The 288,358-nt window shown below is 46.3% G+C and overlaps 1 protein-coding gene across 1 annotated transcript; it reads left to right on the forward strand.

Moving 5' to 3' along the window:
* The first annotated feature begins 40,950 nt into the window (after positions 1-40,950).
* KCNN3 (potassium calcium-activated channel subfamily N member 3) lies at positions 40,951-203,211 on the forward strand. Its single transcript, XM_030824400.1, has 8 exons — positions 40,951-42,172; positions 89,642-89,737; positions 139,664-140,082; positions 178,500-178,641; positions 185,599-185,709; positions 196,836-196,963; positions 198,089-198,158; positions 202,379-203,211. Exons 1-8 carry the CDS (start codon positions 41,264-41,266, stop codon positions 202,673-202,675), a joined length of 2,172 nt encoding a protein of 723 aa, XP_030680260.1. The 5' UTR covers positions 40,951-41,263; the 3' UTR covers positions 202,676-203,211.
* The last annotated feature ends 85,147 nt before the right edge of the window (positions 203,212-288,358 follow it).

The following is a 288,358-nucleotide window of genomic DNA, read 5'->3' on the forward strand; positions in this document are numbered from 1 at the left end:
TGCCTGTATCACTCAGCTCTTATATCTCATGTAACCCACAAATATGTACACCTACTATGTACCCAGAAAAATTAAAAATTAAAAAAAAGATTAAAAAGAGAGAGGAAAAAAGAGGTCTGAGGGAGCTTGTTCCCCTCTTCCGCCATGTGAGGACGCATAGAAAGCACCAGCTATGAGGAATAGGCCCTCATCAGACACTGAATCTGCTGGTGCCTGGATCTTGGACTTCTCAGCCTCCAGAGCTGTGAGCAAGAAATTTCTGTTGTTTATAAATTACCCAATCAAGATAATTTGTTATAACAATCTGAATAGCCAAAGGCATCAACTTATCTATTAAAATAAAAGGCAAAATGTTGGTTTAAATAAATGAATATAAAAAATTGAAAGCAAATTTTTTGAATAAAGACAATTATTTTAAATTTGATTTTACAAAAATTTAAATTTTGTTACATGTTTTCACAAAAATAAAACTATTTCCAATTCTAGTATTCAATATCTAGTATTTACCTTGCAGCCAATGTAAAGAATAAATAATTGAGCTTTATGCATTTACATCTAGGCCTACATATTTACTAATTTAAGAGTAATAAGAATTATTTATTTTTTTTTAGGTATTTTGCTAAGCACCATACTCTTTATTATTATTTTAAAATTTCATAGAGGGTCTCACTATTCACTATGCCCAGGCTGGTCTCAAATTTCTGGCCTCAAATTATCCTCCCACCTCAGCCTCCCAAGTAGCTGGGATTACAGGCATGTGCCAGCATGCCTGGCTCCATAATACAAATTATTCGATATTGAAAATATTCCTCAACTACTATGCACAACAGTTAAGAATGCTCTGGTAGTCGACGAATACTTCCATAGTCGTGTTTGAAACAGGAAGGGAAGAAAGAAAACGAACACTCAGCCCTTCTGGTGAAAGATAAGTTGTGCTTATATAAAAGGGTTTGACAAATTAATTCATTTGTCTTTTCTTTTACTGAAACAATTCTCTGCTGAAATCTTCCCTGTATTCTAAAGCAGAGTTCATCAGCAACATTGGTTGTGCGGCAACCCACACACATTTACAGCGTTCGGATTTCGTTGCCTTTGTTTTGAAGACATAAGGTGAGAGATGGGCAGAAATGTTAGTCACAAAAGAAGATGTTAGGATTATGTGGTGCCCTGTGCCAGCACCGAGTTCAGCTCCTGAGAGAATGAGGTACCTGCACGTGTGTGTGTGTGTGTTTGAGACAAGGTCTCACTCACTCTGTCACCGAGGCTGGAGTGCAGTGGCATGGTCACAGCTCTCTGCAGCCTCAGCCTCCCCAGCTCAAACGATTCTCCCACCTTGACCTCCTAAAGTGCTGGGGTTATAGGCGTGAGCCACTACTCCCAGCCATGTGTGTTTGATTTATTGCAACATTTTCATATGCCATAAAATTCACCCATTTAAAGAGAATACTTCAGTGGTTTCTAGTACAATTCAGAGTTGTGCAACCATCACCACCAATTCCAGAACGTTTTCATCAGTACAAGAGAAACCCTGTACCCATTAGCAGTCACTTCCCTTTCTCCCCTCCCCAACCCCCGGCAGCCACTAATCTACGTTCTGCCTCTATAGATTTGCCTATTCTGGATTTTTTTTTTTTTTTTTTTTTTTTTGGGGACGGAGTCTCGCTCTGTCGCCCAGGCTGGAGTGCAGTGGTGCAATCTCCGCTCACTGCAAGCTCTGCCTCCCGGGTTCACGCCGTTCTCCTGCCTCAGCCTCTCCGAGTAGCTGGGACTACAGGCGCCTGCCACCACGCCCGGCTAATTTTTTTTTTTTTTTTTTTTTGTATTTTTAGTAGAGACGGGGTTTCACTGTGGTCTCGATCTCCTGACCTCGTGATCCGCCCGCCTCGGCCTCCCAAAGTGCTGGGATTACAAGCATGAGCCACTGCGCCCGGCCCTGGATATTTAATATAAATGGAATTGTAGAATACGTGTCCTTTGTGACTTATGTCTTTCACTTAGCACAATATTTTCAAGGCTCCCCCATATTGTAGCAGGTGTCAGTACTTCATGGCTGAATGAGATTCCAGTGTATGGATACACCACATTTTGTTTATCCATTCATCAGTCGATGGCCATTAGGGTTCTGGCTATTATGAATAATGCTGCCACGAACATTCATGTACATGTTTTTGTGTGGGCATGTATTTTCAGTTTTTTTTTTTTTTGAGACAGAGTCTCACTGTGCTGCCCAGGCTGGGGAGCAGTGGTGTGATCTTGGCTCTCTGCAACCTCCACCACCTGGATTCAAGCGATTCTCTTCTCTCAGCCTCCTGAGTAGCGGGGATTATAGGCATGAACAACCACGCCCAGCTAATTTTTTTTTTAAATTTTGTATTTAAGTAGAGATGGGGTTTCACCATGTTGGCCAGGCTGGTCTTGAACTGCTGACCTCAAGTGATCTGGCTGCCTTGGCCTCCCAAAGTGCTGGGATTACAGGCATGAGCCACTGCGCCTGGCCGTATTTTCAGTTCTTTTGGGGATATACCTAGGAGTGGAATTGCCAAGTCACCTGTGTTCATTAACAATGTGTGTATGTATGAGTGTGTGTGTGCATGTGTGTGGGTTCAGGGAAGGGACCTTTTGCTTAAGTTTAAGGGTGGTATTGGCAGCCAGCCCATTCTCTGCTATGCTGTGGGGAATGAAGGAAAGGGCTTTTGTCACACTGGGCTGAGTGGCCAGAAAAGGGTAAAACCAGAATGGTGGCTGTCACTTGTGAGAGATGCCCAATTATAATCTGAGCATTTAACTGAAAAGTGGCTATTCTGTGCTAACATGCTGGTTATAGGGCCATCACCTTCCCAGTCACCCAGCCTAAATTTCTTTTTTTTTTTTTTTTTGTTTGAGACGGAGTCTCGCTCTGTCGCCCAGGCTGGAGTGCAGTGGCGCAATCTCGGCTCACTGCAAGCTCTGCCTCCCAGGTTCACGCCATTCTCCTGCCTCAGCCTCTCCGGGTAGCTGGGACTACAGGCACCCACCACCACACCTGGCTGATTTTTTGTATTTTTAGTAGAGACGGGGTTTCACCATGGTCTCGATCTCCTGACCTCGTGATCCACCCGCCTCGGCCTCCCAAAGTGCTGGGATTACAAGCGTGAGCCACTGCGCCCGGCCTCTAGCCTAAATTTCATGACACACATTTTGTGTATTAATTTCATGGTATACATTTTGTCTGTGTCATCATCAATAACTCTCGAATCTGCCCCTTCTCTCCACCATCCTAGTTTGGCCTTACGTGGTTCGTTACCTCTTGTTTGCTCTTTGTGTTTTCTGATCACAGAAGTAATGCACAGATACACAAACCCAAAAGACTGCAGAAATACAAAATGTAGAAAGCAGAGCCCTCCCCATACTGACTCCCCCAGAAATAGCTATCATCAACACTTTAGTGCCTTCTCTTCTGAAACTTTTATACATATTCTAACATTTTATCTCTGTTTTAAAACAAAAATAGAACTGTGTGTACTGTTCATCCTTGTGTTTCCCCCCCATCAAAATATATTAGACATCTTCTCATGAAAATACATAGAGGCCCGCATCATTCTTTCAAATAGTGATATGCAGTCTATAGTGTGGCTATATGGTGGTTTATGTAACCAGCCCCATGTTTGTGGATATTTGGGTTGTTTCCAAGTTTCCACCATTATAAACTATGCTGCAACAGTGTTTCTGTATATATATCCTTTCTGCATTTGTGGGAGTTTTTCTGTAGGATAAACTCCCAGAAACGGAAATGTTGGGTCAGAAAATATAAACATTAAATATTTTAAATAAATACTACTACATTTTCCTCTGAAAACGTTATACAGTTTATATTATCATTAACAGTGCCTGCTGGGCACGGTGGCACACGCCTGTAATCCTAGCACTTTGGGAGGCTGAGGCGGGTGGATTGCCTGAGCTCAGGAGTTCGAGACCAGCCTGGGCAACAATGGTGAAACCCCGTCTCTACTAAAATACAAAAAATTAGCCAGGCGTGGTGGCATGCGCCTGTAGTCCCAGCTACTCGGGAGGCTGAGGCAGGAGAATCACTTGAACTTGGGAGGCAGAGGTTGCAGCGAACTGAGATCGCGCCACTGCACTCCAGCCTGGGCATCAGAGCGAGACTCTGTCTCCAAAACAAAACAAGACAAAACAAAACAAAACAAAAACAGTTCACGAGAATGCTGGTTTCCCTGCCTTTTGCAGGGCTGGATATTATTGATTTTTATCATTTTTACCAATCTTGGCAGTATGTCTTTTTTTTTTTTTTTTAGACGGAGTCTTGCTCTGTCGCCCAGGCTAGAGTGCAGTGGTGCGATCTGGGCTCATGGCAACCTCTGCCTCCTGGGTTCAAGCGATTCTCTTACCTCAGCCTCCTGAGTACTGGGATTACAGGCGCGTGCCACCACGCCTGGCTAATTTTTGTATTTTTAGTAGAGACAGGGTTTCACTCAGGCTGGTCTTGAACTCCTGACCTTGTGACCCGCTCGCCTCGGCCTCTCAAAGTTCTGGGATTACAGGCGTGAGCCATTGCACCCGGTGGCAGTATGTCTTCTTACCTCCCTTGACATATCATCCCAGCCTCCTAAAATGTCCCTCTATGCCCAGTTCTCTCCTTTTGTTTTTGTTTTTGATTTTTGTTTTTTGCTTTTAGACGGAGTTTCGCTCTGTTGCCCAGGCTGGAGAGTGCAGTGGTGCCATCTTGGCTCACTGCAACCTCCACCTCCTGGGTTCAAGCTATTCTCCTGCCTCAGCCTCCTGAGTAGCTGGGACTACAGGCACCCACCACCATGCCTCGCTAATTTTTGTATTTTTAGTAGAGACAGGGTTTCACCATGTTGGCCAGGCTGGTCTTGAACTCCTGGCCTCAAGTGATCCACCCGCCTCGGCCTCCCAAAGTGCTGGGATTATAGGCGTGAGCCACCGCACCTAGCCGCAGTTCTCTCCTTTTGTAATCTGCCCAATACATGGTTCTAATTATGACTTTGCCAACTCTAAAAACCTTTTCGAAAAATTGCAATAGGCCTGTCCAGGACACTTTTCTTCATGCAATCAACAGATAGTTATTGACTATGACTGATGTGCCAGGCACTGGAGGTGCAGCATTGAACGGGAATGATAAGGTCTCTGCTGTTGCAGAGTTAATTTTCATGGTGGGAGACCAATCACAAACACTGGAGAAGCAAAAAATTATCAGACTGTTATACATGCAATAATGAGAATTAATATAGGTAGGTGGTGATGGTTACTGGGAGGTTGGGTGGACAAGAAGAAAGTTTCTGAGGAGGAAACACTTAAACTGAGCTCTGAATGATAGGAGCAAAGATGCAGGGAATAGCATGCTAGGCAGAGGGAACAGAATGTGCAAAGGCCAGAAAATAGGAAGGAGCTTGGCATGGTAAGGAGTTGAAAGAAGCCAGATTGGCTAGGGTGGGGAGGACATGGTGCTGGAATGGGATGTGATGAGAGTAGAGGCTTAGCCAGGGTCTGGATTGGCACAGTTTTTTGAACCAGGGCAAGGAGATTGAATTTTAAGTGTGATGAGAAGCCACTTGGCAATTCTATTTTTTTTTTTTTTTTTGAGATGGAGTCTCACTCTATCACCCAGGCTGGAGTGCAGTGACATGATCTCGGCTTGCTGCAACCACCACCTCCTGGTTCAAGTGATTCTCCTGCCTCAGCCTCCCATATAGCTGGGATTACAGGCACGGACCACCACGCCTGGCTAATTGTTTTTTGTATTTTTAGTAGAGATGGAGAGGGTCTCCCTATGTTGCCCAGGCTGGTCTTTTTTTTTTTTTTTTTTTTTCATTATGGACTTTTCTTTTTTTTTTTTTTTTTATTATACTTTAGGGTTTTAGGGTACATGTGCACAATGTGCAGGTTTGTTACATATGTATCCATGTGCCATGTTGATTTCCTGCACCCATTAACTCATCATTTAGCATTAGGTGTATCTCCTAATGCTGTCCCTCCCCCCTCCCCCCACCCCATAACAGTCCCTGGAGTGTGATGTTCCCCTTCCTGTGTCCATGAGTTCTCATTGTTCAATTCCCACCTATGAGTCAGAACATGCGGAGTTTGGTTTTTTGTCCTTGCGATAGTTTACTGAGAATGATGTTTTCCAGTTTCATCCATGTCCCTACAAAGGACATGAACTCATCATTTTTTATGGCTGCATAGTATTCCATGGTGTATATGTGCCACATTTTCTTAATCCAGTCTATTGTTGTTGGACATTTGGGTTGGTTCCAACTCTTTGCTATTGTGAATAGTGCCGCAATAAACATACGTGTGCATGTGTCTTTATAGCAGCATGATTTATAGTCCTTTGGGTATATACCCAGTAATGGGATGGCTGGGTCAAATGGTATTTCTAGTTCTAGATCCCTGAGGAATCGCCACACTGACTTCCACAATGGTTGAACTAGTTTACAGTCCCACCAACAGTGTAAAAGTGTTCCTATTTCTCCACATCCTCTCCAGCACCTGTTGTTGCCTGATTTTTTAATGATGGCCATTCTAACTGGTGTGAGATGGTATCTCACTGTGGTTTTGATTTGCATTTCTCTGATGGCCAGTGATGATGAGCATTTCTTCATGTGTTTTTTGGCTGCATAAATGTCTTCTTTTGAGAAGTGTCTGTTCATGTCCTTTGCCCACTTTTTGATGGGGTTGTTTGTTTTTTTCTTGTAAATTTGTTTGAGTTCATTGTAGATTCTGGATATTAGCCCTTTGTCAGATGAGTAGGTTGCAAAAATTTTCTCCCATTCTGTAGGTTGCCTGTTCACTCTGATGGTAGTTTCTTTTGCTGTGCAGAAGCTCTTTAGTTTAATGAGATCCCATTTGTCAATTTTGCCTTTTGTTGCCATTGCTTTTGGTGTTTTAGACATGAAGTCCTTGCCCACACCTATGTCCTGAATGGTATTGCCTAGGTTTTCTTGTAGGATTTTAATGGTTTTAGGTCTAACATATAAGTCTTTAATCCATCTTGAATTAATTTTTGTATAAGGTGTAAGGAAGGGATCCAGTTTCAGCTTTCTACATATGGCTAGCCAGTTTTCCCAGCACCATTTATTAAATAGGGAATCCTTTCCCCATTTCTTGTTTTTGTCAGGTTTGTCAAAGATCAGATAGTTGTAGATATGCGGCATCATTTCTGAGGGCTCTGTTCTGTTCCATTGATCTATGTCTCTGTTGTGGTACCAGTACCATGCTGTTTTGGTTACTGTAGCCTTATAGTATAGTTTAAAGTCAGGTAGCGTGATGCTTCCAGCTTTGTTCTTTTGGCTTAGGATTGACTTGGCGATGCAGGCTCTTTTTTGGTTCCATATGAACTTTAAAGTAGTTTTTTCCAATTCTGTGAAGAAAGTCATTGGTAGCTTGATGGGGATGGCATTGAATCTATAAATTACCTTGGGCAGTATGGCCATTTTCACGATATTGATTCTTCCAACCCATGAGCATGGAATGTTCTTCCATTTGTTTGTATCCTCTTTTATTTCATTGAGCAGTGGTTTGTAGTTCTCCTTGAAGAGGTCCTTCACATCCCTTGTAAGTTGGATTCCTAGGTATTTTATTCTCTTTGAAGCAATTGTGAATGGGAGTTCACTCATGATTTGGCTCTCTGTTTGTCTGTTATTGGTGTACAAGAATGCTTGTGATTTTTGTACATTAATTTTGTATCCTGAGACTTTGCTGAAGTTGCTAATCAGCTTAAGGAGGTTTTGGGCTGAGACAATGGGGTTTTCTAGATATACAATCATGTCATCTGCAAACAGGGACAGTTTGACTTCCTCTTTTCCTAATTGAATACCCTTTATTTCCTTCTCCTGCCTGATTGCTCTGGCCAGAACTTCCAGCACTATGTTGAATAGGAGCGGTGAGAGAGGGCATCCCTGTCTTGTGCCAGTTTTCAGAGGGAATGCTTCCAGTTTTTGCCCATTCAGTATGATATTGGCTGTGGGTTTGTCGTAGATAGTTCTTATTATTTTGAGATACGTCCCATCAATACCTAATTTATTGAGAGTTTTTAGCATGAAGGGTTGTTGAATTTTGTCAAAGGCCTTTTCTGCATCTATTGAGATAATCATGTGGTTTTTGTCTTTGGTTCTGTTTATATGCTGGATTACATTTATTGATTTGCGTATGTTGAACCAGCCTTGCATCCCAGGGATGAAGCCCACTTGATTATGGTGGATAAGCTTTTTGATGTGCTGCTGGATTCGGTTTGCCAGTATTTTATTGAGGATTTTTGCATCAATGTTCATCAAGGATATTGGTCTGAAATTCTCTTTTTTGGTTATGTCTCTGCCAGGCTTTGGTATCAGGATGATGCTGGCTTCGTAAAATGTGTTACGGAGGATTCCCTCTTTTTCTATCAATTGGAATAGTTTCAGAAGGAATGGTACCAGTTCCTCCTTGTACCTCTGGTAGAATTCGGCTGTGAATCCATCAGGTCCTGGACTCTTTTTGGTTGGTAAGCTATTGATTTTGCCACAATTTCAGAACCTGTTATTGGTCTATTCAGAGATTCAACTTCTTCCTGGTTTAGTCTTGGGAGGGTGTATTTGTCGAGGAATTTATCCATTTCTTCTAGATTTTCTAGTTTATTTGCATAGAGGTGTTTGTAGTATTCTCTGATGGTAGATTGTATTTCTGTGGGATCGGTGGTGATATCCCCTTTTTCATTTTTTATTGCATCTATTTGATTCTTCTCTCTTTTCTTCTTTATTAGTCTTGCTAGCGGTCCATCAATTTTGTTGATCTTTTCAAAAAACCAGCTCCTGGATTCATTAATTTTTTGAAGGGTTTTTTGTGTCTCTATTTCCTTCAGTTCTGCTCTGATTTTAGTTATTTCTAGCCTTCTGCTAGCTTTTGAATGTGTTTGCTCTTGCTTTTCTAGTTCTTTTAATTGTGATGTTAGGGTGTCAATTTTGGATCTTTCCTGCTTTCTCTTGTGGGCATTTAGTGCTATAAATTTCCCTCTACACACTGCTTTGAATGTGTCCCAGAGATTCTGGTATGTTGTGTCTTTGTTCTCGTTGGTTTCAAAGAACATCTTTATTTCTGCCTTCATTTCATTATGTACCCAATAGTCATTCAGGAGCAGGTTGTTCAGTTTCCATGTAGTTGAGCGGTTTTGAGTGAGTTTCTTAATCCTGAGTTCTAGTTTGATTGCACTGTGGTCTGAAAGACAGTTTGTTATAATTTCTGTTCTTTTACATTTGCTGAGGAGAGCTTTACTTCCAACTATGTGGTCAATTTTGGAATGGTGTGGTGTGGTGCTGAAAAAAATGTATATTCTGTTGACTTGGGGTGGAGAGTTCTGTAGATGTCTATTAGGTCCACTTTATGTAGAGCTGAGTTCAATTCCTGGATATCCTTGTTAACTTTCTGTCTGGTTGATCTGTCTAATGTTGACAGTGGGGTGTTAAAATCTCCCATTATTATTGTGTGGGAGTTTAAGTCCCTTTGTAGGTCACTGAGGACTTGCTTTATGAATCTGGGTGCTCCTGTGTTGGGTGCATATATATTTAGGATAGTTAGCTCTTCTTGTTGAATTGATCCCTTTACCATTATGTAATGGCCTTCTTTGTCTCTTTTGATCTTTGTTGGTTTAAAGTCTATTTTATCAGAGACTAGGATTGCAACCCCTGCCTTTTTTTGTTTTCCAGTTGCTTGATAGATCTTCCTCCATCCCTTTATTTTGAGTCTATGTGTGTCTCTGCACGTGAGATGGGTTTCCTGAATACAGCACACTGATGGGTCCTGACTCCTTATCCAGTTTGCCAGTCTGTGTCTTTTGATTGGAGCATTTAGCCCATTTACATTAAACGTTAATATTGTTATGTGTGAATCTGATCCTGTCATTATGATGTTAGTTGGTTATTTTGCTCGTTAGTTGCTATAGTTTCTTCCTAGCCTCGATGATCTTTACAATTTGGCGTGTTTTTGCAGTGGCTGGTACCGGTTGTTCCTTTCCATGTTTAGTGCTTCCTTCAGGAGCTCTTTTAGGGCAGGCCTGGTGGTGACAAAATCACTCAGCATTTGCTTGTCTGTAAAGTATTTTATTTCTCCTTCACTTATGAAGCTTAGTTTGGCGGGATAGGAAATTCTGGGTTGAAAATTCTTTTCTTTAAGAATGTTGAATATCGGCCCCCACTCTCTTCTGGCTTGTAGAGTTTCTGCTGAGAGATCAGCTGTTAGTCTGATGGGCTTCCCTTTGTGGGTAACCTGACCTTTCTCTCTGGCTGCCCTTAACATTTTTTCCTTCATTTCAACTTTGGTGAATCTGACAATTATGTGTCTTGGAGTTGCTCTTCTCGAGGAGTATCTTTGTGGCGTTCTCTGTATTTCCTGAATCTGAATGCTGGCCTGCTTTGCTAGATTGGGGAAGTTCTCCTGGATAATATCTTGCAGAGTGTTTTCCAACTTGGTTCCATTCTCCCCATCATTTTCAGGTACACCAATCAGACGTAGGTTTGGTCTTTTCACATAGTCCCAAATTTCTTGGAGGCTTTGTTCATTTCTTTTTATTCTTTTTTCTCTAAACTTCCCTTCTCTCTTCATTTCATTCATTTCATCTTCCATCAGCGATACCCTTTCGTCCAGTTGATCGCACCTGCTACTGAGGCTTCTGCAATCTTCGCGTAGTTCTCGAAACTTGGCTTTCAGCTCCATCAGCTCCTTTAAGCCCTTCTCTCCATTGGTTATTCTAGTTATCCATTCTTCTAACTTTTTTTCAAAGTTTTTAACTTCTTTGCTATTGTTTTGAATTTCCTCCCGTAGCTCAGAGTAGTTTGATCGTCTGAAGCCTTCTTCTCTCAACTCGTCAAAGTCATCCTCCATCCAGCTTTGTTCCGTTGCTGGTGAGGAACTGCATTCCTTTGGAGGAGGAGAGGTGCTCTGTTTTTTAGAGTTTCCAGTTTTTGTGTTCTGTTTTTTCCCCATCTTTGTGGTTTTATCTACTTTTTGTCTTTTATGATGGTGATGTACAGATGGGTTTTTGGTGTGGATGTCCTTTCTGTTTGTTAGTTTTCCTTCTACCAGACAGGACCCTCAGCTGCAGGTCTGTTGGAGTTTACTAGAGGCCCACTCCAGACCCTGTTTGGCTGGGTGTCAGCAGCGGTGGCTGCAGAACAGCGGATTTTCGTGAGACCACAAATTCAGCTGTCTGATAGTTCCTCTGAAAGTTTTGTCTCAGAGGAGTACCCGGCTGAATGAGGTGTCAGTCTGTCCCTACTGGGGCAGTGCCTCCCAGTTAGGCTGCTCAGGGGTGAGGGACCCACTTTAGGAGGCAGTCTGTCAGTTCTCAGATCTCCAGCTGCGTGCTGGGAGAACCACTACTCTCTTCAAAGCTGTCAGTCAGACAGGGACATTTAAGTCTGTGGAAGTTCTTGCAGAGTTTTTGTTTGTCTGTGCCCTGCCCCCAGAGGTGGAGCCTACAGAGGCAGGCAGGCCTCCTTGAGCTGTGGTGGGCTCCACCCAGTTCGAGCTTCCTGGCTGCTTTGTTTACCTAAGCAAGCCTGGGCAATGGCGGGCGCCCCTCCCCCAGCCTCGCTGCCGCCTTGCAGCCTGATCTCAGACTGCTGTGCTAGCAATCAGCGAGACTCCGTGGGCATAGGACCCCTCCGAGCCAGGTGCGGGACACAATCTCCTAGTGTGCCGTTTTCCAGGCCCATTGGAAAAGCGCAGTATTAGGATGGGACTGACCCGATATTCCAGGTGCCGTCTGTTTCCCCTTTCTTTGACTAGGAAAGGGAACTCCCTGACCCCTTGCGCTTCCCGAGTGAGGCAATGCCTCGCCCTGCTTCGGCTCGCGCACAGTGCGCTTCACCGACTGTCCTGTACCCACTGTTAGGCACTCCCTAGTGAGATGAAACCGGTACCTCAAGCAGAAATGCAGAAATCATCCGTCTTCTGTGTCGCTGGGGCTGGGAGCTGGAGACCGGAGCTGTTCCTATTCGGCCATCTTCGCCCAGGCTGGTCTTAAACTCCCGGCCTCAAGTGATCCTCTTGCCTCAGCCTCCCAAAGTGCTGGGATTACAGGCATGAGCCACCGCGCCTGGCCACAACAATTTGAATTTTGAATGTGGCCTGATCTGAGTTATGTTTTCAGAAGATCACTCTCACTGGGTGTGGGACATAGATGGTAAATGGGCAAGAGGGTCAGCAGGGAGACCCTGTAGGAGAGACTGTGGTGGCCTGGGCATGGGGAAGGCAGTGCAGACAGAAGTGAACAGAATTTGGGTGGAGTAACTAGGTAGACAGTGGTGTTATTTACTGAGAAGGGGAAGACTAAGGGAAGGCTAATCCTGTTCTGTCCAGGAATAAATTTGAGATGCTTATTAAACATTTCCGTGGAGATGTCATGTAGGCAGTTGGATATTTATTTATTTATTTATTTATTTTTAGAGACAGGGTCTTGCTCTGTCACCCGGGCTGGAGTGCAGTGGTGCAATCATGGCTCCATGCAGCCTTGACCTCCCGGGTTCAAGCGATCTTCCCACCTCAGCCTCCCGAGTAGCTGGGATTACAGGGGTGTGCCACCACACCTGGCTAATTTCTTAATATTTTGTAGAGACGGAGTCTCATTATGTTGGCCAGGCTGGTCTCGAACTCCTGGGCTCAAGTGATTTTCCCACCTTGGCCTCCCAAAGTGCTGGGATTGCAGGCGTGAGCCACCTCGTCCGGCCTTCTACAGAAGTTTTGCTGTGGGCTAGGTGTAGTGGCCCACGCTTGTAATCCCAGCACTTTGGGAGGCCGAGGTGGGTGGATTACCTGAGGTCAGGAGTTCAAGACCAGCCTGGTCAACATGGTGAAACCCCATCTTTACAAAAATACAAAAATTAGCCAGGCATGGTGGCATGCGCCTATAATCCCAGCTATTCGGGAGGCTGAGGGGGAAGAATCACTTGAACCCGGGAGGTGGAGGTTGCAGAGAGCAGAGATCGTGCCATTGCAATCCAGCCTGGGTGACACAGTACAACTCTATCTCAAAAAAAAAAAAAAAAAAAAAAAAAGAAGAAGGTTTTGCTGTGGATGAGGAGGAAAGGAATGGAGGAGCAGAGGGAGGGGAGATGAGATTGAGGGAGGATTTAAAAAAAGATTCCAGGTTAAGTTCACAAGACGGAGGATTTTAAAATAAGAGATACCAGGACACTATATTGTACACACTGCAGGGTGGATTTGGTAGAAAGGCAGAAATTAACGTGCAGGAGAGAAAAAATGGGCAGAAGTCTGTCCTTGAGATGGGAGAGAGGGGGTCCAACACAGGAATGGGTGCAGGGCTGCAGGGACACTGTCTGTCCTCACAGGGGAGGAGCAGAGAGAGTGGTTTTTTTTTTTTTTTTTAATTTAACTATTCTAAATATATACGTAAGAGACAGGGGTCTTGACACAGGTGGGCTGTAAGTTTTGTGGTATGCAGGGATGAGGTGATTCCTGCCAGGTAGCATCAGGTTTTCCCCAAGGAATTCCAATGCAAGGTTACTGGCATGGTGGTGTGGGAGTGGTGGGGAGGAGGATGCAGGCCATCTGGGGACTGAGGAGAAGGAATGAACTCAACATGTTGGAGACTGGGGAAATATTCATTCCAAGGAAGTGTGGTGGGATTACTGGGTACTCATTTTATTTTATTCTTTGAGACAGTCTTGCTATGTTGCCCAGGCTGGCCTCGAGCTCCTGGGCTCAAGTGATCCTCCTGCCTCAGCCTCTTGAGGAACTGGGATTACAGGCAGGAGCCACTGCGTCCAGCTTTGGGTGCTCATTTTAGATTGACTTATAAATATCTCCAGCTTTGTCCTCAGAGGGAAGCCTTCTGTGCTTCCTGGCCCAGCTTTCCCACCCCCATACCTGTGCTTATTCATTTCTTCATTGGGGTTTACTAGGTGGAATCTGAGCCAGAGGGATGAAAGGTGGACGCTGGCAAAAAGAGAGGCCACGCAGAGTTCCCTGTGTGCAGCTCTGGGGGTCCCACCACAACCCCGGGCAGCCCAGCTCAGGAGGTCCCACCGCAACCCTGGGTGCTGGCAGGAGACCTAGCCCGACTGCCCGGGCAGGGTTGGAGGCAGACTGACTAATTTTAGGAGGCCTCCTGGTTCTATTGTTCTGGGTGAGGCTGGGTGGTAGGGGAGGTGGTTTCAGGAGGGAATATCAGTGTGGGAAAGGAAGCGTGGCTGCTGTCGCCATGCAAGAAGGATGGAAACTGTGAGCCTGGTGTGCAGGTTTCGGCCCCAGGGAGGTTCTGCTCTGGTTCCCACGAAGCAGGTAGGAAGTTGCCCTTCCCCTCACCCCTTCCTCTATGAGTGGCTTTTCCATTGTCCCAGCAGAGCGTGGGGTCAGCTGGACCCCTCAGCTCCCACGCCAGTGCCAGCACTGCCCCAGCAGTGCTGGGGGCCGTTTTCCCCTACCCAGCTCTCGAGCTGGACAAAGAGTGAATGCCAGCCTGTCATAGGAACACGGTGAACTTGTTTGATTCTTTCAACAGCCAGCAAGGCTGCTAATTGCCATTTCGTGTGCAGGGATTGGAGACTCACTTGCTGAATGACTTGCCCAAAGCCTCCCTTTGGTAGCTGAGTTCTCTCATGATCCCCTGGTGGGTTCTTAGGTTTCCAGAAGGACAGAATACTTTGTGCTTCTGGTGAGGTTTGCTCCTGTTCACATGGCAGCCTGGGTGGGCACAACAAAGATTATTTTTTTCTTAGAACTGTTATATAAGAACAGAGCTAGCATGGGGGTCTAGAAATGGGCCCCAAAGGCCTGTGTTCAAATCTTGACCCCTCTAGGTGTTAGCCCTGTGACCTTGAGCAAGCCATTTAATCTCCTGGAGCCTCTGGGTCCTCATCTGCTCCCTGGGGCCGGTCACCCCTGCCTGGTTCTTGGGGCTGCTGTGAGCTCCCATGAGATAATGCATAGGAAAAGGCTTGCACGGGAGAAGGGACTCCCACTGATGTGAAGCTAACAGTCTACAGCAAGGGCCGGATTATATCTCGGCTCAAGAGGGAAAGGATTGCTTTACAAAAGGAAAGAGGGCTTGTGGTAGTTATTTAGGAGTTTCATGATGGTGGATTTTGTTGTTAAAGTCTTGTGGCCAAGTTACAGGAAGGCACACAGGGAGACGGATGAGGTGTTGCCCAGGCTGGTAAAATTCCGAACCCCACTGGTCTCCAAGGCCCTGTTGAAGAGGACAGCACTAGGCTGGGAAAGCCACTCCGAAGGCAACTTGTATGACTTAAAATTCTAAAGATGTCTCGACAGCTGGGTATGTTCTTTGTTGCTTAATAGGTTTTCTCCAGCTAATTCTCCTGGGTTCTTTCCATTTCCTGGCCAGACGGAGTAGCTTTAATATCTCTCCTCACTAGCAATAAGCTGCTGTCTGGCGAATGGAGATGAGAACCTGCGGATCCATGGGGGAGGGAGGACCAGAGTGATGGGATCTCAGCAATAGTGCTGGAGGGAAGTCAGGCTGCCCTCAAGGTCACCTGAGGGTCATGGAGGGCCACGCAGCTGCCTGACAGAAGCAGCGCTGATCATTTTTATTTCTCTTGTTTCCTGATGAACTGTTACTCGTCCTATAAGTCAAAGCTCAAGTGATTTCCCCTCTGGGAAGACTTCTCTAACATCCCCAGACAAAATTAATCGGCCTTTTTTTGTGCTGCTATATCATTAAGGAAGCTTTTGGTTGCAAGGAACAGAGGAAAATCAATTTAAATGGTTTTAAACAATTAAAGAGAATTTATTATCTTACATAGCTGTACATTTCAGAAGTAATGTTAGCTTCAGGCATGGTTTGATCAGGATGCTGGCTCTGTTTCTTGTTAGTTCTCTGGACCCCACCCTCCCCTGATGTGTTGGCTTTGTCCTCTGCTAGCCTCTCCTATGGAGGTGATATGACTGTCAACAGCAATGGAGACTAAATTGCTTGCTTATTTATAGGCAGAAGGAAAGAATGTCTTCTTTCCCAGCCATAGACCAAAAGCCCTAAGACTTACTGGGTTTAGACCTGAACTGGCCAAGAAAAGCCATACACCGACTGACTTAGGTCAGCATTATCTCCTCTTCCTGAATTAGTCAGTGTGTGGTAGAATAGATGAAATTATGCCAGGCAGGGGCAACCTTGGATCTGGGATGGAATTAATCTCACTCAAACATGTGGCTGCTATAAAATACATGTGGGTGGTTCCTAAAATAAAATATTTTATGGAGAAGAGGGCAATTGTTGCTAGTGGTGCAACCAGCAATTGCCCTCTGTACTCTTGTGGTACTTGGTATACTAAACTCATGGGCACTTATGTTTGGCACTCCAATTCTTCTCAATTTTGGTGAAGTCCAATGTGTTATGTTTTCTTTTATGGGTTGTGCTTTTAGTATCATATCTAAGATATCTTTGCCTAACATAAAGTCACAAAGATTTTCTCTTATGTTCTTTTCTAGAAGTTTTATAGATTTAAGTTTTACATTTAAGTCATTGGTCCATTTTGAGTCAATTTCTGTATATATTAGGTATGGATCAAAGTTACATTTTTGCATATGTATATTCAATTGTTTTGGCATCATTTGTTGAAAAGGCTGTCCTTTCTCCACTGAATTGCCTTTGCACCTTTGTTGAAAATCAGTTGCCAATATGTGTAGGTCTATTTCTGGACTCTATTCTGTTCCACTAATATTTTTCTCTTTTTGATGCCAATACCCCACTCTTATTATTGTAGCTTGATCATGTCTTGAAATTAGGTAGTGTAAACCCTCTAACTTTCTTTTTCAAAATTATTTTGACTTTTTTTTAGGTCATTCGCTTTCCACATAAGCTTTATTTATTTATTTTTTGAGATGAAATCTTGCTCTGTCGCCCAGGCTGGAGTGCAGTGGCATGATGTCAGCTCACTGCAACTTCTGCCTCCCAGGTTCAAGCAATTCTCCTGCCTCAGCCTCCTGACTGGCTGGGACTACAAGTATGCCTCCACATCCAGCTAATTTTTGTATTTTCAGTACAGATGGGGTTTCACCATGTTGGCCAAGCTGATCTTGAACTCCTGGCCTCAAGTGACCTGCCTACCTTGGACTCCCAGAGTGCTGGGATTACAGGCATGAGCCACTGCACCCAGCCTAAATAAACTTTAGAATCAGCTTGTAACTCTACAGAAAAAGCCTGATGTGATTTTGATTGGGATTGCACTGAATCTATACATTTGGGGAGAACTGGCAACTTAATGACATTGAGTGTCTAACCCATGAACTTGGTATATACTTCTCTGTTTAAATTTTCTTTAATTTATCTCAGCAGTGTTTTGTAGTTTTCAGTGTACAGGTCTAACATTAGGTCTTTTATTAGGTTTATCCCTATTTCAGTTTTTTACAAAAATTTGAGACGAAGTCTCACTCTGTCGGCCAGGCCGGAGTGCAGTGGTGTGATCTTGGCTTACCGCAACTTCTGCCTCCCTGTTCAAGTGATTCTCATGCCTCAGCCTCCTGAGTAGCTGGGACTACAGGCATGCACCACCACGCCCAGCTATTTTTGTGTGTGTGTGTGTGTTTTTAGTAGAGGCAGGGTTTTGCCATGTTGCCCAGGCTGGTTTCAAACTCCTGAGCTCAGACAATCCACCTGCCTCAACCTCCCAAAGTGCTGGGATTACAGGTGTGCAGCACCACACCTGGCTAATATTTGTATTTTTAGTAGAGAAGGAGTTTCATCATGTTGGCCAGACTGGTCTCAAACTCCTGGCCTCAAGTGATCCACCCACCTTAGCCTTCCAAAGTGCTGGGATACAGGCATGCCTGCCCCATACTTCAAAATTTTGATGCTCTTGTAGAACACGTAGCATTGTTTATTTCAATTTTGGATTGTTTATTGCTAAGTAATAGAAATACAGTGGATTTTTGTACATTAATCTTGTATCCTGTAACCATGCTGTGCTCATATATCAGTCCTAGTAGCTTTTTTGGAGATTCCATCAAATTTTCTACATAGATGATCATGTCATCTCTGAATAAAGACATTTTATTTCTTCTTTTTCAATTTGTATGCCTTTTATTTCTTTTTCTTATCCTATTGCACTAGCTAGAACCTCCAGTATAGTGTTGAATAGGTGGTGAGAGAGGACATGCCTCCTTGTTCCCAGTCTTAGGGGGAAATCACTTAGTATGCTGTTCACCATCAAGTATGCTGTTAGTTGTAGATTTTTTAAATAGACACTTTTTATCAGGTTGAGGGTGATGCTGGCCTCATATAATGATTTGGGAACATTTTCTCCTCTTCAATTTTCTGGAAGAGTTTGTATAAAACTATTATTATTTCTTCATTAAATGCTTGGTAGAATTGACCAGTGAAACCATTTGAGGCTGGGGCTTTCGTTATGAGAAACTTTTGAGCTACAAATTTAATTTTTTTTTTAACATATATAGGACTAGTCATGTTATTTATTTCCTCTTGTGTGAACCTTGGTAGTTTGTGTCTTTCAAGGAATTTGTTCATTTCATATAAGTTGTCAAATTTATTGGCATAGAGTTGTTTACAATATTTTCTTGTAATCCTTTTAATATTTAAGAATTGGTAGGGATATTACCTCTCTCATTCTTGATTATTGATTAATTTTTGACTTCTTTCTTTTTTCCTGATAAGCCTGGTTAGAGATTTACTGATGTTATTGATCTTTTCAAAGTGCAGCTTTTGGCTTACAGATTTTCTTTTTCTGTTTTTCTGTTTTATATCTCATTGATTTCCACTATGATCTTTATTATTTCTTTTCTTTAGTTTACTTAAGATTTAATTGCTCTCCTCCTAATTTCTTACGGTACCAGCTGAAGTCGTTTACTTGAGATGTTTCTTCTTTTCTAATATAGGTATTTGGTGCTATAAATTCCTCCTAAACACTGCTTTTGTAGCTTCTCTCAAATTTGTTATGTTTTATTTTTCATTCAACTTAGAATACTTCCTGTTTTCCTCTTTGATTTCTTCTCTGAACCATGGGTTATTTGGAAGTGTGTTATTGTGTTCCTAAATGTTTGAGGATTTTGTAAAGCTCTTTTGGTTATTGGTTTCTCATTTAATTCCATTATGATCAAAGAACATACTTCATATGACCTGAAACTTTAAAAATTCTTTGAGACTTGTTTTATGGCCCTGAATATGGCCATTTTGGTAAACATGTTCCATGTGCACTTGTAAATGACGTGTATTCTACTGTTGTTAGGTGGAGGGTTTTATAAGCGTCAGTTAGGTCAACGTGGCTGATTGTGGCGCTTAAAGCTTCTATGGCCTTGTTTTTTTGTTTGTCCCCTCTATTCTTTTTTCCTCTCCCCCTCTTTTTCTGCATGCTTTTGAATTAACTGAATATTTTAAATAATTCCATTTAATTTATCCTTTTCTTATCCACATAGTTGCCAATATTGATGATTTTCATTCCTTTGTGTAGATTTATATATCTGTTATCCTTTTCTTTTTGCTTTAGGGATCTCCTTTAACATTTGTTGTATCTCGGGTGATAAATTATTTTAGTTTTTGCATGGCTGAAAAAGTCTTATCTTACCTTCAGTCTCAAAATATATTTTCAAAGATATAATATACATCTAAGATATATTCAAAAGATATAATTCAAAGTTGGCGGTGTTTTTTTCTTTCAGTATTTAGAGATATTGTTCCGTTATTTTCCGGTATGCATTATTAATGACAGGAAGTTTTTTGTCATGTTTATCTTTGTTTCTCTGCATGTAATGTCCCTAGTTGCTTTAAAATTTTTTCTCTTTATCATTGGCTTTGAGCCATCTGATTGTGCTGTGCCTTAGTATAGTTTTATGTTTCTTGTTCTTAGGGTTTATTGAGGTTCTTAGTTCTGTGAGTTTATAGCTTCATAAAATTTTGAATAATTTTGACCATTATTTCTTCAAATACTTTTTCTGTTTCCCCCTCCCACCCAGCTTCCTTTATTCCCTGGGATTCCAATTACACATATGTTAGGCTATTTGAAGCTCATTGATGCTCTGAGAAAAGTATATTGGATCGGTTTAACAGCAGATAGACATTGTGGAAGAACATACTGGTAAACTTGAAAACATATAAATAGAAATACCCAACATGAAACAGACAGAAAAAAGACTAAAAAAATGAACCCAGCTGACATTTTCACTGCAACTCCATGAGATACTATGAGTCAGAATCACCCAGCTATGCTGCACCCTAATTCCTGACCCCAAAAAGCTTTGAGGCAATACATGGTTGCTAATCCCAGCACTTTGGGGGTCCAAGGTGGGCAAATCACTTGAGCCTAGGAGTTCGAGACCAGCCTGGGCAATATGGTGAAACCCCATCTCTACAACAAATACAAATATTAGCCAGGCATGGTGATGCACACCTGTAGTCCCAGCTACTGGGGTGGTGGGGGGCTGAGATTGGAGGATTACTTGAGCCCTGGAGGTCAAGGCTGCAGTGAGCCATGGTGGCACCACTGTACTCTGGTCTGGGTGACAGAGTGAGAACCTGTCTCTAAATAAATAAATAAATAAATAAATGTTTGTGGTGTAAGCTGCTAAGTTTTGGTGTAGTTTGTTGTGGAGCCATAGATAACTAATCCATCCTCTTTGAATTTTCATCTAACTTCTCCATGTGTAAGTCCTTCCTCTTTAGCAACCAAGTTATAAGAAAAGAATCATGAATACCCTATTAACTGTACTTTCTTTTAAAACTTTTCATGATTATTTTTTGTTTTTATGCTTTTTCTTCTTTAGAGATAGGGTCTCACTATGTTGTCCAGGCTGGTCTTGAACTCCTGGGCTCAGGGAATCTTCCCCTACCTTGGCCTCCCAAAGTGCTGGGATTACAGTCATGAGCCACTGTGCCCGGACTGTTTTATCATATTCTTGTAGTCTAGGTTGATTATGATGATTTCGGCTGTGCACAATAGAAAACCAATTCAAGTCAGCTTCAACATATGGAGTCACATATTAAGAAGGTTGCATAGGCCAGGCGCGGTGGCTCACGCCTGTAATCCCAGCACTTTGGGAGGCTGAGATGGGCAGATCACAAGGTAGGAGATCGAGACCATCCTGGCTAACACGGTGAAACCCTGTCTCTACTAAAAATACAAAAAATTAGCCGGGCATAGTGGCAGGCCCCTGTAGTCCCAGCTACTCAGGAGGCTGAGGCAGGAGAATGGCGTGAACCTGGGAGGCGGAGCTTGCAGTGAGCGGAGATCGCCGCCACTGCACTCCAGCCTGGGGGACGGAGGGAGACTCCGCCTTGAAAAAAAAAAAAAAAAAAAAGAAAAAGAAAAGAAGGTTGCATAATAAAAAAGGCTGGAAGGCTCCAGTGTTGGTTGATTCCACAACTCAGTAAAGTTATCTAGCACCTGGCTTATTTTTATCTTTCTGCTCCGCCATCCTCATTGAGTTCTCTTCAAGCTAACTCCCCTCCTGGTCCCGAGATAGGTGCCATAGGTTCAGGCAACACATATAGACCCAATGACATCCAGAATCAGAAGCCTTTTACAGACTTTTCCCTTCTCATTTAATTGGCCATTGCTTGCCCGTGTCTAAACCAGTCACTGTGGAGGGGAATGGGACTGCAATGGTAGTCTTAAACCAGTTATGATTCAACCCCTGGGACTGGAGCTGTGGCCTTCTTTTTCCAAGATACATGGCCACATGGGCAATAAAGTACCTAGACAAATCTTGGGTTCTGTTACAAGAAAGAAGGGGGGCAGTGGCTACTGAGGAGGCAACTGTGTCTGTTTCCTTCTGTTTGACTCTATCTTCCAGTGTGGTCAGATGTCTGACCAAGCCAATGCTTTGATTACATCCTGCAATGGCTTCTGATTAATAACTTCTGATTAAATCCCAAGTTCCTCCCATGGTGGTCCAGGTGACCTGACTTTTATCTACCTCTCCAGTCTTATCTTCCACTGCTCCCACCTTGCACATTCATACTGCATCAACCCAAGATAGTCCATGTTTCCCACCCATGCCAGGCCACACCATTAATCTTCAAGGCTCAGCCCGGGCATGTTTCCTCCAGAAGGCTTCCCAGAACTTCCAGGTGATCCAAGTACCTTTCTTTGGGTCCCCATAGCACCCTGTGCATCCATCCCTCTCTCTTAGTCCTCTGTGATATTGACATTTCTAAGCACCACCTGCTGAATAAACCTTTTCTGAACAGAACTGCACCCCTGCCAACCTCTTTCCTGAGGCTCCAGGCCTACTTGACATGTGTACTTGGTTTGTCCTACAGTCACCTGAATCCCAACATGCCCAATAAGTGTCATATCCTTATCTGGCCCCGATCATTTCTTCCCCCTGCATTCCTTGTCTTGGAGAATGTACTTCCATCGAGCTGTCAAGGCAGGAATTTGGGAACTACCATTTCCCTCTCTTAACCTCATATCCATTTTGTCACCAAGCCCTGTCCCTCTTATCTTCAAATGCCTCCCTAATTTCTCTCGTTTCTCTTCTCACTGCCTTAATTCAACCCCGATCGTCTCCCTGGGTCACTGCAACTGGCTCCAAACTGATGTCCTTGTCTCTATCCTATGCTGTCCTTTTTCCACTCTGTGGCCAGAGTGTAATTTTTAAGAAGGTCACTGTAGTGTTTAAATCCTTCAATGCTCTCTATTTCCTTATCAAATTACTTTTCTTGGTTGTAAGACCCTTCCAGTCTGGCTCCTATTTAATTTTTAGCCATATCTCTTATGCTCTCACACTCAGGTGAACTCAAGCCATATGGGGTTATTTCCAATTTCTCCAAAGTAATTCCCTAAAGTTTTTTTTTTCTCTGCCTGAGTGCGAATCTCCTCACTTCTCCCTATCATTGACTCGTGAGTCCTCGTCCTTCAGGACTCAGCGGTAGCTTTACTACCCTGGGAACCTCCCCTATTCCCAGCTGCTTTCCTAGGTTGATCCCGTGTTGCCGCCACCGTCACTGCTTCTAGCTCGCTGCCAGGTTTTAACAGGAGTCAGGGTGGAGGGGCTCTGACACTAAACACACACTCTTGGATTACAGCCAAGACAGTGCCAGGGAAGAGCAGTGCAGGGGACTCGTGGAGTAGGTAACAGGGGGCCTGCTCTAGCGGAGGAGTCAGGATGGCTTTCCCGAGGAAGTGATGCTTATGTGAGGACTCTAGGGATGAGGAGGAGTTGGTGGCCAGCTGAAGAAGATGGCAGAAGCGGGTGTTGGTGGTTTTCCAGGCAGAGGAACATCACATGGGAGGCCCTGAATGGTGGGAGACATGGCTCTTTGAGAAACTGGAGGGAGCTGGTGTGGCTGGCATGCAGAAGCAGCTGGGAGTAGGGAAGGATGACACAGGGGCGTGCAAGGTTCGGGGATGGGGTCAGCCCCTGTGGGCCCATGGAGCCACATAAAGGAGCGACATAAAGGAGGACTTTGGGTTTTATCCTGAGAGCTCTGGGAAGCCATTATGGGGTTTTAAGCAGAGAAGCAATATGATCAGATTTGCTTTTTTTTTTTTTTTTTTTTTTTTGTGACAGAGTCTCACTCTGTCACCCAGGCTGGAGTGCAGTGGTATAATCTCAGCTTACTGCAATCTCCACCTCCCAGGTTCAGGCCATTCTCCTGCCTCAACTTCCCCAGTAGCTGGGATTAAAGGTGCATGTCACCACGCCTGGCTAATTTTTGTATCTTCAGTAGAGATGAGGTTTTGCCATGTTGGCCAGGCTGGTCTCTACCTCCTGACCTCAAATGATCCGCCCACCTTGGCCTCCCAAAGTGCTGGGATTGGAGGCGTGAACCACCGCGCCTGGCCAGATTTGCATTTTCAAAAGACTTTTCTGTTGCCCTGTGGAGGATGGATTTGAGGGCTAGAGGGGTGGGAGTGGGACCAGTTAGGAAGGTGTTGGGTTAAGTCTGACCAGGAAGGTGGAGAGAGAAGGAAAGCGATGCTGAGAGCTACCTTCAAGGCTGGGTCCACAGGGTTGGGTGCCAAGGACGGCTCCCATCTACTGGGGGATGCTAGGGATCTGCCTGAGCTGGGGAGACACTGGACCAGGAGATGATTTTGGAGGCACAGCTGAATCTATTTGGCACATAAGGGTGAACTCCTCAAGGATGGACACACATATTATTCATCTCTAATTCTCTGGTTGGGCACGGCAGAAGCCCAAGAAGTGTTTGTGGAATAAATGACTGGAAAGCCACTCTTGGGCTTGCTGGTCTGTCTTGTTGGCCAGCATGTAGTGCTGCTTCTCAGATGACAAAGGGAAGTGTCTGTTATGTTGTTTCTAACTTGGTGGGTTATCTGCCCAAATAGATGCTCTGAAGGTGACCCCAGATGATAGCAGAGAGAGGCACAGGTGGGCAGCAAGTGGGTATGTGTGGGAGTGTGGGAGAGGGCCACTGGGAGCTGGGGGAGCATTGTCTTTAACATCTCATCACCATTCATTCACATTTACTGCTCAGCTGGGAGCATGCTCTGGCTGCAGGGCAGTGCTTTTAGCCCAGAGGCTCAGAACACTTTCCCATCACTAACATGGACCATTCCCAGATTTCCCCAGAGACCTGGGGTTCCAGAGAGTACAACATACAGAAGGCTGAGGCTCCAGTCACACTGCTAAAGTATCTGAGCATAACAGTGCATCCGTCCGTCCAAGCATGCACCATTTGTTCATTCACTCGTCATGTGCCAGGCACTGTGCTGGGCTCGGGGAATCCAAGGGCAACAAGAGAGGCCTGTCCCAGCCTCCTTGAGCTCACATGCTTTATGCACATCCAGATACAGGGGTGCCACTGTCACTAGAGCCACCTCTGGAGTCAGCTAGCAAGATCCGGAGCACATTATCCTCACTTCCATCTAAGCTGGTTGAGGTGCATCACTTGAGAGTCTGCGGATGATGATGTTATTGAGAGTTTTATCTCTAACCACATGTACCTACTTCCTGGAAGTTCAGAGCAATGATCCTTAAAGTGGCCAGAAACTAAAACTGAAAACCACCCAACTGCCTAAGAAGAGTGAATGGCTAAGCAAATTCTAGACATATGATCGGGGAGCATGACATTATCTAATAAAAACGTGGGGTTATGTTGATATGTTAATGAGATGGGATTTACTGTCTCTATGAGACCGTCTTTAATGAAACAAGGACATAAAATATCAGGTACACACTAATTACAGCACAACTGCTCTAAAACCTATATACACACATTGTCATCTCAATTGTATACGGAAAACACAATGCATAGCAGAAGACTGAAATACGCCAAATCTTAACAATACCTACTTTGGTAGAGGAATTTTACGTGACTTTTCTGCTTCTTTATTGTTTTCTATTTTTTTCCCAAACTTTTAATAATCAGCAAGCATTTACTGTGAAAATTCAGAAAAGTAAATACATTAAGACTCTCCTATGTTTACGCATTGGCATAGGTCAGAAAAGTATTTCCAGGGATGTTAGCCAGGCATGGTGGTGCGTGCCTGTAATTCCAGCTACTTGGGAGGCTGAGGTGGGAGAATCGCTTGAACTCAGGAGGCAGAGGTTGCAGTGAGCCGAGATCGTGCCATTGTGCTCCAGCCTGGGCGACAGAGCGAGTCCATCTCAAAAAAAAAAAAAAAAATGAAGCATTTCTAGGGATGTCAGAAGAACTTGGTGAGCGCTAGATTCAGTTGTTTGTATTTGTAATGAACCACACACTGATCATTGAGAGCTGAACTACGTAGACACTAAGTGTGCCTTTGTTCTGAAGTGCTGGATTCAACTTAATTCCATACAAGTTGAACAGCTTACAATCCTGTCAGGGAGGCAGACTTATTTATTTACTCAACCGTTCATTCAACGAGTGTTTATGGAGTTCCTCCTTTGTTCCTGGCATTGTCCCAGATCCTGGAGAACATAAACACACAATCACAATGTGATGTAAGAAGGGCCTCTCAGCAGAGGTCCCGACAGAGTATTAGGGGAACACAGCATGGCTAACCCTGTTTGAGGATGTTGGGGATCAGCGAAGGCCTCCTAAAGGAGGATCATTTGAACAAGGCCAAGAGGGGTGAATAAGAGTTCTCTAGGCAACAAATAGAGGGAAATGGAGCCTAAGCTACTTTGGGAATTATTTTTAGAGAAGCCTACATGTGCTATGAGGGAAGATAGAATATGTGCATTGCTTATAGACTGTTGTCCTCATTCCAGCCAAGAGACCAGAATGAGGAGTTGAGTTCAAAGGTCTGAACTCACAAAATTAGAATAACTAATTTGTGTCCTGACTGTTTTCTTACCCCATGTTTAACTAAACATCATGTGTGTTCAAGGTCTCTTTGAATAATGACCCTCTCAACCCTGGATCTTGACCCAAGTTCAGGAACTGGAACATCTGGATCCTGCTGGGCTAGAAAAACATGTGTGACCCCTAGATCTCTATCCTCACGCAGAAAGCAAGGACAGCTTTCAGAAGGGGACTTACAACTGGAAATTCCAACTGGTAAATATTAGTATCATTAAGAAATCTTGCAAAGGTGATTATTAGCCATCTCTTGTCTGTCGAGTTCTGTTGCTTTTCTTTCTTCTCTGCTTTTCTCAGTTTTTCTCTCTCCCCTGTGTCTTTCTCCTCCTTTGCCACATCTGTCTGCCTCTTTCCTTCTCGTCTGTTTTTCTATTCTCTGGTCTCTTCTTCTCGCTCTTCGTCTCTTTCTGTCTTTTGGAGCATTTCTCTGTCTCTCTTGCTTTGCTACCTTTCTCTCTCTGTCTTTCTCTTTCTTGTATCTCTTGCTGACCTTGGGGTCACTCCCTTGGTTTTCTCCATTTAACGGAGCCCCAACTTGCCTTTGATGGCATTTGGGGAGGGCAAAGTTAGTCGAACTCTCTGAACTTGATTGGCCTCCTGTGACAAGGATCTCTTTTCACAGGGTCTGGATTTAAAGTGTGAAAATATAAAGGGCTTTTTCATTCTGACTCACACATATCCCTACTTGAGCTGAAGCATTTCCAGACAGATAATCATCAGGTTTCCTACAGGAAATTAAAGACCTCAGTACCGTGTAGCTGTTCAAATCACCCGCATTGCCCATTAGGTTTCATGAAAGGCTTTGCTTCCCTGGTATGTGATAGAACAAATCTTTAATAAGATTTCCCCCCAATTTTTCTAATGAAGTCGGTTGTGTGTGTCCTCTAGATAAGCTCACAATAAGGCCAGCAGGTTCCCATTTTGGTATGAGCTCATGCCTCATCCCTTCTTATCTAAGCCACAAGGACACGGAGCTGGCACGTGTCCTCAGAGTCCACACTGGGAGCTGCCCTGGGGACAAGAACCCCTACAAGTAGGAGCATTCAGACCTCTGGCTGGATTGGCAGATGTGGCCATACAGTGCCTTCTGTCCAGGAGCCAACGGCACCCCCACTTCTGCCTTAAGCTCCCCGTGTGCCCACACTCCTCTGGTTAGCATCTGCTTCAGAGGAAGCCAGGCCCCAGTCTAGCCAAGATGGTATTCCTCTTTCCTTTTCTTGGTGCTTGGTTTAGTTCCGAGCATTTAACCCCCACTTTTTTATTTTAATTTTTTTTTGAGACTGAGTCTTGCTCTGTCGCCCAGGCTGGAGTGCAGTGGTGCGATCTCAGCTCACTGCAACCTCTGCCTCCTGGGTTCAAGTGGTTCTCCTCCCTTAGCCTCCCGAGAGTAGCTGGGATTACAGGTGCCCACCACCATGCCCAGCTAATTTTTGTATTTTTAGTAGAGATAGGGTTTCAACATGTTGGCCATGCTGGTCTCGAACTCCTGACCTCAGGCAGTCTGCCCGCCTTGGCCTTCCAAAATATTGGGATTACAGGCATGAGGCACCGTGCCCAGCCTAACCCATTCTTTGACCAGTGAGATGCAAAGGAAAGTCTAGGGACTTCTGGGACAAATGTTCTCATTATTGAAGAGATCCACAGCAGGGGGCTTCCCTTCATTGCTGTTGGACTTGAAGGTTGGCAGTGGGATGCCTCAGTGTGCCCTGGCTACCTTGTGATCAACCTGCTGAGGATGGCAGAGCAGAAAGTCAGGAAGAGCCAATGCTCATGGTGACATGTGCTGCCAAATTAAGGACCCTGGGACTGTTCTACCTCTTGAGTTCTTAGTGTGTGAAATAACAGATTTCCTTGTTTTTAAACTGTCTTGAGGCTTTTTTATTTTGGCTGGCAATTGAAAGCATATTAGTAGACACAGACAGGACTGCAGAGGTCCAAGATGGGCCCCCATGTCTTCTAAGAGAGGTCTGAGCTCACTGAGAGAAGGGCAGGGTAGGGACAAGCCTTGGGACCGAAGGCCCTGCACTGGAGCAGTTAGTCGTTCCATGCTATGACAAACCATGGGCAAGAAAACCTCTGTGAGCTGAAGTTTCCTTGGCTTAAAATGAGTATTGAGTACATCACAGATGCTCAATAATCATCAGCTCTCTTCTCCTCAGGTATGCTTATCTTCCAGTTATTATTATTATTATTTTTTGAGACAGAGTCTCGCTCTGTCGCCCAGGCTGGAGTGCAGTGGCATAATCTCAGCTCACTGCAACTTCCACCTCATGGGTTCAAGCAGTTCTCCTGCCTCAGCCTCCTGAGTAGCTGGGATTGCAGGCGCCCAACACCATGCCCGGACAATTTTTGTATTTTTAGTAGAGATGGGGTTTCACCATGTTGGCCAGGCTGGTCTGGAACTCCTGACCTCAGGTGATCCACCTGCCTTGGCCTCCCAAAGTGCTGGGATTACAGGCATGAACCACCGCACCAGGACTCTTTCAGTTATTTTTAATGGGACCAAGAGGTGCCAGGTACGGAGAGCTATTTAATGACATTTCAGTGCTGGGGAAATTTTACACAGAGACCATTCTGAGTCCTTTACCCACAGTTGCTCCAAGTACAAATCACGTCTCTAATGCCAGCACCAGTGTTGAGGGGGAGGCAAATACACCCAATTCTCAATTCTCCATGGTGATGAAGAATGTGGATAATTGAAAACAGCAGATAATCCCCGAACCTGCTTTGAGTCACTGACTTCCACCGCCTCCCCCATCATCACTTTTCTGGTGCAGCTGACAAAATGCCACATGCATGCACGTTTCTTCTCTCTCTTCCGGTAGATCACTTGGCAAAGCTGCTTATCCACTTCAAAACCGCCTAGTCCGGGGTGACAGGAGAAGCCAGGGGGCTGAACACCACCTCCCCAGCCAAGAACAGCCTGGAAGCTACACCACTGGGCTTGGCCTTGGAGTGGGTTCTGTCCATCCCTTAGGTTAGTTTGACTTTAATCCCTCCAAGCTCTTCAGGAGGTCAAAGACAAGAAGGCGCAGGATCCTGCAGGTGGTAGTGAGCACCAGAGACGCTGGGCTCCTGTCCTCAGATGGGCCCTGCCCAGGCCAGCCAGGGCGCAGCTAACTTCACGTGAGCCCAGAGCTCCTTCCTACGTGCCACACATTCCTGGAAACCAGGGTGCCTCCCTCTCCCTCTCCTGAGCAATGGCTGGACTAAGGTTAATTGTACTCCTTGGATTTAAAGCTTTTAGAGTTCTGATCCAAGACCCCTTCTCGGTCAATGAAACCCCTTCATATGAGAGGGATGAAAAGTGAAGAGAGAAGGAAATGAGCCTTCACTAGCACCATGCCAACCCCTTCACATCTACACTTCGCAGGGAGAGCAGATCTTTCCAGCTAGAACTTGTCTAATCTGGAGTAGGAGATACTGGCTGCCTGCTTGTCTCTGGCAATCTGTTCTTCTGGACAATTTCTGCCTTGGTACCAGTACTACACAAATCAACTTCCTGCAATCTCAGACCCAGGGTTCAGGTCTCTCAGGATTTCTTGCTATTTTGTCCTTTCTCTCTACAGCAGAAGCTCGTTCGATCAGCTGAGATCCTTGGGTCTGAGGACACTGGATGACCCAAAACTTCTCCGTTGGGCAAGGGGGAGTTGATAGCTTACTTGGCCCTAGTCAGGAGATGCAAAAGCGTGCGCCCTGCTGGTCACAGTTAAAGCTCACACTGCCAGGAACTGCGGTAGTAAGATGTTAGGGGCTGCGAGGGTGGGCTCCCACCCTTTTTCCTTTTCCTTCTCTCACCCTCCTGGTGGGCTCAGAAGCTTCTATAACGGAAGTAGCAACAAGTAAGTAGGAAGCCACTGACCTTTCTTACTCTCTCAGGCTCACATATGCCAGTTCCTGGGGCTACCAGGAGGCTTAATCACTGGGTTTGCAGGAGGAGAAGATAGTGTGCTAAGAAAGGAGGATTAGCACTCGCCAGGCCTCCCAGGAGTTCCTGTGATGGGCCACAGGGATTGCCACAGCAGCGCTCTGTCGTAAAATCGGTCCTGGGAACACAATTTTGGAAACAATCAGAGGAGGCAAGGTTTCTTAAATTGTAGGAGAAAGCTCCCTGGTTAGAATAATGGCTTCTATTTGGCATCCATCCTCTCTGAGATGTGCTGCCTCATCCATTCCCATTCTGAGGCGTGACTTTCAAACACCAGATGGGAAGAGAGCCAAGACGAGAGTGCTGGGCCTTGGAGTCTGAAGCTCAGTTATTTCATCCTGGGCAAGTCCCTAGGCCTCTCTGGGTCAGTTTTTCTTCGTAAAATGGGGATGATAAGAACTGCCTCACCGAGAGAGATAGTGGTAGATTGAGAGATTTAGAGAAGCCCTCCATCCTGCCCTCCATTTCTCCCTTTCTCTTTATGTATAAATATATATAAATATATATCTATATGTGTCCACATGGATATACACATATATGTGTGTGTATGTATATATATGTATGTGTATGTATGTGTGTCTATATATATGTGTGTGTGTCTATATCTATCCCAAGGATCTCTGGGATGGAGGTGGGCTTCCCTAGTTCATTCACGTTTCCTCCAGGGTTGATGCACGTGGCAGGGGGGATTCTCTGCTGGTGGTCAGGGCGGAGCAAATCTAACTTTATCCCCCTCATGGCTATGCCCCAATGTCACCAGGCATTAGGGTCTGTGTGAGATAAGCACAGCCTCCAGAAGGCAACCCCAGTGGCCACAGACATGTGGGGTGACTTGCAGGGCCTAGCGCACTTTCCTCTGTGCCCTCTCTGTAAAGGTTCGTGTGGCCCTGCGGGCTCTGGAGGTGAGACCAAGTTTGCCCTGCCCAGTAGCATGTGGTCTTTGGTTCGGATGCTCCACATTGGACCTATGTCTGTGGCTGCGTAGTCTTGTGGCCTTGGTGACTTGGTCTGATGTGTAGGTGGGTAGGTGGGGTGTCACATGAATAGAGGTGACAATGCTCTGATTTCAAGGTGGGGAGCCCAACGGTGAAGGAAAAGGTCTGGTCTAATGGTAGGGACAGAACAGCAGTGACAGTGTCCTGTTCCCCTGGAGAGGCTGCTCGTGGAGGTGGTATGCCCTGGTCTCATGGCAGGGACCCTGGTGAGGAGCGTGCTCTGTTTTCATGGTGGGGAGACTAGCAGTGGTGATAATGATCTGGTTTCCTAGTGGGGACAAACAAGGGGGCCTGTGTGGCAGTGGGGAGCCGGGGTGCTTCTTCCTCAAAGCAGCAGAGTGGCCAGGAATCCAGCTCAGAAAAGTCCTGGACCTGTGGTTCTCAAATTAGAGCAAAATGGCTGTCAAGGTCTTTCCTGCAGTCACTGCCCATGTACACAGCTGTGGCGCCTCTCCTCTCCCTCCTTTTCCACTCAGCATCCCACCTGAGAGACGCTGGCCACAGTGATTAGGTGTCCGATTTGATGGGGGGCCTGTTAAGACACTATTGCTTTTCTAATTCTGGCTAAATCGACATTGGTTTTGTCAATCTACGTACATAGGTCAAGATTGTTGCTTCCAATTTCAGGTGATTTCCATCTTGTCACTCTCTCTTTCCCTTCTCAGCCCATCTAGTCCTCGGGTTCTCCAGCTGCCCAGTACTTCCTGTGAGGCAGCATCACTGCCTCTGAGGCTCGGCAATTAGATACTTGGACTCCAGCAGGGAGGGCATCTTCGGATTATTACTGCGGAGGGAGAGCCCGACTGCGGTGTCCATAGCAACCCTCCGGCTGCCACCTTTCCCAGGAGCGAAGGGAGGCAAAACAAGGGCGGGAGGCAGGAGAGGGGCCTGGCCTTCTGCAGGATTCGTGTCAGAGGGCTGGGCAACCAGGCTGCAGCTCCTGACTGTGCCTGGTGGCTGTGCTGAGGGGAGAGGGGGCTTCTTCCCTCGTTTCACAGCAGCAACCAGGAGTGGAGCTGTGCTGGTGGATGCCCCATAGCAACCGAGAGATGATGGACCAGTTGAAGGGGACCATCGCGGAGGCCGGGCTCGAGTTCCGGCTTTGTGCCTGACTCACGAATGAGTGCAGGCAAGTCCCCTCCCATCTCCGGAGGTCTTCTTCTCTTGCTAATAGGGTGGTGGGCCCGGAGGCGCCTCTGGCATCCTGTCCAGTCCTCTCATTCAAAGTCTTTATGGTGCCCTCACCCAGGACAGACAATAGATGGTTTCTTCTTCCCCAATGGTGAAAAAACCCAAGGAAGCCTGGGAAATAAGAGCGACCTTTGCAAAATATTCACAGAAGTTGATTCTGGCACCAGATCCAGTCCCTGGGCCTCCATGGAAGGAAGCAGAAAGCTGAGGCCAGGGTTCAGGTGCTGTCTGGGGGCTCCCTCGCATCTCCCAAGGTGCCTGGAGTGAGAAGCTATGTGCATACGCCACCAGCAGAGGCCGCCACACTCCTCACAAACCCGCCACAGGTTGCTCTGCCCCCATCCCCATGGGTGAGCACTGACCAGCTGGGACCGCAATCTCAGAGCCAGGGCGGGGCGGGGAGCTGCTACTGGCCGCCTGGGGTCCAGGGAGGGGCTGGCTCAGGGGGGCTGTGGCCTCAACTGCCAGCCGGCCCTGCTGGTCCCTCACTGCCCTCCCTGTGGGAGAGACATCCATCCAGGCCCACGGGACACTGGCCGCCTTCTTCCCTGCTAGGAACCCATGGCTGCTCCGGTCTGGGCCCTCCCTTGGGCTGCTGCTCAGGTGCCTGTCCTGCATTTGGGAAACTGTTAGAGTTTTTATTTTCTGTGAGTCGTTTGAGACTGGGGCCAGGAAGCTGATTTATTCAGCAAATCTGAATTGAGAACATGCTCTATGACAGGCCCTGTTTTGGGCACTGGGGTTATAGCAGTGAATAAAATAGACACAGATCCCACCCTGTGCAGCCAAGTCTCCAGTGGGGGTGGGTGTCATCACCTACACCACAGTGTGGGGCTGGGCAGGACACACGCACCCAGGATGGCACGTGATGGCTCTTTCTACCGAGTCGGCCCCATGCAGACAGACAGTGGACCTACCCAGACTCTGGGGCTGAGGCTTCCATGCTGAGCCCTTGTCAGTCAGGGGTCTGCGCAGACCCCTCTCTTGTACTGGCCAGTGCACATCAGCAGCACTTCACTGTGTGCAAAGTATGCACCTCCACTGGCTCCCTGTGAGCCCGGCAGGCATCTTGGTGACAGAATGTTGGCACCCTGTGCCCATTTCCCATGCCTTCTTTCCAGACACGGTATCAGCACCTTCCATTCGACCTTTGACTCCCTCAGGTAAATAAACATTCCCATCCGGACTGACTCATCTGGCTAGAACAACAAGTTCCTACACCAAAGCCTCAGAGAAGGGGTCAGGAGACACATTTTAAAATGTATCTCAGTTTTCACAAGACAACTGTGCAGGAGGTGTGAACGATCCCACTTTCACAGGCTCAGAGGGACGCACCTTGCTCGTCATGGTCCCTGGCAGGAAAATGGCAACTCGGAACCAGATGGGCCGATTCCCAGCCCAAGACTGCTCTGGTGCCTGGCCTGGCCGCTCCACTGTCTTCTCTCCATGGTAGGGCCAGCCTGGCCTTTGCAGAGTTTTAGAAGCAGAATCATCAACCTTTGTCCAGACTGATCTCCATGGAGCTGCTCTTTTGAAACCTTTCCCCACTCCTGTTGTTAGAGGGGGTTTCATGAAGGACCTGGGCAGGAGTGGTGGGCGGGAGGGATACTTTCTCTGGAAGGGGATGAAGTTCAGTAGCAGAGGCTGAGTGGAGAGGGTGTGACCTCTCAGAGTGCATAGACCTGTGTGGCTCATGGCTTGGACTCTTCCCCTCCCACTGTGAACAAGAGCAGGCCAGTTAACCTTCTCTGAAACTTGACTCAGTTTCTTCATCTATAGAATGGGGATACTAACCTTACTCCCTGGCATGTTGGAACCATGAATGCCCAGAGTTGGCCCTCAATAAATGCTCCAAGTGTAGGGAGTCAGGCCGTATGTCCCCTTTACCTTGACACTCAGATGATGCAAAAGAGCTCCAGTTTTTCTCTAGCAAAGCAGAATATGGGGAGGAGCTTGTGTGAAGCTGAAGACTCCTTGGCACTTGTAGGTGGCTGAGAGTTGTTGGTGCATGGCCTGGGGACAGGTGACATGCTATAGTCCTACCTCGCTCCTGAGATCATGGCTTGTGGGGGCAGGGGTTAGGTGGGCATTCATTATAAGGGGCTTCACCCAGGGTCTAGACATCCAGGGACTCTCAGGAAAGAAGTGTGGACAGAAGGCCTACACTTACCAGTTGGCATTCCTGGTGGCCAGCTGGGCAAGTAAGGGGCAAGTAATGTGTCCTGGATCAAAGTGCCCAAACTCTCAGTCAGGCTAAACTCACTCACCCTCTTACCTGCTTATGTATTCAACATACAATTTGGGTGCAGCGTGAAGTGCAGTGTTTTGTGTGTGTGTGTTTTCCAATTTATACCATAAGCTCCTGTCACCAAGGAGCTTAGGGTGTCAATTAAAATCAGGGAAATTAGCCAGGCGTGGTGGCGGGCGCCTGTAATCCCAGCTGCCCGGGAGGCTGAGGCATGAGAATCGCTTGAACCTGGGAGGCGGAGGTTGCAGTGAGCCAAGATTGAGATCGCGTCACTGCACTCCAGCCTGGGCAACAGATTCTCTCTCTGTCTCTCTCTGTCTCTCTCTCTTTCTTTCTCTCTCTCTCTCTGTTTCTCTCTCTCTCTCTGTATATGTGTATATATATATGATATATACATATATGATAAAATCAGGGGAGAGAAGACATATATATAGACAACACCAGTACAAAGTAAGAGGTGAACAGTGTCCCCAGAGAGATACAATAAAGTGCCAAGGGAATTCGGAAGAGGAAGATAATGTCAAATTGAGGGAGCAGAGGAGGGGAGGTCAGGGAAAGCTCTGGGCAGGGGTGGCACTTGTGCTGCTCCCTAAATTCTCATAGGACAGGACACAGAGCAAGAGGTGGGCTGGAAGGGCTTTCCAGGCAGAATGGATGGGAAAGAGCACAGACAGACCCAGGTTCAAATCCATGCCTAACTGGTGACCATGAGCAAACTACTGAAACCTTTCTAAACTCTAGTTCATGGGAGTAAGAGTGGCAACGATGGGGCAATAGAACTTCCCCAGCCAGCCTTCCAGGGCTGCCAAGAGTTGCAAATGAAGTATTTTACATAAAAGCAGTTGGAAAACTATAAAGTGCTCTGCAAACACAGGATTTGTTTTTATTATTAGAGCATTAATTAATCCAGTAATGAAGCTCCTAGATAAGAACACAGTAATGACTGAACCCACATGGGCTAATGAGCTGTTCAGCCTAAAGCTGTCCAACCATTCAGAGTCTGAGAAAGGGGGTGGTTAATCTTTATGACCCTATCCTTAGGAGGTTAAGGGTATCCCTCCAACACCACTGGCTTTTCTAGAAAACCTGCCATTATTTGTCATTGTGTCTAAACTCCCTCCCTCCATCCATCCATCCGTCATCCATACATCCATACATCCACCCATCTATCCTCCCATTCATCCGTCCGTTCATCCATCCATCCATCCACCCACCTATCCACCCACCCACACGTCCATCCATCTGTCCATCCATCCATCTATCCATCTGTCTAATAAATCTTTTTTTTTTTTTGTGATGGAGTCTTGCTGTGTTGCCCAGGCTGGAGTGCAATGGTATGGTCTTGGCTTACTGCAACCTCCACCTCCCAGGTTCAAGCAATTCTCCTGCCTCAGCCTCCCGAGTAGCTGGGATTACAGGCACTCGCCACCACGCCCAGCTAATTTTTGTATTTTTTTTTTAGTAGAGACGGGGTTTCACCATGTTGGCCAGGCTGGTCTTGAACTCCTAACCTTGTGATCTGCCCACCTCGGACTCCCAAAGTGCTGGGATTACAGGCATGAGCCACCAGGTCCGACCAATAAATCTTTAATGAGTAATTCATAGCCAGGCACCCTGATCAGTGTTGGGGATACAGAAAAAATTTAGAGCCCTTTTATGCAGGTCACAGCCTGTGGGAAAGACAGCCATATAAACCATGAACACTACTTTTCTTAAACCTATTTTCAGTTAGTTCTACCTTTTGGGGATAACAAGTTCTACAGACAATAGATTATGGAATTTTAAAGCTGAGTGATCTTAGAAATCATCTTTTTTATCTCACTATTTTACGGATGAGGAAATGTGTTTATGATTTGTTGTGAAAAGTACTGTGACTTTCCCTTACTTGCCTTCAAATGACCTCACCCAGGTTTCAAGTTTAGTCAGTTCAATTAATCTTTACTAAGCATCTATTGTAAGCGGCTCTTCGGAAGAGCTGCAGTACAGCTGTGAAGAAGACATCATCCCTGCCCTCAAGAAGGTCATGGTCTAGGGGTAAAGGACACATATGGAGATAATAGCTGTGTTGCTCCGTAGAGGCCCTGTTAGCACAGGGCACTGAAAATACAGAAGGAGCTCCTGATTTGGGTTTGGGGAGTTCAGGGGAAGCTTCTCAGAAAGAAGACCTTTGAGCCATGTCTTGAAAGGCAAAGAGAAATGTGTTAGATGGAAATCTGGGGGAGGGGCATGCCAGGCAGAGGGCATGGAGGTGTGAAATAGCATGACTTACGGGAGAGCTACAGTAGGTCGGTGATGCTGGGGCTTGAGGAGGAAGGTGGTGAGGAATGAGCCTGGAAAGGAGGGCAGAAACCGAGTGCCAGCACGCTTGATGTGGAGCCAGTATGGCCAAAGGCCACCCCTACTTTCCTTGTCTGCTCTTCCTGTCTCTCTGAGGTAAGAAGCTCCTCCACACCCGCGTTTGCAGACTAAAGAGGCCTAATTTGTCAGCCTCTCATCTTAGGGCGGCATAAGCAGTTGCTCCCCATTCCTTAAGGTGTGGCTTAAGTCCCACCACCTCCAGGAAGCCACCCTTGACAACCCTCTGCCTTCAATGAACTCTACTGTCTCGACCACACTTTGGGATCTGCATTGCTGGTTTTTGTCACCCCATGTGAGTATAACTTGTCTCTACAGTGAGACTTTAAGTTCCTGAGGGTTGGGTGTGTGAGTCACATGGTAATGTTTAATAAACACCAGTAAGAATGAATCCTTTAAATTTGGGTTTCAGGACATATGGCAAGTGTTTGAGCTTTGAGGTTGGACAGGCCTGGGTTTGATTCCAGCTTTATGACTAGTTACTAATTAGTAACTCTGGGCAAGTTTTAAAATCTTTTTAATGCCTCAGTTTTTTCATCTATAAAATGGGTGATGGCCTCAACTCACAGGCTGCTGTGAAGACATGGTTGTGGCTGGGGGCCAAGGGAAGCATTGGGGGCTTTTCAACAGTGGGGCTTTGGACAGGCAGCAACAGCGGGAAGACGCCTGAGTGTGGTGCATCTGGAAGGCAACGTGGAAAACCTGACATGATCAGGCCCTGTGGTTGAGAGCTCCCAGCTGATTCACTAACCTGTCAGTGCTCGACAGTTACAAAGTACTTGGCTGGTGCTCTCATTGGAACTAAGGAAATTGAAGGCCTGAGAAGATAAGCAATTGGCCACACAGTGGGCAAGTGACAAAGCTTGTGCTGGTGAGAAGGAAGGCAGAGGGTGGCGTGCACAGCCTGTATATAATGATATAGGAGGCAGTAATGTGCTGATAAATGTTGAACAGCCAGGAAAGATTTAGTAAGCGGCTCCAGGAAAACATAAGCTCTAATTTACAGTGTTAGCCGATTTCTGTGGTGCAAATACTCTGATCATGGCTGATTTCAAGCTGCTGATGTGACATCACTGTGGAGTTAGGAAGAGATATATATGGATGATCAGAAGGTCATCTTGCCTGTGGTCACACAGCCATCCCTGCGGCAGAGAACGGTTCCAGCCTGGGCAGTCTGACACTTGAGCCTAAGCTCTAAACATGACATTGTCCTCCTCCTCCTGTTCATGACAGGATAGCTGTAACAAGGGGCATGAGCTGGCTCAGTGGCATCAGCTGTCAAGTTCCAGCCCATTTCCAGATAACCACTGATCTTTGGTGCTGGCATAGTTAGGGCTCTACCCAAGCTATCTTTTGTCCTCATCCATGATGGCAGGACATGCTCTGATAGGCCCCATTTGGATCCCGCTGGCACAGCCAGAAGAACTGGAGGCAAGAGCCTAGCCAGAAAGGTTAGCTGAGGCAGAAGGCAGCCCATGGGGGTGGAGTGAGCACAGGAATACCCAGGCCTGGAGTCGGTTCTCCAAAATTGATTTTTCACAGCCCAGAAACTGTATCCAACACTAAAAAACCAACACGAACAGCACATTTTTGCTACTAACAACATATTCATGATAATTTATTAGAAGATCATTAAACCTAAGTATGCGATCTGGAGTCTTGAACCAAGCAGGTGGCTCTGTCTGGGGATGGAGGAGAGGGAGGGAAATCAAGAATACAGAAGGGAAGGGCAGGGAAAGCAGAGGATGCTAAAGGGGCTGGGGGTGGGTGCTAGAGGGCTTGGTCATGGGAAAACACACGAGACCCCAGGCTTGCATCTGAGGCCTGGTGCTGTGACTTCTAGTGTGTGTATGTGTGTGTGTGTGTGTGTGTGTGTGTTGGCAGGGGTAGGGGGAATGATTATGTCATTGATAATAATAAGAATCAAGATTATTATTTTATATATATATTTTTAGAGACAGGGTAACACTCTGTCGCCCAGGCTGAAGTGCAGTGGCGCTATCACAGCTCACTGCAGCCTCAAACTCTTGGGCTCAAGCAGTCCTCCTCCCTCAGCCTCCTGGGTAGCTGGACTACAGGCACTTGCCACCATGTCCAGCTAATTTAAAAAATTTTGTAGAGTCTGGGTCTTGCTATGTTGTCCAGGCTGGTCTTGAACTCCTGGCTTCAGTCAATCCTCCTGCCTTGGGCTCCCAAAGTGCTGGGATTATAGGCATGAGCCACCACACCTGGCCAGAATCAACATTATTGTGCAAGAGCAATTGTCATGTATCTGGGGTCGTGGCTTGTATTACAAGTAATATTTAGCTCTCAATCATAGGGTTAATGGGGGATTAGAGAGGTGAGAACTGATATACAGAGGGGACTCTGGGCTCATTTTGGGGGGGCTCTGTCTCTCCCTGACCTGGACACTTGCTGCTTACCAGTCAGGAGAGCTGCTTTAGGAGCTTCCTATGTGTACACGTTGTGCATGTGTGCAGGCATGGGCTAGTGTGTGCACACAAGCATGTACACATGTGCACGTGTGTCCACCTGCTTACATGTTTTCTGGATGTGTGTCTGCGTGTGTGTGCATGGGTCTCCTACCCTTTCCTCTTCCCATCTAGGGAGGGAGCTGGACAGAGGCCAAATGGTGATGGGGAATCAAGAGCCAGAGAGGAAGAGGCCTCCCTTTTAAAACCCCAGGTGTGCTGGGGAATTCCCTCATGGTGACTTCCTTTCTGATTCCTAAGGCTGCTGTGGTTAGAAATGAAAATGAATTCAGCTCTGGTCCCATCCTTTGGAACCCCCTCTGCACACAGTGGGGGCTTAATAAATACTTGATGATGATGGTTCTGAACCTGGGAAGCCAGCAGCTGTTCCTAGCTCTGACTGTCAGAGCACCATGGGGCAAATCAGGCAGGGAACGACCATGGGGGAATCTTCAGTCTTCCTGCCAGATCCCCCTGTGACTCCACACCCAGCTGTTAGGGAAGGGGCTGGAGCCATGGTCCACTTCACACACTCTGCTTTGGAGAGGCCAGTTCTTCCTCAGCAGCTTCTCTTTTGTTTTCTCCAACCAACATTTGAACAATACTTATTGAACAACCACTTTGTACTGAATATCATAGTGGAAATGCATCCTGGGAGAAAGTATCGGATCTGTGGGGTCAGACTGACTAAGTTCAAATCCCAGCATCTATAATTACAAGCAGGGTGACATCTGACAAGTTACATATCTATGTTTGAGTGTTTGAGTGTTTTTCCCCCTTTCCTTTCTCTCCTTCTTCTTCTCCTTCTCCTTCTTCTTCTTCTCCTTCTCCTTCTTCTTCCAATTTTCATCTGTAAAAGGAGAGTGATGACATCATTTTTGTGGGGTTGATGTGAGGGTTGGAAATAACAGAGAGGCCCCTGAACACGCGGCATAGGCACTCAGTCAATGGTAGGTGAGTTTATCCACCCGGTGTTAGGAGGCGTGGATGCCCCCTGCTTCTGTGACCTTGACGTTGTTACTCAACATCTCTAAGCATCGGGCTTTGTAAATGAGACCATACTGCCCACCTCCTTGGGTGTTTGGAGACTGTATCCGGATAATATGTGTGAAACAACCTATCGTAAACCCTGGTGGTTAATAAATGTTTGCCTTCCCCTCCATCTGCCCCCTCCTCAGGGTGCACACCTCCCCTCCTTCGGAGGCCCTCTGTCCCTCCTCCCCATCGCCCAGCGTGAGCGAACATCACTTATCGCCGTGGGCTTGAGGGTTGTGGCCATACCTGTCGGAGGAAAGAGGACAGCGGCTCAGCTCCGGGGTGGGGGAGCAAAAACTACAGTTCCCAGTCCTCGCTGCGTCGCCACTGGGGCCGGAGCCGAGGACGCCAGGCCCCTCCTCTGGGGAGGAGCCTATGCGGGGGGCGGAGCTAGGAGGAGGTTGGAGAGTTAAGCCAAGCCAATGAGACCAGCTGCTAATAAGTGGGCTTGGCTTACAATGTAACAGTGGCAGGAGGAGGAGAGCGAAGCTATTGAGCCAGCGAGGAGTGAAGCTGAGCCTGGCCTCACACGCTCCTAGACGACCACCTCCTGAGAGAGTTCTTTCACCCCCTCTTCTTTCTCCAAGCTCCCCTCCTGCTCTCCCTCCCTGCCCAATACAATGCATTCTTGAGTGGCAGCGTCTGGACTCCAGGCAGCCCCAGAGAACCGAAGCAAGCCAAAGAGAGAGGACTGGAGCCAAGACACTGGTGGGGGAGACTGGATGCCTGGCTTTCTTTGAGGACATCTTTGGAGCGAGGGTGGCTTTGGGGTGGGGGCTTGTGCTGCAGGGAATACAGCCAGGCCCCAAGATGGACACTTCTGGGCACTTCCATGACTCGGGGGTGGGGGACCTGGATGAAGACCCCAAGTGCCCCTGTCCATCCTCTGGGGATGAGCAGCAGCAGCAGCAGCAGCAACAGCAGCAGCAGCCACCACCGCCAGCGCCACCAGCAGCCCCCCAGCAGCCCCTGGGACCCTCGCTGCAGCCTCAGCCTCCGCAGCTTCAGCAGCAGCAGCAGCAGCAGCCACCGCATCCCCTGTCTCAGCTCGCCCAACTCCAGAGCCAGCCTGTCCACCCTGGCCTGCTGCACTCCTCTCCCACCGCTTTCAGGCCCCCCCCTTCGTCCAACTCCACCGCCATCCTCCACCCTTCCTCCAGGCAAGGCAGCCAGCTCAATCTCAATGACCACTTGCTTGGCCACTCTCCAAGTTCCACAGCTACAAGTGGGCCTGGCGGGGGCAGCCGGCACCGGCAGGCCAGCCCCCTGGTGCACCGGCGGGACAGCAACCCCTTCACGGAGATCGCCATGAGCTCCTGCAAGTATAGCGGTGGGGTCATGAAGCCCCTCAGCCGCCTCAGTGCCTCCCGGAGGAACCTCATCGAGGCTGAGACTGAGGGCCAACCCCTCCAGCTTTTCAGCCCTAGCAACCCCCCGGAGATCGTCATCTCCTCCCGGGAGGACAACCATGCCCACCAGACCCTGCTCCATCACCCTAATGCCACCCACAACCACCAGCATGCCGGCACCACCGCCAGCAGCACCACCTTCCCCAAAGCCAACAAGCGGAAAAACCAAAACATTGGCTATAAGCTGGGACACAGGAGGGCCCTGTTTGAAAAGAGAAAGCGACTGAGTGACTATGCTCTGATTTTTGGGATGTTTGGAATTGTTGTTATGGTGATAGAGACCGAGCTCTCCTGGGGTTTGTACTCAAAGGTAGGGGCTGTGGTTTCTCTTTATACTTTGAACAAAAGGAATATGTAGGTAGCAAGAGAGAGATTGAGAGAGGGGGATTGAGAGAGAGAGAGAGAGATTGGGAGGGAGACTGGGAGAGAGAGGTGGTGGTGGTGGTGAGAGGCGCTTGCTCAGTTATATTGAACACTCTAACTTCCCGTGGTTTTCCTTCTTGATCCCGGGAGGATTCATTCCTCGCTTCCTCTGGGGAGTAGGGGACATCCCCACACACTGTGTCTAATTTGCAGACTCTCTGTTAGGGAGGATTAAATAATTCCTTCTGAGAAATCGCTTTTCCTCCTGGCTCACTCGTACTAAAGCATAACCCAGCAGCTTAACGCACCAATTAATTACACTCCGCCTTAATGTGTTTGCCAGTTCCTGCGACTTCCCCTTCTTTCCTCCCCTCCCTGCTCCACTCCATTTTCCTGAGGATAAAAAAGAAATAAATGTCTGGGTGGGGGTTGGGGATTCCGTACCATTGCCCAAGTCCCTTCTCTCCCTGTCTTCTCCATCTCTTCCCAAGTTTCTGTTTCCCTCCTCTTCTCAGAGAGTCTCGGGCAAAATAGAAAACCATCCATGACCTGGGTCTCCTGAGGGCATGGGGTAAAAATATAGGTGGAGAAAATCAGTGGTCCTTTCCCTCAGGAGAGAGGACTCAGAATAAACCTGCTGCTGCTTCGTAAACATCTCCTGATAAAAATGGCTACAGGTGTTACCTGGGCAGAGCAGCTGGGCGCCGCCTTGGCATCAGCTGGGGGAGCACCTCTCCTTGGGACGGGATGACAGGGCTTCCCAGGCGGTCCCCACGAGCCCGCGCCCCAGCTCAGCCCCAGTTCTCCCCTCCCACCTCAACTCCTTCTCCATGGGATAAATAAAGATGAGTGTGTGTGTGAGTGCGCGCCCGGATGGAGAACAGCAGGCACTGGCTTTACGGGGGAGCTGGCCCCACTGCTCCAGCCTCTCAGTCCAGCCCCAAGACGGAGGAGGGGGTTTCCCTCCCAGAGGGAATGGAGATGGAGGAAGGTGGGTTTCTGCCGATGCTCTGCTTGCCGGGGAGCTCTCCTGCTGTGGGCTGGAAGGCTTGGAGACCTGGGAATCGGTAGACAAGTGGCTCCACGATACCCCCACCCCCAATTTGTTGGTGTGTGTGTGTGTGTGTAATGTGTGTACGTATGCATGCGCCTGCTTGTTGCTTGGATTTTTCTATTTATTTGTCATTTGGGGCAGGGGGTGGCTTGGCGGGGGGTGGCTGGGCGGGCTGGCCAGCGGGTAGCTGGGAGGGGTTCAGCTGTTGGAGGTTTCAAATAGAGCTTGTTTCAGGCAGGGCACAGCTGCTGCGAGACTGTCACATTCCTTATTGAAATCCAGCCGCAAAAACCTAGGAGGTGCTGATCGGATTTCCCCCATTCCCAGCATCTCGCTTTAACTGGGGATGGGCAGACTTTCCCGCCCTGGAAACCAGTGGGGCAGACCTGTCAGAAGACCTGAATAGCCAGGACGAAGACTTCCAGGCAGAGGGTCCTCCAGCAACCCGGCTGCTCTCAGTGGGCTGCCCCAGCGGAGGGCAGCACCTGGAAGCCGCCTTAGTCAAAATAGCTCAAGGATGAACGTCTCAGCGAGCAGAAGCGAGTGGGGTTTCCCCTGGAATCGCAGCTCACTTAGTCATTCCCTGTAATGAGCCTCTGCGTCTGCGGGTCCTTCTGCTTGCTGCCTTCTCAGAACCGCCTCTCCTGCTGGGCGCTCCAGGAGATGGGGCTGGCAGCTTCGCCGGGACTGGCAGCTGCCCTGGTCACAGCCCTGGCTCTCTCCAGTCCTCCCTTGGAGACCAGGGGCCCTCGCTGGGGAAAACTGATGAAGGCCCAAGTGCAAGGGGAGTGTGGGGAAGGGGTAATCCCAACATCTTCTCTTTCAGTGACACCCGTGGTCAGAGTTCTCAAGGAAACGGCTATTCCCAAAGACAGTGGCTGTGCACAGATCCCAGTGTGGGATCTATGCACGTTTGTCTTAACGTGACGGGAGGGTCACCACTCTGCAGGATCGGGCCCTCTTCCCTGCCTGGGGCAGGTACCACCCCTGAGGGGGACTCAGAAAAAGGGGCTTTCCCAGAGATTCAGAGGGCAGATTTTAGGTGAATGAAGGGGGAGGCCACATGAGGTGCTTGGCTTCCCCCATTTCTGAATCACAGACCCTCATAGCAGCAGTGGCATGCACCAAGGGGGCAGCAGCTGAGAGGTCCTTCTTGCCTCAACGGCCACTTCCTGTGTGCCTTGGGGCTGGTCTTGAGATAAGCAGAGCTCATTTAACTTGCTCACTCATTCACCCATCCCTGCACTGTCCATCCATGTTTTGAGTCATTTATGAAACAAGTATTTTCTGGGCGTCTCCTATGTACCAGGCACTGTAGATATCGCAGGGCTAAGATAGATACCCCTCTCTCCTGGAGGCAAATGGGATCATTTCAAGGAACTGGGTCAGAGTTGGAATCCCAGCTCTGCCACTACTATTTGTGTGATCTTGGATAAGTCATGGAGCTTTAGTGGGCCTGTTTCCCCAGCTGTCGAGTAGGGAGAATTAAATTAGAGACGTGTAAGGCACGTATCTGCCTGCTCAACAAATGGGACCTATTGTGGTTGTTACTGATGATGACAATGATGAGAGGAAAGGAGATGTCTTTTTCCTGTTATCTAACTCTGGCTGTAAAATTAGTTGGGGCCTTAACAGATTGGGATCTAAGACTTGTCAATGGAGTGAGAAGTTGTATCTGGGAGGGAAGAAGTTCTGAGAAGGGACTGGGTCTGACTAGAGACCACCTTTAAACATGGTTTGTTCTTGGGGGAAGGTGAATATCTGTGTCCCAGTTTCATGGAGGAAGTGGTCTCTACTCCTCCATGGTCTGGGTTAGTCACAGCCCAGGAGAGCTCGGGGACATTCAGTGGAACCTGGGGAGGGATGGGTGACACTCTCTTGCTGGAGAGCTTTGTGTGCCTGGTTGGCCCTGCTGACCAGTCTGGAGGCAGGTGGATGGATAAGGCAACCTCAGGGGTACCAGGCAGATTAGGTAATTCTGCCCAGCCAGTGGCAGCTCCCACTCAAAGGCCCTTGGGAGGGGACAAACTTTTTTTTCCCCAAGTGATTGAAGATTAACTAACCTTGTGCCTGAGCTGCTGCTTTCTGAAGTTCTCTGCTTTTTTTTTCGTGGGGTTGTGGCCTTGCTGTTCACCTATGTTTGGTGGGTGGCTGTTGCTGAGGAAGTAACTTATCATGCAGGCCTGGGTCTCTTGAAAAGGAGGGTGGCATGTGCCCTGAGCATGTTCAGTTAATGCAAATGGGAGCCAATGTGAGGGGGTTGAGCAACCGGGACAGAACATCCCCAGCTCCCGCCTCACAGGCCTGTAGGTGCTGATGATGGAAGTAAGCTCTGCTAGGAGGCATCAGCCTGGAGCAGGGAGGTGGGGCTTGATTCCGGGGTGAGCTCAGATAAGAGGAGAGCTTCTCATTATTATGCCTGGGACATGAGATCAAATGGCAGAGAGATGCCTGAGATGGCCCCAATAGGCTCCTAAAGGTACCAGGTGACCCTTGTACCAAATGAGGAGTCCTTTTTTTTTTTTTTTAATAGGCAGATTTACTCTCTGAAGGCATAGACATTATGATGAGGCCTGGTCTAGAGATTCTGTTGAGAGTCTTAGTCATGCCATCTGTACCGATCGGTGTCACTAGGGTAGATCAGCAAGGAGCTGGGAAGTCCTTCTTGGTGTTCTTTATTTTCTTTTAGAGCTGGTTTGGGGCACACCCACTCCATTGCATTAAATTACCTGTATGCTCTCTTCCCTGGGTTCAGAAAGAATTAGGGAGGGGAAAGGCCTGGCTGCCCTCCCCTTTCCCCAGGCTGTGACTTCACCACCCTGACCCTGCCATTATGTTGGTGGCTGAGCTGGTACCTCTGTGCGGCTAGCAAGGCATCCATGGGCCTCGTTTCTCGGGACCTCAGGTGTTGGGCTGCGGGATCTTCTCAGGGGAGGCTGGAGAGTGCTGGTGTGGCAGCATGGCTCTTCTTTCCCACCAATCTGTACAACCTCAAGCCACTTCCCCATGCCCGGCCTTGAAACTGGTCTGCATCTCTCCTCCCAGGCAGAACCAGTCCTCTGCCCACTCCCCCACCATGCCCCTGTCTCGCCTGCCCCACCGACTTCCTGCCCCTTTGCTCCTCTCTGTGGCCCCTGCCTGGCCGCGTTGCTGGGGTAACCCAGGTGGCAGAGAGGAGTTGGTGTGAAGATGCTTATCCAGGCTGCCCTGTCTGCTCCCACAGTGGCTTTTTTTCCCACCTCTAGTTACTCTTTCTTCAGACAACCTTATAGGAGACCGCTTCTCCTCATGCCCAGGGGAGCCTGGTCCTCTGGCCATTCACTCTTTAAAGAGAATGGCCAAGGCCAACTTGTCTGTGTCTTTGCAGACCTCAAGGAGGTCCCTGGGTCCATCCCCAGCCTCTAGACCAAATGATTGAGTAGTATCACTGGAACCAGTTCTGATCCTCTGCTCCCCCTGGTCACGGAAGCCTTGTCTGCACAAGGGCAGAGCAGCAGTGCAGGCTTGGCTGGCCAAGTGGCTCTGCACCTTCTGTTTGGATCCAGGTGCTGCTTTGGGATAGGTTGTTGGCTGTCACAGTGTCCTGGTATTTTTGAGAAGATGCCTCTGGGTACTGGTGCCTGTGTTTCAGGCCATGGCGGAAAAGTAGGAGTAGGATAGACCCTTTCCAGCCCTTTCCATGGACCCTCCCTGTGGAGTGACCTGCAGGACCAGGATGCAGAAGGCAGGAGACTGGCTGAGAGCCTGCGAGCCCACTGTCCAGGGCCCTAGGCACACATTTTGTCTTCACAGGTCACACTGAGTGTGTCAGCCCACAGGAGGGCAAGCGTGAAAATGGCCTTTTGACAGCGTGAAAATGGCCTTCTCCGCCGCCCGCCCCAGGGTGGTGGTGACTTTATTTATAATCTTTGTGGACAGTCTGTAAATGAGTCAAACATTTGTAACCCACAGGGGGATAGCTAACTTTTTATATATGGTTCTCCTTTGCGTGTCATCACACTATTTATAACTGTCCTGGGGAAAGACTTCATCACACATCCGGACTTCCCTTCCCCACAGGCGGCGTTACCCCGGTGCTCGGCCAGGAGCATCCTGGCTGGGGCATTTATCTCCTGCACAGCCTAACTAGAATGCCAGCTGATGGCCTTGTATTTCTCTTATTGCGCTTTCAGGAAGAGGGATTTGTAAGGCCATGGTCAAAAGATCTGCTTTAAAAAAATATAAGGTAAAGAAAATCAAAATGAAAAGAAATTTGAGTAACCTCTGTAGAGAATCTGGGGCCTGGATGGAAATGTAAGATCAGAATAGAGCACTTCAGCTCTGTTGCAGTTATTTGTGAAGCACATTTGGGGGAGAAAATGAGTGTGTGCGGGGGTTGTGAGGGGTGGCTGTATATTGATGAAATACCACTTTACTCAGCTCAGTGACAGGCAGGCCAGCACGTTCATTCGTAGTTCTTTTTCTTCTCTTTCTTTCAAAACCCCAAAGGGAGAGCAAGAAAGCAAGGCACCTATTCCTCTTTAAATAATGAGGGTGGGGAATTCTGAGACTGTGCTGTTTCCAGGAGCTGTAGGGAGGAAAATTCTAGTGCCTTTCCTTCGGGTGAGGAAAGTCCGGAGGAGGCGAATGGGTTTTTAAGTGCCCCCTCCCCCGACCCTGTCATTCCACCCCCAGGAGCTTAGCTGGGATCTGAGGGAAAGGAGAGGAGGAGTGGCTGGGGGCAGGGACCATGCTACTTTCTGGTCGCCCAGCACTTCGCTGGGCTGGCCAGGATGTTGCTGAGTGACAGGAGAGGGGAAGGCAAGGACCATTTGCTGAGCGCTGGGCTGGCTTTACATTACACCCGAGAGTACAAGGAGCAGGTCGTGCTCACCGCCCCCTGTGTAGATGAAGTCATCAGGCCACACTGACACTGCTAGCGGTGGTGGTGCTGAGATAAGAACCCAGGCCCGTTTAGCTCCCAAGTTCATGCCCTTTCCCTTGCTGCTGCTGGTTAGATTGCTTATATCCTTAAAAGAGACAAATTGAGTTTATGGCACTGAGACCTGTGATGCAAAATGTTGGAACAGGAGGAACTTTACTATGAGCTGGGCAGGAAGGGCTCGATGGAGGGCGGGAGATGCCGGCCCAGGTCCCGGAGAAGACAGTGCTGGAGGGGTGGCCAGGGCAAGTGTGGGCCCCTGGGGTAGCCTGGGATCAGGGTGAGATTGTGGACTGGCCCAAGGTCAGTTCTTGATGTCTCCTCTCTGGGGTCTCGTGCTGCTGCCCTCAGGGTGATACCGGGAAGGTTGTGAGGAGGGTAGGTGTGGGGATTACAGGGAAAATGAAAGCCCTTCCTGCAAAGGCTCCTGCCACAGCTCCAGCACCCCCACCCTCCACCCCTGGAGGGCCAGCAGGACCCCTAGACCTGAATGGACATGTCCATACACAGCTCTCCCACCCCTCACCTCCGCCTTGCTCTTCTCTCAGTCTGCCTTTCTCCTCCAGCACTGGCTGTGTGGCTGTTCATCGGGGGACAGTCACATGAGCTCAGCATCTTACATCTTACAAGACATTTTCACCCCTGGGTCCCTCATGACCCTCACGGTGGCTGGCCCAGGGCTCATGATGACCAACTATCTCAGGGATGAGAAAACTCGGCTGCACAGGGGGTCCCAGGGTTGAGTGACTCACTCCAGGTCCCCATCTCAGGAGAGAGGGTTCTAGAATGAGAGCTTAGGTCTTAGTGCACTTCTGATTTCCCTATTCCAAACCCCACCACAAACTTCTGCTGGGGATTTGAGTGAGGGACCTTGAAGGGCTTTTCCATTCCTGGTTCTAGAAGTTTCTTTTTCATTCTTGAGTCCCATTTTCCTGCGTCCCTGTCTGTGCCTCATGCCTCTGTTGAGATCTGTCATGGGCAGTGAGTGCCGGGAAAAGGCCTGTCTCTGCTTTGAGCCCCTCAGGAGGTGCTTCTGCCTCTTGCTTCCAGCTTGTTGTGTGATCTTTGTCGAGTCCCTTCCCCTCTCTGGGCCTCGTTTCTCTGGCCTAAAAACAGGAGCTGAGCTCCCTTCCTGGGCCGAGGCTACGCAATCTGATTCCAGATCGTGTTTCATCACAAGGATGAGCAGCCACAGTCCCGAGAGTCCTGTTCTTAGGGCTGTCAGGCAGCACCCAGATGGCATCCATCCCAGGCGGACGGTGGTTTATGGTGTTGGTGCTCGGGAGGACTGAGGAAGGAGACAGTGACTCAGACTGGGGATGCTGGGTGGATTCCCTATAGGAGGTTGGGGGGTCCCTGAAGGACTAGACAAGCTAGGATGGGAGGGGCTTGGGCAGGGGCTCAATTCTGAGTGTGAGAAGCCTGGGGAGAGGGGGCAGAGTGTGTAGGGAACAGAGCGGGCATGAGGCCAGCTTCAGGTTGCTGCCATGTGGTGCACACAGGGGCATGTAGGGAGGAAAGAGGAGACTGTCTCGTCTGGAGAGGCTTTGGGCAGGTAGTGAACACAGGCCCAGGGTGAGGGCACAGTGATGGATACAATATTTGGTAGCATCGGTAACCACCAGGGCTGCAGAGTTCCGCACACTCAGGCCCTGAAGACCTGATGTCCTTCTTTCTTAGAGGTGGCCAGGCTTGGTAGTTAAGGACTTGGGGCCAGGCGCAGTGGCTCATACCTGTAATTGCAGCACTTTGAGAGGCCGAAGAGGGTGGATCACCTGAGTTCAGGAGCTCGAGACCAGCCTGGCCAACATGGCGAAACCTCATCTCTACTAAAAATAAGAAAATTAGCCGGACCTAGTGGCACATGCCTGTAATCCCAGGTCCTCGGGAGGCTGAGGCTGGAGAATCGCTTGAACCCGGGAGGCAGAGGTTGCAGTGAGCCAAGATCACGCCACTGCACTCCAGCCTGGGCAACAGAGTGAGACTCCATCTCAAAAAAAAAAAAAAAAAAAAAAAAGACTTGGGTGGCACACCAGTGATGGGCCCTCTGGGAACTTACTGAACTCAAAGCCTATTTCCTCAGTGTTAAGAGGGAATCACAACTACTGGCTGTAGCACAGCAGCCAGCACAGAGCCAGCCACACACTGGGTCTCAGCAGCTGGCAACTGTTGCCTTTATTAGAGTGGTGGTTAGAAGATGCCACCTGGAGCATCAAGACTGGAGGGGCATGTGCGCCCACATCACCCCTCCACTGTCTGCAGGTGGCTGTAGACGAACTGGTGTCCTTGCCTGGAGAGCACGTGTGGAACATGCCCCTTTTCTCATGAGGCCAAATGGCCTCCCCTCCGTGACAAGCTCCCCCGTCATGTTTCTGGATAGAACTTGTTGGGTGAATCTGTGTGAGTAGAAAGGAAGTGGGCTGTTCTCTGGAGGGCGGGGCTGCAGTGGTGGCCTGGGCTGGACTTCTGGAGCCTTCTTACCCCATGGGGCCCAGTTATTCTACACTCAGTCGGCAATTTGTGGTCTGGGCAGAGCTAACCGGGTGTGGACATGCAAATCGGACAGGTGGAGAGAGAACAAAAATAAACCCATGGGGCCAGGCCAGAGGCTGAGAGGCCTGGAGGAAGGTCAGGGGGACACACGATGACCAGGCAGAAAAAGGCTGAGAGAGTAGGGCCAGAGGGAGAGCTGAACTAGGAAGCTGACCTGGGACAGAAGCAGAGAAGAAAAGCTTTGCCACAGCTTGCCTGACGCGTCGTCAAGAGAACACAATTTCTCCTTCAAGACTTGAGTCAGGGTGCTTCCTAGAATTCTAAAGCTTCTTTCTGCCCCTTCACCCTGCTTGGAGCGCCAGGGCTGCGGCAGTGGGTGATGTTCCCAGCCAGGTGCCAGGGAGCAGGCAGCAAGAGCAGCTGGGCAGGGGAGGGACGTGCCCAGGGCTTGCCCTTCGTGGAAGCCATATCTTTTTCACAAGCCCTGGTCACAGGGTAACGAGAGTTGCATTCTGAGCAGAGCCTTGATGATACTAAATGAACAGCATGCAAATGATGTGTGAAATAATATGCAAATTGGCATCTGTTATTTTTGAGTCAGCTTGTTGGGCATTTTTCTTAAAGGACAGGAGTGCTGCTCAGTGTCAAATGAACAGGAAAGTCAGCTTAAAGGACACTCCTTGCAGGGCCTGAGCTGGCAGGCACCTACTCCTTAGAGCTTGCTGATACCAGGCCTACCAGGCAACACCTACAAGGACAGTTGTTTGGTGTTTTGCTTCAGGTTATAGATGGAGAGACCTATAAAGGTGGGTGCCCTGCCCAGGTTACCCAGTAGGTAGGGAGGAGGAAGCAGATGACCTGCTGCCTGGCTTGAGCCATTGAACGTTGCTGACCTGTCAGTGGCTTTGAACTGAGGGGGGCCTGCAGGGAGGCAGGGAGAGGCTGCCCTTGCTCATTCTGGTCCATCTGCCACTGTTGGTTTTCCTTAAGCTCTGTGCCTCAAACTCTCTGAGCCTCAGTGTCCCCGTTTGTAATGGATGTGGGGAGACTGACATCCACTAGCCTGGGGAGGATGACACTTGCTGATGGTTGGTCAAGTGGCCAGCCTGGCTGTGGGTGCTCCTGGGCTGCCAGCAAATGGTGGCTCCTCCTAACCCCTTTGCCTGAGTTGGCACCAGCCTGCTTCCTCGCAAGTTTCCACGAGCAGCGATTTTTGCAGAGCAAAACCCCTTTTGAGATTTCTGATTTTAACAAATTGGAGTTTAGCTATTTTCTTTCTTTTCTAGCTTCCAGTGGGTAAGATGTTGGCTCCCCAAAAAGCTCCTATACATGGGAATAGCCGAAGCTGCCGGCATGGGTGATGTTACCTTCTCCCAAGGTGAGGGCTTGGGGTAGGCATGTTGCTCAGGGTTGAGCCACCGTCTTTGGAGGGGCTCAGAGCTGGATGGCATTGGTGGAGGATGCAGGGGAGGCCTCCTCAGGGAGGCACCATACCTGCCCTGGATGGCCAAGCTCTGTGGGCCAGCCAGGTGTGCTAGCCTGGGTGGGCATGATCCCTGCATATGCCTCCCAGCCCTGTGAGGAAGGCAGGGAAAGGACCATCCTCCTCCTTATAGGACCCCAAGGCCCACAGAAGTTATGTGGTGGCTCACACCTGTAATCCAGCACTTTGGGAGGCCAAGGCGGGAGGATCGGTTGAGCCCAGGACCTCAAGACCAGCCTGGGCAACATAGTGACACCTTGTCTCAAAAAAAAAAAAAAAAGTTACATGACCTGTCCAAGGCTACTCAGCATTGTTAGTGGCAGGGGCATAGCTGGAATCCTGGAATTCCTGGTTTTAGTTCTTCCTCTCTTTTTCTTTCTCCCATCCCTCTTCTGGAAACATACCTGAACACCCACAGTGTGGCAAGCCCTGCTCCAGGCGGCAGGAGTGCAGAGAATCTGTGCCTTACAGACTCCAGGGGGGTCTCTCCCCAGCCAGATGTGTTGTTCTCCACCAACTCTTCCTAAGATAGCACAGGCTTTCCCCGTAGACCTGGATTCAAATCTTGGCTATTTGGCTGTGTGGACTTGCGCAGCGGCCTCTTTATTTGGGAGGTGGTATTTTAATTCCTCTTGTGGGTGGAGAGGTGAAGAATTCAACGTGGGCCAGAGCTGTCACCCAGGGAGCTCTTGTCCGTGCTGGGCAATGGTGGGTTTTACCTTGGTTGTTTCTTCTGAGAGCTCAGTGGCCTTGGGATCATACAAGGTCCCTCACAGCTGGGCCTATGGTTCCCAGCCCCTCCTGCTCTGGGCTGGACCTGGTGTTAAGCTCTGCCAAGATGCTTTCTCCTGCTCTGGGAGAGTAATGGTGCTGAGCCTGGTGGGAGGGCATTTTGGCAGAAGACACCTGACGGGGTGCACGCTATGTGCCAGCGATGGAAAGATCCCTCAAGAGTGAAATGAAATTGATGCAAGCTGAGAGGAAGTCTAGGATGGAGTTGAGTCATGAGGGTTTCCTCGTGGTGGATGGGATCGTATAGAAAGCCTGTGTCCACAGCAGCTTGGGGGAATGCACCACTCTCATCAAATGGGAACTTATTTTTCCTTCCATAGGAATGACTCCAAAGCAACACCGGGTCTTATTCAGGAGTGAAGAGGTGACAGGCGGCGGAGGAGAAGAGAGTATTTATTAAGGGCCTACTATGTGCATTTACATACCTCATCTCATTAAGTCCTCACAACAACCCTGTGAGGTAGATATAATTCTCCCCATTTTACAGATGACAGACCCAAGGCTCAGAGAGGTTAAGTGACTTGCCCAGGGTCTCACAGCTGGGAGGTGGTGGAGGTTGGATTTGCACACAGGGGAGTGTCTCTGACGCCCTCACATCGTGCAGCAGACATGCTTTTGCATATCAGACCCTAGACTGGGCTCTTTCAAGCCAAAAAGCTTCTCCTGCCCTCCCTGAGCTCTCCACTCCCGCCCACCCCGCCCCTTACTGTGCCACTCTGAGTGCCCTGCCAGCCTCCCCCAGAGCCTCAGGGGATGTTTTGTGCTCATGGAGTGCGGTAAGGGTAGAGGGAGGAGGGGAGGAGGATGCTGTCCGTTTAGATACAAGGGTTTGCTGAAGCTCCAGGTGCCGTGCTGGGCTCTGGGGCTGAGGAAAGTCTCCTGTGGGCCCTGGAGGGGCCAGCCGAGCCCTCAACAGCATGCGTCCTAGAGTTCTTGCCGCAGCTCTGTGGCTTCCCGGCTGTGCAGCCTTGTTGAGAAAACTGGCCTCTTTGAGCCTCAGTCTCCAGGTCTGTGAATGGGGTTAACAGTGTTTTCTCTCTCTCATGAGAATGGGTGTCATGAGGAATAAATGAGACAAGGGCACCATCTGGCATGTTCTGGTTGGCTCTACACCATACAGCCTCGTGTGCAGAAGGCCATGCCACCTAGTCTGTGTAAGCACACTGCATGATGCTCACATGATGATGAAACTGCCTAATGACACATTTCTTAGACTGTGTCCCTGTCGTTGCAACGCATGACTGTATATCTGTGATGCCTAGAACAATACACTGGCACATAACAGGCATTCAATAACTTTGTCAAATGAATAAAATTATTTTTCCGCCTGGGATCGCGGAAATAGACATGGAGCTCACGGGCTGGTGGGGGAGGCCGGCACTGAACAAGTAACAACAGGTCTGATGTGAGCTTTGCGAGAGACAAGGCCACACACATGTGGCTTGGGTTTGACCCACAAGCCTGAGACTTGGTGTCCCATGCCTCTGTCTGCTCCCCTTCCCCCCATTTCCTGAAGGTCCATCTCACCCTCACTTCTTCCATCCTCCCTCATATCTGTCTCCCAGGCCATCCTCTGATTCTTCTATACGGGCCATCTATCTAGCCTGGCGTTAGGAGAACAGGCTTTAGTGCCAGGCAGATATTGGGTACAGCGCTGGCTGTGTCACTTACTGTAGGCTGTGTGGCTTTGGGAAGCTGTCTCAGTGCTTTGATTCGCAGTTTCCGTGGGGGTGAATCCTAACCTGGCCGCTGGGGCTGTCATGAGAGTTAATGAGATGTTGCTGTTTGTAAGGCGTGGGACATGGTTTCTGGCACACATGGAGGGCTCTGCGAAGGCCAGCTGAGCTGCAGGTGAGGAGAAGCGTCCTAGGCTAGGTGTGGGGCGGCTTGGTTTCTGGGCCTTTGTTTTGGATCTAGAGAGTGAGAGAAGGAGCCTGAGGAGGGGATGTTTCCTGCGCTGGCCATCTGCGGGAAGGTCGTGAGCACCAGATGGAATTTCGGAGAGAACTGGAAGAAAGCTATGCTATTCCAGCTGGAGGGGGTCCTCATCGATGGTGCATGTTGGCAGGGTGGGCTGCGGGGGGCATTATCTTCCTATCCCACAAGCGAAAGCCTGTGAAGACATAGTGGCTAAGGGGATTTTCTCACTCTCAGGAGACAGCTGAGAGACAGGCCCTTCTGGCCAGCCTCCCTCCCTGCTGCCTCCTCCCTGCAGGCCAGCCCTTGGCACGAGGCCTGCTTGTCTCCTGAACCCTCCTAGCAGCAGGGATTTAATTACTATAATGTAAGTAGCTGTGGCTTGAGGCCTTCTGGTGGAGGGGAAACAGATTTGTCTTCTCACTGGGAGAATAAAAGTCTGTGGAAAGGAAGAGAAATGTACTTTTCCCCGAGGTACCTGAGGCTGTTGGGCTCAGGGGAGCTTCCCTCAGGGTGGGGAGAGGGAGCATGGGTGGCAGCGGGAGGAGGCACCACGTCTGACTCAAGGACCCTTGGTGCTTGCTTTTGCTTTCTGTGGGATGACTCAGCTAAGCTGTCTCAGTTTCCCCAATGACCCTGCTAACAGATCAGCCTGACATTCAGTAGGCATCTGTCAAGCACCTACCATTTGCTAGACACTTAGAAACTTCCAGCTGAGTAGCGATCCCAGGCGGAAAAATGATTTTATTCATTTGACAAAGTTATTGAATGCCTATTATGTGCCAGTGTATTGTTCTAGGCATCACAGATATACAGGCATGCGTTGCAACGACGGGGACACAGTCTAAGAAATGTGTCATTAGGCAGTTTCATCATCAAGTGGGCATCATGCAGTGCGCTTACACAGACTAGGTGGCATGGCCTTCTGCACACGAGGCTGTATGGTGTAGCCTACTGCTCCCAGGCCTGTACTGAATACTGTAGGCAATCATAACACAATGGCAAGTATGTATCTAAACATAGAAAAGGTACAGTAGAAATACTGTACAATGGATACAAAATACTACACCTGTATAGGGCACTTACCATGAATGGAGCTTGCAGGACTGGAGGTTGCTGTGGGTGAGTCAGTGAGTGAGTGGAGAGTGAACGTGAGGGCCTAGGACATGACTGTACACTAGTGCAGGCTTTGTAAACACTGTTCACTTAGGCTAACTACATTTATTTAAAATATTTTTTTCTTCAATAGCAAGTTAACTTTACTTGTTATATATATAACCTTACTATAATTTTTTTTATTTTTACTTTTTTGAGACAGTCTCACTCTGTAGCCCAGGCTGGAATACATTGGCACAATCTCGGCTCACTGCAACTTCAAAGAATTCTGCCTCAGCCTCCTGAGTACCTGGGATTACAGGCACGTGCCATCACACCCGGCTAATTTTTGTATTTTTAGTAGAGACAAGGTTTCTCCATGTAGGCTGGGCTGGTCTCAAACTCCTGACCTCAAGTGATCCACCCGCCTTGCGCCTGGCCAAATTTTTCACTTTATAAGCTTTTTTACTCTTTTGTAATAACACAAACACATTATACAATTGCACGAAAGTATTTTCTTTATATTCTTACTCTATAAGCTTTTTCCCATTTTAGAAATAATTATTTAAAAAGATGCATTTTTACTTACAAAATTTTTTTTGGTTAAAAACTGAGACACAAACACACGTTAGCCTGGGCTGACACAGGTTCAGGATCATCAAGATGTCACGAAGTGATAGGAATTTTTCAGCTCCATTATAATTGTACAGGACCTTGACTGAAATGTCATTATGGGACACATGACTGTAGTAGAAAAAACCCACAAAAGAGAAAAATCTTTGCTGTCAGGAATTTACATTTTAATAGATAAACCTGATAGTAAACTATCTAAGTTAATTATATATTATGTTCAATGGTGATAAGTGCTATGATGAGTGTTATGAAGAGCTTCTTCCCTCCAAGATACAACTTCTCACTCCATTGACAAGTCTTAGATCCCAATCTGTTAAGGCCCCAGCTAATTTTGCAGCCAGAGTTAGATAACAGGAAAAAGACATCTCTTTTCCTTTCATCATTGTCATCATCAATAACAATCATAATTGTTAGGACAACTCAGGATGGGAGTGCAGGGGCTTCTGAGAGGAGAGTGGTCATATTATTTTATTTATTTTTAAATTAATTTATTATTATTATTATTTTTGAGATGGAGTCTTGCTCTGTCGCCCAGGCTGGAGTGCAGTGGCACCATCTCGGCTCACTGCAAGCTCCGCCTCCTGGGTTCACGCCATCCTCCTGCCTCAGCCTCCCGAGTAGCTGGGACCACAGTTGCCTGCCACAATGCCTGGCTAATTTTTTGTATTTTTATTAGAGACGGGGTTTCACCATGTTAGCCAGGATGGTCTTGATCTCCTGACCTCATGATCCGCCTGCCTTGGCCTCCCGAGGTGCTGGGATCACAGGCATAAGCCACCACACCCAGCTTTTTTTTTTGTTTTTTTGAGATGGAGTCTCACTCTGTCACCCAGACTGGAGTGCAGTGGCGTGATCTCGGCTCACTGCAACTTCCGCCTCCCAGATTCAAGTAATTCTCCTGTCTCAGCCTCCTGAGTAGCTGGGATTGCAGGCACATACCACCAAGCCCAGCTAATTTCTGTATTTTTAGTAGATACTGGGTTTCATCATGTTGGTTAGGCTGGTCTTGAACCCCTGACCTCAAGTGATCTGCCTGCCTTGCCCTCCCAAAGTGCTGGGATTACAGGCATGAGCCACCATGCCTGGCCGAGAGTGGTCATTTTAAATAAGTGCTCAGAGCCGGGTGCAGTGGCTAATGCCTGTATAATTCTAGCACTTTGAGAGGCTGAGGCAGGAGGATCGCTTGAGCTCAGGAGTTTGAGACCAGCCTGGGCCATATAGTGAGACCCCTTCTAAACAAAACAAAAAATTAGCTGGGCATGGTGATGCATGCCTGTGGTCCCAGCTACTTGGGAGGCTGAGGTGGGAGGATTGCTTGAGCCCAGGAGGTCAAGGCTGTAGTGATCTGTGATCGTGCCACTGCACTCCAGCCCAGGGAATAGAGTGAGACCCGGTCTCAAACAAAAACAAAAAACAAAAACCACAAATAAAACAAATAAAGAAGTGCTTGGGGCCAGGCATGGTAGCTCACGCCTATAATCCTAGCACTTTGGGAGGCCAAGGCAAGAGGCTTGCTTGAAGCCAGGAGTTTGAGACCAGCCAGGACAACATGGTAAGACTCTCATCTCTACAAAAAAAAAAAAAAAAAAAAAGCTGAGTATATTGGTGTGCACCTGTAGTCCTAGCTACTCGGGTGGCTGAGGTGGGAAGATCGCTTAAGCCCAGGAATTTGAGGATGCAGTGAGCTATGATTACACCACTGTGCTCCAGCCTGGGCGACATGTGAGACCCTGTCTCTAAAAATAAACACATAAATAAATAAATTAAATAAGTGCTCAGGGAAGGCCTTCCCAAAAGGTGATGTCTGTTGGAAGATCTGAAGTGGTGAGGGAGCCAGCCACCTGGGCGAAGAGGAACAGCAAGGTGAAGGCCCTGGGTGGGGATAATGCCTGGTGTGTTGTAGACAGCACTGTCCAGTGGACACGAAATGGGAGCTACCACTGTCATTTTAAATTTCTGAGTAGCCATATTGAAAATAGTGAAAAGAGAAAAGTAGAATTATACATGTTAATAATATTTTTAATTTAACCCAACATAGCCAGAATATTATTATTTGAATGTGCAAGCAATGCAAAAAATTATTGAGATCTTTTACACTCTATTTTTCGTACTAAGTCTTTGAAATCTGGTGTGTCTCTGACACAGCATATCTCAATCAGACATTAAGTTTTCATGGGAGATACTTGATCTGTATTTAGAGTTTATAAAATTTACAATTAAAAGAACAGACTTGCTGGGCATGGTGGCTGACACCTGTAATCCCAGCACTTTGGGAGGCGGAGGCAGGTGGATTGCTTGAGGCTAGGAGTTCGAGTCCAGCCTGGGTAATGTAACGTAGTGAGACTCTATCTCTCTAAAAAAAAAAAAAATTAGCTGGGTGTGTGGCATATGCCTGTGGTTCTAGCTACTTGGGAGGTTGAGGTAGGGGGATAGCTTGCTGTTGAGTCTGTGGGGAGCCATGAGTGTGCCACTGCACTCCAACCTGGGCAGCAAAGTAAGACCCTGACTCCCTGTCTGAAAAAAAAAAAAAAGAATAGATTCACACACTCAAGTTGTTGAAAACATACTTAAAATTTTTCCAGTAAAAGAATGGAGTGTTTTTTTATATTTAATTTTAAATGAAATGGACTTAAAATCCAGTTGCACTGGTCATGTTGCAGGGGCTCAGGGGACACACGTGTCTCGTGTCCTCACATTGGACAGTGCAGGTCTGGGAGCAGAGAGGATGCCTGTGAGGCTGATTCAGTGAGCGGAGGGAGCATGTGGGCGAGGGTTGTGAGGTCGTAGGGGAGGCGGGGCTGGCTCTGCAGGGATTTATAGACCGTCCTGAGGAGTGTGGCCTTTACCCTGGGTGAGATGGGAGCAAGAGAAGGGTGTTTGGAGTAGAGAAGTGACAAGATCTGACTTACATTTTAATGGGACCACTCTGACTGCAGTGTTTGGAACAGACAGGGAAGGGGCAAGCCAGGGCCAGCGAGCCCTGTTGAGAGGCTGTGGGGACAGCTCAGGTGAGGGTGGTGATGGTTTGGACCTAGGTGGTAGCATTGAGTTGGTAAAAAGTGGCTGGACCCTTGGGCTATTTAAAAGGAGGGCATTCCTGATGAGTTGGAGGAAAGGTCATGGTGTGCAGGGCAGGCAGTGGTGAGAGAAAGGGGAAGTCAAGGATGAGGCTGAGACTTTTGGCCCAAGCAACTGGAAGGATGGAATTTCTGTTAACTGAATGGAGAAGACTGTGGGAGAAGCAGTTTTTTGGGGGAAGACGGGGAGTTTGTGGTTGGACTTGTTAGGTTTGAGGTGTATCAATTTCGACATAATGCGTGTAGCACCTGCCCCAGGGGTTGTAAGAGTCACAGGATGGTGCTTGAGGCCATGGAAAGCTGCTGCCTGGGCTCCTGACCCAGAACAGATGGCTCCTCTCACCTTCCAGAGGTCTGTTCGAGGCACGGCTGGCAACATTAAAAAAAAATTTTGCCGGGCACGGTGGCTCACGGCTGTAATCCCAGCACTTTGGGAGGCCGAGGCGGGTGGATCACGAGGTCAGGAGTTCAAGACCAACCTGGCCAACATGGTGAAACCCCGTCTCTACAAAAAATACAAAAATTAGCCGGGCATGGTGGTGCGCGCCTGTAGTCTCAGCTACTCGAGAGGCTGAGGCAGGAGAATTGCTTGAACCCGGGAAGGCGGAGGTTGTGGTGAGCCGAGATTGTGCCACTGCACTCCAGCTTGGGTGACAGACCGAGACTCTGCCTCAAACAAAACAAACAAACAAACAAACAAAAATCAACTAAGTTATCCGTGCCTCCAGCACCATGGGTGTTGACTCCCTGAAGGTCACTGGAAGTTGCTAGGGTCTTTCTGAGTCAATCCACATTTCAAGGTCAAATCTCCCTGCTCTGGGCTGATGAATAAAATGTGTCATAAATGCTCAGAAGCTCCCCCAGCGTGGCCTGGAAGCCTGATTTTATGGAAACTTACTGAAGTGATACAAAACGCTAAAGATATGCATTCCTAATTTTCTAGCACTTTCAACTCCACAGGGATGTTGGGGGAAGGGATTAATGAGCTTGGAGAGGTGGAATAACCTCCTCAAGGTCTCCCAGCTGGGGGAAGGTAAGCACTGGATGCTGGGAATCACCAGCCTCATGTGCGCCAACCATGTCGCCAAATGTCCAAAGCCTGCAGAGGGCCCAGGGCTCTCACGGACCACACAGGGAAGCCACTGCACCTGTTCTTTTTAAGACTGAGAGGAGAGTGGGGAAAGGCAGCAGGTATGGCTTTTGAGGTCCTCTCCTAGCCCAACTGGTGTCTGATGCTGGCACCTGGGCTTGGAGGGTGAGAGTCTTGGGACCTGTAGATCAAGGCCACCTCACTTGGGCAGCCCAGACCTGCTGGACATGGGCCTTCTGACTTAGTTTCAAAGCTGGACCCTGACCCTTGTTGGTTGTAGGACTTCAGTGATTTAATCTTTGAGTTTATCTGTTTCACTGGGGTGATGGTGCCTGCCTTGGAGGAGTTTTGTGAAGTGATGTTAATGAAGGAGCTTAGCCTGGCGACTTGACACATGTCCAACATAAGGAATGCCTGTGGGGCCACCTGGCTCTGCCCCTAGAGTGGAGGGAGATGGTGCAGAGGGAACAGTAGAACTGGTATGGGCTGCGGATGCCTGGCGAGTAGCGTGAGTAGGGGAGAAAGAAGCGCCTGCCAGAATGGGAGTGACGGAGAACAGTGGGGGGGTCCCCTCCCTTATCATAAGACCTGGGATCTAACTGTGCCTTTAGATCAGAGCTTCTCAACTGGGGCACTTTTGCTCCTCAGGGGACATTTAGCAATGCCTGGAGACATTTTTGGTTGTCACAGTCAGAAGAGGGATATTACAGTCCTTTAATGTGGAGAGGCCAGGGATGCCCCCTACAACAAAGAATTACCCAGCCCACAATGTCAGTGGTACTGAGGCTGAGAAACCCTGCTTTCGATGACTCATTCTCACCAGCTTGTTATGAGGATGAATGCGAAAATGGAGCCTGCATTTCTAACTGCAGCCTGCCCTTCCAGGTCCTCTCATTCCCTCACCCTTTCCCAAGGGGGCTGCCTCTGTCCTCAAGGAGCCTCGTCCAGGAGTCAGCAGACCTGAATTCAAGTCCTGACTCCTCATGCCTCAGTGAAGTTTTTCCTTAGTTTCTAGTCTCCATGTCTTTTCATCCTTGGAAATCTTGTCTTGAGTGGGGCAGTGGTGTCTACACAGTAATGGGGCTGTGGTGTGGACTGAGTGGGAACCCGGATGGGAAGCATGTTTAGTCAGCTGTGATGTGCCGGCAAAGGGAGGCAGCAGGCCAATACGCTTTCTAGTCCAGGACTGAATAATAGCCTTGGGGGCATTGCCCAGGAACCCCCGTTGGCCCCTGCGAGGCCACATGGCTGTTCTCCCAGGCCTGCTCCATCTTGCTTCTTGCTTGTGTTTCCTTGAACAGGTGGAGCTAGTCTCCATTTGGGGAAGATGGAATTTGCAGGAAAATGCAGGGCTATTATTTCTGTGCTGTGTGAGTGGGAGACAGAGCTGGTTGAGTGGCAGATTTCCTGGCAGGGGGAGAAACAGCTAAGTGTGCCAGCCCAGGCATCGCTAGAATCCTCTTGAGGTGAGTGGGCCAGGATTCCCCAGTGGCCACCTCGGGAAGCAAACGTTTGTTCTGAGCTCAGGACCAGCCCCAGGAAAATATGGGGCTTGCTGTCGGGGAAAGGTCTGTATCAATATATTGAAGCTCTGAGAACATTCTACTCGGCAAACTCTCACTGATGCCCGTTCTGTGGCAGGCACTGGCCCCCGGGACGTTGGGGGACACAGAGATGGATGAGGCTGAGGGGGTGTTCGGGCTGCCGTAACTCTGAGGCAAGGCAGACTGTGCTAAGTGAGGTAGAGAGGCTCTGCATCGCGTTAAGGGCCTGCTGCGAATATTAATGTCTGGAGGCTTCTTAGAAGAAGTGGGGGTTGAGCTGGGTTTTGAAGGAAGGTAGGGCTTCATGAGGCAAAAGGGAATGCATGTTCTGAGCCGAGGCAACAGTAGGGGCAAAGGCTCAAAGTTGGAGAGTGCCACGTGTTCTAAGGGAGGGCCGGAGAGGTAGGTTTTCCTAGAAGTGCTGGGAAGAGAAGACTGGAGAGGGACATGGAGCCCTCTGCCCGTGAAGCTGGTGGAGTAGTGGGGGCTTCACGAACTAGGCTGATGAATTTGCACTTTTGTCTAAAGGCACAGGGAACAGTGGAAGGTATGTGAGCAGAGCAGTGGCGTGCTCCAGCCACAGCATGGAGGATGGGTTATAGAGAGAGGAAGCTGGAAGCAGTGTTACTGCGATAGTTGTGAGAAGGAGGAATGAAGGCTTGAACCCAGCTGGGTGCAGTGGGAAGGGAAGATATAGGGGGAGGTCTGGGGAGGCAGGCAGCTTGTTGGGCTTCACCTTTCTCCATCTTGGGTATCTGAGTTGTGTGTAAGGCTCGAAGTGACTGTCGTGGCCCGCTCGCCACATTGCTCTGCTCAAAGCCCAGCCTTTTCTTGAGAATGACAAGCAGCGAGCATCAGGCAGCCTTCTGGTCCCAGAGAACAGGATGGCACGGTGCCCACACCAGCCGGCACCAGCCACTCTGGCTGGGGAGGGGGGGAGGCCTCCTTCTGGAACCCATCAGCACTGGCTTCTGGCCAGGCCCAAAGGAGGTGGAATACACCCTCTTCCTGCTCGTTTTCAGAGATTTGGGAGGAGTAGGTATGGAGGACAGCAGCAGCGTGCTGGAGCCGGCTACTCTCGGGTTCGTGTTGGAGCTGGGGGAGTGACTGGCTGTGCGGTTGGGCGAGTTGCCTGGTCTCCCTGAACTTCAGTGTCTGTGTTTGCGAAGTGGGCATTATGATGCTAGGCCCACGGTTGCCTGTAAGGGCATCACACAGGTGTAATTACGCAGGTGTCATGTTCTTAGCTCAATAAATGGCCGCTGTTTTTAATTGGCAAGATATGATGATGGACTTGACTTGATGGGTGGGGAGAGGCAAGATCTCCTTGCCTTTAAAGGAGTTGAAGACCTGGGAAGCAGTTGGAATGGTGAATTCTATCTTGGGCGTGTTGGCTTTGAGGGGCTGGGGAAAATCCTAGGATATTCAGAAGAAATCTAGGGTCTTCTAATCGTGTGGTTCACCTAAATTACCCTTACTATAATATCTATCTCAGAGTCAACTTTTCAAAACACCACCCTCCCTGCAGGCAACCCCAGTGTGGCATCAGGAGAGTGGGGTCATGGGTCAGCATGGCCAGCCCAGCCTCTGGCTTTGCTTGTGTCATTGGTGACTCCCCATGGTCCTCGGTGCCTTCCTCCCTGATGGCATTTCCCATTGGCTGGCTGGTCCTTTGCCCAGGGATCCAGCTGGGTGCCGGCCCAGCTCAGGCTCCAGAGAGGAAAGAGCCCTGGATCTGGGGCCAGTGACCTGATATTTATGCTGGCTCTGCCCCTTCCCTCTCCGTGTGGCCTGGAGAGATGGGCAGGCTCCCTGAGGGCAGTGGGTGTAGTGAGGAGGGTTCCAGGAGATGAGGGATGTGAAAGCAGCAGCACGTGCCTGGCACACAGGGGCCCTGGCAGATGCTTGGTGGACAAGTGAGGGCAGGCAGGGGAGGGGGCGAGAGGATTCGGGGAGGCAGGCCTGGGAGGGCCCCAGGGCTCAGGGAGGGGTGTGAGGGGCCAGGCGGAGCCGGCTCAACTCCTGGCTCTGCTGCTTACTAACAGGAAGACTCTGAGTCCGGTGCCTGCTTTGGTCACATCCATGTGTGGGTGCTGTGATGGGAGGTTGGCCTTGGGGACCACTCTAATGCCTACCTCACAACATAGTGATAGGTCTAGATGGATACACAGCACCAGGGCCTGAGAGTGCTGAATAAACCTTCATTCCTCCTCTAGTAAGTACAGTAAATCCCTAGAGGGCAGTCCCCAAAGGCCTTGATTACCCCAACTGTGGAGTACAGCGAGAAGTGGAGCTTCTGGAGCCAGCGCTTTCTCTGCTCAATTTTGTGTATTCTTTCGCTCTTTCATCTGAAATCTGACCCAGCCCCATGGAAACTGGCTGCAGACACCCAATGGCAGTGGGGTGCCAAGGGGCAGGGGAGCAATCGGCTCCCGGTGCAGACAATGAGGGGTACCTTGTCTGTAAAGGATATAGAAAAATAAATAAAGCCAACAAAAAGTCAGTCTGGTTTTTGTTACTGCCATGTACCGGCACTTCTAAACAAGGTCAGTGATAAAACACTCCTCCCGGGGGGCAGACGCTCCTGGTTCCCCCTCGGTATGCTGCTGCCTAATGGTCCTCCAGAAAGGAGCCTCAGGGGCTGTAAATATCAGGAAGGAACTCAGCAAGGCCTGGCAGAAGAAGCCAGAGATGATTTGGAGAATAAGCCCATTGAGAATTGCAATGGCAGTGTGGATTTGGGGCTCAGGAGACCGGGAAGGGGAGGGTGCCACACTGTGAAGTGAGGGTAAGGCAAGAGAGTGGAGGTAACCGCTGTGGGCTCTGGCTGGGAGAGGCATCGTCTAGGCCCTTTAGACGTGGTCAGGAAGAGGGTGTACTTCATCTCCCTTGGGCCTGGCAGGAAGCCAGCGCTGATGGGTTCCAGAAGGAAAGCCCCCAGCCAGGGCAGCCGCTGCCAGCTGGTGTTGGCTGGCGTGGGTTCTGTGCCACCCCACTCTTTTGGACCGGCAGGCTGCTTGCCATCTTCCAAAGGGGACTGGCCTCTTGACAAAGTTAGGAAAGGAGCCAGGGCTGCCCTATGGGCTTGGGGGCTGGTAGGGCGTTGGGGAAGGCAGGATTCACATTTCTCTAGCCTGGACAACAAGCATGTGCGTGAGGATCAAAATGAGCACTTTTAGGGTTTTATTACTATTATTTACTAAACAAGTTTCCTTGCAGGGTTGTGGAAGGGGCCCATGCGGAAGGATCTGTCTAGAGGAGGAGGCTCCGCATGTGTACAAGGGAAGGAGGTGTGTCCTTGGGACTGGCTGGGGCATGGCCCTAGGGAAGTGTGTGCGTGTGTTTGCGGGGGGGTCTGGTCATGTGGCCCCTTCCCTGACTGAACCCCTTGCAGGGCCCCATGCCACACAGCAATGCTGCGTCCGTTGCAGAAGCAGACACCTTTGGCTCCTGCTGTGTTGGAAGCAGGTGTGTATTAGTCAAGGTGGCCTCAGTGGTCCTGGGTAGTGGGGCCCCCGCAGTGAGAAAAGCAGAGACCTCTTGGGCCCAGGGGTGTAGGAGTCACTTTCCCTGATCTGCTCCCAAATGCAGGTGCATCTGGTTCCATTTGGAGCCAGTGAGCTGGCTGATGGTGGCTGTCTGGGGCTCCTGGGGCTGAGCAGCCAGGCTAAGCTTAGCCCACAGGCACTTCCCAGAAACTGGTGGCACTGTCACAGCGTTGGCTGGATGCTGAGGAGTTGGCAGGATACAGTGCAGGAACAGCAAATAGGTTTTATCTGGGTGTCACGTTGAAACAATTGGTACCAGCTTCCAGGAGGGCTGTGCTGGGAAGGATTCTGAGGTGTTGTCTGAGCTCAATGGGAAGAGTGCCCTGATTGATTCATGAGGTCTATCCTGGGCTGGAGAAATGGAAGAGTGGCAAGGGGTTTGCCATCCCTGGTGTAGTGGAAAAAATACAGAGAGCCTAGATTTGATCTTAGGTGAGTGGCCCCAGTTTTTCCTCTCTCTCTTTTTTTTCTTTTTTGAGACAGGGTCTGGCTGTGTTGCCTAGGCTGGAGTGCAGTGGCACAATTTCAGTTCACTGCAACCTCCACCTCCTGGGCTCAAGCCATCTTCCCATCTCAGCCTCCCAAGTAGCTGAGACTACAGATGCCCGCCACCACGCCCAGCTAATTTTTGTGTTTTTAGTAGAGGCGGGGTTTCACTATGTTGATCAGGCTGGTCTTGAACTCCTGACCTCAAGTGATTCACCCGCCTCAGCCTCCCAAAGTGCTGAGATTACAGGCATGGGCCACTGCAACTGGCGCCCCTGTTTCCTCATGTCTAAAATGAGGGTAAAAATGTGGCCCTTCCAACCTGATAGCCTTATCGTGGGCACTGAGTAAGATAGCAGAGCGAAAACCCTTTGTAAAATATAAAAAAGCGATACAAACCCAGAGTGGGGGTTTTGTTGTTACTGAGTCTCCCAGGAACCTGGAGTGACTTCCCAATAATAACGTCTGCCCCACTGGGGACTACTCCATGGTCTGAGTGCCTGAGAGGCTTGGTTGACAAGATGTGTGACCGGCGCAGTGCCCGACACCCAGGCCTTTGATACACTCTTGGCCAAGTGTCAACGAGGTGTTTGGTCATGTTTCCAACTCTAAGTCACTTCATTTCTGTCTGACTCCCTCTCTGGCTTAAGATTTAGAGACTGTTTTCATGTCTAATGAAAGAAGGACAGAAAATCTCTCTCTAGAACCTTGTCTCTTACTCTCCATTAAAGGTAGCAAAATTGCTTTATAAAGTCTAAACGCCTGACAAGAACGCGTACTAATAATGCATGAATTATGCAAATCTGTGTAGTCACTTGATTTGCATAATGGAGGGGCTGGAGGAGGGTTGGGGAGGGGAAGGAGTGAGGGTGAGGGCGTCTGCCCAGATCTGTGTGTAACGGGGGACATTCATTTGCTCCCTCGGGAGGAGTCCCCTTCTGCAAGCCCCCACTGGTCCCGAGGGTGTGTTCTTTGGCCTTCCCCTGCTGGCCTGGTGTCTGCCCTTTGTGGCCTGGCTGTGCAGCGCCCCCTCCTACTTTTGGGGCAGTCACCGAGGCAGGGGCACAGTGCCCTGGACTCTTGTGTAGAACTGGCTTCATTAAATCTCACAGCCGCCCCTCCATGTACAGACAGCCTTCCCTGAAAGTCCCCTGGGTCATTATTTCTCCAAACGTCTGTCTTGCTGAGGCATTGGACTTCGTTAAGTGCTGTCTGGAATTGTAACTATTGCCAACTGCCTTTTTCTCGGGTTCTGTGGGAAGCAAGGGTGAGAAGGAGTCTCCGGGAGAGAACTCCCCACCTACCCTGCCTGGTTTCTCTCTCGGCGTTTCTCACTGTTGCTTTGAAAGGTTTCAGCCTCTGCTGTAAGGGGCCTCTTGCTTTTCTCTCCCAGCCTCCCTGCATACTCGATAATCTTGGGACTTTAGATTTGATGAGGGGCCGGGCGCAGTGGCTCACACCTGTAATTCCTGCACTTTGGGAGGCCGAGGTGGGAGACTTGCTTGAGGCCAGGACAATATAGCAAGACCGCATCTCTATTAAAAAAATATTTGACGAGGGCTGAGTTTGGGACTGAGTATACTTTAGGCTTGAGCTCAATGGGTGCTGCCTGGAAGCCTGGGGATGTGGGGGCTCAGGCTGAAGGGACGCTGGGAACCAGTTATGGAGAGCCAGGGAGCTGGCTTTTTTGTCTAGAACCTGAATGGGGCAGCTTCTTGTTCTGGGGAGGGGAACTGTTCTACAGGGTGGATGGATGCAGGGAGCCAGCGCTGGTTGGGAGGTGGGAGGGTCAGGGACCATATCTAGCTCCTGGAGAGGCCAAGCAGACTGTCAAGGCTACAAACAGGCTGGGGTTTAGCTTATTTCAACATACTTCTTCAGCATCTATGTCTATGCGCTGGGCTTGTGCTAGGCCCTAGGTGTCAGAGATATAAAGACACTCACAGTGCCATTTATTGAGCCCCTATTATAAGTGTCAGGTCCTTCACTAAGCCACTTATTTACACGTGTCATCTCATGTAATGTGTATGACAACTTTATGAGGTCACTACTCTTACTGCCCCATTTTATAGATGAGTAAGTTGAGGCTTGGTCACACGGCGAGGAAGTGGCAAAGTGGGGCTCTAAGTGAGGTCTTTGGACTCCAAAGCCCCTTCTCCAGACCGTGATGCTTTGCTGCCTCTGTTGAGTCAAACTGGACTCTTCCCTTGAGACCCTGATGGTAACAGCAGTGTAAACAGATGGTGAGCACAGTGTAGTGTAATATATGCAAGGGGAGAGGTTGGAACCAGGCACAGAAGTAGCACTGAGCATTTAATTATGTCAGGGAGGGCTGGGGAAAGCTCACAAAGTTGGGGGGAGGGTCCCTGAATGAGCCACAGGAGGGAAACCAGATTCTGTCTGGCACTTAGGGAAGCAGCCAGTGGAGGCTGCAGGTCAGTGGGCTGGGGTGAGGGGTAGGGGCTTTAAATCCCAGATGCTTATAGCCGCCTTCTTCCCCACTTTTGGGGTGCGACCAGGTGATGTGGAGCTCAGGAGGTCATGGCTGGGATATGCAGGAAGGTCAAGTGTGGGGTGCTGCCCCGGGGCCCCTCTCCTCGGCCTGTATGTTCAATAGGTGCACTGGCCTCCCTGTCTTGGCCAGACAGCTCTGAGAGCCAGGGCTCTGTGGGTGCCTGAACTGTGTGTGGACCCTGCCTGGGATGAGGCCACAGCTGCTCCCACACCTGCACCTGCTCACTCCCAAGAAGGGGGCCGCCATGATCACTGTGGAGGCCAGGGTGGGAGGACCCTCTGGACCATGTGGTCCCATTCCATTGAAGGGCAAAGAGGGGATCTGAGGCCCAGAGACTGGAAGTGATTTGCTGCAAGTCATACAGCCAGCAAGAAGTGGGTCAATCCCCCAAGGTTCTGGTTTGGAGCACTCCCGGGGGTCTCCCCTCACCCCTCACCCTGGGCTCGCCCTCTCCAGGCTGTGTGCCATCCTCACCACCTCTGCCGTGCCCTCGCTCACCCACGTGGCTACACTCTCGCGTGCGTTTCCCTCACACCTGGCCATCCTCTTAGGCCAGGCCAAGGCTTTGCTCTGGAGAGAACTTAAACGGCATTGTCAGATGAGGAAGGAGCAGAACCTGCTGATCCCATGACCTCTTGACAGGCCATCGGCACACACTCAGCCCACTCTTCCCAGCCCTGCACAGGCCCTTCGGCTCACACATCTCGTCCTTACTTCTGCTAGCAAGCAAAGATGACTGCAGGTGCTCTCATTCGGGGATGGGGATGTAGTAGGGAGACAGTACCTGGTAGATAGAGCTGAACAAATTTCTGCAGAAAGTTTGGAGCGAGGGGGGCCCCATGATGGAATAACAGGCATGAACCAGAAGCCTAATTCTATTGCTTAGAAGCTGTGTGGTTTTAGGCAAGTGACTTAACCTCTCTGAGTTTCAATCTCCTTATTAATAAAACAGGTATGAATAGTGCCTTGCTCAGTGGTCCCCTAACTTGGCTACGTTTTGGAATCCCTTGGGGATCTTTAAAAAATGCTGATGCCTGGCTCCCAGCTTCTGACCTGAAGTCACTGCCCTGAGGTGCAACCTGGGTGTGGGGATTTTAAAAATCTCCCTGGGTGATACTAATGTGCAGCAAACTTTGGGAACCACTGTCCCAGGGTTTGTTGGGGATTAAAGGAAGAATGCAGACACGTGGAGAGCGCTCACTAAATGGAGGTGATTATTTCAGTGTTCATCTCCCTGCCTCTCACTCCATTTAATGTGGGGTCTGCGGGACTGAGGTTTTCATTTTTATACCACAGTGCGTTTGCCGGAGTGCTGACCCTGAGGGGGCTGTCAGCGGCCCATCTTTACCCGGAAAAGCCCCTCCCTTGCGCCCTCACCATCTCTGCAGCCCTAGGGCAGGCCTCAGTCTTTCTGACAGGCCCCAGGGTCCTGATTAGGCTGGGCTTGACCCTGCCAGGGGCAGGCCTGCCCCTGGTCTCCACCCGGTGGCTTTGGGAATGGAAACGCTGGTTCCCACAAAGGCTTCTGGGAGACAGAAGCCTAAGATGCCAGGGTGCGGTGCACACACTCAGTCTGGATTCGGTGGCCTGACCTGGGGGATCTGGGGAGGGTGTTGGTGGGGGCAGAGGCATGGGAGGGGCTGCTTCTTTGAAGCTCTCCACTCTGCTCCTTGGTACTGTCTGAGGCCCTGCAAACCTGAGCAGAGGCTGTGAGGGAAGACACATTTCCCCAGATTCCTCAGCTGTCCTGACAGGAAGTTGTGCATCACTGGGCTGACAGGAAGGAAATGGCTCTGCTGTTTGGAAAGAAATGGAGAATTCTAACTGGGGCTGAGGGAAAAGGTGTCTGCTTGGAGAAGCCGTTTTGTCCCAATATGAGGACTCTGTCTCTGCAGCCAGTTGCTCCCTGTTTATTTTCCTTTGAATGACAAGGATTGGCTTCAGTTAATGAGGAGCGGTGAGAGGAAAGTGAGAAGGGGCCTGTGAGATTTTGGGACGCGGAAGCCTTCGCAGGAAACCTGGCCCTCTGCTTGTAATCAGCATCTTTCTTTCCCAGCTCCCTGCTTCGGGGACTGTGAGGTGACAAAGGATTTTGTGATCTCACACGCCGCTTTTTCCTCCATCCACCAACCATACCTTTGGAAATGCTTTGATTTCTATTTCTTTTTACCACCCCAAAAACACAGTGGATCTTTTAATAGCACAAGGCCTTTTGAATCTCTAACCAATCAGTCTCCAAATCCTATCCAAAGTGCACTTAGAATAGACACTTTTAATAAAATATATTGCTTTTAAGCCAGCGTAAACCTGTGAAATTTGTACATTTCTTTTAGAGCATCTCTACAAATTTTACATTATTGAAATCACCACCCAGTGACCTTTTAGGAAATACTAGATAAATTGCAAGAGACAAATAGACAAACCGAATGGAGTAAGTACAATTTCCAGTGCCATTCCTGCTAGGTTCCCAGGCTGAGTCTTAGAAATCCCTGACTCCCTGTGCCCCTCCCCCCAGCTCTGTGACCTAGCCCCTGTCCTGCAGGCCTCTCTGCCCACCCTGCCCCTGGCAAGGAGCTAGTAGCTGGGGTGTCCTCTGAGAGCCATTTGCAGCTCTGAGAAGCGGCTCTGGTATGTGGCTCCCGGCACCTTGTCCCGTCTGTGTTTGTCTCTGCGCTCCATCATTCAAAACACTTCCACTAATGGCCAGGGCCCCTAGAAGGGCTCTTGGGGGTGGCTGAGTACTGCTTCGGAAAGGCTCAGATGCTCTGTGGCCCAATGTGCCCCAGGTGAGGTCCTCAGCCTTGTCAAGTGAGAGCTGAGCGGGGGTCTGAGTCCAGCAACCCTCACTCACTGTGGAGCACTCTCTGTGCCTGGGCCAAACCTTCGTCAGCCAGGTGTGGATTATCCACTTTGTGGATTGCCTGTAGTGTCTTTTCCAAACCCAGGTCACATTCGTCCCTGCTGCTGTCTCACTGCATGAGGACCTTTCCTCCCTACCAGCTGGTGGTGCTTAGGGGATATAAACCAGGTGTCGTATCTTGTTTGTATTTTGTACAGGGAAAACAGAATTTGGAAGACAGATGGTCTCTAAAATCACATTACCAGAGCCTCCAAAGGGTCTCCTGGAGGCTCAGTGCTCCTTTGGGCTATGGGATCTGTTCCGCTTCTGGTGTGGGTACGCAGAGCCTTGGAGCAGTGATGGGGGTGGAGGGAGCACAACTGCGCCCTGCTTCCTCAGGTCTGCAGATCACAGGTCACTCGATGGTGGTGGGCACGTGGTTATGCACTCATTTCATGGATAAGTGAACTCAGTCACCAGTTCAGCTGCTTTGCCATCACTACACAGCGACCTGTGTCAGCACCACAACTGGGGGTGTTACTTGGGTCCCCTGTATCTCAGTTGCTGTTTTTCCCATGGAGTGGCCCAACTGCCCTCCAACGTGGGGAGGGAGGGACAGCAGAAGGCAGATCAGCGGTTAGAGATGTCCTGAGTGACACTGCTGGCCCTTCTGTGGATAAAGTAGCTTCGGGAGAAATAAGGTACGTCAAGCTACAGGCTGGGGGGGGTGGCCGTGTAAGAGGGAGGCGGGGGGGGAGGGTCAGGAGATGAGACAGTGAACCGTCTTACTAAAAAAAAAAATTAGCGGGGGGGGGGGGCTGGTCCAGCTTGGAGGTGAGGAGGGAATGGCGTGACCGGGAGGGGAGCTTGCAGTGAGCGAGATCGCGCACTGACTCAGCTGGGACAGAGCGAGACCCGTCAAAAAAAAAAAAAAAAAGCTACCCAGGCTTCATTGGCTCCTTAATTTGATAATTAATTCCACAAACATTAATGGAGTTTTTCTCACATTCCAGGCACTATGCAAGGTGCTGGGGGTGGGGAGAAACAGAAAGATGACAAAGACTTGGTTCCCACACTCAAAGAGCTCACAGCCTGGTAAGCAGATGCTCAACACACTTAGAATTGTCTCCCGAAGAGGCCTGAAGGGACAGGGTGGAGGAAGCGCAGAGGCGGAGGCAGCTCTGGAGGGTAGGGTGGTGGGAGTGGTGAGAGCGGAGCCAGCCCTGAAGGTTGACTGGGAATGGGAAAGGCTAAGGCAGGGAGGTTGTTCCTGGCCCAGCAAGCGCAAGGAAAGGTTGAGGGAAACGAAAGCTTGGTGTATTTCGAAGGAGTGTGAGCAACTCGGTATGACTGGAATTTATGGTGTGAGTATGAGATACGGGGCTGTAGAGGCAGGCAGGGGTCAGATCATGCGTTGCTTAGGGGTTCTGCCTTCATCCCAGAGGCTGTGGGGAGCCACAGAAGGGATTTAAGGAGTGGGACGGCACGATTTGTGTCTTAAATTACTTGCTATGGAATCTACATGGTATAGCAGAAGGAGCTCCAGAGTAGGGGAAGGAGCTAGGCTCCAGCTCTAGATTCCAGATCTGGATCTAGCAGCTGGGTGACTTTGGCCAAGTCGAGGCCTCAGTGTCCTGGCCTGTAAGATGTGAAGACTCTAAGGTCTGTCTTAGCCCTGATGTTCTCCACACCCGTGGCCACCTTCCTGTTTGGCCCCCACACTCTCTGTTCTGTACTTGTCCATCCACCTCTGGCCGCCTGACCCCTGTCAGCTGGCTGTCCCACCGTGGTCAGCAGCTGGTGGCAGCTGGAGGGAGAGGGGCGAGTCCTCCAGGAAGCATGTGCACTCCTGCCCTTGTAATTCAGGCCTGCCTGGCTTCTCCTCTTCCAGCCCTGCAAGAGCGCCTTCCTCCCCTCTGACCTCAGCATACCTGGCTCCCCACAGCACATAGCCCTGGCTGGGCCCAGCTGTGTCTCTTCAGTGAGACAGTTCACCCCCTTGGGCCAAAATCCCCATCCACCTGGCCCCCACGTGACAAGACGCAGCTGCTTCGGGGTTGCCACCTGGTAGTCCGTGACATCTGTGAGATGTCCGTGCATTTGGCTGGTGCGAGCTTTTTCCTTTGCTCTGACCCAAGCTTTGATGGCTCAGTGTGTCATCATCATGCCTGGGAGCCCCAGACTGGCTCTTCCTGCCCAGGAACCCCCAGAGCCACTTCTGCAGGATGCCTTGAAACAGCTGTGGGTGGAAAGTCAGGTTTTCCCCCATAAGCATCACTTGTTCTGCTGCCTTCCCAGCTTCTGTGCTCCTGGGCCCAGAGCTCCTCCAGGGTGAGGAACGGGGAGGAGGAGTTGGCTGGGTTGGCTGTTTTCCTAGGTCTTTGATCACAGCTGTTACATGTAGATAGGCTGGGCGCGGTGGCTCATGCCTGTAATCCCAGCACATTGGGAGGCCGAGGCGGGTGGATTACGAGGTCAGGAGATCGAGACCATCCTGGTCAACATGGTCAAACTCTGTTTCTACTAAAATACAAAAAAAAGAAAAACCCACAAAAAACAAAAACCAAACAAACAAACAAACAAAAAAACTAGCCGGGCATGGTGGTGGCGTGCGCCTGTAGTCCCAGCTATTCAGGAGGCTGAGGCGGGGGAATTGCTTGAACCTGGGAGGCGGAGGTTGCAGTGAGCTGAGATTGTGCCACTGCACTCCAGCCTAGCAACAGAGCAAGACTCTGTCTCAAAAAAAAAAAAAAAAAAAAAAAAAAAAAAAAAAGGCTTAAACAATGGGTTCTAAGCAAATAAGTATCTGTTTAGTCAGTGGAACGAGGAAACAAAAGTTGATGGTGTTCTCCCCACAAGTGGAAGTGTTGTTCCCCACCTAGATGATGGGGCCTGCAGGGAAGTGGTTTTGCACGATTCTCCTCTTCTTGGGAACAGGCCATAGGGTAGCATTCCTTCATTCACTCATCAAGTATTTATCGAGTGCCTACTGTGTGCCAAGTCCTCTGTGAGGTGATGGAGCAGAGAGACAGAAAGGACCCCGACTGTGCCATGAAGCAGCCCCGAGCCTGGAGGGCCACTCAGAGGGAGCCCAGGGGCGGCGGCTCTCGGGCTCCAGCCGAGTTTCCTTCAGACCTAGCCCCTTTAGCTGACAGTCTTAAAGCCTGGTCCCGGAAAACAGGAATAGTGCAAGAGGGATGAAATATGGGTGAGGAGAGTGAGACAAGGGCGGAGGTAAGAAAGAGGGATGGAAGAAAAGACGCAGCAAACTTTCCCGTGAGAGAAACGCTCCAGACAGCGCCCCAGTTCCCAGCTGAGACTCCCAGCCACAGTCAGCAAGAACCCACAGGAGGGGAGGCCCACATCCCTGCTCAGCTCTGCCCTGGCAAGTGGGGTCGGAGATGGGGCATTCCCTGCTTGGGGTCTCAGTCTCTCCATCTGTAAAACGAGGCTTTGGACTAGGGGAGCTCAGAGATCTGTTTAGAACTAATATTCTGTAACCAGTGCAGGGCAAAATAGAGGGGGGCAGGAGCCCAAATTAAGGCCAATTGAGTATCAGGTGGGGTGCTCCTCTGGCTCCTCCTATCTTACAACAGTGAGAGGGACCCAGGGGTACTGTGGGAGTCCTACCATCTCCTCACTTGTACGAGGTACCTTCTGGCTGCTCTTCCGGCTGCTCAACACTCAAAGAAGGAAGGTGCTGGGTGTCCTTGTTTGCATATTTTTCTGGCATGGACACATTCTTCTTGGAGTTTCTTGACATTAGGGCCTCTTGAAACGCTCAAGGTAAGGGCTGCTCTGCCTGGCAGACATGCGTCAGGTGCCTTTGGCTCCTCCTTGGCAAGTCTGCCTCCAGACGCCCTCAGATCCTGTCCCCATGCCTGGCCATGGGGGCTGTCTGACCACTGATACCAGAGGGTCACATTCTAAAGAGATCTCATGCAGGTCACACTCATCAGTCTATACAGAAGACTTGGAAATGTTTTGGCAACCCCGTGTTAGAAGAGTGGGGTTTCCTAACTGTATGGCTTTGGGTAATTGCTTAAATCCTCCCAGCCTCGGTTTTTCCATCTGTGGGTTAGGAGTGGTCCTCTCTACCTCCCAGCCTCAAATAGGAAACTGTGCAAGAAAATGCTTTGTAAACAGGAAAGCCCTAAACTGACATCCAGGACACAGTGACTCAGTAGCAAATATATTCTGATATTCAGCCTTCTCCATGGTTACAGCCTCCTCTGTGCCAAGAAATTCAAGTCACCAAGGGTTAAAGGAAGCAAGGCACATGGCCATGATTGTCCATAATTGATGAAATAAACCTTAAAGGAGTGACATATAATTAATTGCAATTAATCCAGGCACTGTGACACCACCTTGCTAAAAATACTGTCTACTAATAATTGCTTTGATCCAGCAGAATGATGCCTGCCCATGAGCCTGGCAAAGTGTCTGCTAATGGAGTGCACATAGTGGGTGTGGAAGCTGGCAGGCATGGGGGCAGAGGGCGGGAAGGGGGCCCCAATTCTCTCAGACCCTGTGGCAGCAAATACTACATATATAGGGTGATCATATGATTCATTGTCTAAACTGGGACACTTTCGAGATTATTATATTAATGATTACCATTCATAGTAATAACTATGCCAGATAACAGGCATACACTGGACTCTCCTGGGTAAACCCGAATGTATTGTCGCCCTCTGCATAGGCTGTTTTAAGCCCGTGGGAACCCTCGACTGGGAGAGTATTTTCACATTCATTATCTGCTCTTCCTCACAACAACCCTGGAAGGAAGAAAGGATTTTTAGTCTCATTGAATAGATGTTAAAGATGGTGATGGTGTCAAACGGTCCAGGTCTAGTCTTTGGCCTGGCTTCCTCGGTGGCTGACCCCATGCAGGTAGAGGACAGCTGGTCAGGACCGGGAGTTCTGGGGATGTGGAAACACGTGCAGCTCAGGGGGAAAGAAGTAGCAAATCCGGCTTCAGTGGAGCAGGAACAAGCGACCTCCTCCATGAAGAGCTCAGGGCAGAGGTCTCAGCTGGGACTGTGCTGCGGTCCTTACCAATCCTGGGCTTGGAATCAGAAGCTGTGTGTTTCAAGTCTGGCTCCCACACTTTAGCTGTGTGATCTTGGCAAATTGTATAATCATTCCGTTCCTCAGTTTCTCATTTGTCAAGTGGGGACAGTTCCTTCCTGTGAGGATTAAGTGAGAGCTTATATGAAGATGGATGGGTAGACTCAGAGCCTATAATATAACAGGTACTCAGTAAGTCCTTGTAGAGTTTGAATCTGAGGAGAGTTCCTAGAGGCAGCACCCACAGGGGAACCATGGAGATCCTTCTGCCTTGAAATGGCTCTAACTTGAACCAATTAGGGTGGAATGAGCTCCCGCCTTGAGATGGGGCTGCCTCATGTTCTTGGAGAAAGAAACGGAGGAAATAAACACATGGAGGAATTGGGAGGTTCCCTGAACCCCCTAGACCATGGATAGTCTACTTGGGAGACTTTACTGCATGCCCTGTGATAGGCAGGACCAGCACCCAAGGAGTCTTTGCATCTTGCAGTTTCCTTGAAGCCCTGTACAGGCTGGTGGCCCACGTTGGTATGTGGCTTCCAGCCTTCCTCCAGGCTCTCAGATGAACGTGCTTGGACATGGGCAGGCAGTGGGGCTCGTGTGGTGCCCCATTGCTGGAATTCATGGCACCTCAAAGTAAAAGGTAGGCAGGTTGACAACAGTCTGGTGCCAGAGAGCTAGTGAGAGAGAGAAAGAATTATACAAGTCCCATGTTTGGTCTATTAATAGCCTGTGTTTGGTCTCCACCACTTCTATCAACATCGTCCATCACATCCAAACAATTGAAAAACCTGTGCCAAATGTTAGGAAACTCACGGCTGTGCTGTTTCTGAAAAACAGCGTTTCTACTTCTTATGCCGCACTGAGATGCCAATAGTTCCATGCCAACTGGTTATTTTTCCAGACCATTTCCTTTTATTTATGTTTAAGCTTTTGTATTGTTAAAGCCAAAAGAAGATAGAGAACCTGGAGTAGGTAATTACTGTTTCTCCTGATTTGTCCTTGAATGAGGCATGGAGGAAATGTTCACTCCCCAAACCTGAATTGAGTAGCTGCAGAGGGGTGGAGAGAGGACTAAGACAGGGGCCTGTCCCTTTCAGACAGTGTTCAAGCTGGTGGATGGGCAGAGTGAGGATGTGGCAGAACACCAGCCCCACCCTTGGAAGGCTTAGGGCATTATCAGCCCTTTCTGTTACTGGTGTGTGGCCTTGGGTAGGCCAGAGTCCCTCTCTAGGTCTTAATTTGCTTGCCTATAGAATCGGGGAGTCAGACTTGATGGCTTAGAAGGCCTCTTCCAGCTAAGTCGAGTGTTGGGTGGAGGACTCACTGTCTCACGTTTGTTGGCAAGGCTGTGGGTGTGGAAGTGGAAGGAAGGTGATGCTGCCCTCAGAATGCTGGCAACTCCGGGAAGCCTGGAAGCATGGCTGGGAAACACGGACAAGGCTGTTCTTTATCTGGGAAACTCCAGAACAGCCTCCAGAGATGTCTGTGGAGCCTGCAGGCGGTTGTTTTTCTCACCATATGTGATTTCTGGGTGTCTTAAAAATTTTCATTTGGCCCAAACATTGCCGGGGTTGGGGGATGATTTTGCCCAGTGTGGGGATGGAAATGGGTTTCCCTCTGAGCATCAGGTGGGGAGAGTGGTTTTCTCCATTTTGGAATTCTCTGACGAAGTTGGAAGCTTCAGCTGGGGCCCTAGTGTTGCAGCAGCTTCTGGTGCAGACAGAGGCAAGGGCTGGAGGGAGGAAAGGGGAAAGGCCAATTGCGGGGGCGATAAGGCTGAGAGACCCAGGGTGGGGAGTTGTCTGTAGGCCTTGCTTTGTGTCTTTAAAACCCACATACTTCTCTGTGGCTATCAGGTGATGAAAATCAACATTATTTCAAGTTATAGCCATCTGAAATGAATGTAGCCAGTTCCTTGTAATGAGCTGACCACAGCTCCTGCAGAGAATCTGGGAATCTGTTGTGCGTCTTGTCAGCGATGGCTGGGGCAGGATGGGGAAAGGGAAGCCCAGGCCTGGGACAAGCCCAGCTAGGCTGGTTTGGTTCTAGTCAGCAACCCAGTCTAACAGGGAGCCCACAGCTTTCTGCAGAGCAAAGTGATTTCCCGCTGTTTTATTCATTTGGGGGCCAGATAGGTTTTACTAAGAGAAAACAAAACTACTTCAAAGCAAGCCATCCAGAAAGCACAATTATTTGTTTCAAATATTCTAGAACATTTAAGAAAATGGGGGTTCCTGCAATCTGGATGAAATATGGGAGCCAGATCCTTGGCAGGTGGAGCAGTAAATATTTGCTAGGTGAACCCCTCATAGTGATAGGAAATTGAGCAGCGTTCTGGGAGGCGCTAGGAGGGTGAATAAAGGTTAAGTGTTTCACTGTAACTCTGTACACCCCGGATGCCAGGACAGATTTGGGGGCTGGGACTAGCGACCTTCAGTGTGCTATACAGTTCTCCTGAGATAAAGGTATGGTGTCAGGACTTTCAGAACCTGATGCATAGTGGCAGGTATGCATTCATCAAAGCCGGAGGAGGCTGTAGGGACTGCTTGACACCACAAGAGTAATGTAATTGCTAACTGACCAAGAGCACTCACATTCCACAAGCAGAGGAGGCTAAAAGCTAATCAGGAGCCCATTTTTTATTGGAGAAGGAAACAGTGACTAAGTGACAGGCTTGGAGGTGACTTCCAGGATAGGCATACAGGCTTTTGGAGAACAGATGAATTCAGGGACTGGTTGTTATATTTCCATGAATAGGAAAAGCAGGGTGGGCCGGGCTGCCTGCCCCTGTAAGCATAGGCTGGGAGCCCCAACACCTGCGTTCTAAAGTTTTCTCCAAAACAGGATGCTGTATGATGGGGGCAAGGCAGCCTCAGTGTCCTCGTGGAGAATGAGGGTTGGGGAACCAGCTGATCTCCTGGTGTTGTGTACGTTAATGAGTGTGTGTCCCAGGGAGAGGCTCACTTGTCAAAGACATTGACATAGACACCATGATGCTAAAGTCAGAGCAGGGCTTCACAGAGGCATTTGTTTCACTGGGACCAAGCACTGCAGGCAGATCTTTGAAAAAGAGCCATCCAAAATAGAGTCTCTCCAGGGCTACATTGAGAGGAAGTGAGTTTCCAGTCCCCGGAGACAATCAAGCAGAGACTGGATGGCCACGTGCCAGAAATCTTAGAGAGGAGACTCATGGGGCACTGAACTAGATGGCTTCTAAGCTCCACTGCTTACGTGTATGACTGTCTGTTTCACAGTGTCTCAGGGCTGTAAGGGCAACCCCAGCCTCCTGGCTTCTTTCTTTGTGCCCCAGAGCAGCAATTCTCATTTCTGGCCTGCACATTAGATTCACTGAGATCTTTTTTTAAAAGTTAGTGCCGAGACCTCACTTGCAGAGATTCTGATTTAATTGCTCTGGGGTGGTGCCAAGCCCCTCAGTTCTACAAGGACGTGGGCTGTTGGTGCTTGATGGGCTTCCATCCCACCTCCATCCTCCCTGTAGGGGTGGGGAGTTACAAACCCTTCTGCTCCCATTCTGCCTTTGTATGGAGCCCAAAAGTTTAAGCCTGTTTTTACCATTCCATATTCATTTACCCAACAAACATTTGTTAAGTGCTTGCTTTGTGTCTGCAAGAATCCTAGGTGGGCCAGCTTTTGGCTACCTTAGGAGCAGCAAGGACCAAACTGCCTTTAAAAAGGCCTCATCTTGTATGTTTTCACCTCCCGCACTTAGCACAGTGCCTGGCACATGGCAAACATGTAATAAAAAGTTTGATGGAATCGCATGGAATCTTTGCCAATATTGTAAGTGGGGCAGGAAAATAAATTATAAGCAAGCATGCAGTAGAGAATTCATGATATGCCAGTTCCCCTCTGCCCAGACCTTATAAAGGAAACCATCTCCTTAATTGGGATTATGTTTGTGGCCTGAAGGGGTGACCCATCCAACTGGATATTTTGGGAGTGTGGTCTCCTAAGTGACCTTTTTCTGCCTTCCTTGGGGCATCACACAATGGGAGAGCCAGGGCCTGGGGAGGATCATTTTCTCTTAATTGGTGTCCTGGTCATCACGCTGGCTTCACTAAACATTAGCAGGCCACCCTCTGCTCAGACCTGAATGCCCTTGTTATTAACTGCATGATGTCCCTCAGACATCAGGTTCCGACTCCTTCTGGTAGTGACAATGTAGAGATCCAGTGAAGTGCTCCAGGGCAACTTGACTTTATGAGTTTTGTGTTGAGACCACTGTCTTCCTTCACTCCACAAGTATTATCTGCCTAGTTTCCCCGTGCCAGGCCCAGTGTGCAGAGATGGTGCAGACCCCAAGCCCTGACCTCAGTCTGTTCACCGTCTATCATACCACTAAAGCCACACAACTGGGGGCTTCTTCAGAGAGCAGGTGGGACCGGTGAGGGCAGGGCCTGCAAGGGTGATGTTCCGGCAATTGCCATCCTGTCTTCGTGAGGTTCCCTCTGGATCAGTGGTGAGAGCACAGGTTCGAATCTAGCCCCCACCTCTTCCTCATCCAGGGACAGTGGGAACGTGACCCTCTCCAGGCTTCAGATCCCTCATCTCTAGAATGGGGCCATGGGTTGTTGTGAGGACCTAACGAAATTAGCACAGTGCCTGGCCTGTGGTAAGTGAATAATAAATGTTAGATGTTACTTTCATCACCTCTCTTTAGTTTTGATGAATTTGGAATTTCAGGATGGAAGTGTCTACCTGCTTGACATATCTCAAAAATTTTGCTCCCTTCCTTCAAATATTCAACATTCAACGAATATTTATTGACTTACTATGTGCCAGACCAGTGTTCTAGGCATGGGGCTCTCGGAGTGAACAAATGCAGTGTAAAAATTCCCCACCCTCTGGGGCTGACATTCTGGTGGGGGTGAGAGAACAACATCAGTGGGAAAATGGGGTCAGATGGTGAAAGGTGCTCTGGTCACTCCAGCTGGGCAGTGCCGACGGGGGACACCAGGCATGGCCAGCCTCAGGAAAGGTGTGGGGCCCAGGGCAGACTAGCGGGGTTCCTGGTGCTGAGGTTACCCTGTGTAGTATTAAAGCAGGTAATGGCTCCCGGCTTCGATGGTGGGTATATGGACCCCGTTCAGGGATGGGGGCTGAGGAGGGCACAGGAGGACTGAGGACAGGGCTCCGAGGAGCCACCTGCTCTCGGGTCTAGGTCAGACCCTGCTTCCTGTTGCGGGTCAGCTGGCTCATGATGCCTGGCCGGCTCCTGGGACTGAGAGGAGAGTGTGGATGGTCTCGTCTCAGCTTTCCGCCCACTGGGGATCCACCTCAAGCATCCCCTGGCTGTGGGATTGAGGCGTGGGCCCAGAACAGAAGCTTCATGTAAGAAGGTGACTGGGCTGGAGAAAAGGTGGCAGTGAGGTTTAGCCCCATCTCCAGCCCCTGGGACCTGTGGTAAAGATGTCCTCACCCACACAGTGGGCTCAGGCTGGCAGGAAAGGTTCCTGGAGCTTGGCCTCTAATATCCATTCTTGAACTCTGCCGTGGAAAGTGCTGGTCACTCGAGCGCAAAGGAACCACTTGTGGGTCTTCTCCCTCAGCCCGGGCTTCCTGCCTATTCCTGGCTGTCCCAGCCTGATGTGTCCTCCAGGGCCCCCTGACCTGACCCTTGGCCCATCTCTTCTTGACCTTGCACTGTGGGCAGGACAGAGAGGCCAGGGAGAGTGTCCAAGAGGGAGAGGATGGGATGTCAAGGTGACGGGGCGATGATGGTGAAGAGGGTAGCCTTTGGGATGAGCTCCTGGGAGCTCCTGGACGGGATTCAGGCTCAGCGGTTGGGGTTGGAGGGGGTGGGGAATCCCTGGCATTTGGCAAGTGCCCAACACAGTGCCTGGGTGTGGTAAGTGCTCAGTGAATATATGTTGTATGAATGCACGAGTGAATGAATATTTGGCTATGCAGATTGCAAAGGGGATATCTTTATAAATTACTGCAGCCATAAAATGCTGATATTGGGGGTGCAGTGAGCAACTCCAGACTGAGGATCAGCTGCGTTTACCTGCACTGACATCTGTATGACAAGAGAAGGGGTGTTTGGTTACAAGGGAACGCATGCTTCTCTTTGTGTGAAAACAGAACGAGATTTTTCATATGCATGATCTCATCTCATCCCCTAACAGCTGTGAGAAAAGTAAGGGTAGTTCTGGTTTGCAAAGAAGAAGCCAGAGGCCCAGAGAGGGTGAAGGACTGATCCAGTGTCACACAGCTAGTTAGTAGCAAAGGCATGACTTGAACTCCGGCCTTTTTGTTTCAAATCCTATGTTATTTAGAAAGAGACAAGGAACATCTTCGTTAGCCCCCATGACTAAAAATAGGAAGCTTGCCTTGTTGTGTTTGAGGAGAAGATGGTGTGAGTGGGTTTTGTGGCTGACCGTTTCACACCCAACATTTCATCATCTACAGAAATGCCTGGGAAAAGAAAACTCCTAAGGAAAAAAAAAAAAAAAGGAATGAGTGTTGGACATGTCCTTATGACCTGTTTGTCATGGCATGTGTTCTCGGCGCCTTGGTCATCAGGCTTAACTGAACTTCGGAGAAGGTTCTGTCCAGGATTCTCATTTTACTGGGGGCTGAGGCTTAGGAGAAGGAAGCAACTTGTCCAGGCCAGGCATTCGCTACGGAGGAGGCTAAGACCCCTGCGCCCTCGGATCCACACCCTGGGCCTCTGTTTCAGAGCTGTCTTGGCTAGCAAGCATCAGGGTCTTGGCCCTTCTCCCTTCTCAGGCTGGTCAGAGGTCCAGCTGCCCTCTGGAGTCCCCAGAGTCTCCCTTCCCACTCTGACAGCATCGGCTGTCTCTCCTGGTCTCAGGTTGGACAGTCCTGGGAGAGAGAGCGTCTGAGTGACTTCATTCTGTCACTTCATTCATTAGTGATTGAAACAGGTTTCTGTTAGCTGACTTCTAGCAGTGGCCAGGCTGGGAAGCCGCTCTGAGGATGCTGGGAGGGCCAACGGCTGCAATTATTATTATTATTATTGTTATTATTATTTTTACTGAGACAGAATCTTGCTCTGTCTCCCAGGCTGGAGTGCAGTGGTGTGATCTCGGCTCACTGCAACTTCTGCCTCCTGGGTTCAAGCCATTCTCCTGCCTCAGCCTTCTGAGAAGCTGAGACTACAGGCATACGCCACCATGCCCAGCTAATTTTTGCATTTTTAGTAGAGATGGGGTTTCACCATGATGGCCAGGCTGGTCTTGAACTCCCGACCTCAAGTGATCCACCTGCCTTGGCCTCCCAGAGTGTTGGACTTATAGGCATGAGCCACCACGCCTGGGCTTGCAATTAAAATAGGGTGCTCCACCTGGAAGGAGGAGGCTGTGCTAAGATAGGAGCTGAGGATGATGGATAAGAATGAAAGATCCCAAGAACTGGACAGGGTGAGACTGAGGAAGGAGGAAGGCCAGGGCTTGGTGCTGATGTAGAGGGAAAAGAGCCTCAGGTCTCCGTGGAGAACAGCGACCAGTGATGTGGTCTTCCCTTTAGCGGAAGAGGGGCTGGTTTAATTTGCATAGCATTAATTAGCAAGAGTATCTAATTAGGACAACCATTACAAAACCACAGTCATAAGCCGATGTTGAATATCAATCAATTTTGGAGCCTCTCCATGAAATTGAAGGAAAAGTTGACCTTATTAGATAGAAAAGATTTCTAAATCAATTATTTCCCAGATTGAATGCACAAAACACAGTGATGTCAGACGGGCACATCAGACCTTAATTCAGTAAATATGAACTTCAGATGCTATCACCTTTTCCCTTTGGGGGTTTCAGCCAGTGACAGAAATCATGAACGGACCACATATGTGTATAAACACACACACGCACACAACCATACACATATATTCTTTGTGGGTAACAGCTTGGTTAGGGAAGGAGCCTGTGCATCATTATCTCAGTTAAGCTAATATTTCAGTTTGGTTCAGTGCCCCTCCAGGACTCTGTAAGCATAGCTTTCTCTTTTTTGTGATGTTCCAACCAATAAAATACATTTAGAACTTCAAAGTCTCTGGGAAGATCTACTATAATCATTACAGTTCTGGCCTGTTTTTGGAAGCTACAAGGCAGGCAATTTATATGGCTGGCTCAGAAGCTGGGGAACACACTCCATCACCCTCTGCACAGCCTCAGGGGAGGAAAGGCTGGAGCAGCTCTAAGAAGCCTCACTGCAGATATTGGAGGGCCACCAAGGCGTGGCCGCCGGAGCAGGTGGGGTGCTGGGGCACAGGCAGGGCATAGAACCTGGAGGCAGACGGATCTGGGTATAAAACCTGGCTTTTGCAAATCCTGGCTTTGCCATGGTGAGCCACGCCCTTGGACAAGTTACCTAACTTCTGAGAGCTGAAGTTTTCTCCTCTGTAAGAGTGGATTGACGATGCCATCCTTGCATGGTAGGCCCCTATAGATGTGCTTTATTACAGATTATTGTCATCAATGAGAAATCACAGATCTGTGAAGGGCTGGCTCGTGGCCTGGAGCAGAACAGGGACCACATGGATGGAGGCAGCTCTTAGGAATTCTGTTGACATATTTTCAATCTTTTTCTACACTAAAAAAGCTTAAAAATTAAATAATTGGAGGGGCCAGGCGCGATGGCTCATGCTTGTAATCCCAGCACTTTGGGAGGCCGAGGCGGGCGGATCACGAGGTCAGGAGATCGAGACCACAGTGAAACCCCGTCTCTACTAAAAATACAAAAAATTAGCCGGGCGTGGTGGCGGGCGCCTGTAGTCCCAGCTACTCGGAGAGGCTGAGGCAGGAGAATGGCGTGAACCCGGGAGACGGAGCTTGCAGTGAGCCGAGATTGCGCCACTGCACTCCAGCCTGGGCACAGAGTGAGACTCTGTCTCAAAAAAAAAAAAAAAAAAAAAAAAAAAAAAATTAAATAATTGGAAATATACTACGTATCGTTTTGGGGTCTGAGTTTATCACTTAATATTCTATCATCAACCGTTCTCCATGTCTTCAGATATTCTCTGCAGAAGTGTTTTTTTTTTGAGATGGAGTCTCGCTCTGTCACCCAGGCTGGAGTGCAGTGGCACGATCTCGGCTCACTGCAAGCTCCGCCTCCCGAGTTCATGCCATTCTCCTGCCTCAGCCTCCCGGGTAGCTGGGACTACAGGCGCCCACCACCACGCCCAGCTAATTTTTTGTATTTTTAGTAGAGATGAGGTTTCACCATGTTAACCAGGATGGTCTCGATCTCCTGACCTTGTGATCTGCCCACCTTGGCCTCCCAAAGTGCTGGGATTACAGGCGTGTGCAGAAGTGTTTTTAGTGGCTGCGTAGTGTTCCATCACTGCCTGATCTCAAATCTACTTAACCACTTGAAAATTTGTCGGCATTTAGGAATAAATGGCTTTAAAAAATGACTCTCGGCTGGGCGCGGTGGCTCACGCCTGTAACCCCAGCACTTTCGGAGGCTGAGGCGGGTGGATCACTTGAGGTCAGGAGATTGAGACCATCCTGGCTAACACGGTGAAACCCTGTCTCTACTAAAAATACAAAAAAATTAGCCTGGCATGGTGGTGGGCACCTGTAGTCCCAGCTGCTGGGGAGGCTGAGGCAGGAGAATGGCATGAACCCGGCAGGTGGAGCTTGCAGTGAGCTGAGATCGTGCCACTGCACTCTAGTCTGGGAGACAGAGCGAGACTCTGTCTCAAAAAAAAAAAAAAAAAAGTGACTCTCATCAAATGGGATATAATTCCTAAGTATTCCTGTGTGTTAAGGATTGTTATTCCGTGTTGAAAAGTTCTGAGTCACGGGGCAGAAGGGTTGACCAGTTGACCACTGGATTCTCTCTGTTCTATGAGCCCCTTATTGGTCCTCAGATAGGAGTGAGTGGGGGCAATGCGTGTGGCAGGTACCCTATCCTGGGATGTATGGCAGCCCTGTGTCACTGCCATCCCCCAAGGAACCATATCAATTTTAAGCTTCATTGATGTTCAGGCAGCAAAGAGAAGATGCTAATTCAACATTTTACCAAATAGAAAACATTCCTAGTTCAGCCAGACTTCTTTGACACGTTTTCCAGCTATTAAAAGCGGTTGGTTAATTTTTTTTTATGGACATGCGATGGAGAATGCAAAGAAATATGTAAGATATTGAGAGTCCCTGTTGATCCAGCACACAGCTTGGTCATCCCACGGGGCTGGAGCTGGCCAGGGAGGTTGTACTGGCCAAAACCAAGAAGCAGGTGGGAGTTGCCTGTTCATATAAAGGTTTTGAGCTTTAGGACAAAAGGAGGAGGCTCAAAGGAGAGAGAGAGCATCTGGCCCCTTTCCCTTCACTGCTTCCTTTAAAATGATGGAAATAGACTTGGATTCTGATGTCAATTCATTGCTGCCAAGAGAAATAAATAAGAGGCTGAAATGTGCAGCTGATCCTAAATCCTTCCCGGGGAGGTATGATTCTCCCAGATGCTTTCAGACCCCTTTGAAAAGAAAGTTATGGTCATTTCTGGCTGGAAAACATTGTGAGCTGTCCCCAGTTGATTCATGTAGGGAGGTTTGTCTTACCCTAATACAGTCTGAGTGTTCCTGAATTCACCATTTGCTCTTTTCAGCCCCATCTGGGTCTTGTGTTTGGGTAGCATTTCAGGCATCAGGCAGTGCTTGTGAAGATCAAAACGTTTTGAGGGCCAGCACTGTGCTCACGTTGGACCAGAACAGCACCAGCCCTCCTTAGGCCCCCATACACGTGTGCTGAGTAAATGATTGCAGGCTGCTCTTCATGGAACTGTGGAACATGAAGAGGCTAAAGGAAGACTGGCTTATGTGTAGATCATCTTATGCATAGCAAATAATGGAGACCTATTCCCATAGTTGGACGACCCCACGCAATGTGGAAAGTCAGAGTTAGTGAATAAGCCAGATCAGAAGCTTCTGGTGTGTATCACTGTATATATAGAATCTAGCACACTGTTGGATATCTAGCAAGTGGTCAGCAAATGAGAAGTGGTTGAAATTTTTGTGAAAGAGTGAATGATTTAGTTATTTAATTAGTTTTCTTTATATCTCCAGTGGGCCTCAAGAACTGTACCAATGAAATGAATGGGGGAGATTAATAGACATCAGGGAGAGCACTTTCATTCCATCTCAGCACACAGAGTGGGGCCGAGAGCATGGACCTGGGCACTTGGAAGTCCTGGGTTCGAGTCCCAAGCCCTCCTCTCATTCTTGTGGTTGCCATATTGGACATACTGCCTCACTCCATAGATCTCAGCTGCTCCTCACATCTGCCTCTGAAAGCTGTCTCTGACCCATCCACAGTGTCCTCCCTCCCTTGAGCTCCCCTAGCTCTACTGTAGGTTTCACTCTGGCAATTGATCACATTCTACCTTACCTTGTTGTCTTAAGATGTCATTTAGGCCTATTTAAATGGATGCTTCCCATGTTTCTAAGTTGTTTCCCATTGGAGAGTGTGCCTGAGGGCTTGTGGGCAGTGCTCTGTACTGCAAGCCTTGACTTTGAATTCTGGCACAAGCCACCCACCCTCCTCTGGGCCTCAGCCTGCAGTATCTATAAGGTAAAAGGCCGAGGGCTGTTGTGAGGATGGATGAGAACAAATATGTGACACCACCTTGTAAACTGTAAGGTGCCTTCCAGAAATCAGGCATCATTCTTCTAATGACCAACTCCCTGAGGAAGGGGATGTTTCTTTTGTGGCGTGCACCACTCGGGACCAAGTGCAGGGCCACCACACACACAGTCACTGCTTGGAAATGCTTCCTGGATCTCATCTGCTGCCTTTGCTCAGGGCTGTGTTCCCGCCTTCCTTTGGAACTAGGAGCTATCTCTACTTCCAGCTTCGAAATGCCCAGAGGTGCACCAAGTTCCAATCCAGACACCCTGATTTGTAGAGGATGCAAAGTAAATGATAAGGGTAGTTAACACTTACTTGGCCAGGCACTGTTCTGGGCACTTTGCATACATTAACTCCCTTATTTTCACAACAGCCCCGTGAGGTAGTCCAGAATATTATCTCCATCTGACACAGGAGGCATGCTGGTGCAGAGAGGTGGAGTGGGCGTTCTAAGGTCATGTAGCCCTAAGTGGCTGTCGCAGGGCTGGGACCCAGCAGTCTGGCCCCAGAGGTCATGCTCTTAACCACACTTCTCGGGTTCTCTAAGCTGCCCTGGGGCTGAAAGGCTGCAGTGGAGGCCACAGGGCTCACGTCCTCCACCTAATCCCTAGCAGGAGGGACCCTCAGGGTCCTTCTCCTGCCAGGACCCCTCTCTGCTCCTGTGCTCCCCGGCTTCTCTCTCCAGTAGCTCCTCTGCCGTCCCTGCCTCCCTCCCCTGCCCTTGGCCTAAGCCAGGAGATGAGAGCAGCTGCCGGGACATTCAAATTCATTCCTGAAAGAATTCTGCTTCCAAAATCCTCTGGTTTGGGTTTAAGAGAAAACAGAGGCCCAAGCTGGTGTAATATTGATGCCCAAACCATGTAATAGTGGCACAACAAAGAATGATGTTCATATGAGTTATGAGCATGGAAGCACAAATTCTAAATAACACATCAGCAAACTGAATCTAGCTGTGTATAACAAACATAATACATCGTGCCCAAGTAGGGTTCATCCCAGGAATGCAAATACGACTTAGCCCGAGAAAACAGAGGCTCAGAGGGGGCAGCTGCTGAGACAGAGCCAGCCCAGGCACAGCCCAAGGCTTTTGTGGGGCTCAGGCTGACTTTGTGCTACACCTGCTCCTAGGAGGGGCTGGTAACAGTCCCTCCTGTGTCCCCACCCCTTCTCTTTTACACAGCTGCAGAATAAAGTGAGACGCTGCTTTCCCCGCACTCCCTAATTCTCTCTCTCCATTGTTCCTGCAGGACTCCATGTTTTCGTTGGCCCTGAAATGCCTTATCAGTCTGTCCACCATCATCCTTTTGGGCTTGATCATCGCCTACCACACACGTGAAGTCCAGGTAGGTGCCCCCGCCTCACCCCTTCATGCAGCAGCTGATCTTTTAGCCTTGCTCTGAGCCGAGCCCATCCCCACCCCCAAAACCCACTCCCTTAGCAGCTACTTGGGTGATTTTACAAGACGGTGCCCAAGATCGTGGCTCTTCTCTTCTGGTTTGGACCCAAATGGGAGAGGAAACTGCGAGGCTGCCCTGTGGCTTGCGAATAACTGTTAAGTTCTCTTCAAAGTGGGGATCCCAGAGACAAACGTAGGGCTTCATACTGAGCGAGGCTGCCGTATTCGGGACCCTCACTGAGCACCATCGGACTGGGAGAGCCCCTCATGCATTGCTCTGCCTTTTCTGTCTCTTGTCCTTTCTGAACTCGGGCCGCTGAGTTCATCCCTTCAGTGAGGCAGACCTGCCTCGTGTACCGCCACATATGCTGCACAAAACTCCACCAAGGAGTCTGCTTTTTGTGAATGGTGTGGGCTTCACCCTTGTGCGTCCAGGCTGGGGGTGTCATTTTCTAGACAGAGTAAGGGTCTGCTGTGGCCGAGAAGGCCTCTGTTTCTTGCTGCCCAGGAGTGACTTGGTACCCAGAGGAACATTGGCTGGGCCTGCAGGGTGCACTTCCAGTTTGGCTGACATAGGGAGGATGGTTCAACCTGGGCCAGGAGGGTCAGACAGGAGGGAACAGATCTGAGGCATCTTTAGTGACAGTGAGCTTCCCCCAGCCCCCGGCCCTTCAGGCTGACCTGCACTGCTGTGGACCTGAGCAGTTCTAAACTATCCAGATGTTTTTCCTCATGTGCATGTGAATCTGGAAACCATCCTGGTCCTTTGGCTGGAGGAGCACAGATAGATTCACATCTGGGCAGCAGGCGAGAGACTGACGAAGACCAGAGCTCAGAGTCAGAAAAACTGGGGTCAAGTCTCGGCCATGACCTTTTTTCTCGGTGTGTCTTTGGCCAGCCCTGTGACCTTCCTGGGTCTCGATCTTCTCATCTAGAACATGGGGCCTTTATTCCAGCTCTGCTGAGCTGTTGTGAGGATGGGATGAGGAGGGCATGGGAGAGTGCTTTGTGAAGCGCTATTTAACAACACCGTTCAAATCCAGTTCGTTTTGTTACTCGGCATTTTCAGGGTGGACCAGCTGTGCAGATGCAGGTGGGAGTGCCTCCTCCTCCTAGAGAGCCTTGGCTTTTTGTCCGAAGGTCAGGGGCCACTGTGGCTGGCTGGGACATGGAAGCCTTGGCTCCAGGCCACCTTGGCAGGGCTGCATTCTGTCGATGACTAGAGAATACTGACTTGGATGCTGGGACTCTTTAGCCTCTAAAGGGTTGCAGGTGCTTGGACAGGGGCTGTGCCTGTGCAAGATGCCACCAGGCAGCTTCCTTCATGGAGTCTGAATTGGACAGAGTGGTGGACTTTAACTCAGACCATTGTCCAGTCAGCCCCAGAAAGGAGCCAGGAGTACAGGCAGGGAGGACTAGGGCCACGGAACCGAGACAGGACAGAAGTTGACAGTCTGGGCTCCGGCCCTGGTTCCACCCCACCCAAAGCCAGCCGTGGGACCCAGGCAGTCCTTCAGTGTCCATGTTCTCATTTGTAGGGAGACTGTATTACTATGTGTCACCCTGACCTGTGTGGGGAGGTGTCACACACACCAAAGAAGAAAGGCAGAATCATAAAACTCAGTTATGACCCAGGCTTGAGGAAGGGATAGAAGAGGAGCTGTTCTGAGCCTCAACTCCACACTATGGTGGTGCTAAGCCTGATTACTTCCTCTTTCTGCTCCAGGCATTGGGGTGGGTAGAGCCAGGTGTCCCTCCCTCTGATGCTCCTGAGGTCCTTGTTCCCAGTCCAGGGCCTGCAGCCCTAGCTCTCAGCCTGTTCTGGTCCAGCTGCAGCTTGACTCAGTTCCGGCCTGGTGGCAGGGTCATGTTGCTGACAGCCCAGAACCTGGCTGGGTACCCATTGTCCCATGTCCAGCTCATGGCCAATCTCTGTTTCAGCCCTAATCATGGGCAGTAGATGATGCTATTGGGGGTCATTCATTTTGGCCTGACACAATTTGGAGAAACAAAGTGAAATCAGTTGTGTTGAATCCTGACTGTGGGGCTCAGTTTCCCCATCTGAAGTATGGGAACCCCATCACCCACTTTGCTGAACTCTTGCAGGGGTTGGGAACAGTGTAAAGAGTGGGCTTTCACAGAATGGAAACTTTGGTCCCTTTCCTGTGACCTTTGTCCCACTGCTTCTAGCTGGGCCTTGCGCTTACCAGCTGGGTCTACCAGGTGGTCACTATCATGACTGCCTGGTACTGGCAGGTGGCTGGGCTTCCTCCTGCTCTGGCCCAGCCCTGCCTATACCCTGAGCTCCCACCACCCAGCCCCTTAGCCTCCCTGCAGCCTCTGTCACTTGAGGAAAGTCACCAAAACCGGCTTCCTCTGTGCCTCTTACCTTTCCAGTAAAGTTCTTTCTGTGCCCAGCTGGACCTTCTCTTGCCAGAGGGAAACGGGAACAGTCTAGGCCCAGAGAGTCAGTGGGAGGGAGGTTCCCACAGAGCGCCCTTGTATATACCTCACTGGGCCATATTGTAGTTTTCTGTTGGGTGTCTTTCTTCTCTACCTCAGGGACAGTTATCTTTGCATTAATCTTTGCATTTCCAGAGACTTATAGTGTCTGACAATATACTCTTCTCGGCAGAGTATAGCACATTTGTAGCACGTTCTTTGAATGGAAAGCATGCTGAGTTCAAGGTAACTATTTTCCAAAGCCGGTCATACCTTGACTTAGCTTTTTGGTCTCGGGCCTCAGTTTCCTTATCTGTTACTTAGCCCCCCAATCTTGTAATTCTCTGATTTAGGTCTGGCTGCTCAGCCAGCTGGGGAACTTGTTTCCTGCGAGTGGAGGAAGGAGTTATCCCAAGTGTGACTGATGAAGTTATGCAGAGGCGAGTGCTTAGCAAGTACCCTTCCACAGGGAAAGGCCAGCTGCTGCTCATCTGTTGTGAAGCAGGCAGGGCAGGGGGTGGCTGCCGCATCTCCCCTTTGGGTGATGTCAGGACCTTTGCTAGGAATCTGCTCACAGCTTTCCTCATCCACAGTGGTTCCTGATCACCTGGCTAAATTTTAGCAGGGACCAGACGATCATGTCCCCGTCTTCCCCAGCCTTGCCCCAGAAGCTCACACCCAGGCCCCAGGCCCTGCCCAGCACACATGCGAGGCTGGGAGAGTACCTTTTAGAGCAGTATTCTTACTTGTTCATTTAGATGGCTTGAGTTTTTCAGGAAGAAGAATTCTGAAACACTGTTGGGTAACTCTCATCCAAGCTGGGTAATTTATAAGGAACATAAATGTATTTCTCACAGTTCTGGAGATTGGGAAGTCCGAGATTAGGGTGCCAGCAGCTTCAGTTGTCTGGTGAGGGCTGCTTTCTGCTTCCAAGATGGCACTGCATTGCTGCATCCTCAGGCGGGGAAGGCAGGAGGCTGAGGGACTGAACACTGCATGGGGCCTCTTTGATACGGGCCTTAATCCCTTTCACAAGGGAGGAGCCCTCATGGCCTCAACATCCGTGAAAGGCCCCATCTCTTAGCACTACCACATTGGCAACATCTGAATTTTGGAGGGGACACGTTTAAACTGTAGTGCCCATCTAGTGCAGGAACCCCAGGGCCTCTGTGTGTGCTGCTGTGACGGAGCTGCTGGCCACCCTGGGAGAGGCTGCCCTACCAATGTCTTTAGAAAGCCCGCTCTTCTGCCGAGAAGAGGCAGCTTCCTGGAACTTGCCCCCTGGCCTGGTTCTGCTTCTGGAGCAGGGAAAAGAAGGGGTTGGTTTCCCGCGTGGCAGCCTCCATTGTTGGAAGATGGCACCCCACCCCATTTCTCCTCAGTCTCCCTCTCTGTTGGCGTTTTGGAGCACAGACCTTTCAAAGACTCAGGCACCTCTTTTCCTCAGGCCAGTGTGTCCGGGAGAGAAATGAAACCACAAGAAGCAATGCATTTTGTTTATTTACCAAAACACTGACTGAAAACCATGCTCTCCCTTGGAGAGTCCGTTTACTTCTGTGGTTTAGCTCTCACCAACAGCTCTCAGACCATGCTAACCCCCTCCCCAGGTTGCAGGCTCACGTTTTAGATGCCACCGGCAGCCCCTGGCTCCACACACAAAACACTGAACTCCTCTTGCTCCCCAGTATCCTCTCCTGCCTTGTCCTTGATGACCCACTAAGTGCAGTCATTGGTTCAGCATCTATTTAATAATGTTCTTCTAGGTGCAGAGCCCGGGACAGAAGCCCAGTTCTCTAGACGAGAAATTCAGAATTCACCATTGCTTCTCCCGGGGGTCGCCAGCCTTGAGTGAATCTATGGCTCTAATGAATGGCCCTGGTGCCATCCTGGAAGGCAGGCTAGCAGGCAGAATCCTAAAACTCAGTTATGATCCAGGCTTGAGGAATGTTCTCTACTGAGAACGTAGACTTCAGAGCAGCCCAGCTTGGTGCGAATCATGCTGTTTGTCACATTTTAGTGTGTAGGTGGCCTTTAGCAAGTTACTTAATCCTTCTTAGTCTATTTCCTTTCTGTAAAATAGGACTAATAACCATACTGTGGAGGCCACAGCAACTCCATCTTGGATGCTGATCCTCCATATTGACTTCGGATTAACCCAGTTTCGGGAAAGCCTCTAAGATTTCTCCTTTATCTACTGTTTACTGTAAGTCCTGCCCTTAGACAAATTGCTTCTGAAGCACATATACACCTTCCCTCTGGTATCTAATCCCTGGGGCTAGGGGGTCGTGATGCAGGATCCACCATCTTGTCTTACTGCCGCCAGAGACTGTGGCTTTTGTTCATAAGTCCCCATTAAATGTTTCTTTCTGAGAAACTGGATATATCAGCCCCTTTCTTCAGCCTCTCAGCTTCCTCAGCCTTTAGGGGTAGGTTTGCATATGCCTACCCACCCGGAACCAGTACCTACCAGAAAAGGTTATTGTACAGATTAAATTAGATAATATATGCAGAACTCCTTAGCTTAAGTAAGAATGTGTTTGTCTGGCTGACAGAGTGGAAAGGATACCCCAGACAGAGGTCTCAGAGTAAACAAAGGCTCTGAGATGGGGAACTGCAGAGCACACTAGGAATGTCTCAAGGACAGGGTCCTGGGTAGGGGGGCGAGTTCACTATGGAGGGTGGGAAGGACCTGTAGGGACTTGTTTGCCTTGCTGAAGGGTTTTGGAACGTCCTGTAGGCAGCAGCAGAAACTATGAGAAGGTTTCAAGCTGGGGACAGAGATGATCAGATTTACATTTTAGACAGCACTCTTCATCTGCAGCATGCAAATATAGGAAAGGCCAATTTCAGAGGCAGAAGGACAGTGGGAAGCACATCATCATGGGCCAGGCGAGGGGTGTTGATGCCCAGAGCTGGGGCAGGAGTGAGGAAGGGAGGATAGGAGGGATCCAGTGCTCCTGGGAGGAAGTGCCTGGCTCAGAGCCCCAGACATGGAATAGGGTGGGTTGCAGACACATTCACATCCAGAGGCATGGAGCAGAGCCTGGCATCCTTAATAAAGTTGCAGGGATGGGAGGTGAGGTCCCTACATCCAGGCCAGAGCTGGGCACATAGCAGGCAGTCAGTGAATGTTTGTTGAATTAAATTGAAGAGACTTCTGTGACCCAGGATGGGATATAGAGCAGTGGCAGGGTTCCTATAATCCAGTCCCGGAATGGGAGCTGCAGAGATCATTAATTTCAATTTGTGGTTCTTGGCCATATTCAAAGTAAAAGGCATCAGTCAGATCAATGGGGTGGAGATCCACTCTTGCCTGGGGACATGAATCCCCTCAAGATCTAGCGTTGGTCTCAGATGTTTCCAGTCTTCTTCAAACTCAACAGAAACATAACGGTAGTAACAAACTATGGGCCTTCAACCTCATGAATTTGAAATACAAGGGACCAAAAAAAAAGGGAGGCTTTTAATTTATTAGGTATATAAAAGTGGATATTTTCATTAAATACCAATAGAGTTCTGAGCTGACAGGGAAATTACTTGAAATTACAGGACATAAATTATAGGAAGCCTCACTCCCTGTGGCATGATTGCTATGTGGATGGGAGTGTCCTCCTGGGTGCGTGTAATGTGCTGTCACAGGGACATGGGTGTCTGTAATGCAGGAGGTGTTGCTGGTCCAGGTACTTTGGGGTCCCACCGCTAAATGAGTTAGTGGTGTCTTCCCCTGAAAGAACAGACAGGACAACTCACACTGCGTCTTGCTCTGTGCCCTCACCCTCCCTTCTCCCTGTAAAAGAAAGCAGGCTCAAGTCACATCCTGAATGTAACCTGTAAGGTGTCCTGGCACTGAGAGACAAGGTATAATAGCAGAGCATGTACTGACCTCTCTAAATTTTCCAACCTTAGTACAGCCTATAAAAGTGGTGTATTCATTTATTTATTCAACAAACATTTATTGTAGGACTACTTTGCGCTAGGCATTGAGAATCCAGAAATAAAGCAGACCCAATTCCTGCCTTTGGAAATTGGTTTGTCCTAGACCTTTATCCACTCTGACCCAGGGTCATAAGTGCCATAATATGAGGGTCTGTGAAACACCAAGTGGCCACGGAGGAGGGAGGGATGCATTTCTCCTAGAGGCTAGGCAGGTTTCACGGGGAGATGATGCTGTGCCCTGTATTTGCCAGGAGCAGAGACCTTGTATGCTCAGGACAAAGCTGGCCCAGAGCATTTCAGGAGAGGAAAAAAAGAGAAGGAAGCTGTGCCTGTCCTCCGAAGGGAGGTGGAGGCTGCCCAAACCCCCCAGGTGGGGGCTAGAGTCCCTATCCTTCTTCAGACACCTGGTAGAAGTTTCCTAAGGGTGTCTCTGGCTGATTGGTTGATGAATTAGAAATACCTTCATTGAACCTCTGAGATCTTGAGACCCCCAGACAGACTTCTCAGCCTGGCTAGGTCTGAGCATGTCAACCCCTTAACTCAGATGTGATGAGCAGATGGAAGGAGGGAGCTCGGGCCACTCGTACTGAAGGGGAGGAGACCTCCACAGGGAAATTCCGGATGGAGGCCTCCTCTGCCAGATTTACATCCCTCTCCTGTCCCACTGTCATGAGTGTGCCCCTGGTTGATCACAGCACACAAGGGAAATTGAAAATGGGGAATGTGTTCCAGGGAACAGCGACCGGAGATGGGGATTCACTGAGCGCTGCTCTTTGGGCCTCGGCCTTCTACCTGGCCCCGCTGTGCACAGTGGGGCTAGAAAGAAAGGAAGAAATAGAGAGAGGAGCTACGCCACCAACCGGGCCCGAGAAGCCAGAACACCATGGAATAAATCCTTGTCAGACTACACTTTGAAGACAGAAAGCTCAGAGGCTGATACATTAGCAAGCGCCTCAGAGACGATGGTGTGGCCACATCTTGTCTAGCGCTTTGTATTTTTTAGAGGGTTTTCACATCTATGAGGCCTTGGGCCTGGCCGCCTTCACCTTTTTGCCTTTTAGGTTTCAGCATAGATATTTCCTCCTCCAGGAACTCACTCGCCATCATCCTCCTTCCCTGACCCCAAGGTGCCCCTTCTAGGAATGGACCTAGCACCGGCTCTTACTTGTCCCTGCGTTTCTTATGTTGGTTGTGAATACTATTTCTTGCCCGCAACTCCCTTCTCCGACTGTGGGCTCCATGGCAGTGGGGACTGTATTGGATTCACTGTTGGACCCCCCAAAGGCATGAGAGTGCCTAGCACATAGTAGGTGCTGTTCAATGAGTGTAGGCTGAACAAATGAATGAATGAATGACAAAGCTGGGGTAGGCATGGCAGATTTACTCTCTCCTTATTCTAAGGAGAAAGCGGAGCCTCTAACAGGCTGAGAGCCTGACCTGAAGCCCACAGCCCTGGCATCTGGCCCGTGCTTTCTGCATCCTAAGGGGCTGCGGGTCTCAGCGGGTTGCCCAGTGAGCTGGCCGTGCCCACCGTGGCCCTCCCTGCCACTCTCTGGGAGGCCCACCTCGATCCCGGCACCTTTTCACTTGGATCGGCCGCTGGCCATGGATTGCCATGGTTACTACACCAGCCCTGGCAGTCTCTGTGTGACATTTTGGTTTTATTTGCTAAACATTTAAACACTTGGGCTTAACCCTTTCTGCCTCAGAGGGGGCTTTCCTGCCCCTGCTCCCCGTCCCTTAAGTGTGAGGGCCCCCTGCTGCTCTCCCTGGCCCTGGCTGGCGTCTCTGATGGGGTGGGTGTGCTCGCAGTGGCAGCAAGGCTTGTTTCGCGGCTGCCTGTATTGACTTTCTGTTTTGTCTCTGGGGAATGTCATCCTGGATTATGCTCTCACTGGGAGGTGCTGTGTCCGTTAACAGGTGTGAAAAGCCCTGCTCTGGGCATGTTGAGGCTTGACCTTCCCGTCAGCCGGGGTTCTGTTGACTTCCAGGCAAACGCCTCTTGCCAAGTCCTCCAGGAGCTTCCTTAGCTCCAGGAGTTCAGGACGGGGGGCGGTGGGGGGAGAGGGTAGTCATCTGCCCTTGAACCCTGGCAGGAGGACAGAGGGGAGACTGGTTTGGGGAAGAGTCCGTGTTTGTGAATGGGAAGGCGGTACGTCGCCTGGCCTCCCACGCCTCCTCCCCTGTGGGCTTAAGATGAAGGCTCCCGGGAAGAGGAGGCGGCCCAGGAGGCTGAATCTACCCAGCTATGTGTTACCTTGGAAACCACACACTTGTCCTCGCCCTAGGCCATGTGAAGTGAGGGGGCCGTGGACACGCTTCTCAGGAAGCTTCCAGTGTAATTCAGGATACAAAAAATCACAGTCCCAGCATGGGCAGCTGAGAGAATGAAAATGTTCAAAAAAAAAAAAAAAAAAACAGCCTAACACCTGCCCCGCCCAAGGGGCTCCCACCCCAGCAACCCTCTGCCCATTCTACATGGGACGAGAAGCCAGGGCCAGTTTGTCTGGGATGCTGATCACTTGTGAGCTTGGACAAGCTACTTGTTCTAGCTCAACCTCAGTTGTGTTGTCTGTAAAGTGGGCAGATTAGGCCAGATGATCTCTGAGAACTCTGATTGTAGCCAGAATTCCATGTCTGAGGGACACTGCATGACAAGGAGAGGAAAATGTCGGGAGAGTGGCTGTGAGCAGTTTTTGGTAACAATGACTGACCTGGTTTGTGTTCAGGAGGCCCTTTGTGAGTCTGTCCAAACGACTTCTGTCCCTTCTCTTAATAGCCTTGCCTCTGCCCGGTCACAGAGCTGGCTGTCCCCTAAACACAGCCTCAAACTTGACATAGAATACAATAATAAAGACAGCTGTTGGGCTCCAACATCTTAAAGTTTAAAGGTGACTCCTCTTGAGTCTCTTACACACAGGAGCTGGTCAGACAGCTTAAAGTTTTCAGGATAATAGAGTAAGTGGCCGAGTCCCCTGCCTTAGCACTCTATTCCAGCCTCCTTCCATGAATGCAGACTCCCACTTCTCCAAAGTCATGGGGAACAAGTGCTCAGCTTAATAGAATATTCTGTTTCTCCATCATTCTCAGCAAACTATCGCAAGGACAAAAAACCAAACACCGCATGTTCTCACTCACAGGTGGGATTGAACAATGAGAACACATGGACACAGGAAGGGGAACATCACACACTGGGGCCTGTTGTGGGGCAGGGGGACCGGGGAGGGATAGCGTTAGGAGATATACCTAATGTAAATGACGAGTTAATGGGTGCAGCACATCAACATGGCACGTGTATACATATGTAACAAACCTGCACGTTGTGCACATGTACCCTAGAACTTAAAGTATAAAAAAAAAGAAAAAAAAGAATATTCTGTTTCTCTGAGAGTGCCAAGGTGTGTCATCCATGGCTTTTTCAAAGTTAATCCGTTCTATTTGGTTTTGTTGTTACCATTTTTCAATGATGATCATTTCCCCTGTGGCAGCAGTTCTCAATCAGGGGTGTGCCTCAGATCCCCTGTGTCATGTCTGGGTCCTGCACAGGCAGGTGAACCCCACTGCCTGGGAAAGTGTGTTTTGACAGCACCGCAGGGGGTCCAGTGCACACTCCTGTTAAGAAACATGGCACTCAGTTGAGCTCAGGGAGGCCAGCATCTTCCCAATCATCCCTGCAGCCACCCCGGCCGTGCCTAACAAAGAGCACTGTACATAGTAGGACTCAGTGACTCCTGGGGTAAGGATCATTGACTCTCCGAGGATTTGTAAAGTTGGAAGGCACTGTCGAATCTTTAGTGTTTGGAGGCTTCTATACAAGTGTTGTTGCATTGTGCTATCAAGAAAATTCTGACAATTCTAGTTTCCTGTTGAGTACGAATCTAGTAAAATGACATTTTCTTGTTTTTAAGAGAAAAAATGGCAAAATCACCACTGCTCAAATTCTCCAAAACCCAACAATTGGACAAGGAAAAGAGATAAACTGCCCCTGATTTACCTTTGAATTAAAGAATTCGATGCAATTCAATTGAGCAGTTTTTTTTCCTCCAAAGGCATCTCCCATATAAACCTGTCCTGTTAGCATGATGGTGGGAGAGACACTGAGCCTGTGGTCCGTAGACCTGGGTCCAAGTTGAGACTTGTTCATTTAAAACACTTTTTAAAACTTGTGGTAAAATATACATAACCTATAATTTAGCATTTTAACCATTTTTAAGTATACGGTTCAGTGACGTTAAGGACATCCTTATTATTGTGTAATTGTCACCACCATCCATCTCCAGAACTGACTTTGTCATTTTCTATGTGGCCTTATGTGCCCCCACCAAGGCTTGTGGTGAGCTCTCTTTGCACATCATCTCCACAAGCATCTCCCATTTTGTCAGCCCCTAAACTTACCTTTATCCTGTCCCATTGCCCTAACGTCATGGGCTGGGGTTCTGATTCCAAGTTTAGATTGGAGAAGGGGTTGGTAATCCCACAGGTGGTAATAGTGGCGCCTCCATCTCTTGATCTCTCATGTGCTGGGGACTGTGCCTTTACTTTATCATCTCAGTGATTCCTGGTGACAGTCCTGTAGTTAGGCTCTGTTATCATACTCCCTTTATAGATAAGGCAACTGAAGCAGAGAAGGTAAGAGATGTGTCCGCAGTCATGCGGCTGGTGAGGGCAGAGGGTTTTGAGGTCAATTGTTTGAGTTGACCATCTCCAAAGCTAGACAGGTTGCCCTGCCTGGGGGAGAGAGGCCCATCCTCAAATTACCTCTTCTACCCCTGGTTCCTACAATGGCTAGAAGCAGCCTAGAAGGTGGGCTGAGTCATGGGGACTTCCCTCCATCAAGGGTGAATATTAGGAAGCCTAGGGCTGAAGAGCAACCCAGTGTTGGTCCAACCTTGCAGCAGCTCTGGAGGCCCTCATCCTAGCCACACCCCCACCTTGGCTGTGCCTTGTGGTGGATCCTCTGCCTATTAAAATCCCTTCCTTCTCCTGGTTTCCCTATTGTCCTCTCCTTGGGTCCAAGGCTTGCCTCAAGGATGAGGCCCAGCACCCTTGGGGAGGTAGGAGGGCAGCCATCTCAGGGTAACCTGCCCAGCCATCAGAACTGGGACCTGCTTCAGTTTCTCTGCCTTCCCTTCTGATCCCAACTAGGCTAAGGTCTTCCTTGAAGCCTGGCTGAGCCCCATACTGCGTCTTGTTCTTTCTTGCCTCCCTGCCTTCGGAGGGGCTGGCTTCTACTTCTGCTTGCCTGGAGCCACAGTGTCCCTGACAGTCCCCAGGCCCTCAGGATCAGAACTGCCTCTACCCCCAAGCCATTATCTGTCTGGGCTGAGTCTGGTCTTTCCCTTAGACACTGTGCCTTGGGCTGCCAGTGGCCTGGGTGGGTCAGGCTTCAGCAGCCCTCCTGTTTCCCTGCCCATATTTTCCCCTCCTTCTGCCCATTCCTATGGTAAAGTGCCAGCAGCCTTCCACCCAAGCTCCCCTAAGCTGTACCCAGGACTTCCCTAGATTAAATGCCCCCACTTCCCTGGTGTAATCATGTCAATAATCCTGTTTCCACCCTGATCTTGCTACTCTGAACAGGATCTGCTTTGTCCATAGCAGCCCAGGGATCTGGTGACACACTGACCCTTACGCACCACTGTGATCAGGTCAGTACAGAGGGCACTGACCTGCTTTCTCACTTTGTTACTGCAGCCAAAGACAGCCAGTGACTTTACGCTTTCATGGTAGCCTGTTAGTTTATATTGAATTGAATATTTACTAAAACCCCTCTGTCTTCTCATGAACTGCTAAGCAGCTCCCCACCCTCTGCCCCCTCAATCTCCCATCCTTGCTAATACTGTTGGCTTTTTAAGTGAGAACTGTACCTTTCGTTTTCTTCTGTTATGTTTTCCTGCAGCTGTTTCGGCCCTTCGTTCTAGTCTGTCCAGGCCTTTCAGCATCTCACTCAGCAACACGTATTTGGGGGCCTCCCAGCTTCCTGCCCTCCCACATTTGATGAGCCTGAGTATAATAGTTTCATCTAAACCATTGATACAAATGTCGAACCAGAAGTCAAATCTGGGAGGTAAACTTTCTTTGGTTGGACTAAAGACAGGAGAAGTAAAGAAGAAAATTCAAGGATTTGCAAATCTTTTTCATCTTAAAAGTTTTGTGGCCTCCTGTGAGGTTGTAGTTTTATGTGCCCTCCCATCCCAGCCCCCAAATAAGCCTGCTCTGCATTCATAGAACACGTGTTTATTGAGCCATGCTCTGTGAGGGGCATGGTGCCTGGTATGGGACAGAGCTGTGAACTACAGACTGGACCCGGTCTTGTGTTACTCATGGTCTGTGAAATGAAAGCGTGGCTGCTGGTGCTGGGGCTTGGCTGCTGGGGCTGAGTGTTGAGTCTGTGAAATGGAAGGGTGAAGCCGTACGCCTGGTCACTCGGTGAGATCACGTTGTGTCACAGGAGAGTGCTGAGGCATGGCCACCATGGCTGGACGTTCTCAGAGACACTGCTCAGCCACAGCAGCTAGGCCTGGCTATGACCGCTGACCTGTGACTACATCAGGCACAGCCACAAACCAGAGATCAGTAACCAGACACGGTGAAGCCATCTACCGGGCACAGAGCAGCCACCACCTCTGAACTCAGAGCCACGCGGCGGCTCTGCGGGAGCACCGGGCAGGGAGTCAGGTATGTCCCCGACACCTGCCTGCTGTGTGATCGCCAGCAGACCCTGCCCCTCACTGCCCTCAGATCCCTCACTTGTGCATCTGGGGAGGAAGCTAAGGGCTCTCCAAGGTCCCTCTCAGCTCTTTGTGGTGCTTCTTGCTAGAATGTGCTAGAAACCATATCGATTTGAAAGCAAAGAGAAATTGCCACCAGTGGGTGTGTATGTGTGGAATGGGAGGCGGGGGAGTGGGCAGGGCGATATTTGTCTTCCTGCTGCTGTTAGAAATAGCAACTCTTCTCTCCCCTGAGGACTGGACAAAAGGTGATTAATTCATTTAGCACAGAGCTATTGAAGGGCTGTTCTGAGCCAGCCACCGTGGGGACAGCAAGGTCCCTGCCCTAAACAGGCTTGTGATCTAATGGAGAGATAAGCACGCAGACACTCACACGCCTTGACTGCTGGTGCTGAGGACAAGGGTGTGGAGGGCACGGGGTGCAGTTCCACCTAGATGGGAATGAGGATGCTGCCGTGCAGGGCATCTGAGATGGTCGTGGGGGCTGGGCACAGTTCTAGCAGGTGCAAGTGGGTCGAGGGTCCTCTAGGGGAAGGGACCAGCTCCAGCAGCTGTGAAGAGTGCAGAAGCTCAGGGCTCTGGGGAATGGGAGGCATGCAGCTGATCATAAAGGGAATGTTGAAAGGTGAGAATAGAAAGAGGGGCTGGAGCCAGATCCTGGTGAGCAGCAGCTGGAGAGATGAGGCACTCAGGTCTAAAATGGTAGTAGCCCCATTCTGTCTATGAGAAGGGGTTGGGGGATGGCGATCTGATGGTGGGAGAGGGAAGCCAGGGAATTTGTCTTCAAGTTGCACTTGCAAAGCATTTTATGTAAGATGGAGAAAATGTCAATAGTCTGTATCAAAGACTGAGAGGCAAGAATGGGGGTGGGAGATGGGTGTAGATTGTGGTACAGGTTGAACCCCCCTCAATCACTGGGACCTGCTCTGACCTTAGAGTACAGGGTTGGGCTAGAGGAATGGTGGATGAATCTCCCTCCTTAGGAGATTGTTAGGATTAAAGATGAGAGCCACCTGGTACACTCTTGTTTAAGAGTCAGAGGAATGGAAAAACACCCCTCCCACCCCAAAATGCTGAGGTTCTGATCTCACTGACTGAACACCACCCCATCAGGAGCCAGGGCTCGCGGGCAGCCGGAGTTCGTCTTGCTCTGTCAGATCTTTTTGGATGTTTAGCAGGAGCGACACTGATCAGACTTCACCAGAACCTTAGGATTTTACAATTTTGCTCTTCCCTTATTGTTCACAAATCAAGCCTATGCCTAAAAATACACTTTTCTCCAGCAGCCTCGGGGACTTAGCTTCTCCCCCAGGCAGGGAGTTTACATCCTTCCTTTGCCTGCAGAATTCAACCTGGCAGGTTTGGTGGGGTGGCTGGAAACCGCCACCATCCCAGAGCAGGCTTCTGTCCCCAGGGCCTGGCTGTCACCCGCAGCAGCAGTGACATCACCCAAAGCCGACTTTGTGGTGGGGGCTTCTGAGTGTTAAGTGGGCTCAAAAGGTTGAAGCGTGGGGACAGGTAGGAGGAGCTGTGTGGCTTGGGAAGGAGCCGCTGGCGCTGTAGAGGGAATGACTTGCCCCAGCTGCTGTTGGGTTACGGGGCTCGAACTTGTCCACAGCCACCCGGGGACATTTTTTCCTCTTCTCAGTTCCTCTTTGACCCTGCGCTCAGCTTCACCAAAACCACCTTGTCTCACCTTCTCTGTGTGTCCTCGGCCTCTCCTTTCCTGCTTGCCTCAGTCTTTCCCATCTTTCAAATCTAAACATGTGGTGTCTGTTGCTGCGGGTTGACTGCACGTGTATGTGTGGTTTTCAAGCTGAATTGACAGGGCTGAGTTTTACAGCCAATACTGCCTGGCTCTGGAAGAAGAGAAAGAGGAAGACAATGAGGGACAGGATCTCTTGCAGCAGAGAACATTCTGATCCGAATGTCCTTTCAGGATAAATTTAGTTGCCGGGGCTGGGACCACATTCTAATTTGGTGGGAGTCCTTGGGCACCCCGGTGGGGAATGGCTGCTTCCTTCCTCACCTGCCTGGTCGATTTCAGGGACTGCAGGAAACCCAAGCCTTATAAATATTATGCAGAACTGCAATTACAACAACCCTGAGCTGACATAAGATTTATTCATCGGGTGCCAAATTTCCTTCAGGCCCCTTTCTAGTTTGTAGTTTTTGAAGCTGCTACATTTTTTATGGCTGGCACATCTCAAGGAGGAAATGCAGATTAATAGTCGGTACTGGCTGTGTTCTCATGCTCTCAGGATTGAATCAATAATGACTGAAATATTAATTAGGCCTTTATGAAAAGAAAATGAAATATGGTATGACATGGAAGATTCTAGATTTAGAATCAAGAGTTCTAATCTCAGCTTTGCTGCCGTCTAATGGGTGACCTCGGGCAAATCACTGAATTTCCCTGAGTCTGTTTCCTTCTCTGTACAAACAGATCATAATGCTGGCCACACACTGATGTTGTGAGCATCAGCTAAGAGAGCTGGGTAAAAGGGCCCACCAGGGCCTGGCACAAACTAGAGACTTTGGTGACTTTAATTTTGGACTCTCCTTGCTAAGGAGATCACCACTGCGAATCCAGCCCTTTGCTGGTGCACAGTGGTACAGCTCTTGCCTGTTCTTGGCAGCAGGTGGGGTACCCAACACCTTGAGATGAGCTCTCCAAAGTCCTTGCTGACAATGTCCACGGTCCCTTCTTAGCTGGTGACCAGGAACACTCCCTAGGGGCCTCCCTTCTCAACCTTCCACTTCTCCTACCCACACCCCGCAACGGCCCCATTGCCTGTTGTTTCTCATGAATAGAGTCAGGAAGTAGAAACACTAGTTCGTGTAGTGTTCATGGACATCACGGGGCTCTAGGGAGCCTCACATCACATCACTCTGACACTGACTCTCCTGCTTCTCTTTTCCATATTTAAGGATCCCTGTCATTATGTTGTGCCCATCTAGATAATCCAGGATAATCTCCCTATTTTAAAGTCAACTGATTAGCGGCCTTAATTCTATCTGCATCCTTAATTCCTGCTTATAACATAGTCACAGGTTCTGGTGATTTGGACACAGACATTTTGGGGGGCCATTATTCTGCCTACCACAATCTTCTATTTGTAGATGAGGAAACTGAGGCTAGGGTATTAGATCACATACCCAAAGTCACACAGCCGGTAAGTGGCAAGGTTGGAATTTGAACTGGAGCTGCACAATCTGAAGTCTACTACTACCCTAAAGGGCCCCCTAGAAACCCAGAGAAACATTCCCACAGAATGGCCCCAAACAGCTGACCACAGCGGGAGAAGTAGAGATCAAAAGAGCCCACCCATCGGAATCCCCACACACCGTCTTAGTTCATAATGTAGAGAAGAGACTGGTGAATAATACTGCATAGATTCTGAACCAGTGGTTCTCAAATTTGGATTGAGAAAAAGTAGTTTGTAATTGCCCTAGGAGCTTTAAAATAATACTGGTGCCTGAGTCCCACCCCCTAGGGATTCTGATTTAATTGCTCAATTGCTCAATTGCTCAGGGGAGGCATTGAATATAGGGGATTTTTCCAAGCTCCCCAGGTGATTTGAAAGTGCATCAGAATGTGAGAATCGTTGCCCTGAACTAACCCATGGCCACAGCCATTCCCCCTACCTGACAATTGTGTCCATAGTCTGATTAGACCATGCCCAGAACACACCCCTCCCACCTTTTGGGCCTTTTCCCTGAACGCCCAGGTCCTCCTGCTTCCTCTTCGCCACCTCACTCGATCCCTGACTGTGTGCCGAGCAGCATCAGATGTATAGAGAGGACCCTCCCATGGGTAACGGGGCATATTCTCTCCTCTGGCATCTCTCATGCCCCTCTTGCACGGCTGTCTGCAGAATAGAATTGTTTTAATGTCCTCTTTGTATATGCTATATTTCTACAGAGTCTCTCCTTGAAAACGTAATTCACTATGTTTTAGGTGTCTGCATCAGTTCAGCTTGAGAGGCAGTGTGTGCAGAGGGTTGGAGGTCTGACTCTGAAGCCAGACTGCCTGGGTGGAAAGCCCAACCCTGCCAGTTCCTGACTGAGCTTGGGGTAAGCAATTCTAGCTTTCTGTGCCTCAGTTTCCTCATCTATAAAATAGGGATCAGAATAGCCCTTACCTAGGGTTGGTGTGAGAACTAATGCTTTCATATATGTAAAAGGGATTAGGACTATGTATTTGCTCATGTTACTACTATTGCTACTACTCTTGTCTTCACCGAGACCTGTGGGATTCAGTTAATTTCAGCAGACACCAATTCCCTACTCAGCGCCAGGATGGAAAAGAATAAGATGTGTTCTCTGCCTTCAAATAGTTCATGGTCTTAGGAGGGAGAGGGCTGGTAAGGAGAAGGGAAGGAGTCAAATAGGTGAACAGCTAATTAATAATATAATACAGTGTTGACTTGGAACCACGTTGCTGTGGAATAATAAAGATGGGGACATCATGATGTGGGGATTCACCAGGTCGTGAAGGCGTATCATGAATTCTAAGCACTAATAAAAAAATCTTAGTGCGTTTTGTCCTGCCATCCATCCGCATTTGCGAAGCTGTGGGCTGTAACACCCCGTTAAGCCCCTTAGACTCATTTTGTGAGTTGTGAATTCGAGCCAATTGTGTTAGTGTTTGTGAGTGAACACACTAATCTGAGAGGTGTCCGTGGCATCCCAGTTCCTGCTGCAAATGCCCCTCACAGGGAGAGGAACGGGGTGGCTTTCTCCAAGAAAACAGCCAGTCTCCTCAAATCCTAGCCCTACCCTCCTTTCAAGGTGCATCCCAGAGAGCGGCTGGAGTCCACTGCAGAGGGTGATGAAGGAGGACGTGTCATGCCAACAAGGGAGCAATGACAGCAATCAAAAGGGACATCCAAGGAAAATGCAGAGTTGCATGGGAGACGGGGTCTTAAAAGCCCACACAGGCAGGGATGGAAAATGCCCCTCTGGGAATGCTCATGTGGTAAGGTGGCCATGGGTGAGTGGGAAAGGAGGGAGGGGTGAATCCTCGGTGTGTGAGGCTCTGTAGAGAGAATGGCTGCTGCCTGGGCAGATGCCTCCTTCCTGTCCCCTCCAGCCAAATGGTCACACATCTCTCACTCAGATTATCAGCTTGCTGGCCGGTGTGGCGGGCAGCTGTAGGAATCTCCGCCAGCTGTGGGAACAGCTGTGCACTGCCCGGGGCCACATCACACCCTGGCATGTTTCCCATTCCCTCTTGGTCAAACACACTTAAAAACAGGACTCAACGCTCCTTGGTTTCTAACTGTAAAATATGCCACGTGAAGGATGCAAACTCATGTCTGCCTGGGGACTACAGTGGGGCAGGCAAATGTTTGATGGGCTTGTGAGTTTTTGTGTTTTGAAGAAAAACAACTGTCTCAAGGCAGACAGATGTTGATGAATGTGTTTATTTAAAAAGGGCATACTGAGCTAATAATGACACCAGATCATTCCCCAAATGACAGGTGTCAGTGCTGACCTATAGCTCAGAGGGTGTCACTGCTTCTGTTGGAGTAACCTGCTCCATACTGCTGACCTGTTTCATCTGCAGCCCGGTGTCGCTTGTGGCAAAATGTTTACAGTAGCCTGGGGCTTGCGTGAAAGCCCTGCTAACCCATCACTGTGCCCTGCTGGTGGTCAGAAATGTCTGTTTTTGTTTCTAGGCTTCCAGAGTCACTAGGACTCTGGGCAGGGAAGGAGGGCCCTCAGGCTCATTGGTGTCTAGGGCCTGGGGGGATTTTTGAGCCACTTCACAAAGCCTGGCCACAGTCTGAAGCCCAGTACATACAGCTGCAGCCCAGGTGACTCCATGGTGAATTGCTCCACCCCCAACAAAAGGCACTTGGCACAGCCTCAGTGAGCTACAAGAGAGGCCAGAGTGGGAAGGTGTCATGCACAGCGTGAAAGGGCCCTCACAAAGACAGACAGCCTCTCCCCTCCGACCAGGCAGAACAACTAAGTAGAAAGGCTGGTGCAGCTGGAGAATATGGCCAGGAAAGGAGCCTCACAGTGACAGCCAGAGGAAACCCAGGCCGAAGCCACTGGGCCTGTGTGGGTCTGCCTCTCGATGGGGCTCCATGCACGCCCATGTTAGCAGGTGGAGCTGTGTGGGAACATTCAGGTCCCTGGGGTTAAGTCTCATGCCTAGCCCTGGCTGGAGGGTTTTGATGAATGGATCTTTTTTTTTTCTTTAATAGTGTAGAAATTGTATTTTGCCTCATATTCTTGGGTTATTCATATTAGTCTGCAGCTGTTGGTCTTCCTAAACCATGACTGAGTAAGTCATCCTCTGTTCACCACTGGTGATTTCTTACCATCTGGTGATTTCTGGATAATGCTGAGCCCCTGAGCTTGGACATCAGGCTCTACAGCAGGGCTGGGCTCCATACTTCCCTGGGCCCTGTCCCTGGCCCCTGTCCCTGGCCAGCTGCCCTGAGGTCACTGAACACTTGGAGTGAGAGTAGATCTTACCCATCCCTGCTCCCTGTGTTTCTTCAAACTTCCCTCCTTCCTGGTTCTGGAGTGAACTCCTGGGTGCGGGGTAGTGGCTTGAGCTCCATGCAGGTTTGGTGCCGTGCTTATACTGAGAAGCTCAGTAAGCCCACATCAACCATTTGTCTTTCTCTAGCCAAGAGTCAAATAGATCCACATTTAAATCCCACCTCTGCCTTTTATTAGCTGTTGGACTAGTTGTTTAAACCTCTCTGCCTCAGTTTCTCCATCTAATATCAGTACCTTCCTAAAGGGGTTGCTGTGCCCATTACATGAAATAATGCTCAGAAAGCACTGGTACAGGGTAGGAATTCAGTATGGTAGCTGCTATTGTTTTTGTTACTATTATTATTTCATCTCACCCCTACTGCCAGTGCCCCGCATGCAGTAGGTGCTAATAATTGTCCAATCAAGAAACAAGTGAATGAAGGCCATGTTCTTATTCCCTTGCTCTTGTGGGTTGGCCCCTTCCTCTTCTGCTGCCTGCATGCCCACTCCCATCAGGCTGCTGAGAGCGTTCCTGGCGCACCCTGACTTGGTGCTGACATCAGCAAACAGAGCCCCAGAGGCCGAGTCTTTCACTCCAGGGTTGTGCATCCTCCGGGGGTGTCAGCTCTTCAGGCTCTTCCAGGTCCTGCAGCTGTTGACTAGAAATGACAGCTATGGAAACGGCTGTGCCTCCACCATCTTGCCGCTTCCTCCCCCTGGATTCCTGCTATCCCTTTGGCAGGCAAGTGCACTTAAAAATAAGTGGCAAAAGTTGCACTTGTTTGAAGTGTAAGATATGTCACTCTCAGAAAGAGATTTTGTTCTTACTGAATAAAGGATAAGAAATAGATTCCTAGTTAAAGAACTTTTTTGGCTAGCTCTTCTTTCAGGGGGTGGGAGCGAGCATCCTTTGTCCTTTTGGCGTAAGCTCTTGGGGAAGAATGGATGTTCTCGCTTCAGAGCCGCCAGCACAGGCTCTCTGGGCTCTGGCTTTCTCATTGATCTATTTCCCTCTAGTGAATGGGTTTTACAGAAGCTGCAGAGAGATTTTCCCCTAATGATTGTGGATAGAAAAGAATAAAAAGTGACTCCGGGGGTATCTTGGGACATTAACTGTCACTGTCATTGCACGCTGACACTTCATTTCAGAATGCAAACGGCGTTCTTCTACTTTGCCGGGATAAATGGTTCCCTTTAGCTGGGGACAGTGAGAAAAGAAGCAGAGTTTTCCAGGTAAAATTGAAGGGCCTCCTGTGTTGGGGGTGAGGCTCTCCCCCCACCTCCTTTCCTCATCTCCCCTAGAATCCTAAAGAAAGGAGGCCGGAGGCTGGAGTCCACTGGCCAGCTTGGTGTGTAGAATCTTTTTCTTTCTTTTTTTTGAGCCGGGGATAAGGTCCGGTTGGAGGGAAGTGGCACCATCTTGGCTTACTGCAACCTCCACCTCCCAGACTCAAGCCATCTTCCCACTTCAGCTTCCCAAGTAGCTGGGACTACAGGCGCGCACAACATGCCTGGTTAATCTTTGTATTTTTTGTAGAGATGGGGTTTTGCTATGTTGCCCAGCCTGGTCTTAAACTCGTGAGCTCAAGCCATCCGCCTGCCTTGGCCTCCCAAAGTGCTGGGATTACAGGCGTGGGGTACCATACCTGGTGGTGGATACAGTCCTAATCTGTTTCCTCCTAACAGGCATCTCCCAGTGAAGCCTAGAGTTTAGGGAAGGAACTCCTGCTTAATGGGCCCCCAGGAAGTCCCTTTCTCAGGCTGGCTGGCATCAGAACTGGTGCCCAGGTAGGAGGCGCCAGTGTCAGTCTGCTCAGGGTGGGGTGGTGTCTGCTTTTCCTGTGGGTCTAGCATCCTCACCAGGTTATAACAAGGCCAGCTTGGAGCTCTGTACTTGGATCTAACAGTCACTGGCCCTGAGCACCCATCTCCTGGGTGAGGGTTTGGGCCAGAAAGATCCCCTGAGCCAATTCTGGATTCCTTATCTGTGCCCTATGGTACAGCAACAGCTCTGTGAGGACAGAGCAAGGCTAGGGGGCCACCGCCGTGTACCAATATCAGCACGGGAGCCTGGCCCTGGTGGGAAAGCAATGGAAATCCACCTGTGATAGAATGGATGGGTGAAGGAAGAAACTTACACCTTCTCAGGCAGGGGCAGGTGGCCCTCATGATTCCAGACTGTGGCTGTGATCTGGGACAAGCTCTCCCCTTCATTTCCAAGTGAGCTGCTTATATGTTCCATTCTGTAAGAACACAGCCAATGAATCATCACAACAGCACAATGACAATGATGACTTTGGGACCCAAAATAAGAAAATCAAACTCCCTTACATTTGTTCGGGACTCTACAGTTCAACTGCAGAAAAGCAGACACCACCCCACCCTGAGCAGACTGACACTGGCGCCTCCTACCTGGGCACCAGTTCTGATGCCAGCCAGCCTGAGAAAGGGACTTCCTGGGGGCCCATTAAGCAGGAGTTCCTTCCCTAAACTCTAGGCTGTTTCCCATGCATGCGTCACACCCTTCGCCTGCATGTGAGTGGATGAATGTGGCCTCTGTTTACAGGTGAGGCAGCTGAGGTGCTGCCAGGTCAAGGGACCTGCCCAGGACCGTGCAGGCAGTAAAAGGTGGGGTGGCTGCCTCCCAACATGGGATGCAGAGCTGCAGTTGCCCCAGCACAAAGTCTGTTTCACGCTCAGCTATAGAACTAATCTCAGTGACCTTTCCTGGGTCCCATGCTCTGCTGCCAGGTATCTTGTGGGATGAGGCCACCATGCTGACCAAGAAGCTCCAGACCATGATCAGCTGGCTGTCCGCCGTAGGGGCACAGGTCTCCCCACCCCAGGGCGCTTGCAGATTCAGGAGGGAGGCAGTGGAGGCTCTCCTTGCTTTCAGTAGGAGCTAAGCCTTTTCAACTGCACTCTAGGGCATTTCCAGCAAATTCCTACATGACCCTATGCAGGGGAGGGGACACAACCCTGGTGGCTTCACTTTATGGGTTGAAAGTCTCTGTGGGCTCCAAAAGCGGGTCAGCCTGCCCTCGTTTTCCGGAGACTCTGGCTACGCTCTTTGGACAGTTCACAGGGACGAACTCTAGAGGTGCCCTGGCTAGAACACGGAGATGCCTGGCACTGCTGTGCATTCATCCAATGAGTGACAGTGATCTTGAGCCCTTGACCTAATCCAACAGTGTGACCTAATCCCACAGTATGACCCAATCCATTTGGCATTAATGCTGGCTGAGACTGGAGACCACTGACCTCTTTTCCTTTCAGTTTGATCATATAATAATAACTGTGTTAGTATAAATCATTATTTAAAGTGTGCCTTAGGCCAGGCATGGTGGCACATGCCTGTAATCCCAGCACTTTGGGAGACTGAGGCAGGCAGATCACTTGAGGTCAGGAGTTTGAGACCAGCCTGGCCAACATGGTGAAACCCCATCTTTACTAAAAATACACAAATTAGCCAGGCGTGGTGGTGTGCACACCTATAAACCCAGCTACTTGGGAGGCTGAGGCAGGAGAATGGCTTGAACCCAAGAGGCAGAGGTTGGAGTGAGCCAAGATTGTGCCACTGCACTCCAGCCTGGGTGACAGAGTGGACTCTGTCTCAAAAAAAAAATGCAATAAGTGTCAGTGTTGTGTAATTGATTGTTATTTCATAGCAATGGTCTCACCAGTCTGCCCACAGTATAGCGAGGTGGTAGGATGGAAGGCCTGGAACTAGAGACTAGGATTTGAATTTTGGCTCCACCACTTCCTAGTTGTGTGACTTCACACACTCCGTAAGTCTCGTGCCCCTCATCTGCAAAGTAGGTACAGTGTCTGTGCCTACTCATCGAGTTTTTGTGGGGACAAAACCAGAGAGTGCTTGTGATGTGTTTGTCACTGTGGTCCCCATTACCCTTAAGAAATGTCAGCTCTTTTCTTTGCTCTTATTACTACATTAGTTTAAACAGTGTCTCCCATAGAGGCTGCTCCTGAATTAGTAGTGTATTCTTGCCATAAATTACACTTGGGAATAGCCTGATTAATAGTCAGAGATAAGAGGCCTAGGGTGTAAACTCCACCAAATTGTTCGATGTGGGAGACTTCGAGTTAGAAGGCTTGGCGAATGTCCTGCCTCGCTACTTGCTGCCTTCATGGGTATAACTAATGCACCTTCTCCTCATCTGTGAATGGGGATAATGATGTTCCTGAGCTGTGGAGAGGACCAGGCAAGCAGTGTGTGTCACAGCACCTGGCATAGGGCCTGGTACAGGTCAATGCCCACCTATTTTCTGTCCTTCCTTTCTTCCTATTTGTTCAAACCAGGTCTGAGGCTAACAGATGGGTCTTGGTGAGTCCAAGAGGGTGGCTGGGCCATAAGGGTTGGGGGAGTGGAGAAGTGGGGATACCAGTTGCTGCTGGCAATTTGCAATATCTACCCTGTCCCAGGAATTGTACCCTGGCCTCTTGGGATGATTTAGTATGGCAGTCATGGAGCTGAAAGTTACAAATGGAGGCTCCAGTGATGGAGCTGGATTTCCTGTTCTCCTATTCAGTCCAGAGCCCTTGTGGAGAATCTAAGACAATTAGAGCCAGAGAGTGCTGGAGAAGGCCTCAGTGATCATCATCAGACCATCCTTCTTATTGAACAGATGAGGAAACTGAGGCCTAGAGAGAGAAGACACTTAAAAGTCCGCACAGCAAGTTACAGAGACTTGCTCAGGCAGAGCCACATCCCTGTGTCCACGCCTCTGGTCCTTCTAGGTCTCTGGGGTCATACTGATCAGAATTCCTCCAGCATCTGCTATATGCCAAGCTTTGTGTTTCTCATTCAATTCATTTACCAAAAATTGAAAGAGTGCTTACACTGTTCCTGGCACTGGGGACACAATAATGAACAGGACAGATATGATCCCCGCCCTCATAGAGGCAGGCTAGTGGGAAGGCACAGGGACAGGCAATAACAAGAAATCAATCAGATAAGTCCCTGTAAACTCAGATGCAGACAAAGAACAGAATGCAGCAGTGATGGCGAGTCATGGAGGAAGAAATGAATTAGGGTTGTAGTTTCAAGGGCGACCTCTGAAAGTGATTTTGGATTGTGAGATTTATTTCTATTAATACTTCCTTTCCCTATGCACTACAGTATTATCTCCTCAGGAAAGTGAGGCTCAGGGAGGTTAATTAACTTGCCCAAGATCACACAGCCAGTCAGTGGAGGAGTCAGAATTCGAACCCTACTCTGCCTGACTCCGAAGTCCAGGTTTTTTCCACCATCCTTGATTATCTACAGAAATTAGGACAACCTACTCCAGAATTTCAGGTAATATGGTAACCATTAGTATGAGCATTAAGGGACCCCAAGGCCAGGCCTGTGAGCCCAGCCTCACTGCTGTCTCTGCCTCCTGTTCTAGGGGAAGGGATGAGGTGGATAATCTAGATAGTCTTACCCTCTCCTCTCCTTCGGAGACTGGCTTCATTGGGAGTGAGATGACACTGTCGCAGGGCTAGCTGTTTTTAGGCCACTAGTTGTCACAGACTCCTTATGAAGCCAAGCAGAGCACCCCCATGTCCACAAGCACACCGGGATTCGATACATTTGAGTCCTAGATCCCAAACGCCTTTTTCGTTTCTGGTTTTGCATTTGTTTCCATTCTACTATCTTCATTTGGAAAACCCTTTCATTCCTCAAGAAAGCAAGCCACACAATCAAAAAAAGATGCGTCTTGTCCTCTGGGCGCTGCCTCATTGCCGGCCCCATTATTGACCAGTGCCACCGGAGTGCCTTGCACAACTTGGCCAGTGTTCGCTGTGCACATCGACCAGTGAGCTGGCATGCTGTCAGCTGCAGGGGCCCCCAGCCTCAGACGCTTCTGAACCCAGTCGCTTTATGGACACAGTCGTTTGAATCGGTTGAATCATGACTTGTCTCCCAAACCACAAATTTGTAACTAGTTCACCGTGAGCCTGTGCAGCCAGATGAATTGTAACTTGGGCAGTCCCTGCACTTAAATTTTTTTTTTACCCAATAAAAAATGATATCTAGACATCTCTGTGTGCATGAAAGCATGTCTGTACGTATGTGTGTATGTTTGGCACCAGTGGGAAATACAGAGACGTAGAATGCCAGCTCTGCCCTCAACCTCTTCCCAGATGGGTGGGAGATGATATTCTGTGGACTGTAATTCAAAGCAGACAGACTAATAACAAAGAGCTATGGAGACCAGGGGAGGGGCAAGAATTCAGATCTGGAGTGGAGACCAGAAAAAGCGTCCTAGGAGGCCAGACTCTTGGAGAAATGTGGACCCGGCAATAAGAATTTATGAGCTCTTTCTCAGTCACTGCTGAGTGTATATCTTCCAAGGTATTTTCCAATGGGCATAAATTATCTTTCGATTGCAGTATTCGCCACCTCCACCCATCCCCCTACACCAGGTCTTATGTGGACTCTCAGGGAAGCCTCTAACTTGTACCCCGCCTCCTCACCCTTTCTGCATCACCTCACCCCATCGTCACAGCTGTGAGGAATCCAACAGACACACACACTGGACCTTGTCCTTGTCTGAAAACTTTTGGCTGCTCCTCCTTGTCCTTAGAATACAGTCTAGACTCCCCAGGGGGGCAGATAGAGCCCTCCAGAATTGGCCCTGCCCTGCTCTGCAGCCACATCTGTGCCATTTCCTCCTGGAACACTGTGCCAGTCAACCTGGAGTCCCCTGTGCCCATTACCCTGGAGTCCCCTGTGCCCCACAGGCCCACGTCTCTGGGCCTCCGCATGTACTGCTCCTCCTTCCAAGTGCTGTTCTCATCTCTTAAGCCTGAGCTGTCCTCCCTGACCCACCCCCACCAACTTTCAGTGTCCCCACGGAGCCTCATGCATACAGATGTCTCTTGCTGCACCTCTTATATGCAATAGATTCCTCTGTTCACGTGACTGCTCATTTACTGAGTTATATGAGGGTGGTCCAGGCCCGTGCCTCTTTGAGCCCCCGTGCCTTATACAACATCTGACAGAAGGGTGGCTCAGGGAGCGTGTGGCACAGCAGTGAATGATGTGCAGCTTCCGCCGTACTTCCAGACATGAATTGGAGGTCCTGGAACCTTCAGAGAAGCCTTACCACGCTGTGGTCAGTAGGTAGGGGACTCGACACTACCACTGCAGAGGTGGCTTTGTGGGGTGGCCCCTGTGTACCCTCTTATGTTTGCAAAGTGCGTTCTTTCACGCAGTCAGCCTACCAGTGGGTGACCAAATTCTTTCTTCAGAAGCCAGTCAGAGGGGGGGGGGGGGGGGGGGGGGGGGGGGGGGGGGGGGGGGGGGGGGGGGGGGGGGGGGGGGGGGGGGGGGGGGGGGGGGGGGGGGGGGGGACGTCTCAGAAGCCAGTCAGAAAAGGGACTTGGCCTCCCAAACTACGCAAAGGTAATCTAATCCCAGACCTTCAGTTTTTGTTTAGCCAGTGGCTGCACAAGTGTCACAGACCACAGGGGCTGGGCGACTTGGGCATGGTGGTCCCTCTGCTTTCTTGGGCACGTTAGGATGTCATTCTCTCTCACAGGACTCGTTTCAGAGAATTTTCCGTGTAAATGTGAAAGACCTAAATTTATGCCTGCCTTTAACTAAGTATAGGCTACTTATGGAACCACCCAGCTATGGGAAATCCAGCCATGACAACTAACTGTGAAGAAATAGCCCCCCTTATTACACAGAGCAGACATCCTCAGGGATTGGATGAAGAAGAGCTCTCTAGGAAGTCAGTGAAAATGAGCTCCCTGCCTCCTCAGAGTATGCCTGGTCAATGTGTGACAGGCTCGCCACTGGGTTCCCATGCCGCACCCATATCAGACATAACCAATCGATCCCAGCATTCTTTCTAGACGGGCTCAAAGTCCTTCCTCCCTCCAGTGCCACCTCCATACACAATGCCTAGCCTCAGGCATACTGCTGCTCCTGCACCTCTGTGAATGAGCCCTCCACAGAGGTCCACCTTTGGTCCATGGATCAACCATGGACCAAAATGCCTGTTCCTTGTAGGCCTCAACACAGCTGAATAATCTACTAATTCAAAGGGAGACCAGAAAGGCAATAGTCAAAGATAATAAAGAGCATAACAATAGTCTCTATAATGCAAGTTTTTTCTCCTCTCAGAGGGTCCCTGATCCCATCAGAGGACTCAGTTCTTCACAAGCAAGACTGATCTTGCAGCAGAGGGCTGATGGAGTCATTTACATGGAGAGCCAAAGAGAGTCTCTCCCACCAGGACCTTGAGCTCCTTTGAGGTGTGCCTCATTTTTTCATTCATCAGGTGTTTATTAAGCATCTATGACTAAGGGCAAGCTCTGGGGAAAACATGGACGTAGAAACAGACATGGTCTCTGTCCTCAAGCAGCTTATAGCCTCAAAACAGGCCCAGACATTAGTCAGATAATTGCACAAATGACTGTAAAATTACAACTGTAGTAAGTACTCCAAGGAGCATAGATTGATCCAGTCAGAGGATGAATAGGGTTAACCTGACATAGAGTGAAAGGAAGAACATTCTAGGCAGAGGGAACAGCATTCAGAAAGGTCATGTGTCAAGAAGATGAGCATGACAGCCTTGCTGGTCCTGAGAAGAGGATTTGTCTACATTCTACGCACAACAGGAAACCACCAGGCAGAACCTCTAGCCCTGGGACAGTGCTGTGCACATTCGAGGGCTGGATGCATCAGTGAGGAACAAAGGCATGCATGGGGGAAGGATCCAGTGTGATGGAATGACGGATGCTCTCCCACCCGGAGTATGTGCAAACCCTGGAATGAATCCGCCTTCACACTGACTTTGGAGATCTGGGGCAGGTTGGGTTTCCAACTGGAGGTCTTTAGTATTCCTTGACTAAGTCAGCTTAGTCAACTACGTTAACAAGGTCAAGTCAAGCTAAGTTAACTACTCCAGCCATTCTTAGAGGTATTTCACTGCAGGCTTTTTGTGTTCTATTTCTGCCTTTCCCCCACAACAGTTGGGTAACAGTCCCCAGCATCGTGAATAAGTTATATAAGATTTAATATTGATTTGTTGGAGTTTTTAATTAAAAGTATAATTAATGATTTATTGATAGTTTGCAGTTTACATTAATCGCTGTCATTAATGGTAATCCTTTTAGGTGGTTTATAACTTTTAAATGGGGTCTGTTAGTTCCCAAGCCTGGTGGCTTTGTCTCTAGGCTGCATTGGGGTCTGCCACCCTCCCATGCCCCCCACATCCCTCCCCATCACCCCATTTGCTTTAAGATACAGGGATGGAACTCCAGGTGTAAACTTTTCAGGGTCAGCCTTTTACCAAGGAACAGATATTTGGGTACCTTCCTGGCCAAGAGGAGGGGTGGTGCACAAGCTGGCTCTGTTTTGCTGTGGGCAGAGAGAACCAGGCCACTTCTAGCTCTTCAACCCACTACTTCATTTACAACTCTCTGACTTTGTATTCCCTGGTTTGCATGTCTGACACCTCACTTGGCACAGGATTTATTACAGCTTTTCAATAGCCCGTTCTTTCTGATTGACCTGTCCGTCTCCATTTGGAGTGGAAAGATTGGCTTCTAGGTGTTTGTGGTGAGAATATTCCTGAGTGCAATGGTTTGGGGTTAGGAGCTTCCTGCTCTTGGTACAGAACCGAGGACCACAACCAAAGGAACTTCCCTTTCTCTGGCTGGGAAATGAAAAGGGTGGGGAAATACACACTAGAAGTTGCCTGAGACCTGGCTGAAGGTGAGAAACTTTCTGTTTTGCCAACACCTTCAGGGATAGAAAAAAAAATCAAACTTCTGCTGCATCACAGGCAAAGGAAGGCAGCTCAATGGAAACAGCATGAAAAGAACTGCGAAGCCCATAGAGGTCAATCCCCTGCTTCTGGGGTGGGCATTCTCTCCCACGTGAATAGGTCCAGATTTCATTTTGAAAACATTTCCCTGGGGGGAGTCTTCCCTCAAATTCTCTCTCTTTCCCTCTCTACCCTTCCTCAAGGTTTGACAATCTCTCTAACCAAAATCCCTCTTGCTGTAGTTAGAGCCTCTTAGGACCAGTTAAACTGGAATAAGGGATGGCCATAAGAAAACATGCAAATTCCTTTTCCTTTTAAAGAGAAATATGTCTCCTGGATATTACCTGAATAAACCCATCAGCTCGCTATTACTTTTCTGGGCTAATACTTGATGAGGATGGTTGCAGAAAGTCCTGTAAACATCTTCTATAGTCTATATGGGGAGGACAAGTCCCACCTGTTTCCAGTGGAACATTCTGATTCCTGTTGTTACTCTATATTTACAGAGTGGGCTCCACTAAGAGCCCACCTCCTTCTGTCACTGGTGGAAAGGCTATTTAATATGATCCCAATTAGAGGGAGGAGGATCTGGGATGGTCTTTGGAACATGGCAGACGGGGGCGTACCCGGAGGGAATAAACCACCCCAGGATGCTGTGTGACCACCTGACCCTCTGCAAAGCAGCATCGTGGCACTCTGTTCCCTTTCAAGGTTCCCACAGCGAGTGCCACCCATTTTTACCACAATGGCAACAGGATTTATGCTCCCACCCATTCTCAGTTCTGAACTTTCTATGGCTTTGCCCCTCATTGGTCATAAACCAGGTGTCACCTGCCTCTCTGACCTGGCTTTTCTTGCAATTACATGGTTTCCTTTGTGATCTTCCTGGCCAGTGGAAGCAGAAGGATGTTTTTACAGACAGGGTATTATAGATGGGTTGGCAGATGAGATGATTTCTGAGGGCCTGGCACAATGCCCAAAGGAACGTGAGTCAGCTCTCAGAGGAGGTTTGGTTTTTCCTTCCAAATTCATACAAACAGCAGTGAAGTTTAAAGGATCCTCAAGTGGATTACAACCCCCATTCATTTGGCAGCAGAGGAGCACAACTGTCAAAAAGTCCAGGTACTTTAAGCCGTGGGAGAGGCACAGAGTCACTCTCAAGTTGGACGGGGCTTCAAGCTATTTCTAAAATTAACATCGGGCCTTTTGTTCCCTTTCGAGGTTCCTTTGAGGAATGGGTGAAAGCCACCTCTTCTTGACCACAACAGTGACTGGATTTATTTTTGTCCTATCTTCCTCCTCCCCATTCTCAGTTCTCGAGGCTTTTATTGTTTTTGGTTTTAGCCAGGCTTGGGCTGGTTGCTTACTCTCCAGTGTGCAGGGCTTCTAGAAGTGTTAGCCACAGCCAGCGGGAGGCAGCAGGTCACTCATCCCGCCTGCTGAGCTGTCACGGGCAGACATCTGTTGAGCTCCCCCCAGCACCAGCCACAAGAATGTACCAGATGTGGTCTCTGCTCTGCAAGAGCTCTCAGTTTAGAGCAGTCTTTTGGAAAAAAAAAAAAAAAAAAAGTGGTATGATATACGTAATATAAAATACCATCCTAACCTTTTTTTTTTTTTTTTTTTTGAGATGGAGTCTCCCTCTGTCACCCAGGCTGGAGTGCGATCTTGACTCGCTGCAACCTCTGCCTCCCAGGTTCAAGTGATTCTCCTGCCTCAGCCTCCCTAGTAGCTGGGATTACAGACATGCACCACCATGCCCAGCTAATTTTTGTATTTTTAGTAGAGACGGGGTTTTACCATGTCGGCCAGGCTGGTCTCAAACTCCTGACCTCAGGTGATCCACCCACCTCTGCCTCCCAAAGTGCTGGGATTACAGGCATGAGCCACCACACCTGGCCTCATCCTAACCATTTTTAAGTGTATAGTTCAGTGATGTTACGTTTACTCATATTGATGTGCAAACAATCTCCAGAACTTTTGTCTCCTGCAAACCTGAAATTCTGTACAGTATATACATGGGGGATGTGTTCCAAGACCCCTGGTGGATGTCTAAAACTGCAGATAGTACCGAATCCTATAGAGAGAGATAGTCCCAGATTTAACGATGGTTTGACTTAAGATTTGTCGACTTTATGATGGTGTGAAAGCAATACACATTCAGCAGGAACTGTACTTTGAATTTTGAATTTTGATCTTTTCCTGGGCTAGTGGTATGTGGCATGATATTCTCTTGTGATGCTGGGCAGTGGCAGAGAGCCCCGGTCAGCCCTGTGATCACGAGAGTCAGCAACTGATACAGTACTGTACAGTTTACTGGGTTCAGTAAATCACATGAGATATTTAATGCTTTATTATAAAATAGGCTTTGTGATAGATGATTTTGCTCAAATGTAGGCTAATGTAAATGTTCTGAGCACACAAGGCAGGCTAGGTTAAGCTGTGACATTCGGTAGGTTAGGTGTATTAAATGCATTTTCTACTTACAGTATTTTCAATTTACAACGGGCTCATCAGGACGTGACCCATCATAAGTTAAGGAGTATCTGTAATACTGCAATGAACATGGGTGTGCAAACATCCCTTTGATACTCTGCTTTTAAAAGCAAGTGTTCTTGGCTGGGCATGGTGGCTCACGCCTGTAATCCCAGCACTTTGGGAGGCCGAGGCGGGCAGATCATCTGAGATCAGGAGTTCGAGACCAGCCTGGCCAACATATAGCGAAACCTCATTTCTCTACTAAAAAATACAAAAGATTAGCTGGGCATGGTAGTGCATGCCTGTAGTCCCAGCCACTTGGGAAGCTGAGGCAGGAGAATTGCTTGAACCCAGGAGGCAGAGGTTGCAGTGAGCCAAGATCGCACCACTGCACTCCTCCAGCCTGGGCGACAGAGCGAGACTCTGTCTCTCAAAAAAAAAAAAAAAAGCAAGCATTCCTAACCTGGGGCCCGTGAACTCCCAGAAACTAGCTGCAATACATGGTGTGTTCCTGTAAATGCTTCTTGTTCTAGGGAAAGCAAGTTCATGGCTTGCATCAGGTTTTCAGTGGGCTTAGGATGTCAGGAGGGCTCAGTCTAGAGAGTAACAAAAGCAGCACCTCCTTCGGAATCCCCCGAGGCCCCGCCTGTCCTGAGTGCCGCCGGTCCGATGGCAGGGCAGGTGTGAAGGAGCAAGTCATTCACTTCTTGGTTCTTGTCCCAGCTGTGCCATTTACTACCTGGGTGACACTTGGCAGTTCAGCTGACGTCTTGGAGCCCTAGTCTTCAAATCTGTAAAATAGAAATAATGACAACATCTTCCTAGGATTGTCAGGAAGATTAAACTAGATTTAGCACACTGGTCAAAAGCATAATGCGGTAGGCTGAATCATAATGTCCCCCCGCACCGACTGCCACCCTGCCAAAATATCCAGCTCCTAATCCCTGGATATCCTGGCAAAAGGGACTTTGCAGGATGTGGTTGAATGAAGGATCTTGAGATGGAGGAGATTATCTTGGGTTATCCAGGTGGGATCTAAACGTAATCACAAGTGTCCTTGTGAAAAGGGAGGCAGAGGGAGATTTGACTACCGAAGAGGAAGCAGGACGAGTGATGGTGAAGCAGGAGGCTGGAGTGGTGGGAGAAGAGGCTACGAGGCAGGGAAGGCAGGCCCCCTCTGGAAGCTGGAAAAGCAAGGAAATCGATTGCCCCCCAGATCTTCGGGAAGGAGCCAGCCCTGCGGACAACCTCCACGTTAGTCTAGTGAAACTGATTCCACACATCTGGCCTCCGGAGCTGTAATATAATAAATCTGTGTTGTTTTAAGTAATGTGTTACAGCAGCAATAAGAAATGAGTATACATGGACTCTGGGGCCAGACTGCCTGGGTCTGAGTAAACCACTTACCAGCTGTGTGACCTTGGGCATGCCACTTAATCTCTTCATGCCTCAGTTTCCTCATCTTTCAATAATAAGGCCCACCACAAAAGGGCTGCTATGAGGAGTAAAGAAGCTAGTATGTGTAAGTCATTGAGACTGGCACCTGGAACCTAGTGAGTGCTGTATAAGTATTTGTTAAATAAAATAACTAAAAAGCACATGAAGGTGGCTGGCTCACAGGAGGCTGTGGGGTGACGCAAGTGGATGCTGACGGGTTTGGCGGTGTGGGCTGTGCTCTGTGGAGTCAGTTCAGGAAGGCAGGGGAGTATTTGTTGCCTCTCAGGAAGACTATGGTAGTCTTCGTTAAAATGAACCGTAGATGCTTGACGGAATGAACCGTAGATGCTTGAAGGAATGAACCCTCCATTGTCTGTTACACTGAATGCCTCACACCCTGCATTTCCCAGTGTTCCTTGAAATATTAATAGCTGTTACTTCAAAACAAGAGTCAAGGTCAAATAAGTTTGAGAAACTGCATTTCAAAGCCGACTAGTTTTCTTTTCTTTAGAAGTCTCAGAAGCTTTAATATGCTAATGAGCCTGATGAATCTCTGAGAAGCATTTTTCAAACATTTGGCCACTCAACCACATGGTGCTTCCAACATGGCCAGCACTCTGCAGAAGGCGCCTCAGAGCAAGCCTGGATACCTGTGGCTGCTACAGAGGTGTGTGAAGGTGGGACAACCCATCTGAGAGGAAGTGTCAGGGGCCTGTTTGCCTGACCTCAGAACTAACTAGAAAATGTAGCTGCTGCTGCTCCTGTCATTCATATCCCAGACAGTCAGAAAGGGTTACCGACAGGCCCATCCATCCCTGTTTCCTTCAGGGCCTGGGCCAGCCTCCAGTGGAGGCACCTAGACCCTGAGGCCCCAGGCCCTAGCATGCCCCTCTCTTGCCTCCCTCCTGACCCAATGCGAGACCCTGAGGGCACTGTGGATGCCACAGCCCTCAGGTCTAAACTTCATCCCGTCCCCTTCTCCAGCTACCCCTTGGCTGCTTCTCAGGCTTAGGGATGTACATACCAGCAGCCAGCATCAGCCTATGGGAGGACAGATAGAGAAAGTGGCAGTGTGGGCCCTGGAAGCAGGCCTGGGGCCTTTTTGGACAGGGGACTCCGGGCGTCTGGATATCCAAAGGGGGGTTTAGAAGGTGGAGGCAGACAAGGCCTCTTGGCCCTGTGGGCTTCTGGCTCCAGGGGGTGTGGTATGACTTAAGGAGGGGTCAAGCAGGGCCCTCTAGTGTGGGGGACCCAGAGCCAGAGCCCCAGGTGTCTGGATCCAGGGCAGTACCTGTGGGCATTGACCACACAGCAGCACAGACCCTGAATTGCAAATAGTGCCCCCAGTCACCAAATTGGCCCTCTCCATAGCCACATCTTTGTTTACTTCTGCACATCTCTAGGAGACACGCAGTTCTAAGCTCCTGGTTCATCAGGAACTTGCATCCTGATCTCCACTGTACCGCACGGGTCTTGGCACTGTACCTGGCATGCTGAGGCCAGATCCACAGTGAGCTCTCACCAGCAGCAGTCGCTGTAGTGATGGTGGCTGCTGCATGCCCTGGCCTTGGCCCTGGCCCCTCCCTCCCGAATGGAGGGAAGAGTGGAGCAGGTTTCCTTTCTCAACCATGGGGAGGGCCACCACTTCCCACAGGGAGCCTAGGCCTCTGCCCTCAGTGGGGGAGCAGGGTGGGCCACTGACTAACGTGGCTTTCTGTGCCTACGATGGGAATGCACATGGAGAGGCGGCCTTGAAATAAGTGCCTTTGTTTAATCTTCATGCCCTGGAACTATTTTTCGTAAGGTGGTTTAGTTAGAGGGGCTGTGGATCTGGTAATGAGGCTGGCCTTGGAGAGGGAGCCTTGTGAGAGGAGCTCAGCTATGAACACTTCTAGCAGGGCTGTATTCATAAAATCCTGGGGGCTCCCGGGGGATTTGAAGCTCTACACAGAAAATTACAGGGCAGGAAAGGACCTGAGCAATTATTTTTCCTCCAAGAATGGCCATGCTTAAAACATCACCATTAGGCACTGCAAGTGGCTTTCTCCATGACAGTTCTTTAAAAAACTACTTTATTGGGTTTTTTTAAATTACAAAAGCAATATAGGCTTCTTTTAACACAGAGATGTGTTCTAATTATCAAAAGGAAAAAAATCAATAGGTTCCCTGATTCTCATCTCCCTACGTTCCCAGTGGTACCAGTGTTAACAATTTAGTGTTTAGCCAGAGGTGATTAACGCACCTTTTGGGTGTGCTTATACAAAAATGTACCAACATGAATACACATATATGGGCATTTTTGTTTTTATGTGTTGGCGTTTGCTTTTTTAAAAAAGAGGAATCACACTATACCCGTTATGCTGTAAGTTTCTCTTTTTACTTAGCAATATATCATGAACATTTTCTAAGTCAATACATATAGATCCACTTCATTTTTAAAAACTGCTATATAATGTTCCCCAGTATGAGTACCATAATATATTCAGCTGTTTCCCTATTGATGTATATTCAGGTTGTTTCCAGGTTTTTTTTAAATTATAATAAGCAATTCTTTTAAAATATTCTTTGATTTCTTTTTCTATCTTGTGCATATGTTACAAAAGACTCTTTTGCCTTAGGAGAATTATAAAAATGGTGAACAATTAAAATATTTCTTTATAGTCACATTGATATAGTTTTGACACCTTAAGCCCTCTATGTATTCGTTCGGGCGGCCCATATTTCCTGGGCGCTGTGCCTGGCACTGTGGAGGACAGTGACCAAGGAGACGTCTGTTCTCAAGGACCCCTGCTTTAGTGAGGGTGCTGACAAGCAGGTGGACAGGAATGCGGCTCAGATGGAAGATCAAGTGGGAGGTTTAGGCCAGAATGGAAACTTAATAGATGAGAGTGTGGCCTCTTGGTTTAAATCCTGTCTCTACCACTTAGTTGCTATGAGGTGTGGGGGATGTTCACTTTTCTTATGGGGCTATTGTGAGACCCAAAGAGTTAATGTAAAGAAAAGCCCTTAGGAGGCCAGGCGTGGTAGCTCATGCCTGTAATCCCAGCACTTCGGGAGGCCGAGGATGGCTGATCACATGCGGCTAGGAGTTTGAGACCAGCCTGGCCAACATCGCAAAACCCCACCTCTACTAAAAATACAAAAATTAGCCGGGTGTGGTGGTGCATAGCTACTTGTGGTAGCTAGGTGGTAATCCCAGCTACTCGGGAGGCTGAGGCAGGATAATTGCTTGAACCTGGGAGGCAGAGGTTGTAGTGAGCCATAATTGTGCCACTGTACTCTAGCCTGGACGACAGAGTGAGACTCTTGTCTCAAAAAAAAAAAAAAAAAAAAAAAGAAAAGAAAAAGAAAAGTTCTTAGGGCCTAGCCAACAAGTTGGAAACACCAAATGGATTGTTGCTGTTTGAAGTGCTGCCCCTGCCACTGGGAGATCAGGAAAAGCTCCCCCTGAAGGGGTGACAGTGCAGCTGGCCCTTGGGAAGGAGGTGAAGGGCCTTTTAGTCAGTTGGGGAAAAAACAAACACCCCCTGCCCACCACCACCACCTGGTCCTGACCTCAGTTCTTCAGCTCCCTAGGCTGTTCAAAGATCCAAAAACCTCTTTATTTTTAGTTGCTAAAAATATCCCCTAAGCCAGGGTTAAAGAATTTCTCCCTGAGTGGTAAACAGGTGACTTAGAACTAATCAGGGCTCAGCAGCCCCAGTGATGATACTGTTCCTCCCCTACCCCCAAACATTCAGCAGGATCCTTTCATGTGTCAAAAGGAAAGAAACTTATCAGAAACTTCCTGTTGAGAAAACGATACCTCTTACCCCAGACTTAGCAGATGCACAGAAACCTTTGACTCCTGGATCTGCCAAGGCACACAAAGAACCAGAAACACCTATTGGCCTGGCCTGGGACAGGCAAACATCGGGGGTCAGCCCAACAAGCCCTCCTAGCACAGCCTGGGGCAGCACACACAGTAGTCAAGAGAGCTGCCTGCCCTGGCTTTAGAGCCTAAGTCTGCCCCTTATTAACTGTATGGCCTTTAGTAAATTACTTAGTCTCTCCGAGCCTCAGTTTCCCTGTCTGTAAAATAGAAATAAGAATACCTATCTCAGAACCCTGTTAAGGACTAAATGAGATGCTGCCTGTAAGGCACACAGCACAGGGCCTGGTGCACAGTGAGGCTACAATACATGGCCCCTGCTGTTACCGTTGTTAATGGAGACCGCCACCCTGCTCCCTCCGCTCCCCTGAAACGGGGGCTAGCACTCCCCAACTTTCTGGCCATCCTTCTCCAGCTGCCATTTGGGGATTGGCTCTGTGACAAGCAGGGGCCACAGAGCCTGGGGAATACTGGAGGAAGGCACCCAGCCCCACTTGGGAGTCAGAAGGGACCAGCTTAGACGTGTGGAAGGGAGGCACGCTTGATCTGGAGGTCTCTGGTGAAGAAGCTGAGAAGAAGGAGTGCTTGTACAGAAGACGGAGGGGCGCAAGCTCAGGGGTTACTGGTAACTTGGTTTTTAGCTGGGATGAGACACCGGGTGTGGCAGGTGATGGGGATGGAGGGGCCAGCTGGTGCCAGGTGGGAAAAGGCCCTTTTGGCCAAGTGCAGCTAGGAGGTTGGACACTCTGGGTTGCCACTGAAAGGTTCTAGAAGGGGAGGTGACATGATTTGGTTTGTATTTTAGAACATTTGCTCTGGCAGCAATGTAAAGATGGCTGGGGTGGAGCACATGATGAGACCAAGGTGTGGCCACTGCAACCCAAGGATTGGCTGGGGTCATTTGGCCTTACTGCTTCAAATAGAATTGGTTACAAACTCCCATCCCACCCAGGAGGGGACCCAGTGTCTTTCCACTGGTCTCTGGGGGCTCGGAAACTTCCATTTCTCTCTTGACAGCTCATCTGATGCCAAACTCTTTCTGCTGAATTCTCCACCTCCATCCTGTACTTAGTGACCCCTTTAGGCACCCTTCCTGTTCCTATTGCTCCTCGAGGGACCCATGACCAAGGCCTCTAGGTTAGCCAACATTTCCATGTATCTGGAGCAAGGGGAAGGGGTGAGGTGGTGGCGGCACAACAAATAAGACAGCACTGAACGCCACATGCTCCTGATCTTACAGTCTCAGCACTGTCCGTGTCTCACGGGTGGTCAGCAGCAGTTAGTCCTCAGTGGGCTCCGGCCTCCCCCTCTCATGGGACTGGCCCAAGGTGCTGCTTAGCCACCTCCCATCTCCTTCCAGTCCCACAGCTCACAATCCCCCACCTCCATCCTTCCTGTTCATTTCTAGGGCACATATATTAAGCCCTGTGTTGGTCTCCTCTGACCCCACCCCAACCCTGTCCAGAGGAACCTTCTTTATTAGCAAACATGCTGGGGTGCATAAGTGGGCTCCTAAACTAAGATGGTCTCTTCCTCGCTAGGGACCCCATCACCAGGTCTCCATAGAGGCCTGTTCACTGGTGGGAAGGGGAGGAAAGGAAAGATGATAAATGGATATTGTATCTGTGGAAATGAAAGCCGTGGTCTTAGTTCCACAAACATAGCCCACTCTAGACTGCAGATAACAATGTAGGTTTCCCAGGTGGTGCACACACCAGGGATAGAACCTAGTTTATTTTAATTGTATATTGATTCTCTGGTCAGCAAAGATTCTTCTGAGAATGAGCATTTAAAGGGTGGGGCTTGAGTTTTCTTTCTTTTCTTTCTTTCTTTCCTTCTTTCTTTCTTTCTTTCTTTCTTTCTTTCTTTCTTTCTTTCTTTCTTTCTTTCTTTCTTTCTTTCTTTCTTTTTTTTGAGACGGAGTCTTGTTCTGTTACCCAGGCTGGAGTACAGTGGTGTGATCTCGGCTCACTGCAAGCTCTGCCTCCCGGGTTCAGGCCATTCTTCTGCCTCAGCCTCCAGAGTAGCTGGGACTACAGGCGTATGCCACCACGCCCGGCTAATTTTTTATTTTTATTTTTAATAGAGACGGGGTTTCACCGTGTTAGCCAGGATGGTCTCGATCTCCTGACCTCATGATCCACCCGCCTTGGCCTCCCAAAGTGCTGGGATTACAGGCATAAGCCACCGTGCCCGGCCGAGTTTTCTTTAGAAGACAACGTAAAGCCCAAACTGGCTAGCCCCCAAATAGAGGGCCTGCTTAGCAGGCTGGCAGGTGAAAGGGCGTGGGACTTGGAAGACACAGAATGCTGCAAGCCCCAGGCAATTGATTGAACCTCTCTTGGTTTGGGTTTCTTCATTTGCTAAATGGATGTATTACTCCCTTATAGGGACATTATGAGATTGCAATGAAATGGTATGTGCAAAATCACCTGGCTCGGCCCACAGTCTGGCTTTTGGGTAATTTTGACACAAAAGGAAATAGCTATGAACTGAATTGTGTCTCCCCAAAATGCATTTGTTGAGGCCCTAACCTCCAATGTAACTGCCTTGGAGACAGGGTCTGTGGGAGGTAATTAAGTTTAAATAAGGTCATAAGGATGAGGTCTAATCCTATAGGACTGCGGCTCTAGGAGAAAAGAAAAAGAGAGATCCCTCTCCCTCTCTCTGCCATGTGAGGACACAGTGAGATGGCAGCCACCTGCAAGCCGAGAAGAGAGCCTGACCGTATTGGCACCCTGATCTCAGACTTCAAGCCTCCCAAACTGTGAAAAAATACATTTCTGTTTTTTGAGTTACCCAGTCTATGATATTTTGTTTTGGAGGCCTGAGCTGTGGTGCATATTTAACCTGTGGGCAGTGTGTTTTCAGAAAGTGGTGACATGGTGCACATGGCTCTGGTGGGAGTGGGTCTGTGGTCTCCTGTCCTTTGATGAAGCTCCTTCTGTGACATCCAAGGTCCCAGTGATCTGGGTCCTGCTACCTTCTTGGCCTCACCTGGTATCATCCCTCACTTCTTTCTCACATTGGTCTTCTTTCTTCTATCTCTCCAACTCTCTAAGCTCCATCCTGCCTTGGGGTTTTTGCACATGCTGTCCCTTCTGTAATGCATACCTTTGCAAGGCTCACTTTGGATTCAGAGGTCCCTTCCAGAGAGAGCCCTGTCCTGGCTGTCTGGGACTTCTCTCATTTCCTTTGCCCTGTCTTATTCTCTTCCTGGCAGGCATCACTCTCTAAAATTAAATGGTTTACCTGTTTAATATCTGTTTTCCTCCCCTGAAATGTAAGCTCTGTGGGGACAGGAGCCTTGTCTACTTGTCTTGCTATATCCCTAGAGCTTACCAAGGACTGTCACATAATGGGGGCTCAACTCATACTCAATGAATGAATGAGTGAATAAGCTGATCAGGGCAAAGCTCCATGCCTGTGCATCGAGCACCTCTTGAACCAGACCCCAAGCACTTGATTTCCAGCATCACACCTTGTCTCTCCTTACAACTAGAGACCAGCCGGTCCATCCAAAGGATTTCCAATCAAAGGGTTCTATGGAGAGCATGGGGTCCACTACAGAGATCTAGGCTGGAGGAGGAGGTGAGTGAGTTGATCTTTGAATATTCTTCTCTACCCTTTCAACTACAACAGCTCTGAATTTGTCTGTTTCCCATGCTGGGCGTACATGAAAAATCTTATAAAAGAAATGGCCCCAAAGCCCAGAGAAAATGGAAAACCACAAATTGCATCCAAGTCTTCACATTACACTGAGGAATCTGAGGTCCAGAGACTTGCCACACACAGATGGCCAGAGGTGGGATGCTCTATCCCTAGTGGTGATGTGGTCAGGGATCAAGAAACTCCTGCTATGTGAGTAAAAAATAATGGCTCCCTCAAATGCTGTAACTTGGCTTTCTTTCTCTGAGAACTGAGGACAAGGGAAAGGATTTATGATCACCACTGGTCTCTGTTAGTCCCAAACAAACTTCAGGCTCCATAACCCCCATGAATGGTCATTATACACTGCAAGAGACCAAAAGTGAGCTCTGGCGAGGCACTCAGGCGAAGCCTATCCTGGCCGGACCAAAGAGCCACTGTGGGACATCATACAGGGCCCAGGGAGTGGGATGGTTTCAGATGAGGACAATTTCTTCTTAGACACAGAGCGGGGTAGCGTGGACCCCAGCGCCCTAAGCATCTTGTTTATGGTAGAATCATAGACTTCCCTGACAAGGCCTGTTCACTGGCTGGCCTCTTTTAGAGCCACCTTTTTTCTACCTTTGCTTCCCAACCCCCACCTTCCTCCCTTTCTTCCTTTAGTTCCATGGAGCATTTGCTGACTGGTAATTTTACCAACCATTGCTGCAAATCCAGAAGTTCATTTCATCACTGGCAATCAGCTCCTGTCCTCAGGGAAACCTAATTAGGTACTACAGGATTTTTGATGTTTCTTCCATGGTAACCCCCGTAGTAATGGTGTACATGCAGAATATATGCTCCAGGGTGTTTAAATTTATATATGTATATATACAAAATATAAAATATATTATATATATAAATAATAGATCTTAAGAAAATCTGTAATTTTTTCCTCTTGCTTTGTTTCTGTGTATTTTTTTTAAATGATGGAAATTTTCCCTGAAGTTCTTTTCCCCACAGAGAGGAAACAGTACACAAAAAGGCTTTTTCCATTTTCTCTCCTTTAATTTAAAGAAATTCACAGTTGTGCAAGAGTGAAAGTTTTTCAGGTTGGTCAGAAAGTGTCTAAGCAGGAATACGCTCTCCTCCCTGATAGCTGAGAACATTTTAATGACAGATTTTGCTTAAATAAAAAATCAGAAAGGTCTCAAGGCTTTCAAAATAGAATGGGGGGAAAAAACGAGTGAATCCAATGAATTGACTCTAAACTTATCCTAAAAAAAAAAAAAAAAAAAAAAGAAAAGAAAAGAAAAAAGAAAAAAGGCAAGCTTCCCTGCATGCCTACCCCTCTGCAGGAAGTGTGGGGAGGCCTCGAAAGTCTGAAGCTCGGGCTGTGCCATGTGGCTGCTGGAGGCACTGGGTAGTGTCCTTGTCTCCTTGTCAAGGCAGCCTGTCCCAGACCCTGCAGAGACTGCAGCTGAACGGCCCTGTCCTGAGGTGGCCAGATGGCCTTCAGTGTTGGCCTTGTGGTGAGCTGGTGATGACATCTTTGCTTGGTGAGACACTCTAACCAGGGAAAGCTCAGACCTGGACTCCCTGAGGTGCAGGTGACAAGGGAGAGGGCCTGTGACATACCCACAGCTGAAAGCCAAGGGCTTCTGAAGAATCCTTGAATAACTGAAAGTGCTTTCTGTACTACCCCTCACTGGCCGTCCAAGGATGGAATGCCATGCTGACCTCTTTGTTAGCTGCCAGCGAATCCGTTTACCCTCAGCATTTGCCAACAAGGTCCACTGTTCCCAGACTCCCTACTGTTTTTCTCCAGCCCCCACCCCAATTAATTCCGTTTTGCCCTTGTTCCCTGATTCAGTCTACCAGCTGACTTCCTCACATCTGAGAAAACACTTTGTATGCAAAACAACTAAACTGCTTGCAAAATAACTTTTTAAATGCTCTGAGTTATTCTTTGATATCTCAAATGATGTGTCCATGGCAGGAGTGGGGATGGGGGAATGGCCATCAAGGAATGGCCCTTGACCCTGATCTCCTCCCCATCCAGTCACCCAGTTACTTGAGAAAGACTGGCCGGCAAATATAACTGAGTGGAGTGGGAAGGTGGGGATGGGTGAGGGTTCCTTCTAGGGGCTGTGGCATAAGAATCTAAAAGGAAAATGTTGGGCATGGTAGGCACATGACCTGGCTTTTCTAATATGTGCCAAATATAAGAATTAGTTTTGTTATGTATTAGTTTTGTTGCATAACAAAGCACCTCAAAACATAATGGCTTAAAATAATAATTTAGTTCACGTTTCTGTGGGTCAGTCATTTGGGCTGGGCTCAGCTTGATGGTTCTTCTGCTGGTCTCACCTTGGGTAAGCTTCTGTCATGCAGCTTGTCTAGGATGGCTTCTGATGGCTGGCAGCTGGTACTGGCTGCAGGCTGGGGTGAAAGGGATAGTGAGGCCATGTGTCTATAATGAGCCTCACGGCACTGACATTTTTCAAACCTCTGCTGTATCACAATTTTAATGTTCCACTGGCCAAAGCAAGGTACATGGCTAAGTTCAGCTGAAGGGATTGAGAAATAGGCTGTACTGGCTGGGTGTGGTGGCTCATACGTGTAATCCCAGCACTTTGGGAGGCCGAGGTGGGTGGATCACTGGACGTCAGGAGTTTGAGACCAGCCTGGCCAACATGGTGAAACCCCATCTCTCCTAAAAATACAAAAATTAGCCAAGTGTGGTTGTGGGTGCCTGTTATCCCAGTTATTCGGGAGGCTGAGGCAGGAGAATCGCTTGAACCCGGGAGGCAGATGGCGCTGTTGCACTCCAGCCTGGGTGACAAGAGTGAAACTCTGTCTCAAAAAAAAAAAAAAAAAAGAGAGAGAGAGAGAAATAGGCTGTACTTCTTGATTGGAAGAGAGGCAAAGTCACATGTACAGAAGTAAGTGAATGGGATGGGAGGAATTTGTGGCCATTTCTGCAAGCTGCCCCCTCTGGTGTGTCTGATGCATGCCTTCCGGGCACTGCTGAAGCCCTATCTAGCCCAAGAAGCTTTTCAAATTGCATCTGAATCATGCATGTCTTTTGATAGAACTACCTGAGATTGTGAACTGATTCATGGGACATGTGTTTGATTCATATTTATATACCCACAGTGGCCTAACCTTGTTGATTCTTAATAATTATTATATTGAACTGAGTTGACTTAGTTCTCCTTTTTCTCTAATTACAAGCTTCTTAAAGGAAAGTTTGGAATCACTGTTGCGTAAAATCTCCCTCCCAGAGCTCTCAGAATTATACTAACGACTGAAAATCCTGCAAGTTCTCAGAACCACCAGTTAAGTGGTAGAGGGATTAGGCCTAGAGCCACCTCTGGACAGAGCAACTATCTGAGGAAAGAGTGGAACTTTCAGGAAACCAGAGACTGTGGTACTGACACATTGCATCTTCAGGTCAGTCACACCCTCAATGAGTGAAATCACTTTTTTAGGCTTAGGAGGCAGAAAGAGTCAATGACTCGGAGAATGTGGCTTTCCGTTCCCCATTCAGGGAAGCCAGCATACAAGGAGCAAACCCATGCCTCATGAGGAAGAGACTTGTTTGTCAGCCCCGGGCCTCTGTGGCTTCTCCTACTCTGGAACAGCCCAGAACAGACCACTCGAGGGCCCACGGTGCTCCCTGGCCCATGCCGCGCTCTGTCCACGTCACCTCAGTACTTTTCCAGAATCCATCAGAGGCCAACAGTCAAGCTGGTCTAGAATCAGGGCTGGATGAGTGAGACTAAGCCCTAGGGGAGGATAGTCCTTTGTGGAGCCACATACACACTCCCCAAGCCCCTCTGGTCCAGCGCTACTTAAGATCCTGGTTCCAGACTTGCTCTAGAACTTTCTAAGGCTTGGAGGTCACCTGGGACAGTTTATTCCAGGTTGAACCACCCTTTGGGAATAAAAGGGTGTCCCTTCCCATGGTGTGAGATGAATTGTCAGGTCCTTTGTGAGTCACAGGCTTAGGAATGGATTTTCAACAGGAATTTCCATTCTGGGTGGTTAACAAGGGCCACAGGCAATCTGTCCTTTTCTTCATATGACACAGTCATCCGCCTACACACGCCTTTATTCACCAAAATTCTACTGACTGCCCACTCTGTGCCAGGCAACGTCTCAGGCATGGGAGTGGGGTGAGATGAGCCAGGCACAGTTCCCGTCCCTGGAGAGCTCAGGTGCACCGAGAACACAGATGAGGCGGGAGGCGCCAGCAAGAGGGTCTGTGTAGAACCACAGAATTATGGCTTCTTAGAGCAGGAGGTACCCTGGGGATTGTCTAGTCTATTCCCTCATTCCTCAGAGGAGGAAGCTGAGCCCAAGAGAGGGAAGATTAGTCCAGGGGTATGCAGTAAGTGGGAGTTATTAATTCACTAAACAAGCGTTTATTGAACACCTACTAAGTGCTAAGATCTGGGCTAGGCTCTGGAGATGCCACAGGGAACGAGGAAGACACAGCGCTTATCTCTTTGGAGCTCCAACTGTGACTAGTGGGGGCGTCCCAACCCTGGTTACATTTTAGACTCACCTGGGAGCCTTAAGAAGAACACCGGTGCCAGGGCTCCACCCCCAGAGATTCTGATTACTTGGCCTGGGGTGGGTCTGGGCATGGGTATTTTTGAACAAGCCCTCCAAGTCATTCTAATGTGCGATCCAAGTAGGTTGAGAACCATGTCTAAGGGGAGAGACAGCAAAACCTCACAAATACAAATCAATAATTGGGATTGTGCTTTGTTAGGAATGAACAGGATGCAGAGTGAGGAAACAGCAGGGTAGGGTATCTGCTACTTGCTCTGAATCGGGAGGGAGCGAGGCCACACTTGGAGAGCTGTGATTCCAAGGATCAGAAGGAAGGAAGCATAAAGTGTCCTCACGTGGGATAGCAATGGGATCTTCTGGGACACATCCCACCCTGCAGATGCAGAAAACCTTGCAGTGGAGCCCTGTCTAGCAGAGGCTTTTAACCTGCAGCCTGAAAACTCTCCTCCACCCCCTACTCAAAACACCCCCTCTTTACACACACTGTTTACGAGTTCCCCCAGGCCAGCCAGCTTAATAATCCCTCACATTTTTAGAGCAGTTAGTAAAGCATTGTCCAACTTTTTATTTGTATTATTGGATTCTAACACTAACCCCAGGAGGCAGGCAGGGCCAAGGTTAGTGTTCCCCTGTTGGAGATGTGGAAACAAGCTCGGAGAAGTCACGCACGGCCTGAGATCACATGGCTAATACCTGGATGTGGGGGACTTCAGGCCAGGTCTCCCACCTCCAGCTCCACTAACGCATGTGGCCCCCACCTTCCCTGCACCAGCAAGCCATAACCGAGGCAGGGCACCTGAGAGGCGGCTGGGGACCAGCACCCTCCCGTCACGCTGGGCAGAGCTGCCGGTGCATTCTCCCCTTCAGCTCTGACGACTTACAATCCCACTCCTCATCAGGCAATCAAAGGAATCTGTTACTCGTTGCTTCCATTCCTGCCCAGAGTGAACCCAGTTACTATAGTAACCAGATGCGATTCTTTATTACAGAGTAGATGGTTTTAATTTTGTATTTGAAGAGTTTGGCCAGGCAGTCACGTTGCCATGGCTTGGCCTGTTGGGTGGCAGTTAGAAGCAGAGGGAACCCTTTGAGCAGCCATTAGGGCTTTCTAATTGCTGGGGGAAACCTATGTCTGGAAAAACCCAGGCTCAGCTGCACTGGGGAAGGAGGAGGGTGAGTCTCCAGCTGGTGCTGTGCTGGGTACTGTCTGCTGTTCAGAGATGACAGCTCCCTGATTAGAGCCACCAGGTGAGCCTCTCAGCCAGTTGCTCCCATAGTGCCCTGTAGTTTCCCTTCAGGATCCTCATGGGTAGGTGGGTGGGGGGCTGCTCAGAGGGCCATCAACACATGTTTGTTGAATGAATGAATGAATGAATAAATGATCCTTTGTAGTTTATTAAACCCTTTCAGTCCATTGTCTCCTCTGCTCTCCATTATGGCTCTGTAAGGGTACAGAGCAGGGAGAAAGAGAAACTGAGGCTTGGCTAGGTAAGAGACTTGCCTCCTAGGGCTGCCTCCCCTGTCCATGCCTCTCAGGGCCCATGAATTGCCTGGAATGTTCCCCTTGCTGCAGAAACATATCACAGGTAGATGCTAAAAGCAAGGCAAGCATCGCCCGCCCACCCCACACCACGCCTGGTACCATAGGTCCTCTCCTGGGTCCTCAGTTCTTGCTGAACTGTAAGGAAGGCAGCAAAGTGGGGAGAGAAAGCTGCTTGGTGACTAACTTTGAAACAGAGCAGAAGCTTCCTTTGGCCCAGACCATCAAGGAGACAGTTGGATGGACAGAATAAAGGGCTCCTCATTCCCTGATCTCCCTGTGCAAGGGAGGAAAGGAAGGCTTCACTCGGCTTTCAGCCAGTCCCCGCAAATCCACGCTGATCCAGTCTTTCTGTTACTCTTTCTGTGCTGAGGGTGTATTTCCAGGTTAAATAAAACCTCCGCCAAACCCTGGCCCCAACATTAATTTCTCCTAACCCAGCCTAGTTTCTTCCAGCCTTGCAGCTCAGGCCTTCCCAGGATGCATGCATGGCCTGCTCTCCCGGCCAGGAGGTGCTAATGCTGGTACCCTTCATCCTGAGCTCATGTTAGGCCAGAGGACCCTGCTCGCTCCTCCTTAAAGGCAATCATAACCAGCTTTGGAGAGCAGCAGCTCTCTGTGGCTGTTGGTGGAGCAGGCAGCATATGAGGCTGGAGTCTCGAGTGGGATGTGTTTGTGGATGAGCTGGGACAGGCAACAGCCAGATCTGCTGGAGGACCAAGGGCCCAGTAAAGAGAGGGCATAGTGTGATGATAAACACTCCACTACCTCCCAGAAGGGAGGTGCCTGCACAGGAGGCCCACACCGAACATATGCCCGGATCTCAGGCCTCACCCTCCAAGAATCAAATCATCAGAGCTGGATAAGACCTTAGAGGTGTCTCATTTCAGTCTCAGATGAAGACCGAGGCCCCAGAGGGGAAGGATGTGAAGTCCCTTTCACAGTCATGAAATATGGTGGGACTCCACAGTGGGACTTACCGGAAGACAAAGGCTGGACACACAGCAGGTGCTCAGTCAATTCTTGTGAGAACAGCCATCCTCATGAGGTGACAGCAGGAAGCATCTTCGTGAAAGGTTAGGGCTAGAAGGAAGCTTAGACATCACTGAGCCCAACTGTCATTTTACAGAAAGACTGAGACCAGATCCATTAATAATGCTACAAATAAGAATAGCTAATAGTTACACAGCGTGCTGGGTGCTAGGCAGGATTCCATGCATCTTGCATATACGAACCCACTGCAGCCTCACAGCGACCTCTATGCAGCAGCTATTATCATCATCCCCAGATGAGGTAACTGAGGCACAGGATGGTTTGGTAACTTGCCCGGGATCATGGAGCCAGTAGTGTTAGGATCAGGCAGTCTGGCTCCAGAGTCCGTGCCGTGAACACTTCACTGCACTGTCTGAGAGCACAGTGCTGCCAGCAAACACTTGCTGCTCCCTTCTCTGAGTGGGGAGAAGGAATCTGTGCCAGCCCTTGTGAGTTCGCTCATGCAGGAAACATGACTTTTTCATCTTTACATCCCCTTCCAGGGCTCAGTTCAGCTCTGGCAGGGACTCAGGGATGTGTTTCTAATACAAATAAGTTGATCTTTCTCACCATCATGAAACAGCCAATTTGGCACCTGTGTGCTGGAAGGGACCTTGCGCAGTGGCTCAACATAGAACACTTGTGGTCAGCAAAAAGGAGGGGGTGGTTCCCACACACCAAGCAATTCTCCAGTGGACGCTGGCTGAGTGTCCTGCAATATAACTCAACTCCGATTGTCCGCCTGGAGTTAGTGTTGGCTCCCACAGGTTGAGGGCTCAGTCCCACCACATTGACCCCACTTCTGATGCCAGTCACCAGCCCCAGGTTGTTTTACCTGAGGCTCTGACCAAGTGGCTATAAATCAGGGGTTCCCAGGACACCCTTCTCAGGTTTTCATTAATTTTCTAGAGCAGCTCACAGAACTCAGGGAAACACATTTACTGGTTTATTATAAAGGACCTTACAAAGGATTCAGATGAGCAGCCATATGGGAGCGAAGCAAAGGGCAGGGCGCATGGGAAGGGGTGGAGCTTCCATGCCCTCTCTGGGCACGCAACCCTCCACGTGTCCAGGGACCTCCATGTGTGCAGCTATCCGGAAGCTCATCCGAAACACAAAGAGGGGAACGACAGACACTGAGGGTGGAGAGTGGGAGGGAGAGGATCAGAAAAAATAACTATTGGGTACTGTACCCAATAGTACCTGGGTGACGAAATCATCTGTACAACAAATCTCTGTAACACGAGTTTACCTATATAGCAAACCTGCACATGTACCCCTGAACCTAAAATAAAAGTTAAAAAAAAAAAAACACTGTCTTTTTGGGATTTTATGGAGGTTTCATTACACAGACATAATTGATGACATCATTGGCCATTGGTGATCAACTCAACCTTTGGGCCCCTCTTCCCTCCCAGGAGGTGGTGGGGTGGGGCTGAAAGTTGCAACCCTCTCATCACCAGATTGGTTCCCCCTGGCAACCAGGGCCAATCCTGAGGCCACCCTGGATCCCCACCTGACCCCAGCCACTAGTCATCTCATTAGCATACAAAAGACACTTATCACTTTGGAAATTCCTAGGGTTTTAGGAACTGTGCCTAAACCAGGATAAAGACCAAATATATTATTTCTTATTATAAATCACTGTATCTCAGGAAGCAATTTGCAGAGGAGGAAAGTGAGGCCTAGAGAGTCGAAGTGTCTTAGCCAGGGCCTCCCAGGTAGACTGAATCCAGGTCTCCCTACTCCCCATCCAGGGCTCTTGCCACATAGCAAGGCCCCTAAAGAGCATACTAAGGTGGACAGGCTGACCTGAGCCCAGCAGCCTGCCCCAGCCTGCCCCACCTGTCCTGCCTGGACCCTGCTGTGGGCTTCCTGGTCCTGGCCACACTAATGGACTCTCTGCTCCCACCAGCTCTTCGTGATCGACAATGGCGCGGATGACTGGCGGATAGCCATGACCTACGAGCGCATCCTCTACATCAGCCTGGAGATGCTGGTGTGCGCCATCCACCCCATTCCTGGCGAGTACAAGTTCTTCTGGACGGCACGCCTGGCCTTCTCCTACACACCCTCCCGGGCGGAGGCCGATGTGGACATCATCCTGTCTATCCCCATGTTCCTGCGCCTGTACCTGATCGCCCGAGTCATGCTGCTGCACAGCAAGCTCTTCACCGATGCCTCGTCCCGCAGCATCGGGGCCCTCAACAAGATCAACTTCAACACCCGCTTTGTCATGAAGACGCTCATGACCATCTGCCCTGGCACTGTGCTGCTCGTGTTCAGCATCTCTCTGTGGATCATTGCTGCCTGGACCGTCCGTGTCTGTGAAAGGTATTCCACCCGGGGCCTTCTGAGTACAGACCCTGTGCTGGGACAGGGAAGGGAGAAGGAGCAGGGGTGCCAGGAAATATGTGGTCTGATGGAGGAGGCAGGCATGTACCCAGACACCTGAAAGGAGACAATGGGAAAGAGGGGAGTGCTGAGTTGGGGTTGAGTATGAGCTAGAATTGCAGCATTGGAACCAAGGTAAGGTGGGAAAAAGGCACAGAATTTTCCTGATTTTCTGTTCCTTCTTTGCAAACCAATATATCAAAGCATTCTGGTTACATCAGTAACTCACATATAACACATTGCAATTTATTCCTCTTGGGTGTTAATAATGCTTATTAGCATTTTAAAGGCTCTGAGAAGTCCTGCAGTAATGAAACCATTTATTTTTGTTTAGTTCAGCCTTTCTCAATTGTATTTGCCCCCAAATCCTTTTTATTATAAAGCACTATTGGTACCTTGCTACTCAAAGTTTTGTTCACAGACCAGCAGCATTGGCATCACTGGGAACTTGTTAGAATTCGCAGAATCTCAGGCCTTAGCCCAGAATGACTGAATCAGAATTTGCATTTAACAAGGTCACCCGGTGATTCATACACACCTTAGTTTGAGAAGCACTGTACTGATGGAACATACTTTGGGAAACGTTGTTTTAGGAAGCTGGTGGTTGGGAGTCATTCAGAGAAGCTAATCATGGGATAGAAGGGAGATGTGGCCTGACAGAGATCCAGGGCTGTAGAACAAAATGCCAGCTCCTTGGAACAGCCATCATCAAGGCTCAAGGGCAGGACTGAGGCCACCTCCTTCCACCACCCTCGAGCTGCCTTTAATGACTCTTCTCCTTGCAAGAGGTCCTGGATATTCATTTCATTTATTTATTTATTTATTTATTTATTTATTTATTTATTTGAGATGGAGTCTCGCTCTCTTGCCCAGGCTGGAGTGCAGTGGCATAGTCTCTGCTCACTGCAACCTCTGCCTCCTGGGTTCAAGCAATTCTCCTGCCTCAGCCTCCCATGTAGCTGGGATTACAGGCATGCGCCACCATACCAGGCTAATTTTGTGTTTTTAGTAGAGATGGGGTTTCACCATGTTGGCCAGGCTGGTCTTCAACTCCTGGCTTCAAGTGATCCTCCTACCTTGGCCTCCCAAAATTCTGGGATTACAGGCGTGAGCCACTGCACCCAGCCCTGGATGTTCATTTTAATCTATTTGACATGTGGAGTCTAAATCTAGGTTAGAAACCGTGATTCTGCCCCTAAGTAGCTGTGAGACCTAGGGCAAGTTACTTAACCTCTCTGGGCTACAGTTTCCTCATTTTAAAATGAGGATCACTTGAGATAGAATGAAGCTATGTTTGCTTGAGATAAATTATTTTTATTATGTTGGGAGGTATGGTGAAGCATCCTGTGTAATTTACACAGATTTTGATAGTCGCCCTTAATTTGTCAACACTTAACAATTATATTGCCAAATCTTCCATGCACCAATGTCCTAGCAGAGATCAAACAAGACAAAGAAGTCTGGAGAGGAGTTAGCCTTAACACACCTACATGGGTGCCTTGAACCATATCTCCTACCTATTTGTGAGACGTTCTGTTTGCAGACATTTCTTTCAGCGTTTTGGCCAGCAGACACACGGTCAAACCGAGAGGGCATTCTGCTGCCGCAGAACAAGGGTTCAGGCTCCAGGATGCAGGTTCAGGCTGCATCTGAGAGCCAGTGCAATGTTGGAAGACCTTTGTCACACACAGAGCCCCAGGGACACACCATGCTCACCTATTCAGAACCTCGCCATTACTCAGCAGCTGACATTGCAACATCTGCTCTGAGTGGGACCACACTGCACAGGGCTTCATGAGCCTTCTCCGGTAAGCAGACACTCTTCCCCCAATGGAGAAAGCATGTGCTTGGGTTCCGACCCCAAACTCCTCATGGTACCGTTAGCTGAGCAACATTGTGCTCGTCGCTTCACCTCTCTGGACCCCAGTTTTCTCATCTGAAAGCTGGATACAGGATTTATTGTCAAACAAGGTGTATATATGCACTGTGTACTGCAATCCAATGATGGTGAAAATTAATGATAATAGTGCAGATCCCTTGATAACTTTTGGGAATTTTGTGCTGCCTTCTTATAATTAGAACAGCCCAACTTGTACCATACATTGGCCTATACTCTTCCTGTTTTCCTTTCTAAATTATGGAAGCCATGTTGTCTATTAACACAGGAATTGAATTTGCGTAGCCCTTTAAGCTATTTGAAGTCTTTCACTTCCTCAGATGCTCTCTGGCATGTATTTCAGATGGCTCAACATGCAACAAAGTACCTGCAAGTGAGTTTCATAGTTTATTGAACCTATCACAAGAAGGGGTGACTACTTTTCACTGGAAAATAAGCTTGTTTTAAAGAATGTAGTTTGCAAAGTACTTAGATGATGCATCTTATTTGGTATTGCATGGCCTTCCATAGCTTCCAAGCTGAGGCTGGGTTAGTCTGGTCCCTGGTGGGCCACTGGGTGTCTCTCTCTCTCTCTGCAGACATGGGTTACAAGTCCCCGCTAAGACCAAGGCACAGAGGAACAATGAGCAAATCGGAAATTCTCTGAAAGTTCCCTTCTCTTGCGAAAAGGCCATTTGACCAAAGACTTAGGTATAACATGAGGTGTATTAAAGCATGGTGGATGTTATTGTTGCACCCCTGTGCTAGTTCTGTGTAAAATCCATGTGCCATCCCAGCTTGCCCTCACAACAGATCTATGAGAGAAGTACCTTGCCTGAGGGAAGGAGAGCCCGGGTCCTGGAGGGGCATCTGGGTGAAGCAACATGTCATCCACTACATGGATGTGTTTGAATTGGACATGAAGGCTCATGGGAGAGTTGAGGAAACTGATAGAAAGTAACTGGCCCGAGGTCACAGAGCTATTAATAGTAAGCGTGGAGCCAAAATCTGAACTGGTTTCTGACTCTGAACTTCCATGTGTGTGTCACCAACTCAGGCTGAATCCTGCACATACGAGGAAATCATGGCCTCTACTCTACTGGCAACTTTCCCAATCTCAGAGTCTTAAGGCCACTGAGACTGACATGTGAATCCCAGTCTTGCTGTTTTCCCTGCCTCTGCTGCCTATGGTCTTGACCATGTTATCATACTAGCCTCCCGGGCTGCCTTCATGTCCAATTCAAACACATCCATGTAGTGGATGACATATTGCTTCACCCGGATGCCCCTCCAGGACCCGGGCTCTCCTTCCCTTAGCTGGGGTTGTGACTGAGTCCCTCTCTTCAGGTCAAGCCCCTTGCCTGGGGGCAGTAAGCTCCTGAGGGGATTTGTCAGTGTGGGAGTTCAAAGGCCCAACCCCGTTTGCTTCTAGTAGGACACTCAGCCAGGCTCCAGGGTCCCTGAGGGATCGCCTAAGGCCTCTGTTACCACTGCTTCTGGGAGCTTCCTCTAGATCCCAGAGGCATTGATCCTGAGAGCAGCCCCAATAAAACTTCCACCCCCAAATCTCAGCATCTCACAGACTGTTTCCCAGGAATCTGCCCTATTAATATATTGTTTCCTAAACAGGCAAAGCACTTCTCTTACCAAGACTAAGCACTATTTTTAAAATCAAGCTTAAATGATCATTGTCTTTCCCAATGTCAAATAATAAGTAAGATTGGCAGAGGCCTTCATCCAGGACTTATTCAGCCAGAGACTGGACAGAAGCTGGAAGCAGGGGAAGCTTTGGGGAACTGAAGCGTCAGACCAGGGTAGTATGGACAAGATGCCTTGATCTCAGCCTGATCTAATGATGATTCTATCACCTTAGGTATCAGAGAGGGTAAGTGACTTGCCCAGGGTCACACAGCAGCATGACAAGTTCTAGAAAAATCCACAGCTGCTGATGCCCAGAGCCTGTTCACATTCCAGGTAGCTTTCATCAGCCTGGACTTGTCTCTAGTTGTATACACACACTTCTGAAGTTGCTATGGAAATCTCTCTACAGCAAGATGTATTTTAAAAGACAGTTCTCATATCTTGGGTTGGTTTTTATGTGACAACAAAGGTTTTTCATATTTCCTCCTCCCAAGGAGAGAGAGTGGGATCGTAATTACGCAGAACAGCCGTGCCATGGGGAGGGCAGCGCCTGGTTGCTGGGAGGGCAATGACAACAGCGGGCTTGTTTTCCTTGGCCCCTGGAGAGGCATTACATCATGGGTTCCGAGGCCTGACAGTTGTGGCACTCCGCATTCTCTGGGATTCTCCTGGCTGCCTGCCCACCTCCTACAGACTTCTCAGGGAGGAACCTCCTGATTATACGCTGTCAAGTGCCGAGCAGCCTTACTGGTGGAGAGACCATCTGAGGCCCCGGGTCCTCACTGCGGCAGCAGGTTGGAGAAGCCAGCCTTCCTAGTGTGCCTTGAGCAGTGGCCTGCCAGCTCACCTTCGTATGTTTATCTCCTTGGGAGGAGCAACAAGGCCTCCCATAACATTGATGAAGTGGGGTGAGCCTTGCTGTCACAGCCATGCTTGTAAATGACCTTCCTGTCCTCTTGAGTGGATTCCCTTTGGACCCTTTGGACCCTTCACTTTGGTCCCTCCTGAGGCTCCAAATTCTGCAACAGGCTGTCTCAGTGTGCCAGGCCTTCCAGTCTGTCAACAGGTTTTTGATTGTGCTGGTTAACTTTTGGCATACTGATATTTTAATGAGAAATTTTATTCTGGAGACCTGGCTCCTAAAGCAGGAGAAAAACAATTTGTGGCCTGTTCTTTCTCTCATTAAAAGAGCCACCACTTCCATTGTAAGGAGATAAAAAAGAGGCTTCCTTCCTGTACTGTCTTCTGCCCCTGCCTCAGACACCCAGGCCTGCACTTGCCAGCAGCAGGAAGCAAGACCACAGCTCCCTCCTCCTCTCATCTCCTTCCCACAACCTCCTACCCTCTCCAAGAGGGGTACTTCCACTCCAAGAAAACAGTAGGAATGGCCAGGTGCGGTGGCTCACGCCAGTAATCCCAGGACTTTGGGAGGCCGAGGCGGGCAGATCACGAGGTCAGGAGATAGAGACCATCCTGGCTAACACGGTGAAACCCCCGTCTCTACTAAAAATACAAAAAAATTAGCCGGGCGTGGTGGCGGGCACCTGTAGTCCCAGCTACTCGGAGAGGCTGAGGCAGGAGAATGGCGTGAACCCGGAGAGGCGGAGCTTGCAGTGAGCCGAGATCACGCCACTGCACTCCAGCCTGGGCGACAGAGCGAGACTCCATCTCAAAAAAAAAAAAAAAAAAAAACCCCAAAAACAAAACAGTAGGAAGGTGGTCATTACAGAGATGAAGCACCCTACGTGGGGTTGATGGAAGCCTGCAAGCTAAACCCTGTAGGCTGAGCAGAACTGAGCAGAGCCTGGGAACAGTGGGGCCAGGCACTGTGGTTCCTCATGGACTGCTTTGGTTTGAGTTATAACCTCCAATGTGGGGCACGGGCACAGTGATCCACGGGACTACTGGAAGAAATGATCAGAACTTCTACATGTATATATATAGCCTGGCTAGTATTTAATAAATGGGTAGAGAGCAATACATGTCTGTAATTTATAATAAATATATGTATAATGGAGGAGGGCATGCTCAAAAAATTTTTAACTGGTAGGAGCCCATGATTTTAAAAGTTAGCAAACCACTGGTTTATGATATCAGAGGACTAGTTAGAGAGGATAGGAAAGTAGCCTACCACATGGGATGAAGCCTGCTAGACCCAGGAACCCTGCCCTCTAGCTGGAGAAGTGAGAAGTTAGCCTCCTGTAGGGAAGGAGCAGCCTGTAGCAATCCCTGCTGGTGCCAGGCTGAGAGATGGATGGCTGGTGGGGGGGGGAGGTGGGGGGGGGGTGGGGGGGGTGGGGGCGGGGGGGGAGGCAACAGGTATCCTTCTGGAGGCCTTTGAGAAAAACCTGCAGCATTAAGGAAGAGAAAAAATTATAATCCTGAAGATTCCTGAAAAATGTTTAATTATGAGAAACAAAAAGCAACATTAGAAGAGTCTTGGGTGGCCAGGCACAGTGGCTCACGCCTGTAATCCCAGCACTTTGAGAGGTCAAAGCAGGAGGATCACTTGAGGTCAGGAGTGGAAAAAGAAAGAAGAGTCTTGGGCATCTCTAATAGGGTGCCAGAATATATATGATCCTTATGATAGAGAAGAGTGGGCAGATGTGAAATGAAAATGTATCTGGTTCACATAAGCACAGAGTTCCAGAAAACTAAAATTGTTTTAGCAAAAAGAAAGTCCACAGTGATGGCACTACATTTTTTAAAATGTGGAATGTGGAGACAAACTTAAAAAATTTAAAGCTCTCTCAGAATGCAGAAGAGATAAGAGAAAGGATGAATAGGACAGAACTGGAGGCTATAGGATCCAGGTGAAATCTAAGAATTAGAGTTATTTCAGAGGAAGAAACGACAATTTGGATAAAAGCATAATCAGAAATATACACAAAGTAAACATTTTCAGAATTGGCCTAGGTAAGGGGATGCTGTGTGTGGGGATGGTAGATCAGAGTAGGCAGATCGAAACGGATTCCTCTTTTCCAGTTAGAATGTGGGGGATAGGAGGAGCCATCCCTAGACATATCCCGATACATTCTTTTTCTGGAAAATTTATTGAGTCATAAGGTGAAACAATCCTAGAGGCACACAGGCATCCCAGAGCTGACTCTCCCTCAGGAACCCTAAATTCAGAGTCATTAGAACAGTTCCACAGCATTTTAAATTTGGATTCACCCTGTCATTTGAATGAGGCAACCAAAGGGGAACAAAAGTCATTCTTGGAGTTTTCTGGGCTCAGATGGTAAACCACCTACACTTTTGGGGGGAACTCATTTGCCAGTTGACCAAAGAATGAGTCACAATTAAGATCTTAATAATGAAGTGTTGTAAAGAAAGACAGGTAGACATTGGTTCACACAGGCAGACATGAAATCAAGACTAAACTTATGCATGGTTGCAAAACTCCAAATTCTAATGTCAAAGAAAAAGTAGATTCTGGAAAGAGTAGATGTATGAAATTAAAGCAATAAGTCAATAATAATTAGAGGGTTGCAAATCCTCAGATTAAAAGTTTGAGAGGAGAAGGCTAGAAGGGATTAGTAAAAGCATGCCAGATGCATTGTCTTATGTAGAGGAGAATTTTAAAATAAAGCGCTACTACTCAGTTTTAGCAATCAGAGATATAGTTTTTTAAAACCTAAAGGAACCGCAGGCAAAATTTTACAAGTATAACAAGAATAACAATAGCATCAGCCATGTATTGTTTCATTCAATCCATGCCATAGCTCTATGAGATTGTATCTCCATACTATATATGAGGATGTTGAGATATAGAGAGGTTGAGCGATGTGCCTCAGGCCACAGAGCCAGCAGACTTGAGACTTCAACACCAGCCTGAGAGCCTTTTCCCGACCCTGAAAACATATACCTCCCATGCCACATCAAAGCCCACATAGCTAAGACAAAAAATAAAGGAAGCAGGAAGGAAGAATTTCAATACAAAGTATGAAAGAAGCTCAGAGAAAACCAAACTTAAAATTTATAACAGTCACCATAATTATGTTTACCTCCTTGTTAAAAGTAAATGTCTCTTAGATGAGATTTAAAAGCAAAATTTAATTGCATGCCATTTACAAAAGAAGTACCTAGAACAGAAGGACCCAAAAATAAATGAAGAGCAAAGATTTATTAGGTAAGTACAAATCAGATGGCAAATGAACAGAAATTCTCATTTTAAACCAAGATGAATTCAAAACAGAAATCATTAAATTGTCCAAAAGAACCATTTAATATGGATAAAAGTGCTATATACAGTAAAACTGTGAATTTTATACAAAAAATGAGATTGATAATCTGAATTTTTAAATGTTTAAATTAATTGAGCACTTTGTAGCCTATAAACAAATAATACATCTTCTTTTTAAGCATCCAGAGAACACTTTAAAAAATCAATCAACTTCTTGGTCACACATTTCAAAACATCAGAAAAATTGCTCGGGCTGTATTCTCTGACCACAAGCCCATAAAACTCCAATTAAAGGACAACTTTTTGCTGGAACTTTTAAAGCAGTCTCCTCAATTACAACAGAGAATTCAAAACTACCATTAAAGGCTATTAGAAAATTACAACAATGACAACCCTATATGTAAAAACTCAGGATGTACTCAGGTGTACTCAGATGAAAAATATCCTTAAAGTTTTTCAGGCACAATGGTGTGCACTGATAGCCCCAGATACTTGGGAGGCTGAGGTGGGAGGATCGCTTGAGCCTAGGAGTTCGAGCCAGTAGTGGACTATGATTGTGCCTGTGGATAGCCACTGCCTCAGCCTGGGCAACATAGGGAGACCCCATTTTTAATAATAAAAACAGAAAAAAATGAACAGAGAAAATAATTGAATCCATTAGAAGAACAAAGCAAACCTCAGGAGGGAAGATTAACTTTATAACAAAGGCAAAGATAGGAATTAATGAATTTAAAAACCAGAAAAACATAATTTATAAATCCAAAAGATACCAACTTCTAAAATATAAATTTAATTGAGAAAAAAGAAAACACAAAATTAGAAATCTTAATGGAGAATAACTACTGATTCTTAGGATGTTTTAATAAATAAGTGAGAATAGCTTAACTTTTTTTTGAAAGAGAAGACCATTGAGGGGGCTTTCTCTACTAGATATTAAAATGTATTATAAAACTAAAAGTAATTAAGTCCCTCTGGCATTACTGAAAAATCAGTAATGACAGATCAATGAAACCTAATGGAAAACACTGAAATAAACCCTACTATGTAAGAACCCAATATACGAGAAAGAAAGCCAACTGGGAAGCAATAGATTATTCAATAAATGGTATTGGGGAAATTGGAAGCTTGGATGAAAAATCAAATTGGAACCCTAGCTCTCACCAGCCACCAAAATAAATTCCAGGTGGATTAAAAAGTCAGATGTAAAAGAAGAAACCATGAACAAGCTCCAGAAAACAAAGTGAATATTTAATCAGCCCTGAGAGGAGAAAGAACTGCTAAGAAAAAATCTCAGAAGAAACATGAAGGAAAAAACTAGTGTGTTTGATTACATCATACACACAAGTTTAGATTTCAGTCCTTCAAAAAATATGAACTTATTTAAAGAGCAAATGTTACGCTAGAAAAAGTATTTGCAGCAAACATGACAGGAGGTAAATATCCCTATTATAAAAAGCAGTCTTAGAAACTAATCAGAAGAACTCATCTCCCCAGTGAAAAAAATAGTCTGAAGATAAGGCCAGCTACAAAGGAAGAAATACAAAAAGCCAATAAAATAAAACACACAACACATATTCAGTCCCGCTAATCAAAGAACAGCAAATTATAATTATAAGGAGAATTACTTTTTCCCCTCTGGAGTTGACAAAATTTTAAATAAATATAACTCAGTGCTGGAGAATCTTCTTATTGTTGGCCGTGGAGGGGGATGGGGTTGTCTTACGCTGAGGGCAAGAAGGAAATTAGACCACCTTTCTGGAAAACAATTTAACAATTTGTCACAGGAGCCTTGAGTTTGTAACTTTGATCCAGGAATTCTCTTTCTAGGAAGCTATTTTAATAGAATAATCAATTTACATCAAACCTTTTCTGCATGGTGCAGTTTATAATAGAAAAGAATGAGAAACCAAGTAAACATCTGGGATTTAAATGGTTAAACAAGTATGGCACATCCATATGATGGGTAGTTAGCAAGAATTTTAAAAAATCAAATCAACGTGTTTGTTTTCGTTTTTGTTTGTTTGTTTCTTCGTTGTTTGTTTTTGATGCGGAGTCTCGTTCTGTCTCCCGGGCTGGAGTGCAGTGGTACCATCTCGGCTCACTGCAGCCACCACCTCCCAGGTTCAAGCAATTACCTTGCCTCAGCCTCCTGAGTAGCTGAAATTACAGGCACCTGCCACAATGCCTGGCTGAGTTTTTGTATTTTTAGTAGAGACGGAGTTTCTCCATATTGGCCAGGCTGATCTTGAACTCCTGACATCAAGTGATCCACCTGCCTCGGCCTCTCAAAGTGTTGGAATTACAGGCATGAGCCACCGCACCCGGCCTGAAAGTCAACCTTTTGAAAATTACAGTAAGGTAGGAAAATATTCATGATGTAATATTTGAAAAAGGAGCATACAACATAGCATTATGTAGGATATTACCAATTTATAGATAGATGCAGAAATACTTGGAAAATACAGAGAAACATTAAATCGATTTCTTTGTGTTACATGTAATATTTATTTATTTATGAGATAGAGTCTTGCTCTGTCGTCTGGGCTGTAGTGCAGTAGCGCAATCTCAGCTCACTGCGACCTCTGCCTCCTGGGTTCAAACTATTCTCATGCCTCACCCTCCTGAGTAGCTGGGATTACAGGCGTGCGCCACCATGCCCGGCTAATTTTTGTGTTTTTAGTAGAGATGGGTTTTCGCCATGTTGGCCAGGCTGGTCTGCAACTCCTGGTCTCAGGTGATCCGCTCACCTCAGCTTCCCAAGGTGTACATGTGATTTTCATACATGTAAACATTAAGTTGATTTGTCATGATGTTACATGTGACTTTTTTCATTACTTTTTATTGTATTTTCAACAATGAGAATGCATATACATATATAGACTTTTAATGGAAAGAGGTAGCATTTGTTTTTACACACTTGACAAAGCCCCTCATCTTCCATAGGAACTCATGTTTTACATCAACGCGGGGTGGAAAGTAAAGCTGAATGGCTCAGTACATATAATTTTCTCTAACAAGCGCAATGCAAGTTCCGTCTTGAAGGGCTCTCTTCCGACCCGTCGGCCAGTGGCCTTGGTGGACAGGGCCGCGGGGCGCCTTTGCGGGGCCGGAGTGCTTCTTCGCGGGCGCGCGCCTCCCTTGGAGCTTCTCTGCGGCCGGCCGCTTACAGGAGCGCCTGAGCCGGCGTGAGGGCAGGTGGAGCTCCACAGGGGACGTGTGATCGAGGCAGGCTCCACTGGTTCTTCAGTAGCCTCCCGGGCCGGCCAGGATCTGCGTCCCCGCGGTGTTGTGGGGTCCGGTGGGGAGAGGCCGCGAGTCCGCGGGTGGTTCCCGCGCGGCCAGGCGGTCGTGGGGAGGCCGGGGCCCAGGAGAGGCCGAAGCTCGCTCCGCCAGGGGGCGCAGGGAGGGCCGGGTGGGCGGTGTCCCCACCTGCAGGGACTCGCCATGGAGGAGCAGAGCGTTCAGGTTCCCTCTCGCTGTGGCGACAGCCGGAGCGGCTTCAGGGCTGGGCCGGCGGCTCCAGGGCTGCTTTTAGCTCCTGGCTCCTGTCTCGAGTGGTATCCCATTCTGATTTCACCTGCATGATTCACAGTCTCCAGTCCCACTCCGCGGCCGCTTTCTCGTTATGTGATCTCGTATTCAGCCGTTCTTTCCTCTTCCTCATTGGCAGTATTTTTGTGCCCTTTGACACTTAAACTGCTCATTCGTGGCTAGTTTTTTCATACTTTTATATTAAATAATTATACATGACTTAGCTATTATAAGTAATGGCTGATATCTCTTAGAAAGGAAAATCAAGAAATAGGGAAATTATTAGCCAGCGTGGTGGCACACACCTGTAATCCCAGCTACTTGGGAGGCTGAGGCAGGAGAATCGCTTGAACCTGAGAGGCAGAGGTTGCAGTGAGCCGAGATCACGCCATTGCACTCCAGCCTGGGAGACAGAGTGAGACTCCGTCTCAAAAAGAAAGAAAGAAGGAAAAGAAAGAGAGGAGAAAGAAAGTGGGAGAGAGAGAAAATAAAATAAAAAAGAAACTGGTAAAACAAGGAAAATTTCCATAAAATTTGCATTCTGAAGCACTAAGTTTGGGACTGTGGGTGCAAAGTGAAATCCATATTGCATTGAGAAACCATTCCATTTTATCAGTCAAGTCAACCCCCAAATTATTCCAAATTATTTACTGCATTACACCAAACCTCGGTTTCCCTTCACTCTCTTCTGCTGGGAAGTCACCAGTGTCTTTTGTCTCCAGGATTTTTGCCTTAGGGAGACCTAGTTAAATGCCAGGGTTCCTTCTCTAACTGGGGAGGACTATCTGACCTTTGTCACTGGAATGAATTCCTTCCCGTCTGCCAAAGATGGTACACAGCGACAGTTAGTGCTATGCTGGGTGTGTAGGAGAGAAGTGACTTCCTTTCCTACAGCGGATGCCTAAGGGCATGGGGCTTCATTCTCACCCGCTCCCCCACCCACCTCCTTGGAGGGGCTGAGGTAAGGAAAAGGAAGGGGTTCCTGTAAGTGACGTCAGCCACATCTATTTGTGGGCTGACATTAGTCAAGTGGGAAATCCATATTCTGTCAGCTTTTCCATCCTTCAACTTTGGGGTTGTTTTGTTTGCCCCTCGTGATCCCATTGTGCCCTACATTTCCGGTGCAGACCCCTCCCTCAATGGACGGGCACCTCAGCTCCACAGGGCCCCTTTTCCATGAGTTTGGTGTCCTAGGCTGGCTCTCAGGAGTGCAGCTCTTCACGCCGCTGTGCTTCCCCTGCCCTCCACTGCCAGCTCGGGGCCCCCGCCCAAGCTGGGGTAAAGCCCTGCATTCCTGGCTCACATAGCGCAGCTGCTGGAAGGGTTTTTAAAAATGTGATTTTTTTTGGCCCGGCTTGGTGGCTCACACCTGTAATCCCAGCACTTTGGGAGGCCAAGGTGGGTGGATCACCTGAGGTCAGGAGTTCGAGACCACCCTGGCCAACATGGCGAAACGCTGTCTCTACTAAAAATACAAAAATTAGCCCATTGTGGTTGTGAGCGCCTGTAATCCCAGCCACTCACGAGGCTGAGGCAGGAGAATCGCTTGAACTCAGGAGGTGGAGGATGCAGTGAGCCGAGATCACACCATTGCACTCCAGCCTGGGCGACAGAGCAAGACTCCGTCTCAAAAACAAAAACAAAAACAAAACAATGTTCTCCTTCCATTTAATACAGACTCCTCTATTCCCTGAGACTTGGCCCCAGTCCCCCAGAGGCTGAGCTGAGAGGGGATATGGGTGAGACATGCCATATTCCTTGAGTACCCCACCTCGTTCCATTCAATCTGGATGCCTGCTTGCCCCCACTGCACAGAGTTTAAGGGGCAGCCAAAGTCCCCTGGCTGCCTTCAAGTAGTGGCCCTGGAAGCCTGCTGGCCCTAACACACCTGGTCATTTTGTTTTCCCAAAAGGCACCTGGGAGCTGCCTGGTAACACAGCCCCTGCGGGCCCACTCAGACAGGGCCAGACATGCTGCAACGGGCCCAGATGGGCTCTGACACTCCCACAATAGAGGGGGCACAGAGCTTAGTAAAACTCCTTTGAAATATCTTAAACATGTTTCAGCTGAGCCAAGGGGAAAACGCCTAGTACACAGTAGCAATCGCACCAGCACAGGATCCACCCTGTGATCAGGACTGCCTGAACTCAGGGTGGAACAACTGAGTTTGACCCCCGGTTCTACCATTAACCTTGCACTTGTGCTTAACCTGACCAGAGTCATGCAGCCTCTTTTGAACACCCTCTGGGATACTACTTTAAAAGACTATCCAATCCATTTGCAGACAGCTCTGACTTAGAAATCTCTTCTTATTATTGGTTAATATTGGTTAAAACTGGTAGTTTCTGTCTTGGGTCCTAACTCAGTTCTCTGGGTCCACACAAAAGAAGTTCGAGTACCACAGGCTGGCAGTTAAGCCATTGACATCTGGGCAGATGTGGGCTTGGAGCCTTGCTTATGCTCTTACTAGCAGGTGACGTTGGGCCAGGAAAGGGGATAATTCACAAAAAGCCCTTAGCACAGGGTAGAACATTTAGCACACGGTGAGTACCCAGTGAAGCAGCCGGGTATTTCTTTTTCCACTGAAGGTCCCTTGAGTATCCAAAGTCAGGTTGAATCTTCTCTGCTCCAACCCAGTGGTCTCCAGTCCCCTCAACCATTGTCACAGGACTTCTGATCAGACTCCACCCTCTCGCTCACTCTCCTCCCTGGTCATCAGTGTCCTCATGAAGTGAAGGCCCCAGAACGAACATAGTGCCCCAAGTGTTAGTCACCCTCCCATTTTCTCAGCATTATTTTCCTTTTAATGCAGCCTGAGAGTAGCCCATATTCTTAGGGCAAAGGGCTCCCAGGCATAATGGCCTAGGAATTAGGGAGTGAGACCCAGGGCCCATCTCTGTTTAGGTTGGGCACTCTTGACAGTTCCATTCTATAGCCCCATGCTCTATTGTTAACTTTTCTTCAATACAATTGCAAGGGCCTTGTTTAGCCTGAATCCTGCAGGGAGCAACTTGCACCCTTGTTCCACGTGGCCACTACCAGATAAGAGCCACAGCTCAGTAAGGCTAGAAGGGTGATTCAGCCATGTGGGAACCAGCCAGGACTCAAAGAGACAAGAGGCTCCTGTCCTGTTCCCAGCTTTAGCAAGGGAGTTGAGGGCTGGCCTGAAGTCCATTTCTCTCTGCCTTAGTTTTCCTGCGGATAAAAGCAATAGTTAGTTTCTCAGGCTCTCGCGGATTTCTCAACAGATTGAGTTGAGATCTCCCCTGCTCTTTGGACACATCTCATACTGATTCCCCCCATACCCTATTTCCTACACAGATCTGTCCTTTACCTGGACATTCTCCCTCCTCTGCCATTTCCCTTCATCATGCTTGCTCCGGAGAATGCAGGCATTCTCACAGGAATGCATCCATGCATCCCAAGCGGAGCATTGAGCCACGCCTCTCTCTGAGCTGCAGTGCTCTCATGAGAGACTTGCTAAATAATAATACTGTTATGTATAGGTATGGAGCTCTGCTATTCACCAGGCACTGTGCTAGGAATTAAATATATCTTAAAGCATAAAACACACATGATTTTTTCCCTCATGAGCTTATAGTCTACCAGGGAAGACAGGTAACAAGTAAGGAAACAAAAAGTAGATAATTTCAAATCTATTATATATACTATGAAAGAGGAAAAAAGAAGTTTGCAATGATTCTTTTTTAAAAAAAATTTATGGCATTGGAGAGGGATCCTACTCATTTGGGGCCTGCTTGGAGGTCTCTCTGGGGAGGTGATGCTTCAGCTGAGGTCTGAAGGATGAGAGGAAATGAGCCCTTCACAGACCAAGAGGGTGAGCTTTCTGAGAAGAGGGAGAAGACTGCACCAAGGCCCTGAGCTGGCAAGGAGCCAGGGGGAAGGAGTCACTGGAAGGAGAGTAAACGGATGAAGGGGGGGTGTGGCAGGGACTGAGCCGCAGAAGGGGGCAGGAGGCTGAAAGTGAAGGGCCCTGAGGACCATGTTATGGGGTTGAACCTAAGTGCAGTGGAAAGCCTTTAAAGAGTTAACCTTTTATTTACTTGTTGTTTCTCCTTCTTCTTCTTCTTCTTCCTCTTCTTCTTCTTCTTCTTCTTCTTCTTCTTCTTCTTCTTCTTCTTCTTCTCTTCTTCTTCTTCTCCTTCTTCTTCTTCCTCTTCTTCTTCTTCCTCTTCCTCCTCCTCCTCTTCATCCTTGTCTTCTTCTTCTTCGCCTTTGCCTTCTTGTTCTTCTTCCTCCTCCTCCTCCTCTACCTCCCCAACCCCTCTTCCTCCTCCCCTCTCCGTCTCCACCTCTTCTTCTTCTCCTCCTTCTTCTTCCTCCTCTTCCTCCTCATCTTCCTCTTCCTTCTTCTCCTTCTTTCCCCCTCCTCCTCCTCCTTCTTCTTTGCCTTCTTCTTCTTCCTCTTCCTCCTCCCTCTCTCTCCTCCTCCACCTCTCCTCCTCCTCCTCCCCTCTCCTCCTCCACCTCTCCTCCTCCTCCTCCACCTCTCCTCCTCCTCCACCTCTCCTCCTCCTCCTGCTTCTTCTTCTTCGTCACCTTCTTCTTCTTCTTCTTCTTCTTCTTCTTTTCTTCTTTTCTTCTCCCTTCTTCTCCCTCTCTCCCTCTTTCTTTCTTTCCTTTCTTCTTTTCTTCTTTCTTTCTTTTCTTTCTTTCCTTCCTTCCCTCCTTCCCTCCTTTCTTTCTCTTCTTTCTTTCTTTCTTTCTTTCTTTCTTCCTTCCTTCCTTCCTTCCTTCCTTCCTTCCCTTTCTTCTCTTTTCTTTCTTTCTTTCTTTCTTTTCTCTTTCTTTCTTCCTTTCTTCCTTTCTTTCTTGTCTCACTTTGTCACCCAGACTGGAAGGCAATAGCATGATGACAGCTCACTGCAGCCTTTAACTCCTGGGCTCAAGCAATCTTCCTACTTCAGCCCCCTGAGTAGCTGAGACTACAAGCATAAGCCACTATGCTCGGCTAAATACAAAAATTTTTTGGCGACAGAGTCTCTCTATGTTGCCCAGACTGGTCTTAAACTACCAGCCTCAAGCAATCCTCCCACTTCAGGTTCCCAAGTATTAGGATTATAGGTGTGAGCCACCATGCCTGGTGCCTTTGAAGGGTTTTAAATAGGAGAGTAATACAATATGGCTCATTCTAAAAATATTACTTTGGCGTCTTTGTGAGTAAATTGGAGGTGGCAAGAAAACTACTAGGAGGACCAAAGAGGCTACTGTAGCAGGCCAGGCAAAAGACAAAAGTGACTTAGAAGGGTGGTGGTGGCAGTGTAGAGTTCTTGAATACATCCCTGCACCAGGCCAAGTTTTATATACATCTTCTCCTGTACTGATGTCCCACGCATCAAATCCGTGATCAAACTCATCATGTTGCCCCTAAATTCTCTCTCTGCTTCTCTGTTTGTGTCTTCTTTTTCTCAGGAACTTTATCCATTAGTATTCGTTTTAGGCTGCAAGTGATGGGAAACCCAAAACAACAATAGCTTAAACAAAATAGAAGTTCTGTCTGATGCCAGAGAAGTCCGGAAAGGTGTCTATAGCAGGTATGCTGCTCTATGGCATCATCAGGGACACAGGCTCCTTCTCCCTTGTTGCCCTGCCATCCTTGGTACATGGCTTCTTTCTCATACTTCAAGAAAGCTGCTGGAGCTCCCGCCATCCCACCTACTTTTTAGCCATCAGGAAAGAGAAATGGACAAAATAAGGTTGTTTCTTTCTTGTTAAGGACATTTCCTGGAAGTAACACATGTCACTTTTATTTACATCCGTTGGTCATTCACATGGCGGGAAAATGTAGTCTTTATTATTGGTAATCATTGCTCATTCCTGGGCGCTCTTACTAATGAACAAGAGGAGAAACGCTGTTGAGCTACAACTATCTCTTAGGCTCAAATCATTCCCCATCCTTATGCCCACTCCCAGCCCCATTTCCAGCCCTCTATTTAGGCACCAAGCTCTATGATTCTTATTCTGTGATGTCGCTCAAAGTCATCTCTTCCTGCTACCTCCCTGACACAGATCCGTGTCATCTTACACCAGTTTACAGAAGTAGCTTTTCTGGCTTCCAGTTACCCTTCCTACTGTTACCCCTCAAAAACCTTCAATTGCTCCCTCTAGAAGATTAAGTCCATATTTTTAAATTTAGTGACCAAGGCCCTCCATCATGCAATTCCAGTCAACCCGTGATAAAACCAGTTTGGTTCAATTTTAGTAACATCAGCAACAATGGTAATAATGATACTTTGCATTCCTACATGTAAGGTTTTATTGCTCACAGAAGGGACAGAACATGGCACCTGGAGTCAGAAACGTGCGCTCATAGCCTGGCTTGACAATGGACCAGCTGTGCGATCCTGGGCAAGTCACCTGCCCTCTATTAAATAAGCGCCTGCGACTGTGGCTGGTTCCTGATAAACCCTGAGCCCTTTCCTTTCCTGGGCCTCTTTCTTGGGATCTGTAGATTGGAGGTAAGCCTGGTCTACCTACTTCCCAGGGGATTATGAAGTTCAAACAAGAGGAGACCTGAACAGCTGGGGGAAACATAAAACACAGGACATCCTCTTCTGTTTTTCACCACGACCCTACGAAGTGAGCAGGCAGGACGGGGAGCCCACGGTCCCCATTTCGTGGATGAGGATGTGGTGACTCAAGGAGGCTCATGATCTGCCCTGGCCCTGACTTGCAGGGCAGTGGAGGAGGCCTGGGCCCTTGGGACCCCAATCGCCTGTGGCAGGGCTCTTTTGGGGTATGTGTTCCACTGGGGAGGTGTGTTACAGAGTGAGGCTGTGTTGGGACAAAAGGAGAAAGAACGTAAGATGCAAAGTTTTTCTTTCATTTTGGGCTGTGCAGTCATTTTCTAATTTCTTTGAGGTCATGCTGTTTGGTACCTGGGAAAGGAATTGTGATTGGTGTTCTAGAAAAACAGCGATTTTTAGGGGGAAGCCACTGCCTATTACAAAATACAGGCAGAAGCGGCTGATTGTCCTTGAATGCCACGATGTGCGTTTTCAAGGGGTGGGGTGGGGTCTGGTGACTGGCTAGACTTTTTTGGAGAAAATGTATAACAAACTTAATAAAGTAAACATCTATGTTGTCAAACTTACTGAGTTAAGTAGATGTGAATATAGTTAACTGAGTAGTAGCTTTATAATTATTTTGTCAAGTTTAACATGTGAAATTGTTCCCACTTAGTTACCAGTATTCTTAAATTGTCTTGTTTATAATTTAAACTGTGGATTTTATTTAGGGAGTAAATGTGTCTGGAGGCTTTTCATTATTTCAGAAATTAGACGATAGATTCCTGAGGTGCCCGGCCTGTCCCTGAGGCCACATGATGCAGAACTGGAGGCAGGTGAGTCTGAGCCGGGTGCTCGGAGCCTAGTCAAGGGTGACCACAGGCCGAGGGAGGAGAAACTTCTGACATGCAGCGTCCTCATAGGAATGCTTTGGGGTGTTATCTCCATTTCCCTGATGGAAAAACTGAGGCCAAGAGCAGTGGGGTAACTCCCCCACCATAGTGTGGAGTTGCTTAATTGCCTCGCCTGCAGCAGAGGGCATGTCTGTATGATAATGTCAGCTACAGGGCCCAGCCTCTGTAGGAGGCTAGGAATTGGTTTTTAATAAATAAGGAGCACTATCTTCTTTCATGGCCATTCATTCTACACAGGTTCTCCTCTGTGGCCCAGCACTCTGTGAAGTAAGCAGGGCAGGAGCAATTTTCCCATTTTAGAAATTAGGAACTGGAGGCTTTGGGAGCTAAGCGAGCCAGGGTCTCACCGCTGGCCCAGGGCTGCTGCCCGGAGAGTCCTCCATCTGGAGCACTCCCACTCTCCGAGGTCCCCTTGCCAGCTGGGCATGGCTGTCCAGCCCGAACATCACTCCTTCCTTCCTTCACATCTGCTCAGTGCTTGAAGATCCCAGAGTCCAAGGTCACTTCAGCTAACAAGCTGATGGCCCTATATTTGGGTGAGCGGATGGTGCTAATGGCAGTGTAGATCTTCGTTTTAGAGGATAATTATGTTTTCTGAAAGTCTGTGGAGAATTGTGCCATTGCTTGAGGGATATCTAATAAAAATCACCCATCGGATAAAAGTAGAAGTCAGCAGTAGACTAGCGTTCACCTAAGGAATCATCATCGTCATCATTGTCATCATCTTCCTTATCAACAGGCTTGTCTCTACTCATGACAGATTTGGCCAAAATGAAAAAAATAAAGGAGGCCTTTCGAGGACTTAACACGCGGAGGACTTTCCTCCATGCCTCCTCTCTCTGTCTGCCTAATTTCAGTGAGTCAGTTTTTCCTCCCCATCTGTTTGCTTTCTGGCACTTTACACAACTGTCTGGGCTCTTTCATTTTGCCTTCTGTGGTTGCTCAACTCCATCGTTTCCCTCTCATTGCTTCTCCTTTGTTCCTTGGCAGGCTCCTCTCATCTGCCAGTTTCCAGTCCTATGAAGAGTCAGAGGTGGGTTGTAGTTTTCAGGCAGCATTTTTGTTGCCTGGCAACATGTAACAAGCATCTTCAGTGGTGGCTGCTTCCCCTAAAACAGAGCCAGGCTGGGGATGCAGTGGACGAAGGAGTCTCTGGGAGCTTCTCTGGGGTCATGGGGAGGAGTTAGGGGAGGGGGACAGACAGACAGGTTGGCTTCCATGGTGACTCTGAGTGTTGCCATTCTTACTCTTTTTAATAGCCTTGGCACCGGCACGCCCTCTCCTGCGCCATTTCAGGCACCCCAGGTGTCCAGTGGTGAAAAGCCTTGGGTTAGGAGCCATCAGAAATTCTGTGTAACTTGAGAGGCACCTGCTGCAGCTCCCTGGGGCATGGCTGTTAGGTGGTTTCCACTGGTTTCCACTGGTGCTGACTCTTGCTTTATCTTGTCCGCAAGGGGATGCCACAGGCCTCCTGTCTGGAAAGACACCTTCCTTTTGCCTCTGCAGTCAGCCCAGCTGCTAGTTCTCCCGAGAATGGGAGGGGGAGAGAGAAGGGGGACGGAATGGGATCCAAAAAAACACCTGACTTAGAGCTGGAGGGGGCTCTAGAGCTTCTTTAACCAAATCCTCACATTGTACACACGAGGAAACCAAGGCCCAAAGAAGGGAAGCAACATGTCCAGAGTCACACCGCGAGTTGGGCGGGTCTGAGCTCCCAGCCAAGGGTCTCTCTCCTGGGACTGGACTCTGCTGAGCTCACACATCTGATGCCCTGTGGCTAGAAAGAGGCAGCATGTGGTGAGAAGTACACCAGATGCCCAGTCCTCTGCTTTCTGGCCTCCATTTGCTTATCTAAAAAGAATGAGGTGAACTGGGCTAGAGGGAGCCCCAAGACTCAGTGACTGTCATGGTAAAGCTGACCCAGCAGGCAGGCCCCTGCTGCCCAGGCCTTCAGCCACGTGTCCAGGGCTGCTCTCACCGCCCCAGGAAAGCCCAGAAGCTGAGGGGGTCCTGGGCCTCTGAGCTGATGCTCCCCAGGAGAATTCCACTGTGTGCAGAGACCCGGAGCACAGCCACGACACTTGTCACCATCAGGCTGATTTAGGGCAAGCCTCCTGGGCATCTGTGTCTTCGAAGATGGTCTCTTAAGGCCCTTATCAAGGATCAGGGCTGCAGCTGCCCACTCCCCTACCTAACCAGCTCTCCATCTTGTGTGGGAAATGGGTAAGAAAACGTTCTCTGAGAATTACAGCTCCTTAGAGCTGGAAGGGGCCCTAATGCACATGGACCCAGACCCCACCCTTCCCAGATGAGGAGAGGGAGGCCCAGAGCTATGAGGGTTGATGCGAAGGGGGTTTTGCTCTGTTCCCTTCAGACCCCACAGAGGAGAAGGCATCTCCAGATGGGTCATCTGTTTATCCTGCTCCTTCCTTTCCTCAAGTAAGAATCTCTCAGTTCAAGAGGCAGAGAAAAGGATTGCTGAAGGCAATCTGTCTCTTCATATCTCTTTCATTCTGCTCCTGGGGCCGAGGAAATGGGTGAGGAGGGGTGCAGGAGGCCCTTGGCCTGAGCACCAGGCCTGGACCCTTCCTTCCAGCCGCTGCTCTCCAGAGCTTGGGGTGCACCAGCTTCGAGGCTTTAGAAGCTTCTCCAGCAAGAAAGGCCCTCTTGAGGGAAAAGTGTGTGTGACTGGCTATCTCCATTCCTTTCTCCATATAGTGTTGAGCTTCAGAATTAGCTTTATTTCTGATGTGTACCAGAATTTTCAGTTAATCATGTAAACCAAGGCTCAGGTGACTTGGCTGTGGGCAGGTGGGGCCGGACCAGCCCCTGAGAAACTACTCCCATCCTAGACTTTGTCATGCTTCACTTGGCAAGAGCCCACTCCCAGAAAGCAGGGAAATGTGCCTTTCTGGGTAGCCCAGGCCTGTGGAAAGAGGCGAGAGGTCAGGGACAGCTACACTCCCTGGGCAGGCTGCTTGTGGTCCGGGAGCATCCTGCAGTCTCCCCAAGCCCCACGGCCGTGGGGGCCCCGGGTCAGGGCGTTACTGTGCATATCCCTGTCCTTAGGCCCCTCACCCAGGTGCCCTTGCCCTCAGACTCCTCCCCCTCCAGCCTCTGTCTCTGTCTCCATCCCTGTCTCTCTCTCTCTTTCTCTATCTTCCTCTCTCTCTGATTCCCTGGGGGCTACTTTGCAACCTCTGCTGAGTCAGAATTCTTCCCACTCGTCCTGACGTCCCAGGCTCCTCCTTGGCACCCTGTCTTCTCTGTGGCAGGGAAAGACGCCCAACCAGAGCTCCCACATCCTGCCCTGGGAACCCCACTGCTCTGGGAAACAAAAACAAGAAAATTCCTTCCTAGGGTACTTTTTCTGTGCTGTTCCTCTTTGTTCTTGGTCACAGGGTGATTCCCACCTCCTTCCCACACTAACCCTGCCTAGGTGAGGCTGCAGCTTTGTGTGCCTTCCACAACGTTTGCTTGCCTGGGGAGCTGCCTGCCTTTAATTATCTTTGGAAAGCATAACTGAGAAGAGCAAGACACCCTTCTTTTCTTTAGGGCTCTTACCAGGAGCACTGTCTATGCAGCACTTCCCTCCAGGGGGTGCCATTCACATTGAAGTCTTTGTGACTGGCACTCCTTGGAGTTGCACAGTGCACAACCTATGTTGCTGAACAGGGCAGCCCTGGCTCTGTCTTACTGTCCTGGGAAGCATGGCTCATTATAACAGAGATCCAGGATCAGATACCTGAGAAAGAGAGAATCCCCAGCAGTCTCTCCACTCATCTCCCCTCCCTTTTTAGGTCTCCACCTCCTCCAAGGTGTAATATGGTCAAAGACAGCTCCTCCAAGGTGCAATATGGTCAAAGACAGGGCTGTGGATGCAGGCAAGTCCAAGCACACACTCGGGCCCTGCCACTCAGTTGATGTTTTATTTTGTGCAAGTTTCCTAATCTAGTAATTCATCAAGTGATCCTCCCACCTCAGCCTCCAGAGTAGCTGGGACTGTAGGCACATACCACCACATGCCCTGCTAATTTTATTCATTTTTTGTAGAGACAGCATCTCACTATGTTGCCCAGTCTGGTCTTGAACTCCTGGGCTCAAGGGATCCTTCTGTCTCAGCCTCCCAAAGTGCTTGGATTACAGGCATGAGCCACTGCACCTGGTCTAATTTTCCAATTCAATAAAATAGGAAGTGACAGTTATGAGTCTTGTTTTTTGAGGATTAAATTCAGTAATGCACGTAAAACTTTGGCCCACATGGCACGTGATTGGCACTTGAGAAATGATAGTGATTATTGTTATCTCTTCAAATAAGATTAGCATCCAGTCCTACCTACCACACAGAGATAGCCCCAGAAATAAAATGAAGTGAGAAGTAGATAATCTCTAAGATCTTTGAGGAAGTGTTTTGCACGAATCCCAACTACTGTTGTTCTTCTCTCTGTATATGAAAAACGATGAACTGTGAAGCCCCTTTGCTTCCGAGTCACGCTCTGTGACTGATGGCAGATGTCGGGAAAGGCTCAACCAGGAGAGAGAAAGCTTGCAGGCGCGGGCGGCAGACTGAGGGCCCCGGGCGGGTGGAGCTGAATGAAAACCACAGACAGACAGCAGCTGTGAGAGAAAGCAGAGACCCGGAATGGCTTTAAACAGAAAGCAGAGGCCCACAGCAGGGAGTGAGATGAGACCAGGTTTAAACGTCACTTTCCCCTAAGTCCTCGTTCATTCACAGCTTCCTTCAGTAGGTCTGACCAGCTTTCTCAGCGCCTGCCGACCAACAAACCAACCGACCAATGGAGGCTGGTGCTGGGGGTGGAGATGGCCAAGAGCCTGTGGTGAGAAGTGAGGGAGAGTGAGGAAGAAGGGGCTCCACAGAGGGCACTTGATCCAGGACGGCTTTCCGAAGGAGGTGATTTCCTAGGCCTGAGGGGCCTCCAGGCAGAGGCGCCAGCATGAGCGAAGCTCAGAGGTGGGGAAGCATGGGTTGGAGGAGAGAAAAAGCAGTTGCTTGCTAGGGTATCATAAGATGCCGCGGTGCACTCACGGCTGCAGGAGTGGGCAGGGGCCTTTTTCACCAGCCTAAGGATTTTGGAATGACTCTTCTATCAGCCAACAGTTTCCAACCTTATTTATGTACTTGTTTCTTTGATTCCAGCGATGCAGGAGAGATGATATTCAGACACCCGACTTCTGCTGTGGGTGTGTCCCAGGTTATAAATCATTTCCATCAGGCTAGCTGGAGTCCCGGCCCTTCCTTTCCACTGAAGAAAGCAAATCAGAGTACAAGACAGCGATAGTGATATTATCACAGGATAGCCTTGAAACTGCCATAACAAAAAAAATAAATTGTTCACAAATGTCAATCCTTCAACTACTATCAGCCCCAGAGAGAGTTTGTCTACCCCAGTGTCGCTGCGCAGAGGCTGAGAACGTCCCCTCTCCTCTTCCCACACCTAAGCCAGGGGGAGCCACTGGTAGATTGGGAGCAAGGGAGGGTCTGGAGTTTCGGAAAAATTTCCCTGGCTGCAGTGTGGAAGAGGGGTTTGAGGGGAAGACGGGACACCATCTGGGGAGACTGCTGTAGTAACAGAGCTGTGACAAGATGCTGCCCCCACCACCCCCGGGGACAGTGGTGGCTAGGATGGAGAGCAAGGGCAGTTTTGAGAGAGCTAGAGGAGCCAACCTCCACCGGACTGACTCACTGGATGTGGAGTGATGGGGAGGAAGCCCAGGAACAGTGCCTGGTGTCCTAGTGTGCCTGGCTGGATAGCTGGTGGGACTGCCCACAAATAGGAGGTGCAGGAGGAAGGGGGCCGGGGTTGCAGGGGACCTGGGCAGCAGGGAGAGGGCAGGTAATGAGCAGAGTTGGGGATCAGTTGAGCTTAATTTACCTGCTACCCCTCCAGAGATGTCTCACGTTGGGAGGACCCATGCACCTACTCCAGATGTTACCCTTCCGACTTTACAGCATAGGATTCTGCCTGTTGACATTTGATGCCATCTGTATCTGGCCACCCAGTGGGTGCAAAATGCAAGTTTGCTGATTAAGCAAAATCAACCTGAAGCAAACAAAGACTGGTGTCCCCAAGGGATAGCCAGCTCCTTGGAGGCAGAAACCCTTTCCCTCTAGGGCAGAGCTTCCTCTGTGGGTCCTCACAGGGGAGGGTGGGAGAGAGACTGAACGAGTGAAAGGGAAAACGAGAGGAGAGGTGAGAGGGAGGTGGAGACAGTGCTTCAAAGGAGAAAAAAAGAAAAAGAAGCATGAGAGAGAAGAAGAAAGAACAGAGAGGGGCAAAGGCAGGAAAAATAGAGGAGAAGGAGGAAGAAGACGGAGGGGTTTGGGGCGAGGGTAACAGTGCAGGCCAGCTGTGCCCGTGAGTTCATGGGGTTCTGCTTATTAAACCCCAGCACTGGCAACTTTGAGAAGATGCTCAGAGTTCTTTCCCCGCCCTACTTCTCCCTCCAACTCACCTCAGCCTTCTCCTGAACCTGCCGCTCCACCCGCAGCACTGTCATCCCAGCCCATATCTGCTCCTCTGAGATGGCTCTGTGTCCCAAGTGCAGTGGCCCCGTGCCTCAACTTGGCGTCACTTGTCTCCATTATAACACGGCCCTTTTTTGCCTTGGTGTTGCTTGGTGTCTGCCTCCTTCCTAGAACTCTAAGTTCCCAAGTAGGCACCAAGCCAGGCACACAGTAGGGGGCTCATTCTTATTGCTGACCAAATGAACTCATTTACTAAGTTCCAAAATTTGTGCCAGGCACTGTGCAGAGTTTTATATTTTTCGTTAGTCCCGTGCGAGGTTTTACTGCTTCATTTTACAGAAGTGAAGCCCAAGACCCAGAGAGGTAAGTGCCTTCCCTAGGCCACACAGCTAACAGGTGGCAGGGCTGGGATCCAAACCCCCATCTGTTGGACTCTCCGCCCATGCCCTCTCTGCCACGCCACCTCCAGATACCGTGGAAGACATGCTTCCCATGGGAACAGTGCCTCTTCCAAGCATATTGTTTTTCTCCATTTTCATGCATTTTATTAAACATTTCCAAATCAGGAAACATGGAAATATTTTTTAATAAGAAGAAAGAAAACATTGCAAATTGAGAAACTGACTCAGAAGGATTTGCCAGATGAGCCATCTGGTTTTTAATTTAATAACCATTCAGAGAGGTTGACAGTGCTTCCCTCTAAGACGAAAATGGACTGTGGAAGGAGTGGCAGCTGGCTTCCCTCAAATGGTGCATCCATTTGCAAGGTGGAGAAGTTGAGCAAGACCAAGAGACCCAAGAGAAGAGAAACACACTCCAAGAAAAGCTTGGCCGGTGCTGGTGTTGAAGCTTCCCTGCCGAGGCCTGCAGAGGTTGCATCCAGCTGTGTGACACCAGCCAGCTGTCCCACCTCTTCCAGAGTTTCTCAGAAGCTTCTACAGAAAACCACTAATGGAGACAGAGATGCTACCACCTCGGTGAGAAAAAGCCACACCAACCAAACCCTCGTGTTCACAGAGCAAGAACAAGCTGTGGTTGTTTGGCGGCAAGTCACATTTGTTTGTTGGAGCCGTTGTGCTCCGGTGGTGCTGGTTTTCTCTCCTTTTAAAAATAACTGGAGGCCTTGCACCATGCTGTTAGTTCTTAGGGCTGGAAATAAAAGACTAGATTTAGAGTTGCCTTGGAAAGATCCAGGGCTGTTACCTTGAATTACCTGGTAGAGGAAAACGTCGTTATTTTCCTAAATTCAAAGCCAATCCTTGAAAAATAGGACACAGAGGTGAAGTGGATGGAGGGGTGACTTTATATATGCATATGGTGTCCTGGGCACGTGGTTTGATAGGCTTGTGATCAGCCCTGAGTCTTCAAAGCCGTTTATTTTACATTTTAAGGTGTTTATAAGGGAAATTGTTTTTGAGAAAAGAACGAACTTTTTTTTTTTTTTTTGCCTTGATGTGAATTCACCCACTGGCACAAGCAGTAATAGCCCTGAAGTCACCCTAAGCCATTTATTCCTCAGCTGCCTTTGAATTTCAATGGGATTCTTTCACACACCTCAAGCATTTCTGAAATGCTCCTAAACTAAAGGAGCTCATAATACCCTTAAGAAATGATGATTTCACCCCATTTTCTCCATAAAGCTGGAATCACATGCCCTAGCATGCTGAAAGTACTTGATAATTAGAAGTTGATTATATTGGGGACCTGGACAAAGGTAGAGCTGGGAATGGGAATAAAACCCAGGACTCCATGAAAAGTCTCTTTCCTTTCATAATAGCTTCTAATTCAGGCTTCTAATAGCTTCGAATGCCAGTCACATACAGAGCCTCCCGGCCATCACCTACTGGCAGTGGCTGAGCGGGTACTTTGCCAAGCTAGAATGGTCCCTGCCCAGGGGCACAGGTGCTGCCTCCACGCCCCACCCTGTGCCCAGCTCACTGCAATTGCCATTTTTAGCAGCTGAAAAAATACGGGTTTCAGTCCCAGTCTTTTCGCTGAGTTGCTGTAAGAAGTTAGTTAGGTCAGTTACGCACTGGGGCTTTGCATTGATTCACTGTAAAATCAGGTAACAGCTCTTATCCTGCTGGTCTTGTCCCACTGGCTTGTGAGAAAGATGAAATGGGGCCATTCATTCTTTCATTCATTGGACAAATATTTATTGAGTACTAGGGATACAGCAGTAAACAAAACAGAAAAAGTCCTTTCCTCCATGAACCTTATATTTTAATAGGGGTTGTCGGTCAATAAATACAAAAATAGGCCACATATCTATTATGTCAGGTGGTGATAAGCGCTGTGGAGAAGAATGACTCGGGAGAAGCTGGCCTGCTGGGTGTGGGGCAGTAGTGCACTTGGAGACAGGGTGGGCGGGGAACACCTTACTGAGAAGCTGACATTTGTGCAAAGGCCTGAAATTATCTGGGATAAGAGCCTTCTAAGTACAGATGTCCCGTGACTTATGATGAGATTACTTCACAATAAACCCACAGTAAGTGGAAAATATCATAAGTTGAAAATGCACTGAATGTACCTAACCTACTGAGCATCATAGCTTAGCCCAGCCTACCTTAAATGTGCTGGGAACACTTATGTCAGCCTGCCGCTGAGCAAAATCACCGGGCAGCACAGTGCCCTGTAGAGGACCCTGTAGAGTATTCGTGATCACCTGGTTAACTGCGAGCTGCCCAGCATCAGGAGAGAGAATTGCATCACAGATCCCTAGGAAAAGATCAACATTCAGAATTTGAAGTATGCTTTCCACCAACTGTGTATTGCTTTTGCACCGTTGTAAAGTGGCACCATTGTAAGTCAGGGCCATCTCTGGAAAGAACAGCAGGTGAGGGGCTCTGAGGCAGGAGTAAAGCTGGCTGGGTGAAGGAGCTGCAGAAACCCCAGGTGGCAGGGCCAATGGGCGAAGGTGAGATGGGCTCAGAAAGGCCCCCAGGTTAGGGGCCCCAGGGGACTTTGGCTTTTTTTCTAAGGGATACAGGAACTTTTGTCTTAATTTTTTTAGAGGGCCTCTCTGGCTGCTGTAACAGGACTAGCCTGGGGCAAGGGTCACCCAGGCAGAAGCAGGGAGGCCAGTGAGGCAACTACTGCAGTCGTCCAGGTGAGAGGGCGGGGCTGATCCAGGTGAGAGGGTGGGGCTGGAGCAGGTAAGAGAGTGGGGCTAGTCCAGGTGAGAGGATGGGGCTGGTCCAGGTGAGAGGGTGGGGCTGGACGAAGTGAGAGGGTGGGGCTGGTCCAGGGTGGCCACAGACCAGGGATGACAGGTGCTCCGATTCTGGAGATATTTTGAAAGCAGAGGTGACAGAATTTGATGGAGATAAGGGGTTTAAGCTGCAAGTCACCACATGAAGAGAAGGGGCTGCAGCCACCCAGAAGAACAACGAAGATTAAAAGGAGAAGCTGGGAGGAGTTTCTGTTTTCCTACACAGCAGCATCTGCTGCCTGTTCTTTCTCCACATCCGTCCGGCTGCCCTTGTCACTAGGACGAAGCCCCAGGTGGGAGGCTCCTGCAGAGGCCGTGGCATGCCTCTGTCTGTATCACTTGCTGAAGGCTGATGGAGCCCATGCACATTCACTCCTCACCGCGGCCTCGCGAGGCAGGCAGGACGGCATCATTACACCCTGCTTCCCCGAAGAAGCAGCAGGCCCTGAGTCCGTGGAGTGATCTGCTCAAGGTCACAGAGCCATTTGGCATGAAAGGCAGTCTCTGGGCTCCAGATCTTATGTTCTTTCTGCTATGCCAAGGCTAACCATAGACACACGAGATGAAAATAGCACTTTTTTTTTAGTGCACCTATGTGCCCGGCACTGCTCTAATCATTTTAGACGTATCAGCTCCTTTAACCCTCACGGTAACTCTCTGTGAGGTGGTACACATATTATCCTCTTTTGTAGGTGGGAAGACTGAGGATAAGTTCATGCAGACATTAAGGTGCAAAGCCCGGATTCAAACATAGGTGTTCTGGCCCTGGAACCTGTGGGTTCAGCTATACCCCAGCCAGCTGGGCGGCCTCTCTGCAAGCCAGTGTGTGGGCAGCAGGCGGATAGTGCTGATGCCACGTGTGTGAGACACAGGCAAAGAGCTCGGGTTGGCTGGGTGGGTCAGGATGGAATTTGAAGTGGGTCCTGAAGGGCTAGTTAGAGGGCATCAGGGAGGACAGGGCAGGAGTGACAGGAGCAAGAGAGGCGTGTGTGCAAGGCAAGCTTGGAGCACAGCAACCCTGAAGCAGCGGTCAGAGTGGAAGCCAAGAAGGCACAGTCGAAGTGGGAGGAAAGCAGGCCAGTGAGCCGCTGCAGATGCCAGAAGAGGGCGGTGTTCCGAGGAGAGAGGCATCGGTGGGGTCAGAGGCCACCGGGGGGCCAAGCCAGGTACGTGTTGTTGGCTTCCTCATTGGAGAAATTCGCAAGCACAGGGTTCACAGCTCAGTGGGCAGGTCTGACTGTGTGACTCTGAAGATTGACCGGAAGGCAAGGACAAAGCAGTCCATTTGGCTCTTTGGAGTTCTGCAGAGGATCTGGCTCAAGGCCTGCAAATTTCCAACAAACAAATCAGACCCAGGACAAATGGCTAGAGCCATCATATCATGTAGATCCATGTGAAAAGAATCCTTTTTTTTTTTACAAAACTAGTTTTAAAAAGTATTCAAATTCTTTTGGAGAATAAGGAAGAAGAGGCAGTCATTTCACTTTGGCTTATTTTCTGTCACCCTAGTGCTGTAACAGATCACAGCTAGTGTCACGAAGCTGAGTTCTTATTAATAGTGAGAACTGACTCCAAGCTCAAGGAATTTGGCAGCCACTTGGACAAAGGTTTAATCTGCTGAAGAGAACAGCTGAAGTCATTTTAACACGATTCACTGAATTACTGAAGCAAGCCTCACTTTTGTAGGGGGACAGGAAAAGCAGCATGCAGGCCTTAGTCAGTCCACAAGTATTTTAGTGAGCCCCTATTATGTGCTAGACCCTGAGAAGGTACCAAGGAAAGGCTACAGAGAATACTGTAATATAACTTCAGGGTTAGACAAATAGACCAATGGAACAGAATACAGAACCAAGAAATAGTACCACTTCCACATATAATTTATGAGACAGAGGGAGCATTGAAAGCTAGTGGGAGAAAGGATGGTCTGCACATTAAGTGAAACTGAGATAATTGCTTACCCATGTGAAAAAAATGAAGTTGTATCCCTGCTTCACACCATATGCAAAATCAATTCCAGGCAAATTAAAGACTTAGAAAGGCAACATTTTAAAATATGTAAAAATGTTACAATCTCAGGGAGGGAATGATTTCTGCAAAAACCAGATAACTGCTAATTATAAATTAAAAGATGATAAAGTCACCTACAGTAAAATTTAAAACTTCTATTCATCAAAAATACCGTAGAGAAAATAAAAAGGCAAGGCACACCCTGGAAGAAGATATTTGCAACACACAAACTGACAAAATTCTTATTATCTAGAATATATAAATAACTTTTAGAATCAATGAGAACAAAACAAAAACAAGCCAATAGAAAAGTGGACAAAAGTCATGAATGACACGCCACAAAAGAGAAAGTATGAATGACAAAGAAACATACGAAAGGCTACTTAAGCTTTTATCATGGAAATGTAAAGTCAAGTCTTGATGAGATCCCAATTCACCCACTAGTGTGGCAGAGATTAAAGTCAGACAATGGCAAGTGTTAATGAGGATGTGGAGCAACAGGAACTCTTATCCACCTCTAGTGGAAGCCTAATTGGCACTGGCATCTTAGAAAACAACTTGACATTTTCTAATGAAGTGAAATATGTACATATCCTACAAACCAGCAAACCCAGTCTTAGGTATATGTCCTAGAGAAACTCTTATGCAGTGTACCAGGAGCTATGATTAAGAATGTTTGGGCTGGGTGAGGTGGCTCATGCCTGTAATCCCAACATTTCGGAAGGTCAAGGCAGGAGAATCTCTTGAGCCCAGGAGTTCGAGGCTACAGTGAGCTATGATTGTGCCACTGCAGTCCAGCCTGGGCAACAGAGTAAGACCCTGTCTCTAAAAATATAATAATAATAAATCAATAAAAAATAATGTTTGTAGCAGTATTTCTCATTAGAGGAAACACCTGTAAGCTATCCCAATGTCCATCAATAGGTGAATGAATAAATAAATCATGCCATATTCATATGATGAAATACAATACAGGAATAAAAATAGACTATAGCTACATATGCCAATATAATATATATGTTGAACAGAAAAGAAGCAATTCATAGAAGAGTTCACTGTATTAGTTATCTGTTGCTACATAACAACTTGCTCCAAAATTCAGCAGCTAAAAACAACAGACATTTACAATCTCACGATTGCTGTGGGTCAGGAATTCAGGTGCAGCTTAAATGGGTACCTCTGCCTCAAGCTCTCTCATGAGATTGTCAGGCTGTCAGCCAGGGCTGTGGTCTCACCTCAAGGCTTGACTTAAAGAACACCTGCTTCTAAGCTACTCATGTGGTGGTTGGCAGGCTGTGTCCCTTGCCATGTGGCACTCCACGGGCTTGCCTCCCGACATGGCCAGTGGCTTCTCCCAGGGAGAGTGATCCAAAAGATAACTAGTGAGAGATCACCCAAGACAGAAGCCATGATCTTACCATAACCTAACTTCAGAAATGAAAGTCTATCACTTCTGCCATACTCTATGTGGTAGAAACCAGTTACTGGGTCCAGCCCACACTCAAAAGGAAAGAATTGCAAAAGTGTGTGAAGACCTCAAGAGGAGGGGGGATATCGAGGTCATTTTAGAGGCTTCCTACCATACTCTTGTAGTATGATTTCATCCTTATGAAGGTCAGAAATAGGAAAAATGAAATTACATATTGCTTAGGTAATCCTGCCTATGTGGAAGCACTATGAAGAAAAACGAGGAAATGATAAACATGACTTTCAGGGTAATGATGATCCTGGGGTGGGGGGCACTGAGAATGGAGAGAACACACAAGTAGATTCCACAGGTTGGAGTTGGATGGTGAGTTCATGGTGCTTATTTTCTTTCTGTGTTTCTTGATGTCATTTAATGTTGCATGTAGTTTTGTTTTTGTCTCTTTGGTTTGGTGTTCCGTTGATATGATCAAAGTTACATGTGCATACACTGTAGAGTCAATCCTTCTGTGGTATTTGCTGTCTTCTACCAGCTCTTTCCATTTACTGTTCTCCAGAGGCAGCTACTTTTACCTCCTTTTGCTAATTAATTTTAGTATTTACCTCCATGTCTGTAAGTAATATGTGTGTATTGCTACCTTTTGATGCTTTGGTTTGTTTAGGTACTATCCATTCCCTTCCCACTCTGGGAGATGAAAATTTAGCTCCCTTTCCTCCCCTCCAACTCTTCCTCTCCCTTCATCTTCCTTTTATAATTACATCATAATTTTGGTTAAAGCAGTAATCAGTGTTTACATTACTCAGTCAACACTAATTTGACTCTATTCATAGTTGAGCCTTGTAGTAAAAAATATGATAACTTTTCCCTTCCTGCAGAACTTTTCATTTTTCCTGGAGTTGTTAATGATCATGTTTGTTTGTTTGCTTAGTTTTTTATGTATTCATCATTAATTCAAGTGCAAATTCTGGCAGTTGTCTAAATCTCTTTTCAGGATGTTCAGGCACGTTAGGTTTCCTATCAATTTCATCTCCTTGGAAGTGTCTCCCAGAGCCTCTTGACCTGCTCCAGCCTGGACGGGTTGTCCTCCGCGCCTGGTGTGCACCTGTCCTACGAGGACCTCCCTGTACCATCACCCTGAGCTCGTTGCCTTTATTCCTTGTCTTCCTTCTTGGTTTACTTCTTTGTTTTGGTGAAGCATACCTCCTGTGTCTTCCTGAGAGAGGGTGCATGGGAGGCAAACCCGTGACAACCTTGCATATCTGAAAATGTTTTCATTGCACTCAGACTGAACTAATACTTTGGCCGATTCAGATTTCTGGTCTCTGGTTTGGAATTCTGATTTGGAAATAATTTTCCTCCAGAATTTTGAAGGCTTTATTCCATGGCCTTCTAGCTTCCAGTGTTGCTGTCAAAAAGTCCAAAGCTGTTGTTAATTTCTGGTTCTTTGTATTTGGCCTCTTTTATACCCTCCCCCCAAATCCCTAAATCTCTGTAGGATTGTCTCCTTTCCCCTGGTGTTCTGAAATTTCACAATAATGTGCCTTGGTGTGCATCTATTTTCATCCACTGTGCTGGGGACAGTGAGCCTTTGATCTAGAAACTCATGCCCTTAAGTTCTGGGGATTTTTGTTTTTGAATGATTTTTAAAATAATTACTTCTCTCCTTCTTTCTCCTTCTTTTCCCCCCAGTTGTTTCTTTCTGTAACTTCTACTATTTGAATTGGGAGACTGAGTCACTAATTTTCTCATATTTTCTTTCCCTCTCTCTCCTTTTAAGAGATGATGGCGGTCTTGCTCTGTCCCCAGGCTGAAGTACAGGGGCACAATCATAGCTCACTGCAGCCTCAACCTCCTGGGCACAAGCAATCCTCCTGCCTCAGCCTCCGAGCAGCTGGGGGATACAGGCACACACCACAATGCCTAACTTCATATTTTCCTTCATTTTCATTCTTTGTCTTTTTCTGCTTCTTGGGAGACTTCCTCAATTTATCATCTTCTAGCCCCTCTAGGAAGACTTTTTTCATACAGCATTCCATTCTTGTCTCGTGGGTCCAGTATCTTATTTTCTCTCTCTTACGTTAATTATAGGATTTTTCTTTCAAGAGTTCTCTCTGTGAATGGTCTGTATTTGATCCAGAGTTCCTTCTTTTTGTTTGTTTAATTGACTGGTTTGATCTGTGTCTTTAATGTTAGAGACTCCTGACTGTCTGGGGATTCCTGGTTGCCTGTTTATTTTTAAAAGTAGGAGACTAACAACTTTGAGCTGTAAGGGATTTGAGGGAGCAAAAGTAGACATATGTCTGTACCATCTTTGCCAAGTCATATAGTCTTTTGTATCTCTCATTTATTTCATGTTAAGAAGTGAAAAAAAATCCATAGTCCACACCCTGAAAGATAAATCAGTAACTGTAATAACTACCCTTGAGCTCAAAGAAAAATTACATCTTTTCTTCCTCAGCCTTTAAAGAAAAACATGGAGCTATCCCCCCACCCAAATTTTCTATTGCAAAAAATAGCACGAGATTAGTATGTGAGTTTCTGACATGTGTAAACCGCTCTAAAATTGTGAATAGGTTTAGAAACCTTTTCTCCCTCCTCTTTACTCCCACAGTCCTGAATCACCAGCCCAGCCTTCTGGCTCATCACTTCCTGCTTGGTGAGTTGCACGCATGTCTTATCTCCATGACGATGCTCCAAGCCACTGGATAGCAGGGTGCATGTCCAATTCATCTCAGCATCTTCCGTAGTCCCCACCAGAGGAGCGATCACTGAAGGCTGACAAACAACGAAGGACACTCTCAAGATCTTCACTCCTCTCCTCAGCACACACAGTTAGCACGCACAGGAGTTTATTATGGTGAATGAAAAAAGAAACCCACAAGAACATAATTTATATGTAATTCCACTTTGATCTCTAATCTCTTTACCTTGGCATCCTCCCACATATGAATAGGATGGTCCATGATCCTAAGGGCAGCCAAACAGCCAGGGAGCACGAGTTTAATCCTCAGGGTTTGCAGGGAAAGGAGGACTGTGGAGACCCACGTGCACAAGAAAATCCATGATGTGCACAGAGGGTAGGCTACAAATTAAATCCTAACTTCATGGTTTGGTATTCAAGGCTCTCCATTGCTTCTCCCTGGACACCTGCAAAGCTTCTAGCAGCACTCCTTATCTGGGGCCTGACCTCTTTAGTCAGTCTTTCATGTAGAAGAATCATTTTCAGATACTAAGTATCTCATGTCCTTTCTTTGTCCAAGAACATACAGTTGATTTCTTTTGTATCTATATCAAATAGTTCTCCAGCCTAAACTTCAAGACATCTTCATGAATGCCTCACCACTCCACTGCACGTGTAAATCCATGCCCCTGTATTTTTCTGACTATTGTTTCTCAGACTGATAACACCTGCACACTCTCAGCAACAATAATGGCTGACATTTAGTGAGCACTTACTTTGGGCCACTGTGCTGGTATTGCTTGTGGGTTATTTTACTTAATCCTCCCATCATCAGATAAGGAAATTGAGTGACAGAGAGGGCACGTCACTTGCCCACAGCCATGGAGCTACTTAACGCTGGAGCTGGAGCTCCAAGCCAGGCAAGCCCAGCCCAGCCCAAGATCACTGGCTCAGCTCAACTCCTCACTGCTAAACTGCCTCAACCACATTTCTTCAGACCTTACCCAAGACTTATCTTCCAGGAAATGCTTTTCAGAAGAACTGAGGACCCTGGCTGTGACTCTATTACATTTATGTGTTGCAGGCTTGTGGCGTGGAGCTGCCTTTACGTCTTCTCCCTTCTGTGTCCCCTCCCACAGTCACTGAGTCTTGCTGCTTTAGAGAAGCTGAAGTCTGATTTTCCACCACTGCCTCAGCACAGGGCCTGAGGATAGGGTCTGCCACCAACCTTCCAGCCAGAAAGCAACCTGCTGGGAGGGGAGGGGTTGCATTGACTTGAGGGCCTAGCAGGGCAGAGTGAGCAGGCCAGGGAGGCAGCTGCCTTTCCAAGGCCACAGCAGAACTGGGAGGGGGCTGATGCTCTGGGTTACAGTCAGGGGTAGACGCAATCCTGGGAATCAGAGTTGGGAGTCACCAGCTTGTGCTACTCAAAGATAGCCAGGGGAGCAAAGGCAGGCCCAGCCCAGGGAAATGAGGCCCACGCAGCCAGCCAGGGGCCCTCAGGGTGGTAACAGAGCATCCCTGGGGAGCAAGTGTAGCAGATGGAGTGGGCAGGCAAGGCCATCTCATTGGCAGAGCTTTGGGGAGGGGGTATCTTTTCTTCAGATGTCCCCAGAAGTACCAGACACCCACATCCTTGTGCAGACAGCCACAAAAAGGCTAGTGCTGTGCCACCTACTGGGTCCCCAGTTGCTGGCCAAAGACTCAAATGGGGCTGGAGAGCCCACCACTGATGTGCTTGCGGGAATCGGCTAGGGCCGGGCTCCGGTGGGTGAGAAAGGCTGTGGCCTGTGTCTCTGTCCCAGCTTTGCACACCTATTTCTTGCCTGGCCACCCCACCTCTGTGTCCTGTCTCTTCAAATACACTGCTCGCCACCCGCAGACCATTCTTCCCAGCAAGCTGTGTTATCTTGTCATTCCCGTGCTCAAGAACCCAGAATCTCTTCTAAGGCCTCTAAGACAAAATCCAAGCTTCTTATCCCAGAATTCCAGGCCTTCCTAAATCTGACCCTGGTCTCTGAAGCCCCCGGTCGCCTGCTACTGAGCCCAGGTGCTCTCCTCTCACTGAAGCTTCCTCATTATTCCCAAGACACATGCCAGTCGCTTTTGCCTCTCTGATGTTGAGTGAAACAGTGAAAGGAGCATGGGCTTTGCTTCCTGTGTGTCCTTAGGCAAGTCACCCAGTGTCTCTGTGCCTCCAGCTGCTTACCTGGGAAATACTTTAAAGACTGTTGGGAGATTAGAATGTTTGCGTACAAAGTGCCAGCCACACAGTAGGTGCTCAATACATGCACAGTATGCATCATACCATGCCCTTGCTGCTCCCTGACTTGATGGCCCTGTCTCCTTTCTGACTGGCTGAGCTCCTGCCTCCTTCCAGGCCCATCTCTAGATGCACCTACACATGCAGCCTGCCCTGCACGCCTCAGTTAAGGTGCCAAGGGAGGGAAAAGCAGCATTTGCCTATCACTCGCTGGGCACAGACCCTGTGGGGGCATGGAGATCCCTGATGACGGCAGCGAATCCTTCCAGGGGCCTCCTTGTGTTAGGCCTGTCCCGGCACGTTGTGTGCATTAACTCACGGAAGCCCGAATGGTAACTGACTTCCATAGATTAAGGTTCCTAAATGGCTTTTCTGCTCTATCCAGCCTAGTTGGTTTGGTCTCCCTGGCCCTTTGTTCTTGGCTTTCCCCATCCAGTGGCCTCCAAGTGGCTAAGAGGAGATTTTATAAAGAAGTGAAGCCCTACGGTATAAAATACAGAGTCTATTGTGTGTTGTTCGGGCTGATCCCATTAGAGAATGGTTTGGAAGAGGACCCACCTTCACCAGCCCTGCCACCCAGTCTGCAACCAGCTCCCTTGCTGCACTTTGTATAAGCCCTGGGCTTTCATTAGGGTTCTCTGCCCAGAGCACCCATTCCTCTGGGCCTGCCTGGAAAATGCAATCCTTGCTCCTCGGTGGCACCTCTGTGGACCCTCATGTGTTTGGGTCAAGGTCATTGCCCTCTGCCTCCATCCCCAGGGCACCTTGTCCGCCCCCGATTGCACCCCTCTGCAGATGTCTGCCTCCTTGGCAAACCCCTCTCTTGGGCTGAGTCCCTGAGGGTAGGGGCTGTGTGGTGTTCATTTCTGTATTTCAGTACTTGGCACAGAGCCTGGAGTGCAGCAGGTCTTGGTGTTGGGGATGAAGGGAGGGAGGAAGGAGATGGGGTGGAATAGGCATCCGGGCAGAGGAAATGGTGCTGATGTTTCCAGTTGGTTCCTCCCAGGGCGGGGCAGCTACAAGCCCCTGTCTGACTCAGAAAAGGAGTCCTCTGTGGACACCCCAGGGTCCCCTCTAGAGACAGCTCCATGAGAGCCCCAGCCACCACAGCTTCCCTCCAGACCCCCGGGAGATTCCAGTCTTTGAGATGCTTCAACTTTCTTAGAGGAAATCGCTGAATATGTTTGGTAATTTTTTTTGACATTTTCCCTGTTCAGGAGTTTGTGATTTCAGATTAATCACATCCACATACATTTAGACTGTCGGCTTGGAAGGGAAAATTTGAATTTTATTACTGCATGATTTCATCCAAAGCTATCTTACCAACACTAAAAGGATGTCTACAATGAGGTGCAAATCATGACAAAACATTTTATCTCTGGGACCAAGCTCATGGCGGGAGGCCAACGGGATGGGGGGCTGCAGGTGGGACCTGGGTGGGCACAGTCCCAGCCCCTTCAATAGCCTAAAGAGATCTGTGTGAGCCACTGTCACTGCTGCCTCTTCCTCAGCAAAATATCTCATTTCCTTCCCCGCTCTAGGTTTGCCCATAGCCCTTACTCCCGGGAATGGCTGTTCATCGACTAACTCCTGTCTTCCCCTTGGCAGGTACCATGACCAGCAGGACGTAACTAGTAACTTTCTGGGTGCCATGTGGCTCATCTCCATCACATTCCTTTCCATTGGTTATGGGGACATGGTGCCCCACACATACTGTGGGAAAGGTGTCTGTCTCCTCACTGGCATCATGGTGAGTACCCGCCTCTGCCCATTCCCTACCCTAAAAATGTGGCAAAGAGCTGACCTCTTTCTTGCGAGTACATAGGGCCTTCCTAGCAGCAGCGCGAGGGGTGGCTGTTAGTTAACCGACCTGCGCGTGTGTCCCCTACACATAAAAAGGCAGGTGGGAAATCTGCAATGGTTTCTCACTTTTCAGTTGACTTTTCTAAGGTAAGAATGAGACCTGGACTGCTGGCAGTTAATGGTCTATTCACAGCTCCCTCAGAATGGGCTGGGTGAAGCTGGTCCTGGCCTGATGCTCTGATGCCCACCCCACTGCTGTGCAGCCACCCAGTTTGCTCACCTCCAGTGAGCATTGGGGCTTGCAGTTTATTGTCCTCCTTCCTGTTGCCTTGGTCCCACTGACCTTGGCACCATTTCTGATCATGTTTAGCTGGAACTCACAGAAGCAGGGACTGGGGAAAGAGCACTGAGTCGGCCTTTGGGACCTGAGTCCTGGACGGGGCTGTCCATGTGGCCCTAGGCTGGCTCTTGCCTTTCCCAGGCTTCTGCTTCCACCTCTGCCTATGGAGGGGCTGGGCTCTGAGTGCCAAGTGCTTTGCAGCACTGGCATTTGGCAAGGCTGTGATCCCATCTCCAGGTGCCCAGCAGGTGTGCCGTGCCTTTTCAAGGTGTATCTCTCCCACCCAGTGCCCTACTACCCACCCTCGACACTCTCGCAGAGACACACACTCTCGCCTGTCACATGGCCATCACAGTGTGGCTTATGAGAGGGATGTGGGGTCTGAGTTTCTGCTCACTGTGGACCCTGGGCCAGGCACTCTGCCTGTTGGGCCTGAGCATCCTCCAGGGGAAAGTGGAGATGGAGGGCCTACCCTGCCCTCCCCATCGGCTCGTGCAAGGAACAAAAGCAATGGTTTATGTTAAAGTGCTTTGAAAACGAGAAGCGGCCACACATAGGTCAGTGTTGGTGGTGTCCTCAGTGTCCTTCAGTTGCAAGGTGGTGAAGTGTTCCCTTGGCCTTGTTGCACTTTGGGTCCAGGACAGGCAGCTGCTGCTCTTTGGCCTTCATGCTGGAATCCTAGAACAGTGTCAGAGCAGGGTTGGACACTTTTTTCAGAGGAGGAAACAGGCTGAAAGAGGAAAGCACGTCTAAGCCTGGGTAGTGTTAGGGGAGGTGGCGGGGTGAGAAGTGGTCAGGCTGTTTGTGGTGTGGCTCTGGGTCTCCACGGCTGGAGCCTGCCACCCTCCCAAGGACAGCCCCCCATCCACAGCCCCCCTCACACCTTTGTGAAAATCCTTCCTTGCAGTTATCCCTCAGATTCCATTTGTCACCCCCATTGCCTCCAGGAGAGAGGAAGACCCTCTTTCTGGAAGGGCAGTGACCCCTTTCTGCAGTGGAAAGGGAGGGCCGCAGGTCTTCCTGCAGGGTCTGAGCGAACGCCTCACAGCGGCTGGGGGCTGCCCCCACTCCCCACCCCACTTCGCCTCGTTGGCTTCCTGGGGCTGATACTGGTGGACCAGACAGTCAGACCCAGGCTTGGGGCAGTCGGCCTGCTGAGCAGGAGGGGCCAGGCTCTCTCCTCCTTTCTGACTCCAGTCCAGGGCAGGTCCCTATTAGCAGGCAGGTCCTACGACAGTAGCTAATGACAAAAAGCTTAGCGCTGGGGTTGTGATAAATCATGCGGAAGTGCAAGGCTTTAGAACAAATACCTCCCATCGGTTAGTAGGAGTCTGTCTTGGCATAGCACCAACTGTCATGAGGAAACCGGGGAAAGACACTTCTTACCAGAAAGGAATGAAATGCCACCGAAGGCCAAAGCTTTCCATCTTAGAGCCACTCCTGGGGCTTTGTGCCTCAGAACCAGCTCTCAGCTAGGGCTGGCACAGAGCAGGGTTGCCAGTAGGTGGATGGGCCCTGCGGGGAGCCTCTGTTATTTTAAAATACCGGCCTTTCTCCCTCTCAGCACATAGCTGTCCCCATCCAAGAAGCAGCACCCCAAGGACCCAGCTTCCTGGTTCCTGGACTCCACAGCTCCTGGCTCTACTCTGGCACAGCTGAGCAGAACAGGCGAGACACTTGCCCCACCCCTGCCTCTCTTTGGGGTCCGGAGGCTGTTTGTCTTTCAGCACCCCCTTTTGCTGTCTGGGTCTGCAGTGCTTCCCCAGAGAGAGTGTTCTGTTCCCTGTGGATTGAGGTGTGATCAAAGTGGAAAGAACAAACGGACGATGAGGAGCCAATTCCCACCTTCCATATGAAAAATACAGCCCAGGCCTTTCATCTCTTTTTGTACAAAACCCTGTGCATAAATATATACCTTTCTATATACAGGAACAGGGAGGTTTCCTCTATTTATTGTCAGTGTTTTTCACCCAAATTAAAGTCAGTCGCCTCACTCTGGGGTCAGCCACAGTGAGGAACCTTGGTGGCGTTTTTCTAGCAAATGTGATTTTTCTAGCTGAGTCACTCCTAGCCAGGGTTTCACTTTGCTGAGGATCCCTTCCCCTCCTCCTCCCAACCTCCCAACACTATGTATAGCTCCCAATTATTATTGCAAGTGCCTTTACTAAAGGTAGGGCTTCCTGTTTGGTTACCATGGACACCATGAAGGCCAAGGCAAGGCCTGCTTGGGAAGGGAAAGGACGGATATGTGTGTGTGTGGCCTGTAAATAGTCTTAATCATTGTTTTCTCTTGGCAATCCCAGTAACAATGTAATTATCAACCATTAAGCAGGGTATATAATCGTCTGAACAACTTGCCATAGCTGGCACAGACCTGCTGTGTTTGAGAGATTTCACCCACAAAAGCAGCTACATTAAAGTCCAGCATCTTTCCATAGGATTTTTCATGATCACGGTGACAACACAGAAGAGAGAAAGCTGTCAATATTTAGTATCCAGAATTGGAAATGACAGTGCAACCTAAAAGATGTGCAGTGCTGACCTTCTGATTCTGTAGGCATCTGGAAGACCCCAGAGCCCCCAAGGCTGCTTGGCTTAACTTTGTTCCAATCTAGCCTCTTTCTAAAGCTGGACTCACTCTCTAGACCCTTCATCAGTTATGGACAAACAGGCAAAAGCTTCCGGATGTCTGCAGGGACGCTGAGCTTTTCCCCAATAGCCTCATGAGAGATGCCTCTGAACTGCCAAGGGAAAGTGATGATGAAGTAAAAGGTAGCACAAATTGAGTCATTTTGGGAGGAGGCAAAAAGAGGGCTCAGCAAGACATCTGCTTAATGTCAGTTTTAGAAGATGAGCTTCTCCCGAAACACCTTGGTTTCAAACCAATTGATGTTATTTTAGTTGTTGCATGGAATCTGTTGCAGAAACAGAATCCAACTGTAAATCCTCCAGGCTTCCCTCCTCCATTTGTCACTTTCATTTGTGTTTTATTTTATTTTATGCTTCTTTAGTTAAGAACACCTCATACTTTTCCCCTTGGGATACTTGTTTTTCCAGCTTCTAAGGTTTTCCAGCTGGAAAGTGTTTCTTGAAAATAAGAGGTGGGAGGACTGGTGTGGAGGAGTCTCGGTCCAGATTTGGGTCCGAATCTCTAGAGTTAGGCGTGTTCACCCCGTCCCAGCCACCCTCCCTCTGTGCACTTGGTGCTCCCTCTCGCCCACGTGCCTTGGGAAGTTCCAGCTCATCAGAAGTGGACCCCATCCACTCCCCTCGCCCCATGGAACTGGAAGTTGGACAGAGCAGATCCAGGGACTCCAGCTGATGTCCCCTGTGGTTCAGGACTTGGCATATCTGAAAGCAAAAGGCTGAGTCACGGCTCTTCCCCCCAGTCTGACCCCAGGGAAGTCATAGCAGCAGCTGTTTACCCTTTCCCGTCCTGCTTCCACCCTCCTCACACACCCCCTCTACCCACCAGCCATTTCAAAGATTCCATAGTTAGCCAGGCCCTCAGTGATTTGTCTCTTAAAACTAACCTGCATCACTGCCATGTGACACAGCACTGCCAGGCTGCCACTGTGGCCTGTCGGACTATTAACTCACCTAAGTGAAAGGGCCCAGCATCCTTATACTACTTGAGGGGACAGGCAATCCTTATACTACTTGAAGATGGACACAGCAGGGTGGGATCCCTTGGCACTTCCTTCATGTCCTCTAAAGGGCCAAAATGGACCATTGACTTCTGGCTCAAGCCTTAGGCTCCTTGTTCTTCCTTCCTCTCTCAATCCCATCAGCCCATCATTTTTTCTTATTCCTCAGCCTCCTCCTTCTCTCTTTCCCCCCTTGACCCTTGCTGTTTAGGATGCAACACAACTTGTTCCCCATCTCACTTTCTGCCCAGCTTTACCTGTCCCTGCACCCACCTTCTCTTCTCTTCTCTTCTTTTTTCTCCTCTCTCCTCCCCTCCCCTCCTGTTCCATTGTCTTCTCTTCCTTCTTCATTTTCCCTCCCCGCACCCTGCACAGTCTGCAGGGGCTCAGCAGTCTAGGCTTCAGTATTCCTCCACCACTTTCTGAAGGCTGCTGATGTCTGGCCCCATCTTTATGAGGTTGCCTCTTAATGGAAAAGACCAGGTTAGGTGTCATTACTGGTGACTGCCCTAATTACATCCAGTCAATGGAAAAATGAAGCTGAGAGCATCCATTTAAGTTGGAATTAAGGGTTAAGAACGCAGCATCCTCTAGAGAAATACTCACAAGGGAGTCATGACATCTCTATGTTGAAAGAAACTGGGAAGTGTCATCTAGTCCACTGTCCTGCCTCCAGAGCGAAATTTATCTTCATCATGTGAGACAGATGGTTCCTTAGATAAAACACTAGCTTCTAATTAAAAGCCCCCCCCCCCCCCCCCGCACTCAGCCAGCCAAAGTGTGGGCCATGGCAAGCGCTGTGAAACACCCCATCTAGACCCTGGAAATTTGGAATGGTGGATGATTGATTGTTGTGATTACATTCCCAAAGTAGCATGGTACAGGGAAGCTCCCTCTTCAGGCCTATCGGACCCCAGCTTTCAGGGATGATTTAAGTAGAGTTTTGCCTGGGCCTAGCGAGAGGAGGGAGAATGGAGCCTGGGGAGAACCCTCTCCATCTGATGTTCCATTTTTAACGCTATGATATAGCCCTCTTTTTGGGCTTTCAGCCCAAAGTACTTTTGGAACTCCATATAAAGGAGAGGGATGACACTCCGTCCGGTCGAGGGGAAGGGAGCACACATCTTCCCTCTAGGATGGCTTCTTTTAAGCTATTTTTTGCTTTTGGAGGCATGGCTAAATTGATTACAGCTACAGACCAGGCTGTGCAACTGCCTAGATCCTTTGAAAATTGGGCACAGAGTCTCCTGTAAGTCACAGAAGCTGAAAAAACACAGCCGTCCTCGAACAAAAGAGGAAAATGAGGTCAGAAAAGGAAAGTTCACACAGACTTGGTTCTTTTCACTTTGTGAAAAGGCCAACCAATGTACTGAGAAACACTAGATTGTTTTAATGGGGACCCTTGTGGGAAATGAGGAGAAAGCATTGTGAACTTCAACCACATCGAAACTTCACTCAGGCTAGCCTTTGTCAGCCTGTGGGATAAAGAGAGAAAGAGCTTCTAAAAGAGAGAGTAGGGAATGGATCCACCCATATGCATTCCTTCCAAGTCGGTTATAGATTATAGTACCTTTGAAAAACATTCTTTTCTGCTTCTCACACATTTTGTAAGACCTGATGAGCCAAAAATGTTACTGACAGATTCCTTCCATTCTGGGACCTCAACTGCTAGACTGGGTTCTGTGGCAACTAGAATTACTGTTTGACATATAGGATTCAGTTGTTGGCTTTAATAAGTTCATCATCTCTTTCCATGAGTGGTGGTCAGGGTGGCGCAGGGCACAGCGTGCAGGCAGAGGGCGATGGTCTCTGACAGGAGTCCACTTGCAGAAGGATGGGGCTGACTCCCGCTGCCTGCCGAAGAGCCAGGGGAGTAGTGAGTCTCTGAATTCCCTCTATGCTCACAAGCCAACCAAGAAGCCTAGCGAAGAGGATTTTAAAATGCATTGGGAGAATGTTGGAATGTGCGGGGAATTCCCTGCTTATTTCCCAGACAGTCAAGTACGCACCCAGAGGATTAGGAGAGACAAAGTGAGTCCCACCGTCCTTGGGGCTCAGCAGAGCCTGCTTCCTTGCTCACCCTCCCCCAGGCTCCCCTGGCATGGACCTACCGAGCAGACTAGGATCGCTGTTCCAGAAAATCCCAAGGGTCTGCTGCGGGCTCACTTAAAATCCTCATTTTGATCCAGCAGAAGTGGTGTTGCCTTTAAAATCTCTGCATGATGGTGAATTCATGAGCCTCCTGGGTGAAGGCAGGAAGGAACCGATTCCTTGTGCTGAGTCATAGCCTAAACCTTGAGGTGAAAAGCCCAAGTGTAGAGCAAGCACAGTCACTGAGTGCACGTGTTCTTGCCAACCTGGGTACCCTCTGTGAAACAAGCCCTGGGGAAAGGTATTGCCTCTTCATTCGATTACTTTCAGGAACACTCTCAGCCACTGGCAGGTGTTCCATCCGCACCCCAGCTGATGGCTTACCTTCTTTCCTCCCAGGCCTGCTGGTCTAGAGCTGGCGGTGGGATGGAGACCTGCCTGAGGGAGAGAGGGCCCGTGTGTGCTGGCCCCTCTGTCTTCCGCTGCACAGCTTGGCAGGTGACCAGGTGCTTATCTGTTGGTTAAACCCCCCAAAGCCTCGGCGCCACCCAGCATCCTTCTCCATTGAAACTGGCTAGCTCAGCCTCCCAGAGGTCACGTGTGGAGCACAACCCAAGAGGCACTGCAGACCCCTCTATGGGTCAGGACATCAGAGTCCTGACAGAGTTCAACAGATTTTTGTGGCTTGGTCATGACCAGCCAGAGAGCTCGAGTTCCCACTCCACTCCCAGGAAAGTACCCCTGTGGCCGCCAGGCATGTTGAGTCGCTTATCTTGCCTCAATGATATGTTCTTTCCCCTCTGGTCCTCTTGATGTCCTCCCACAGGGTGCAGGCTGCACTGCCCTTGTGGTGGCCGTGGTGGCCCGAAAGCTGGAACTCACCAAAGCGGAGAAGCACGTTCATAACTTCATGATGGACACTCAGCTCACCAAGCGGGTAAGATGCCACACAGCCATGTCTTATGGGAGACTTAAGGCCACAGTGGAAACCAATCAGAAAGCAAATGGTCCACCTGGTGCAATGGCTCACGCCTCTAATCCCAGCACTTTAGGAGGCCGAGGCGGGTCGATCACAAGGTCAGGAGATCAAGACCATCCTGGCTAATACGTTGAAACCCCATCTCTACTAAAAATACAGAAAATTAGCCGGGCATGGTGGCACACACCTGTAGTCCCAGCTACTCAGGAGGCTGAGGCAAGAGAATTGCTTGAACCCGGGAGGCGGAGGTTGCAGTGAGCCGAGATCGCACCACCGCACTCCAGCCTGGGTGACAGAGAGAGATTCCACCTCAAAAAAAAAAAAAAAAAAAAAAAAGAAGGAAGGAAGCAAATGGTCATGTCGTATGGGTTTGCACCAGGCTTTTAAAGGGTGTGTTTGAGGGAACCCCAGACACAAAATGGAAACAGCATCTTCATACGCCAGGTTCTTGCCTTCTGTTCGATCGCTGTGCATGGTTCAGGCAGCCAAATAATTTTCCTGGTAATTTAATTAATAGCCTACAATGGTATAACCTGCCCCTTTGCCTGATGATACCAAATAAATCACCCAGTATGAGGCAATGTTTTTTGTTTATGCTCAAATATTTTCAGGATTCTCATTAGGAAGGGCAAAACTATATTGAAAATGTACCTGAAACTATAAAAGTATATTGAAAATGTACCTAAGTCTAATCCTTTAAAAAAATCATTTAAAGAATCATTCTATGCTGGGCACGGTGGCTCACGCCTGTAATCCCAGCACTTTGGGAGGCTGAGGCGGGCGGATCGTGAGGTGAAGAGATCAAGACCATCCTGGCCAACATGTGAAACCCCGTCTCTACTAAAAATACAAAAATTAGCTGGATGTGGTGGCATGCACCTGTAATCCCAGCTACTCAGGAGGCTGAGGCAGGAGAATCACTTGAACCCAGGAAGCGGAGGTTGCAGTGAACCGAGATCATGCCACTGCACTCCAGCCTGGGTGACAGAGCGAGACTCCATCTCAAAAAAAAAAAAGAATCATTCTAGCAGAGCCCACATTCCTAAATAAAATTGTTCATCAAAACATCATCATCCGATTTTTCCCTTTTGGGTTTTCCGGGTAACATTTCTCACTTGAACCATTATGAAAGTGGTTATGGAAGATGAAAATCTGAAAATATGCAGGAATGGGTGGACCATTTAGCTGCTGAAAGTTGGACACCCCACTGAATTGTCTGAGACGAAAAGGCCCATTTAGAATAGACAGATATAAGCCTTCCAGAATAACAGCAGGCCAAAGGGCAAGGCAGGAGCTGTTTATTCAAGGACAGCTTTTATGGAAAACTCTTTAGAACTACAGCCTGAAGGAAGGTCAGTAAGATGATTTCCTGCAAGACTGTCCTCTTTCTGAGACGAGACAGAATTAAAACCCTGCGCCCGTGTCTCGGCCTCCACAGTCTTTTCATTTAGGACTGAAGTAGGTTAAGGGACCCACGAGCAACCAAATTTTGATTAGGGTTTTTGAAAGCTAGAGAAAATATTCAGTGATTAATGTTGCACAGCAGCAAAAATGTGTTAGAAATAGAGACAAAGGCAGGAAGGAAGAACAAAAAGAGAGAGAGAGAGAGAATGACAGAGGGAGCTGCGAGCGAGCTCTCGGGGAAGGCAGTGGGAGAGTGTGCAGTGGCCAAGGCCTTTCCAGTTTCTCAGCAGAATTATTCATGGTGTTTGATTGTTTGGTCTTTGATTACATTTACTGGATTCTGTAAAGAGCCTTAACAGACATTAAAAGGAACTGGTGCAGGCAAATATTCTTATGTTGTTGACATTCAAGTGTTTGTACTTGGTACATCATGGCCCTGAGCTATCAGCTGCACCAAAAAAAGCCATGATTTGTCACATCACAATGGCAGTGATTGAAGGCTGCTACCACAGTAAGGCCTGCCGGGAACCCTGCCACTTGGCCACTCTCTTTCAGCCCCCTCTAATAATGGGTGCAAAAGTCATGCTCAGTATTGAGGAAATTATTCAAGTTCTTGAAACACCTAAATGTAAATCCACTTGCATCTATTTTCCTGAAGCAATTTACTGAGGTTTCACTGAATTGAAACTACGTGCTGGAGTGAGGGCAGGGAGATGTTTTGCCTCCAAAGCCTTCTCATAAGCTGTTTACCAAGAGTAGAGACATTAGCAGTCTCTCTGTTTATTCTGGTTTTCTTTTTTAAGCCAAGTGTATTCTTTGTATTTGGTGCTATTCCTTTGTCCTCTCCATTTTTCACCAAGTAGATCAGACGCTAGAGGAAAATAAAGCTGAGGAAAGCCAGCTCCTTTGTATGCCAGGAAAATAAACCATTTTCTGCAATATAATTGTAGAAGATGAGACTGTGGTTGCTAATTTTAATCTTTCAAAAATGATTCCCTAATATCCTCCTCAATTCCACTTCTTGAAAAGTAGGACTGAAAATCAAATCAACAAATATTTATTGCTCATCCATGAATCTAAGGTAGCTTTTTAATCGAATAACATCTCATTTTTCTGAGAACACTTAAATCTTTTGAAATGTCTCTTTAATATCTAATATATTTTCTCAAGGAAATAAACAACACAGGAGGGATGGTTCTTACAGAGAGAAGGTTTTCAAAGCTGGCAGGACTAGAACTTCTGAGGGTTCTCTTACATAACCTTAATGGAAATGAAACTGGATGTGTGCATCCTTGGCCTGCTCTGGTTTGAGCTGACTTTGACCTGCTCACAAGAGAACCCCACCTTTCTTCCCCTGGGGATGCCTGGCCTGCCCTCTGTCCTCTCAAAATGGTCCATTGTATCCAGCTGGAGTGGCTCATTGGTCAAGAAGACGCTAAGCAGCCGGGTGCGGTGGCTCACACCTGTAATCCCAGCACTTTGGGAGGCCGAGGTGGGTGGATCATGAGGTCAGGTGTTCGAGACTAGCCTGACCAACATGGTGAAACCCTGACTCTACTAAAAATACAAAAATTAGCGGCACGTGGTGGCACGCACCTGTAATCCCAGCTACTCAGGAGGTTGAGGCAGGAGAATCGCTTGAATCTGGGATGTGGAGTTTGCAGTGAGCCGAGATCCCACCACTGCACTCCAGGCTGGGCCACAGAGCAAGACTCCGTCAAAAAAAAAAAAAAGAAAGAAAGAAAGACTCACTCTCAGATATGATCCTTAGAAGCTCTTGGCCGGGCGCGGTGGCTCATGCCTGTAATGCCAGCACTTTGGGAGGCCGAAGCAGATGGATCAGGAGGTCAGGAGATTGAGACCTTCCTGGCTAACACGGTGAAATGCTGTCTCTACTAAAAACAAAAATCCAAAAAAATTAGCCGGGCATAGTGGCACGTGCCTGTAGTCCCAGGTACTCGGGAGGCTGAGGCAGGAGAATTGCTTCAACCTGGGAAGCGAAAGTTGCAGTGAGCCGAGATTGTGCTACTGCACTCCAGCCTGGGCAACTGAGCGAGACTCTGTCTCAAAAAAAAAAAAAAAAAAGAAATGCTAAGCATAGTCTGTTCACAACATCTCAGTGAATTCTCAGAGAAAGATCCAACATGAAGGAGTTGACTGTGGCATAATTGCAACCTCTTCGGAGTGGACAATTAGTAGATTTGACAGATAAAACAGTCTCTTACCGGTATATGCAACCTTGATGCTTCAAAGACCTAAGCAAAACGAAAAAAGGAATTGTAGCTATTAATCATAGAAAATACCCAAATTGTTCTAGTGTTTATTCATCCTGTCTTGCTCTAAAGACTGCAGCCTAGACTTTGCCATGACAGCCAGCACTATTTTTTTTTTATTTATTTGTAGGGAGGGAAGAGGGTCTGATAGCACTGGGTAAGAACTCAGTTTCTGGTTTTCTTGAATCCCATGCTTATCTTCTTTCCTTGTATGACTTATCAACTCTGGCAGCAACGTCATTTCTGTATTTAATTCAATCAGATCTTCCCACACTGACTTCACAGTGTCACTGCCATTGTTATTCTATAATTATAACTTATTGCTAACCTCTGGGCTACTAGATAATATGTAAGTACATGATTCACAGAGGGACTGGAAGAAAGATACTAGAGCCCCATCTTTTCTGCCACTTAGTGTTTTCATGTCCCCATCTTTCTGTTTTATGTAACTAAACAGATCCATCACAGAGGCCACTCCCTGGGTGCCACACTCTGTACTCTGGGGGCACCAAGATAGGTAAGAGGTGGTCCTTACCTCCATCCTTAACCTCTGGTGGCTGACTGCCCTCAGAGATCACTTCTTCTTATAAGAGGTAGAGTGCGCCGGCTGCGGTGGCTCATGCCTGGAATCCTAGCACTTTGCGAGGCCGACGTGGGCGGATCACTTGAGGTCAGGAGTTCGAGACTAGCCTGGCAAACATGGTGAAACCCCATCTCTACTAAAAATACAAAAAATTAGCCAAGCGTGTGGTGAGCACCTGTAATCCCAGCTTCTCGGGAGGCTGAGGCAGGAGAATTGCTTGAACCCAGGAGGTGGAGATTACAGTGAGCTGAGATTGCGCCACTGCACTCCAGCCTGGGTGACAGAGTGAGACTCCATCTCAAAAAAAAAAAAAAAAAGGAAAGAAAAAGAAAAAGGCAGAGTGGGCTGCTATGCACACACTTGGCTTGGGAGGCACCATGGACTGGAGATATTTTCTTTGCGTTACCTGCTCTCCACATCAAGCCACAGTGAGCAGAACCTTCAGACAGCACAGTGTGCTGAGGATCATATCTCCTTCTTGCTGCAAGGGTTTCTTGCCCCAAGTAGCTCATCCAAGTACACTTCCCCATGAATTCAATGAGTAAGACCAGAACTAAACCCACAACTTCCCTAAACTAGTTCCTTCTCCTAACTTCCCTGGTGTGCTCCTGACATGGTGTTCTTCCAGACGCCAGGCCTAAAGGCTTAGCCCCATTTCTGACTCCTCTGGGCCCTGGACCCCACAGGGGTCTGAGCACTTTCTGTGTTTGATTCGACCTTGCAGTGGCTGTTCACGCATGCCTGCCTCTCCAGGGCCTCTGCCCCGCCACTCTTGAAGCCGCCATCTTCTGTCTTGCACTATCACAGCAGCCTGCTACCTGCTCTCCTCACTTCGGCCTCCCTTACCCCCGTCATCCTGCACTCCGCTTCCCCATGGATCTCCTTAGACTCTCAGGCTTAGCTCTGAACATATTACTTCCTGCTCAAAAACCTTTAAGTAGTTCCCCCACCTACTATCTCCTGAATGACACTGAAGAAAACTTGTCTTTAATTACAAGCATATGCCAAAGTTTGATCATAATCTTGCTAGAAGAAAATTTTCTTCAGCAGGCTAATTCAAAGATTACTCTTAGTAGTGGTATTTCATAGGAAAAGCAATGGTAGTCATTGTTATGCCAGACATAGAAGGTTTAGCTAAAGGACGGCTAACGGACAGCTGGTTGGGCTCAACAGTGGATTTCCAGAACAAGTCTTCATCTCTTTACAATTGATCAGATAATCAATAGGGCAGTTATCAGGAATGCTAATTCCCCCCCGAAGAGGATTATAAATTACATCACGCACAAGGTTCTGTCCCAGACAGATTGAGTGCAGGTTTTCTTTAGCAACAGTCACAGAAACAATGTGCGTTTAAGCTGGAAGGACCCTTAGGGAAGAGCCACTCCAACCCAGATGAGAAGACGAAGGCCCAGAAAGGGGCGACGGTGAGCCCCCAGCCTATGCAGGATCCACTTTGCTCTCAGACCATCAGGCAGGCAGCTTTAGGGCGGTCAGTTCCTTGGAACTCAGCATGGGGCTAGGGTCCCAGACCTGCTGAAGAGAAAAGCCAGCTTAACTCCACCCTAACTGAGTATCACATAAATAGCATTATAGAATTACCCACCACCACCACCCATTACCATATTGCTACAGGGAGAACCTCAAGCTCCCTCTTTGAACAACGGAAGTACATCTCCTCTCTGTCCACCCAATTTCCTGCCAGCCAGAGAGGTGGAGCTCCCACTTCTAAGTGGTCAGTGAGGGCCTCCGGGTGAGGCAGGCAGAGAAGCCTGCAAAGGGAGTGTGGAATAGAACAGGGGGAGGAAAAAGAGGAGGTGCAGCAGGGTGATGAAAGAGAGGGCAGCCGGGGAAGCCAGAGCAAGTCTGTGGGGTGGTGATGAGGGGAGAGTGGGCTTGGCAAATGGGAAAGAGGAACCGGCCCCCTTCTCTTGTCCTGTGTGTAATGGACACCTTCAGTCAAGGGCTGGCTTGCAGGTTCTCCGATAGTGATCTGATCATCACTCAGCCTAGTTTCAACCTGTGTAACTCCTTGAAGTTATGCATTGCATAACAAGTTTCAGTCAATGATGGTGCACATATACCAAGGTGGTCTCAGAAGGCTATAACAGAGCTGAAAAATTCCTCTCCCCTAGTGATTTGTTACAGTTGCCTACAGTACAGGAATGTGCCATACAGGCTTGTAGCCTAGGAGCAATAGGCTATACCATACAGCCTAAGTGTGTAGTAGGCTGTACCATCTAGGTTTGTTTCAGTACACTCTGTGATGTTCACACAGTGAAGAAATTGTCCAAGATGCATGTATTTAAATCACACCCACCGGCCAGGCCTCCCTTTCCCCGTCTCCAACCTCCAAGTAGAATACTTCTCTGGCAAGGGTTCCTGGCAGCATAATGGGCATGCTAGTGATTTCTTCTCTAGGGGGCTCTGCTAATGGGACTCCTGGAATTTCCCAGGGCTCCTGGGGCTGCTGGAGGCTTAGGGTGCCCAAGAAAGGTGCTCCTTTCATCCCCCTTGTACTCCTGCCCCAAGCATTCTTGCTGCAACCGACAGCCCCTCTGTAATAGCAAGTAGCAGGCTACCTGGGCAGAGAGGTGGCCAGAGCAAGTCATTGACTTGGGATGCTATGGCCAAGAGCTCAAGGAAGAGATGTGTGTTCTGTTGTATGTTTTCTTGCGGGCTGGGGAAATTAGAGGGAAGGAAGCTGACATTTATTGGAAGGAGAGAATATTAACAAAGGTATTGAGGCATTTGGCCAGGATCTGTGCTAATGTTTTAAGTATATTCTCATTTAATCAACACAGTAATCCCATTTCACAGATGCAGGTAGTACTTGCATCACTCACTAGCCCCGGACCCTGCTTTCTTGTTGTGGTTTTTTAAGCGCTTATTACCTGATGCTATAATACAAATTTCATACCGTCTTCTCTGCAAGATTGTAAGTTCCATAAGGGCAGGAATGTTATTGATTTGTTCGCTGTGGTACTCTCACTTGCTAGAACAATGTCTGGCCCGTCATAGGTGCTCATTAATTGTTCCTCAAATGTATAAATAAAGGGAGTCTCAGAGAGTTCAGTAGTGGGTCCAAGGTGGAGCTCATGATCACATCTATTTGTCAAGTTTTTCTGAAGGTTAATGAAACAGTGCAGACATACGGGCTTAGCACAAAGCCTGGCACATAGTAAGCACTCAGTATATGTTAGCTGTCACCATAATTTGCAAGGTCTTCATTGGACCACTTTCTTGCCCAGGCCCATTAATCTTACAGCCCTTCCTAAAGTAGATCATAGAGCCCATTCTCTGGTCCCAATCAGAGTGAAAGCAATTTTTTGGTAGAGAGTTTCTGGGCTTGCAGAAAACAATCAGCCAATTTGTTTATGGGTTTTGGAGGCAGGACAGCTGGACTTCCATTCACAAAGGGTCCTCTCCTAACCATCCCCAAACCCATCCGATTGTGGCCAACCTTGAGCCACTCTTTCTGGCTTGCTGCTTTCATCTTAAGCCCTGCCCTCTCGCACTGCCACACCCTGAGAGTGTCTTTTGGCCCTGGTGCCTCTGCCCACCAGGAGAGGTCAGGTGGTACCCAAGCCTCCATCAAGGAAGGGTGCATGGAGCCCTTCAGAGGCTCGGCAACTCTGAGGAAGGGCACGTGACCTCATCTGCTCCCGACCCCAACAATACTTAGATCAATCAACCAGGTGAACTGGAGGGAGACCCTGGCCACAATAGCATTTACTGTCCACCTGGGAAAGCACAGTGCAGTTAAAAGCCTATTTCTTTTTCTCTCGCAGATATTGATCTACTTAGCTTTGTGCCAGGCTGTTTGCTGGTAATTAATTTCAGAGTCAGTGCAAGGGCTGGCAGTTAACATCACTTTCCCGAATGCACAGAGGCCTCCCTCCAAACTCATAAAGATGATGTGACGGCCTCTCTCAGCTACCCGGGCCGTGCTGTGACTTCGATATCTTACATTTGGGCTGACGTTAAGTGCAGGACCTGGACTCCGTGTTCTGTCACATTGCTAAGTGAGGGCCATGATGATTTAAAAAAAAAAAAATCCAATGTTCTTTCCAATTCCTTGATCCTGGAAAACAAGAAATGATTTTGTTTGTCTTTCCTTCAGTCCACATGAAAACCTTCTGCTCTTCCTGGACCTGGCTCTTGTTTTGACTTTGCCATTAGCTCGCTGTGTGATTCTGGCTCTCACATCCCATCTCTGAAGTGGTTTCCTCGTATGTTCAATGAGGGGTTTGAGCTAGATGATTTTAACTAGTATCTGTATGGTACTTTATATTTCATGTAGCATTCAAACCCACGCTGACTCAGTTTGCCATTTATAATGGCCTACTCGTGGTCTGTGTCTCGGTTTCTTCATCTGTAAAATGCGGATAATGTTAGAACCTCCCTGATGGGGTTGTGGTGAGGAGTAAAGGAGCTTAGACATATGAAGTACTCAGACCTGTGGCTGCACCTGGTAGATGTTAGCTGTTGCTGCCAGCACCATCATCACTGCCTCATAGGAGCCCTCTTTATTTTTCCCATCTTATAGATAATGAAGCATTTGCTCTTAAACTGCTTAATAATTGACAGAGAAGGGATTCACCTGCAGACTTTCCAGTTTCCTTGAGGCTTTCCTAAGAGGCTAAGTGCCTAGGGAAACTGAAGAAATGACACATCCAATTGCCTCCTTTCCCTGCAAGAGGAGGGCAGTAATATTAAATGTGTGCTCTGCAGAGAGCAAGGCTTCCCTTCCGTGCCGCCTTTTTTGCCAGGAGGCTGCTGTTCACTCTAGTTCCCTGAGCAGAACCCCAGAGACCATGGTGTCCTTTCCTGGACATCCACCGTTTCCAACTTCCCACCACAACCTGCTTCCTTTCAGGCAAGAAAGTACTAGAGGCGGGCAATTAAGTCATTTAAAACTATTTTCACAGTGGATCTTTACTGAATTTTTAAAAAGCAATATTTACATCCCTTAGACATTTCTGAGAAGACTTAGCTGTTCTTTTAAAAACATCACCTCAGCGCCAATGAAAAATATAATCCAGCCTTAGTAATAAATTTTTAAAACATACACAAAAGTTATCAGCCTGCAAAACAATGTTTCCTAGCCTTCCCACACGTCTCAGTATTTTAACAACGTCCCATCTGTTGATGTCAATCTGAAGAAGCAGGTCTGTATTCTCTAATTTTATTAAAATCCTTTCTGGCTAGTAACCTGATTTCTATTAGGCTGGCCTACTTATTTCCAGGCCCCAGGCCTGTGGACCCATGCCAGTCTGCATGGCTGACAGAAATGGGGATGGTTAATCAAAAATCTGCTTAGCATGTGCTTAATAAGGAATGTTTTCTCTTGCTCTTGTTACTAATTGCTGAAGATGTCTGTGTTTGGATTAAAACTTTGTCCCCTGCCATCTGGATGCCATTGATATGTCTCAGCTCAGTCGTGAGCCTGGTGATATCAGTGGTTTCCATGTCAACAGATGACAGCATCATATGTTGAAATGTGTGATTGCAGTGCACAGTGAAGGAGCCAGCCTTGGGAAAGAGGAAGCTCTGGTTTCACACCTAAATATCTTCACTGATTTTCAGACATTGCTCTAAAATTATTTCCGTTTTGTGCCAATTACATTTACATGTACAATTGCAGTGCAAATGTTTTTGGCCATTTGGGAAAGGAGACAATGGGCTTGTTGGTACCTATAGTTCCAATCAGTGAGAAAGACATTTTCTCAAAGAAGTCTTTTAAAATCTCCAGCTGATAGGAAATCTGTTTAATCTCTGAATCCAAGCAATGTACCGTATACACTAAGTGGCAATCTCAGGTAAAACTCGGAAGTCTGCATGTAAGGGCAGCAATGGTATATTGCTAGCTATTTTCCGAGGGGACCCCGGGACTCAAGGTCTTGCTCATGCAGCCTGTCTAAATATAGCATCAGCAACAGCAGTCAACAGATAGTATTGAAATAATCAAGAAGAAAGAAAGGAAAGGAAAGGAAAGGAAAGGAAAGGAAAGGAAAGAAAGAAAGAAAGAAAGAAAGAAAGAAAGAAAGAAAGAAAGAGAGAGGGAAGGAAGGAAGGAAAAAGAGAAGGAAGGAGGGAGAAGGAAAGAGAGAGGGAGAAGGAAAGAGAGAGAGAGAAAGAAAGAAAGAGAAAGAAGAAAGAAAGAAACAGAAAGAAAGAAAAGAGACAGAGAAAGAAAGAAAGAAAAAGAGAAAGAGAGAAAGAAAGAAAGAAAGAAAGAAAGAAAGAAAGAAGAAGAAAGAAAGAAAAAGAAAGAAAGAAAAGAAAAGAAAAGAAAGACCCTCCAACTTCAAGCTCTGGTCTGCAGTGTCCAACACAAGATTAAGAACAGATGAATTTTAATCACCTTTTCTTTTCTTTTTTTTTTTTTTTTTTTGAGATGGAGTTTCACTCTTGTTGCCAATGCTGGAGTATGGCGTGATCTCAGCTCACTGCAACCTCTGCCTCCCAGGTTCAAGCGATTCTCTTGCCTCAGTCTCCAAAGTAGCTGGTATTACAGGCATGTGCCACCATACCTGGCTAATTTTGTATTTTTTGTAGAGACAGGTTTCACCATGTTGTCCAGGCTGGTCTCCAACTCCTGACCTCAGGTGATCCACCCGCCTCGGCCTCCCAAATTTCTGAGATTACAGGCGGGAGCCACAGTGCCCGGCCTTAATCATCTTTTCTAGGAGTTCCGTGATTTTGGTTAAGAAAATAGATCATTACAAAATCGTTTCTTTATGAGGTAGACTACAGCAGCAACCACAAAAATGAACCTAAGAAAATGAACCTGATAGCAGCCTACTTTATTTATTCTTCCTTAGATCAAGAATGCTGCAGCCAATGTCCTTCGGGAAACATGGTTAATCTATAAACACACAAAGCTGCTAAAGAAGATTGACCATGCCAAAGTGAGGAAACACCAGAGGAAGTTCCTCCAAGCTATCCACCAGTGAGTATGCCAGAGCGGTTCAGCCATCAGATGACCAGATTGGGAGTGGCGGGACTCCTACAACTCTGTCAGTAGCACAGAAGCAATCCATTCTGTTCCACTCAGCAAGTGGAGTGGTGAACTGGGTCTGATCACTCACTCACTGCACCAGCCACATGCCAGGAATTGGGCAGGCTGCTATGGAAGGTAAAAACTAGAGTAAGAACCTCGAAGAGCTTTCACATTCTACACACACACCCCACGCACACCACACATCACACACACCATACACACCACACACAAACACCACACACACACACACCACACACACCTCACACAAACCATACACACACCATACACACCACACACACACACCACACACACCACATACCACACATCACACACACCATACACACACCATACACACCACACACACACCCCACACACCACATACCACACATCACACACACCATACACACCACAAACACCACACACCATACATACCACACACAGACACCACACACACACCCCACACACACCTCACACACACCATACACACCAGACACACACCACACACCACACATCACACACACTACACACACACACCACACACATCCCACACACCACACATATACACACCACACAAACCACACACAAAATCCACACACATGCCACACACAGAACACACACCACACGCACATGCGCACACACACACACACCATGCATTGCAACTCAAATCAAAACAAACCGTGGCTGATTCTTTCTGTGATGGAGGAGTTTTAAAAAGTATAGTGGAAAAGCAAAGGATGAAAACACTTATTCTGATGGACAGGTTTGGGGAACCCCTGAAAATTTCAGAATAAGGCACTCAACATGGAAGGCGCAGCCCAGGCATAGAGGCAGGGAAATGATCTGGGAATAGCAAGAAACCAGTGACTGAAGGTGAGCATGCGTGGAGACAAGAGTTTGCTTTCTGGGGGGATGTGACAAGCCCCTGGAAAGAAAAAGCCTCAGTTGTTCCCCAGGTTCACGGTCCCCATACTGGGTTCCAAAATCAGAGGCAGTGGTAGGGCTGGAGGATCTGCTGGTGGGGCTAAACCTTTGCATGGACTTGAAGGGCTTGCCTGTTACCATTCTTCCCCACAGGCTGAGGAGCGTCAAGATGGAACAGAGGAAGCTAAGTGACCAAGCCAACACCCTGGTGGACCTTTCCAAGGTGAGTGGCAGCGTCTGGAGACATCCCCTAGAACACGCAGACACTGAGTCTTCTCAGGCTCACCTGTGAGTCCTGGCTGGGTTCGCACTGGACAGCGCGGGACCAGGCAAGCAAAGAAAAATTTCTGCTTGGTTCAAAAATACCTAGGCTCAAGTTTGTTCCATTTGCAATCTACCGGTATGTCTTGTGGTCTTGTAAAACTTGGTGTTTATTTCTTAAGTGAAATCGCTCAGGTGTGTCTTTGCGTGAAATTAATGAGCTGACTAAACCTTTTCCGTGTCATTTTATGAGCTGCACATTGAGGGACTTCTGAGGTTGGGCTTGAGTTTGCACGGCTGTGAAGCATGCTAGCAAGGACCAGACGGTAACGATGGCCATACTAACTGCCCAGGTCACACCGGTTTGCTGTAATACTTGGAAGTTCATTTTTGTGCATCCTCCAGTCCTCACTAACTAGTTTTTCTGGCCTCAAATTGGTGGCAGTGGTGTGTGTGGGGGGGTGCATTTCTTTACTTCTCAAGAGGCAGGTAGCCTACAAGGAACATGAAGATACCCAAAAAGAGAGCCCTCTTTTGAGAGCCCTATGCCGTAAGGCTCGCCATCACTCTGCCACTGTTTCTGGCCCTGAGCTGCCATAAATACTGTAAAGACACTCTCTCCTCCTGCAAATCACCCAGGTGAGGGAGCTGAAGGCCGCACTGCTGGCAGAGCCGAGAGTCGGTGCCACTGAAGAAAGGGCCTCCCCTCCTTAGCCCCCTCTCCTCATTGCCTCTTGATAGGAATTGTATATTAAGTGTACAGCCCAGGGCCAGGCTGGCAGAACATTCCAGCAGATGTCAATTATCATAATGGAACACATTCCCTGGATAAGCAAGAGAAACTCCCTCAGGCGCATTAAGCAGCCTTTGAAAAGAGTGCAATCAGAGAAATCACTAGTTGTCGTGCCACATGCAGGTGCCTTGTTTAATAAAGGGATTGAACCAAAGAAAGGGCCTCCTAAACCTGTGAGGACTTCAGTCGGGGAGTAAGTGGCTTGGCACACTTGGGGAGCAGCCTCCAGGCCTGCGTGCCTTTGGAGAAGGGCGTTCACGTGGAGTGCAGGGTGGTTCCTAGGAGCCAGGGGTGGGAGTGGAACGTGGGCCTGCAGGAGAGAACTCCCTCAGGTTTTTGGGTGTGTTGGTTTTAATATCAGAAACCCGCTGGAACCAGGTTTAAAAATGGAGAAATCTATTCTAAGGATATAAGGGAGTCTCATTCCAGGCAAAACCTCAAAGGAGACATGTGGCCAGACTGCAGGAAGGAAATGACTCGAACTAGACCTAGGCAGCCCCCACAGCCAGGAGGTCTCTCACCATTTCTTCTCTGTCCTTCTGTTCAAGTGACTGCTTCAGTTCTCTCTCCCTCTCCCTGTCTCTCTCTTCCTCTCCCTCTCCCTGTCTCTCTCTTCCTCTCCCTCTCTCTTCCTCTCTTTCTCTCCCTCTCTGCCTCCTGTCCCCATGACAGACTGTAACAGGCTCCAATTCCGAGAGTACATATGATAGTTTTAGCCACAGGTAAAGACTAATTGGCCCCCTACTAGTCTTAATTCTAAATTCTCAGAAGAGAGGAAATGATTGGCCAATTTGGGCCACATATCCACCCTGGGACCAATCAGCATTGGCCAGGAAGAGGGTCATGTGGAGCAAACAGGGCTAGGGGCCCACCTGTGAGCTTCAGGAATAGCCCAACAAGATGCCCCAGGATGTTTCTTCCATGAGTAGCAGTGTTTCCTGTCTCTCCTCTCACCTTGCAGGACACGCTGTGACTGATGTTCCCTGGGGACATCAGGCAAACCAAACTTTCAAGCCTGCATTTCTGCAGTGCCACCCACAGCCTCTTGGAGAGATGGGGCCCACAGAGCAGACGGGGTGAAGTGAACCCCTCAGTGAACTGGAAAGACACTCCTGTGAATTGGGTGGGGGAACTAAGCCGTAAATACCCCAGGAGCAAGTTACCTGGAAAGAAAGAGTGTGCAGGAAAGGGTTAAGGGAAAAATCTGCAGAACCCCTGTGGGGAGAGCTGAGGAGGAGATGAACTCTGCCATTCACCCAGTCTTTGTCTTTTCCCCCCAGGAGACTCGTCCAAGGTCCTGGCAGCAGCTTAGCACACTTCACACTGGTCCATATTCCCCCTGGCATCCTGTCACCAAGCAATGGAACAGGGAGAGACAATAACGCCGTGTTCTCTCTCTTTTCTGCCTTTGTGCTGTAGCCTCCCAACTCAGCGCCTTCCCACTCCTGCCCTTTGCTCCTCTCTAAATTAAGAATATGGCATGTGGCCTCCACATATTATGTCTGTATTGAATTGCTGTCCTATAGGCTGGCAGAGCTGGGAGGGCTTGGAGTCTTTCCCCGATTGCTTCAATTACTTCAATTGAAATATAAAAATAATTCCTACCATCGGAGGCTCAGGTGATCGAATAAGATGATATCTGTGAAAATGCTTTGTAAACTGTAAAGGTTTTGCAAATGGTAGTTCTGATTATCAATATAGATGAGGAAACCAAGATCCAAAGGAACAAAGTGACCATCCCACGGTCAGGCAGTTGGTGAGCACCAGCACGGGGGCCACAACCCAGGGTCCTGGACTCTGAGTCCAGAGCTCATCAGGGTGCCCCTGCGGTCAAATGAAATGGGTGATGTTGCACATTCCGCGAAGAATGTGCGCCTCGAGGAGGTTCTGTCATGTTGATTAATAAAGGGAGTACTTTCACTTCTAAAGTCGCCCTGTCCTCCAAGGGCATCCACAACACGGTGTCCTGCTTTGGCAACAGCAGAGCTCATGGGAGCGGGGCCATCTCCATGCCACCTCGTGACCTTTCCTTATGCTGCCCCAGTGAATTTCCTCATGGGGCCTGGAGTCTGCTTGGGAGGCCTCACTGCATTTTGCGCCCCTGTTCCCCTTCATTCTTCTCTGGCTTCTCACGTCTTCTTTTACTCCTCTTTTTTCCTCTCACCTTACTTGCTGCTGCTTTGGTCCCTGGAGCATAAACTGTTTCCATATCTTCCTAGAGTAACCTGAAATTTCACATGAAATAGGACTGGGGTGTCACTGGCAGATCATCAGAAACCCAAAGAGCCACAGTACCTCAGGGATGACCAGGCAACCACCGGCCTGGCTCTCTGCATTGCCGCCCCGGGAGCCTCACTCCCTGACACATGGGAGGCTGAAGACGCTTGTGAATCTTGTTCCCAAGTCTGATGTACACAGCCAAGATGGCATTTGCTAATTTGCTGGGAGAAAAATATCTGTTGCATAGACTGGGACTCTGCAGACCAACAAGGGGGCCACAGGATGTTGGGCAAGGAGCACTGGTAATCAGCCGGCACCCCTGGAACACCGGGAGTCAGTGCTGAGTGCAGGAGGGGTACTGGGGAGCTCTGAGGGGAGCACCCTCAGGACCCCTGCCGAGGAGTGAGGGCAGGATTGGTCAGAGGGAGGGTTTGAACTGTGATACAGTCAACAAAGACCTCAGCCCTTCAGAGTGGCCCTTCAGGGATGTCCCACCCTGAGGCATTGTGGATCAGGCAGGGGAAGGGCCACACCTCAGCAAGGCAGCCCCCTTTGGCTAAGCACTGTGCCTGAGAGTTCATTCACTTTACATCCTGTCTGCTGTGTTAAAATAGAGGTTGGGAGATGTGCAATAATTCCTAACTGTGTATAGTTATTATTAACTCCAATTTTATAAGGCAACCGAGATTGAGAGAGGCCAGGCGCTTGGCAGAGGGCACACTGTAAGTGAGCTGCAGATGTGTACTTGAGCCCCGGCCTACTAATTATACACCCACTGCACTGTCCATTCCCCACCACCGTCTTCTCTGGAATCATTAGATGCCAGCAGCCATGTGAGCTGAGAGGTTGTGGCCCTGTGAGAACACGAGACAGTTTAGAGACTCACTTTATTTAAGAAAAAAAAAAAGGGGCCACTTTTTTCCCCTTGGTGCATATTTTCTAATAAAATGCTGTCATTAATACTCATTACTTTTGTAATAAGAAAACAAAAATGTGCACACTTCAGCATCCCCGTCCCCAGGAAAGAAGCCTGTGTCCTTCCTTGACCAGATCAGCTGGTGTGGAAGTGGCTCCTGTCATACTGTGGAGGGCGTTTCATTTCTCCCATTGCAGATTCCCCTGTGATGACCTGTCATCTCCCTGTCTCTCGCCTCTCTCTCTCCACACAGATGCAGAATGTCATGTATGACTTAATCACAGAACTCAATGACCGGAGCGAAGACCTGGAGAAGCAGATTGGCAGCCTGGAGTCGAAGCTGGAGCATCTCACCGCCAGCTTCAACTCCCTGCCGCTGCTCATCGCCGACACCCTGCGCCAGCAGCAGCAGCAGCTCCTGTCTGCCATCATCGAGGCCCGGGGTGTCAGCGTGGCAGTGGGCACCACCCACACCCCAATCTCCGATAGCCCCATTGGGGTCAGCTCCACCTCCTTCCCGACCCCGTACACAAGTTCAAGCAGTTGCTAAATAAATCTCCCCACTCCAGAAGCATTACCCATAGGTCTTAAGATGCAAATCAACTCTCTCCTGGTCACTTTGCCATCAAGGAACATTCAGACCAGGGAACGGAAAGAAGAGAGACCGAGCTAATTAACTAACTCATGTTCATTCAGCGTGCTTGGTCCGACATGCCTTGAAACCAGAAATCTAATCTCTGTTTAGGTGCCTCTACTTGGGAGCGGGAAGAGGAGATGACAGGAAGCGACGCCTCTGGCAGGGCCCTTGCTGCAGAGTTGGTGGAGAACAGAAATCCACGCTCAATCTCAGGTCTTCACGCGGGGGGTGGGGGTCAGATGCACTGAAGTAGCCAACAGCGAAGCCAGTCCAGAAGAGGGGTCCACTGGGAGGAAGGGTCGTGTCAGGCTTGGGGGATGGGCTCTTCGCCATGGAGGTCTTTGAACACACCTCTCTCCTTTCCTTTTGTCTACGGAAGCCTCTGGGTGACAAAAGTAAAAGAGAGCTGCCCACAACTTGCCAAAACAGATATACCCAAATCAGACTGAGAAAAAAAAAAAGACACAGACAAATAAAAAGCCAGATTTTCCACTTGATATTAATACCCACATAAATCTGTGTGTTTGCAAACGTGTACATGTACACACATACACATCCCACATTCGGTTCAGGTCCTTTCTTATTTGAGCTTAATCCAAATAAAAAGGGACTTGACACCTTACCCTGCATACGATAGGCACCCCTTACATGTGTGTTGAGTTGGTCTGAATCTGAACGTGGGGTGCTTTCAGTTCAGGTAGTTAGCTAGTTCTGGCCACATTCTGAGTTTCACTGAAGATGCAGATCCCTTCAGACATAATGCACATTGCTTTGTCCTGGATATGCACCTTGCTTGATTTGAAATGGATGCCAAGCCAAAATTGTTGGCATTCAGGAAGGATAAGCAGGCTTCTAAAAATAACAACATCTGCAGAGTTTTCTTCTTCCATCCAAACAAGCTGTGTTTTGATGGACCACATGACCAGGTGTATGTCTGTATGTGTGGAGGGAGAGGACAAGAAATTGGGCGTGTGTGTGCAGACATGCACAAACAGGAGCAATCCAATAACACCTTAGTGAATAGAAATATGGTTTGGGGATTTGCTGAGCTGTATTTATCCAGCAACAGGTTTCCAGCCCCAGATGTTAGGAGTGCAAAAAGGCCAAGTGCCTCACTTGTGAGCCTCTGAGCTAGGAGGAGAAGTGATGAAGAGTGGCCCATGTGGTCCCTTCTACCTGACCTTAAGTCATCTCAAAATGAAATATGGTGAGAATAAAGGGAACCCTTAGGGAACCTTGTGGGTAAGGTAAATGGACATGGATTTGTCAGTAGCCTGTTCCTACTGTGCCATGTTAATCTTGGTGCGAAAAACTATTCCAATACATCTCAAACTCCAAGAGACTTCAGAAACGTCAAGATTTAGTGTAGTGAGAGGCACAGAAAAATGTTTTCATTGCTCCATAATCTGACCACACGTAACATTTGTGACGTGAAAACCATGACTTTCTCATTCTGAGGTCTTTGGTTTCTGCCTGTGGGAAATTGAATGGCACTGTATGGACTATTTCATCTGTTGATGGTAAAACAAAAGAGTGATTTTTTTGCTTGTGGTTGTCATCTTGGGTTTACTTTTGTAAGAAGACATCATCACCATTCTGAAGGCAGTGGCTTGGCATGGAGATTTTTCTTGTGTAGCACTAGGCCTGTTCTTCTAAAGACAGCACAAGGTAGACAATTGTAGAGCCAAGGCCACTTTTTCAAGAATATCTAGTCTCTTGCTAAACCTCTTCTTTCTCTCTTGCTATTGCTGCTGCTCTTTTGATGGTTTATAGTCTTAATGGCTTGCCTTGATAATTCCTTTGAACACTTTCATTAGTTGTTTTGCATACCAGAGATGCCGCACCTGCTGTTGGCTTATTTTTTTACTTGTTCTTTTAACTGTTGATTATCTGAACGTTTCCCCTCCTCCTTGTTTCATGTCCCAAGAATGGTGCTCCTGTTTTCAGTGACAGTTCAGCTGAACATGTAAGCAGATGTGTAAACAGATGAAATAACCATGCAGTTTCCTTGTGGCATTAGTTCCATTTCACAAAGTGAAGACCACTGGTGGGCTGATCTGAGTGTGCCAATCCTGATCATTTAAACCTACAGCCTTCAACTAGTGATTCCTACTCACCGTTTTCATTCTGCTGTAACCCTGTGATATGTGTGCGTGTGGGTGTGAGTGTGGGTGTGTGCACATATAGAGATTTAGTCTTAATTTCAACCAAATGACATGCAAGATTCCACTGCCACTCTTCCTGGCCAAAAGTGTGCACAGACTGTGATTTATTCATTGTGGTCTGCGAATAATTCTTCTTTAACCCATCATTGATGCTCTCACTTAGGTAAACCCTAAAGACCAAACTAGCAACACTAGTCAAGGGAGTGATTGGAGTTATTACTGGTAGCAGTAGCCACTGGCATCCTAGAAACACATGGACATTTGTAGCATGAATTGACCTATTGGTAGTGCAATAGCTATACATGATTTTTATTCTTGGCAAAAGAAAATGCTTCAAAAAAAAAAGTGATCGAACCTGCACATTGATCCTGTAATAGCAAATGGAAGGCTATTTCTCTGTACTAGCATTTCAGCTTTATGTGGGAAAGTTACCCGTTCTCCTGCAAGTACAATCAACCCTTGATGACTTAAGTATTAATTATTCTGGGTGTAGCTCACCCAAGTTTTCTTCCTACATCTTTTGGCTAATTCCACCACACCTCAGCATCACAGTCAGATGGGAAAAGGGGCAGGTGGATTCTCATGTCATGCCTTCATGTACCTTATTTTCAAGTTTTGTGGTGGAGGAGGTTTAATTATCTGCTCAAGAATCTGGTATACATAGCCAGGTGCGGTGGCTCACGCCTGTAATCCCAGGACTTTGGGCAAGGCAAGAGGATCACCTGAGGTCAGGAGTTCAAGACCAGCCTGGCCAAAATGGCAAAACCCCATTTCTACTAAAAATACAAAAATTAGCTGGGTGTGGTGGTGGGCACCTATAGTCCCAGCTACTTGGGAGGCTGCGGCAGGAGAATCACTTGAACCCCGGAAGTGGAGGTTGCAGTGAGCCGAGATCGTGCCATTGCACTCCAGCTTGGGTGACTGAGCAAGACTCCGTCTCGAAAAAAAAAAAATCGGCTATATGCAAAAACTATTAATTATGTAACCTCACTCCAATACTGTACTGATCAAGATCTGCCCACTCCTAGAGGACTGACCCAATGGCAGATCCCCTACTATAATCTTTCTGACAACTCAGTGACAAGTAAAATCACTCTAATATTCCTAAAATATCTAGACACTTGAATTAGAAATACAGAGCCACCCCCACCCCCGCCATTGCTTAAGCCATATTATAGCTTCATGTACTGTAAAGTCAGGGATGTACTGTGATACTTTACGACCACTAATCTCAGTGGAATTTCAGGACATAGCATTAGTTGGTAAATTACACCAGTCTAGGGGCTCACTCCTCCTTAGATTGAAGTCCAAATAAAAGTCTTCACCTTTGGATCAAAGGCCACATATATATGATCATCATCAATAAATTGTCATCAAGTGTCTATGAACTGCTCTTGCCATCTTCCTAATACGTAACTTCATAACATCATGTCTCTAGAAGTGCTTAATACAATCCAAAAGAACAAGAGGGGGAAGGCCCCAAGTCACCACTGACCGACCTCAGCAGGGGCCAGTGGTAGAACAACAATCTTGTGAATTGGGAGATATAGAAAATGTACGCAAAAGTAAATTCCAAGCGCTGAGCATGTACAAGCTATTTTTATTATTAAAAGCCAAGAAGGAAGAGCATTGAAGAAGTAATGATTTTAACATATTAGGGGATTTCCCCCTTAAATTTTTATAATTTCCTTGTGAATAAACAATCATGGAAAAGAAGAAACCTAGTCATACAAAATCAGAATAAATAAAAATCTTAAGACTGGATCCACATCTTTGGCCAATTCATATAAGCACCTAATACATCAATTTCTCTGTACTTAAAATGAAAAGAATAATTAATATTCTTAAGTACAACGTTTTCAATAGAGAACAAATGAAATCACCTTTGTCATCAACAGCAGCCCAGACTGACTGTATCTAGTTCACACCTTGATGTTACGTTTGAATGCAGTCAATAGTTACCAAAAAATAATTAGTGCATATTAAATAGTGGTAAAATCAGCAGGGAGAAATATGGGATTAGCACGTAGTTCCAGAACCTTCCTCCTCCTCCTCCAGAGTGCAACTCAACAAACAGTACACTCCAAATTAAGAATCAATGTTTCATCCCAGGACAAACGGTGTTGCTCCTATCACAGTACCACAACTGAGATACTGTGAAGTCATTGCACTACCAGTAGGTTACTACTCTTTTTAAGTTACTGTTTTTAAATTCTAAAATATGTCCCCAGTTTTCTACATTCATTCTTCTTCCCCAAGAATTGCTAGAAGCAGATGAAGGATCCCTATTGACTCTGCAGGGTTTGATTTCAGTACCTTAGACAGCTATCTGGTTACTTCCCGGTAGGCACGAACAACCCCTTCTCTCCCCTTGCAGTCGGTGGGCTTGATGATGCCCCAGACAGTATCCTTTCCTTCTCTACTGCCGCCAAAATAAACATTATGGAAATGGGATCATTAACACCACTGAGAAAGGAGTTTACAGGGATCGCAATAGTAACTGTCTGCTTGTGGTAGTAGAAAGCTTGTGCCAGGCTGCATGAATAGAAATTAATGTTAAACTCCTATTAGACAAGTAATATGTAGATTTTTATTGAAACAGACCACAGCTTATTAAAAAGTACTCAGTGCAATGGTATATACATATATACAGATAGAAAAAAATATAACTGTGATCTTTTTGTCTTACGCCATTACTGGAAACACCCAAACGTGAACTGGAGTTCCCTCTGAACAAAATCGTTGTCAAATCTTCAACATATGACCTCCAAATCTAGGTGCCAAGTGCCCTGTGACAGTTGTTTACACACCTGAAAAATGTATCCTGGAAGCTGTAATCTTGGGCCTGGGCTATGTGTTGAAACAAGCAAAAGAGACATCGTGACCAACCAAGCTGGTGGAGGAAAAGCACAAAATTCAACTCCAACCTGCAGTTAGGATCCCAAAGAGATGTTGACATTTATAGCCAAAAAGAAAAAGTACATATATATATATATATATATATCTGAATCGGATCGAAGCAGCCAACGTCCAGCTTCACACAAGGAGGACAAGGAATAAACAACATTCTCTAGCCGTGTCATACTGTCTCAGTTTTTGAATCTCAACCAGGACTGATCCACCTTCATCAGATATGTTTTCTAATGGCGCAACAACTCAATTTTGGTCCCAGACTCTCCATTCTGCACTGGCCACGAGAACAACAAGAGAATGACAGGATGTTAATGGAGGAAACATTTTCATGGCAAGCTCAGAAACTGAAGTGTTTATATTCAGAATCAGATGAGCTTTAATATGAATTTGCATCTTGCCTCTGTACTGCTTGCTATTTTTTAATGATAGGAGAAAGCATAACAGTTTATTTTAAATATGAAATATATTGATATAAAATATATTGTAACTTTCAATTAACATTTTGTATCAAACTAGTGTTTAGCAGGTCCACTGTCAGCCTGCTCTCCCAATGACTGTTTCTGAGTACACATCACTGTTAGTGATTGCCGGGCACCCAGACCAAGGGTCCTCCTACCACAGCCTACTGAACTGCCATATTCTAATTCTCCAAGGCCTGAGTATTAGAGACAAAAGAACATTATTCCAAGCGTAGAAGAATAATTCTACCCTAAATTCTATCAAGCCATTTCAGAAGAGATTTTAAAAGCCATCACTCCTTTAGTAGCTGTGCAAAGCCAGTTTAATAAAAGTGCAGGCTCTTTCTATATAAATTCAAAGGCCTCATTACATAAATTATATAAGTCTCAAACTCAGCCAACCAGTTTTCTTTTGACAATGTCAGAATTGGACATAATAAAGAGTCCTGTTTTCCTGTAACTTAAAATACTCAAAATCTTAGGCATTCTGAGTTTCTCCACGTACGTGAAACCGGGGTTGGCTTTCCAAACTACACAAGGCCCAACAAGAGTCCAGTGTGCAGATGTGCTTTCCTAAATTGGCAATACCCTTGAGGGAGCAAGGTTCCCACACGTTTATCAAGGATATGGAGCCCAGCTCCTAAGGGAATGATGGGAGGAGCTGGCAGGACATGAACAGCCAGAGCCAGCAAAGAGCCGGGCTGCCTTTTCTGCTAGCTTCCTCTAGCTGGGAGGAAATAAAGGGTTCCCGTTGAGGTATTGTCCTTTATAGCAAAATTAAGCAACTCATGGAATCTACACCCCTCTTTCTCTACAGAGCAGCTGAGACATACATGTAGAAGTTCTCAGTTCCCTCCTTCGTATGGCTAAGGCACTACTTCTAGATGAAAACAGGATGTGTTTGGTTATAGAATAAAGGTTTTCTAGAATCAGTGAGCCTCTTCTCACCTAGGATCCTCACTTGTTGTTGTTGCTTTGGTGCAATATTGTACAAGTGCAAACCAGGTTGCATCTAGGCAGATTTAACTGAGCCTATGTGTCTCTTCCCTTCCCAAGCCCTGAAAATTCACATAGATTTACAGATAGTGCAAAACAACAAGTTTTTTCCTAGGAAAAGGCTGGAATCCCTCAAATTTCAATTTATATGAGCTTAAGGGTATATAAGTCTTGGGGCTCAATGACATTAGGTATTCATGCTGTTTGAAAGAGAAATGTCTACATGCCCATTTTCAGTCTGTTTGTGTAGCTGAGCCCTAACTTGTACACAAATTTTCTTTTTATGGAGCTAAATTCTCTCAGTGCCTGTATTACTCCTCAGTTATATGTTAGGCCAAGTTCTACTGAAGCCATCTGAACTCCAGGGCACTTGTTTTTATCAGGTTACTTACTCACCAGATAATGGAAATTGGCTTATTTTCAATTTTACAATTGACTGATGAATGTATTGGTGGTAATTGATTTATTTCTTAACTTTTTTTTGCTACTAAATGATTTTTTCTTTTTTAAAATTATTATTATTATTATTTTGAGACGGAGTCTTACTCTGTCGCCCAGGCTGGAGTTCAGTGGTGCGATCTCAGCTCACTGCAAGCTCCGCCTCCTGAGGCCATTCTCCTGCCTCAGCCTCCCGAGTAGCTGGGACTACAGGTGCATGCCACCACACCCAGCTAATTTTTTTGTATTTTTAGTAGAGACAGGGTTTCATCATGTTAACCAGGATGGTCTCGATCTCCTGACCTCATGATCCACCTGCCTAGGCCTCCCAAAGTGAGCCACTGCGCCTGGCCCACTAAGTGCTTTTTTCTTTTGGTTTTTCCTTCTAACACTGCTCAGACTAAGACTTACATTTATAAAGAGCAAATATATTCTGACCTTTCCCCTCAAAGTTGTATTCCATCTAGAATCAAGGAAACAAATGCAAATTCATCATTTGGGGAAAGCAGACCTCTTGACAGTAATTCAAGTCCATGGCTATATGCTAACCCTTGCTACTCAAAGTGTGGTCCACAGACTGGCAGCGTTAGCATCATCTGTAAGCTTATTAGAAATGCAGAATCTCAGGCCCCACATCAAACCTTCTTCATCAGAATTGGCCTTTTAACAAATCCCCAGGTGACCTGTATGCACCAGAAATATTGATAAGCACTGGCCTCACCTCACCGTAGTGATAACCAACCTCGTTAATAATTAGAGAGTGAAACTATTTCTTCCTTGAGTCTCATTTACAGAATTATTTGAAGATGTGAAGGTACTGAATGATCATAAGGATAAAAAAATGCATCTTAAAATTCCATTTGAGGTTATATAACTTGGATGGTCTACATCAAACATAATAAAGTCAATAAGAGATAGTCTTTTTCTGGTCTTACCTAAATAGCACTCCATATCCTTGAGCCACCTCAAAGCCCCCGTTTTTAAGTTTTAGTCTTTTTTTTTTTTTTTTAGACCAGGCTAGCAGAGCCATCAGAATATCAGGTGGAACCTCAGGGCAGGTCCTCTGGAAGGCTACAGGAGTCTCTGCTTAGCATAGTACAGAAATTGTTGTGTTTCTTAATCCTTGTATTCTTCCCTTGAGGAACTCAGCATCTCACCAGTAAGAACTCCCCTCCCCTAGAGGAAACTAGCAAGAGAAGTTAGTTTAACCATTTAGAAACATTGCTAATCTCCTTGAAAGCCAATTCTCTTATTCATTGCACCAACAAGAAACACTCCAAGGTGGGCAAGGAAAGATGTGAATTCTGATATTGGTGCCATAACTCGATATGTACCCAGAAACAGTTACGTTCTAAATTAATGGCTTTAACCTGTTCATTGTAAAAAGTGCCTTGGACTTCAATCTAAAGAGGTCAGTATAAATATGTATGTGTGTGTGTGATGTGTATGTAGGCAAATATTTACAGATTTATACATACATAGGTGCACACACATATACCCGCACATTCATATATAATATATACATACATATATAAATGCTTCATAATATATCATATTGCTATTCACAGCTCCATTTCTTTTGTCTGGTCCTATGTTTATTTGTTTAGTGAGACCTTTACATAGAGAGGTTCTATTCGGAACATTGATGTATTTTTTGTTTGTTTTTTACTTTTTATTAAAAAGGTAAAGGATATTAAACAAAAAAAGTCAAGTGCCTGAAGGTTTTGAATGGAGTTATGGTAAACTTTCTCAGGTCACCAAAGAGGAAACATTTTTCCTTTGGAAAACATTTTTCTGTTTCAGTGACTTTGTTTTCCCTTGGTGGTAATGCATAAATAAGAGTGGTTAAAGTGATTTTGTAAGTTTTATTTCAATCCATTTCTGTGGTTCCCATAAGGCAACAGCTAAAAATTTGTTCAGTCTAGTGCCCAGTTTTCTCCACACATCAGCATCAGAAGGGCCCGGTCTTCACATGCTCTGCGTGGTTTTGTTCGCGTTGTTACTGTGTTCCTAAGGAAAGGCAAATGAAATTGCAGGGGCTGGAGCTTAGACCAGCTCCAAATACGGCTTCCTTTTGGTAACACACACAGAAGGTGGATTAGTGGGAAGTCTCTCTCCCTGAATCAGGTGGGAACCTGTGTCTTAGAAGGCAGAGGAGTCCCAGTGAACTCTCCACAGCTCCATGGGCCCTGCCTGTCTACAGTTATACAACTGCCTGTATGAGTCAGCCTTTCTCTACCTTAGCCAAAGATCTTCTCTTTCTGTGGTGTGACAGCTTGTAATGAACCAACTTGCTCTGGTTAGAAGTCCCTAGAGCTCCAGGAAGAGTCGCCAGGTTTCCATTGCTGTGCACATTATACTTCTTTAAACCAACTAAATCTCTCTAGCTCCCTGCCCCCATGGCGACACTTTCATAAGAGGCAGGGCCAAGTCAGAGAGGTCATGCCCTGTATACAGTGTCAATCAGAAGAGACACTGCAAAATGTCAGAGGTGACCAGAAAGACAACAGATCTCTCCAGCTGTCCTCACAGCTGCAGGCACATTTGTGGAATTGTGAGTAGGAAGGCTTGGCAGCCAGGGGATGGGAAATGAATTTCCCCAAGTTGAAAACCCTGTACCCTTACTTTCCTTCCCGTAAATTTTTCTGTAGTTCTAGGCAAAAAATAATAATAATAATAAAAATGCAAATTAGGTGCTTTAGAAGGAGTATGTAATATCTGGGACTTTTTCTAAGTTGGTAGACCTAAAAAATGTTTTCAAAAATATATCTAGCTGCATTTCTACTGCTGTCATTCCTTAAAGCTCTTCCTCCAAAACCTCCATATGAATGAATACATTTACCAACTCAGTGATTACTAAATAATAGTACTTTATACTTATACACAGTAATACCTTTCATCTAAGGATCTCAAATGCCAATATATTAGTCATCGCCCTGTAAGGTGGATGACATATTATTCCCATTATTCCAATGGGAAAATTGGGCCATAGAAAACTGAGGAGCAAATGACTCATCTACAGGAATTAAATGGAAAAAACAGCCTAGGATTTCTCAGCACACTTTAGGAGTGAATGAAAACTTAGAGGCTTCAGTTCTACTACTGGCCACCATTGGATTTGTAAGATCCAGGATGTGTATTGACAACATGTGTCCAGACCCAGGCTTAGGGCATCTGGAATGAGAGTGGTGGGCTGGTGTGTGGGTCTGAGGATCTGGATGGGAGACCGCATTTTCTTCTCTGTGCAAAGTATGGAAGTGTGACCTTGAAGGTGGGCTTAGTCTATGGCCTTCCCCACTCCTTCTTGAACTGAAGCTGGAGAGAATGGGCATTTTTAAATGTTACGGCATATGCTAATATAATATGATGGCATTAAATAAAAACAAGAAGAGAACTGACTAAAACCAAAAAACCAAAAATGCAAGCGACTGATTTCCTTTAATTTTATCTTCTTCTTTCCCTACGTGTATAGTTGTGAAAGCAAGATTTTTCAAAAGAGGAAATCTTAATTTAGATCGGAAACAGCGTCCCCTGGAAAAGGTTGCTTCTTTAAGGAAGGCCAGAACTGCTGTGGTTTTCATGGTAGTGTTGACTCAGGAGATTGGCACCCCCAACATGGAGATGCATGGAAGGCCTTAATACCAAACCCAGTTTTAACCACCTAGAGAGAGTGAGAGCCGCTCCTAAGGTGAATGGCTGTTCATCAATGAGAATATCTAGACACACTGATGTGTGATAAGGCAAACTTGCCACTATGTTCAAGTAAAGTATCAGGCAGTTCCACACAGCACTCCTTCCATTTAGCTGAGCAGAGGGTCTCAGTAGACTCATCTCAGAAGCTTTTGAAAACCCCAAGCCAGGCTTCTCAACCCATGGAGACTCAGAAGCAGAGTATGGGTGACACCTGGGCATGTCACTGAAGCACCACAGGTGGTTCTAAGGGGTGCCCCAAGTTGAGCACCACTGATCCAGAGCTTGCTGAGGTGAGGTCACCAGTGCCTAGCTTGGCACAGCCCTCCTCAGGATCTCTCCCCTCCCCCTAGTTGGTGAGGAGAGGGGAAGAGAAGAGAGTAGGAGGGGGCAAGGTTTTTGTAAAGATGGTGATTTACTCGAAGCTTGATTCCTTTTCATCTTGCCCTCATGTCTCTTCAGTCCTGGCCCCATGAGACTGTGCTGATCTGCATTCTGGCTCTACGTGCATTGGCAAACAATGCTGCCAGGTTACTCTTACCTCACACGGTATTTCTCTGGCTGGCTGCTGCTTTCTCCTGGCACACGTTCTGTCTGGGTGTAATGTCTTCCTTTGGCCTTAGCTCTGGGTGAGGATTGAGGGAGGGCTATTCTGACATTTTTCACTAGACGAAAAAAGTTAAAATTAAACATAACACATTGTCCTTGCTAGCAGGTAACTCACTAAATCTAACACACAAAAATTGGGTAAACTGCTATGTTATACTCATTGATCTTTTCCAAACTATATTTAACCATTAGATAAAATGTTGTCTCCTATTATAAAGAAAATTTGATCCATTATTACATCATGCTTAACTGTGGAAGCTGGAAAAACAGGACATTAGAATTCAAAGGTGGGCCCAGTTTTCCAAAATGGACAATTCTGCTAATTCAGAATTCAGGAGACTCTGAGTAAGAACACCCCCTGCAGGCCAACGGGAATAGAGCAATCTGAGGGAAAAAGAAATGCCACTTGGCATCCAGGAAAAGGCTCATCTGTATGGCTGTCAAAAACAAGGTGCTGGCACTGTATGCAGATGCAGATGAGAAGGCAGACCATGCCTGTTAGGGACATTCATCTAGGTCATGGCCATTGCCTTACACGTAGGAGACAGAGATTCAAGAGAAGTGATTTGCCCAGAATCAAATGGAGAATTATGGGCAGAAAGTAAACTGGAACCTTTTCATGCCACATTGAGAATGCCTTCTGGGTTGATGTGGAAAATTGAGGCCTGCCCACAGCCTCTCCATGCTCTTTCTTGCTTCATCCTCATAAAGTAGTTGGTTATCCATTTTGCAAATGTTTGCTAAGAAGAAAAGACCCCTGCTTCTCAACACACGCATACACCGCTAATGCACACATCACATTAGCAATCTCTCAAAGAAAACAACCATATGCATATTGTGACTGGTTAAAATAATTCATAGTGCATTTTATATTCCAGAGGCATTGATCATTTTCAAAGTTATCTGCCTTTAGTTTAAAGAATTTACAGTTAATACTTGCAAAGCTACAAGAACCCCCACTGGTCAGGAAACATTAAATTCGATTATTAAAATGATGTGATTTTATATCCAGCATTACAGTGGATTATGCTAATGATGGTCAAGGTTATTAATTTTCATTGCAGTCACCACTGCAAATAATACATGAAGATTAGCCAAAATTAACTTAATCTGCTTGTAGCATGAATTTGAAATTTACACTTTATTTTTTCTGAGAACAAGTCATACTTAACAGCATCTCTTAAAATGCATTCCTACCCCCCTGGAAAATCAAAGGTGGAAAACACGCATGCAATACCTGAAGGCGATTTCCTCTTCACTTAGGTAAAATGCTTTTCCAAACCTCTTCTGCTTCCTACTTTCAAACACTGGGGTATCACTTAAAAGCAATCAAGTACTTCTCAAGAAAGAATGCATACAGTAATGGGGCACCCACATCCTAGTCACTCATCAAGGGAAATGTCAGGTCTTCTGTAAGTGCCTGTAAGCTGTGATTCAATTGCCCTTTCTTAGAACACCCTCCTCACCTCCCACCTCTTGGAATGAGAAGGTAGATACATAACTCATCCTAAACTTCAGAATTTGGGAATCTTAACAAATTTACTCAGGATTTCCTAGAGACCTTTTTCCAATAATAACAATGCAATGTTTACTTGATTCACAAATTTGGGAACATAGGACCCTGTTTGGTGGCAGTTTAATTCAGAAAATGCTTGACAAGTATGGTCAGATCATCAATAAGAGGAACTGACCTTCTCAGTTCTATACTTGGAAATAAGATGTGAGAAAACTGTAGAGGACATTTATTCGCTATCTCTAGAGCACCCGTTCCCCAATTCTCTGCCAACAGCATGCAGAGTTTTCTTTAGTGAATTTGCCCTTCCCCCATCCCAACTATGCACTTGGGTGGGGTTAATACAACTTCCAGACCTCTGGTGGGCCATGGCAGGCTTAAGACAATCAGAGTAGCTCATCACCCTAGCCAAGGGATGGGCACATCGACCAAATCAGGCCAATGGGAGCAAGTGAACGCCAGAGCCCAGGGCTTGAGCCGGAGCAAGCAGAAAAGACCCTCTGCCCCAGGAGGGTGAGGTGCTGCTTGGTCAGGAGCTGCTGCAACCCTTTTGTTTGATGAGGGGAGAGGGAGGAGTTGACAGAGGGCCACCATGTGGAACATGAGGATGAAGACCACCAAAGGCAGAGGGGAGAGGAGAGAAATGGGGATATTATGTGGCATAATAAGAGATATATTTTGGGTCTTTGTCCCTTGTTCCTGGCACAGAGCTCCTAAATCCCATGGGATTTCCTGGGTGATAGGACCCACTTCTTGTTATAATGAGGTGACTCTTGCTGGGCTCCTGGATAGCTCCAAAATTAGAGCTGGTCACCAGAAAGACCAAGCTCTGATTAGAAACCTGGAACCTTCAGCCTAGCTAACATGGTGAAACCCCATCTCTACTAAAACTACAAAAATTAGCCGGGCATGATGGTGCATGCCTGTAATCCCAGCTACTCAGGTGGCCGAGGCAGAAGAATTGCTTGAACTCGGGAGGCGGAGGATGCAGTGAGCTAAGGTCGCACCACTCCACTCTAGCCTGGGCAACAGAGCGAGGCTCTATCTCAAAAAACAAAACAAAACAAAACAAAAAAAATTGATCATGCCTATGTGATGAAACCTCCATAAAAACCCTTAGACAAAAGAGTCTAGAGAACTTCCAGGTTGGTGAACACATCCACGTGCCAAGAGGGTGGCATACCCCAGCTCAATGGGATAGAAGCTTCTGTGCCTGGGGCCCTTCTGGGTCTTGCCCTATATGCCTCTTCTCCTGGCTGTTAATTTATGTCCTTTAAAACAAATCCATAAACATAAGTAAAACATGTTCCTGAGCTCTGTGAGCCATTCTAGAAAATTGTTGAACCTGAGGAGGGAGTTGTGAGAACCCCTAATTTATAGCCAGTCAGTCAGGAGTATGAGAGGCCAGGACTTGTGACTGGCATCTGAAGTGGAGGGCAGACTTGTGGGACTGAGTCCTTCACCTGTGGGGTCCGTGCTAACTCCACATAGTTAGTGTCACAATTGAATTGAATTGTTGAACGCCTGTTCTTGTCTGGAGACTCAGAGAATTGGTTGTTGATGTTGGAGAACACCCCCCCTTGGTAATATCCTTGGAGCCACTGAATCTCCTAATTACCTGTACCAGTAACTTTGCTTTATATTGCAACCATTTGGAGATGAATTTTCTGTCATATCCAACATAAAGAGTCCTGGTGGAGAAGAACCAACCTCCTGGGCACACATCAAATCTCCCAGAGGAGTAACCAGGATGAGAATTAAAGAGAAATGCCATTTCAATAGTTCTGACATTTAAAAAGTTTAAAACACAAAAATTATGTAGGATAACAAGAAAATTTGGAATGTCAAAATTGACTTTAGAGTGTACTTTGACCACTAAGTTAGGAGAGTGATGGAGAAAGAAAAGAACCACAGCAAGAGATTCTGTTAAATGAACCAACGTGGTTTGGAAAAAAAAAAAAAAAAGACTAAAGCAGAAAATGATCTATCAGTCAGGAAGGGGTGATGAGTGGAATAAAAGTGACCTAAGATCTTAGTATTTGTCTTTATCTTTTTTTTGCTGCTATAACAGAATACCTGAGACTGGGTAATTTATAATGAACAGAAATTTATTGGCTCACAGTTCTGGAGACTGGGAAGTCCAAGATTGAGGGGTCAGCATCTTTTGAGGGCCTTCTTCCTCCATCATCCCATAGATGGAAGATGGAAGAGCAAGAGAGAGCACAAGAGTGAACTTGCAGCCTCAAGCTCTTTTAATAGTTGGCATTAATCCATTCATGAGAGCTTTGCCATAATAACCTAAAATATCCCCATAGACCCACCTCCCAACACTATTGCATTGGGGGTTAGGTTTCTACACATGCTTTTGGGGAGACACATTCAGACCATAGTAGTATTGTTTGGAAGGAAGGTAAATATTGATAACTTCAGAGTTTGATCATTTAAATTATAATCAATAATATAATTAAAACAGAGCCTACAACTTTCAAACTAGTAGAGTTTGAAAAATAGAGAAAAAAAATCAATTCCAAAGAAGGTGGGAAAGGATGGGAAAACACATAAAAGAACAAATTGGAAGGATGAAACAAAATGGTATAAATATATCCAAATATTTCGATAATCACAATGAAAGTTATGGACTCCAGGCAAAAGAAAAAGATTGTCAAACCAAATGTTTTAAATTATTCAAATAAATGCTATTTACAAGGAACACATTTAAAACATAGCATAAAGAAAAATTGAAAGTGTGAATTTTTAAAAGATTCAAGTATATTTTAATCAAAGAAATATGGGTATAGCTAATAAATACTGGGCGGTAGGGGGAGGTTTTAATGTAAAAAGCACTGAGTTCTCCAAGAAAAGATAACAATTTGAAGTATATAGAATACACTTAATAATATGGCCTTAAAATATATAAAGCAAACATTTACAGAACTACAACAAAACAGACAAACCTACAACCATAGCAGGAAAATTTAATACATCTTTCTGAGGAAGTAGTTGATCAAGTAGACAAAAATCTAAAAGGATATAGAAAAATTGAATGACATAATAAAATCTGTAGGATACACTTTTTCCTTGTACATTGAATATTAATGAAAATTCACCACATAATGGACACTAAAGCAAGTTCAACACTTTTTTTTTTTTTTTTTGAGACGGAGTCTCGCTCTATCGCCCAGGCTGGAGTGCAGTGGCGTGATCTCGGCTCACTGCAAGCTCCGCCTCCCCAGTTCACGCCATTCTCCTGCCTCAGCCTCCCGAGTAGCTGGGATTACAGGTGCCCACCACCACACCCGGCTAATTTTTTGTATTTTTTAGTGGAGACAGGGTTTCACCGTGTTAGCCAGGATAGTCTCAACCTCTTGACCTCGTGATCCGCCCTCCTTGGGCTTCCAAAGTGCTGGGATTACAGGTATGGGCCACCATGCTGGCCAAGTTCAACACATTTTAAAGGAATGGTACCATACAAACAAAATTCTCTGACTTCAGTGTAATATATACCAAAGTTCAGGCCAGGCATGGTGGCTCACACCTGTAATCCCAGCACTTTGGGAGGTTGACACAAGTGGATCACTTAAGGTCAGGAGTTTGAGACCAGCCTGGCCAACATGGTGAAACCCTGTGTCTACTAAAAATACAAAAATTAGCCAACAGTGGTGGTGCCCACCTGTGATCCCAGCTACTAGGGAGGCTGAGGCAGGAGAATCGTTTGAACCTGGGAGGCAGAGGCTGCAGTGAACCAAGATTGTACCACTGCACTTCCGCCTGGGCGACAGAGCAATACTTCGTTTCAAAAAAAAGAAAAAGAAAAAGAAAAAGAACCACCATACCTGGTGGAAGCTGAACTTGAAAAAAATAAATACATAAATAAAATTCAGTAAGCAAAAAATCATAACTAAAATAATACCTTTGGAAGTTAAGAAACAAATAATTTATGAATCAAAGAATAAATCATAAAAATTTAAATATGTAAAACACAACATTAATGAAAATGCTGTGTTTCAAAATGAGTTGAATGAAACTTTAAGAAATTAGAAAGATTAGGCTGGGCGCGGTGGCTCACGCCTGTAATCCCAGCACTTTGGGAGGCCAAGGCGGGCAGATCACGAGGTCAGGAGATTGAGACCATCCTGGCTAACACGGTGAAACCCTGTCTCTACTAAAAATACAAAAAAAATTAGCCGGGCGTGGTGGCAGGTGCCTGTAGTTCCAGCTACTCAGGAGGCTGAGGCAGGAGAATGGCATGATCCCGGGAGGCGAAGCTTGCAGTGAGCTGAGATCGAACCACTGCACTTCAGTCTGAGAGACAGTGTGAGACTCCGTCTCAAAAAAAAAAAAAAAAAGAAATTAGAAAGATTAACATGAGATTTCCAAATAAAGTAGAATATACAAATAGAGACTAGAGCAGAAACAATTAGTTAGAAAGTAAACTCACACTAGATGAGGTTTTTTAAAAGTCGAAAGTTGTTCCTTTGAATTTACTAATAAAATTGATAATTCTTTAGCAGGATTAAACAAGAGACAGAAAAACAGAGAAAGGGAGAAAAAGGAGAGAGAACACAAAACAATATTAGGAATGATGCTATAAATGCTAAAAAGATAAGAAGATATTTGGAAATGAAAAATATTACTTACCAAAATGGACTCAAGAAGAAATAGAAAAATGGAATAATCATAGTATCATTTTTTAAACTATAAATGAATGAATGAATGATTCAAAATTTTGTCACAAAGAGGCTAGGTGCAATGGCTCATGCCTGTAATCCCAGACCTTGGGAGGCCGAGGCGGGTGGATCATGAGGTCAAGAGATCAAGACAATCCTGGCCAACATGGTGAAACCCCGTCTCTACTAAAAATAAAAAATAAAAAATTAGCTGGGCGTGGTGGCATGCGCCTGTAATCCCAGCTACTCTGGAGGCTGAGGCAGGAGAATCGCTTGAACCCTGGAGGTGGAGGTTGCAGTGAGCCGAGATTGCACCCCTGCACTCCAGCCTGGAGGCAGAGCAAGACTCCGTCTAAAAAAAAAAAAAAAAAAATCAAAATTCTGTCGCAAAGAAAACTGGCCTAGATGATTTTGGCAAATTCTACCAAACGTTTAAATAGCAAAGTAAATCCAATTCACATATTTTTTTCCTAGAGCATAAGAAAAAAGAAAAGAAAAAGACCACTTTCCAAGTCATTTTATGAGGCTAGCAAAGGATTGATATCAGAACCGGATGAGGACAGTACAAGAAAGGAAAATTATAGACAAGTTTTACTTAAGACTGTTGATTCAAACATCCTAAACATGCTATGATCAAACCAAATCTAGAAATAGGTGTGGGAGGTGGGGGAGTACACCAGAATTAAATTTGACCCAAAGAATACAAGTTTTTTTTTAATCTTAGAAAAGTAAAATAAAATTTACCAATGAACCAAAGAAGAAAAATAATCTAACAGTAATAGATTTTTTAAAAGATTAATTAAACATTGGTAAATTAAAAATAAAAAACAAACCCTGAGCATTGCTTCTGGCCAATGGAATATGGCAAAGGTGATGGGATGTCACTCCCAAGATTATACATTTTTTTTTTTTTTAAATAAGATTCCATGTTAATGGCCTGGAGAGATTTTCCTACTGGCCTTGATGCAACAGATCTGTTGTGAACTGCCAAGGTCTACGGCAGGGGACTGTGGGCAGCCACTAGGAGCTGAGAGTGACCAACAGCCAGTAATAAGCCAGGGCCACCAGTCATGTAGCCACCAGGAAATGAATTCTGCCAGCAATTTGAATGAGCTTGGAGAAAAGAATATTCTCTAGTTGAACCTCCAGACAAGAATGCAGCCTGGCCAAATGTTGACTAATTCTTGTGAGACTCTGACCAAATAACCCCGCTAAGCTGTACCCAGGCTCCTGAACCATGGAAACTGAGGTAATAAATGTGTGTTGTTCTGAGTCATTAAACCTGTGGTAATTTGTTATGCAGCAATAGAAAGTTAATACAAAAGGGAACTTCCTTAACACAGTCAATGGCATCTGCAAAATGATATCTTCCTGAAGCACACATCATACTTACCGGTAAAATCAAGATGCCTGTCATTACCCCCTCCACACTGGAGGGTCTAGCGGTGTAATAAGGCTGGAAAAATAAATAAGAGGAAAAGGATTAGAAAGGTAGAAAATTTTGTCATTATTGGCAGCTGCTATGTTTATCTACGCATCTACTTAAACGCATCTAAAGATAGATTATTAGAATTAATAAGACAGTATGATTGCTGGTACAAATTCAACATATACAAATTAATTACATTTCTATACCCTATCAATAAGAAGCTGGAAATGAATTTTTTAAGAAAAGACACCATTTAAAATAGCATCCAAAAATATTAAAATCTTAGCAATAAACTAACAAAAGGCTTGTTAAAGCCTTACAGAGAAAATTATGAAATATTGTTAAAGGACAATGAAGAAAACCTAAATAAATGGAAAAATATCCGTGTTCAGGATTATAAAGAGTTTATTCTTTCCCAAATGAATCTATAAATTTAACGCAATGCCAGTCAAAATCCAAACATGCTTTTTAATGGAAAATGGCAAACTGATTGTAAAATTTACATAAAAACAAAAGAGGCTTTGACATTTCTTTTCTTTATTTTATTTTATTTTATTTTATTTTATTTTTGAAATGGAGTCTAGCTCTGTCACCCAGACTGGAGTGCAGTGGCACAATCTTGGCTCACTGCAACCTCTGTCTCCTGTGTTCAGGTGATTCTCATGCCTCAGCAACCCCCTAGTAGCTGAGACTACAGGCGCCCACAACCACACCCGGCTAATTTTTGTATTTTTAGTAGAGACGGGGTTTCATCATGTTGGCCAGGCTGGTCTCAAACTCTTGACCTCAGGTGATCCACCCGCCTCGGCCTCCCAAAGTGCTGGGATTACAGGCGTGAGCCACAGCACCCAGCTGAGGCTTTGACATTTCTGAAGAAGAACAAGGTGGAAGGATTTGCCTTACCATATATCACAGGTGTTTGTCAGAAAGCTTTAATAATTAAGGTAATGAGGTCTTTGTGTAGGGAGAGAGAGGCAAATCGAACAGTGGAACACAATAGAGAGCTGATAAACAGACTCATACATTGATGGAAACTTGATTTATTATTGAGCTGGCCTTGCAAATCAGGTGGGGAAGAAAAGTGGGATATTCAATAAATGATGTTGGAACAGTAGTTACCTAAACTTACATACAAAAATTAACTCTGGTTGAATTAAAAGCATAAATGTAAAGAAAAATTGTGATACTTTTCAGAAGGCAATGGAAAACATTTCTTAAAGAAGACTCCAAAAGCTCAAATCCTAAGGGGAATGATTGACAAATTTGAGTAGATTACATTAAGCCCTTCTGTTCCATAATTTTTCTTTTAAATGAGCAGACAAGCCACAAATTTGGAGATGTTTGCAATTCATGTAACTTACAAAGTCAAGCAATTCCCCCTCCGAGGGAAAAATAAAATAGGCAAAAGCAAGGAACAGGGACTTCACAGTAAAGGAATCACAAATGGCCATAAACATGAAAAGATGGTCAACTTCATTAGCAATCAAGGAAATGCAAATGAAATCACAAAGTACCACTTCCCAACCACTACAGTGACCAAAAAAACCCCTGAAAATCAGACAATACCAAACATCGTATATGGAGCAACGGGACCTCTCACCTACTACTAGTGATGTGTAATTGGTATAAGCACTTTGGAAAACCATTTGGCATTATTAAGACAAGTTAAATATGTGCCTATCTAAAGACAGTATTATTTGCAAAACAAAACCCCAAAACCAATAGAATTAACCCAAATCAAGAATAGGATGGATAATAATTCACTGGATGAAGTGTCATCCAAAGGTTGCAAAGATGCAGCAACGAAAATGAAATAAATGAACTACAGGTGTGTGCATCAGCAGCCGTGACTCTCAGTCACACAATGTTGAGGGAGGAAGCAAGCCAGGGAAGATGGCTTGTTCTGCATACAATCTGCATGTTCCAGTGGTATCATCTTCAAACACAGGCAAAAGTAAATAATAGGCTTAAAGATACACACATTGGACCTCATGGGGGAGGCACAGGGATGAGGTTGGGGAGGGGTGCCAGGGGAATTCTAAGCTCCTGACACTGTTCTAGTTCTCAATCAGGGTAGGCAATACACAGGTGTTCACTTTATTCTCCTTTAACTTGGATAAGGATGTGTTTATACACTCTGTCTTATGCCTGCTATACTTTATGGTTTTAAAATTTCTTAATAAAGCAGCATCCTAAAAATGCAGTTTTCCCTCTGGTCCAGTGTGGCTGACTGGCATAGAGAGTGTATTCACATCTGAGGTCACTGGGAAGAATGACCTGACACCAGTGAAGCTGGCAGAGCTGCAGGGCACACTGGAGCCTCTGGCCATCTGGAGTTCAGAAGACAAGACGTCCACACTTCAGTTAGGAGCAGAGCTTTATCTCCAGAGGACTTTGATGTTGAACATACGACAGAAGCTCCTAAAAACTGAGAAGGGACAAAGGAGAAAACAGTCCTTGCAAGTTTCCATGAGGAAAAAGAGCCCTGCTTAGCCTGGGATTGGAGTCAGCTAGACCAGAATTCTTTTTTCTTTTTTTGAGACGAAGTCTTGCTCTGTCACCCAGGCTGGAATGCAGTGGCCTGATCTCGGCTCACTGCAAGCTCCGCCTCCCGGGTTCACGCCATTCTCCTGCCTCAGCCTCCCGAGTAGCTGGGACTACAGGCGCCCGCCACCACACCTGGCTAATTTTTTGTATTTTTAGTAGAGACGGGGTTTCACTGTGTTAGCCAGGATGTAGACCAGAATTCTTATCTTGACTTAGGTACTTACCAGCTAGTAGCCTTCTACGAGAAAGTTGCTTCAACTCTGAGCCTCAGCGTCCCCATCTGCAAAAGGGGAATAATGATGGGACTTTTGCCAGAAGATTGCTGTGAAGATTAAATGAAATAACATATGTGAGGTCACCTCCTACAGGCACACACAGCCGAGCCTCATGTTGCTTGTGTAGAGCTGTTTATTATTTCCAAGCTTTGTGTTTTACCCAGAGGGAGCTGACTTACTTAACCATTGTTTCTTTTCATCCAATGATGGCTATTTCTAGTCTCTGCCATGTCTAGCTCCAACTGATTCTCAGCATAAAATAAGGAGGGCTGGAAATCTCAACATAGTGTCCCAAGGGCTGCAAATCAAGAATGTGGCTGGCACGGCTCATATTATACCCATGGAGTCTAAGCACATGATGCACTGTGATTAAAAAGAGGCTTTACTGCTTCAATCTTGATCATCCTCCCAACCATCAAGAAATTGTTAGAACTGACAAATATCCCAATATAATTTTACAGAAATCTGAATTTTTCAAAGAAGACCATTAAAAAGTTGAGCCCAGGCAGGGCACGGTGGCTCACACCTGTAATCACAGCACTTGGGGAGGCCGAGGAGGGCAGATCACGAGGTCAGGAGTTTGAGACCAGCCTGGCCAACATGGTGAAATCCTGTCTCTACTAAAAACACAAAAATTAGCTGGGCGTGGTGGCAGGCGCCTGTAATCCCAGCTACCCAGGAGGCTGAGGCAGGAGAATTGCTTGAACCGAGGAGGCAGAGGTTGCAGTGAGCCGAGATCGCATCACTGTACTCCAGCCTGGGCGACAGAGCAAGAATCTGCCTCAAAAAAAAAAAAAAAAAAGTCAAGCCCAGAACATTAAGGAAAACTCTGCGGCCCTGAGGAGGTGGCAACCCCTTGTTGCTGCTGAGGAGGCTCTCAGAGGCCTGCGTCTGCTGCGTTGCCTCCCCACCTCACCCCTACAGAGCGCCCCCGACACTTGTAACCCCGGCAGGTGCACAGCTCCTCCCCACAGCTCTCAGCCCTTCTGCCCACCTAACCCACTAGTTAGTTAGGCCCCTCTGCCATCTTCCACCGGGTGGGGACCGGCACAGAAATGGATTCTGCCCAATCGTGCCTCCATATCCTGCACTGTGAAAATACTCTCTTTTCTTCCTTTCCCCTGAAATGAGGTAAGTCTGTGAAATAACAACCACCATGCATTCAACTCAACAATCTACTCTCTTCTCTCACCAAAATTGCTGTGATGCTTCTGGCTAAATTAATTATAAATTGTGATCTCCCTTTTCTTCAATATGTCAAAATTCTTGGAGCCAAAAAGATGGGCTTTTAAATAAGAACCATCTAGAGCTCAAATTATACTCTCCTCTGCCTGAAAATTCTTCAGGTGCTCTCCCTGCCTGTGGGATAAATTCTAGATTCCTTGGCATGATTTCTTTTTTTGTTTGTTTGGGGTTTTTTGTTTTTTTTTTTTTTTTTTTGAGATGGAGTCTCACTCTGTCACCCAGGCTGGAGTGCAGTGGTGCGATCTTGGCCCACTGCAAGCTCCGCCTCTGGATTCACACCATTCTCCTGCCTCAGCCTCCTGAGTAGCTGGGACTACAGGTGCCCGCCACCACGCCTGGCTAATTTTTTGTATTTTTAGTAGAGACGGGGTTTCACTGTGTTAGCCAGGATGGTCTCGATCTCCTGACCTCATGATCCGCCCGCCTCGGCCTCCCAAAGTGCTGGGATTACAGGCGTGAGCCACCGCACCTGGCCTAAATGATTAGTTTGTTTGTTTGTTTGTTTTGAGATGGAGTCTTGCTCTGATCCCCAGGCTAGAGTGCAGTGGTGAGATCTTGGCTCACTGCAAGCTCCGCCTCCCAGTTTCATGCCATTCTCCTGCCTCAGCTTCCCGAGTAGCTGGGACTACAGGCGCCTGCCACCATGCCTTGGCATGATTTCTAAGCCTGTCATATGGTAGCCCCAATCCACCTTTCCAGCCTTCTCCTCTCTGCCTTTTGCCTTCCTTCCTCATCCCCCCGTCCCTCTTCAGTTACCCTGTCTCACACTTACACACACATAATCAGGTTTCAGAAACCTGTTTCATAGACCTTTATTCCCTGTGGCTTTGCACCCGCTGTTCTCCCTGCCTGAATGGCTCTTATCTACATTTTGTTTAGAAAACTCTACCACATCCTTCAAGATCCACTCTATAAAGCCCTGCCTATCTCCCTCACTCTGATGATAACAGCTCCCATTTATTTAAACACTCACTGATTCTCAACCTGCACATCAGGATCACTGGAACTACCAAGGATCATCCCAGAACTACCGAGTCAGAGTCTCCCATGGTGGGAATAAAGCACTGTTCCTTTCCCAAAGTTTCCCAAGTGATTCTAATGCATGGCCATGGCTAAGAAGCTGTGCTGTGTGGGGCAGCAACTGAGATCCTGGGTTCTGGAGCCAAACACTGTGGGTCTAAAGGCCAGCTGTGCTGCTAACCAGCTGCCTAACCTTGGGCCAGACTCAACTTCTCCATGCTCTCTAAAGTACAGATGATGGGCTGGGCACAGTGACTCCCACCTGTAATCCCAGCACTTTGGGAGGCCGAGGCGGGTGGATCATAGGTCAGGAGATTGAGACCATCCTGGCTAACATGGTGAAACCCCGTCTATACTACAAGAACAAAAAATCAGCCGGGTGTGGTGGCATGTGCCTGTAGTCCCAGCTACCCCAGAGGCTGAGGCAGGAGAATCACTGGAACCTGGGAGGTGGAGGTTGCAGTGAGCCGAAATCACGCCACTTCACTCCAGCCTGGGCAACAGAGTGAGACTCCATCTCAAAAAAACATAATAATAATTAAATAAATAAATAGAAATAAATTAAATGGAGGCACAGAATGGCTACAGTTTGTGAATTGCTTGATTTTTTTCTTATCTTTATTTTATATATTCTATGTGTTAAATGTGATATTATATATATTTCTAGTCTATATGTCTTGTAATATAGTAAGACACTTCCAAATCGTCTGTGAAAATAGTGTATTAGTTTGAGCTGCTGTAACAAAAATAACATAGATTGGGGAGCTCAAACAACATAAATTGATTTCTCATGGTCCTGGAGGTTGGGGAAGTCCAAGATTTGGTTTCTGGTGAAGGACCTCTTCCTGGTTTGCCGACAGCCACTTTCCTGCTTTACCCTGATGTGGGGGAGGGAGAGAGAGAGAAAGAGAAAGAGAAGGAGTGTGAGAGCCTGTCTCTTATGTCTCTTCTTTTAAGGGCAGTACTCCCGTTCATGAAGGCTTCACCCTCATGACCTAATTACCTCCCAAAGACTCCACCTCCCAATATTATCACATTGCAGATTAGGGCTTCAACATGTGGATTTGGGGGAGACACAAACATTCGGTCCATATGAGATAGTATATAGATTCATTAACAATGTTTGTCAATGATGTCGTTTTTACTCAAATTTAACTCCTCGAGAGAAGGGGTGGAGGAGTGAAATTCCTATTTGCTGCTGTTCTCTAATTAACAGAAATGCAAACATGTGGAATACACGTTTGTTGAAGAATATGTTTGTTTTAAAGGATATGTGTCAAATGGAGGAGGCACAGGGTCGAGCTGAGGTGGAGCCAAGTAGCTGGCGAAGGTAGCAGCAGCAACAACAGCAGAAACCAACTCCAATGAAGACAAATCGTTCTCTGGAGGGTAGACGTCATGTGACAGCAGCTCCTGCTGGCTGGAAGAGCAACAACGGCCTCCACCTGGGCAAGAAGCAGCTGGAGATACCTGTCCTAACCCAGCCCAGTGGATGCTCTGTGCTGCAGGGACCTGTGTTAGGCTCAGTTGCTAGTAACAAGTGAGGGACCAGGGGTCAAGATCACACCCCATCATCAAAGCCGGGGAAAGCCGGGGTTCCCAACCCCCAGACCCCAGTCGTATTTATAAGTATTCTTTTGGCTTTATCTGTATAAGCTTTTTGGTCTATGGTCTTTCTTTAGTGTCATTCTGTTTCTCAAAAGCCTCTGTTTTTCCCTGTGTGCTCACATTTCCTGGGAAACGTAATGTGCACATCACAAGGGTGAGCAGCTGAAGCCCAGCGCTTGACCTGCGATCTTCCTGGTGAGCTGGGGCAGCGGCAGATGGGCTGGAAGGGTAGGTCATACTCACTGGGGTCACAGGCCTCTCTGGTGCCCAGTCTGGCTCCACACTCCTTATTCCTGGCACTCTGCCAGGTGACAGACAGAGGCACGTCTCTTTTATAAGTGGTTGGTTATAGTAATCCCTTTTGAGGAAGAAGATGGGAGAAAATATTCAGGAACCCTTCGACCCTTGGGTCTGGGGCAGGCTCTGGAAGTTCAGATCAATTAGATTAAAATAACCAAGTTTCCTTTATTATTTATTTTTATTTTTTTGAGACAGGGCCTTGCTCAGTCACCCAGGCTGGAGTGCAGTGGCACAATCAGGGCTCACTGCAGCCTCGACTTCCCGGGCTCAAGAGATCCTCCTGCCTCAGCCCCCCAAGTAGCTGGGACTACAGTCGTGCCCCACCATGCCTGGCTGCTTTTTTTTAAATTTTAGTAGACACAAGGTCCTACTATGTTTGTCCAGGCTGGTCTGGAACTCCCAAGCTCAAGTGATCCTCCTGCCTCAGCCTTCCAAAGTGCTGGGATTACAGGTATGAGTCACCATGTCCAGTCCAAGTTTCTCTTTACAGACGGCTACTTTTACAGGTAGCAGGTGAGACTCACCTGGGACTGGAAGTGGCCAGCACAGCTGGTCTCCTCTGTAAATGTGAAGGCCTCCTACCTACCCACCTCTCTCCTTCCATGAAGGCCTCTTTAGGTGCATTTGAAAGCCCAGCATGAGCAAGCCTATTCAGTTTGGACCAACCAGGTGAGACCTGAGTGCAGAGGAGAAAGAGGAGCTGAGCAGGAGCCTGGTCAAAGGGAGGAGACCACTGTGTTCAGCTGGACTGGAAGCCACAGCTCTAACCAGGTTGTCTCTCTTCATTCTCTTCTTCTGTGTCCTCCCCCTTCTCCCCAAATGTTTAGAAAAAATCCATCCCTGTCTCTGAGAGATCAGGCTTTACTTTTTGATATAAAGTTGGCGGGGGTGTTGGAGGAAAGTTTTGCCAAGTAATAAATACAGAACAGATTCTTTCAACTCATCACAGGCTGTTGCATTGGTGGCTCAACAATTGCTGGGCCCTGCAGTCGAGTCATTAATTTGCTGATTCACTTCTAGAGAAAGCCCACCAACTTTAATTTCCTCATTTATTTCCATAGATAAACGACGTCCTCTCTCCATGGACAAGCTAATGGATTTTATAATTACTCACTTCTGCTTTCTTTTCACATTATATTCCAGTTTCAAAATTGGAGTTTAGTGATTGAAATACCTGTAATATCAATATTTCATTTCCAAAGACATTTTCATCTTTTTTAAAAATTTTTTTGTATTTTATTATTTTTTTTAAAGACAGAGCCTTGCTCTGTCACTCAGGCTGGAGTGCAGTGGCTCGATCTCAGCTCACTGCAAGCTCCACCTCCCAGGTTCACCTGCCATTCTCCTGCCTCAGCCTCCCGAGTAGCTGGGACTACAGGTGCCTGCCACCATGTCTGGCTAATTTTTGCATTTTTAGTAGAGACGGGGTTTCACCGTGTTAGCCAGGATGGTCTCGATCTCCTGACCTAGTGATCTGCCCACCTCGGCCTCCCAAAGTGCTGGGCTTACAGATGTGAGCCACCGTGCCCGGCCAAGACATTTTAATCTTAAGTGAATAGTCCAAAGAATCATGTCCCCTGACATACAAGTCCAGCTGTTTATTTGAGGTTGGCAGTTTGCTTTATTACTTTCATACCAGATGAATTGCAAAGATTAATTATTATTGCTAACTTCTTAAAGATTAAAAGCACTACACTGGTGTTAGGCATTGCTTCATGTTTTCTGGAGCCATATGATTCAGAGAAACCCCCAAAGTATGATTTATTCCCTTTTTCTTACAGAACAGTGCAGTGGACAGAGCAAGAGTTTGGCATCAGACCTACCAGGGTCCACATTCCAGCCCTCCACTGACTAGGGTGTGTCATTAGGCAAGTTATTTAAACTTCTGAATCTCAGTTTTCTCATCTGCAAAATGGAGGCAAAAATATCCATTAAAAGGACTGCTAAGAATTAAATGTGATTGCTTAAAGCAGTGATTCTCTGGACCAGCGGCATCAGCATCATCTGAGACTTCTTAAAATGCAAAATCTCAAGCTCCAACCTAGACCTATGAAATCAGAAGTGCCAAGACCAGCTCAGTTGGGGAGACCCTAACCCAGCAGCACTAGAGGAATTAAAGACACACACACAGAAATATAGAGGTGTGAAGTGGGAAACCAGGGGTCTCACAGTCTTCAGAGCTGAGAGCCCCGAACAGAGATTTACCCACGTATTTATTAGCGGTAAGCCAGTCATTGGCATTGTTTCTATGGATATTCGATTAACTAAAAGTATCCCTTATAGGAAACGAAGGGATGGGCCAAATTAAAGGAATAGGTTGGGATAGTTAACTGCAGCAGGAGCATGTCCTTAAGTTACATATCGCTCATGCTATTGTTTGTAGCTTAAGAATGGCTTTAAGTGGTTTTCCGCCCTGGGTGGGCCAGGTGTTCCTTGCCCTCATTCCCATAAACCCACAATCTTCCAGCTTGGGCATTAGGGCCATTATGAACATGTAACAGTGCTGCAGAGATTTTGTTTATGGCCAGTTTTGGGGCCAGTTTATGGCCAGATTTTGGGGGGCCTGCTCCCAACACAGAAGTTCTGGGGGTGGGGCCCAGCAATCTGTGCTTTTTTGTTTGTTTTTTGAGACAGGTTCTCGCTCTGTCACCCAGGCTGGAGTGCAGTGGTGCAATCATCTCTTACTGTAGCCTCAACCTCCTAGGCTCAAGCAGTCCTCTTACCCATGCCTCTTGAGTATCTGGGACTACAGGCATATGCCACCATGCTCAGCTGATTTCTTAAGTTTTTGTAGAGACAATGGTCTCACTCTGTTGGCCAGGCTGATCTCCAACTTCTGGCATTGAGTGATCCTCCTGCCTCGGCCTCCTGAGTATCTGGGATTACAGGTGTGAGCCACTGTGCCAAGCCAGTCTGTTTTAACCAGTCCTTCTAGGTGATTCTGATGCACACTCAATTTGAGAACCCCTGGTTTAAAACATATAGCATACAGCAAGTGCTCAATAGTTCCTTTTTCCTCCATTATCTTTAAATAACACTAGTAATTCTCTGCATTAAATGACTTATACACAAAATGAGCTGCTGAGTTCAGCCTGCTTGCTCAGTTTTAGCTAACACCAACTCTGGAGCTAGATAGCCCTTTGAGGATGGATGCCTATAGTCCAAAAACATCATGCCATTCACCTCCAAGATGTCATTTTCCACGAAGCACATTGAAGAGGGGGTGGGCAAATAACACTGTCTATTAGTTTATGGAGGGTTCCTTCATAGGAAGAGACCCAAAGCACTGTTTTCATTTCAGGAAGAAACCAGGTCTTACGAATTCCCAGAGTCAAGCTCCTAGTGGGGCCGGAGCCCTGAGTAAATGCTGCCATCCTGTGGGCAGAAGCGAGACACAGTGCATGGCCACCCAGTCTGTCCAATTAGCACTTACCGGGCATCTGGAGCACACCAGGCCCAAAGAGGGGTCCAGGCAGGTATAAAGGCCATACCCCGAGGTGCTCGCTACAGGATAGCGGAGATGAGTATGTCCCCAGTGCAGAGGCCAGAGTGGGGAGGTGCTCAATCTCAAGTGCCTGAAAGGACTTTTTTTTTTCTTCTGTAGAAACAGAGTCTCACTATATTGCCCAGGCTGGTCTCAAACTCCTGGGCTCAAGTGATCCTCCCATCTTGGCCTCCCAAAGTGCTGGGATTACAAGTGTGAGCCACTACACCCAGCCAAGACTATTTAAATATACAATCTTTTTCCTAAGGGCAGTGGAGCATTTGCAGAGCTATTAATACATTTTTCACAGAACAACAAATATACGGATTTTTTTAAACGAGAAACTGAAAATTAAGGGTGATAAAAATGCTATTCAAAGACTCAGCTTCTAATTATAGTCTTCTAATGGAGAAAACATGGAACCAATTCATTTCTCTTGCTGTAACAGACGCTCTGTGAGAGCTCCCATTGAGAAATAGATGCTCTCATTTATGTCTGTTCATGCCGCATGATTTAAAATTCTGGGAGGATATTTCATTTTAACACAAACTACCATCCTTTGAGCAAATGCAATTAACTTAAATTCTAGATATACCTAATTTGGCCTTTCATATAAGTAAAAAATATTTATCCACCTACCAAAACAAGAAATTGCTTAAAACAATGATGGAGTGGCCGGGCATGGTGGCTCACACCTATAATCCCCGCACTCTCAGAGGCCGAGGCGGGCGGATCACCTGAGGTCAGGAATTCCAGACCAGCCTGGCCAACACGGTGAAAACCCGTCTGTACTAAAAGTACAAAAATTAGCCAGGCATGGTGGCGGGCATCTGTAATCCCAGCTACTTGGGAGGCTGAGGCAGGAGAATCGCTTGAACCCAGGAGGCAGAGGTTTCAATGAGCTGAGATCTCACCACTGCACTCCAGCCTAAGCAACAAGAGTGAGACTCTGTCTAAAAAAAGAAAAGAAAAGAAAACAATGATGGAGCATGTCAAAATCGTATGGAAGCCAGTTTGCAGGCACACTCGGTGGCCAAATCTAGAACAATTAGGGTATCAAAATAAGTAATCAAGTAGGCCAGGCATGGTGGCTTATACTTGTAATCCCAGCACTTTAGGAGGCCAAGGTGGGCAGATTGCTTAAGCTCAGGAGTTGGAGACCAGCCTGGACAACATGGTAAAACCCTGTCTCTACCAAAAACACAAAAAATTAGCCAGGCCTGGTGGTACATGCTTGTAATCCCAATTACTTGGGAGGCTGAGGTGGGAGGATCACTTCAACCTGGGAGGCGGAGATTGTGGTGTGCCGAGATGATGCCACTGCACTCCAGCCTGGGCAACAGACCAAATAAATAAATAAATAAATAAATAAATAAAACAAAAATAAGTAATGAAGTAATAACAGATTGCAATCCATTCAATGAATAGGAAATGTGAGTCTAAAGTGATGCAAATCAATTAAATAAGTAAATAGAAAGTTCGATGAAGAATAGGATATTTACATAGTTTTGGAATACTGTTCTGCAAAATATTAATTACAAAGGGAGTAAGAGTAACTTTACAGTGAAAAGCCCTGGCAGACACCACCTAAATCAAGTGATCAGAGCACACATTAGCAATAATGGAACAAATCAGAATCTTGTTCCACCTGATGGAATGTGATAGGGACACAGTACCACTTCTATGATGCTCCTCTCAAAGATGTATAAGCTGAATCGAATCATGGAGAGACAGCTGACAAACTCAAAGTGAGGGACATTTTACAAAATAGCCTGTAATCTTCAAAAGTGTCAAAGTCATGAAAGTTAAGGAAAACCTGAGGAACTGTTCCAGACTGAAAGAAAGTAAAGACACTTAGGACCTAAATGCAACATGCGATTCTGCACTGGATTCTTCTACTGTAAAGACCATTATTGGAACAACTGGCAACACTTGAATAGGATCTGAGGGCTAGAGAGTAGTTACATATCAATATCAAGTTTCTCATGGTGATGGCTGGAGTAGGGTCACATAGGAGAATGACCTTGTTTGTAGGAATCACACACTGAAGTATTTGGGGGTAAAGGGACATCAGGGTGAGAACTTACTCTCCAGTTGGGATTTTGGTAGTGGAGTTCTTCTTCTTCTTCTTTTTTTTTTTTTTTTTTTTTGGGACAGAGTCTCATTCTGTTGCCCAGGCTGGAGTGTGCAGTGGGGTGATCTCGGCTCACTGCAATCTCCACCTCCTGGGTTCAAGCAATTCTCCTGCCTCAGCCTCCCAAGTAGCTGGGATTACAGGTGCCCACCACCATGCCCAGCTAATTTTTGTATTTTTAGTAGAGGCAGGATTTCACCATGTTGGCCAGGCTGGTCTCGAACTCCTGACCTCAGATGATCCACCCACCTCTGCCTCCCAAAGTGCTGGGATTACAGGCGTGAGCCACCATGCCAGGCCTGTGGTGGATTTCTTCGTACAATCCTTGCAACTTTTCTGTAAATTTGTGATTTTAAGATTAACAATAAAACTATTTTTTAAAAACGAGTATCAACTCTGGAGTCAGATTATTTGGATTGTAATCCAACCTCTTCCCCTTAATAGTTACATGATTTTGGGCAAGTTACTTAAGTTCTCTGTGCCTTAATTTTCATATCTGTACAATACTAGTATAATAATACCTAGCTCATAGGATTATTGCGAGGATTAAAAGAGAACAATAAATGTTACATATTAATATGTTAACATATAATTTACAACAATAGGAATCATTTAATTTATCATCCAAACTGTATACTTTTGAGAGTATAATATGTGTCAACTGCTCCTTCCCCAAAGAGATCATAAAAGCAACTTGTTTATCAGCAAAGCTAAATGTATTGTTTAATGGGGCAAGGAAGACTACTACCTTGACAGCCTTAGTAGTGTCTCAGGAGGAGATCATGGGTGGGATATTCACATGGATTAGAGGGTCTAGGTTAAAGTGGGTCTTTCAAGGCAGGGGCCTGCGGCAGGGGGATGACTGTGATTGAGCAAAATTCATGATATCAATATAATAGTTTAGGATTGGTGGATACAGGGAGGAGAGGGTTTTGAAGCCAGCCTTGAGGAGTAAACAGCCCTTTGATAAGCCAGTTGAGTGACCTCCTGCTCTGAGAAGCAGGCTATTAACCTGATGAAGGCCAGCTGAGTTGTCTATATTGCGATAAATTTGCCACTTTATCCCCTTGGGCAAGAATTTCCTGGAATTGAAGACCATGTTAACTCCATCTTAGCTCTTAATCCTATTAAACGATGTGGCTAAAGATGGTTTCCATTCTCAGAGGACACTAACCAGACAAGACTTAGGGAAAACAGACATAAGCTAGCATGTATGGTCACCCTACGTACTCCTAGGCAGACACCAACGCCATATAGTATATGTATTATTATCTCCACCTTGCAGATAAGGAAATTGAGGCTCATGGCCATTAGAAAGAGCAACTAATTGAGCTTTGGCAGATCGGTGGAGATTAAAGCCAAGTGTAGTTCTGAATAATTAGCAAGAAGTAATTAATCAGGTGACGAAGGGAAGAGGTGAACAGATGGGGTAGAGCAGGGTGGTGTTCTGTGGTGAGTGAATCTGCTGCCAAAGCACAAGGGAGGTGACAGCCTCTGAAGAAAGAGGCTGACAAATTCAGTTTCTCTGAAAGAAATATTTAATAGGAACTTATGAACTGAAGCCATGTTTCAGGTGGCTGCAAGATGGTGGATCCCTGGCCTGGTGCGGTGGCTCATGGCTGTAATTCCAGCACTTTGGGAGGCCAAGGCGGGCGGATCACCCAAGGTCAGGAGTTCGAGACTGGCCTGCCCAACATAGCGAAACCCCATCTCTACTAAAAATACAAAAAACTAGCCCGGCATGGTGGTGGGTGCCTGTAATCCCAGCTACTTGGGAGATTGAGGCAGGAGAATCGCTTGAACCCGAGAGGCGGAGGCTGCAGTGAGCCAAGATCATGCCACTGCACTCCAGCCTCGGCAACAAGAGTAAAACCTCATCTCAAAAAAAAAAAAAAAAGATGGTGGATCCCCACACTGGCCCTCCAAAAAGTATCTTTTGCACAGGAAGATTTTAGGAAAAGACATGTTGAGCTGGTCACATCTCAGATTTTCTTGCTGAAATTAATGACCACTGGGGAGCTCAGGTAAGCAATTTTTTTTTTTTCTTTTGAGATGGAGTCTCACTCTGTTGCCAGGCTGGAGTGCAGTGGTGCAACCTCGGCTCACCGCAAACTCCGTCTCCTGGGTTCAAGCAATTCTCCTGCCTCAGCCTCCACAGTAGCTGGGACTACAGGCACACGCCACCATGCCCAGCTAATTTTTGTATTTTTAGTAGAGACAGGGTTTCACCATGTTGGCCAGGATGGTCTTGATCTCCTGACTTCATGATTTGCCCATCTCGGCCTCCCTAAGTGCTGGGATTACAGGTGTGAGCCACCGCGCCTGGCCCAGGTGAGCTGTGAAGGGTTATCTATGCTACAGGCATCACTTAAAAACACTGCTGCAGAACACCTTGGTACGCAGGAGTAAAGCAGCCATCAGAGCAGTTTTGCTTCACGATGGTATTGATACAGGACAGGAGAGCCCCAAAACTGGGGCTTAGCCCTGGAGGGTTCTTGGCTTTACCCAGGAAAGAATTCAAGGATGAGCCTGTGGTGTTAAACAGCAGCTTTTATTGAAGTGGCTGCATACAGCAGTAGCACAGGTACTGCTCCTTGCAGAGCAGGGACATCCTTTAGGCAGTGGGCTCAAACTAGCAGCTCAGAGGCAGCTCAGCAGTGGCATTTATACCCACTTTTCATTACATGCAAATTAAGGGGTGGTTTATGCACAAATTTCCAAGAAAAGGTAACTTCCGGGTCATTGAGTCATTGCCATGGAAATGGGCAGTAACTTCTAGGTGCTGCCATGGCATTGGTAAACTGACATGGCACACTGATGGGTGTGTCTTGTGGGAAGCTGCTTTTGTCCCACCCTGTTTTAGCGTCCTCAATGTGGTCTGGTGTCTGAGCCCCAACTCCTGAGTCAAGTCCCACCTCCTATTTCACTCTTGCTCTTGCCATGCAACAGGCTGTTTTCCTACAGGCAGGAAGAAGTGTTTCTAGCAAAAGGAGCAGGGTCCTCCTGGGGAAGTAAAGTACTTCATTCTGGGGAGAGCTGCAGTGGAAGTGGAGAGGGCCCTGAGAAGAGGCCTGGGATCTCTTGCTGTGGAATTTGGGCTCTATTCCAAGGGTGACGCCAAGTCACTGGAGGGCGGTGGACAGGAAGTGACTTGTGCTCAGATGAGCATTTCAAAAGTTAAAGCTGGCTGCAGCGGTGGAACGATGGGTTGGAAAGAACAGTTAGGGGCTGATTCAGTAATTCAAAAAGAAATACACATGAATCTAAAGAAATTAGACTCAGTAATTCAGAAAGAAATAAACCTGACTCAAAATAAATTAGAATGGGAGATAAGTGGGCTGATGGATAAAAATGAAGCAGAACCAACAGGACTTTAGCGTTTTGAGTAGAAATAGGGGGCCAAGGAGAGGGAGAAAGGAATTTTATTGGGATTGCAGCTGACATGAGAGTGAATCATCCTATCCATGATCATATTTCATTTTTTTAAGTTTTTTTTAAATTGTCATTGAATAGTTTTATAATTTTCTTCACAGAGGGCTGAGATTTCTTTATTCCTATATATAATGAATATTGATTCACTATTGTAAATGGTATCTTAAAGCCTTGATTCTCCTTCCCAAGCTGATGGGCTGAAACACAGCTATTAATAAAATGGCCTGTTTTATCTTTGGGCCAAATGCCCAGCCACTTTGGGACTCTAGCACATAATAGAAGAACTATACCATCCAGGGTGGCAGCCAAGTGGCTGAATAGCATATTGAGCTGGTTCCCTGGCTTCTTTCCTCAAAGACAGCAGGACCGCAACTCCAGCCCCTAGTGGATGCCAAAGCTGTAATCCGTGCCCAGGGAAGCACTGATCTCAAACTCCAAGGTGGGTTGTGAAGAAAATGCCAACACCCAGGAAAAAGAGCGTATCACTAAAAGATTTCTGTCCAGGAAGTGGTGTGCTATTTGTTAACATGTAGCTTATCGTGAACAGCAGGCAACAAGGAAGGCCTTTGGCTTAAAACAGAGTTCCAAATGCATAAGGGAGACACGTTACCCTTAGATATCTAAAATTGTACATTTGTTGCTCTTGTTGTTTACTTAGAAACTAAGTAAGGAAGCTGCTCTACTGAATTTGCAGAAGTAACTGAGCCTTATATAAATGGTATCAGGTGTATAAATTCTAAAGAATAAAGGAAATTTTCAGAAACAGTTCAGAATGCTATGTGGGGTAATAAGCAACATTTTTATCTCACCCTTTTCCATTTCCAAAGCCCTTTTCTATTTATTTAATCCTCATAACAACCCTATGAAGTGAGCAAGAAAGATATTACTGGCCCAGTTTTGTAGACAGGGAAACTGAAGCTCAGGTGGTTTCAGGACATGACCCAGGAGGGTCATAAAGATGTCACCCAGGAGAGTCAGGATTCAAAGGCCGGATTTTAGGCCACCAGGCCTTTGGCAACTCCACACTGCCCTTTTAGTTTTGAGTGTCATTTAGAAATCTACTTTCAGCTACTCAAGGTCTCTTGCCAGTTTGAAAATTGGACATAAATATTAGCAGGGGGTGGGGGACAAGAAATAAACCAAAAGATAGATTGAAATATACCTACAGTTTTTATGCTAATATAATTCAGTGTTTTACCCATTTATTATGAAGTCATGGGAAAGCATATGACGAAAGGGATTCTCAGGATAGCAAACAGGCCAAGAGATGTGAGCACAAGGGAAGTTTTCCTCGCCTGGCATTTCTGATCACCAATAGCATTCACTGAGCAGGGACTTGGCTGGCCTCCCTAAAGCCATGTACAACTGCTCAGATCGGGGTTGATCTTTAAGAAGTTTATGAAACTGTGAACAGGTCAAACTCTCATTGTGCACATCCTTGATTCTTGAGATGGGAAGACAGTTATATAAAGTAGGCTTCACTTTTATTAAATATGCCATTAGGTAAAATAGGTTCTTTCCTGTGATAACTACATTACTTCTAGTAGGATATAGACTAAATGGTTCTTCCTGGAATAAAAATGCACTAGAGAATATCTGCTGCCAGCAACCAAATTAGCTTAAATCTTTTTCCAAATACTCTAAGAAGAGTTGTGTTTTTTACCTTTGGGACATTAAGAGAAACTGGAAACCAAGAACACAATAACAACTGGCTTTAATCTACTCTGGCTAAATACAAGAGGGATAAGGGAATACTTTGAATGATGCATTAGAACCATTTGCATTAAGTAAGTTCAAATCTATGACAGGCAATAGCTATCACTATTTCTCCCGCATTAGGTGTTTTCATTTTTCCTAAAAAGTGGATTTTTCATATAAAAGGACATTTTGCTTACAGATCAGTCTTCATTATTAATTTCCTCCCTGAATAATTTAAAGAATGGCCCTAAATGTAGGCTTAGGGTTTACTTTTTAAATGATGTTTGTTCTTTTTATTTTTATTTATTTATTTTATTTACTTACGTATTTATTTTTTTATTTTTGAGACAGACTCTTGCTCTGTCACCCAGGCTGGAGTGCAAAGGTGTGATCTCAGCTCACTGCAAACTCCACCTCCCGGACTCAAGCAATTAATTCTCCTGCCTCAGCCTCCCGAGTAGCTGGGATTACAGGCGCCTGCCACCACGCCCAGCTAATTTTTGTATTTTTAGTAGAGCTGGTGTCGATCTGTTGACCTCGTGATCCACCTGCCTTGGCCTCCCAAAGTGCTGGGATTACAGGTGTGAGCCATCGTGCCTGGCCGAGGCACAATTTTTTAATGCTTTTCTGTATATGTCAAATTTTCAACTAAGACCATGTATTGTTTTCATAAGCAGAAAAAAGCAATGAATATAATTTGTATTTCAAAAAGTGTTATAGATCTACATGGAAAGATAAAGTGTTAAGTGAAATAAATTGTAGGACAGTATGTATAGTGTGATCCTGCTTGTGTTAAAACACTTCTGAAGGATATCTATGAAATGATTGATAATGCCTATTCTAGAGGGTGAGCAGGGAGAAGTGGAGGGAAGACTTTTACTGTTCACTTTATATCATTTGTACTGTTTGAGTTTTTCACCATGCACATGTATATCTTTTGTAATAATAACAAACAGTAAGGATAATCAGTTCTTAGAGTTTGAAGGAAGGGATGCCCAATATACATTGGTGTTCTCATTATCTATTGCTGTGTAGTGGCTAAAAATAATGTATGTTTATTACCTCACAGTTCAGGCATGGCTTAACTGGGTGCCCTGCTTCAGAGTCTGTCACAAAGCTGCAATCAAGGTGTTAGCTGAGGCAGTGTGATCTCATTGGAAGACCCAATTGGAAAGGATCTGCGTTTATGCTCATTTGCATGGTTATTGGCAGGATTCAGTTCCCCAAGAGTTGTTGTACTGAGGCCTCCTTCAGGTCATAGCCAGGTAAGCCTGTCTGTGAAGCATCTCCTAATATTAGAGTGAGCAAAAGGGGTGAGAGAGTGCCAGCAAGAGAGAGAGTACTAGCAAGATAGGAGTCGTGGAAGTGACATCTCATTACTTCTGTTGTATTCTATTTGCTTATAGAAGCAAGTCACTAGGTCCAGCCCACACTCAGGGGGAGAGGATTATACAAGAGCACTAATACCAGAGGCGGGGACCATTAGGAGCTAGGCCAGGAGCGTCCTATGATTATTAAAATGGCCTGGAAGGTTTCCTGAAGGTGGAGGAATTTAATAGGTACAATTTGAAAGAATGAAAAATTGGGCAGAATTAGAGAAAAGTAGAGGGGAGTATGGAAGGGAAGCACATAAATGAAGATGCATCGGTAGAAAAGTAAATTAGCAGGCCAGGCGTGGTGGCTCACTCTTGTAATCCCAGTGTTTTGGGAGACTGAGGCGAGAGGCTTGCTTGAGCCCAGGAGTTCAAGGCTACAGTGAGCTATAATTGTGCCACTGCACTCTACTGACCTCAGGTGATCTTCCCTTTGGGTGACATAGTGAGCCCCTGTCTCTATAAATAACTTTTTAAAAGCAGATAAGCATATTCAGAGCAGAACTAGACCATATTGTTGGGAAAGGTAAACTTTTCTTGGGAGTAATAAGGCTGGAAGAGTAAGTTAAGACCTGAATGCCAACCTAAGGAATTTTAAGTTTATTATCTGCAGTGGCTAGCCATGCTTATTAATTGATATCCTCACCAAAAACTTATTCTTTTCTAGTTGTGACATATTAATGACTTACTGATGGTTCAGGGTGATTATTACTATAAGGAGAGGTATCACATCCTGATAGTATTACATAATAGGTATTACATCATAATATTCTGTGAATATTCTATTCACAGAATAGGTATGTTCATAATAAACTGAAAGTTAGTTATATATTTATTCTAACCTCAGTATATTGCTTTGATCTCATTTTGTATGAGTAAATGGCAGATGTCACATAAGGAACCTAAAGATTTTGAAAATACTTTTATCATGAATTATATTGATTCCAATGTTATTAAATACTTAATATACATATGTATTCAGTATCAATGTTGATGCATCATGATGCAGTGAAATAAACAATATGTTTTGAAGCCATAAAGATAATTTTAATATCATTTGTAACAACTTTTTGAATGTTTCAAGAAAAAGGATGTGATAAAATGTGCTGAATAGGTTAAATAAGGCAAAGACACTGAAAGGTTCACTGAATATGGCAACAGGGAGATGGCTGATAGCTTCAACAAGAACAGTTTTAATGAAGTGGTAGAGATAGAAACTAGACTGGAGTGGGTTGAAGAATAAATGGGACTTCCATTCTGGCAACATAGAAGACAAGTTATCATTAAAAACATAACAAAACAAAAAACCCTCCTACTAAAAAAACTCCTTAAAGTACTGAATAAAATCTTTTTAAAAATCTCTTTTTATGCATAGCTGAGCTGGCAAGAGAGTAAGGGAATTCCTCAGAGTCCAAAATAAATCAACAGCACAAATCCAGTGGGTGAATGAGCACTGAATCCAGCAGCTTTCCAATGGGCATCTTATGAGCCCCAGTAACCTATCACTATCAACTATTTTATAAACCAAAAGGCAAAGCTTAGTGCCCTTGCAAGCTGGAGAATTCATTGTAAAATCTTCCATAAAGTCAGGGCCCCCAAAGGGCTATCCTCTCAGTGAAAGAATGAACTAGAAAGAAAAGCCTGTCTCATAAAGGAGAAGGACATACTTCTGAATAAAATGAAATAAAATCTCCCCCAAAATAACTCATAAGCATTAAGTTGTCCTTCACAAAGCATTGGTGCCAAAATTCATGCTACCTGTTTGGTCAAAACAATTCCAAGCCAAGAATGTAAAGTGGTCCCAAGTTTGGTGTGTCCCTAATGCACTTAGCAGAGGAAAAACAAATTCTTTCTAAGGGAATACACCTTTAATGTAAATTTTGAAGATTATTTACAGGTGCAGTTCCAACAAACATGAGATCACAGTGAAAATTACAGGATACACATAAGGAAAAGACACCATATGAGAAAGCAGAGAGGCTGGGCGCGGTGGCTCATGCCTGTAATCCCAGCACTTTGGGAGGCCAAGGGGGGCAGATCATGAGGTCAGGAGATCGAGACCACCCTGGCTAACACAGTGAAACCCCATCTCTACTAAAACTACAAAAACAAAATTAGCTGGGCATGGTGGTGGGTGCCTGTAGTCCCAGCTACTCTGGAGGCTGAGGCAGGAGAATGGCGTGAACCTGGGAGGTGGAGCTTGCAGTGAGCTGAGATAGCGCCACTGCACTCCAGCCTGGGTGACAGAGCGAGACTCCATCTCATAAAAAAAAAAAAAAAAAAAAGAAAGTCAGCAGAGAAATTAACAGCAAAATCAGAATCGCAAAGACTTCAGCATTGACATGACCATATGAAGTAAAACAAATGAGGAATTGACAGGTTTTTAAGAAGATTTTAAAACATGATAAAGGAACAAGACTATAAAAATGACCTTGATATGAAAAAATGTCAAACATAAATTCTAGAAATAAAAAACAAAATTGCTAAATTAAGACTTCAACACTGAAAAGGTTGGAAACTAATAACTTTAAATGCTTATAATTTAAAAAGTAGAGAGGATAAAAATAATGAGCTAAATCTCCAACTTGGGAAATCAGAAAAAGAACAGCAGAATAAACATGAGAAAAGTAGTAGGAAGAAAAAAATAACAATAAGTAGAGAAAGTAATGAAACTGAAAATAGAGGATCAACAAAGCCAAAATTGATTCTTTGAAACTGAAAGACTTCTGGAAAAATTTAAGAGACAGAGATAGAGAGAGCATGTACAGATAAGCAATACTGAAAACGGAAAAGGAGATAAAATATATAACTATGGTTATAGTGAACATTTAAACATAAAAGTATAAACAAATCAATGCCAATAATTCAAAACTTAGATGATATGGAAAACGTCCTAGAAAACATAATTTACCAAAACAGATTCAAGACTAGAAAGGCAGAATGAATAGCTCTATAATAATTAAAGAAATTCAACCAGTATTTAAAGTGTTCCTGCAAAGAAAATACCAAGCCCTGATATTTTCCAGGTGAGTTATATGAAATTTTCAAGAGAAGATCATTCCAATCTTATAAGAGTTTTTATGGACGATAGAAAAAGAGAGAATACTTGCCGGCTCAGTTTTGGAGGCATCTCTCACTACTTCTGTGAAGTCTTTACACATGATCTCTCTAGCATGGTGGCTTCAGGGTAGCTAGACTTCTTATGTGTTGGCTCAGGGCTCCCAAAATGCTTGGAGAGGGTGTGTGTACATGTGGAGAGAGATAGAGACAGACACACACACAGAGAGAGAGAGAGAGAGAGAGAGAGAGAGACATGATATAACAAGTGCTAGCCTTAGACTTGCTTTGGCCAATGCAGAGTGAGCAGAAGTGACAGACTCCCAGCCAGAAGCCTAAGAGCCAGTGCATGCTTCTCCAAGTTCTCTTTTCCCTCTACAACTGGCAATGTTCTACAGTAGCTTTCCTTTCAGGCTGAGCCCCAAAGTAAGAATAATAAAAATGTGGAACATTCTAAGGATTTTAGAAGGTGAAAAATTAGATAGAAAAAAATTAAAATGTGGAATAGAGCTCCCTGACTCATGATGAACATGTAGCATGAGGAAGAAATAAACTTTTTTGGTTGTTTTATTGCCATAACACAACCAGTCTTTCCTGACTGGTACAGGCACCTGGGAATAATTGCAGTACTGATACAAAGAAGATCATGATGCTTTATTGAAATACATTAAGAAGAATTAAGTAAAAAGAGAGAAATATTATCAATGGCTAGAAAGTCTCAATATCCTAAATTCTCATCCAAATGTCTCATAGATTCAATGCCATTTCTATCGAAACTTTAAAGTGTTTTTCATAATTTTGACAAGCCAATTCTAAAATATATGTGAAACAGCAAAGAGCCAAGATAATCCAAGGTACTCTCTAAAAAAGAATAAAATCAGCAATTACATTCTTGGGCTTTTATCCCAGAGATATGAAAAGTTATAGTCACCCAAAACCTATGCTCAGATGTTTATAGCCACTTTTTTCATAATATCTCAAAACTGAAAATAGCCCAAGTATACTTCAATGGGCAAGTGGTTAAGCAAACTGATATATCCATACCATGGACTAGGATTCAGTCATAAAAAGGAATGGGCTATTAATACGTGTAACAACCTAGATGAATCTTACAGGAATTATGCTGAGTTGAAAAAAAAAAGCCTATCTCAAAAGGCTACATACAGTATTATTTCATCTATATAACATTACTTAAATAACAAAATTATAGAGATGGAGAACACGTTAATGGTTGTCAAGAATTAGGAATGAGGGGAAGGGGGACTGGTTGTCGCTATAAAGGGGTAGCACAAGGGAGCCTTGCAATGATGAAGCTGTTCTTTATCTTGATTTTGGTGGTGGTTACACAAATATATACACATGAAAAATTTGATACAAGACATGAATATAGACACCCAAGAAGTAAAATAAACTAAAGAGACCCACTCTGTGACACATTATAATCAAACTTTTGAAAGACAAAGAGAGAATCTTGAAAGCAGAAAGAAAAAAGCAACTTGTCACACACAAGGGATCCTAATTAAGATTATCAGAGAACTTCTCATGAGAAACTTTGGAGTCCAGGAAGCAGCTGGCCAATATATTTGAAGTGCTAAAAGAAAAAAAAAAAAAACTGTTAACCATGAATCCTACATCCAGCAAATGCATCCTTCAAAAGTGAAGGAGAAATTAAGACATCTCAAGATAACTAAAGCTAAGAAAGTTCATTACCAGTAGATCCACCCTACAAGAAATGCTCAAAGGGGTCCTGCAAGGCGAAATGAAAGGACACTAGACAGTAACTCAAAGCTGTATGAAGAAATAAAGATTTCAATAAAGGCAAACACATAAGAAATCATAAAAGCCAGTATTATTGTAAAAATGGTTTATAACTCCACTTTTTATTTTCTACATGATTTAAGAAATTGTTAGTCTAAATGTTATTATAACTTTGGTTTGTACTCCACATTTTGTTTTCTACATAACATAAGAGACTAATAAATTTAAAATAATTATAACTTTATGTTTTGGGGCACACAATGTGTAAAGACATAATTCTGTGATATCAACAACCAAAAGGGGTGGGGAGAGAATGGTAAAGAAGCAGAGGTTTTGTATGTTACTAAAGTGAAGCTGTATAAATCCAAATTAGAGCATTATAATGTTGGGATGTTACATGTAATCCCCATGGTAGCCACAAAAACAAACAAACAAAAAAAACCAGATATAGAATACACGCAGAAAGAAATTAGAAAGAAATTTAAATATTTCACCACAAAAAATTAAATACAAAAGAAGATAGTAAGGCAGAAAATGAGGAACAAAAAAGCTATAAGGCATGTGGAAAAAAATAGCAAAAAGACAGAACTGAGTCCCTCCAAATCAGTAATTACTTTATTTATTTATTTATTTAATATTTTTCTGAGATGGAGTCTTGCTCTGTCACCCATGCTGGAGTTCAGTGGCGTGATCTCATCTCACTGCAAGCTCCGCCTCCCAGGTTCACACCATTCTCCTGCCTCAGCCTCCCGAGTAGCTGGGACTACAGGTGCCCCCCACCACATACAGCTAATTTTTTTTTTGTATTTTTAGTAGAGATGGGGTTTCGCCTTGTTCACCAGGATGGTCTCGATCTCCTGACCTCATGATCCGCCCACCTCGGCCTCCCAAAGTGCTGGGATTACAGGCGTGAGCCACTGCACCCGGCCAGTAATTAAGTGTAAGTTGGATTAAACTCTCCAATCAAAAGACACCTGAGATTGACAGAATGAATAAAAACAGATTGTCCAACTATATGCTGTCTACAAGAGACTTACTTTAGATTCAAAGACACAAGTAGAATGAAAGTGAAAGAATGGAAAAAGATATTTCACACAAAGTAACCAAAAGGGAGTAAGGGTAGTTATACTAATATCAGGTAAAAACAGATTTCAGATTATAAAAAGGTTACAAGAGACAAAGAAGGATATTAATATGACATATTAATGAAATGATCAAAACAGCAAGAAAACATAACACTTATACACATTTATGCACCTGATGACATCAAAATATACAAAGCAAAATATATAAAGCATAATATATATATAATGCACCTGATGACATCAAAATATATAAAGCAAAAACTGAAGGAAGAAATAGACAGTTCTACAATAGTAGTTGGACTTCAATACCCCACTCTCGATAACGGCTAGACCAACCAGACAGAAGATAAGTAAGACAACAGAGGACTTAACCAACATAATAAACCAACTAGATCTAACAGGCATATAAAGAACACTTTACCCAACAAGAACATAGGCATATGTTTGGAAGCACACATGGGACATTTGCCAGGATAGACCATATGTTTGGGCAAAAATTAAGTCTCAATAGATTTTAAAAGATATATATCACACAAAGTATCTTCTCCAACTATGACAGGATAAAGTTAGAAATCAGTAACAGATGTAAAACCGGAAAATTTACAAATTTGTGGAAATTAGACACTTTAAACAACCATTAGATGGAAGAATGAACTAAAGGAATCCTTAGAGACAAACAAAAACAAAATCACAACATACCAAAACATGGAATGCAGCAAAAGCAGTGCTAAGGGAGAAATGTATAGCTGTAAATGCTTACATTAAAAAAACAAGAGCGATATCAAGTCAACAACCTAGCTTTACAACTTAAGGAACTAGAAAAAGAAGAACAAATGAGACCCAAAACTTCCAGGAGGAAGGAAATAATAAAGATTAGAGTAATATACAGAACAGAGAATAGAAAAAACAATAGAGAAAAATCAATGAAACCAAAAATTGTTTCTTCGAAAAGATCAACAAAGTTGACAAGCCTTTAGTGAGATGGACTAAGGAAAAAAATAGAAAAGACAAAATGCTAAAATCAGAAATGAAAGTGGGGACGTTACTACTGATTCCATAGAAATAAAAAGGATTATAAGAACAATTGTATGCCAACAAATTGGATAATCTATATGAAATGGAAAAATTCCTAGGAACACACCACCTACCAAGACTAAATCATGAAGAAATAAAAATCTGAATAGACCTATAACTAGTAAGGATATTGAAGCAGTAATTTAAAAAATCTCCCAACAAAGAAAAACATTGGACTTCATGACTTCACTGATAAATTCTACCAAGCATTTAAAGAAAAACTAATGCCAATCCTTATTAGACTTTTCCACATAATGGAAGAGAAGGGAAATCTTCCTAATTTGCCATATGAGACCAGCATTACCCTGACATCAAAGTTAAAGACACTACAAAAAAGAAAAACTACATTATAATATCCCTTATGAACATTGATGCAAAAATCCTCAAGAATATACTAGCAAACTGAATACAGCAGTATTTTAAAAGGATTACATACCATGACAAAGTGGAATTTATTTCTGGGTTGCAAAGCTGGTTTAACATACAACAATTGATTGATGCAATACACCACATTAACAGAATAAGGGAAACAAAAATCACATTATCATCTCAACTGATGCAGAAAAGACACTGATAAAATTCAGCACCCTTTCATGATTAAAAAAACAAACCAACAACAAAAAAACAAACAAAAAAAAAAACCAGCCAGGCGTGGCGGCTCATGCCTGGAATCCCAGCACTTGGGAGGCTGAGGAGGGCGGATCACCTGATGTTCACCAGCCTGGCCAACATGGCAAACATGGCAAACCCCCGTCTCTACTAAAAATACAAAAATTAGCAGGGTGGTGGCATGCGCCTATAATCCCAACTACTGGAAGGCTGAGGCAGGAGAATGACTTGAACCCGGGAGGTGGAGGTTGCAGTGAGCTGAGATCACGCCACTGCACTCCAGCCTGGGAGACAGAACAAGGACTCCATCTCAGAAAACAAACAAACAAACAAACAAACTCGTCAAACTAAGATTAGACAGAAACTACCTCAACATAATAAATGTTCAATTGTTCTAGCTGAGGCCATCTTAGATCAGTCTATAGCCAGCTGAACCTCAGACATGTGAGCAAGCCTAGTTAAGATCATCTGAGCCTTCAGACAACCCACAGCTAACAGCTAATTGCAGACACACAAGGAAGCCCAACCCAGATTAGCTGAACCCCACAGGCTTGTGAGCCACATGTGGATTGTTGTATGCCAACTGGGGTTTGGGGTGGCTTTTTAAGGTAGCATTAGAGTGCCAAAAATTATCTGAAACAACCGGGCAGAAAATCAACAAAGGTATAAAAGATTTGAACAATACTGTAAATCAACTAGACCTAACATCTACAGAACATTCCCCTCAACAATAGCACAATATACATTCTATTTAAATGTGAATGGAACATTCACCAGGATAGACCATATGCTATGCCCTAACACAAGTCACAATAAATTTAAAAGAGCTGAGATATACAAAATACATCTTCTGACCACAGTGGAATTAAATTACAAATCAATAACAAAACAAAATTCAGAAATTCACAAATACGTGAAATTTAAATAATACACTCATAAATAACCAATAAATTAAAGAAATCACAATGGAAATTAGAAAATACTTTGAGACAAATCAAAACAAATACACAACATACTGAAACTTGTGGAATGCAGTGAAAGCAGTGCTTAAGAAAAATGTATAGCTGTAAACACCTGTATTAAAATAGAAGAAAGGCTGGGCGCAGTGGCTCACGCCTATAATCCCAACACTTTGAGGTGCTGAGGCAGGCGGATCACCTGAGGTCAGGGGTTCAAGACAAGTCTGGCCAACATGGTGAAACCCCGTCTCTACTAAAAACACAAAAAATTAGCCGGGCATAGTGGCTGGCACCTGTAATCCCAGCTACTCAGGAGGCTGAGGCAGGAGAATCGCTTGAACCGGGGAGGTGGAGGTTGCAGTGAGCTGAGATGGCGCCATTGCACTCCAGCCTGGAGAACAAGAGTGAAACTCTGTCTCAAAATAAATACATACATTAAATTAAATTACAATAGAAGAAAGAATTCAAATAATAACCTAAACTTCCATTTTAAGAAATTAAAATGAAAAAAGCAAATGAAACCCAAAACAAGCAGAAGGAAATAACAAAGATCAAAGCAGAAATAAATGAAATGGGGTACACAAAGAAAAAAACTAATAAAATCAATAAAACCAAAAGTCAATTCTCTGAGATCAACAAAAATGACAAACCTTCAGCTAGACTGAGAGACTCAAATGACTAAAATCAAAAGTGGAAAAGCAAATTGTCTTAGTGTATTTGTGTTGCTGTAACAAAATACCTGAGATCAGATCACTTATAAAGAACAGTTCTGAAGGTTTGAGAGTCCAAGATTAAGGCACCAACATATTTGGAGTCTGGTGAGAGCTGCTTTCTCCAAGACAGCACCTTCTTGCTGTGTCCTCACATGGTACAAGGGGACAACAAGAGACCAATGCTGTGTTCTTACAGGGCAGAAGAAATGGAAGGACAGGCCAGGCACGGTGGCTCATGCCTGTAATCCCAGCACTTTGGGAGGCCAAGGTGGGCGCAGCACCTGAGGTCAGGAGTTCAGGACCAGCTTGGCCAACATGGTGAAACTCTGTCTCTACAAAAATGCAAAAATTAGCTGGGCATGATGGTGGGTGCCTGTAAGATACTTGGGAGGCTGAGGCAGGAGAATCGCTTGAACCCGGGAGGCAGAGGTTACAGTGAGCCAAGATCGCGCCATGGCACTCCAGCCTGGGGGACAGAGCAAGACTCCATCTCAAAAAGAAAAAAAGAAATGGAAGGGCAAAAGGCACCCAGGCATTCCCTTTACCCTCTTTTTAAAAGAGCATTAATCCATTCATGAAGATGCAACCATCATGATTTAATCATTTTGCAAAAGCCCTCCTCTCTTATTACCATCACCTTGGGGTTTAAGTTCCAAAATATGAATTTGGGAGGGATACATACATTCAAACCATAATGGGAACATACCTACCAACCTTATGGAAATTAGAAAAAGTGTTATAAACAGCTGTATGCCAACAAATTAGGTCACTTAGATGAAATGGAAAAATTCCTAGAAAGCCACAAATTACTGAAACTAACTCAGTAAGAAATAGAAAATCTAAAGGAACCTAAAATGAGTAGAGATTGAATTGGTAATTTAAAAACTTCCCACAAAGAAAAGTCCAAGCCTGGGCAGCAGAGCAAGCCCCCATCTCTACTAAAAAGAAAGAAAAGAAAAGCCCAGGTTCGCATGGCCTCACAGGTGAATTCTGCCAAACGTTTAAAAAAGAACTAACAGGTGGGGGGCGACGGCTCGTGCCTGTAATTTCAGCACTTTGGGAGGTTGAGGCAGGTGGATCACTTAAGGCCAGGAGTTCAAGATCAGCCTGGCCAACATGGTGAAAACCCATCTCTACTAAAAATACAAAAATTAGCTAGGTGTGGTGGCCCACGCCTGTAGTCCCAGCTACTCAGGAGGCTGAGACATGAGAATCGCTTGAACCAGGGAGGCAGGAGTTGCAGTTGGCTGAGATCATGCCACTGCACTCCAGCCTGAATGACAAGAGTGAGACTCTGTCTCAAAAGAAAAGAAAAAGAAAAAGAAAAAAAAAACAGTAGTCGTTCACAAAGTCTTCCAGAAGAGAAGAGGAGAGAACACTTCCCAACTCATTCTAGAAGGCCAGAATTACCCTGATACCAAAAACAGACAATGACATCACAAGAAAACTGTAGAACACTATCCCTTGTGAATATAGATGAAAAACCCTCAACAAAATACTAGCAAACCAAATCCAGCAACTTATAAAAAAGGATGATATATCATGACCAAGTGAGATTTATCCCAGGATTACAAGGTTGGTTTAATATTCAAAAATAAATTAATGTAATACACCATATTGATAGAATAAAGAAGAAAAACCACATGATCATCTCAATAGATAGAAAAAAAAAGCATTTTATAAAATCCAAATCTCTTTTATAACAACACTCAACAAACTAGCAATAGTAATGAATTTCCTCAAGTGGATAAAAGGCATGTATGCAAATCTTGCAACTATTCAATGGGAAAAGACTGAATGCCTTTCTATTAAGATTGAGAATAAGCTAAGGATATTTGCTCTTGCCACTATTCAACATTGTACTGGAAGTTCCAGGCAGTACAATTAGTCAAGAAAAAGAAATAAAAGGCAACCAGCCTGGAAAGGAAGAATTGTAACTATCTTTCACCGGTAAAATGGTCTTGTGTATAGAAAATCCTAAGGAATCTACTAAAAACTATTAGAATGAATAAATTCAGCAATATTGTAATTTATAAGATAAATATACAGATCTATTATACGTCCACATACTAACAATGAACAAGAAAAAAAAGTGTGTGAGCATGGTATGATAGACAGTGAAATAAAATTAACAGTCCAGAAATACACCCTTACATTTATGGTTAGCTGATTTTTGACGAAAGCACTAACACAATTCGATGGAGAAAAATCGTCTTTTCAACAAATAGTACTGGGATAACCGAATATCTATATCTGAACAGATGAAGCTGGATCCCCTACCTCATATCATACACTAAACTAACTCAAAATGGATCATAGACCTAAACGTAGGAGTTAAATCTATGAAACTCTTAGAAGAAATCACAGGACCAAAAGGCAATATTTTTTTTTTACATATGATACCAAAAGTGACAAAAGAAAAAATTTTTTGAGACAGGGTCTCACTCTGTCACCCAGGCTGGCATATAGTAGCATGATCACAGCTCCCTGCAGCCTCAACCTCCTGGGCTCAAGGGATCCTCCCATCTCAGCCTCCCAAGTAGCTGGGACTACAGACATGTGCCACCACAACTGGCTAATTTTTAAAATTTTTTATACAGACTAGGTCTCACTATGTTGCCAAGGGTGGTCTTGAACTCCTGGACTTAAGTGATCCTCCCACTTCAGCCTCCCAAAGTGCTGGGATTATAAGCATGAGCCACCACATCAAGCCAGAAGAAAAAATTTTGATAACTCAGACTTTATCAAGATACCAAGTTTTTGAGCTTCAAAGAACATCATGAGGGAAGTGAAAAGACAACCCACAAGCTGGGAGGAAATATTTGCAAATAACATATCTGATTTAAATTCAGACTATTAAATAACTCTTATAATTTGATAAGAAGACAAATAGCTCAATTAAAACAATAGGTAACAATTTTGAATAAACATTTCTCCGAAGAAGATATACAAATATCCAACATCAGTAGAATCAATTAGAAAAATGCAAATCAAAACCACAATGAGATACCACTTCACTCTCTAGAATGGCTATAATTAAAAAGACAGACAAAAATGTGGAAAAATTGGTACCCTTGTACATTGCTAGTAGGCATGTAAAATGGTGCCAACATTTTGAAAAACACTTTGGCAGTTCCTCAAAATGTTATCTTTTTTTTTTTTTTTTGGAGACAGAGTCTCACTCTGTTGCCCAGGCTGGAGTGCAGTGGCGCCATCTTGGCTCACTGCAACCTCCGCCTCCCAGGTTCAAGTGATTCTTGAGCCTCAGCCTCCCAAGTAGCTGGGATTACAGGCACACACCACCATGCCCAGCTAATTTTTGTTTTTTTTTTTTGAGATGGAATTTCCCACTGTCACCGGGCTGGTGTGCAGTGGCTCGTCCTCGGCTGGCTGCAACCTCTACCTCCCGAGTTCAAGTGATTCTCCTGCCTCAGCCTCCTGAGTAGCTGGGACTACAGGTGTGTGCCACCATGCACGGCTAATTTTTGTATTTTTAGTAGTGATGGGGTTTCACTATGTTGGCCAGGCTGGTCTCGAACTCCTGACCTCATGATCAGCCTGCCTTGGCCTCCCAAAGTGCTGGGATTACAGGCATGAGCCACTGCACCTGGCCTAATTTTTGTATTTTCAGTAGAGATGGGGTTTCACCATGTTGGCCAGGCTGGTCTCAAACTCCTGACCTCAAGTGATCCACCCGCCTCGGCCTCCCAAAGTGTTGGGATTACAGGTGTGAGCCACAGCACCTGGCCTCAAAATGCTAAACATAGAAGTATCATAAGACTGTAAAATTCTACTCCTAGCTATCTATTCCAAGAGAAATAAAAACATATCTATGCAAAAAGCAGTACACAAATATTCGTAGCAGCATTATTCATAATAGCCAAAAAGTAGAAATGACCCAAAGTTCCATGAACGGATGAAAGACTAAACAAAATTTGGCATATCTACACAATGGAATACTACTAAGTATTACAAAGGAATGAAATACTAACATAAGGCCTGGTGTAGGGCTCATGCCTGTAATCCCAGCACTTTGGGATTACAAATCCACCAAGGCAGGCGGATTGCTCGAGTCTGGGAGTTCAAGACCAACCTGGGCAACGTGGCAAAACACTGTCTCTACAAAAAATACAAAGATTAGCCGGGTGTGGTGGCCTGGACCTGTAGTTCCAGCTACTTGGGAGGCTGAGGTGGGAAGATTGCTTGAGCTGGGGGAGACTGAGATTGCAATGAGCTGATATTGCACCACTGCCCTCCAGTCTGGGTGACAGAGAAAGACCCTGTGTCAAAAACAAGCAAACAGGCAAGGCACGGTGGCTCACACCTGTAATGCCAGCACTTTGGGAGGCTGAAGCGAGTGGATCACCTGAGGTCAAGAGTTTAAGACCAGCCTGGCCAACATGGTGAAACCCCGTCTCTACTAAAAATATAAAAATTAGCCAGGTGTGGTGGCACACACCTGTGATGCCAGCTACTCAAGAAGCTGACGTGGAAAGATCGCTTGAACCTGGGAGGTGGAGGTTGCAGTGAGCCAAGATTGCGCCACTGCACTCCAGCCTAGGCAAAAGAGCAAGACTCCATCTCAAAAAACAAACAACAAAAAACAAACAAAAACCTCATCTTGTGTAATTTTATTTATATGAAACATTCAGAATAGGCAAATCTATAGTGACACAAACTATATTAGTGGTTGCTGAGGACTGGGGAAAGGTTGGTTTGATGGGAACAGAGAATGATCTCTAAGGGTATGGGGTTTCTTTGGGGGTTGATGAAAACTTTCTGAGTCTAGATTATGAGTGATGGTTGCACAACTGTAAATATTGAATTATGTACTTTAAACTGATAAATTTTATGGAGTGTAAATCATATCTCCATAAAGCTATTTTTAAAGAAGAAAACTGACATAATGTTGATATAGTTTGGATATTTGTCCCCTCCAAATCTCATGTCAAAATTGGATCCCCAAAGTTGAAGTTGGGGCCTGGTGGGAGGTGTTTGGGTCATGGGAGCAGATCCTTCATGAATGGCTGGGGTCCATCCCCTCAGCGATGACTGAGTTCTCACTCTCTTAGTTCTCACAAAAGCTGGGTGTTTAAAAGAGCGTGGCACCTCCTCCTCTCGCTCTTGCTCCCTGTCTCACCATGTGACAGGGCTGCTCCCCCTTTACCTTCTGCTATGAGTGGAAGCTTCCTGAAGCCTTCGCCAGAAGCTGATGCTGATGGCATGCTTCTTATCTAGCCTGCAGAACCAGGAGCCAAATAAACCTCTTTTCTTGATAAATTACTCAACCTCAGGTTAAAGTTCCTTTATAGCAACACAAAATGATGAATACAACTGTCTTTCTCCTTCTTCTGCTTGATTTTTCTTCATTATACTACCTGAAATTATATGCTCATTTATTTTTTCTGTCTTTTTCTTCTCCAAACCAAAGTACAATTTTCATCAGGGCAGGTACTTTGACTATTTTTTTCACAGCTGTATCCTCAGCAGGTAAAACTATGCCTAATACATAATGGGAGTTCAATAAATTCTGCTAAATAAATGGAGTGAACAAGACAAGGAAATCTGCCGGGCGCGGTGGCTCAAGCCTGTAATCCCAGCACTTTGGGAGGCCGAGGCGGGCGGATCACGAGGTCAGGAGATCGAGACCATCCTGGCTAACACAGTGAAACCCCGTCTCTACTAAAAATACAAAAAATTAGCCGGGTGTGTTGGCGGGCGCCTGTAGTCCCAGCTACTCGGGAGGCTGAGGCAGGAGAATGGCGTGAACCCGGGAGGCGGAGCTTGCAGTGAGCCGAGATCGCGCCACTGCACTCCAGCCTGGGTGACAGAGCAAGACTCCGTCTCAAAAAAAAAAAAAAAAAAAAAGACAAGGAAATCACTGCTAAGTTTTACTGTTGATCGCGGACAATGCCGTAAGACCGAAAGAGAGCAAAAGCGAAATTGGAAGAGACAAAATCATCACTACTTCTGGACAATATTGTATTGTCTACCCAGAAACACCAAAAGAATCCATTAAAAATTACGATGACTAATAAGATAATTAAATTAGGTATCTGAGACCAGGTGTGGTGGCTCGCGCCAGTAATCATGGCATTTTGGGAGACTAAGGCGGGAGGATCGCTTGAGCTCAGGTGTTTGAGATGAGCCTGGGCAATATGGTGAAACCTTGTCTCTATCAAAAATACAAAAAATAAAAAAATAGCCAGGGGTAGTGGCATATGCCTGTAGTCCCAGCTATTTGGAGGGCTGAAGTGGGAGAATCGCTTGAGCCCGGGAGGTGGAGGCCCCCAGAGATTGTGTCACGGCACTCCAGCCTGGGTGACAAAGTGAGACTCTGTCTCAAAAAAAAAAAAAAAGGTAGCTGAGTAAAAGCCCAACATTCAAAAATGAAAGCAACCTTTATCTATAGAGTCAATGCAATGTCAATTAAAATCTCAACAAGTTATTTTATGGATATTGGCAAACTGATTCTAGGGTTTTACAGAGAGGCTAAAGAACCAGAATAGCTAACACAATATTGAAAGAGAAGAAAACAGTTGTGTAACTGATATTACCAGACTTCAAGACTTCCTCCCATAATACTTTTTTTTTTTTTTTTTGAGATGGAGTCTTGCTATGTCCCCCAGGCTGGAGTGCAGTGGCGTGATCTCAGCTCATTGCAACCTCCGCCTCCCCAGTTCAAGCGATTCTCCTGCCTCAGCCTCCCAAGTAGGTGGGATTACAGGTGCACACCACCAGGCCCAGCTAATTTTTGTATTTTTAGTACAGATGAGGTTTCACCATGTTGGCCAGGCTGGTCTCAAACTCCTGATCTCAGGTGATCTGCCCGCCTCGGCCTCCCAAAGTGCTGGGATTATAGGAGTGAGCCACTGCACCCATATTTTAATTAAGTGGTGTGATATCAGCAAAAAAAAAAAAAAAAAGCAAATAAAGCAGTGGAACAGAATAGAAAACCCAGAAATAGACCCATATAAATATAGTCAATTGATCTTTGACAAAGAAGCAAAGGCATGTAATGGGGAAAAGATAGCCTTTTCAACAAATGATACTGGAATAAGTGGACATCCATACACACACAAAATCTAGACACAGACTTAACAAAAATTAACTCAAAATGGACCATAAACCTAAATACAAAATGCAGAGCTATAAAAACTTTTAAAACTGTAATACTCCTAGATGATAACATAGGAGAACATCTAGATGACCTAGGGTTTGGCAATGGCTTTTAAGATACATCAGGCCAGGCCTGTAATTACGCTTGTAATCCCAGCACTTTGGGAGGCCAAGGTGGGTGGATCACGAGGTCAGGAGTTCGAGACAAGCCTGGCCAATATGGTGAAACCCCATCTCTACTAAAAATACAAAAATTAGGTGGGTGTGGTGGCATGTGCCTGTAGTCCCAGCTACTTGGGAGGCTGAGGCAGAAGAATCACTTGAACCCAGGAGGCAGAGGTTGCAGTGAGCCGAGATCACGCCACTGCACTCTAGTCTGGGTGACAGAGCGAGAATCTGTCTCAAAAACAAACAAAAAAAAAATACAACATCAAAGGCACAATCCTTGAAAGAAAGAATTAATAAGCTGGACTTTTGTTGAAATTAAAAACTTCTGCTCTGTGAAAGACACTGTCAAGAGAATAAAGACAGAAACCACACTAGGAGAAAATATTTACAAAAGGCATATCTGATGAAGGACTGTTATCCAAAATATACAAAGAGCTATTAAAATTAAGTAATAAAAAAGTAAACAACCCAGCTAAAAACTGGACCCTCATTTGATCATTACACATTGTAAACATGTATTGAAATATCACATGTACCTCATTAATATGTACAATTTTTATTATTTTTTTTTTTGAGACAGAGTCTCAAAAATAGTGTAGTCACTTTGGAAAGTGTAGTTGTTTCTTGCAAAACCAAACATATTTTTAACACACAGTCCAGCACTCACTCACCAAACTCTTTGGTGTTTACCCAAATGAACTGAAAACTTACGTTCACACAAAAATCTGTTCCTATGGTATAAATATGTCCCAAAGTTCATGTGTTGGAAATTTCCTCCCCAATGCAACAGTATCGAGAGGTGAGACCTTTAAGAGGTGATTCTTATGAATGGACGCCATTATCTAAGGAATGGGTTAATTATCATGGGCATGGGTTCCTGATAAAAGAATGATTCTGGCCAGATGCGATGGCTCATGGCTGTAAACTCAGCACTTTGGGAGGCCAAGAAGTGAGGAATTGCTTGAGGCCAGGAGCTCAAGACCAGCCTGGGCAATATAATCCTGTCTCTACAAAAAATTAAAGAAAAAAAATTGGCAAAAGTGGTGGCATGTGCCTTTAGTCCCAGCTACTCAGGAAGCTGAGGCAAGAAGATCACCTAAGCCCAGGTGTTAAGGTTACAGTCAGCTATGATTATGCCACTACACTCCAGCCTGGGTGACAGAGCAAAACCTGTCTCTAAAAAAATGAAAATAAAAAATAAAATAAAAAGAATGAGTTTGGCCACCTTTCTCTCTCACTCTTGTGTGTGCCTTCCTGCCCTTTCATCTTCCACCATGAGATGATGCAGCCCTAAAACCCTCATCAGATGCCAATGCCATGTTCTTGAACTTTCCAGCCTCCAGGATCATGAGCCAAATAAACTTATATTGTTTGTAAGTTACACAGTCTGTAGTAGTCTATTGTAGCAGCAGAAAACAGACTAAGACTCCTGCACACAGATGTTTATAGCAGCTTTATTCATAATTGCCAATATTTGAAAGCAACTAATACATCTGTCAGTAGATAAATAAGTGGATATGTCTATCAGTAGATAAATAAGTGGATATGTCTATCAGTAGATAAATAAATGGATAAATAAGCTATGATACATCCAGACAAGAGAATATTATTCAACACTAAAAAGAAATAAGCTATTAAGCCGTGAAAAGACATGAAGGCAACTTAAATGCATATTACTAAGTGAAAGAAGCCAATCTAAAAAGTCTACATTCTGTATAATTCCAAATCTATTACTTCTGGAAAAGGCAAAACTATGGAGACAGTGAAAAGGTCAGTGGTTGCTGGAGGTTACTAGTGAGGGAGAGGTAAATCCATGGAGCACAAAGGATTTTTAGGGCAGTGAAATGACTTTGTTTGATAACGTAATGGTAATTATGTCATTATACATCTGTCCAAACCCACAGAATGTACAACATCAAAGTGACCCCTGATGTAAACTATGGACTTTGGGTGATAATGATGTGTCAGTGTAGGTTCATTAATTATAACCAATGTATTAGTCTGGTGGGGGATGTTAATAGGGGATAGGCTATGCATGTATGGGAGAATGGGGTTTCCCACAGGAAATCTCTGTGCCTTTTGCTCAGTTTTGCTGTGAATCAAAAACTGCTCTAAAAAATAGTCTATGAAGAACAAAAAGGAGGAGGGGGAGGAGGCCTAACTAAACTGAAGGGTGTGCTACAATAATAATTGCAAACAATAGCAAAGTCATGGAATCAACCTAGGTGCCCATCAACAGGGAACTAGATAACAAAAATGTGGTATATATACACCATGGAATACTATGCAGCAATAAAACAGAACAAAATCATGTCCTTGCAGCAACATGAATGCAACGGTAAGCTGTTATCCTAAGTGAATTAACACAAAAACAGAAAACCAAATATTGAATATTCTCACTTATAAGTGAAAGCTAAACATTGGGTACACATGGATGTAAAGATGGGAACAATAGACATTGGGAACTCCAAAAGTGGGGAGGTAGGCAGGAGAAGCAAGGGCCGAAAAACTTCCTATTGGGTACTATGTTTGCTATCAATAGACAGATCAATGGAAGTGCAAACCTTGCATTGTGCAATATGTCCGTGTAACAAACCTGACATGTAGCCACCCCTTGAATCGAACATAATTTTTTTAAACAAAAAAGAAACAGCGTGAGTATCCATCCCCTTTCTCCATACTGTGAGGCCTTGTGTTGGCCCCTATCCTGCTCCAGAGAAAGACTTAGGCCTAGTCTATGAAGAAAGTAAAACTTAGGGCCTCTAGTTTGGGATCAGATACAGTTGAGATTAAGGTTATTGTTCTGAAAACAGGATAAAGGGAATGCTTATTTGTTAAATGTTAAGACCCCTCAGTCCTCCTCCTCTGCTCAGTTATCAGAAAGTTATCAGCCAGGGTTATATCCTCTAGGCAGGAAAATGGAAGGTTTTTCACAGGGGAATTTGAACAGCTTAAGAGAAAAGAAAAAAACCAAATATACCAACATCAGGGATTCTCCAACAGTGGCCCAACCAGATCACCCTACAGCCGACGTTCTCAAAATCAGCTGCACATTAGACTTCCAAGGTCCTTTTGAAAACCTCTATGCCCAGGCTGTATCCCACGCCAATTCAATATGTAACTCTGGGAATAAAACCCAAACATCTATAATTCTTACTACTCTTAAATAGGATCTATAGCTATGTCCCCTTTCTGGTTCTGACTTTATTTGTGCCTCCTCTCTTTTATTCTAGATCAGTTTTATCAGTTTTTCTATTTTATCAGTCGTTTCCAAAAACCAATTTGTGCCTTTATTGAGTCTCTATTATAAACCTGTTTTCTATTTTATTTGTTTCTACTCTTATCTTTATTTTTATTTTCATTTTTTATTTAACTCACAGTACATCTACTCCTATCTTTATCATTTCCTTTCTTTCTACTTTCTGTGTTTAATTTACTGTGTGTGCGTGTGTGTGTGTGTGTGGTTTTTTTTTTCTAACTTCTTGAGATGGATACTTACATCACCATTTTCAGGCTTTCTTTTTTAAACTATGTCATTATTTCTATATATATTCTATGGTTCAATTGACACATTTTCAATTTTAAGGCTATAAATTTTCCTCTAATGGCAGTTTTTGTTGCATCTTGTAAGCTTAGCTATTCTTAACATTATCTAGTCCAAAATATCTTTCCATGTATATTGTGATTTCTTTAATCCATTAGGTATTTAGAAGTATGTTGCTAATTTCCAAACGTTCAGGGATATTCTAGTTACCTTTTTTATTATTGATTTCTAAATTAATTTAAGTGTGACCAGAGAACATGCTCCATTTGATTTTAATCATTTTAAATTTGTTGAGTTGCTTTATGATCCAACATATAGTCAATTTCAGTAAATGTTCCATATGTACTTGAAAAGAATGTATATTCAACAACAATTGTTGCAATGTTCTATATGTAACATTTCAGTAATATTTATTGCATCTTTCAAATTATTTATATCCCTACTGATTTTTTTGTCTGATAGTTTTCTAGTTAACAAGAGAGGTATATTGAAATCTACTCTACTATAATTAAGGATTTCTCTATTTCTTATTTTAGTTATGTCTTTTTTTTTTTTGCTTTCTATATTCTGATGTCTTGTTATTAGGTACATACAAATTTTATATCGTTGTATTTTCTTGGTGAGCTGACCCCATTATTATTATGAAACATTTCTGTTTATTCCATTTTATTTAATTTAATTTTATTTTAATTTTATTTTTTTGAGACAGGCTCTCAGTCTGTTGCCTAGGCTGGAGTGCAGCCGTGTGATCTCAGCTCATTGGAACTTCCACCTCCTGGGCTCAAGTGATCCTCCCACCTCAGCCACCCTAGTAGCTGAGACTACAGGTATGTGCCACCACACCCAGCTAACTTTTGTATTTTTTTCTTAGAGATGGGGTTTTACCATGTTGCCCAGGCTGGTTATTCACTTCTTATCTTGCTTTATACATTAAAGTCTTTATGCTACATCTGCTTTCTTTTGTTTTGAATTTGTGTTGTATCTATATTTTTTTCATTCTTTTGCTTTCAAACTTTCTGTGTCCTTATATTTAAGGTGTGTTTATTATAATTAACATATAGTTGTGTGTGTTTTTTTTAAATCCAGTGTGACAATCTTCCTCTTTAATTGGACTTTTTAGTCCATCTATGTTTAATGTAATTACTGACATATTTGGGCTTAAAATCTATCTTACTGATTCTGTATTCTGTATTTCTTTTTCTCTCCTTCTTGCCGTCTTTTGAATTTTTCAAATCCTGTTTTCTTTATCTATTAGCTTATTAGTTTTATCTTCTCTTACTGTTCTTTCAATGGTTACTCTAGATTACAGCATGAATCCTTAACTTTTTAAAGTATAATAAAAATTAGTACTTTTACCACATTTGGACAATGCAAAGAACTTAGAACTTTATATCTATTGATCACACTCCTTTTTTGGTAAAATTATTGTCTATATATTTAAATTTCCTATAAATTTTAATCCACAAAATATTGTTGGAGTTTTACCCTTTCCATTGCCCTTTCTGAATTATTATGCTTCCATCTGAAATCATTTCCTTCTCCATAACTCGCTTCAGTATTTGCTTTACTATGATTCTTCTAGGGATAAATTCTCTCAGGTTTTTTTTCTCTGAAACTGTATTTTTGTTTCATTCCTGAAGGATAGCGTCACTGGGTGTAGAATTCTTGGATGTTACTTATTGTCTTTAAGTGCTTTTAAGTTAAAATTCACCGTCTTTTAGCTTTCATAGTTTTTATTGAAAATTTAACTCAGTCGGGCCAGGCGCAGTGGCTCATGCCTGTAATCCCAGCACTTTGGGATGCCGAGGCGGGTGGATTGCCTGAGGTCACAAGTTCAAGACCAGTCTGGCCAACATGGTGAAACCCCATCTCTACTAAAAATACAAAAAAATTAGCCAGGCGTGGTGGCACATGCTTGTAATCCCAGCTACTCGGGAGGCTGAGGCAAGGGAATTGCTTGAACCAGGGAGGTGGAGGTTGCAGTGAGCTGAGATCGCGCCACTGTACTCCAGACTGGGCGACAGAGCAAGACTCCGTCCCAAAAAAAAGAAAATTTAACTGTCTAATTGTTGCTTTTGTTTTCAACAGCTTTACTGTAATCTGCCTAGGAGTAGATTCCTTTGTATTTATCCCTGTTGAGGTTGAACTAGCACTTCTTGAATCTATGGATCAATATCTCTTGACAGTATGGGGAAATTCTTAGCTGTTATCTCTCTGAACATTTCTTCAGCCTGTGCTCCATTCTCTCTCTTCTCATTCTGAAACTCCAGTTACATATGCTAGATGTTTTCACCTTGTTTCAAAAATCTTTTTTTTCTAGCTAGGTAGAAGATACTAGTCTTTTTTTTTTTTTTTTTGACAGGGTCTCACTCTGTCACTCAGGCTGGAGTACAGTGGCATGATCTTAGCTCACTGCAACCTTCACCACCAAGCTTAAGTGATCCTCCCACCTCAGCCTCCCAAGTAGCTGGGACTACAGGTGTGTGTCACCATGCCTGGCTGATTTTTGTATTTTTTATAGAGATGGGGTTTTGTTATGTTGCCCAGGCTGGTCTCAAACTCCTGGATTCAAGTGATCCACCTGACTCGGCCTCCCAAAGTGCTGGGATTTACAGGCATGAGCCACAAACATCTCTTATGAGCCAGCCTCAAACATCTCTCATGCTCTTATATGTACTTTATATTCCTTGTCTCACCATATTTCAGCCTAGATATTTTCTTCTGACTAATCTTTTCTTTTATTCTCTCTTCAACTGCTTCTAATCAACTGTTAAACCCATTATTGAATTATTAATTTCATTTATTGAATTTTTCAGTTCTAGAGTTTCCATTTGATTCTTTTTTTATAGTCTGTAGTTCTCTCCTGAAATTCTGCATCTTGTAATTTAATTTCTGGAACACATTAATCACAGTTATCTTAAATTATGTGTATGATTTCTCCAATATCTGGATCTTCCATAGGTCTGTTTCTATTGTCTGTCTTGTAACTGAATTTTTGGCAGTCTTGTCTTTTTTTGCGTGCCTATTTTTCATTATCTGGATCTTCCATAGGTCTCTTTCTATTGTCTGTCTTGTAACTGAACTTTTGGTAGTCTTGTCTTTTTTTGTGTGCCTATTTTTCATTACATGCTGGACATTGTGTATGAAAAGTTATAGCAATAATTTGAGGTACTGGACAATATTATCTTCACCCAGAGAGGACTTATTCTTATTTATAGGAACGGTTAAGGTAGGGGCATGGCACCAGAATAAATCTAAAATTAGTTGCTTCAAACCAAGTTTCAGTCTTTGAGAGTTAGTCAATCTTGGATCATCCTTACTCCTAGGATACAGCCCTTTAGGAATCCCAATTGAAAGTCTGGGATGTTTACCAGCTACTCAGGAGGCTGAGGCAGGAGAATCACTTGAACCCGAGAGGCGGAGGTTGCAGTGAGCTGAGATCACGCCACTGCACTCCAGCCTGGGCGACAGAGCAAGACTCCGTCTCAATAAAAAAAAAAAAAAGAAAGTCTGGGATGTTTACTAGAACTCCTTCTTATTGATGAGCCCTGAACCACAGTTATTGTTTCCTCTGCCCAGAGAGACTTCCAAAAGCTCTGCTCAGCTTCTCATTTTCTCAGGTTTGACTTTGAAACTAGGAACACCTCAGTGGTGCCAGATGTTTGTCTCACCTCTATGGAATTCCCCCTTCTCCAGAATCTTGACCCCTAAGTTCTTTTCTATCTTGGTAGTTCTCCAATGCTTCCAAACAGATATTTTAAAAATATTTTGAACAGCTTTCCTAACTGTTCTTGATGGGAGGCTTGGTCTGGTTTGCAATGTCTTTGGATGATTTCTATTTATTCTGCCTAGCTCAGTGAACTTGTAAAAGGAAGCCATTAACAGGACCCGGGGTATTTCTCAAACTTCTCAAATGTAAAATTCTGCCAGTAATAACTTTGAGAACCCACTGGAACAAAACAAGACATTGTGACACATAATTCAGCACCACTCCTGGGAGCGATGCTGAGATGGACCATTCTAAAGCCTTTTCTTTGCCTTGGCTTTCTTTATCTCTCCCAAACTATCAAGCAAAAAACATCCACAGGTACAAACCTCTTTTACGCTTTCCCAGTAGCCTGTTCCTCTATTTCTAATTATTCCCAATGTTAAGAATTCAAATTCATGTGTTTCTAACCTTAAATTTTGGAGATTGCAAAAAAAGGCTCACAGAAGTAAAAACACATTTATAAGAGTTCATATAATAGGACTCCATCAGAAATAAATTACTATTCTTGCATATCACTAAAATAATAGTGCTTTCTCCATATCTGTATCTCTAAAATGCTCCTCCTTCCTTTGAGAACATTCTCTTTCTTTATTTCTCATCATATGCCCCACTTCAGATTCTCTTGGCCTCACCTGTCTCCAGGACATTTGAATCCAGCTCCAGTCACTGCTGTTGGGAAAATAAATCTAGGGATCCCAAATCACTAAGCCAAAGGGGAAAGTCAAGCTGGGAGGTCCTGAGGGCAAACCTGCCTCCCATTCTATTCCTAAAAAGTGATAACTACTAAGATAAAAAAGCTACACACCTCCCTCACAATTTGCCCAAAAGGAAATTCCTTGGGGACAAAGAACAGACAGAACTTAGTCATCCCTCTGCTCACTGAGATAAATGTATATTTGATTGCTTCCTTTGGAAAGGCTAATCAGAAACTCAAAAGCATTTGTCTCTTACCTACCTATGACCTGGAAGCCTGCTTCAAGTTGTCCCACCTTTCTGGACCAAACCAAAGTACATCTTACATATGATGATTGATGTCTCATGTCTCCCTAGAATGTATATATAAAATTTAATACAGAATGTAATATAAAACGAAGCTGTACCCCACTCACCTTGGGCACATGTGGTCACCACCTCCTTGGGCTGTGTCACGGACACACGTCCTTAACTGGCAAAATAAACTTCCTAAATTGACTGAGACCTGTCTCTGATATTTGGAGTTCACAGGACTAACTTTTCATGGATTGCATTCACCTTCATGCAGGCACACGATGACAAGACCTTATTCCATACCAATACCACATGCTTCTTTCCACCCTTCTGTTGATGCTGAGTCATCAAACACCAGGGGACACATATGTATGAGACAGAAGGGCAGGAGAGTTGACCCTCATAACAGGAAAAACAAAAGCCAGTAGAGAAATTCCTCTCTTCTTTTCCCAAAGCAGTTTGTTGAGGGATTGAAGATATCTTTAAACTATTCCCTCAAGCATAGTTTCCCGAGACACACTTTATACGACTTCTTGGAGGATAGCCCCATAGATTGAGCTGCCCAGATGCATTTAGTGGCAGCTACTTTGCAAACACATCCTCATATTAGCTTTGTTTGTTTCCCTGTATATAAGTCCTAACATTGCCTATGTAAAATAAAATGACAATTACTAATTTGTGGAGTTAGAAAGAAAAGAAAGAACCAAAAAATTAGACAACAGTACCATATAAGTCAGAAAAGGTAAGAAAATAATTAAAGTATTCTAAACGTTTCATGCTATTTAGAAAAGAATGGTAAACATATTTAAACTTTATGCCTTGTTAAAATACATGACACATTTCTGAAGTAATCTCTAAAAAAATAAAGTATAATTCCAAATCTTTAGTGAAAACATAGAAGAGGAGGAAAGGTGCAAGAAGAACTCAGTTAATCAAAAATAAAAAATAAAAAAGCCCGAAAAAAAAAGGCCAGAGACCTAGAAAATGTAGAACAAATAGAAATAAAAAAGGAAGAATCAAAGTCTAAATATATAAAGAATCATAATAGGCCAGGGGTGGTGGCTCAAGCCTGTAATCCCAGCACTTTGGGAGGCTGAGGTGGGCTGATCACCTGAGGTCGGGAGTTTGGGACCAGCCTGAGCAACATGGAGAAACCTCATCTCTACTAAAAATACAAAAAGTAGCTGGGTGTGGTGCTGCATGCCTGTAATCCCAGCTACTTGGGAGGCTGAGGAAGGAGAATCACTTGAACTTGGGAAGCGGAGGTTGTTGTGAGCCGAGACCAGCGCGGGCAACAAGAGCGAAACTCCGTCTCAAAAAAAAAAAAATCATAATAAATATACACGGAACAAAATTAACAGTAACAAGACGGATGATCAGTTAGGACTTTTTTTTTTTTTTTTTTTGAGATAGAGTCTTGCGCTGTCACCCAGGCCGGAGTGCAGTGGCGTGCCATCTCAGCTCACTGCAAGCTCTGCCTCCCAGGTTCAAGCCATTCTCCTGCCTCAGCCTCCCCAGCAGCTGGGACTACAGGTGCCTGCCACCACGCCCGGCTATATTTTTTGTATTTTTAGTAGAGATGGGGTTTCACCGTGTTAGCCAGGATGGTCTCAATCTCCTGACCTTGTGATCTGCCCACCTCGGCCTCCCAAAGTGCTGGGATTACAGACATGATCAGTTAGGACTTTTTTTTTAATACAGCTGTATACATTAATACATCTAAAGCAAAAGAACTTAGAAAGGTTGAAAGTAAAAGGATTGCAAATATTACAAGTAAATACTCACTAAAAGAAAGCTGGTTTGTCTATGATAATATCAGACAAAACAGACTTTAAGACAAAGAGCAATGTAGGGATAGAAAGGAATAACTGTGTCATGATATAAAATTTAATTCACCAAAATGATAACACAATTCTAAACACATAAGCACATAATAAAATGTGTTCCAAGTACAGGGAGCATAAATTGATAAAAACTGGAGAGGCTGACAAATCTACCATCATTGTGGGAGATTTTTCAACATGCCTTTCTCTGTGACTGGTAATTCAAGCAGAAAACAAAAAGCAAAGATACAGGATATTTGAACAACAAAACTAACCATCTTGTAATAATGGACATGTATCAATTTTGCACCTAACAATGAGAGAATACAAATTCTTATCAAGCTTGTATTTCTCAGATTAGATTATAAATTAACCAATTAGGCATTTATCAATACATTTTAAATAAAAGTATAATAAAAATTATTATTATTATTATTATTATTATTTTGAGACTGAGTTTTGCGCTTGTTGCCTAGGCTGGAGTGCAATGGCGCCATCTCAGCTCACTGCAAACTCTGCCTCCTGGGTTCAAGTGATTCTCCTGCCTCAGCCTCCTGAGTAGCTGGGATTACAGGTGGGCACCACCATGACCAGCTAATTTTTGTATTTTTAGTAGAGATGGGGTTTCACCATATTGGCCAGGCTGGTCTCAAACTCCTGACCTCAGGTGATCTGCTCGCCTCAGCCTCCCAAAGTGCTAGGATTACAGGCATGAGCCACCATGCCCAACCTAAAAGTATAATAAAAATTATGATGACAATGCAAATATGTCAGAAGAGACAAGGTCTCTGTTACCCAGGCTGCAGCATCAAACTCCTGGGCTCAAGTGATCCTCCCACCTCAGCCTCCCCAGTAGCTGGGATTACCATGCCTGGCTAATTTTTTATTTTTATTTTTTTAGTAGAGATGGGGTCTCACTATTTTGCCTAGGCTGGTCTCAAACTTCTGGGCTTAAATGATGCTCCAGCCTCACCCTCCAAAAGTGTTGGGATTACAGGTGTGAGCCACCATGCCTGGCAAGAACATATCTTTTAAATAATGAGTCAAAGAAGAAACTACAATAAAAATTTAAATATTTTTGAACTGAATAATAATGAAAATGTTATATATCAAAACTTGTGGGATACAGAAAGCAGTGCTTTGAAGGAAATTTACTGCCTTAAATGTTTTTAAAGACAAGAAAAACATGGCTGAAAATTAATGAACTAAACCCACAACTTAAGAAATAACAGAATAAACTCGAAGAAAATGGAAGGAAGGGGATAATTATAAGAGCAGAACTAGAGATAGAAACGAAATAGAAAACAGGGAGAATCAACAAGGACAAAAGTTGGTTCTTTGAAAAATATCAACAAAATAAATAAACCTCTGCAATGATTTATCTAAGAAAAAATGGTAAGAAGTTATAGGCAAATAATTTTTATCAGTCAGTTTTCACTATAATATGCTTTGGTAACTACAAAATCCCAAATCTTTGTGTTTATTTCTTATTTGCTATATATGTTGACTCTGCTGGGCTCTCCTCCACATGTATTCTTCATTCTGGGGTCCCCAATCATGCACATGCCATTCTCATGGAAGAGAGAAAAGAGCAAGAAGGCTGGTAGAAACATGTACGGTATCTTTTAAAGTTTCTGTTCATGTATAATGATCAAGCCCATTGACAGCTGGTTGGGTATGCATTCTCCTGTCACAAGAGTCACCTCGAGTCACATAGCATTAGGTAGAAATGTATAGTCCTCTTATAAAAAAAGGAGCAAATATTTGGAGAGCAATAACACAGTCTACCACAAGCAATATTATAAATGAAAAAAGAGCTATAAATACAGCAGAGATTAAGAAGATAGTACAACCAATAACTATGCCAATAAGTTAAACCCTTAGATGACATGGAAAAAATTCTAGAACCTATTATTTTATTAAACTGACTCAAGGAGAAAGAAAATAATTGAATAGTTTCATAACCATTAAATAAATCAAAGTCACATTTTACAACCTTCACACAAGGAAAATACCCAGCCCAGATGGTTTTGCTGTTCTGTTCTGTTCTGTTTGGTTTGGTTTTTGTTTTTTTGGAGGTGGAGTCTTGTTATGTTGCTCAGGCTGGTCTTGAATTCCTTGCCTCAAGTGATCCTCCTGCTTGAGCCTCTCGAGTAGTTGAGATTATAGGTGTGAGCCACTGCACCCAGCTCCAGACAGTTTTATTGGTGAATTCTACTGATGCTTGAAAGGAAAATCACTCCAATCTTATTAAAATTCTTCCAGAGGATACAAAAAAAGGGAATACTCCTTATATCACTTTATGAGACTTGAAACCCAAACAGATCAAGACAGAATGAGAAAGGAAAATCACAAGTCCATGTTTTTCATAAACACAAATGCAAAAATCCTACATAGAATATAACATAGACATAGAATATATAGAGTACCATACCATATAAAATTGAGACTTTATGGTCCAGTTGTTTATCCGAGGAATGCAAGGATAAGTAGTTTAATATAAAATCTATAAATGTCATCTATCATATTAACATATTAAAGGGAGAAAGAAATTGTGTGATGATTTCAATAGATGTAGAAATAAATTAAATTCAAATCTATTCAAGATTTTTAAGTTTTATTCAACTAGGAATAAAAGGTACCTTCCTTAACCTGATAAAGGAGATTTACAAAACGCCTACAAAAATATCATTCTAAATGTTTTATCATAAAATATACAAAAATAATTCTAAGTTTCCTTTTTGAATATCAAGAACATCAGGAATGCCCACTATCACCATTTCCAGTAACACTGTACTGGAACAATGCACTGCCTTCTCCCCCAAACCAGTGTAACACTTTTTTTTTTTTTTTTTGAGATGGAGTCTGGCTCTGTCGCCCAGGCTGGAGTGCAGTGGTGCAATCTCAGCTCACTGCAAGCTCCACCTCCCAGGTTCACGCCATTCTCCTGCCTCAGCCTCCCAAGTAGCTGGGACTACAGGCACCTGCCACCATGCCCAGCTAATTTTTTGTATTTTTAGTAGAGATAGGGTTTCACCATGTTAGCCAGGATGGTCTCAATCTCCTGACCTCATGATCTGCCTGCCTTGGCCTCCCAAAGTGCTGGGATTACAGGCATGAGCCACTGCGCCTGGCCAAACCAGTGTAACACTTTAAGATAGATAAAAAGCAATACGGTTTGGGTGTGGGAAAGGGGGAAACTGGCATTATTTTCAGGTAATGATTGTTTACATACAAAATCCAAAGGAATCAATAAATTACTACAAACAAGAGTTTAACATTGTGGCTGGATACAATATCAATGTACAAAAATCAAATTTATTTCTATATGATCATCAAAAAATTAGAAAGCATATTTTTAAAGGACATCACTTATAATAGCAACAAAAACTACAAAGAATCTAGGAATAAAATCCCCAAAAGATGTGCAAGATCTGGACAAAGAGAATAATAGACCCAAATTAAAGCATTAATGAAGACCTAATAAAAAGAGAGTTATCCCTTGCTTATGGAAGACTCAGAATCATAAAATGTCAATTCTCTCCAAATTTATATATTAGTTATTTATTATTCAATGCAATGCCAACAGGTTTTTGTTGTTGTTACTGCTGTGTGTGTGTGTGTGTGCAACTTGAGATGCTTGCCTTAAAATATGGGAAAACTAAAGACCAAGCATAGCCCAAAAAAAGAAGATGGATGAAGAATAAAAGGGAGATTTTGCACTACTCAATATCAAGACTTTTTATAAAGCTATGGTAATTAAATAATGTGATGTTGACATCAAGATAGACAAATTTTCCAGTGGAAGAGAATAGATAGATCAGAAATAGACCCATAAGTAACTGGAATGTTGATATATAACAAAGTTGGGAAAGATGGGGCTAGTCAGTAAAGCTGGGGGAAAAATAAAGATCATTTGTATGTAAAGAGTAAAATGGGATCCCTACCTCACACCATATACAAAAGTAAATTCCAGAGAGAATAAGGATTTAAAGATTTTTAGGAGTAAGAGTAAGTGAATATATATTAGGGTAGGGGGGAAAGAAAAACAGGATAAATATTAATAAATTCAAAGTTAAGAACATCTACCAAAATAGAAAGTGAAAAGACACAAATGGAAGGATAAATTTGCAACACATATAGCTGATGAAGAGTCAGTGCCCCAAGTTTGTGAATAATGTAAAAACAATCCACTAAAACAATAATAAAAGACTCAAACTGTTATATAAAGAGCCAAAGATGGCCTCTGTATCTGGGTCCCTGGGTTGTTTATTTCTTCACAGCAAGCTGGTATCTATTACCTCAAAAGCCTTTCAGCACCTAACTCAAATGTTTATACATCCAGGCATTTTAAATATAACCCAACTAAGCAGATTTTTAGGCATTTAGAGCTGTTTGCCTGCTTTGTATACCTCATGAAACTGTGCCCAACATCTGTTAGTCATAGATAAGATAAATCCGTGGTTTATGAAGACTCCAATTTGCTGCTGCCCTTGGGAGCTTTCTGAAACAGAGACTTCCCACAGGCTGCTGAACAACATCACCTGTACATGGTAAGGCCACTCCCTTCTGGAAGTTTCCTTCTCTTTTCCTCTTTTGGATGGTTCCTCTCCACCCCCAATCTCTGGATCTTCTCATGCTGCGAGGGACTTTCCTAAATGCAAACCTGTCAAAGCTCACACAAATAAAGCTTGAGTGTGCTACTGCCACCTCCTGGTCATGTATTTTTTCTTGCTCAGCCCTAAAAATCCCTCAAATGCCCTGCACTGACATTTCACAGAAGAGAAACTACAGATGGACGATACATATTTAAAAGAGATGCTTAACCTCAATAAGGGCAGTTTGAGACCATGCATTAGCAAAAGCCAAGAAATCTGAGGTGTTAGAGAAGATGTGGATGCTGGTAGGAGTATAAACTGGTACAACCACTTTGGATAAAAATTTGGTACTATCATATAAAGTGGAATACTGGCATTCCAAAGTCCTATCAATTTTATTCCTAGGTAAATACACCCAAGAAACATTTTTGCACAGGGGCACCAGAAAGCAATGCTGATTTCCAACACTGTTGGAAAGAGCAAAGGACTGGAAATTGCACAAAGATTTAGCAGCTGGAGAATGGATAAATTATGGTACATAATGGATTTTTATGTAGCAGTGAAAATGAACAAATGTAACTTCAGTCAATAAAGATGAATCTTAATAACATGTTTGTAAAGAAAAATGTACCAGGCCCAGGCCTCTAGATGAAAGTTTGGAAATACACACAAAACTAAGAAAAGTAAAAATACATTGCTTAGTAATATATATAAATGCGAAAAGAAATTCAAGCAATCTAATAGTTGTGTAAACACAAATTCAGGATGGGGGTTACTTCTGATGGAGAGGCAGTGGCAGAAGATGCGGACCACTTACAAGTTGATGAAAGTTAATTGATAATATTTTAGTTATTGGTTAGCATGTCAAGTTAAAGAAGGTGTTCATCATATTATTTTAAAAATGAATTCGTTTACCTTAATTTAAACGGGCCATTCAAAGACTACTGGTTATAACGTACTATTGGCTAATTCTGTGGTCTATTTTTTAAAAGAGGATGTACCTACAGATCTTCTCAGGCCTTCCGGCCCGATCACGTTATAAATGACTAAGGAGTTCAATCAAGGCCACGGGCAAAAATGCAGCATCCTAAACCCATGTACCTACTCCCCACCGTACCCAAAACAGCGGCATTAACACAACGTAAAAAACCAAGGAAGACGTAGCAACAAAAACCTTGATTTCCTAGAGCGCAAACAAAAGAGGGTAGAATCACGTGGTTCTTCCTCCCACGCCAGGCGCGCCAATGATGTCACCAATCTGCGACCAGACCATTGATTCCCGACTGAAGGTAGAGAAGGCTACGTGGTGGGGGAGGGCGGGGGGAGGGTCGCGGCCGCACTGGCAGCCTCCGGGTGTCCGGCCGTGTCCCGAGGAAGTACAAGACCCGGTAAGAGCTTCTGTCCTTCTCGGCCACACCTGCCTGGGCTGGAACGCCCAGCCCGTGCGGCCCCTCCAGTCTGGCGTTGATGTTAGAGGAAGCGCGGGGGCACCCCGGCAGGGCACTGAGGGTGGCCGCAGGGCTGGGTGGGGACGCGACTGGTAGGGGCACAGTGGCCGGTCTCGGCAGCCTTCCAGGAGGCGGACGCCCGGGCCGGTGTACTTTTGTGCGTGTGTGTGCGCCCGTGTGTGCGCGAGTGTGGGCGGCAGAGGCTGCGCACGGATGCTCCGGCGCTGGTGCCAGCCGGAGCCCAACAGCTGGGTACCAAAGGCCCTTGTTTCCCTCTCGCCGACTCCCCCGCCTCGGAGAGTGACTGGAGAGTGAGTCGCCTGGGACTCGCCCCGGTAGGCGCTTTGCTGCGCCTTCTCCCACAAACTGCGTTAGGTCCGGCCCTTTCTCCCAGAGATAACATCGCCGCCCTGGCGTGCCTTCCACAGGGAAGCCGTAGGAAGCCACTGTGGAGAGCTCACTGCGGAGGCCACTGTGGAGAGCTCACTGCGGGGTCACGGCCGCCGCGCTCAGCCTGTCTGGCCTGGTGCAGGAGGCCTAGTTGCGTCACCTCCCCTTCCTTCTCTGTTTAGCTTGATTTGGGGGCCCCACTAGAGGGTAATCCGGCCCCAGGTGTTTCGTGTTGGTATCAGAGTTTGGGAAACTTGCCTTCCAAAAAGGGATACCTGTCATTGGATTTTGAATGTTGTGTGAAGGAGCCCAAGTATGCAATTAGCAGAGGGAGCAGAGTCTAGGCCACGGGAGACTTGCAAACAGAGGCCTACACAGTGTCTTGTTGCTAGAGAGGGAAGCAGGATTGCTAGAGCGGGTCATTGGGGGCAGAGAAGGCAGGGGCGTCAAACTGTCAGCAGTTGTGATGCCAACTTCTTTCTCTACCAGAGAAGCCTTGTTCCCATCCTTTTAAAGATCTTGAAATATCTTGTTCGTTATTTACAAACAGTTAGTGCTTGCAATATGGGAAGCAGGGAAATAGAGTGGAAAGGGGACATGAACTTTGGAGTCAGGTCTGCCACTTAGCAGCTGTTTGACATTGAATGAGTTATTTAACCTCTCCACTCCTACTTGGGCTTATCTACAAAATGAGGATAATTATATCTACCTTGCCCGGGGTGTCAGAATTCGAAGTGTCTAGCTATTATTAGTAAGGGCCCAGTACCCAGGAGCTTGGACTTGCTCGCTTGCTGAAGGTTTCCTGTTGGTACAGCTGCTTGAGAAGCAGGGGAACTTTTTGCTATTTTAGATGTTTGCTATTCTGCCAGATATGATATGCAGACTTGGGGGTGATGGTGGAGGGGAAATCTCAAAATCCATAATCTCTCTGCTGTACACTTCATTAAATTCTAGAACTGCAAAGAGGTGAAGATCTCACTTTAGGCCGGGTGCAGTGGCTCATGCCTGTAATCCCAGCACTTTGGGAGGCCAAGGCAGGTGGATCATGTGAGGTCAGGAGTTCGAGACCAGCCTGGCCAACGTGGTGAAACCCCGTCTCTACTAAAAATACAAAAATTAGACCAGCATGGTGGTGCACATCTGTGATCCCAGCTACTTGGGAGGCTGAGGCAGGAGAATCGCTCGAACTCGGGAGGTGGAGGTTGCAGTGAGCCGAGATCCCGCCATTGCACTCCAGCCTGGACAAGAGCGAAACTATATCTCAAAAATAAAAAAAATAAAAAACAAAAACAAAACTCACTTTATTAATTATAGCTTCTCATTTTATTTTATTTTTTTTTTCAATTTTATCCCAAGTAGCTGGGATCACAGATGTGCACCACCATGCCTGGCTAATTTTTTTTTTTTTTTTTTTTTTTTTTTGAGACGGAGTCTCACTCCATCGCGCAGGCTGGAGTGCAGTGGCACGATCTCAGCTCACTGCAAACTCTACCTCCCGGGTTCAAGTGAGTCTTCCTCCTCAGCCTCCCGAGTAGCTGGGATTACAGGAGCATGCCACCATGCCTGGCTAATTTTTGTATTTTTAGTAAGACAGGGTTTCACCATGTTGGCCAGGCTGGTCTCGAACTCCTGACCTCAGGTGATCCACCTGCCTCGGCCTCCCAAAGTGCTGGGATTACAGGTATGAGCCACTGTGCCTGGCCCATGCCCGGCTAATTTTTGTATTTTTAGTAGAGATGGGGTTTCATCATGTTGGCCAGGCTGGTCTCGAACTCCTGACCTCAAGTGATCTGCCCACTTCGGCCTCCCAGAGTGCTGGGATTACAGGCATGAGCCACCGCGCCAGGCCTTTCGCTTCTCTTTAGCACTTGCTATGTACCTGACACTGTGTTGAGCACTTGACATATACTAACTTATTTCATCCCTCCAGCAACTTAGTGCACTAAATATTATCCCCATTTTACAGATGCAGAAGTGAATCTTGGCTAAGGTCCTGACATTAATTAACGGCAGAGCTGGAACTTGAAGCCAGCTGTGTGGTTTAAGTCTTGCTCTTTCTCAGTGTCTAGCAAGTCTTGCTCTTGCTCTTGCTCATCAGGCTATGTGGTTTGAGTCTTGCTCTTTCTCAGTGACTAGTACCCCAGCAATGTAAACCTGGTGCGGTGGGGGAAAGGAGGCCCAGAGTTTAGTGGGCCAGCATTGGCTGCAAGAATAACATCTCAAATTGTCCAATGATACATTATCTTTTATTTTACATTTTTTACTCAGCATTGTCCAGATACGAACCAAGGTTTGGCCTTTTCACCCAGAGAAAAAGGACAGGCTCATGGGCACACAGTGCTGGGATGATGGGCACAAAGCAGGTTTTCGGAAAATGCTTGTGGAAAAAAGAAATCCTGAGGCATTGTTATTTCTGCCAGAAGGAGGCCCAGTGCTTATTACACACAGGCTCCTTAAGCCAGCTATTTTTATACTATAACACACTGTAATATGAGCATTTTTCTGATTCATGGATTTAAAGATTTGAAGCCCTGTTTCAGACCAAGATTGGTAGTATTATCTGTGACCAACTGATTAGAGTTCTCAAATACGTGAACAACAGAATCTGAGCTTTTGGGCTTCTGTAGTAATCTCTTGAGATAGAGCAATTTGTTTTGCTATAACATCTGGTAGACTTGGACCTTAATGGGTACAACTGCTTGAGTTTTCTGGAGAACACTGGATGATTGTTTGACATCAGGGATAAAGAGTTCAAAATACTAAGTTTGTCTCAAAATTAAATATTTGGGAAAGACCTGTGATTGATGTGCATTCATTGTAGGAATAGTACACTAGTTTTAAACAGATGATATTCCTGGTATTTTTGATGAGTTATTCTGTGTCTTAAAGATGTTTAAAGATGACTATTGGTTGTATAGTGAACTATTAGGAACATACAAAATTTATATAACCCATCCATATAGACTGTGACTTACACCCCCCTCAGTTCCTCCACCCAAGGAGGTCTAGTTGCTGCTTCTATACCCTCTGGTTACCTTGAAGCTACCTATTTCACCATCTTTATCAGACTTAATAGGTGAGACCCTCTGACATCAGCCTCCCTTTCCTTCTGTACCACCCCTTGCCACATGCACACAGAATGAAGCTCTTCTCCAAAAGGACTGTATATTAATCTACTTGCAAGTGGCACAAACCCATTGTAAATTAACTTAAGCAAAAAAAGTTTTTTTCCTCCCTTTGATTATTTAACTAGAAAGTCCAAAGGCAAGCTTCAGGGATGGCTGGATCCTGGGGCTAAAATGATGTCATGAGGGCTTTCTTGGCCCTTCCTTTTTCGGCTCTGTTTTCCTTATTGACTTCATTCTCTCTTGCTGCTTTCTTTTTTTTCTTTTTTTTTTTTTTGAGATGGAGTCTTGCTCGTCTTGCTCTGTCGCCCAGGCTGGAGTGCAGTGGCACGATCTCGGCTCGCGGCAACCTCCGCCTCCCAGGTTCAAGTGATTCTCCTGCCTCAGCCTCCCGGGTAGCTAGGATTATAGGCGCCCATCACTACCCCCGGCTAATTTTTGTATTTTTAGTAGAAATGGGGTTTCACTATGTTGGCCTTGAACTCCTGACCTCAGGTGATCCGCCCGCCTCAGCCTCCCAAAGTGCTGGGATTACAGGCATGAGCTACCGCGCCCGGCCTTCTTGCTGCTTTCTCTATGCATACTGAAAAAGCTCCCTGTCAGCAACCCCAAGCCTATGACCTGATGGCTGTCTTTTAGCATTGTAAACTAACCATTGCTGACAAGGAAATAGGGAGACCACAATTGGAGAGGTCTACATCATAGGCTCACTCTTGGGATGAGGAAGTAAACTGCCCCTCCATAACCTTATGGGATGGGGAAGTTCAGAGGTCCTAGGCAGGCAGAAACAGCACATGACTACTGCAGGGGTGTGTGTATGCACACACATGTGCTTACATGTGTGCTCTTATCTCACATCTTTGGGGTCCTTCTAGAGCCTTCCAACTGGAATGAATCCAGTGGGTTGTGTTTGTCCATCAAACTTTGACTCCCACTGTGGCATCCATTATGTGCCCTCCATCCTTTCTGTACCTTTGCATCTGCTGTTTGGATTGCCCTTCCCCATTCCTTCATCTAGCTGATCCTTATAGATTCAGGTCATGCTTCTCCCAGAAGCCTTCCTTGACACCTTCCTTCAGGAGCTAGGCATCCCTTCTCTCTGCTCCCATAAACACCTGAGCACAACCCACTTGTAGATGTTATTTCTGTTTGATAATTGTCTGTTTATTGGTCATGTCTCCACTAGACGGAGAGCCCCTTGAGGACAGAGTGCCCTTTGCTTTGTATTCCTTATCTCCTATCCTTAGCTAGCATTATTTGTTTTCATAGCACTCATAACTGACATTGTATATTTATTTGTTTATTTATTGCCTGTCTCTCCTCATTGACTGTCTCTCATTAGCTTCATGAGAACAATGTGGAAAGGAATTTTCTTTGTTATCAAAGCAAAAGCAAAACAAAACTACCTTGAGGCCTAGGACAGTGCCTCATATGGGCATATAGCATATGTTCAGTAAATGTTTATTAAATGAATGAATGGAAATCTTCCCACAGGAAGAAAACACTGGCATTATGTTGATGAACATTCCAGTCTGCATGATAGATACACTTCTCGCTGTAAAGATCTGACACTTGAGTACCATGGCATCCCAGGAAGGCAGCACACCTCTTCCCATATGTGTTTGAACCTGCAGAGGTCAGGCCCAAGGAGCCTCCAGCTGGAAATTCTACCCTGTGTGATGTTTCACTCCTCTCAAACTTTTCTGAACTTTGATGGGTTATATATTAAGGCCTTCTCCATATTTTGAGGCCCTTTCCTTGGAGTATTTATTTTTAAAACATTTATTTAAGCACTTACAAGGTGACAGGCACTGTTCTTAGTCCTTTATAAAGAGCAACTCGCTCTTGGACTGGAATTTGGGGACCAAGGGTTGTCAACTTTAAAACCTTTTTCTTTTTAAGTACCAAAACACTCAAGAACAGAAATAAGACTACTCTGCATCTAGTCCATCTCGCCCTCCAGAAGTAGAGCTATCTACCAGCCTGATACAGGTCTTGTCCTTGCCCTTTCGTCGGGTTTTTACAGCTATAGCTAGTAAATATACTGCATCTCATCGCCTTTGTTTGGTCTTCACCCAAACGCAGCCATGCTCTGCCGCAGGGTATGTGGCAGAGCCAGGTGGGGAACCAGTGGCTCAGAGCCCACTCTGCTCTTCAGGACATGGGCTGCTCAAGCGTCTGTCTTCAGCCCTCTCCCAGGGAGGGCCTAAACCCACATCCTCAGGCCCCTGCAGAGCACATCCATCTTCCTGGTTGCATGTTATGCCTTATCTGCGGGAATCCTAGCCACGCCACACCCACCCCTCAACACATGGAGAAAGGAAAAAAAATACCCCTTTCTTTTGACAACAACAAAAAAAGTACATCTACAAATAGAGACTTGAAATGACAGGGTTATTATTTAACCCCGCTCTTGCTCCAAACATCCAAGCGGCGGTTTCAGCCTGGCTGCAGTACTCTGTTGTAGTGCTTAGTCCTGATTTGCTTCCTAAGAAGTGAATACCAGTTTCCACTGCCATCAGCAATGCCTGAGTACTTACTGTGCCTCTCCCTCACCCTACTCTCCTCTCCAGAACTGAGTATTTTACTAAAAAAGGAAAATCTTAGCTAAATTTGAAATCGCATCTCATTTTAATTTGCATTTTTATTATAATTAAGTTTGAGCCCTTTTTACCCATACTTAGCCATTTTTATTTCTACTTTTTAAATTTTTGGTTAATGTTTTGTCTATTCACTTACTGTGTTTAAGTGATTTTTAAAATATACAAATATTCTAAAAAACATGAGTTTGTCCTCATGGTAAAAAGCAAATAATTTTATTTGCAGTTAATTCTTTTTAGTTTATTGTTTGCCATCTAATTTTGGCTTTATCATTAAAAATATAAATCTATTTTTCATTCTTTTGTAGACAAATTTTATCCTTTTTGATTTCTTTTGCTTGTAGGCATAAAAAGGTTTTTTTCCTTATTCTGTATTCTAGTTTTTTTTATGGTTTGCATTTTTACATATGACTTTTAAAAAGCTAGCATTCAGTTTTATTTCAGATTTTAATAAGATATTTGATGAAAATAGTGTAATATTTTAAATAAAATCAGTTTTAATTAAAGGTCTATGTTTTGTTTTAAGGATGTTTATATTACTGTACTTATATTTTTTCTTTTTAAATAATTTATCAGAATAGCAAACAGCTTGCTTGACAAAACTAAGATTCACATGTATAGATAATCATAATTTTAGTGTTCTTAGCGTTTCCATAAATTGCTGCGTGAAAAGATATTTATGTGTGGCTGTCTGGTTTAAACAGGCACTCATGCTTGGCAACAGCTTTTCAGCATGTAGCCAAGATGACGAATTCAGCCTCTTCCAGTTCTTCTTCCTCACTATTTCCCTAAGATTTTTTTCACGGGAGCATAACTATGTGTATCTCTGTGCACAGACTTTATGTGTACCTTTCAATGTATTTTAACAAAAATATATCCATTTAACTATCCAGATCAAGAAATAAAACATTTTCATTACCTCAGAAAGCTCCCCTGTGGCCCTTTCTAGTCAGCACTACCCCCAAAGTCCAACACTGTTGATGTCTGATATCTATCACTATAGATTAGATTAGTTTTGCCTGTTCTAAAATTTCATGTCAGTATGTGCTTTTGTTTGTGGCTTCTTTCAGTGAGGATCAACCATGTTGCATGTGTCAGTATCCATTGTGTGAATATGCATCAAGTTATTTATTCATTAGTTGATTGACATTTGGGTTATTCCAGTTTGGGGCTATTAAGAAGAATAAAGCTCCATGAACGGTTTTCTTCCTGTTTTTTATTGTAGCAAAATACACGACATAAAATTTACCATCTTAAACCATTTTTTTTTTTTTTTTTTGAGATGCAGCCTTGCTCTGTTACCCAGGCTGGAGTGCAGTGGCACGATCTCGGCTCACTGCAACCTCCACCTCCCAGGTTCAAGCAGTTCTCTGCCTTAGCCTCCCAAGTAGCTGGGATTACAGGCACCCACCACCACACCCGGCTAATGTTTGTATTTTTAGTAGAGATGGAGTTTCACCACCTTGGCCAGCCTGGTCTTGAACTCCTGACCTTGTGGTCCACCCACCTCGGTCTCCCAGAGTGCTGGGATTACAGGCATGAGCCACCGCGACCGGCCCTTAAACCATTTTTAAGTGTATAGTTCAGTAGTGTTAGGTATAGTCACATTGTTGTGCAACAAATCTCCAGAACTTTTTCATCTTGCAGATCTAAAGCTCTATATTCATTAACAACTCCTCTTTTCCCCCATCCTGCAGCCCCTGGTTCTATGGACATTCTTGTACAAGTCTTTTTGTGGCCGTTTTTCTTGGGTAAGTACCCAGGAGTATAAATGCCGGGTCTAGCCTTAGAAGAAACTGCCTTACAGTTTTCTCGAATAGTTGTACCATTTTATGTTCCCACAGTATACAAAAATGCTAGTTTGTTCCATATCCTCACCAACATTAGGTATTGTGAGTCTTTTTTATTTTAGCCATTCTGTAGCTGTGAAGTGGTGTCCCATTGTGGTTTTATCACATGTTCTAGTCAGTTGTTTACATGTCTGTTGCCATTACTAGACTGTGAACTTCATAAGGGCAAGGTTCATGCAGTAAGTAGTTTTTGTTGTTGTTGTTGTTGTTGTTCTTATTAACTTTCCTCTTCTTATTTTGAGGGTGATACATGCTTTATTATTAAAAAGAACTTAAAAATTATAGAAAGCTATTAAAAAGTCAATAGCTAACCTGGTTAGCCCACCTCTCAGACATCATCAGGAGTATTTTGGTCTTTCAGGCAGTGCTGTGTTGGTTCGTACAGATAGAACAGTTCCCATGATGGTTGATTCAGCAACCCAGCATTGTTCCAGCCTGCTGCCTTACCATCCTCTGGACATCACTTATTCCCAGCGAGGAGCCCTTCTCTCAGACAGCCCCAGACAGATTGTTTTGGTGGTTTGCTGGCCACAAATGTATAACATGTATCACTGACAAAAAAAGTAGAATCCTCAATACTGGATTAAATTAGATTAATTAACATCCTTCCTCTGGGGCTGGGGAGGGAACCTGGCCTTCTTAGGAAAGTGGACAGAATCAGGGCACTCTCAGAAAGGGAGGCATAGTTCTAGCATAGGCTACTAGCACTATCTGCCTCTTTTTTTTTTTTTTGAGATGGAGTCTCACTCTGTCGCCCAGGCTGGAGTGCAGTGGCACAATCTCAGCTCACTGCAACCTCTGCTTCCCAGGTTCAAGTGATCCTCCTGCCTCTGCCCCCCTAGTAGCTAGGATTACAAGTACCCGCCACCACACCTGGCTAATGTTTGTATTTTTAGTAGAGACAGAGTTTCGCCATGTTGGCCAGGCTGGTCTCAAACTCCTGACCTCAGGTGATCCACCTGCCTCAGCCTCCCAAAGTGCTGAGATTACAGGCATAAGCCACCACGGCCGGCCTGCTTCTTGGTGTTTTTATTTAATTTTTTTACACTTAGTCTTTCAATATATTTGCAATTTGTTTTGGCTTGTTAATATAAGGCTAGAGTCTAGACTTTTTTTTTTTTTCCAAATAGCCATCCAGTTGGCCCAGCTCCATCTGTTGAATAACCTTTTTCTCACTGCTGTTTTTGGTTCCTCATCATGCATTGGATTTCTGCACATACTAGGCTCTGTTTGGAGGGAGGTGGTTCTTTTCTGTTAGTCTGAAGCTCTACCCTTGCTTTATACCAGTGCTGCCTTGGTTTAATTAGCGTAGCTGTCTTCTTTTTAAAAAACTGTTTTGTTTGTTCTTGTACTTGAACTTTATTTATTCCCATCCAATGATCTATTAATTGCATCTCAACTTTAGAGTAATCATTTTGTCAGGTATCCACTCCTTACTGCCCCAACCTCATAGTATTTGCAGTAAATCGTTATTTAATTTGATATTAATTAGCATTCATAAAGTATTCTGCCATCACATTTGAGACTGGTATGTCCTTTTTAAGACATATATTCCTCAGCAGAGTTTTGTAATTTTCCACATATAAGCTCTTCACATTTCTTAGGGTTATTCCTAGATACTTCTTTTTTTAATTTAATGTTTTATTTGCTATTAAGAATACCATATTATTCTTGGTATAATAATGGTATTCTTAATAGCAAATAAAATATATTTTATTTATTTAATGGTATTCTTAATAGCAAATAAAACATTAAAGTATATAAAGAATATATACTTACTATATGAAGAATATATACTTATATATTACTATAGTAATGTATATATTACTATATAAAGAATATATACTTACTTTATATGCATATATACATATGCATATAAAGAAGCTATTGTGTTTTATATGTTTCTCTTATATTCAACCATATTCCTTGACTGGTATTGGTTCTAAGAGTTTTTCAGTTGATCCTCTTGGATCAACTAGGGTTATGATGATATCATCTGCAAATAATCTATTTTTCTTTTTAATAGTTTATCTCTTATTTTTGTTTCATAATGTAGAATATGTAAGAATTTCCATATGTAGAAAAGATATTAAATATATATATTTAACATGTGCTAAATACCATATTTGTTTTATTTTAAGGCCACTAAGCATAAGGACTTGCTATTGATTTAATAACAGATTTGGGGGGCACTATATTAAATGTATACTTACACTGTAATTCATATTCCAATATCAGAGATGTTAGGATGTAAAAAGCAGTGCATCTTAGAATTAGGAAAATAACAATGGTAATGGTAGCCCTCCTTTTTGTTTCTCATTTGAGTGGTAGTGTCTAACCGTTCCATTCAACATATGATATTGGCTGTTGATTTATGACAGACAGTCTTTATTATTAAAGTATCCTTGCACATCTTCCTGTTTGGAAGAGGTTTTGTGTTGGTTTAATCAGCTTAGGAGGGAAAGGTGATCATCAGGGTCACTTTCATGCAGAATCCCACCTCTGCCCACAATTCCTGCCTTCTTTGAACTTTCTTTGTTAAAGTAAGAATCTAGACTCTGGCATCAAAGATTGATATGCTAAGCAGAAGTTGACTGCCCAGCAGAGAACCAGTTGAGTGCAAAAGTTAGGCTCTGAGATCTAAGCCGTGAGGGTGGCAATGTGGGATGAGGTAGGTTTTTAAAGCTCACCGTCTCCATCCCATATTAGGAAATCAAAGTCTCCAAATGCTGCTTATTGGCCAGTGTTACCTGGACTATGCATTGTCTAAGCAACAAGCAGGACAGGACGGTTGCAGGGGTTTTTGATAAGTTATCTCTCTATGTCTGTGAGTCAGGATAATAGTGCCCCAGTCATTGTTTTGGTAGAAGTCCAGTCCACTGGCTAGGCAGCCATGTTGGGATTCATCACTTTGTAGTTTTTAACTTTTTACTGTACTCCATATTGGGAAGTTCAGCCCTCTTCTGAGATACCTATTGTCCACTAGAACTCCAGACAGAAGTGCTGGAGAGGGCAGTGGGCCAGGTCAGGAAGACATAAGCCAGAGTTGAAGTACAACAGTGGAAAGAACAAAGTCTTTAGAGCAGTGCCTCTTAACCTTCGTTCTGGGTACACGGATCTATCTGGGAGTCTGAAAGCTATGGACTGTCTCTTGAGGGAAATGTGCATGTTGAGTTTTTCAGTAAATATTTTTGAGCACGCTAAAAGCAAAACACTAGTATAGCCCTAGCTTCTTGGAACTTGTAGTAAGAGAGAGAGATATTTACCAAAAAACCACATGAAGAAATGTAAAATTACAAGTGTAAATATGCTCCAAAAGAGAGGAGGGGGTCTTGAAAGCATGTGATGGGAGGGGGTAGGTGTTAGAGCTCAAGCTCTTCCTCTAGAAGTGTTGACTACCCTGAGATCTGAAGGGCAAATCATAGTATTGTGAAAAGGAGGAGAAATAATCCAGAGAGAGGGGCAAGTATGTGGCAGGAGGGAGCATGGCAATCTAGAGGGAGGGAAAGAAGGCTCAGGGAGGCTGGGGGACAGAGAGATAGGGCATGGTCCAACAGAAGGGAGAAGGATGGCAGGGCTAGGCCATGTAAGGCTTTGGAGCCATCGTGTAAAGATGTTTGCCTTTATCTTGAGCATTAGGAAACCAGCAAAGTATTTTTTTGTTAATAAAGTAAATATTTGATATGCATAAAAGATTCCTGCAGCATATATGTATCACTGAAATACAACAATGAAACGAATGCACGTGAACCTAACGCCTTCCCCTGAATGGGAACCTTATCTGTATTGCTGAAGCCTCCCTTGTCCCCTCTTGGATCCCATCTCCCTGTGTTCCCCCTCCCCCCTTAATTGCTAGTTTAGAATTTTCTTGAATTCCATGCATGACATGATCAGATTTTGGTTTTCAGAGATGACACAAGCTGTGTCGAGAAGACTAGATAGAAAAGAGGCCAAAGTACATGCGGGGAAACCAGTTTGGAGGTTGTAATCACAAAACACAATCTTACTAAAAGTTTGTCTGCATTTTATTGTATTGCCTTGGAAATTTATTTCTTTCATAGATGATTTATTTTCATCATTTAAAAAATATAAATTAATGGTATCTTCCTAGAAAAAAATAAAATCAGATAAAACTAAAAGCTCTAATTCTGTTGGACAATAATGAGAAGGCTGTACTGTTTGGCTTAACTAAAAAATGTGGTGAGGCATGGTGGCTCACGCCTGTAATTCCAGCACTCAGGGAGGCCAAGGGAGGCAGATTGCTTGAGCCCAGGAGTTTGTGACCAGCCTGGGCAACATAATGTGGCCCTATTTCTACGAAAAAAAATTTTTTTTAATTAGCCAAGCATGGTGGTATGTGCCTGTAGTCCCAGCTGCTTAAGAAGCTGAGGCAGGAGGATTGCTTGAGCCCAGGAGTTTGAGATTGCAGTGAAACATGACTGTACCACTGCACTCTGGCCTGGGTGACAGAGACCTTGTCTCTTAAAAAATAAATAAATAAATAAATAAATAAAGGACATCATGGCTGTGCATAAGTACATCTATGACAGCTAGTCTGTTTTGGCCTTTTCCCTTTGATGTACCCAAATGCAGAAACTCCTGTCTTGCCTAGCAAAGCCTCTGGCAGCCCTGGACATGGAGCTCCCTGGTTTGTACTGCCCAGCAAAGATGCCATAGTAGTTTCCCATGGCTGTCTGCTGTAAAAAAATAACCACAAACTAGGTGGCTTAAAACAACGGAAATTTATTCTCTGATAGTGCTGGAGGCCAGAAATCTGAAATCAGTATCACTGGGCCATGTTGGCAGGGCTGTGGTCCCTCCAGAGGCTGTAGGGGAGAATGCATTCTTTGCCTCTCCCAACCTCTGGTGGGTGCTGGTATCGCTTGTCTTGCAGCTGCGGCTCTAGTCTTCAAGGCTAGCATCTTCAAATCATTCTCTACTCTGTCTTCACATGGCCTTCTCCTCTGTGTGTGTAGATGGAAATTTTTTTGAACTTGCCAACACTAAAAGAAACACTTTTAAAGACCAGTGATCACTTGAAAATGGCTCTCTGTCAAATTCCAAGAAAACCACTTCACTGGAAGTCAGTTCTACAAAAGCCCCTCCATCCTACCCCTTTGCCTCCTCAGTTTCCTCGTCAATCTTCTGCTCTACAGCAGCAGGGAGACAGCAGAGCACATTTCCTCTAAATTCTATTAAGAAGACTGAATAAAAACTGGTCAGTTAAGACTAGGGAGATTTAAGAAAAAAGTAAATGCAATATATTGATTGTTTCGTAAATTGGTTATTCAAGGAATTGACCATTTGGCAAATTGACTTTCGGTAAATTGGCTGTTGGTGAAATCAGCCTATTTTCCTGAGAAACACTGCAGAACTCAGGGCAGTGGCTGCCTTGAGCCTGCCCAGGACAGGACTGTGATTGTCCTCTCCCGCTTTCTACAAGCCATGGAGATGAGGCCATTGCTCTTGCATGAGGCTGGGACTGAGAGCAGCCCCCCACAGGCTGGATCTGGATCCTAGGGAAGAAGAAGATGGGAGATCTCCCCCTCTGGGTCCCGACTCAATAGAACCCAAATGTAGGCCAGTAGTTGAACCTCTGTGCTAGCCAGAGCCAGGCCAGAAGTTAGTCAGGTGCTGCATCCAAGAACAATCTAGCATCGGAGAAGCGGCTTAAGGGTGTCAGGATATAATGTATAAAACCACAAGTTGTATAGGGTCACCCTGTGGGGTAGTTATCAGACTGAATGTACATTTATTATACATACCTGCAAAAGATTGCACACAGGCCTGTTATTATTAGTAGTATTATTTTACATATGTAATATTATTACAAATGTTATATCTTTATTATATAATACTTAAGCCTGGCACATATAGATAGTTGATAAATACCACTTTTTTTCTTTGTTACTAGATAACTTACTGGAGTGGATAAAGGCACTTAATAGCTTTTGGAGACCTCTTTTTCTTCTGGTGGTATCTGAGGCATTTCTTTCTTTCTTTCTTTCTTTTTTCTTTTTATTTTTTTGAGATGGAGTTTCGCTCTTGTTGCCCAGGGTAGAGTGCAATGGTGCGATCATGGCTCACTGCAACCTCCGCCTCCCAGGTTCAAGCGATTCTCCTGCCTCAGCCTCCCTAGTAGCTGGGATTACAGGCATGTGCCACCACATCCGGCTAATTTTGTATTTTTAGTAAAGATGGAGTTTCTCTATGTTAGGCGGGTCTCGAACTCCCGACCTCAGGTGATCCACCCACCTCGGTGTCCCAAAGTGCTGGGATTACAGGCATGAGCCACCGCGCCCAGCCGCATTTCTTGCTTTCTTGTAACTTCAAAAGCCAGTTTTAGCTGGGAGCAGTGGTTAACGCCTGTAATCCCAGCATTTTCGGAGGCCAAGGCAGGTGGATCACCTGAGGTCAGGAGTTCGCGACCAGCCTGGCCAACATAGTGAGACCCCACCTGTGCTAAAAATACAAAAATTAGCCAGGCATGATGGTGCATGCCTGTAGTCCCAGCTACTTGGGAGGCTGAGGCAGGAGAATCACTTGTACCTGGGAGGTGGAGGTTGCAGTGAAGCGAGATCACACCACTGCACTCCAGCCTGGACAACAGAGTGAGATTCTGTCTCAAAAAAAAAAAAAAAAAAAAAAAGAAGCCATTTCTGGTCATTAACATCAATAGAATATATGTCAGCATAAATACTGCCACAGAGCACTACTCAGCCAGTTGGGCAACTCACTCTTCTCTACCAAAAGCTTTACAGGTTATCAAAGCAAGTGGGTTTACTATGGGAGGCCACTGTGAATTTTGAAAATTAATGTTGAGGGACTGGCACAGTGGCTCACACCTGTAATCCCAACATTTTGGGAGGCCGAGGCAGGCAGATCACGAAGTCAGGAGATTGAGACCATCCTGGCTAACACGGTGA

The sequence above is a fragment of the Nomascus leucogenys genome, chromosome 12 (genome assembly GCF_006542625.1).
Source record: "Nomascus leucogenys isolate Asia chromosome 12, Asia_NLE_v1, whole genome shotgun sequence".
Lineage (NCBI taxonomy): Eukaryota > Metazoa > Chordata > Mammalia > Primates > Hylobatidae > Nomascus > Nomascus leucogenys.

Coding starts and splice junctions, on each gene's coding strand:
- KCNN3 (XM_030824400.1), top strand. CDS start 41,264: ATGGACACTTCTGGGCACTTCCATGACTCGGGGGTGGGGGACCTGGAT. Junction 42,173..89,641: donor CCTGGGGTTTGTACTCAAAG/GTAGGGGCTGTG, acceptor TTGTTCCTGCAG/GACTCCATGTTTTCGTTGGC. Junction 178,642..185,598: donor GTCTCCTCACTGGCATCATG/GTGAGTACCCGC, acceptor GTCCTCCCACAG/GGTGCAGGCTGCACTGCCCT.